The 288,358-nt window shown below is 39.4% G+C and overlaps 1 protein-coding gene across 1 annotated transcript; it reads left to right on the forward strand.

Annotated features, from left to right (window-relative positions):
• The first annotated feature begins 24,977 nt into the window (after window positions 1-24,977).
• LOC149237977 (uncharacterized) lies at window positions 24,978-199,134 on the forward strand. Its single transcript, XM_089372879.1, has 9 exons — window positions 24,978-25,291; window positions 43,597-43,658; window positions 71,181-71,235; window positions 124,703-124,801; window positions 125,547-125,633; window positions 153,911-154,027; window positions 182,881-182,973; window positions 198,454-198,484; window positions 198,702-199,134. The coding sequence occupies exons 1-9, from the start codon at window positions 25,196-25,198 to the stop codon at window positions 198,932-198,934; spliced, it is 873 nt and encodes a 290-aa protein (XP_089229005.1). The 5' UTR covers window positions 24,978-25,195; the 3' UTR covers window positions 198,935-199,134.
• The last annotated feature ends 89,224 nt before the right edge of the window (window positions 199,135-288,358 follow it).

Genomic DNA, 288,358 nt, shown 5'->3' on the forward strand with positions numbered 1-288,358 from the left:
TGATTTTAAATAGAAAATTATTGGCGGTAGTGTTATAGAAATTTGTGTGCCTTACAGCTCTAAGCATGAAATGTCCATAATCCAAGGGATCCTAAGTCCCTAAGAGTGTTGTTCCTACCCCTAGAGGAACAAGGTCAACCAATTACAGCTTCTCCCAGAAGTTCTCCACCAGAAATTGCTCAGAATCAGTCAAATCAGGATCATTTCAGCTGCGTTGCATAGCACCCTAGTACACTAGCTAGGTGCGTTGTAACGCACCTAAATGCACTACCAGGGTGCGCTGAGCGGGAAATGACAAATGGCAGTGTCATTCCGCGAGGTGGACAGACAATGGAAGCTTCCAGAATCTTCCCCAATGACACTTGCCGCACTGAGTTCGACCAAGGATGAGTAAGAGGCTCTCAGTCTCCAAGTGGAAGCAAGAACTAACAGAGAGAGGCCACAAGTCAAATCATAAGCTGACTCATCCTCTTTGCATACATCTATATATGGGTCCCTCATCCCAGAGATCCGGAGGCTGGAATTTTGTACTTTGCAGAGAATTGTTGTTGGTTTTGAGATAAAGATCAGTGCATTGGGTGATTTATGCTTTGTTGGAGGTGAAGAGGGGATTCCTTTGCTGGGGGGTTGATGCTGGATCAGGAATCATCGGTTGTAACTCCTCCTGGACCTTCTTGTGATATCAATAAAACTATTTGAGTTTCTCCTACATGCTTGTGTATCAATGATGTTTTTGTTATATTTGCATGTTTAGCTTAAATCTGATCCTAAGCTATTTATGAATGTAAATCCATGTCTTTGTGTAGTTTTCCTCTTCTGTGATCTTGCAGGAACTTGGTGAAGCTAGGCAAGTAAGGGAGCAGATAGCTGGAAGCTGTCAAAGAGGAGAGAGATTGGATCAAAGGACTAGCGCAAGACACAGGTTGGTTCATCCTATTCCTCTTCGTTTACAGTTCATAAAGAAGAATACGAAAGTAGTTTTCCTTGTTTGTTGCTAAGGTACTGTCACACCTTAGTGGGATAGGGGCGTTCTGAGTAGACACTTTTCCCGTCAACAAAATGGCGACTCCGCTGGGGATCGTGTCTAGTTAGTTTGTTTGTGTTTCTCTTGTTGTTTGTTTCATAAACACAGAAGTAGCAATCGAACTGCATTTGCCATTATCAAATGCAAAGTAGACACCTGCTACTTCAATCCTTTCACTGGATTTGTTTATGATTTGAACAGCTGATTCACAAATGATCTGATTACCCTTTGTGATAGCTCTTAGACCTCCTTTAAATCCACCCTCTGATTGTGCATTACTGATTGCTTTTACTCGGCCAAAATCCATAGATTAAACTGCAAACCGTGACCCAGAACCCGGATAGAAGTCTCGTTTCTGCCCCAGCGCAGGCACTGTGAAGAGACTCTGCATTTCAACGCAGTTCCCGAGAGGGCTACCTGCGCTGCAATTCAGTTTCTCTGTGTAACAGGTGCACTGATCAGCCTAGCCCTGTGCAGCTGAGGTTCTTTGCTTCATTTTTTCAGTTTTGTCTCTGATTTTGCAGCCCGTGATCAGTGTGTATCTGTTTAAAAACCCCTTTTCTTTGCCTTAATTCCGCCTCCTTTGTACAAAAAGACTGTAGATGTTCTTTGTGTGTTTGTTACATCATTTACAGTTTTCCATTGAAAGAGTAGAATAGTCATACTGTCGTCCTTGGATTTAGATCTGTCGTAAGTGTCGATTTTGATCTTAGGAGAAAGTTTGTTTGCTGTTGACAGTTGATTATGCTTTTACTTTTGCCTTTGGTTTGAATTTGTCTCTTTCTAGTGTCGAAACGAGTGTTTATTTCAAAATCATAAAGTGTCGTAATCTTCTCTACCTTTTGATTTCGAAAAGAAGCTTGTTTGTGTTTTTCACTTGAAAGCAAATTCAGATTTGTACATCAACTTTCTTTTTAGGCATCAATATTAAGAAAGTGAAAACAAATACATGCATATGTGCATTTGCATATTGATAGTCTGTTTGGCTTGATTTAGGAAAAGTGCATCTACAGTGTGCTCTTTGCTCTTTGAGAAAAGATTGTGTCTTTCTTTTCCCCTTGTAGCTAGGATTTTCATTGCTGAAAAGAGATAAAAGCTTGCTTATCATCTTTAGATTGCATTTTAGAAATTACATCTACATCTCGTGGTGATCCCAAAAGGCAAACTTCTAAGAAAGATCAACTTAAAATAAATTGAATGAATCTAACAACGCTTTGGAACTTAACGCACAACATTTAGAGGTCTAGGCTAGAGACGTATTCCGGCGTCGTAAAGCCTGGTAACTGTTGTCCTCACTGATGGTTGGGTGATTCCTCCACTTTGAGACGATAAGTGCTAGTACGGACTTGTGCTCCCACATACCGTCGAGTATATATTGGGAGACCCCTATAGGCTTAAAACCTTTTATCCATAGGAAGCCGTGTCGGCCGCCCTACTGATCGCAATGCACCGAACACAGCATTCGGGAAGATTGACTGCCGTACCGTAAAAAGTATTCTGCAGTTTTGCGATTGGTTTGGTACTCCCTCTACCTAGATCTCCAGAGCAGTCCCTTTCGTTCCTTTTCAGACTCCTTAACGGAAAAGGTCCATCTGAGCACTTGTCACTTCAGGCTCATTAAAAATCGAAGGAGACTAGAGTCATCTTTTGTTTTTTCTCGACTCTTAAAAACTGAAAAAACAAGTTGTGTCAAAGCGTCTAAAATTTATTTTAAACGGAATAATCATCACCTTTCCCTCGTTGGTCTTCGAAGTTAGTCTCCCTTCATCACAAGTTCTTGTAGAATCGCTAGGAAATCTTTTGGATAGACTAGATATGTCTGAACAACCGTCGACATCTAGGACTGTGTCATTCGACACAGCAGCAGCAGAACCTCCTGCTGCTACTCCAACAATGTTCGCCAGTATACCATCTGTCCCGGCAAGTTATCAACAACAAGCCGGAGTCCAATCAGGGACTGTCTCGACGACATGGTCTGTTCCTATTTCTTCATCCGGATTATCATCTGGTATTTCTTATGTTGAAACTCAACAAACTGATCCAATGTGTCTTCAAAGGCCAATTTACCCTTTGAGTACTGGATTTCCACCATATGGAGGGCAATATGCCTTTTCATTGTTCCCTCCCGGAGAACAACCATATGGGAGTTTACAACAAAGTTTAGGTCAAACTGGAATTACATCCAGCGGTTGGGTACCAATACTGCCTCAGCAACCAAGGGTTGTATATTCAATGCAACCAGTCCACCCTGTGTCGAATATTCCCACTATACCTGCTATGGTGACTGCATCGCAAGTACAAGCGCTACCTGTTGTATGTCAACCCCAACAGCCTCAGGTTGCAATACAACAACCTCTTGTCTCAACGACTCAATCACAACCTCAGGTTAGTGCCTCCTTATCTGGAGTGACTCAGGCTCAAACAAGTACTATGACTTCTCATCTTGGTCAATCATCCAGTATTGGGCAACAGCAAATGGTCCAACAACCATGGCTGATTCAATCTCAACAACCGCCATTCCAGCAATCATATCAAGGACCTGAGCAACAAGTCTTTGTAAGTAATGGGCAACCGCATTCCCAAAGCAGTTATCAACAACCATATCATAACGGTTATGCCCATCAACCTTGTCAAAATTGCCAGCATCAAATACATTATGCTGGTATGCAAAGACCCACTGCTCAGGCGATTCCATCTTATCCTGGGTATGCTTCGCCTAACCTGAATCAACAGTTGCCTTTTGTAGCAACTCTAGAATTACCAGATCTAAACCGGCTGATGAATGATCCAATTGCTTATGCCCCTTGGTGGCCAGCGATTCTGCATAAACTTCCGTCAGATATTCCTAAATTTAATGGAAATCCGGGTGAAGATCCGTCGAATCATGTGATGACCTTTCATCTGTGGTGTTCATCAAACACCCTAAATGACGATTCGATAAGACTTCGCCTCTTTCAGAGGATGTTAACGGGTCCGGCGGCAAAATGGTACATTGAATTGCCTAGAGCTTTGTTCGACAACTTCAGTACCTTAGCCACAACCTTTTTAACCCATTTTCAGTTACCGATAAGGTACGAAACGAGAACCGAACTTCTTACCAACTTCAAACAAACGACGGCCACTCACATATCTGATCATATACATGAATGGCGACGTCGTCGTAGAATGGTGAAAACGTATGTTCCCGATCAGCTTTTAGCTGAATGGTTTATTAAGTCATTACTGCCTTCCATCACGGAAGATGTGGCAAAAGGGGGAGTCGTCACAGAAGAGCAAGTTATCGCTCGTGCGCAATATTTGGACTTGATTTACACTCAGTCCGACACGCTCTACGATAAAATACCTGACGCCCCTAGACCGGAATTCTCAGTTCCTCCTCCTCCTAAATCAAACAATGACTCTCATGCCGGCGATGGCGTGATTGGCGCAATAGACACGAAATCGACAAAGGCTACATCTAAAAAGGCCTGTAAGATTTCTAGTCATAATGCAAATGAGGAACTTCTTGCCTCGGAAGTAAATGCCGTGTCGGCCGACAAGGGCAAACAACTGAAGCAACCAGGGGGCAAGAAGAAAAAGAAAGGGAGAAAAAGGAAGCAGGATGAGTCATCTCCTGGAAAAGCTTCTGCAAACCCTTATGGGCAAAGGAAACCCCCTGCGGGGTGTCATATATGCGATGAGGATCATCAGACGAGAGATTGTCCACATAAAGCTGAAGTTAAGAAACTCTTTAAGAGTTCAAAAACCTCAGCAGTATTGACTGATCCGTTTCCAAACCCGGGAACCAAACTGGTTGCTAATCAAAATTCTTCCCGATCCCAAGTGCTTATGTTGTCTATATCAAAGCAGCAAAATGATGCTTTGGCAAGGAATAAAGATTACGGGAATCCACAGGTGTCGAATAACAAGGCTAATGAACAACCTAGTAGTTCGACAACAACTTTGACCAAAGTTGTGCCACCCATCATTCCTGAACAAATGATAAAGTCGCCAAAGGGAGTAGTACACAAATCAACATTTAATCCTCGTGCAAAAATAGCACAGAATTATAATATAATAGAGGACCTGGCCCAATCGCCGTCCGCTATGTCGACACTCGAGGTACCACAAAATTGCCTCTCCCAAGAGCAAGCTTTATTATCAGCAATAGGCGGGATTGACCCAATGGATTCCAATCTTGTGGCCTTTGATCATAAAGGATATGACCCTCAGTTACCAGCTCAACTAGCTTTCCTTATTCAAGTGAAAGCCCTCAACAAAACTGTTCATCGAACAATTATTGATGAGGGGGCATCTACATGCATTATGTCGATGAGTTGCTGGAAAACTTTAGGATCTCCAACCTTGTCGCGATCTTCGACGACATTAAAATAATTCGACGGAAGGACATATACACCATATGGTATCCTAAGTAACTTGAAAGTTGAACTAGGAGGGAAAACAGTAGAAATTGATGTTGAAGTAATCGACGGAAACCTTGATTACAACATCCTATTGGGAAGACCCTGGATATATGCCATGGCCGCAGTTGTGTCAACCTACTTCAGGAAGATTGCATTTCCCTTCCAAGGAGGAATTACAATCGTCGACCAACAAACATTTCTCCCCAACAGTTCACAAGTTACGGAAAGCATTCCAATGATCCATGGAAGCAATCATTCGCTCCAAAATATCGGAGTAGGTCTCCTAAAAGACCCTGCCTTAATGGGTACTTTTGCCCTACCGCCTCCGAGTAATCTGGCGGAAGTGGCCACAGTGGAATATGAAACCTTCTATATCTAATGGATTTGGACTCCGAGGACGGTTCTTATCTCGTGTCGACCTCGTTAAAAAATGAAACAAGGAGTCTTGAGGATGGTTCTTTTACTGTGTCAACCTCATTAAAAAATGAAACAAATCCCCTTTCTCAAAGGTAAACCTTCATTCCAACCACCAAGTTGAATGCAATGAAGCTTGGGGGGCATGCACCTTGATTTGCGTTATTATGCTGGGGGCATGCAAACTTATCACGAGCAGTGTTACTGTAGGGTTCAAGCTCGTTAAAAAATAAACCCGCCATGAGCAGTGTTACCGCAGGGTTCAAGCTCGTTAAAAAATAAACCCGCCTCGAGCAGTTTTAGCACATAGTTCAAGCTCGTTAAAAAATAAACATAAGACATGAGCAAGTGTTTCCACCCGCGTTTAAGCTCATTAAAAAATGAACTATCCTCCGGTAAATAACCACCGTGAATGAAGATTTCAGCCGTCGTGTTTGCACCGTCACCTCCACTTTTCCATTGGCCGATCATTCACCTCCATTTGATTGTTTACCCATTTTGAGGAACAGCTGCGAAGAGTGATTTCACTAGCCATCCTTGTGACACTGCCGTGATTGGAAAATTCCAAACCTTACCTGGAATCAGCTGCTACCCATTTTATCACTCGTTCCTCAAAAGACGAGTCTTCTTTAAGCTCTTTTCAACTGACTCGTGAAATATGAAAAGATTGCCGAGTTTTGGCCTTCCAGCTCGTTAAAGCGACCGGAAGTGCTATCCCTCCTCTAGATTTTAATCTTTTTGGACCTGAGGGATTATTGCACAAAAAGATCGAGTGCTTGTTTTGTTCGGCTCGTTAAAACTATCGAAAATTCATCCCTTCTGTATTGTTTTATACTTTTTTGGGCTTAAGGGATTAGATGACGAAAAATGAATCTTGGAGTTACCTTTACGTACCTTTTCAGACTCTATAAAAATGAAAAGGACCGAGTTATCTTTGTCGTTAAGCTCGTTAAAAAGATTAATAGCAACAAACTTGTCTTTAGACGAGAACGAGTTTCACTATCGCTAGGCTCATTAAAACATAGCGATGGGTTTGCCCGAAGGGCAAATTATAGAACAAGCATATGTTATCCTCCTCAAGTTTGACAAAAATAAAGAGGTACTGGTCAGCAATGACTGGGGAAAAATTGGGAAGAAACTCAAAAAATCTTTATTGGTAGCAAGTCGCTCTTGAACATGACACTTCCACTCCGTGCCTAAGTCGGGTTGGGTTGTTTCATTCACCGGTCACATCACCATGGTCACGCCATACCATCCACATTTGGGGTAAATGCTACCAATCCATCACATAAGTGTCGCCGACATGTTCAAGAGAAGTCATCCAGAGAAGTCACCCGTGTTCCATCCACTACCATACATTATACTTCATTCCTTCATGACCGCCATCCTGAACCATATATCATCAGATCGTTTTCACCTCCATCAAAATCATTTGCTCCGTTCCGTGTCATTGATGTGGGATTCATTAAGGCCCTCCTTTGACGGGTCGCTTCTTGTCGACACCAGCTCATTATCCAAGAAGTTGATCTAGGAACACCCCATTCAGTACTTTGAAGCTTGCATGCCTCAATGGCAAGTTTCTCACTTCCGGCGACAGGTATACATCAATGACCTTCGACCGAAAGATTTTGCGTGGTGTTCGACGCCAAGTCCTTTATTCACACCACGTGAATTGTACTGCAGTACCTTGAGGGTCATCATCATTATCGGTGATTCCTCTCGCACTTGTTAATAGTTTACATCATCGACTGGTAATCAAGCGATGTCTTTCCATGTTCGACTTCAAAACATTTCTCACATGGATCGACTTGTACTTGAAGTGAAGATCGGACGAGATTGAAGACCCCAAATCTAGTTTCATCCATCCGGGCTGCGATATATATTCAGGAAAAATAAAAACATTGACATGTACAGCATTGCAGCACAGATAGTCATCCTACCAAAAGGATGATGACTCCATCAGAATCATCAGTCTACCATCAGACGATTGTCTATCCTGTGTACATAAAAATGAGTTTATAGAGCTGAGCATGGGAATGCCCGCCTCAGCTAGATCATGAAAACAGTATGAAGATAATGTATTGTATTGTATCTTATTACAGGTCTCCTCCCAGCATTGAAAGAACTTCGGATCCTCCAAATAAAGCATTTCACCCGATAAACGACCTCATACTTTAGGGGGCAACTATTATAGACATTTTTGTGCCTTACAGCTCTAAGCATGAAATGTCCATAATCCAAGGGATCCTAAGTCCCTAAGAGTGTTGTTCCTACCCCTAGAGGAACAAGGTCAACCAATTACAGCTTCTCCCAGAAGTTCTCCACCAGAAACTGCTCAGAATCAGTCAAATCAGGATCATTTCAGCTGCTCCACTAGCTAGCTGCGTTGCATAGCACCCCAGTACACTAGCTAGGTGCGTTGCAACGCACCTAAATGCACTACTAGGGTGCGCTGAGCGGGAAATGACAAATGGCAGTGTCATTCCGTGAGGTGGACAGACAATGGAAGCTTCCAGAATCTTCCCCAATGACACTTGCCGCACTGAGTTCGACCAAGGATGAGTAAGAGGCTCTCAGTCTCCAAGTGGAAGCAAGAACTGACAGAGAGAGGCCACAAGTCAAATCATAAGCTGACTCATCCTCTTTGCATACATCTATATATGGATCCCTCATCCCAGAGATCCGGAGGCTGGAATTTTGTACTTTGCAGAGAATTGCTGTTGGTTTTGAGATAGAGATCAGTGCATTGGGTGATTTATGCTTTGTTGGAGGTGAAGAGGGGATTCCTTTGCTGGGGGGTTGATGTTGGATCAGGAATCATTGGTTGTAACTCCTCCTGGACCTTCTTGTGATATCAATAAAACTATTTGAGTTTCTCCTACATGCTTGTGTATCAATGATGTTTTTGTTATATTTGCATGTTTAGCTTAAATCTGATCCTAAGCTATTTATGAATGTAAATCCATGTCTTTGTGTAGTTTTCCTCTTCTGTGATCTTGCAGGAACTTGGTGAAGCTGGGCAAGTAAGGGAGCAGATAGCTGGAAGCTGTCAAAGAGGAGAGAGATTGGATCAAAGGACTAGCGCAAGACACAGGTTGGTTCATCCTATTCCTCTTCGTTTACAGTTCATAAAGAAGAATACGAAAGTAGTTTTCCTTGTTTGTTTGCTAAGGTACTGTCACACCTTAGTGGGATAGGGGCGTTCTGAGTAGACACTTTTCCCGTCAACAGGTAGATTTCCAAAAAAATGTCGTTTAGGGCCTCGAAACAGCTCTAGAAGTTTAGGACCCGAAAAACTACTAAAAATAGTAAATTGTGCTACAATTAAGGAAACTGAAAAACTGAAATAAGCAATGGTGGGGGTCCAAGTGGAATTGGCGGGTGGCCACCAATATCTACCTAGATCATGTACTTTGGGGAAGTACACAAAATCCACATTCCATGATCGGGACAACAAAGCAAATGCAGTCTTTGAAAGGCTCCACTCTGATGTTTGTGGACCTTTCTTGACAACCTCCATTGTAAAACACAAATGTTGTCTTTTTTATTAATGACTTCTCAAGGACGTGTTGGATCTTCTTTATGCAGAAGATAGACGACACATTCTCCAATTTCGTAGAATTGAAGGCACTGGTTGAGAAAGAAACTAGAAAGAAGGTGAAGGCGCTCAAGGGCAACAATGGAGGTGACTATGTTTCGAATGAATTCAAGAATTTATGTGTGGAAGAAGGCATTCAATGAGAGATGAAAACACTTGACAACCCACCATATAATAGGGTGGTTAATAGAAAGAACCGTAGCATTGTGGGTGCTGCGAGGGCTTTGTTACATGACAGAGGCCTACCTATGCATTTGTGGGTTGAGGCATGCAACACAACAGTCTATTTGTAAAACCAAAGTCCTCATCGGATTCTTGGTATGATTACATTGAAGGAGGCCTTCTCGAGGAGAATGTCGAATGTGTCGCACTTCAGGATTTTTGGAGCCTTTGTTTACTGCCATGTTTCCAAAGAATCAAGGAAGAAGCTTTAGACAAAAACAGAGTTGGGAGTATTTGTGGGTTACACAAAAATTCCTCACAAATACCATGTGTACTTGCCATCCCTAAGAATGACAATTATGCGAAGGGATGTAAATTTTGATGAGGAGAAAGTGATGCAATGCTCTCTTGAGAGGGAGCTTCATATCCCACCATAAGAGGATATTTTAGCTCCAAAGGAGGAGCCTCAGGAAGTTGTGGAGTAGACACAAGTTAAGGAGCAGAGAGTGGAGACATTGATTCAAACAGAGCCATCCAAAGAAGGAAAAAAAGAACCAGGGAAGCTGATAGACTTGTGGAGGATGTGAGGGAGAATGTGAGAGCTCCTTCAAATTTGCACAGATAAAGAAGGTCACCTGAGAGGTACACTAACTTCATGGCTATAATTAATGAGCTCGTAGAGACCGAGCCATCCTATTTGGAGGAAGCATTAGAACAACCTGTATGGGTTGATGCAATGGTGGAGGAATACGAATCCATTGTAAAGAACAATGTTTGGGAAGTGGTACCAAGACCATATGATAAATCAGTTGTGGGTTCATGATGTATCTTCAAGGTTAAGCATGTAGCAGATGAAAGCATAGAGAATTATACTGTTAGATTTGTGGCCAAGGGGTACTCTTGAGTTGATGGAATTGACTATGAGGAGACATTTGAGCCTGGAGCAAGGTACTCATCCATCGAAGCAATTCTTGCTCTGGCTGCATAGATGGGGTGAAAGATCCACCAGATGGATGTAAAAAAATATTTCTCAACGGGGTTATTAAGGAAGAGGTGTACATCGAGCAACCATAAGGTTTTGAGACATTTGATCGAGAGTCTCATGTGTGCAGACTCAAGCAAGTGTTGTATGGTCTCAAACTAGCACCCTGTGCTTGGTACACTAGGATCGACAATTATCTCATCGGTTTTGGCTTCACCAAAAGAGAAGCGGATGCAAACCTCTATCACATCTTGGTAGAAGGTAAATTGCTTATTATTGTCTTATATGTTGATGATTTGATTTTAACTGGTGATAAGAAGCTAACCAGATCTTGCAAGGAGGACCTTGCAAGGGAATTTGAAATGAAGGACATAGATCTCATGGAATACTTCCTTGAGTTGGAAGTATGGGAAGGAAATGGGGAGTTATTTGTGTCTCAAGGCAAGTATGCAAATGATATACTAAAAATATACTGCATGGAGAGTTGTAAACCCATGGAGACACCTCTAGAGACCAACCGGAGGAAGGAGGATGCCACTTCAAGTGAGGAAGTGGATGCTACTATTAATCGACAGTCAGTGGGTTCATTAATGTATCTTGCGAACACACGACCAAATATGTGCTATGCAGTCAACCAACTGAGCCAAGCTATGGTTAGGCCAATCAAATTACTTTGGAAGGCAACTAAGCATGTTTTACGGTACCTTAGAGGCACTACCGAGTTTGGACTATGGTACATATAGACAAAGGGAGTGGAGTTGGTTGTCTTCACAAATGCAGATTGGGCAGGGAGTCCATCTGAACAAAAGGGTACATCAGGTGGAATTTTTAGTGTTGGGTTCGCAGTGCTTTCCTGGTACAACAGGAAGAAAATATCTGTGGCGCTCAACTCGACATAAGTAGAATACATGACTGCAAGTCACTTATAATGTGAGGCGATATATATGAGAAAGATACTTGTTGGACTACTTGGTCGGATGATGGATCCAACTGTGATCTACTATGATAATCAAATTTGCATCAATCTCTCTGAGAATCCTGTACTTCATGATCGATCCAAGCATATAGATATCTGGTATCACCATATGCAGGACTATGTGCAAAGGTGGATAATGTTGCTACAAAACATTCTGATAGAGGTACAAGATGTTGACATTTTGACAAAGGCCTTATTAAGAGGGAAGTTTGAGTTCCACATGTGCAGGTTGATAATCCCTTTCTTGCTGAGGGGGAGTGTTGAAAAATGCAGCAAGAAATTCTCAATTTGATTTTGCCTTGATTAAATTGAGAAAAATCAAATTTCCACATCAACAAACAACTTGGATGCAGTTAACTTGTGTGACATGGCTAGTGTCATCTAGTTGACTCAGTAAATTCGAGTTGAAGGAGTTAAAGTTCAGTTAAGCATGTGTGATTGCTAATTTTTAGCAATCAAGGTTAGTTATTTCAAGTTGTTTTCAGTTAAATTAGTTCCAACTGTTGGAGGAACTAATGGAAGGTTAGTTATGTAGTGAGATTTCAGTCTAACTTAGTGATCATCTAATTAACTGATCAATCAACCCAAAACTGATAGTGCATGCAGAGAATTCGAGTTCCCTAACTATGGTAGAGATTCCAAGGTAGTGTAAAATCAGTTGTAGACTAGCCTTGAGTGTACAAGTGTTGCATGTAGTGAAATGATCAACCTTGGGAATTGCGCAATCAATTTGAGGAATTTCCTAAATAATAGGGGCCAAATTTCTCAAGGAATTGTGAAAGGAAATAGGGGCTCAAGAAGATGCAAAAATTGACTAGGTTTAGGTTAGAGCTTCTCAATGAGCAAAGGGATAGGTTATTCATTTGCAGGTTGAGCTCAAATTGAGCTATCAATTGTAATACATCTCTGTTCATCAGATTAATGCAAGCAGACAAAGGGGTTTTTAGTAGATTTCTTTCCCATGGAAAAATATTGTGTGCATGTGTGTTATTTCTCATTGCATATTTGTGATTGATGTTCTAAATTGTGAATTGAATTCCGCAAAGAAATAGAGTAGGTTTGTGTCTTGTGATTTTGATTAAAATTTCATGAGCAGTTGCAAATCTACACCATAATTTCTACAGGTCCTACGGGAGACTTCATGTCGATATTGCGAGCTTTTACTCTTAGAATATTTTTTGATTTTTCTTCTTAGTTTACACGTGCGTCATGACTTGCAACTAAGTCACTGAGAATACATAGGAGTTCCATGACGAAATTAGGGAATTACATGTACATGAGGATACACTCTATGAATGTGCATTTGAGTGTATCTCTTCAGAATTACTGGAAACTTAATCCCACCTCCCAACCACAACATATAGATGTATACATTTTTTTTAGCTTATAATAACTCAAATATACAAAGCATATGAATAACAAACGGGCTAGCAAATCCTACTCATCAATTTAATGAAAAGAATACAAAGATTCATGTTCACACAACACATACATAAATTCAACCATTCTTCAAGAAATTATACATGAATCCAACTTTCTTGTAGAAATTATAGGAATCACATTCCTTTTTATATAGGGAATACACATCCTTCACATCTTCCATGATAATTAAACCTCATAGCCAACATGCATATAATATCACTAGCACATCAGTCATATCGAGAACTATTGCACAGACAAATCATAATTTTACTATTCCTCAACACTAGTCCATGCACTTGATACATATTTACTCAGATGATTGACCAGGGCATCAGTCTATAGGAACCAAATCTCACATATATGATTAGTATTCAAGCAGTTTACTCAACATAACCAATACTTAAGATATCAACACTCCAAATCATTCATGAAGCCAAGTTTCATACATTCAAGTAACATTTAAAATTAATACGACAAATATTCATGTGAAATTCACTTGTACATTTAAATGAAATAAGCACTTATCTTATATCTAAAGCATGACAACTGAGATTGGGATTTCAACTCTCCACCCAACCTTTGACACACTACAACCAAGCCTTTCTTGGAGTAGTCACCGACAAGCCAAATTCTAGAGCTTGAGGAGGAATGCTTAAATTGTAAAAGTTAGTACTTCTAACTAAAACAGGGCCTCCAAAGGTAACCCACCTTTACCCTCTATCCATTCATAAGTTAACCAAATGAGCAGGAATTCACTTCCTTAAATTTTTATGAACAACTCCCAACCATTACATAACAAAGATTGCTAGCATAGTCAACTTTAACTCTGAGATTTTTCCTAGCATAAAGACTTACAATTCAATACCAGGAGGGGAGTTCTTTTAACTTTGAGGAAGGTTCATCTGTTGACAAGCTACCATGGGAGTATGGGAATCACTCTTCCAGGTATTTCTTCAGTGAAGGCAAGCACTAGTACTTTAGCCCTAGGGCAAGACTTAGAGGTTCATCAACCTCTCAAGTACATGAGTGCTCCTCCTGGCCCATAGGTTCATCAATCTGCAAACTTCCCAATGGATTCTTCAGACCTTGGCAAGCCACTTATAATGGTTTCATCAGTGTCAAGTCAAGCCACTACTCTGTAAATTATGAGCCAACAAACCACACACAACGGTTTCATCAACTGTGATGCCATTGAGCAAACACTCTCTATCATAATAAACTTTGTTCCAAGTCTAGGAAAAACATATCATAACATAATCAAACTAAGTAGCACAACACCCAAAACTAGAACATAACCCCTCTATTCCCATCATTGATATCTTAAATAATTATCTTCTTCTCCTCCATTTCCTATGTTTTCCCCTTTCCTGGTGCGTAGAGATGCTGGCCTCTTCCGTCATGTGCAGAGGTGCTTGCCTCTTCTGCAGTGCGCAAAGGTAATTCTATTTTTCATTAATTCCTCTCGTTAAGGCTATTGCCGCCATTTCTAGTTATATGGGCATAACCTCTTCATTGCCCCTATCAGTTTGCTGACGCAACCATATTTCCATTTAATTCCCACTCTCTCTCTTGCAAATTTTTCTAGGGAGATGGTATGGTTCCCGACCATTCCTTTTTCTAGTCAAATTTATTGTGCAACTAGTTTATTAAAACACGAAATCTGACATTAATATTAACTCGGTCTCCTCGAGAAGCTCCCCCTCCCCAAAATTTGGAATTCGTGTCCTAATTTCTGAGTCATTTTTCATTTTAACAAAAATAGAGATAATATAAGAGGGAATTCACCAGGGTTGTCACAGTAAGGAAGTAGACCAACACGATCAATGTTGTGAGAGGATGCTATTGAGATAAGTTGCCGATAAGGGTTTGGTCTAACTTGGGACCATCGAGTTTGCAAGAAGCTTTACCTAAGAGCTATATCAATGTGATCGATGTCACTAGAGGAGTCTTTTGAGATAGGTGGTTTGGTTTGAGTATTTTTTTCAAAGTATTTATTGAGTATTTACTCTTGCTCAAGTGTTACTATATTGATGACATTTTCAAATTCCTAATATTCCAACATATATAGGAAATCCATTGGTTGTGAAATAGAGGCTAGGGTTTTGTAGAGCCATGAGAGAAAAGGAGTGTTAGGTGCTATAACTCTATGATATGCCCAAGGGTTTCCAATAATAATACTTAATTGATATTTCATGACACTAACAAAGGAGAATAAACTACACCTTTAACCACACTAAATTCCCTAGTACATGACATTGATCTCCTATAATGTTGTGCTTGGTGAACTAAAATAATAAGGCAATTGAGAATTTTATGCAAGGATAGTTATAAACGTGCCCAAGGGGATTTCAATATACTAGAGGATACATTGAATATATGTATGTATATATATATATATATATATATCTATATATATATATATCTATATATATTTCGTTTTATGTAAGAATACTTGCCATCTACCAAAAAAGGTGTACAAGGGCATCCAAGTAGGTGACCTTACTTGTATTCCTTGCACGTATGCTTCCCAATTACATTTATATTCATTGAATGATAAATCATCAGAACATGTCTCTAGCTGTAAAAGAAATTCTCTAAAAATTGGGTGCATGGTGGCATAGTTAAGTGTTGATACAACATGTAGTGTACCTTAATAGTTGATAAACTTTATAGCAATATAAGCAAAACTGTAATTGTGAAAAGCAAATATAAAAAAATTAATGTACACATACGAGAATAATATGCAAACCTTTATTGATATTATAAATATGAAGTAATCTTCATTTGTCCTTTTGAGGGGCAACTCCTAATTGAGCAAAGCTCCCATAGATATTATTCACTTATCATTGATTACATAACTTCTCTTATTATAAATAGTTTATATATATCCCAAACATAAACCACATATTGAGCCTTTTATTAATGAGGCTACATCTGTTGGACCTTTTCTAATGAGGCCACCTTACGTTATTGACTACACACCCTAACTACCTATTCCCTTATGTAGGGGAGTTAGTGCAAGACACTGATATATAAAATATTTTATGTTTATTAATGCTCCATTGAGACCAACTTGATATGTTTAACATGTGTTAAGGCTCTTTTTAATCAAAGAGGTAAATCCACTATGTAGAAGCTAAATCAACTCTATAAAATTAATCACCTTCTTTCTCACGCACAATTTTACACATGGTAGAGTTTGAACCTACATTATTTGTATAACAACAAAGACCCACCTTAACTTTAGATCTACCAAGTGCCAAGAGGGATCAAATCTCTTAAGACACAAACCTCTTTTTGAGTGCAAAACTTGAGAAAAGATCTACACCTTGAGATATTTAATTTTTCTAAACACTTGGTAGATTTAAAGTTAATATGAGTCTAGAGTTTAATAATATTATTTATATTTATATAAATTTCACGTTTCTATATATAGAAATATTTTTATTTTCAATTTTATTAAAATTTTGATTATATATATGTATTTAGAGAAAAGAAGTTTGTCATAAATATTGAGCTTTTATATGTGTATTAATTAAATTTAAATATAAACTTATGAAATATAAGGATTACAAATATGAGCCATTGTTATTTAAATTTATTTTAATGTGAGATAGAAAAAAATCGTTTGTCTTAAATATTGAATTTTTATATGTTTATTAATTAAATTAAAATATGAAATTATGAAAGACAATGATTACAAATATAAATCATTGTTATTTAAATTTATTTTAATGTGAGATGTATATTGTTTTTTTTGTAAGTTTGGTGAGACTACATCTTCATCATGTCCAATATATCACCTCGATTGGGACGGAGAATTGAACCAGTGACTTCACATCAAGAAATGCCTTAATAGAGCACCCGATTAACGTCTATCCAAAACCCGTAGACATGAGATGTATAATATAAAAACAAATCGTTTGTAATTTGATTCATAAAAACAAAATTACAATATAACAAATTAAATTAAATTGATTACTTATTTTTTATTACTTATTAATTGAGTAAATATTATGCTTTATTATTATTATTTCATCTAATACTCCATTTTATAGATATTAAATTTATTTTATATTAAATAAATATTTAAATGCTTACTACAACATCTCTCAATATTAAAGTGTCTCTCCATCAGAGATTGGATAGTTGACTTGAAACTGTGGCGCGCGCTTTCCTCCCAACTGGTCATCGTCAATCTCTGAGCACGACCTGTTCCTTTGGCTCCCGGGGCGCTGCCCTTGACTGGTTCGCGATGGATCATGTGGAGCCTCCCCCTGAGGGTGCATCGATCCTTGTCTCATCTGTCAGAGCTTCAACTCAGCTGGGAGAAAATGCGGAAGCCTTTGCCTCTCTGCTCTCCTCCTTGGGACCGTCTCGTCCCAGACCGTCCATATCAAAGTTTTTTAAGAAGATCGATGAAATTCCTAAAATAATCCTTCCTCCCTCCCTTCCTCGTTGCGCAGCTCTGTCCCTCTCTGAACGAGGTTTGGTGGGTTAGTTTACTGGTCTCTGGCCCTCGCCCCATTCGGTCCTCAAATGGGTAGAAAGAAATTGGGCCTCATCTATCATGGGGAAAATCTCCATCAGATTTTGTGGAAGAGGATATTTTACCTTCCACTTTGAAACGAAAGAGGATAGAGATTTAATCTTCAGAAACGGGCCATATTTCATGGATTCAAGAGGGCTTTATCTCAACATATGGACTCCGGACTTTGATCCAGAGTTGGACGTGCCAAATGCAGTGCCAGTATGGGTGAGGCTTCCCCATCTCCCTCTACATTGCTGGGGAGATGAATCTGTGAAAGCAATAGGAAATGTTGTGGGGAAATATCGATAGAAGCGAACCAAATGAAAACATGCATGCCTGCGCGAGAATATGTGTAGAAGTAGATATGGGGAAAGGTCTTCTGAAAGCAGTCAAGATCAAAGTGGATAGTTGGGTTCACATTCAACAACTAGACTATGAACAAATTTCGTTCAAATGCAAGGTATGTCATGAATATGGTCATTTTGAAAATAGATGTACTAAAAATCAGGAAACAAAAGAAGTAGAAAACCAGGAACCAAAATGGGAGCAGGTCAAGAAGAAAAAGACAGCAACCAAACCCAAACCCTCTTCAGTTTCTTTTCTCCCTCCCTTGTCCCTCCCCCCCTCTCCCCTCATCCTCTCCTTCCAGGCCTATTTCATCTAATGACCCCCCCTCTCCCTTTGCCCCCCTCCCTCTGTCTTCTATACCTCCCTTATCAAATCTTCTGGTTTCTAATCCCTTTGGCTCCCTTGCGGACCTTGATCTCCCCTCCCCTCCCCCCTCCTCCACCCCTCTTCTACCCTTCCCCTCTAACCCCTCCCCTACATCGCCCATCCCCTCCCAAAGCCCTCTCCCCTCCTCCTTCAACCGAATAATCACTCGTACCCTCTCCAAAGAGCTCCTCTCCTCTCTCAACCACCCTAAAAGGGTTGGCAGAAAAACCAATAGAGAAATTAGAGATGAAACTGCAACAAAGGAAATGGCTTTGGGCACCCAACAACCTCTGGAAACTTCATGGAAAAAATAAGGAGAAAATTGCCCACCCTAATAGAGGGAAAGGTCCCTCTACCCATAACATCAAGTGATAATGAATATAGTCTCCTAGAATTGCAGAGGAATGGGAAGTATGCCAAAAATTAAGGCAATGAAAGATTTAATAACCTCAGAGAAACCATATATCTTTTTGTTATAGGAGACAAAGGAAAATGAAAATGAAATGGAAACAATGATACAAAAAACAAAAAATTATCAAGGAACCTCAATTCGAGCGACTAGAGCCTCAGGAGGAATATGCACATTATGGAAAACCGAAAATTGGGAACTCATTCAGGAAAAAAAAAGAGTTGCACTGGATAAGAACAAAATTGGAAGACAAAAAAATGGGAAATATGGTATTATAAATATATATGCCCCAAACCATTACAGGGATAAGGAAGTCTGCTAGTCCACCTTAAAAAATTATCTTATGCAAGACCAAAACAAAGACATAATCATAGGAGGAGATCTCAATCTGGTTTTGAGCGTAGAGGAGAAATTCTGGGGAATATAGAATGTCAATACATATAGGGAAATGTTATAATCTATTATGGAAGCATGCAAATTAATGGACATGCCTCCTAGCAATGGAAAGTATACATGGAGCAACAAAAAGATTGGGAAAAATAACATAAAGGAAAGGTTGGATAGATTTCTAATTCAAGACAAAGTTGACAATGCATTCAACGAGATAAAATCCAAAATCATCCACAATATAGAATCGGATGACAAACCAGTGGCTCTCACCCTTGGGAAGTTGGAAAATCTTGGCCCGGTTCCTTTCAGATTCAACGCCACTTGGAACGATAGTGAAGAAGTAAAAAAAATCATTGCTGAAGTATGGACAAAATCAATTACTGGCTCTCCCAACTATGTTTGGGAAACCAAATTAAAAGACCTTAGGAGAGAGCTAAAACATTGGGTAAGGATTAGCCAACTAAAAACACAAAAAAGAAAGCTAGAAATAACATAAAAAATTGATAGAATCCAAGTTGAAAAAGAGCAGCAAGAGGAATCGTAGGAGAGCATATGGCAGGAAAAGCAAGCATATTGGGAGATGTATAGGCAAAACAGAAAGGAAGAAGAAGAGTGGCGGCTAAAATGGCAAAGTCTTTGGCTCAAAGCAGGAGACAAGAACACCACATTATTCCATAATGTGGCAAGGATAAGAAGAAACCAAAACCAAATAGACAACATAAAAGATAATGAAGGCAAAGAAGTCAAAGGTCAAGAGGAAATAAAGAAGGAGGCTTACAGATACTATAAAAATCTATTATCATCCCCAGTTTCAAATAACGAGTATGAAGATTATCTTCAACATATTCCCAGGAAAATCAGTGAAGCAGAAAATAATGAACTCACAAGAGCAGTTGAAGAAAAGGAAGTTGCAACTGTTGTTTGGGATTTGCATCCGGATAAGGCCCCAGGCCCGGATGGGTTCCCTATCTCATTCTATAAAGACAACTGGATCATTATCAAAAAATATTTGATCAGAATGATCAGAAACCTTTTCGAGAAATTCAAGGTTGGAGGATTCACAAACTCTTCCTTCATTGCCCTTGTTCCAAAAGAGTCCAATGCTAACTCCTTTAGTAGATTCAGGCCCATTTCTCTGTATAGCTCCTCCTACAAAATCACAACAAAAATTCTAGAAAATAGAATAAAAGTTTTGCTTCCAGGAATAATATCAGAAAACCAAGGAGGATTTGTCCCAAAAAGACAAATCCTTGACAACATTCTAATAGTGCAGGAAGCTTTGCATTCTAACCTTATGAAAAAAGAAAAAGGAGTGATTTTTAAGCTCGACATGGCTAATGCATTTGATAGGGTCAACTTGGGTTTTCTTGCTGCTGTTATATAGAGATTTTGTTTCTCAGAAAATGCAATAGATATAATTGAATCTTGTATTGTGGGTCCTTGGATTGCACCTTTGGTCAATGGAAGACCAAGTGAATATTTTTAGAGCTCAAGGGGGCTTCGCCAAGGATGTACTCTCTTTCTCCTTGCTTATATATAACAATTGCAGACTCTATGAGTAGAAGTCTTGAGAAATGCAGACAAGATAAGACTATTACAGGACTCTTAATCTCTTTGGAAGTTAAAAGCATAAACCACTCCCTTTTTGTAGATGACACCTTGGTCATGGGAGGGGCCTCTTGCATAATGGCAAGAAGAATAAAAAAGGTACTAAGTAGTTTTTTGGAAGCCTCTGGAGGACTACTAAATAATCAGAAATGTAGAATCTATGGATGGAACACACCCTCTCGCACTCTTAAAAAAATATCAGTAATTATGGAAATCCCATTTCAAGAAAAATGGAGCCATTTCCAATGTCTTGGATTCTCGATGTCAAAATAAAATTTGAATACCGAAATATGGAATAAGTACATTGAGAAAATGAAACAAAAAGTGCAGAATTGGGGTATGATCTGGCTCAATATGGCAGGTAGGGTGGTACTAATAAAGGCCCTACTCACAACTCTCCCAATTTACCAGTACGCAACAACTCTAGCCCCGACAAGTATACACAAACAAATTGAGCTAGTAATCAGGGGGTTCCTATGGCAAGGAGGTAAGGTGGAGACAAAGAAGCATAGCCTTGTAAAATGGGATGAAGTAACTCTACCGTATGAGAAAGGTGGGTTGGCAATAAGACTCCCAGGGATAATGAACTTGGCTCTAGGAGAAAAAATAACATGGAGATTTATAACAGGAGAGAGTAGCTGGTGGAAGCAAATCCTAGAAGAAAAATACATGAACAACAATAGAACCCTCTTATTGAGAAAAGGTTTTCCAATTAGGCCCTGCTACCAGCTTTGGAGTCTGATTAAAAAAACTATTTCCCTCATCAAAGAAAACTCTTCTAAGATCTATGGAAATGGTAAACTGATGAAAATATGGAAGGATAAAATAATGGGAATTCAACCTATATCCTGCCAAGAAAGTCTTCAGGATCTGAGAAGATGGATGAAATCAAAAGGAATCATTACTCTGGATGACATATCTCTTTGGAGAGAAGGAGAATGGGGAGATTGGCGGATTCTCAACCTTCCTCTCGGCCTTGTCTCTTAGTGGAAGTCCCTAATCACACACCTTAAGGGGGTTGCTCCACTAAGTCAAGACTCAAAAGATTCTATTTGATGGGATCCTGATGGAGGGGGCTACTCAGTCAAATTTGGATATGCTACTTTACATCAGCATGGAAATTGAGACTGGGATTACTGGAGGGAGGCATGGAAAATTGAAACATTACCAAAAATCAAAGTTTTCATGTGGACGTTGCTCAAAGGTAAAATACTGACCACTGATAATCTTAAAAAGAAAGGATATGAAGGCCCATCTCATTGTGCAATGTGTCAAGGAAGTGAATAAAATATTCAACATCTTTTTGTGGGATGCCCCTTTGCTAGGGCATGAAAGGGCTTGTTAGCCCCTTAGAGGTTGGTATCCTTCATTTGCTGCCTTTACATGAACTTTTATCAACCTGGGGAAAAAAATATCCATATTCCTTCAAAAATAAAGAAAAAGAAAAAAGATATTGGTTGAGTTTGCCCTCATTTATGTGTTGGCAAGTTTGGTTAGCAAGAAACTAGAGGATCTTTAAATATCGCACCCCAAATTCTAGAACAGTCCTAGCAAAAACTTGGAGCATGTCATTAGAATTCATCAACTCTAAAGGAGTTAAAGCAATAGATTTCAAACACGTGCAACACAAGGAAAGAGTCTGGGTTGATTTCGTGATGAGAAAGCAACAAAAAATTCACTTCAACGAATCTCCAAATAGCATGCAGAATTGGAAAATCAGAATTACAAAAGTGGCGTTCAAAACATGGACATAAAATTTAAATAGGCCCTGCTTACTGTTTGATGGTGCTTCTAAGTCCAACCGTGACAAGGCTCGAGTGGGAGGTATACCTTTTGATTCACAAGGCAAAAATCCTATCACTTATGAATGGGGATTAGGAGAACTATCCAACAATAGGGCAGAAGCATATGGCCTCCTCTTGGGAACATAAATCTTAAGGCAATGAAGTATGAAGAATATGGTCATAATGGGGGACTCTTCAATAATAATTGAATCGATGGTGGAAAGCAAAAGCCCCAAGAACAAGGCCCTGATACAAATAACAAAAAGAGTGGGAAAATTTTTACAGTTTCTAGGTGAAGTCACCTTCAAGCATATTCTTAGAGAAAATAATCGTATTGCCGACATGCAGGCGAATCTGGCTGTCAACCGTCCTATGGGAGAATCTAGAATTGATAATGCGATTGCTCAGAAATCGATCCCATAGGATCTCTCGCCTCAATGTGCAGAGAATTGCAACCAAAGAGAGAACATCAAGGTGGGCAACAATCACTTCAGCTCAAATGGTTAGATCTCAAAAGATCAGGAAATCTAAGGTAATCCCCAAGAACAGACATGATAGTTAGTCTATGGCTATCAAGCGAATTGCAGCTACTCAAGCTTCCCGTGAAAAGCTAATGTTCTCTTCCATGATGTGGTAAGCTATGCAACATTATATTCTTCCCCTCTGCCCGTCTTATTTTATATATGCCACTTCACCCTCCCTTTCCTCCTCCTCTATCTCAGAAGTTGTAATTCTTTTTCCAGTATTCGTCGTTGCGCCCCTTTGGGGATCGTGCTTATCTTCTTTGTTTTAGCCTTGCCCCTCTCCTTCGTGCAACTCTGGTGGTTGTTTTCCAAATCCTATTGCCTTCACGCAGCTTTAGGGGCCCCCGCCCTCACGCATCTCTGGAGGAGGCTCCGATCCTTTTGCCTTTGTGCAACACCTGTTGCCCTCGCCTCCACGCAACTCTGGTGGCCCCCCCAGATTCTTTAGCTTTCACGTAGCATGTGTGGTTTCTGCCTTTGGAGCCTGATTTCCCTCCCTCTCTGGCAACTGTGGGTCTTCGCGGGACTGTCTAGAGGTTGCTTTTGTTTCTTCACTCTGTGTCTTATTTCCCCTTCTATTCTCTGTTGGATTGGTTGTCTTCTTCCTTCAGGAAAAATGGATTGGAACCCACTTGCAGATGTCCCAAAGTGCGAAAATTGCGCAGTCTGTCGAGCTAACAAATTCATGATTGAGTAGGTTAGAGAAACGATCAAAGACTACAAATTTGAAGCAAAATCTGAGAATTCCTTCCTAAAGAGACAAATGGAAGAGCAACGGAAAGAAATGTCTGTGCTAAAACAAAAGTGCAGGCATTTGGAGGAAACGATCAATTATCTGAAGAATTTACTTATTAATCAGACAGGAGAAAACTCTAACGCTCAAAGCAGCAAGAATTGGACTCTGCCCCATCAGGATCCCTCAGTCAACAAACATTAATTGTAATCGCCTCATTCTTCTCTTTTCTACAAAGTCTTACCACTACTAGTTTTTTATGTTATGTTGGGGTAATTTGCTGTTGAATTAGTATGTAAGTATTTTTAAGGATAGTGCAATTAGTAACCTTAGTAACAAAAGGGGAAGAACCTGGAAAATAAGAATTGTTTGCCTTTTGTTTTCTCTTCTAGGATGCCTTTCTCATTTTGACTTGATGTAATGAAAACATGTCTCCCTTTTTTTTAAGTAATCGAGTAACCAACTTTATTAAAAAAAAAAATATTAAATTCCCTCTCATTGCAATAACTTCTTATCCCACTAACTTACAACTTCGTAGAGATTTTTAGAAATTTATCACATTGTAGCCTTACAAATTAGAGGGAAAATAACTCTTATCTCATATTGTTTATATCTGTATAAATACCAACGTGAGCATACCGACGTTAGTGTAAAGTAAGGATGTCTCATAAATTATTCCAATCCCCTAAAAGGTGCATTGGTTTTACCCAATTCCTCATAGTGCGACACATTGAATCCACTTTAAAAAATAGAAATGTGACATATTAATAAAATAAAAATAAAGTGACCGACACTCAGATCCACGGGCACCGCGTTCGGTCCCATCATGGGTTGGAAGTTCGCCTAAGATATAGGCGAAAATCATATGGAACGAAGACTCCAAATAATTGGGGACAGCGTTGAACTTCTTAACAAAGGAAAGTGGCATCATGACATAATTTGGTTACGATGGGCAAACCCTCATCGAAAAATTCTTATTGCTTAGTTAAGGACTAATTCTCATCAACTCCGTTGTGAAACAGGGTGTTGGAAAAGGCCAAAGGAAGTGTGGGAGGAAAGGGTATGCATTTTTTGTTCTTCCGGAAAAGTGGAAACAAAAAAACATTTCATTTTAGAATGTGAGGCCTTCAAAGACAACATGGAAAGTTATGCAGATACGCTGGCAGCTAGTTCTTGGGATAATCTATTTAACGAGGGGTTTGTCGAGAAGCCGGGAGCATTTATTGTGAAGCTTCACAAAAAAAGGACCAAATACATCAAGCAGATGAAAAAGCAATCTGTCCCATAGGCTATCTTTAGCCTTCTTTCTTTCTTTCTTTCGAGATTTCGAATTAAAAGCATTTGTCTGCCCTCTATAAAAGGACATCTGTACCTATGTTCCAGCGTACGCCATCATGCCTTAAAAACCAAACGAAACAATAACATCGCTTGAGTGCTTCCCAGGTTAAGAAGCGGTGTTATCACTCTCAGAAAAAAGAATTCCTATTTTTGGCTTGTATAATTTGGGAAGATTTCTTGGAAATGGCGATCTCCTGGGGTAGTGTGTTTCGTGTATCGCTGTTGCTTGTTCTTGTAGCGGGCATTGCGACAGCTTGCTTCACCCTACCAGTGGAGAAGGTACGTCTTTATTTCCATTTTTTAAACTGTATTATCTCAAATAATCGTATCACAAATTGCACAGGGATATTCAAGGGAATCCCCAATTTTTATTTATTTTTATTTTTTTATTTATTTTTTTAATGTTGGATAGACATTCACAGCAAAATTCAGGTATAATAGTATTAGCTGTATGAACTTGGTTTTCATAGGAAATAGAGAATCAAAAAACAGGCGTAAGGCCACCACGATGACTGCATTGCTGTATTCTGGTAAAATGTTATCAGTCAATGTTGCAAAACATGAATTCGTGGATAAAATTTAAAAGATTAAGTCTGGACAGCTGAGTTAGGGGAAAATATTCTTCAAATCTATGCACTTTTTAATTCAAAATATGCAATTGAACGGCGACTAGCGTTAAAGTTTTTCAGAAATGTGTACTCACAGCGGAGTACGCCAAATGCCTGTATTTTCCTTTATTTCCCGCAGACTTTCTCTAATGCCGCGATGTTCTATCCAAGTTGCTTCCTTTGACAGGATAAAATATAAAATTTATTTAATAATTCTAAATTTGAAATCACGAATTTCGGGCTTGGCTACCTGGATTCATCCAAGAAAGAGACTGAGTAACGCCAAAAAGCGCCGACTTACATTGTAAACATACTTGTCCCTCCCATTGCACCTATTTTGGATTTTCTTAATCCCCGCACTATTGCAAATATTAACAAAGACCATAAACCAACCAATAACAGACTCCTTCAATCTGACTATTACCGTATAACGATTAACAAATCTCATAAACAATTGGCCAATGTCACCAAGCCGGTCAGGCTCCACGACCTCAGCTCGTCTCATTAGCGGTGCTCTACATCACCTGGGGTGATTCACTCCACGAGATGGATGGATTTTCTCCTCATGGCCTTCTGTACCTCCGCCATTACTTTGATAGCAAGTACAGTTGCAAATGCTTTACCTTGCTCTACTTGACAAAAGGTTCTCCAATTTTTCTTATTGTAGATTATAACAGATCAGCATATTGTAATGTACATATTTTGGATAAGGTATGTCTATAAATGTTGTTGAAATCCCTAACATTTCAGGTAAACACTTCGCTCTTCATTGGGGAGAACAGCCAAAAGAATATGGTATGGATCTATGTTGCAGATACAACCACAAGTGCTAGCCCAATGGGCTAACTCATGCTGTTGTCACCAATGTTGTTGGGTAATTGGCTAGTTTTCTGTGCCAGCAAATACCTGCTTTGGATCCCCCTGGGTGAGGTTCTTTGCAAATGGGTTTACTAGGAATACCATCCATAGATGTGGGGAAGCATCCCTTGGGTCTTTTTTTGAGGTTTTGCTTGGGAAAAATAGAACCACAAAAGCTGCATATATAGGTGAAGGAAGTGGGGATTACAGAATAAAATATTAAAATATTAATAACTCATGCTATTATCACCAATGTTGTTGGGCATTTGGCTAGTTCCGTGCCAGCAGATACCTGGTTTGAACCCCCGTTGGGTGAGGTTCTCTGCAAATGGTTTTACTAGGAATACTTTTCATATGTGCGGGAAAGCATCTCTTGGGTTTTCTTGTGAGGTTTTGCTTGGGAAAAATAGAACCATAAATGCTGCATATATAGGTGAGATAAGTGGGGATTACAAAATAAAATTTAAAATATTAACAAAAACAATAGTAATCGCCGGATTAACGTAAAGAGGAGACTTGTGAAAAGTCCTAACGACTAGATGGAGACATGTGAAACTAGGAGGATGGCTTCCCTATGGTTGCTAAGCTTACTTATTGTAGCATGCGTGGGAGTAAAAGAAACCTACAACATGAACAAATGAAAAAGTTTTAAAGATGGGCTTGGAGATGATGAATGGAAGGGGAAATGCAATGCTTTATTGCTAGGACTATGGGGTTATGGATGCATATAAGAGGGTTATTCATCTAATAAAGGTTTTGGCAAACTAATTATTACAAGGAAGGAAGGGAAGGGATTCACGATACCTATATATCTACAACACATAATACATTATATATAAATAACAACACAACTTTACGCAACAAGGTTATCTTCATTCCTCAAGCTTGGAGCAAGTTCTCCCATTGATCATCTATTCCAATTCCATCTATAGGGAGAACAAACCTTTATATAGGTGTTAGCTCAACTTCCTCTCTAATAAAATAATATTTTCCTAAGAAAACATAACTAACTAGGGGGGGCGAATTTGATGAAGAGCCCATAGGAAAATGCTTGGATACAATGTTCTAGATGATTTTAGTGCCATGCGTCTCCTTCTTCCATCCTTATCTTCATGCAAAAACAAAATATGGATGCCATGTGTCCTCATGTGCAAAGCACTCTCCAAGAAATAACAACTTCAAGAAAATAATATAATTGCCAAGTCAAATGAGGTTGAGTGCCTTTCCACATGTGTGCATGGATGCCAAGTGTATAAGTCTTTTCATGAGGGCGCACTAGATCATGAAGGAATATTTATTATTTCCTGGTTAAAAAGTTTTAGAAGAAGCACTCAAGTATAAGTTTGCCCTCCAACTGCTCTCTCGTTTCTCCAAGATTGTCAACTCTTAGGGTCTTCCAAGCAACCCACTTACAGTCACTTTACTCCTCCAAGGATGACTGTTCCAGTGCTCAACGATTTACCCTCTAGCAATCCTCTTGCTCCACCAAGATGTCCTACTCTTAGTGACTTCAAGTCTGCTTCACACACAACCCTCTTGACCGAATCCTATTCATTGTACTAGGGTACACAACAATTGACCCTCTTGACTGACTTCTTGGCTGCTCTAAGATCAGTCCTTAGGGCACAAAAAAACAACCCTACTTAACAATGAATGTCCACTGCTTCACTGTCCTTAGGGCATCCACAAATCAGCCCACACATCAACAATATGCTTGCTTGCATCTGCTCAACTTCTTCAAATAACCCACACCTCTGTAAATTGTCTCCTCAATTACACAACTTAGGGCACAATAGATTGCCCCCTTAACAATGATACAGATCCTCCTTATTCACTGTACTAGGGCATGTTAGGACAACCCTCTTATCACAGACTTCACTAAATTAGGGCATCAAACCAACGCTCTCACAATCCATTGATCTAGGGCATATTAACCAACCCTCACACTATCTCTTTGTTGCACCAAAGATGACAGAATTAGGGCTAACTTGGCAGCCCACACAACCCCTTAACTCTTCATATGATGACTGTCTTAGGGCAACCAAGACTTTGTCCTAACCCTCCATGTAGGACAAACTTCAACCATGCATCACCTAGCTCTTCTTCTCCACAAAGACTTTGCAACACGTCCTCCTTGCAACCTTTGCTCAGCCTGCAAGTATCTCGGTCCTATGCAAGATAAACCCAGTCCTTAACGCAGTACAAACTGCTCTTCACTTCTGTGCATTACCTCAAAGAACTCGACCCCCATATTTCTATTACAACAACTCCAAAACATTGCATATGACACCTTGATCTCCTTCGCTCTGCTCAACTTTGAGTTCGACCCTTATACAATAGGTTGAACACCTTCACAACTGCATACACAACTCTTTAAGGGAGACTCGACCCTCACGGATAGACTCAGACACACTTGGCCCTAGCACAAATTTGAAGCATAGAGAGTTTCGACCCCTAATCAGAGAATTGTCTAACTTGAATGCACAAAAAACTCGTCCTTACGCACAAAACCTCTCATAGAATTTCAGCCAGCATCCCTCCTTCGACCTATGCTAGAACATGAGACAAAACAAAACCAACTCATCCTTCTTCTCCTTATCCAGCTTGGCTCTTGAGGTCAGCGACTACTAGGCTTGTCTTTTCTTGAGAAGAATTGCTCTTGTGATGTACTCCAATGAACTAATCTTCATCCTTGCTTATAGTGTTTAAGGTGGGTTTACATCTCACCAAGGGTCATGACATTTCACTTGAGCCGACCTAAGCAGTTTGCTTAAACACCAATTTCTCAAGGAGTAAAAAATCTTTTTTTTTAACCTTTGCCACATCGTTGAAGCCATAATTGCCCCTTAGCCCTTCAAGGGTGCCCCACATGCTCTCAATGGACAAAATATCATTTTCTCCACTTGGTTTTGCACCTACAACTTTGGCACTGCTTGGGTACATTGCCCACAAACCTTTTTTGTGGGTCAACTCCTCACAAACCTAGTACCCCAGGGGTTGTGGGAGTACCTCCCAAGCTACACATTTCAATAAGAGCTCCTTAATTTCAAGTCTTACATATGGTGTTTCCATGGTGTATACTTGGTAAATTACTTATCCACTTGGAAATTCACCCTATTCATTGCAGCAAGTAATATTTTTTTGATGATAATTATGAGTTTTGTACACTTGGCATCCATTTATTCATGAAGGAAAGCACATTATTTCATTGACCAAGCAAGTTCTAGTAAGTTATGTCTTGGAGTTTTCCTTGCACTCAAAGATGAAAATTGACTTCAAAAGGTTGCATTTGTAAAAGGACAAGTGGGATGACATGTGGCATCACATTCATCCAGATGTTTTATTTAGTATTTTCCATGTTTTCCCCCTTAGGGGTTTTGCCCTGGTCTCCGACCAATCCTGGTATCTCTATGTTCATGCTTTTCTTCTGATGTTTCTTTTTGTTGCATTATTATTCTTTCTACATAATTGCATCTGAAGTAATAATGTTAAAACTATTGTGGGGTCAATAAATGATGTAATGTAATTATCAAAGCAAAGAACAATATAGCCCTAAAAGAAAAATTAACATGGTATCAGAGCTGGGCTGAAGATAAGTCATTGAGATCATTGATGATGTCAGGGACCTAAAAGAATATTAGAGTTTGAAGGAAACCCTAGATTACAACAAGAAGAATTAGGGTTTGGTGGATAACATGAGGTTAGGGTTTGGAAGAAACCCTTGGAAGAAGTATGGCATGATATGATGAAGACTTGACATCTTGAAACATTAGCAGGATCGACATCTGTCACAGGTTTAGCGTAGCCCTAGATTCACTTACGAAGACAGTAGGTTGGATTTGGCTACTGGCAGTTGAGGCATCCCCTCCTTTGACAATATTTGTGATATATGATTGATGATCTATGGTACTACATGATTAAGAAGGAATGATTGTGCTTCTTCTGAAGGCTCTTGGTGACATGATTGAGAGGGAGATGACATCCTCCTTCAACCCTCGTTAGAGATAAGTTCCTTCTAGACTTATTTCTTTATGATTTTGCTCTTGTTTAAATTTATCATTGCTTAGCCTTCTTGCATATTTGAATATTTTAACACTTCTAACTTCCTGTTGAAGATGTGATAAGCAAATCTTTTCAAAAATCATTTAGGGCCCATACAGAAAGTGATGGGTTGTTGCAGGAAAGAAGATACCAGAGAAGGAACCTGATAATGACATATATGTGCTACAAAGGTATCTGAATATTACAAGGTATGTACAATTATGTTACGATTTAGCTATAATATCAAGACGAGCCTTGAGGTATGACAAGAATCTCACCCTCAGTAAAGTCTTGATTCATATTTTTGTGCAACATTGATTCGTGGTAGTGCATTATATAGTATCAAGATATACGCTGACTTCGATATTGTTGATAATACCTATGATGATTATGTTTACCCTGATGGCAATAGTGTGGTTGTAAGATTAATGCTCAAGATCAAATGACTATCTCTTTGATTCACCTTGATAAGGCTTTGATAAGTTGCTACTACTTGGATGACTTGACATTGTGGATGCTTTGTCTTAATATCATAACACTAACCCTTGATGAATGAGTGATGACTTATGCAATTGAATAGTTAATAAATACTTGTCACGACAATGATACGAAAACCTGGTATAGTTTGTCTTCGTGATCTAACAATTTTGTTGATGCATGACAAACAGGTTGATGTCATGATTATTTGTCATTGTCATTGATGAGATCCCAACTATTTATTTATGATGGATGATTAAAAAATTGTAAAACGAAATAAGTCTTTTGGACATGAATTAATGAACATTTGATGCTGTTAAAAGATATGTCTTGGATAATTAATTTTATGTGCTAACACTTCTTCGCTGATCGTTTTGGTCTTAGAATTCACCTCTCATATAGAAGTGTTTTGTCAGAATCATGATGTGTTGGATTACATTTATCTTGTGAGGAGCAATTAACCAACAAGTGTTATGATAGAAAGTAACAAGCTCCCTGAGCCTGGCATGTCTGCATTGACAGTTACTTGGTAAAGCGTGGAAGCAGTATCAATCTAAACCTGTAACTTGGTCCAAGGAAAACAAAGGACTGCTACTCTAAGTTCTACATAAGGCAACATGATTTTTCAGGGATTTGTATTGATGCTAAACCTCATCATATACATTGGGTTGTTGCAAAGAATCTTTTGAGATATCTTCAAAATCCTATCAACCTTGGATTGAAGTACATTACCAGGAATTTGAGGCTACATGGATATTCTGATGCAAACTGGGCTAGCTGTGTGGTGGATAGAAAGAGCATGTCAGGTTGCTTCTCTTTGGGATCTGCTTCAATTTCTTGGATGAGTAGGAAGCACCGTCGAGGTCGAATATATTGCAACCAGTATGGCCTGTTGTGAAGCTATTTGGTTGAGGAAGCTCTTCATTGAGCTATTTGAGCACGTGTTGGATACCATTGTTATCTATTGCGACAATTAGAGTGGGATTCTTGATCAACTTGGTGGGTCTCCAACTGACTTTCAAGCCTCCTCTTATACTTTTTCTGTTGACGATTCAATAATTGAGATTAAGTCCCTAATCAATGGCTAAGATTAGATCTAGCTTGATCCTCGTTATTTAGAAATTTCTCACCCATATTATATTAATACACATTAATATTTTAATTTTCCTAAGTTTATAGTTGGGAACCCCATTAAAAATATTAATTATTTTAATATCTCTCCATCCCGGTGGAATTTCCCCAAACGATTTATGGGTCTTGGAGATCTCATGTGCTGTAGCCTCTCCACCAATTTACATGGCTAGAGCACATATGATGCTAACAAAAATCAACACACTGTTGGCTGTAGGAAATGGTTGCTAGGACCACCCTCAGAGCTCAAAAAATTCCAGGAACTTAACCCCGGTCTCTCCACCAATAACCCACCAAAACCCAGAAAGGGTTTGGCCAAATGTTGACCTCCGAAATTAGGCCAAATTTCTGCCCACTCCTCTAGTTGTTGGGAATCTCACCCCCCTGAAAATATCTTTTATGAAACCAACTCACAAAAAGATAGAAAAGATAGATCAACGACTTAAAAATCAGCCTCTTCGAGGGGGGAACCTCCTTTACATTACACAAATGAATTCTTGGATGATACAAATGACAAGACCTCCTTTCTATATATAGGAGTCTAAGGGGTCCCAATACAATTAGAGGCTACATAACGATAATATTGTAGGGGCACAACAATAACAATAGTGGGCTTCTATGGGGCATAATATTAACAACATGGGGACTATATGGGCACAATAATACAGTAAGGGGGTTGCACTAATAACAATAAGGGGTTACATTAGTAGTATAGGGACTTAACATGCCCCTCTCCTTCAAAAAGTGTTGTCCTCAACGCTTGAGTAGTTTTGGATGCTTCTGTATAAAATTCTCATCCTCCCATGTGGAATCTTCAGCGGGTAAGTTCTTCCACTTGATGAGATACTCTAAAATTGATTGATTTCGTAGTTGTTGATTTCTTGTTTTTGTGACTGCTTCCGATTCCAATATGATTTTTCCTTCCCCGTCAAGTTTGGCAATATTGTTTGAACTGGGATATTCTCACCTATAACCTTCGTTAGCATGTAACATGGAAAACTGGGTGCACTCGGGAAGATGCAGGAAGCTCCAATTTGTATGCCATAGTGCCAATCTTTTGTAATCCCAGATGGCTTGAATCTTCTCCTCATGCACCTTTACGCCATCCTCTCCAATGATGTGCCCCAAATAGAGCTTCTCTGTCAACTCGAACTCACACTTGGACAACTTAGCATAGAACTGCTGCCCCTCCAAGATCTTGAGCACTTCCTCCAGATGTTGCAAGTGCTCCTCCCATGCCCTGTTGTAGATCAATATGTCGTCAAAGAAAACAAGGACATAGTGCCTCAGCTGCCCACGAAATACGTGGTTCATGCAAGACTGAAATGTGGTCGGCGCATTGGTTAGCCCAAAGGGCATCACCAAAAACTCAAAATGCCCATAATGGCAGCGAAATGCTGTCTTAGGGACGCCTAGCTCACGTACCCTGATTTGGTGATATCCCGAACGCAGGTCTATCTTAGAGAAGTACTTAGCTCCTCTAAGCTCATCCATCAACTTGTCGATCCAGGGAATGGGATATTGGTTCTTCAATGTCTTCTTATTAAGGGCCCAGTAATCAATGCACATCCTCAGCGTGCCATCTTTCTTCTTCACCAGGACAACTGATGAAGCGAAAGGGCTAGAATTGGGCCTGATATGCCCCAATGCCAACAACTCATGAATGGCCCTCTCGATCTCATCCCGATAAGCCTTGGGATGTTGATACGGGGTCGTAATCACTCCCTGTACCCCTGGTTCGAGCTCAATCGTGTGCTCAAACCCCCTGTCAGGTGGCCATCCCGGTAGAATGTCCCCAAACACTGCTGGGTACCTGTCTAAAATGGCCTGCACATCTAGGTGTGGTGGTTGGGGCTTACCCCCTGCATCAAATATCCTCAGCTCCACTGCCCACTCTATATCACCATGTCTCAAATCAACCTCCATCTTGTGCATTGACATTGTCTGTGGAGGGTATGAGTGCATGCCTCTCAATAAAACCATCTTCCCGTCAGGCCCCATGAACTCCATCTCCAGCTTCTGCCAGTCAGTGGTAACGCATCCAAGTGAGTACAACCATTGCACACCAAGCACTACGTTGGTGTCAGGAACATCAACCACAAAGAAGTGGTCTGTCATATAGTAGTTCCCCATCACTATTGCCATCCCGGGGACATATCTGGTGCACTGCATGGTATGGTCTCCTGGTACCAAGACCGAGAATCCCTCAAAGGATTCTGTGTGTATGCCCCTCCTCTCCACCATCTGGGCATCTACGAAATTGTGGGTAGCCCCACTATCCACTAGTACTGAAACACATTGCCCTTGCATCGTGCCCTTGATCCTCAAAGTGAGGTACTTCGGCACTCCCCGAAGTGAAGCAATGACCCCTGCTGTTGGCAAGAAAGGAGCTCCCCCTGGTGGGGGTGGTGGACCTCTACCTCCTCCTCTGACCATAGGTGGACCATCATCTCCCACATCATCCTTCGACTCCACATCATCCTCTGGCTCGCTATTATAAAATACCTCTATGAAGTGGGCCTTGCCCTTGGTACACCAATGTCCCGGTGCCCACGGCTCCTGGCAAGTGAAGCACAACTTCCTCTGTCGGAGGTCTCTCCTAGCCTCATCATCCAACTGCCCACGCCCCTGAATGTCTCGCTGTGGTGGGGGTCTGGTGTCTCTTCCCCTCTGTTGGAATACATGCCTAGTGGGCATTTGCGCTTTGGCCCTGGGAAGAGAATCCTGCAAGTCCCGGGCTCTACCAATTGCGTCCTGCAAAGTGGTGGGTCTGTTGGACCTCACCAAGCCCCTCAATGGCTCTACTAGCCCCTCCAAAAACATGAAGACCCTCCTGGCCTCTGATAAATCTGGTACCATCATTGACAATCTCAGAAACTCCGAGATATAGGCCTCAACACTCCTAGTCTGCTTGAGTCATGTCAGCTCTCCAAAGTGCTCCTTTAGGTCTCTCCTCTCAAAACGCTCCAGTACCCTTCGAGTGAAATCCTCATAGGCCGTAACTCCCGCATGTCCCATAGTGGTCAACCCATGGAACCACCAATCATGGGCTTCCCCCTCTAAGTGCAGTGTGGCAATTTTGATTGCCTCCCCCTTTGTCATCTGGTTGAGTTGGAAATAGACATCCAACTTCTCAACCCATGCCCTGGCTGAGCTCTTAGGCGATCCATCAAAAGTTGGGAGGAATAACCTCCCCATCATGCGCTGTAAATCGGTGCCATGTGAGTAGCCTCCTCCACTCTGTCCCCTCCTATTGTTGCCCTTAAGCTGACAGAAGTCCCTGAAGGTGATGGCCTCTCTGAAATCAGGCCCATAGGACTGATACTCCACAAAATAGTCCCCCATGGGCATCTCCTCCTGCCCTTGCAGCCCTCCAACACCTGATGCTAGAAATGTGGGGATGGTTGACCTGGGTGGTGTGCTAGAAACAAGAGGTATGTTGGGTGGATTTGCTGCATGGTGGTGTGAAGTACCTGAGCCTTCACCCAAATGAATTTCTCCTTGAATCCCCTTGCCCTTGTTGTTGTTGCAGTTTTGCTTCCTTAGTTCATCAATGCCCTTAGACAAATCGTTGATGGCCTTCAAAAGATGTTGAGCAAACTCCTCTTCTTTACTCATCTTATCTCCCTCATTATCCCCCATGTCTGGCCTCTCAACCTCTGGTTCAACTGTTATTGGATCAGGAGTAATTTGTAGTTGCCTTTCTCTGCTTCTATACCTTTGCCTTCTGTAAGTGACGTTTTGCTTATCCTCTGGTGTCATAGACTGATAGTCACTCCCACAGGCTAAGCCAAGACTATGAGCTCTGATACCACTGTAATATCCCTAAGGAAAATTAACAACGATAAACAAAGCATGCATAGCAAAACACACAAATTTACACACAATATTAAACACCCAAAACTGAGCCATTTTATTAGGATAAAGAAAGGGTACAATGTGAGATCGGAATGTATGCACCTGGGCTTGCCCAAGGCAAGCTAACAAGACCCAAGTGATGAAATCAGTTGCTCAACCACTAGGAACTGTCCCCCACAAAAGCTCTATGCTGGCCCCAAAAAACTGCACTGCTGGTTGCAAGAAATGGCTGCTAGGACCTCCTCTGGTGCTCAGAAAATTCCGGGAAATTAACCCCGGTCTCTCCACCAACAATACACCAAAACCCATAAAAGGGTCTGGCCAAATGCTAATGTCCAAAATTTGGCCCAATTTCCACCCACTCCTCCCACTGCTGGGAATCTCGACCCACCTGAAAATATTAGTACAGATGGTCTCCAAAATGGCTGCAATATTCAGCAATTTCCCCTTTGGAAATACCCCACAAGCCTCAGCCCTCCAAGTTCCCACGTGTGGCATGAAGGTACCTCTGCACAGGCTCACACAGTCCTCGGTGAAGATTGTGCTAGCACAACAGTCTCCCACAAAATGGAGCCGTAGAAGCACTCTGAATCTTCAGGAAATTATGGTCCTAGGGTGTCCCTGAATGCCCAACAAATCCCTGGCTCCACAACCAGCTCCTCCAAATGTAGCATATTCCCTTTTTCCTGCATCCCACCTACTGAACTAGCTCCATGAATTCACTTGGCAAACTCCTTGGTCAAATCAGAAATGATGCAAGTCACCTCCTTGGGCTGGCACTCGAAGTCCACCGAAGGTAGGGTGAGATTCTCGCTTGAAAATCTCGTGTGCTCAACAACACATGTAGACTTGGCTCTCAGCTCAAGCGTGCTAGTCAAAGGTGAATGTTCAAATGATCAAAGATGCCCAAATGATGAGTGCTCCTATTTTAGTCATTGGGCCTCCAATTTCCCCATGTGGGTCCCATCCATCGATTTTCCCTCTCTCTCTTCCCTCCATGCAAGCGTACTAGCCAAGTGGAGCGTATTCCTCTTTGGGGTGGCCCCCACCTTCCACTATCAAATCGATTTTGCCTTTTTCCCCTATGTTGGAGCCTTCTTTCACCTCAAAATTGCAAGTGGGGCCCCTCAACCCACTTTGCCTAAGTTGCTATCCAAAAATTAACAAAATTGGTCAAAATTGATATTTCACTTAGCAACCTTGCTAAGTGGGAATATCAAATGGTGTATGTAAATGAAAAGTTCTGCTGTTTAACCTCTGTAGTCTCCATGGCAATACTAATTTGGCATGTAATTCGCTGCTTCATCTGGGTGATGACAAGGAAATGTATACTTGCTCAATAACGATGTAATTATGGCATGTCTCAATGACAGGAAATGGATCAAATCTATAAATTTGAATACCTGACATTGCCCTTCCCACCAGCATTGTAGGTCTCTAGGCTTAACAGAGCATGTCCCGGTTATTTTTCTGGACTTTAATCTAGCATGTTTAATTCATAAATTTCATAATTATTTGCAAACTATGCATTATTAGTTTAATGAACGGATTCTGGGTTATGCTAAGTTAATAAACTCTTCAACCATTATCTTTTTACATCTGATACAACTTTTCTTTGTATCTTTATATGCTGTAAACATTTTGAGCTTCCCAAAATTTCCAGGATTGCCGACTTTTCTTCTGGCAAACCAATGAACTTTCTGAACATGGAAACTTTATGATCATAGATGCATGAAAGCCTTGCCTCAATTTAAGATTATTAGTAAGCAAATTAACACTTGTCTTCTCCATATGGTGTTTGAGTTAAAGTGGAGGCCATCATGAACATGAACTTTTGAAGTTCTTGGTAGTGTTATTGATTTTGAAGGATTCCCCTATAAGTAGCACGCAGAAAACATCTCTAGCGTGAATGTCTTGTAAACTAAAATTCTGTAGGCATGTAATGTATAGGTGGATATAGGTTTGAAGCAATTGCCTTGATAAATATTAAAATGTTCTGACACCAAAAATTCAAATATACGACTATCATATGGGTATTTTATTACATCAAGAATAAAGAGTCAACTGATTACAATGCCTTTAACTGGGAACATTGGAAAGCCTAGCTGCATGAACCAATACAATTTTATGGTGGATTTTATGTTGCTCTCGGAGTCTGGATGGTTCTATACTTAGGTACAAATTGTCCTCTTTTAGCTGGCAGTTGATTATTCTGAACTCAGATTTGGGAGTGACGTGAATGCATATGAAGCTGCATCTCATTCTGAGGCACTTTTGTCAGATAGTACTACGTATTGCCCTTACCCAGAAAATTCAGCAATATGATGAATGTCTCTTTTCCCGCTGCCTATTTCTCCATTTACTTCTAGTGCAACTTATTTTAGACAAATAATATTTTGCCAACCTGGAAATGAGATTTGGCAGATTCAGTACTAGGGTGCTTTCTCCAACAGTCAACTAGGTAAATCAGCTTAGAGTTCTTTCGAGGATTCCTAATTGTCATGGTATTGGGTAACTCAAGAAGGCTTCACCCTGCAGGCAGTTATTGTGTCACCCTGCAGGCAGTTATTGTGTCAATGCAAAATTACGTTTAGATCTTAGAGTGTGGACATTCCTTTTGCTTGCACTGTGTTGATTTGGGGTAGCATCGGATGTGCTCTAGCCACGAAATTTGGTGGAGAGGTTGTGTAATGAATAAAATATATAAATAATATAAATATAATGTAAATGATAATAACCATACATAATAATTAGTTAAGCTAGTAATTAGGTTGAAGAGGCATGTCTAAATAAGACATGACTCTTCATGAGGAGACACTTGCGTGGTATATAAGCAAGCCTCTCGTTCTCATTGTAAATCATTCATTCTTATTCATATTTATATTTAATATAATATTTATATCTTAAATGGATATCTTGACATTCCAAGTCTTTTGGAGTAATTAATCTGTAGAAGGAACTTTGTTCGCTTCATTTGGTATCAGAGGAGTTCGGTCCTCTAGGTTGCTTAACCAGTGCACAGAGTTCATTTTTCAATCCAGGTCCTTGGCTATCGAAATTTGTCAACCTTGTTGCCATACAATTGAAGCATTTTGCTTAGAATTTGGGAGTTTCTCATTTTCTCCATTTTTTTAGGCCTTTGGCCATAAAAAAAATTAACCAAAAAAAAATATATACAAGTAAATAAATTTAAAAAAGAAGAAGAAAAAAGATAAAAGAAAAAACAAAACGGATACAAAATCTCATACCAAGTATATTTAAAACTTTTTACGTGGAGAAGCCCGTGGTTTTAAAAACAACCCATGGTATTTTAAAAAGTTAAAAAAAAAACTAAAACAAAAAAACAAAAAACAAAAAACAAAAGGAATACGTTTTACTTTTTACGTGGAGAACATTTTAACGGAGGTTTTAAAAACAACCCATGGTAATAGCCCATGGTATTTTAACATTGTGACCGTGTCATATGAAAAGATGTGACCTTTATATTTATTAAGTGGGGTGACATTAAAAATTTATCAAGGGAGTAATTAAGTATATAAAAAAACGGACCAATTTATTATTAAAAAAGAAGTGAAACTATTATTATTATAAGATAATAAAGTTATTTTGAAAAGGGGTCTTAATATAAAGAAATACATACATATATAGAGGGCAACAATATAAAGGAGTATTTTTTTAATAAAAGGGTATTCAAGTTTTAACAATCCACATTAAAGGAGAATATTTGAAAAATATATATAGAAGAAATAAGTGATATTTTATAATAAAAATAGCTCCAGTTGACATATTGTTTACGTAAAAACATCAAGGAAAAAATGGAGACTAGTAATGAAAGGTTTCCTGAAACCCATAGTACATGTGTTTGCACACTATTTAACATCAAAGGATCACTCACAGGAAGAGACATCATAATCTCTATCAGTCCTATTGAAAGAAGTAATTATGTTAGTCCTAAATGTGCTAATCAATTGGTGATTCTTGAATCAAATATAGTTGAAACAAATATTTTTGGCAAACAATACGATATAAGCAATCTACACCTAAATATTGGAGATTATACTTTTACCTCATAATTCACTGTGCAAACCTTATCTTTTAATGATAGTGACATTGTTCTGGGATCACCATGGATGAAAACTCTAGGTTCCTTTATTCTAAATACTAAGAAAAAGTTTTTAACATTTTCTTACAAAAAGAAGAAAATAACATTCCAAGATGTTACACTGAAACCTAATTTAGTAACGCCAGAAGATATATCGGATATTTCAAAAGCAATTTCTCAAGAAGGTAAAAAAGTATTACAAAATATGCAAAATGAAATTGACAAAATCACTATTGACAAAAATGAAGAAGTTTCTCGACTTGAAAACCATAGTGAAAAATTATTGACGCAAATTAAGAAACTTAAGAAGGATAAGAAGTCATTAGAGAACAAGGTACAACAATTTGCCGAGAAAGAAGTATCAAATGTAGGAATTCAAATTGATGACAAAACAACAAACACTGATCCAGTGAATATGACAACTCAAGAAGACAAGTTAGTTGAAGAAATGACACACGTAGATGTTGCAGTTCAGACAATGAACATCCCAAGTGAATGTTCCATAACCATCTCCACAACATCTTTGCCAGAAGAAAATATAAAAATTGGCACATGCCCAGTAAGGAGAAATCAAACCAAAAAAGTTCCATATCGACATCCGAATCATGAGAACAGACGAATCAACCATGCTACATATTTGAACCAATTAGAATTGAAACAACAAACTGATGTTCCCGATAATAGTGATGTAATCTCAATCCAGTGTTATGCTAACAAGTTGTTACAAAATTCCAGTGTTCAGAATACTATACAGAAGATTAATCTGAGATGGTCTGATCCCTTCTCAGTGCGACAGTTTTGTTTGTCACTAAGAAGATCATATCAACTTGTATCGACGAGGATGACTATTCCGAGAGAGAAAGACGTTCGAAGCTGAAAAAGAGATCAAGCCTTTTTTCATCAATAAGCTTTGAGGACAAAGCTTTTTGAGGAAGGAGACAATGTAACAAATAAAATATATAAATAATATAAATATAATGTAAATGATAATAATCATAAATAATAATTAGTTAAGCTAGTAATTAGGTTGAAGAGGCATGTCTAAATAAGACATGACTCTTCATGAAGAGACACTTGCGTGGTATATAAGCAAGCCTCTCGTTCTCATTGTAAATCATTCATTCTTATTCATTTTATTTAATATAATATTTATATCCTAAATGGATATCTTGACATTCCAAGGCTTTTGGAGTAATTAATCTGTAGAAGGAACTTTGTTCGCTTCAGGTTGTGTCACATGAGATCTCCAATACCTAGAAAGGGTTTGGACAGATTCTAAACAGTTTTTAATGGAGTCCCTAAGTCTGAACTTAGGGAAAATAAAATATTAATGTGTATTAATATGAAACTGTGTTAGAATGGTCCAAAAGACATGGATCAAGGCAGATCTAATCTTAGCTGTTGATTAGGGACTTAATCTCGATCGTTGATATGTCAATAGGAAAAGTATAAGAGGAGGCTTGAGGGTCACTTGGAGAAGACACTAGAGTGGTCAGTCATTCTATTCTCTAGAGCGGGGTTTGCTAAGAGAGAGAAATAGTAATTGGGAGATGCAGCTGAGGGGAATTTGAGTACAGAGAGACAAAGAGGCAGAGACAGTGCCGGGAGAGTAGTGTAGTAGCTGGGGAGAGTGACACAGAGCTAGCCAGGGCTCACGCAGAGGCAGCAGGGAGCTGTGCAGAGCCTCAAAGAGGCCAGCGTTGTTGATGCAGAGGGCCAAAGGGCTGACGCAGACCCATCCAGGGTGATGCAGGGCTAGCGCTGGGCAGAGAGGGGTTGACGCAGTCCAGAGAGAGGCTGACGCTAGGGTTTCTGGGGTAGATTTGTGCTGAGTAGCTGCCAGAAGGTTTATCCGGGGTTTCAGCCAGGATATTTGTCAGAAACTGAGAGGTATTACTGTCAAGGAAATTCTCTGTTGGGCACCCAGATTGTACTCTGATATTGCTTAATAAGAAAACGTTCAGATCGCTGCACCGGTTTTCCCACATTGGGTTTTTCCGGGGACATTAGTCCAAAAATAATGGTATTATATGGTGTGATTGTTTTTGTTTCCTTTAGTCGCCGATCTGTAATATGTTGAGCATGCACTAGTGTTTATTTTCAGTATTTACATTGTAAAGAACTTGTTAAGTAAAATAACAAGTAGGTAGGAATAAATCAGTTAAAGTGCATGGAGGGTTTGTAACTAAGTAAACTTAGAAACTTCAACACACTGGACTCCTTCATGTTTTTTTCTTTTGTTTGCTAGCCTGTTTGTGACTTGGAGGACGAGCCTGTGGTCTAAGAAACTACAAACCAGGGGCATTATAGTTATTAAGGTCACCTAAGGATCGCAGTTGTCCTGGGCCACACTAACCCTTAACATGGCTAGATTTTAGCTGTCTCCTCCTAGCTATCATGGAGTTTTGAACATCGGTCACCATACAGAATGAAGCCCTTTGAAATTAATCATGCTAGTGGGATTTGACTTAAGTTTGAAGGACATGGATGTGGGCTTTGATCCATTTATGTGTGCACAGGTCACGAGATCATTTTATCATAATCTCTCTGTGTGCAACCACACGTTCAACCATTGCCTTAAAGCAACCCTGTGGCTCTAGGTTATGCCTTGATGAGAATTGAACCTTTTTCAATGGTGAAATGCACACGTTCAACCACTACCTTAAGGCAACCCTGTGGCTCTAGTTTAAGTCTTGACAAGAATTGAACCTTTTCCAATAGTGAAAAACTCCTTACTTTCCACCATTGGATCCAACTCCTTTGGGTGACTCCTGCTTGATGTTGTTGAAGCTGTGAAACTCATTTCCTCCCCCAACTGAGATATAAGGAATATGTTCTGGCACAACTGGATCAAATTGTTAATTGAATCTAACTATGTAAATTCTCTTCACACAACCATGTATATTTAGAATTTGTGTTTCAGAACCTGAAGAAATTTATTCCTTTGCAGCTACAATATTGCAGCAGTCATGTTTTATATATATTTTTCCCATGTGAAAGGAACACGAACCAATCTGACTAAGTTGGACAGGCTGAGCACTGGTTACTGTTCAACTTGAAACTTCTATAGTAAAGATTTTCAGAGGGTCTTGATGAAGTGCTTTCCACTATTTTTCAGAGATTATTATAGGGTGCATTGGTCAAATAGTGACAAGATATAGTTTAGGTAAGTTAAGGTTAAAATCTAGATGTGATTATGATATAGAGGCTAAGAGAGCCTTTTTTTAGTTTCTTTTGTTGCTTTCTTGGCTTAATATTTCCATTGAAATGATTTTTACATTTATTTTCTTTGGTTTTTTAAATTAAAATATGCTTCAGTATTTACCTAGACAGCTCTGGATGACCCGGGCTAGTATGTTGCGGTATTCATGTATTGCATTACTTTGATTCAATTACTATTCATCCAGTTATTTTTGCATCAGACTATAAGCACTAGTGGTTATAACTCTCCATTCTGTTTTGATTTTCTGAGTTCGCACTCATTGAAATCATTGTTTTGGTTTATGCAGATATTAAAAGACTTCCTTGTTTGGATTGATAAGAATTTAGGTCCTTGGGGACCTCTTGTTTTGTAAGTATCAACTATCATCATAACATTCTTTAAAACAGAGAATCTCATTGTGTCCAGAGAAACACTTTATTTGGATGAAACAGTTTATTCTCTTATCTTTGCTTCCTAATATCTGGTTCTTGAAATATCAGAACTTCAAACTCGATGATGTTTCACGTTAAAGAAATACTGTTCATTTAATGCAAGTCAAAACCTTGGAACCATCATTTAAATAAATGGAAGATGTGGGAATAGATCTTCCATTGATTGTCTAGTTGAATGTTGACAGGCAGATGTATGGCGTAATCTGCTGTGAAGCTTGCAGTCCTTATTCAATTTTAAGATTATGGAAACATGCTCAGAAACACCAAAAAGTGTTTTAGCTGTAAAATGCACTTTTATAATATTGATAGATTGCATGCATGATGCAAAAGATATAAAAATGGAGTGACACTATGACACAGCTCCCAACATCATGTGCTATTTAGAATCTAGATTTCATCAAGACGATACAAACAATTCTAGTTAAAATTAAAAAAGAGATATGAAAATGTTGACGTGGAATAGAAATTTTCCTTTTAGTTGTAAAATTGATAAGACGTAGTCTAGTGAACATATTACATTTTTTTTGTTCCCACTAGCCTGTGTATTAGGTGTTCCAATTGAAGATGCTGTACCTTGCTGGTGCCTTGTGGATTTCCCCCTTCGCCTTGTGGATTTCCTCTTTCCCATTTTCTTGGATGGAGGACATCTGTAACCGCCAGTCGAAATACTGGCCAGCAATACCAAAGGACTCAATGAGATTTGATCGCAGGACCTCCATGAACTTGTGAACACAAGCATCTACTAATCAATCTAACCCTTGGGGCCAAACATGTATGATATCTATATAGTAGTACACTTTGTACTTTATCCTTATCTTTTATGGGTAATTTAAATTGTTCACTCACCCTCTTTCTTGTATATTTTTTTGGACACTTGGTAAACTTTGATCACTTTCCCACAATTTTTTACTCTATAATAATACAAATGAGTTTACAATATGTGTACAGTTTTGGCATTCCTTTTCTCATACTTGCATAGTTGCATACTGTTATTTGTCGTATGTGAGTATCTTCTTGCGTTGTTGGTATTGTGTTCACATCAATTGGTATTAAAGCCTTAGGAATCAGGATTATGTGATGTTCCTACTTAGCAATTTTGCTAAGTAGTCACAATTTTGCACAATTTTGAGTTTTGCTATGAAGGACTTAGGAAAAGTGGGTTAGGAGGGCCCCACTTTGCAATTTTGGCTAAGGAAGGCTCCAACATAGGAGAAGGGAAGCAAATCGAAATTATAGTGGATGGTGGGGGCCACCCCAAGAGGAATACACACCCCTTGGAGAAACACACACTTGTGGAGAGAGAGAGACAAGAGGGGGTCGATGTATGGGACCCACATGGAGAGAGAAGGAGCTCAATGATAAATAGGAGGAGAATGCATCATTTTGGGGCTTTTGATCATTTGACAATTGAACTCTCTTGTACGCTTGAGCTGTTGAGCCAAGTCTACACAGTGCTGTTCAGCACACGAGATTTCTGAGGGGAGATCTCACTTCCATTTTCAGTGGAATTCAAGTGCCACCCTAGGGGAGCTATTCCGGGAGGGTCTCAAGCATTTTTGGCCATCGATTGGAGCAAACTGGGCACAGGAAAGGGACTACACACTTCTTGGGGGAGCAACTATAGTGCAGGCTGAGTCCTGAGCTTTTGAGGGGCCGATCTACAAGGTAATTGCCGAGGATTTTCAGGAGTTTGCAAGGCATAGCTTGAGTGAGCTACACATGCCTCTTACACTCTCTTATGCACCTCTTACACACTTTAATGACTTGTCATAAAAAATTCCTCTTATACCTCTTTAATGCGTATGTTACACTTCTCCTTAATGGCTTGAATTACTAAGGCATGCATTTTCCTTCTTTACGGCACAAGTCACTAAGACATATGTACTCCCTCTTGATGGCATGAGTTACTAAGGCAAAGCGACCTCCTTTATGGCATAAGTTACACTCCTATTTTGGCATATGTAACTTCCTCTCAAGGCATGGGAGTTACTCCTTCATGAATTCGACCTCCTTGCTCTTCCTATATATTTGTGCCTCTCATCCTCTCTACTACTCACTTGTGCATTGTGAAAGGAGAGTACGAACTTGAGAAAGAGAGAACTAGAGAGACTAGAGAAGAATTGAGAGGAAGAGAGAGAGTCTTGAAGAGTAAGAGCAGAACTTGGTGAGCCAAAGTAATTCAATGTTTGCATCAACTACTGCTATTAAAGATCTTCTTCAGATTTGGGTGAACTTCTTCTTTCTCTCATTGTATTTTGTATCTCTGTTGAACATTTGATTTCTAATAGAAGAAGAATCTGGTTGGGTTTTCCCCTTGTGGGTTTTGCCTTGGTCATTGGACCTAAACTCACTGTCTTATTGAGTTCTTGGCTGTCTTCTATTGTGTATATGGTTTATGTTCTATCTACAATTGCTTAACTAATATTGCAGATTAAAGAAGTTATTGGATCAAGTAATTGTTACAACATAAAACTTCAAAATTTCAACAAAATCCATGTCTACTAAGAGAAGATAATAAGGATAAATTGAAATATTAAATGGTCAACCTTGGTGAGAGAAATACATGCAATTGATCAATTGAAACAAATAGTGCCACCAACTAGTGTTTATTTGTAAGTTCTAGGATGATAAAAGGGAAAATTACATCTTGGTTCAATAATTGCATTAACGTTGTTTTCTGTATTCACTAGGTGTTACCTAGTAGGGGTGCGATCATTTTTCTTAAGATCATTATTGCAACAAAATAGTGTAGTTACCTGTATTATTGTAGTCGTGTTTTGAGTTTCTTTATTTTGTAGAGCATTAGGTTGTGCATAGACATTGAGGACTGCATGAGATGAATCAATATGTACCTGAAGAGTTCCCTAGAGGCCTAGTTATCAACATTAACACGAGGCAATTAGATATGGAGTATTATACATAATGGGATAAACTAGCTGAGGTAATCCGTTAGAAGTAAAGAAAACATTAGTTATTTAGTGTGTATGTGGAGAAATTATAAGTGATAAAAAATTGAGAGAATAGTGGGTACAAATTCCCTAAAAATACACATCAATTGAAGTCAAAACTGAAAGCATTATACTTTGAGATAGTATACAACTACCCTAGAAGGACGATAAAAGAATGAGAAGATGGAAAAATAGGATAATGGTTTAGGAAAGTAATGGAAGTTTCTAAGTTTTATCTTGAATCCTAGCAACATATATTTGATGAGCTACCTTATTGAGGAAGGGAAAAGGAGGAACTTACAAATTTTTTAATGATGATAATGAATGGAAGCCTTTGTAATGATGACCAATATAGAATGATGAGACAAGCAAAAATGAACATGGTGTAAGATTTTGGAAATAATCATGATTAAACAACTTAGCACTCTAGTGGTTTTTGTGTATGATACAGCCATAGGGAAAAATGGTTGTGCAATCATAGTGGTGAAATGATCAAGATAATCATGAAGATCATTATTAGTAACTATAGAAAGCATGTTGGCATTTGATCAAAGAGATGATAAACCAATGAGTTTCTGTAGAATGTGAGGATACTAAGGGGTGTCTCTAAAGTTGAAAGTTCTCTTAAGAATATTGATGAGTGGATTGAGCAACATGATTTGTAAGGGTCATAGAGATGATCTATATAATTTAAAAGTGTCAAAATAGGAAGTTGTGATCACTCGTAATTGGTGAGGAATGACAAGTGATAGACTAAGAAAATGTTTAGAGTCTTAAATGATCAAGGATAGCAACAATATACCCTTGGCAAAGGTAACAGACTGTGTAAATTAATGAGAAAACACCTAGCTTAAAGTGTAAGAATGAATTTTATTGGGAATTTATAAGCACAAATTTACAAGAAAAGTAAGACTTGAATAATAAAAGGTGTACTTGACTGGTATGCACTCATTTTTCACGAGGGGATTAATCATATTTTGAGACTTTATATAGAGTAACATATCAAGTTAATGACATTAGTATTGAAAGAAGTTATTGTCAAGCACATCAAGCATATAAAACTTTTTGGTGGATGATAATCCTTTGACTTTGATTTTCAGGGTGAATTTCTGTCTCAGCAGGCCGCATTTGTGGGCACACAAACCAAGGCAAAAGCAAGACTTTGACTTACGTTGACTGCAGGCCTGTTTGATTGTAGGGTTGACTTCAAGTTGACCAAGTTTGACCACAGATTTGTTGACTGTTTTGGGCTGAATTTGACCAGCAAGGAATGCTGAATTTGACTGGGTTTGATTGAGCTCCAAGTGGATTGTTTGCTGCTGCGTTGACCACTGTTTACTTCCTAGTTAGGGTTGATTTGTCTGCTGTTGATTGAGAAGAAGTATTGCAGATTTTACAGGGCTGTTTTGGACCGTGATTTGGCAAGTCAATTTTGACTTTGAGTTTGTATTATTGTATTCTCTCTCTACTGAATATTTGATATAATAATAAGAATTGATCAAAGGGTTTTCCCCACATTAGGGTTTTTCCTTGGCATCCGCCAAATCTGGTGTCCTCGTCTTGGCTTGTCTTCTGCATTTTATTTATGTTCTATCTATAGTTACTGTCATTGTGATTTATGGTTAATGGGATTGCTATTGGAAACTAATTTGGAAATTGTCATTGGGCTTCTTAGAGTACATTAAAGTGATTGTGCTAAGCATAAAACATACCATTGTTAACTAATTTAACACGGTATCAGAGCCCAGGTGAAGACAAATCCCAAACAAGAGAGAAAAAAGCAATCACCAAGAAAGATTTATTGGACAAGTTTCAATGGCTTCTTCATTTTACTTCAAGACCGAGGACAAGCTCAATGACAAATCTGACTATCATGCATGGAAGATGAATTTGGACTTGACTTTGGAGGATTGGACTATGTGTAGGGAAAAGTAGTGGAGCCTCCTTCAAATGCACTAGCTGCTACTAAGGCAAAGTTAGAAAAGGCGAGGTCAAAGAAAATAATCTTTTTATTGACTCTATTAAAAAACATTTGGTTGCCTATATTTATGATCTGGGAACTTCTAAGGAGATATATGATAAGCTGGTTGGGATGTTCAAAGTGAATAATGCAAATCAAATCCTCTTTCTCCAAAGCAAGTTGAAGGACATCAAGAGGGATGAAGGGGAGTCTATTCAATCCTGCTTCACGAGGATCACACAAATCAAGAATGACCTTCTATCTATTGGAGAAGTTATTGTTGACAAGGAGCTCACTCTCATTGCACTTGGGGTTCTTTCAAGAGCATGGGATGTGTTTAACACTACCATTCTCAACAATGTCAAGATTCCTAGTTTCAATGAATTATTGGCTAGATGCACTCAAGAGGAGACAAGGATGATGGAGAGAGACAAACCTTCAAATGGAAATGAACCTACTTCTTTCTCCGCTCATGCAAAGAAGAAAAATAATGTTGGTCCAAGGAGACAGGGTCAAGGATTCAAAGAAGGAAAGGAAGGTGCTACAATTGTAACAGGTTTGGTCACTATGCTAGAGAGTGTCCTCACAAGAAGAATTCTCCAAGGGATGACGACAACAACAACAACAACAATTTCAAAGGCAATGGCAATCAAAGGAACAACAAGTTCAACAATAAAGGAAAAAGGAATGCTCCCGTTGCTCGATATGGAAATGGTCGACCTCCCAAAAGATCGAGAAATTCCAGGTATGAGGAAAGTAATGTTGTAGAAAAATAAAAGGAGTTTTATCTTATTTCTGCTCTATCTACTGCCTCTCCTTTGGATACTTTGGATCATTGGTTGATTGATAGTGGAGCCTCAAGGCACTTCACTGGGTACAAAGAAGCCCTCTCAAATTTGATTGAAAAGAAGACTAATTTGGAGATCATACTTGGAGACAATGCCACCTACCCCGTGAAAGGGATAGGTACTGTCACTCTTCACTTGAATCAAGGTCAAACCATTCATCTACAAGAAGTATTGTATGTACCCAATTTGAAGAAGAACCTGGTGTCTATTTTTGTGATGGAAGATAAAGGCTTCAAGGTAGAATTCATTGATGGAAAGGTATGTATTTGGCAAAGAAACCCTAAAGATGCATTTACACTTGGATTTAGGGTTGATGGTCTCTATCAAGTTGGAGGAACTCCTTTGGGAGCCTTGACTTGCGATGCTTCACTTCAATCTGAATTATGGCATCGAAGAATTTCGCACCTTCGTTACAAAGCCTTTCTGGGGTAAGGAAGATGGTCACAGGTATGCTTGATTTCAACATGAATTATGAAGGAGTTTTTCAGGGTTGTGCAACTTGGAAACTTACAAGTGGACCATTCCCTTCAAGTGAAAGCCAAACTATCGATATTCTTCAATTAATCCATTCCGACCTATCTGGTATGTTGTGTGTAACACCATTGGAAGGATACTTATACTATGCAATTTTTGTAGATGACTTATCTCGCAAAACATGGATCTATTTCTTGAAGCAGAAGGATGAAGTGTTCAAATGGTTCCGTTCTTTCAAATCCTTGGTGGAGAATCAAACAGGGAAAAATATCAAAATATTAAGGGCCGACAATGGAACCAAATATGAATCATATGAATTCAATGACTTTTGCAGAGAGGCTGGCATTAAGAGGGAGACAACCATTCCATACACTCCTTAGCAAAATGGAGTTTCTAAAAGGAAGAATCGAACAATTATGGAAGCCACCTATGCCATACTACATGATCAAGGTCTACTGAAGTTCTTATGGGGAGAAGCTGCCAACACTGCCGTGTATGTTCAAAATAGGAGCCCACATCAAGCACTAGATTTCGATACACTCGAAGATGTTTTCTTTGGTAAGAAACTTGATGTTTCTCATTTTAGAATTTTTGGTTGTCCCATGTATTTTTATGTGCCTAAAGAGAAAAGAAACAAGGTGGAAGCATCTGGGAAGAAAGGTATATTTGTGGGCTACAGTGAAAATTCGAAGCATATAGAATCTATGTGCTTGGTCAAAGAGATGTGGAAATAAGCTATGCTGTCACCTTCGATGAAGACACTGCGCTTGGGAAAGCCAAAGATCTTCCCATTCCAAGGAAGGATAATGATGATGCTGCAGAAAAACAAGATGAACCTCTGACAGATGAGCCTATGCCCAAACTTGAAGGCACAATGGATCCCATTGATCCACCTCCAACTGATCCCTCTACCTCAAGGAAAATACCTTTGTGGCTCAAGGATACTCTTGTGATGTTCCTTTTTCTGGTGTTCCTTATGGCATGGTTAAGATGGACTCTCAAGGTTGGAGGCAGACAGGTCTCAGGTGTATGTTTATGTCATCAATGGGTCTAGGGGCTTTTGGAGATGTTTCATGGGGTTTTGAGGAGTTTCTATGGGATCCGATGGCATTTGCTTGACGTGTTCCATCATTTGCACAACTTGCCTTTCGTTTCGTTGCATTCCGACAACTTACTAAAACATGGTTATTATTGGGCCTAACTCAATTAATTATGCTTAGGTGGTATTCCGAGAGGAATACTTGATGAAACACTTTAGTGTAATAGCTCGTTGGAACCGGAACAAGAAGATCTATAGGATGTGATGGTTAGAAGTGATTTTCAGTGACCCGAGGAGGCATGGTGGCCAATTTACCCTTTTACCACATTAAAAAAATTCTTTTTATTGAAATAAAAAGAGGGAAAGTGGTTAAAATAATAATAAAATAGGAGGTTCTAGAGGGGTCCATCTGATTTATAAAAAGAGGAGGAGGAGGCCATTGGGGAAATCTTGGATTTGATCTTCTTCTTGTATGAGAGGTTTGAGAACCCGATCCTCTACTTCATTTGTAGCCCCAGGATGGAAACCCTTGGGTGATTTAGTGAGATTGGGCGAATACCCATTTCCCCTTGGTGAATTCATCCAGAATTTACAGGAGAGCTTAGCAGTTGCATTTCAGTTCAGTTTGGAGGGCTGGTTTCAGCATTGTAGCAGATCAATTTTGGAGACCAGATTACCTATCTCAACTACTTCAGTGATATCATCATGTACACTCTTTCAGTGATTTATTATAATGAAAGTTGAGATTATTTCTACTCATTGTGTTATTGAATTGCACGCACTCTACTTGTTATATTTTACATGGCAATCTTCTATTAATTGAATAGTAATTTTTATGGTGAAACTTTGGTTGAGTTAAATTTCTGCATAATTAGCAAAAATATCCCATTTGGGATATTACAGTGGTATCAGAGCTGGTGTTCTTGCTAGCCTGGAGGGTTTCAATTTCAATTACAGATTGTTCGAAGGTTTTTGAGGTGGCAAAGGAAAATCATTTTCTGGATCAAATTCTTTTATTTGGGGAAAAATTGTCATGGACATTAGTTATTCTACAAATTTTTATTGCAAAATACTAGACAGTTTCCTTGAAATTGTCGTATGATTTGTGCAAGCCAAATTAATTAAAAGCGTTCAATATTAATTTTAATTTTGGAGTTCTGGCATCAATGTATTTGGAGTCGCATCTTCAATTCATGTTGGTGTCAATATAATTGAGTGACGCGTTTATCCCTGGAGGTCGATATTACTGATTTGAGGACCGAATTTTCTCATAGGACAAATTTTGTGGCCATTCCCTCAACTCGAAATGTATTATTCAGGTTTTCTGCAAAATTGAGGTCGCCATTATTCTCTAGGGTCGTATTCTCCAGGGTCGTATTCTCTTTGTTCTGGCACGAGTTTCCCACCGTCAAGGAGTCGAGTTACCATCTTTTTCACGGATTGGTTGAGGTACATCAAGTTGGTTCGTACCTAAGCTTGAAAGGGGGCCGTAAAGCTATCTTCTTTATCGAAGTCTAACAAGGGACGCATTGAGAAATTAAACAGCCGAGTTGGGTTGAGAGGCCAGCAAGGCCGAGAATTATAGTCGCAAGCTAGATCCTAGCCGAGCTATATTGAAACTGGAAGCCAATTTGATCAGTTTAGAGGACCATCATTTGCTCAAAGGCTAAGGCTCAATTTTATTGCAGGCAACAATAATGACAACAAATCTGATCCTCATAGGACGATTATCTCATGTAGCAAGCAAAGTTAATGCAGGTCTGGTGCGATAATACTGTCTGCAGGGAGGCAACATTGTCTTCTGTCGAAATTAGCGGGGCTCAACTTCGGTGACATTGGTGGTGCATTTTGTTCAAAAGTCAGATAAATTATTAAAAGTCAAAAGCTGAGTCAGAGGATGCTTAGCCATCGAAGATTGTGTTCGTAACTCTTGCCGAATGTGATCGTGCCGCCAGTTGGAAATGTAAGGGATTTTACAAATCTCAGTCACATCACGGGACAAATTTCTTACCATCGCCCTAAAAAATTATTAGCTCTCGTATTGGACACAATACATTATGTTACGGATCAGAGTCTGGAATGTGCAATTGTGGGATGGTTGCGCATTGAATTTGTTGTGGGTGAATGACTTGCAATGATATAGATGCGATTTGAAGCAATTGAAGGTGCTGTAGCCAAGTCAAAGGCTGTCTGTGCTACATCATTGTAATTAAAATGCGTATATCATCTGTGTGCAGAAAAGAAGGGCGTAATTATTGGTGGACTGAGTGCCTTGAGTCTAGACTTCCTGGGCGTAATTACCATCAATTGCACGCTGAATATCTTTGTGTGGAGACTGGATTGAAAGTCTAGAGAATCTGAAGCAGCAAATATATCTTTGTGGATTGATTTCCCAAACCTACAATGGTGAACCATCTCAGTTGTTTCAATTTGTCCTAACAATAACTTTATCTGATCATAGGGACAAGTTCGGTCAAGCAAATCAAACCTCTTATTGAAGGTCGAGTTGGGTGATCACTCCTGTACGTGGCACTTACTGGTTGGTGGCCATTCCTGAATTTAATTATTAAAGCAGAGGGTGCGTATCTTGTGGGTGTTCAACTATCTCTTTTAAAAAGTGATCGATCTGGTGAAGCGGTGGGCAAGTATTGTAGCAGCGTTCGTGGCAACAATATTATGAAATTCTGAAGTATGCCTCTAACAATATGCAGGACAAAGACAGAATTTGTTTTGAGTGATCTTTAAATTCCATAAAGGAGTCCCAAATTTCAAAGGGATCCTCACTGCCTGAAGATCGAGCTGCTGCCTCATTGTTGTGGTAAAAGATCAGTGTACCCAGGCCGAAATTCCTTCAGCAAAGGTCCAAATTTCCTCTCTGCGTGTTGACTAGGTCATAAATCTGGAGCTGTTTGTATGTATTTTGAAGACTAGAAATTTCTGAGCAAAAATTTATCAGTTGTTGGTTTGAATTGCTGGTCGAGTTCCCTTCTGCCAGAAACATTTTCCTTTTGCCCAAAACCACCATTTAATCTTCTGGAGGTCATACTTATTTGTAGAAGCTGAGTTCTGGGCATAGGGGGACAGTGTTTCTTGCTACAACCAAGGCTGTGGGCTACCATTACTTGCTGGGCATATTTTTCCTCCCAAGAGGCCTGATATCAGACATTGACAAGACCGTGTGCCACTTGCTATTGAATGTGAGTACTGTGGGAGAGTTTGGGTCTCTGTGGGTTGAGTTAACACAAGAGACAGATGTGCAGAGGCCGTCTCTGCTTGCTATGCATGTAACCAGTGCTTCCTGGAGGCTGTCACAGTGGGTAAAATTGCACAGTAGCATTGGGGAATAACTATCCGAACATTGTGCTGCTGAAGATACATTGAAATCCTGCCTATATACTGAAGTACACCTTGCTAATATGTACACCAGGTTCCTCCACTTACTGTATCACTGTTATTTCAATTGGAATGGATGCAACATGATTTGGGTTTATAGTCCCTGTTTCTAAATTCGTAGCAGTGCTATTTACATTTCTGAGTATGTTATGAGTCAGTTTATTACATTCTGGAACATTAGTACAGCAAGGAAGGCTCATTGTGTGTGTAATGGCAATTAAATTAAGAAAATTACCTACAACACTATACCAAAACTCAGATCGCTCATGGATAACCTGTCAAGGACTTGGAATAAATTAGCCACAGGCCAACGAAAGTTGGATGAGTCGCTGAGGCAAATCACAGCCCTTAGTGCTGACCCTCTAGCCAGGAGAAATTTTATGAGAAGAATTTTGGGAGGCTTCAGATCCGGGAAGGATGAAGAGCCAAAGCAAAAGTTGTCTCAAGAGCTCCCCAGAAAGAGCAAAAATCAAATGAGAAGAGAGCAGATTTGCTTCACATGCCAAGGAGTGTGGACACCAGATCACACATGTGAAATGGATAGGAAATCAAATGTGACTGCAAAAATTGAAGAAGAGCGAGAAATGGCAAAGAACTTTAGTCAGTTGATGGAGGAAATGATTGAAGGGTCCATGGTTGGACAAGAGCTGCATGCAGAATGCTCTAACCCACATGATCACAAAGAGGGGCATGACTCAGAAATTCCTGAATTACATCAGGTAGATCGCAAGTCTACTCTTTTGATAGCAAAGGATGAGAGGAATTCTTCTACTGACGATGGATCCATTAGTGTGCATGAGAACACCCTTGAGGAGCATGGGCAGTCAGGGGGAGTTGTTGACAACAACTCAGATATGCAGCCATATTTGGCAGGGGAGATTGATGAGCAACAACCTATAGTGGAGCACAGTGCGCATTATGGGCCATCTTTAGAGAGTTAGCTAGTGGCTCATGTTGAATCCATGATGGAGGAGGATGAGCAAACATCCTTGGGGCCACCCATAGATGAGGTGCAGGTAGATGCAGTGGCAGCTAGCAAAGCTGCAATATTTCCAGGGAACAATCCTCTCCAAGAGTTCATAGACAGGGCATGCAACACAGATTGACCACTTGTACCCATTACCGGGAGAGAGGTAGGGTTTACTCGATGGATATTGTTGATTGGCCAGACATAGTTGCTTGACTTGGGCACGGTGCAGAATAGGAGACTTATCCTAGATACATGTGCCTATGCTTCCGATCCCTCCCATAGGATGGATTAGCGAGAGATTATGAATTGGTACCCTATTGATGAAGTATCATTTTTAGTCACGGGCATTGTACTGCAGGGGCCCCTAGATGTGAGGGATACTACATGCTCTAGTTGGGAGCAGAATGTAGGTTGGCCACTCATCAGTATTTCAGTGTAGCATCAACATGGTGAGATTGACCTCGGTCTATGCCAAGGGTTGGATTGGAGAGAGGTGATGAGTTGGTACGCGGTGGATGGATTTGCACTCATGGTTGGAGTTATAGCACAGTAGGAGCCATGGAGCATTGATACTTGTTTTTGGTGGCATTGGGATTCAGGAGGATTGGTTGATGACAGGTTCAGTTAGAGATTGGTCTGGGATCCGGGCATTGAGGGGTCCATTCATGGTGGGTTGATACAGAGGCATACCATCACCTAGTGGTTTGTATGGGATTGGGCATTGGGTCTCAATTACATTGGGCCACCAGACTGGTCCACAGGTTTGGATTGCTTGAGGGCAAGCAATCTTGGGCGAGAGGATTTGTGATGTTCCTTTTTCCGGTGTTCCTTATGGCGTGGTTAGGATGGACTCTCGGGGTTGGAGTAGTGTTTCTAAAACTGGAACCGGTGACCGGACCGGTCCACCTAATGAACCGGTTTACTGATCGGAATCGGTCTAACCGGGACTGTTTGGTCTAAACGAACCGGTTTTAAAAAAATACATTAAATAATTATTTTTCAATGAAACAAAACTATTTTTAAGATTTAAAACCATGATTCCAAGCCAATAGAGACAAAATATGCAAAGTTTTCTCATTTATATACCATGTAAAGGTGAATATATCAAAATGGCACCGAGTGCAATACATATCATCAACAAAATACATAAGCAATGAGGTTCTAAATGGCCTATAGAGTGCAAAAACAACGCCTACAAACTATGGGGCCAGTGGCCTACTACAAGACTTAAGTCTACATACATGATAATAGTGATCAACATTATCACTTGAAACCTCTCATGAGTCATCATGATCAAACTCAGTTGGTTGAGTCTCGACTCCCAAACTTTGCAGTCACAAACTTCTCTATTGGTTCAGTGACTTGAGTCTCAAACTTCTGAAGGTATTCTGCCCTAATATGCCCTATTACTTCATTTGGTGCTCCACACGGTTTTACATGGCCTCCTATCCCAACCAAGTGTTGCTTGAACCTGTTAATACCCCCTCCTTCAATGGACTTTTGGCAATATTTGCAGATCATTTTGTCATCAATCATATCACAATGAGCCCATGCAGTATCTTTGGCTTTTGGAGGCATGATGACTACTCCAAAATAGCTCCAACTCCAACTCCAAGATGACTACTCCAGCAAAAACTCAACACTCTCCAAGCTCACAAACAAACTCACAAACACTCATAAACACTCGAAATCAGATGTGTGAGACAAATGAGAGGGAGAGGGGCCTCTTAAAGGCCTGGAGAGGGTGTTTTTGGAGGGAAAGCACCCTTAGTTTCCCTCCAAAACCTCTAAAAGACATTGAAAAAAGCGTTGACTTGGCTCACGGTGGGCTTGACCGGTAACCGGCCGGTTTGATACAAACAGGCTGGTTCCGTCCTAAACCGACCGGTTAGGTCACTTTTTTTGCCACAAAGGGTGTCTAACCCGGTTTTTTGACCGGTTCCAACCGGTGGGCTTGCTAACCAGCCGGTTAGACCGGTAATCGATTAGCTGTGCCGGTTTTTAATACTATGGGTTGGACGCAGACAAATCATAGGTGCAGGTTTATGTTATCAGTGGGCCCATGGGCTTTTGGAGATGTTTCATGGGGTTTTGAGGAGTTTCTATGGGATCCGATGGCATTCGCTTGGCGTGTTCCATCATCTGCACAACTTGCCTTTCGTTCCATTGCATTCTGACAACTTTCGAAAACAAGGTTATTATTGGGCCTAACTCAATTAATTATGCTTAAGGTGGCATTCTGAGAGGAATACTTGATAGAACACCTTAGTGTAATAACTAATTGGAATCAAAATGAGAAGATCTACATGATGGGATGGTTAGAAGTGATTTTCAGTGACCTGGGGAGGCATGGTGGCCAATTTGCCCTTTTCCCACATTAAAAATAATATATTAATTGAAATAAAAAGAGGGAAAGGTGCTCCATGGTTAAAATAATAATAAAATAGGAGGTTCTAAAGGGGTCCATTAGATTTATAAAAAGAGGAGGAGGAGGCCATTGGGGACATCTTGGATTTGATCTTCTTGTATGAGAGGTTTGAGAACCCGGTTCTCTACTTCATTTGTAGCTCTAGGATGGAAACCTTAGGTGATTTAGTGAGATTTGGCGAATACCCATCTCCCCTTGGTGAATTCATCCATAATTCACAGGAGAACTTAGCAATTGCATTTCAGTTCAGTTTGGAGGGCCGATTTCAGCATTGGAGCAGATCAGTTTTGGAGACAAGATTATCTATCTCAGCTACTTCAGTTATATCATCATGTACACTCTATCAATTATTTATTATAATGAAAGCTGAGATTATTTTTGATCATTGTGTTATTGAATTGCATGCACTCTACTTGTTATATTTTACATGGCAATATTCTGTTAATTGAATAGTAATTTTATGGTGAAATTTTGGTTGAGTTGAATTTTTGCATAATTAGCAAAATATCCCATTTGGGATATTACAACTCTTGAAGACGCTGAAAAACATATTACTCCAAGAGGGACATTCCGTGAAAGTAAGAAGTCGAACATGTATCAAGTGTACTTAGCTGCTATGAGTACTATTGTTCAATTTGAGGCATGTACGTTCGAAGAAGTCGTAAAGCACCAAGTCTAGAAAGATACGATGAATGAGGAATATGAATCTATCATGAAAAATGATGTCTGGGATGTGGTGCCTAGATCGAAGGACAAGTTCGTAGTCACCTCAAAATGGCTATACGAAATCAAACGTGGAGCAAATGGGAGTGTCGATAAATACAAGGCCAGGTTCGTTGCTCGAGGCTTCTCTAAAAAATGAATGGACTATTGTAATGTTCCAAATTAGGAAAAATAGTGCTATGCAAAGCGAACAATAAAAACAACACCATAAAATTGAAACATTCAGTGCACAACGAACAATAAAAACAACACCATAAAATTGAAACATTCAGTGCACACCCATAAAAAGTCCAGGAATAACCAATTGCTGAGCCATTTTATTATAATCTGGGAGAAAGGTACAATAATGTGGAAGTGGTGCACCTGGGCTTGCCTCAATGACAAGCGTGATCAAGCCCAGGTGGTGATATGTCAAGCCCAGATGGCGCAAATAACTGCTGCAATGATGCCTTGCGTTGCCCTTGTGAAACTGTGTTGTCTACTGCAAACATGTTGCTGGAAACCCCACCTCTGGTGCTCAAAAAATTACAGGAAATTAACCTCGGCCTCTCCACCAAATACCCAGAATAACCCACGAAGGAATTGGCCAAATGTTGACCTTAGAATTTTGGCCCAAATTCCTTTGAGCTCCTCTAGATGATGTCTAAGTTGGGACCCTTGTTTGACCCCTTAGGTCTGCCCAAAAAATTCTATTAAATTAGGAGTGTGATCCTTGCCCAAAACCCAAAAAAACCCACAAAGAGTTTTTCCCCTGGTTCCAACCTTCAAAAATTGACCCTTCACAGTTTGGCCCTCCGCCAATTTTGAATTCTATTGCTGTGACTGATCCTGTCAATCTCTGCTCTCCCAACTCCAACAATCCTCCTCAAATGGCCCTCCAAATGATCTCCTACTTCCCCTGGCCAACTCCAGCTCTACAATCCCTTCCTCCAACTCCCACGTGAGCCGAGTGATGGCTCTCTTACTCCAAAACTCTCTGAAAGGTTGATCCTCCACTATAGGTTCAGTGCCCAAACTCCCCTGACAGTTGCTGCCCGGATGAACCCACAAGCAACACCTGCGTGTTCCCTTTTGCGTCCTCGAGAAACACGCACTCGCTGAGACAAATGCTGAATGATGTGACTGTGAAACTCCACTGACTCTCCTCCAAGGTAGTACAAATTGACCTCCTAGGGTGGCACTCGAAGTCCACCAAAGCAAGGGTTGAGATCTCTGCTCGGAGACACTCGTGTGCTAAACAACATAGTAACCTGACTAAGCAGCTCGAGCAACTAAGGTTGAGTTCAATATGTCAAAAGATAAGATGTTGAAATGAGGAGAGTTACCTTATATAGATATTGTGGAGCACTTTTCCCTCCATTTTCCCTCCATCGTGGGTCCCTCACTTGACCATCGATTTCCTCTCCATGCAAATCGAACTAGGGAATGTGTATTCTCCTAGTGTGGGTGGCTCCCATGTACAAATTAACCACATCAAAATAACTTCTACTAAGTCTAGCCTCCTAATAAAATCGAATGGGCCCCATCACCTCCAAAATTGACCCCAAAATGTAGAAATTAATACTGTTCCAAAATAATTTAGAAAGGGACATTACAGTCCTCCCCTCCCAAATGTTGCTTGTCCCCAAGCAACTTCAATGTTGGATGCTCAAGTATGCACTCGCCCTCCCATGTAGCATCCTCATCTGGCAAGCTCCTCCAATGCACCAAAAATCGCTTGTCCTCAAGCAATGCCTGAGTAAGCATCCTCTCAAACTGCTGCTCCCCACTGTCATTGCAAAATGTGGCATGGTCCCACATGTGCCACTGGATCGTGCCTGACCTCTGCATTGTCCTGATATGAAAGAATCCTTCAATACCAGGATCCCAGGCAATCCTGTCCAACATGAAGCTCTCCTCGCTCCAGTCACTATCCTGCCTGATTAAAGTACCAGAAGTCCCCTGCTCCATCAGTGACTCGCTAAAGCCCAATGGAAGATCTATATGATCTCCCCCTACAGTAGTCGGCACATCCCTAAAGGTTATTGAGCTGTGAAGAGCTATGATGCCCCAGTTCCCTGCTAGTCCTAGAGTGGTGCCACCATGTTGATGTTGCGCTACTCTGACTATGTCATACTCCCCATCGTGCGCAGTCAGTATCCTCCTCTCTTGGAACTCGATGGTGGAATACTGAAAGAGGTGAGACACATCCTACCTGGGCATCTCCATGGCACCAAGGCCTACCCATCCAAATCTAATTCCGAACCTGTGCTGCAACAGAGAATGTCTGCCTCCCCATATGATGAAACCCTCTGTGAACCCCCATGTGTCATCCCTAGAGCGAACTATATCACTCTCTGCCACGACTCCGCTCATTACGAGTGATCTATCGATCAACTCAATCCCCGCATCCCATAGCCAGACCTGCTATGGCATAGCCTTGTCAACTGATGGAATCCCTCTGGCCCTCATCTCTAGTCACTACATGTGATCACTATATAGGCTCCATATATCTTGGGCTAATTTGATGCATGCTAATTTGCATTGTGCTTGCCACTATGTAGTACTGATGATTGCTGGAAGTCGTGTGCCAAAGAGCTACCCCTTAAATGCAACCAAAAGATGGGTATCGGATACTCGTAATCGACTCAAGGTATGTGGATCCCTCCTGTCCCTGCCAATCATCTCCCTTGGGTCTGCCATCTACCCTCTCGATAATGTGCCAATATAAGGTCTGGAGCCTGGACACATACTGGGAAACGACCTCAGTCGTATCTGCTATTATCAGCTCATGCTTGGTCCCGACATGCCCTGAGAAAAGAGTGACACATGTCTCCCTCGGGACTAGCTCCCTAGACGTAGGCTCGGTGATAAATGATATGCCATCCGTGCAGATGACCACCTCACTCCCCAACCTGTGGCTATCAACTTACACACCAATCCAATGCCACTGCTGAAAAGTATCCCCCCTAGTGCACTGATTGTCACCCAAATATCTCGCGTGAATTCCTTGTCCCCCATTGCTCATGCCCAGAGGGCAGAAAGTCGACAACAAAATCGATTGCGCATGGGAAGGATGTAGAAGAGGTTCAAGCGATTGAGTCCTCGTAGATACCATCAAGTATCGCTCATCTGTGTCCCTATCGATCTTGCGTGAGCTACGCCCAAAGGTATGCCCGGTGTTTCCGTCCAAGGGTCTCCTCGGAGGCAACACTGCAAGACCTTGTTGTGTAGTACTATACACCCCTGCATACCACCGATCATCCCACTACTCCTGGACATGCCACTTTACATTGCGGCCTACCCTTGTACACCGCTGGATGCCCTCGGATACTGCTATGCCATCTTGTACCGTCCTGTGTCCCCCCTGTGTCACTGTACCTATCACTCCCCACATATACTCAATGCGATGTGAGGCACTCCCTCTCCATAGCACAGTCCAACATACTACGACACACCCCCATGCGTGTCCATGCCCATCTGCAGACCACTGCTCCACACTAGATGCTCCTACCCATCCCTAAATGAGATGGCCTAAAGCTGTGTCCATATGTGTCGGCCCGCATCCAACCCGGATCATCACCTTCACTGTCGCATCACCATGCTCCCCGTTGAGGGGACCTCCCCTCCAAGTCCTCCTTAAGGGATCCAAGAAGTGGACCTCCCCAAGTGTCAGCAACAATGCTTCCACTGCTCAGCTCCTTTGTGTCTCACACAAATGCGAAGAATCCCCAGCTCCATATAAGGCACTGTTTGGTGGCCTACCAATGCCACCTTCTCTGACAAACTCCTACCAGAGTATGCTGATCATCCTGAGACCCCGTGTACAATTGTCATACCAAGACAACCCACGAAGTCTGCTGAAAAACTAGTTGGGCGCTGGTGCTGACCGAAACTCTCCTAGTGGAGGTGCACGCTCGACTGCTAGGTCAACTATACCCTCCAGGTCGTAGTCAACCGGTATACCTGGGAAATGTTAGGTGGTCCCTCCCGGATCTTAATGCTAGTCGGGGCTTCAAGTATCCACAGTGTCTGGAAACTCCTGCTGAGCTCCCCCTAGGTCCACTACCATCTCCATAGTCCACTCCACGAGTACCAACTCAGAATCTCTCGCCACCCAACCCCAAGAGAGGGATTGAATGCACGAACTCCCGCACATAGAACAAAACCAGCATGCGGGTGCTGCACCCTGTGCAACTCAGGTCGTTTCATCTCACTATCCTAGTCAATACATACAAGCTGACTAGGTAGCTCTGTCTACCTCTATCCAATGGGCCAAGGTAACCTAACAGTGCTGCCAACCCTGTCTATGTATGCCTGAAGAGGGCTGCTCTCACTCTCCAACGTGCACTCTAGCTGCACCAGTAGGGAATCCAATTGCTCCCCAACGTGAGTCAATTTGGGCGTGGACTCGGCGCAAACCGCTCTCATGCCCTCCAACGCCTCATTCTGTTGCATAATTGCCTCTCACACTAACGCGCCCTTCCTTTTTAAAGCTAGAAGGTGGGCCTAAAACTGATGGAACTTTCATGGGCATCTATCACTTGTAAACTCGGTCACGACTCTAGATACCTCAACAACTGTTGGCATCTCGTACAAGGGTGGCACCCCCTCAACAAACTGTTGATTTGGGGTAGCATCGGATGTGCTCTAACCATGAAATTTGGTGGAGAGGCTAAGGCACATGAGATCTCCAATACCGAGAAAGGGTTTGGGCAGATTCTAAACAGTTTGGGAGATATTAAAATAATTAATATTTTTAATGGAGTCCCTAAGTCTAAACTTAGGGAAATTAAAATATTAATGTGAATTAATATCAAACTGTGTTAGAATGGTCCAAAAGTCATGGATCAAGATAGATTTAATCTTAGTTGTTAATTAGGGACTTAATCTCGGCCGTTGATTTGTCAACGAGAAAAGTATAAGAGGAGGCTTGAGGGTCACTTGGAGAATACACCAAGAGATCAAGATTTCGACTTTCTGGGGCTGGGTTTGCTGAGAAAGTTGAGAGAGTGATCAAGAATTGCAGCTGAGGGGTAGTGAATACAGAAGCAGAGAGGCAGAGATAGTGCCGGGAGGATCAGCGCAGCAGCCGGGAAAGCTGACGCAGAGGGCAGAAGTCGGAACTGCCGGGAACAGCCGGAATAGCCGGGAAAGCTGACGCAGAGGGTAGTAGCCGGAACTGCGGGAACAACCGGAACTGCCGGATCTACCGGGAAAGCTGATGTAGAGGGCAGAAGCCAGAACTGTCGGGAAAGCTGACGCAGAGGGCAGAAGAGGCTGACGCAGTCCCTAGAGGCTGATGCTGGGGTTTTTCGTGGGGTAGATTGGAGCTGAGGAGCTGCCAGAGTGTTTATCCAGGGTTTCAACTGGAGCATCTGTCTCCAAAGGAGAGGTACTACTGCCGAGATTATTCTTTGTTGGGTGAGTCGGTTTTGGCACCCAGATTGTATTTAGAAACTGCATAATAATAAAACCCTCAGATAGTTGCATTGGTTTTACCACATTGGGTTTTTCCGGGGACATTGGTCCAAAAACAACAGTGTCACTTGTGTGATTGTTTTGTTTTTGTCAGTTGATGATCTGTAATGTGTTGAGCATGTACTTGTATTTATTTCCAGTATTTACATGGTAAATAACTTGTTAATTAACAGAACAAGTAGGTAGGAATAATCAGAAAGTACATGAAGGGTTTCTAACAGGTTAGACTTAGAAATTCCAACACAAATGGCTCTATGCTAGTAGGCTCTATCCTCTCCACCAAGGTGTCAACTGGGGCTATCAAAGAGGTCTCTAATAAAGGTGACTCTTGCGCCACATCGGGTATATCAATGTGCTCCTCACCATCTTGTGGGCTCTTTGCATCATGCTCAACCTCATCCTCAGGCTCCTGATATCTAAAGCCAAGTCTCCAACAGCAAAAGCACCCCCTGGTCTCACCCTCTAACCGTTTCTGTTTTGTCTGCTCCTTTTCAGGAGATTTGGTGCCCTGATCTGGTCGACTTTCCCCACACGATGTAGATGGTTGCACCCCCATGGCCTGGTCACCTCTAACGTCTTTGTTGTAAGGGTGAGGATGGGTTTGGTCTGTCACCCTCCTGAGCTGGGCCAACCTCTCATCGTCCCAATGAATTCTATCACAAGATTTCTGCATATTGGATTTCCCTTGAGCCATGGGTTTGTCTCCGGTTCCACCCGTCACTGTGCACTCATACCCAAAGCTTCCATGATCTTTTGGCTAATTTCCCACAGTTGGGCCAAGATCATGCTTTGATACAACTGTAATGTTCCGAACTAATAGTGCTATGCAAAGCAAACAATAAAAACAACACCATAAAATTGAAACGTTCAATGCCCACCCATTAAAAGTCTAGGAATAACCAATTGCTGAGCCATTTTATTATAATCTGGGAGAAAGGTACAATAATGTGGAAGTGGTGCACCTGGGCTTGCCTCAATGGCAAGCGTGATCAAGCCCAGGTGGTGATATGTCAAACCCAGATGGCGCAAATAACTGCTACAATGATGCCTTGCGCTGCCCTTGTGAAACTGTGTTGTCTGTTGCAATGATGTTGCTGGAAACCCCACCTCCGATGCTCAGAAAATTACGAGAAATTAACCTCAGCCTCTCCACCAAATACCCAAAATAACCCACAAAGGAATTGGCAAAATGTTGACCTTAGAATTTTGGCACAAATTCCCCTTAGCTCCTCTCAATGTTGCACGAAGCGGGAGCAAAGCGGAAGCGCGGAGCGCGGAAGCGTCATTTTCCAAAAATCTAGGAAGCGAAGCGTCCGCGGAAGCGTCTGCTATATATATATATATTTTTATATTTTTTTGCATTTATACTCAAAACAAACATCCCAAATACCAAATTAATTGTAGAAGACATGAAAACATGCATATTTCTGCGTCTACTAAATACACCTGTCTTTCATCTGCCATTTGGGAAGCAACACCCAAATCCATCCCTCCCTTGACACTTATAAATTTAATTTTTTTTATATACTCTTCTTGTTCATTTTTAGGTTGAGATCAAAATTTTTGAAAGGTTTTGGTATTAATCTTGTGGTTCAGAAATTTGTCGAATATTTTATTCACGACTGCAAGCTTTCAAGGCTTATCCCTCTTGCCATAATTTTATATCCAATAACCCCTGGTAATTTTGTAGAGAATTAAATTGTTTTTGTTTGCAGGGATTTTTTATCAAATATTGGGGCAAAGAAATTGATTCCGCGGGTCTGGTTCATTTGCAATTCTTTTTCTGAAAGAAAGCACCAAAATCTTCAGCCCTTTTCCTCAAAGTCATGAGCTTGAGAGGAGCCTCTGTCCACTGGTGTGAAAAGCCAGATTGAAGGAGGGGTTTCTATAAACAAATTTACAGATCTAAAACCTTAAGAAATTTACCCAGAAATTGAAACAAAAATTAAAATTAAACTTTAATTAATTTTCTGTGCTAGTTTGTAAGTCTAGATTGACCTCTCTCTCATGCATCAAATTTTCAACTAATCCTCATTTGTTTTGCAGGGTTTAGATTACAAATTTTGGAAGGATTTTTGAGGACTACCCTTTGTGAGTTTCAGCAGAACTGAAAGCCTCTTTTCCTCTCATTACCATGAACTCAAAGCTCTCTCTAAGGCTTTCAAGCCTCTTTTATTGCAGGGATCGTTTAGAGTTCTAACAAGCCTTGTCATGCAGATCTAAATCAGGATTTAGGCATAAACCACAAGCTTCAAAAACCAGGAATCGCTCCAAAATTGCGGAATCGCGCTTCGGAAAAAACGGAATCGCGCTTCCTTTGACGATTCCGGAACACTTCCGTATGGGACGCGATTCCGGCCTAGGATACGGGGGGGGGGGGGCGCTTCCTGCAACTATGGCTCCTCTAGCTACTTGCTAAGTTGGGACCCCTGTTTGACCCTTTAGATCTGCCCAAAAAATTCTATAAAATTAGGAGTGTGATCCTTGCCCAAAATCTAGAAAAACCCAGAAAGGGTTTCCCTTGGTTCCAACCTTCAAAAATTGACCCTTGACAACTTGGCCCTCCTCCAATTTCGAATTCTATTGCTGTGACTAATCCTGTCAATCTCTGCTCTCCCAACTCCAACAATCCTCCTCAAATGGCCCTCCAAATGATCTCCTACTTCTCCTGGCCAGCTCCAGCTCTACAATTCCTTCCTCCAACTCCCACGTGAGCCTAGTGATGGCTCTCTGCGCAGGCCCAGGTGATTGTAAATCGAACTGCTCCAATGCAGCAACCTCCTGCTCCAAAACTCTCTCGAAAGGTTGATCCTCCACTGTAGCTCCAATGCCCAAACTCCCCCGACAGTTGTTGCCCGGATGAACCCACAAGAAACACCTGTGTGTTCCCTTCTGCGTCCTCTAGAAACACGCATTGGGTGAGACACACGCTGAATGATGTGACTGTGAAACTCCACTGGCTCTCCTCCAAGGTAGTACAAATTGCCTTCCTAGGGTGGCACTCGAAGTCCACCGAAGCAAGGGTTGAGATCTCCGCTCGGAGACACTCGTGTGCTAAACAACACAGTAACTCGACTAAGTAGCTCGAGCAACTAAGGTTGAGTTCAATATGTCAAAAGATAAGATGTTGAAATGAGGAGAATTGCCTTCCTTATATAGATTTCGTGGAGCACTTTTCCCTCCATCGTGGGTCCTTCACTTAACCATAGATTTCCCCTCCATGCAAATCGAACGAGGAAATGCGTATTTTCCTAGTGTGGGTGGCCCCCACGTACAAATTAACCACATCGGAATAACTTCTACTAAGTCTAGCCTACTAATAAAATCGAATGGGCCCCATCACCTCCAAAATCGGCCCCAAAATGTAGAAATTAATCCAGTTGAAAAATAATTTAGGAAGGGACATTACAACTATGATGAGATATTTGCACCGATTGCCTGATTGTTCTTGCTGCCACTCAAGGATGGAGCCTACATCAAATGGACGTTAAGACTGCTTTCTTGCATGGCTCGCTTAAGTAGGAAGTCTACTTGGAACAACCTCAGGGGTTCGAATTTCAAGATCAAAGAACACATGTATGTAGGTTGAAGAAAGCCCTCTATGGGTTGAAGCAAGCCTCTAGAGCTTGGAATGAGAGGATTGATAACTATCTTATGAAACTGGGATTTATGGGGTGCGATGCTGATCCTAACCTATACTTCAAGGTTCAAAAGGACACGCCTCTCATTTTGGTCCTTTATGTAGATGATCTCTTTCTCATAGGTGCAAACCTTCTCATTTATCAATGCAAAAGGGAGTTGTCTTTCGAGTTCGAGATGAAGGACCTAGGACTGATGCACTACTTCCTATTCTGGGAGGTCTTGAAAAGCCAAGTGAGGTTTTCCTTTCTCAAGGAAAATACATTGTGTAGCTGCTCGACAGATGTGGGATGGTGGATTGCAAGTCTGTGTCTACTCCGATGGAACTCAACATCAAGAAGCTATGTGGAAATGCTACTGGGCCTGAATTGGCAAACCCTTCTGAATATAAACAACTTGTGGGGCCCTTGATGTTCTTGGTAAACTCTCGTCTAGACATATGCTTTGCTGTGAATACGTTGAGTCAATTTATGGTCAAGCTTCATCACATGCATTGGACTGCTGCTATGAATCTCTTGAGATATCTCCATGGCATAATCAACTATGGATTGAGATACATTGTCGGGAATTTGAGGCTACATGGATATACTAATGTTCACTGCGCTGACAGTGTGGTGGATTGAAAGAGCACATCAGGATGTTGCTTCTCTTTAGGGTCTGCTTCGATTTCATGGATGAGTAGGAAGCATAAATTGGTTGCTTTAAGCATCGCAGAGGCAGAATACATTACAGCTAACATGGCCTGTTGTAAAGCTGTTTGGTTGAGGAAGCTCTTCAGTGAGCTATTTGAGCATGTGCTGGATACTACCGTGATCTTCTGCGATAGCCAGAGTGGGATTCACCTTTTAGCGAATCCCGTGTTCCACGATCGCTCCAAGCAGATTGATATCAGGTACCACTTTATCTGGGATGTGGCACAACGGGGAGCAATAAGGCTCCAACATATTAGGACTGATGAGTAGGTCGCAGACAACCTCATGAAGCCCTTAGAGAAGGTCAAATTCTTAGCCTTCCGAGAAGGACTTGGAGTCGTGGAAAGACCCTCCCATGAGGGTCCCGCTTGAGTTGGACATTGAGCTCTGGGAGCTCCTGGGGGCTTGGGGTACTTCTTGGAGCTTGAGCGACCATAGGGTGAGTGGTCCACCTTTCCCTATTGGTGTGCTATGTACAGGGTGAGTGGTTCAACTTCCCTTGTGATCGCTGATACCCCATGATGGTTGACATGTGTGTAGGGTGAGTGGTTCACCTTCCCGTACGATTGATGACTCGTGTAGGGTGAGTGGCTCACCTTCCCCTACAATTGACATATGCATAGGATGAGTGGTTCACGTTCTTCTATAACATATGAGCAGAATGAGTGGTTCACTTTCTCCTGTTGATGCCCCAGCATACATCCTACCCATGTAGTCCGGGACACTCATGGGAAGTACCTCTCATTTGGCCAATGAGTTGGGAAAAGTGGATAGGGGCCACAGTACTGCCAATGGACACATCGCGTACTGCCATACTCCCTATGTCTAGGATGCATGGTGTTCAACAACTTGATCTGGGATCAAGTCTGATTGAGGTTTTACCTCTGCACTGACTTTTGTCAGTGGAGAATGGTAAGGTCCTTCGACTCATCCTCGATCGATTCTTCTTCATTATTCATATCAGTTTTAGCAGAGCAGAGTTGAGATACAAAGATGATACACGACGACAGGATGGTATGATGATCGATGATGATAGATGGATTGGTAGGTGGAATTCTCCTTAGTTGAGAGGGAGTGTTAAAATTGGCAACTAGGGCCAAATTCCACTTTAGACAACTCATTTGATGGAGATGATGATTGCATTGAATTCCTCTTTTCGAGAGGACCAAAATTGATCTAAAGATCATCAAATTTGGACAAGCAGAAATGTGTTTTTGAATTTATGCCCACATGTGTAAATTGTCAAGGTCAGCCACATCATCATGTAGGCTCATGAAGCCCAAGAGACATGTCACTTCACCCTCAACGACTTGTATAAATATAAGTGACCTCTCACCTCATTTGGCATCATCATCACTCACACATTCTTCTCTCTCCTTCTCTCATTGGTTTGTACAACTATTGGGCATATTCTCTCTCACATGTGTGGCAATGAGGACGAATTTCAGGGCTGAAAATTTCAGTCTTTCCTGCAGTTTGACCAGTGTTGACTTTGACTTTCCAGGCAGATTTTGAGTTCGATCTTTTGGGCAGTTTTCTGTTTGGGCAGGCCACACTCTTTGGCACAGAAACCAAGGTGTTCTGAGCACTTTGACTGCAGAGATAAATTGCAGGTTGACCGCAGATTTCAAGAGAGTTTGACCAAGTTTGACTGCTGACTTTGGGACTGTTTTGGGCTGAATTTGACCTCCTGTTCAGGCCGAGTTTGACTGGGTATGACTGAGCTGCTTTAAGGACATTTTGCTGCTACTTTGACCAGCATTGACTTTCTGGTTAGGGCTGAATTTGACTGCAGTTGACTGCAGATTTGACAGGGTTGTTTTGACTTTGATTTGGCAAGTCAACTTTTGACTTTTTGTACTCTCTTTCTGCTGAACATTTGATATAATAATAAGAAGAATTGATCAAAGGGTTTTTCTCATCTTGGGGTTTTTCCCTAGCATCTGCCAAATCTGGTGTCCTCTTGTCTTGGCTTGTCTTCTGCATTTTTGTTATTCATGTTCTATCTACAGTTACTGTCAATGTGATTTATGGTTAATGTGATTGCTATTGGAATACTAAATTGGAAATTGTCATTGGGCTGCTAAGGAACATTGAAGTAATTGTGCCAAGCATAGAACATACCATTGTTACCTAAAATTAACAAGATGTTACTTGGAGGGCCTAGTTAGGGAATCCTAGTTAATTGAGTGAACAATTGTTCCCCAATTGTTGCGTATGTAATCCTGTGTATAAGGAGGCCTTGTATCTTTATTTGAGTTATCATCATTAGTGGGTGCTTTTTATCTCTATTTATCACATGTACATATTTATCTAAATACACTATGGGTTAAATAAAGGGCTTTCTTGATAATTCCTGCATTTTGGGAATAGTGCAAAATACTGTTGTTATTGTTTCTTTCTTTTCTCTTACTTTTATATAAGTCATGCCCACACATTGTTTCCTGATTCTGTTAAAGTTTGTTTCAAAACCTTAGAGACATTCTATGAAGTTTCAGTAAATGTGCATGCTTGAATTATAATACACTGTTTTGGGGAAAATGTTAGGAAGGTAAAGGCTATGGTGATGGATCAACCTTGGAATGCTGATTTGTTTCTCTTAGCCATAGCCTATATATTAACCTTGGAAACTTGAACAGTGAATTAAACATTAGAACATACATAAAAGTACTGAATTGGTGTTTTGTGAAGTTCAAACATTTCATTCTTGTAAAATGTCATAGAGCATCTTTGGCAGGCTCTTTTAGAAAGGGCGCAATAGTGTGCTTCAGGGTTTAAAGTTTGGTACAAATGTTTTAACAACGTATTTATTACTTATTTTTATCTCCTCTATGTACCACTGACAATATGTGGAAAAATTTGCAGAGCTCTAGTTTATATCCCATTGACAGTGCTAGCAGTTCCGGCATCCATCCTCACAGTAAGTCTGAAAGTCGTACTTCTGAATTATTTGTTGGTTTTCTTTCCATTTCATTGACTCTTAAATATTTGGCATATCTTTTGTTTCTCACATGTTTTATGGATACTTCTTTGTTCAGTTTTCTATTTCTTTGTTTCTTGCATATGCAGTTAGGAAATGAGCTTTAGATATCTGCTTTGCACATAACCTATATCAGCTAGTGTTTTAAAAAATGGCTGAACCAAAACCGAAACCAGCTGGTTAGTGTCAGATGGACTGGCCCTTGAAGTTTCGTACTGAACCAATGAGTCCCACCAATTCAACCAGTTCAACATTGATGTGCATGAATATATATCCTTAATTAAGGATAGAAATGCTAAGGCTATGGAGTGGAGGCTCAATGTGATTTATTGAAGTGTGAGCTATAAAGAAGAATGAAGGTGCTGAGCATGCAGGCTTGACTTTAAACATGATAGGGCTGACCTAAGATAATAATTAGGTTGATCTGTGTATCACCAGACCTGGGCTGACCTGAGTTGTTTGTGGTGAATGGGATGACCTGGATTACTACTGGCCTGACTGTATTCCCAGGACGAAGGCATGTGGCATGAGCAATTGTTATGGGTCTTTTGCAGAAAGGTATAGTAGCAACATGGGGGGTGTTGGTTAGAGTTACATTCTCACACTTTTGTACTGTTATTAGACCAGAAAGTCACATTTCACAGGGAATTATACTAGTGCAAGGAGGCGAACAACAGTGATACATGTGGAGGGTATAGTTTTCAGAATGACCTTATCTCTTATCTCATGGAGCAAAGCATGCAGGGGGGGGATTTGGAGTTCTATTTTAAATCTTCAAGGTTTGATTCTGCATGGATTCATTCTCCAGTTAGTGTTGGGATATTTTTTGCGTATGGACAACACAAGGAGGGCACTTATGCTAACTCAAAGATCAAACCATGCACCTATTCATTGACAATCATCCATGCATCTTTGTAAGTCAAAGAAGGCACATCCTTCAGAAGGAGAAGAGGCATCCAGTAGTTTCATTCAGGGATAGGGATGCACTATAATTGGAGATGGGGTTTGGCTTTGCTGTTTTGGGCAGGTCTGAAGTGGTATTTTGTTTTATTCATGCACCAAAAGTACAGCAGTTGAAGGGCGAGTTAGTCATGGAGAGTTGTAACTGTTTTCAGCACATGAGGAAGGTGAGTTCTAGCCTGTCACCGACCAAAATGGGTAACCCCATAAAGGAAAAAGCTTTTTTCCTACATTTGATAGCTGGCCAGCCAGCAGCCCCTGACATTCACTTCTTGATGATGATATGCCATATGCCTCTGCCTTTTGCATCAGCCATGTACCCCTCACCATCCTTGTGTATGGACAACACAAGGAGGGCACTTATGCTAACTCAAAGATCAAACCATGCACCTATTCATTGACAATCATCCGTGCATCTTTGTAAGTCAACAAAGGCACATCATTCAGAAGGAGAAGAGGCAGCCAGTAGTTTCATTCAGGGATAGGGATGCACTATAATTGGAGATGGGGTTTGGCTTTGCTGTTTTGGGCAGGTCTGAAGTGGTATTTTGTTTTATTCTTGATATTGTTCATGCACCAAAAGTACAGCAGTTGAAGGGCGAGTTAGTCATGGAGAGTTGTAACTGTTTTCGGCACATGAGGACGGTGAGTTCCCTGTCACCAACCAAAATGGGTAACCCCATAAAGGAAAAAGCTTTTCTCCTACATTTGACAGCTGGCAAGCCAGCAGCCCCTGGCATTCACTTCTTGATGATGATATGCCATATGCCTCCGCCTTTTGCATCAGCCATGCATCCCTCACCATCCTACATTTCCCCTTAAATGAAGGTGGGCTGCTACTCAACAGGTACTTTGGTCATTCTGCAGTCGGGTGCTTATACTTGTTGTTTTGGGCATTTAGTATGGGTTAAGGGGTGATCGAGAAGATTGACTGAACTTGACTATAAATCTGCTCTTTCACCTTGCTACGGGGGTTAATCCTTAGCCCTAGTCTAGTGGGACCTCCCTTGAGGCCTTAGTGTTATAGGTGTTGGAAATGTAACTAGTTTCAGTCTTCATAATTGTCATTTGACTCATATCATATTTTGTATATCATAAGAAGAAAGAAAAATGTGTAAAAAATAAAAAGAAAATTATTTGTAAAGCATGGGTTTCATGCTCATATTATTTGTCAACTAGGTCAAGCATTTTATTTGTAGGGTTTACATGAGTCAAAGAGTCTTTGTAATTTTGTAAAATACCCTATTGGGCACTTGTAATAAGAAAATAATTATTATTTTTGTTTCTAGAAAAGTCTTAAGGTCTCCCAAGGCCAAAGTTGTCCAGCCACATAAAGTCGGCCTAGAGAGAGCTATTCGAGCCTTTTGGAAAGGCTATTTAAAGGAGGAACTTCGTACTATTGTGATACATGTGCAACACATATCTCTTGTCATCAATCTGCAGTAGAAGAAGTGTGCGAAGGTCTTGAAAGGCTAAGGAAATCCTAGTAAAGGCGGAAACCCTAACGAACTAAATGAGTCTGAAATCTATCTGTTGCAGCTCTCATGTGCGAGTTTATTAGGTTTTTGTGCACATTTCAGGTCCGAAAATTGCAGAAAAAATAGCAGAACTTCTTTGGGAGGCCGAAAGGCTAGACTAGCCTTGCTTTGGTGAGATCTTGCTTCGCTGCCTTTAGAGACCTTGTTTTGTTGTCTTCGAGAAAATGTGTTTAATGGCTGGCTTGGTTCTTGGTGGAAGTCCTATTCTGGTCTTGGATCTTGGATATCTCATTTGATATGATTCTAAAAGAAGGCATTTTTTGGGTTTTCCCATTGGAGGGGTTTTGCCCTGGCTTGGAGCCTATATATGGTGTTTTATTGTGTTCTGTGATCTTCATGTTTTATGATAATTGCTTGATGAAGAAAGAAAACATAATAACAAAATGATGATAGTTTCACACGTTATTAATCATGTAATGGAAATCTACTGATAAGATTGAAAACCTCCCGATTTCCAACAATAGGAGGGGCAGTACTTGAAAAACTTGGATTGAAATAACGTGTTCATTCTCCCTTACACCATACTTGATGCTTTCCATGTCACATTATAAACCCCTTATATATCATCTCTATTCTTTAGGTCCAACTTGTCATTGGTTCATTGGGATTTGGCACCTTCTTATCCACATCGCTGAGTAGGGCCGAGAAACATTGCCTTGGAGGTTGGTGCAACTAAAAGAATGGAAAAGCAAAATATGGTCACAATGGAAGAAAAAGAAAAATCAAAATGCAAAAGATGGCCAAGACATAAGCTAGTGTGTGCATAAAAGCTTAGCATGAGCTCTACACTCATTAGCCATCACCTGGTTCCTGAGCACTTGATGCCTTTTTTCATGAAAAGGAACCTTTGCATGCCCCATGTAATGCCCCCATCCACTTAGGGGACACGAGGAATATTCCGCTAGCCTAATTAAGTTCCTATAGGCTAGGACGAGAAGAATTAATCAAGGGAACACAATTCGCCTTGGAGAAAACATTACAAAAGCTAAATGGGGAAAGGGAGACATGGGTCCTAGGCTAACGAAAAGTCACTTTTGAACTATAAAGTGAGAAAACCCACTAAAGTGATTTGATTAAAATAAAAGATAAAAATGTGGCAAAAGAGTCAAGTGAGTTATAAAAGGGGAAATGAGGAGTCCCTCTTCATTCTTGCTTTTGTTCATTTGAAAAATAGAATTGTGGAGAGCTCTTGAGAAAGAGACTAGGTTTTTTCGAAACCTCATTGTGGTTGATGGTTTTAGTGTTCAAACTATACCCTAGCTAGTATTGGAGTGGGATCAGATAGATTCTGATATTACACTTTATTATTGACGGAGGAGAAGGCAATGGCAGAAATGGAGTAAGTTTTAAATGTGTTATCAGTTGATTTTATAACTCATATTTGGTATTACTCATTCTCTTTACAGACCGCATTCTGGGCTCCATTGGGGCGACTTCTTGTTTGTTAAAGAGGCTGAGTTCTGTCATTTCAAAGGGGGCCAAGCTCAACATTTTTTGAGGGCCGAGTTATGTTGGTAAGGGGCCGAGTTTGCACCTGTTAAAAGTGTTTGAGAGCCTCTTTTTCTATTGGTCGAGTTGACTGTAATGAATAGTCTTTCCTTGGGGGCTGAGTATCTTCGTGTAGAGGCCGAGTTGCTGATTTAAAAAGGTTCAAGTCCCTATCTTTTAGTATGCTCGGGCTGATATTTAATGACAAACATTCTGAGCTATGCATACCTTCTATGAGGAATGAGTTCTGTGTTTTTTATAGGCTGGGTTGGACTGTTGTTTGGTGGAAGTGACTTCCTAAGTTTTTATCAGTCATCTACAACTAAGTATTCAACAAAGGACTACTGATATTTCTGGTCATATCTCTTCTAAGTTCTAACATTGGTGTAGCAAACTTCTATTAGGGGTATGTACAATTTTTGAGTTAAATACAAATTATATGATGCTGTGTTGAAGTATTTTGTGGTGCCTTTTTGGTACTTTGTGCAATTGTTTTAAGAAAATACAAAGAATACACCTTGTTACCCACCACCAATGGGTGACCCCGTAGGAGATATTTTCTCCTAGATTTGTCTTAGGCCGGTAGCCAGTAATCCCTTGACAACCACCTGATTGTTTTGATGTGCTACTTTTCTCCACCACCTGAGCTAGCCATTGTGTACCTTCACTTGTCTGTCATGATCGTATGTTTGAAGGTGGGACATCCAATCCCAAATGTATGATTTTTCATTATGTAATGGGATGTTTATGCTTGTTTTTCTTGGGCACACAGTACACTTGGCCGTGGATTACATGGAGACTTGGAAGAAGGAAGGGTTTTGACTGTGCTCTTGTTCCCTTACCTTAACTCGGGGGTTAATCCTGAACCCTAGTCTCGTGGGATCTCTTTTATTGGCTATTGGCTTTAGGAATGACACTACATGGGAAACCTTGATTTTTGTTGTGTGGTCCTGCTTCTCAATACCATATATCTTATTTCCCTCCACTTATTACAAACCCTTTTCACATTTTCCCTATCTGTGTCCACATTTGTCCATTGGATCCACAAGTTGTTAGCATCATCTTCCCCTTGTCCACACATTGGGTCGGGCCTAGAACGATAAAAGGATAAAAGCATAAAATGGCCAAATACAACAGGAAATGTACCACAAAATGCAAAAGATGGTCGGGACAATAAAATTTAGCACGTGGGCAAAAGCCAAACATGAGCTCTACCCCCTATCATTATGGCCATCACCTTGGTTCCTAGGGCCCCTATGAGTGCCCCCCCCATCATCAAGGAACCCCTGAATGTCCCAACCCTTGGTGGGCAGTAAACTACTCCACCTTAAGTGGGTAATCACTGCCATATCTTACACATCATGCTCTCATCCCTTGAGCCCTGAACAATAAAATGAAGAAAAATCAGTAAAAGGCAAAAGGAAAATGAAGAAGGGTGGAAAACATAGGCTGGGGTAATTCGTCTGCCACGATTACTCCCTCCTGCATTCATATACCCAAGGTGTGGGCTTTCCTCATCATAGCTACCCTTGTACCATGGCATGTGGCTTGGAGCCTTCCCTTTGTCCCCACTCCATTCCATCATTATTTCACATGACACTTGCCGATTGAAGAAAGTACCGTGGACATGTCATTTTCTTAGAGTTGAAACCACCTATTAGGGTCCTTCATTAATCACCCCTATCGAGGAAGGTAACACTATTACATGTTCAAAGCCCTAAAATTGTAAGGGAAACCCACTATGAAGTGTCCATTTCTGCCCTTGATTAGCAAGCTTACTCACTCAATTGCACTAATGAATAATTGTATTTGAAGATGAGGAGACACATTGGATCTTATACAAGATTGCAGGTGGGTTTTCATCTTGGACTTAGCCTCCCTATACAAGATCCAAACCCTCCAGAGGATCACAAAGACATTTGTAGGGTGAGCGTTGAGAGCCATGGGCCTTGTCACTCCCCTATCCTGACGGTTGTCTTTCAACTTCACATAGGTAGGTGCGACACTACTACACTTTTTCTTTTCACCAATACTAGAGTGTATGGATTATGCCTAACTCCAACACTTAGCCAATTTTCCAATTCTTCAATTGTTAACAATCCAACAGAATAACATTTACTTCAATTAACATTCATCATCTTCATTATGCAACGAAAATCATAAATCATACAAGTATACACACATATACTTGGGAGGAGCAACTCCCGTAAAGTCTGCCTGAATCAGTAATATATAACAATAATGTACAATAATATACAATTACAAGTTTTACAATAGTCTCATGCTACCAACTTCTTTCGCCTGCACAATCCACCAAATGTCATGTCACAACCTCACAACTGTTAGCTGCTTGTTGCCCACACAAGATTTGAAGAAACCTCAAGTTTCCTTGTGTTACAACAATACTGCAAATTTGCTGTCACACCGGTCGTTCAGCTCGGCCCACAGTCCTTCAACCGTGCCTAGGTCGTTCAACTCAGTCCACAGTCATTCAGCTCAACCTGCAGTCGTTCAGCCTTGCCTAGACCGTTCAGCTCAGCCCGCAGTTGTTCAGCCTGGCCCGCAGTCGTTCAGCCTTGCCCAGGTTGTTCAGCTTGTCCCGTGGTTGTTCAGTCTCGCCTAGGTCGTTCAGACCCGCCCAGGTCGTTCAGCTCGGCCCGCGGTCGTTCAGCCTCGCCCAAGTCTTTCAGACCCGCCACAGGCGTTTAGCTCGGCCCATGACTGTTCAGACCCGCCCAGGTCTTTCAAAACTCACCCAGATCATTTACCTTCACCCACGGTTGTTCAACCTCGCCCAACCTTCAGTATTCTCCTTATGTCTCCCAAACTCTACGAAACTTCAGACCAAGTTTCACCTTTGATGTTTGGTGATTGATTGATGCCTTGAATGCTCTCCATCATGGTGTATATATACCCATGTCTCCACACTCAAGTGACACGACTGTCCACCCAAGTATGGGTTGGTCTGCCCATTTCTATGTCAGTCCAGCCCCATCGTTCAGTCCGCTGAGTCCACTTAAGTTAAGTCGGCTTCCATACCGTCGCGCGTCTTGGGGTGCATCTACCCATCGCACATGGGCGCGGCCATCAGTCGCACAAAACTGAGAACGCCTCCGCACAACTCGTCGCACATAACCGCTCTGTATGACTCGTCGCACATAATCGAAACGCCTCCACACAACTCGTCGCACATAACCGCTCTGCACGACTTGTCGCATAAAACCGAGAATGTCTCCCCACCGTCACACATAACCAAGCTCGGGCGCCTGTCGCACACGTGGGCATGTCCGACTCGACTTGTGGGCGTGACATCCTCCCCCACTCTAAATAGGGTTGTCATCCTCGAAATCATTGCAAAGTATCGCTAGCTCCAACATCTACAAAATGTCCATGTTGCCCTTCTCTGCTCCATCACATAAACAATAAAGGCTTATGACTCCATGAATGGGAAAGTCTCCTCAATCCATGATCATCAACCACATTTGTCGCAATTTCCACATGTTGCCCCATCGTGGAAAGTTGGTCCCTCCAACTCAAGCTACATGCTATCACTGCAACATATATCGTGTTGACCCCATCATTTGAACTGCTACCATGATACTCCAACTCAACTCAAATATATCCAGTACACTTCTTGACCCCATGATTTGAACTAGTCGGGTAGCTAATCCAACTGTCACGCTTAAACCATGAGAATGCACCTCCTCATGCCATCATCGGTTGTTTCTCTTAGCGTCCTGTCACAACATCAACTCGATCAAGAATCCATCCCATCTCTATCAAAGTGTAAGTAATCCATGCCCAGGTCCATGAAGTAGTCTCCATGTCATCCGCAACATGCTGTCCATGATGCTAGTGACAATGTGTTGCATATCAATCAGTCGCATCTATCCAAGCATCATCATCCATATGTGTGAGGTTCATCTCCTCAAAATGAAGAGATCCTCCCATCAAACTGACTCTCAATGTGCCACATCCAGGTCCATGAAGCAACCTCCATCACATCTGTAATATGCCATACCTCATGTTTATCAAAGTGGTCAAGTCTCATCCACTCAACCCATGCCCAAGTGCTACCACCAAGGCATCACCATCGCTGCAACCCCATCAACTCCAAATAATATGAAGCCTCCATCAGCTGCAACTATCTCAAGTCATCATGAACTCCTATGAATCATCTCCACCCAACATCTCGGCAAGCATACCTGTCTCGGCCTCAAATGCCACTGCAAGATGCCTCTGCACTCCATGTGGTAGGAATACTCTCATAAACTGCTCACAAATCCAACCAGTCCATGGCCTTATTGTACAAAAGTGCACAACATCTCCATCGGCTCATTTGTAAAATGTCTCCATGTCGCATCAGCAAGTCCATCCACACAACATCCCTACCTTGGCACTCCTCATTGGATGCCCATAAGTGACATCTCTATAAGTGCTCCTGCATAATGTCCCTGCATAATGTCTGCCATGCTCCATCTATCCAACTCGATGTCCATGACTCAAGCTGCCCATGTTGTCTAACTAAGTAGACTCATCACAACATTGGTCATCTCATCCTAGTCCCCAATCAGGTTTAGTGCCCTCGGTCACTCAAACCACATATATCATCATATCAAGTCACATCACAGGTTCCTTCCATCATCGCTGCCTCCCCCACTGAAGGTCCACCATCAGCCATGAAGAAGTCCACGCAAGTACCATATCATCAAAACTTCAGTGTGCCCTCTCTCCAATCTGTTCGTGAGTCATGCCGGGCACTTAGCCAATTCTCCATACGGCTAAAAGCATGACCCATCCTCCACAATGATTATCACGTTCCTCCCTTGTCACAAGCATTTGCACTCCTTGCCATGAGGTCGCAAACTGCCCCAACAAGCTCTGCAACAATCAATGTTCCTTGCTTCTCTGCATAAGGTCTCATCGTAGACATCCAGGGTAAGGTTGTCCATCGCATCGACAAACTGTTTTTGCCCTTCCATGCATATAGCCCATCCTCCAAAATCTCCAATGAAACACAAGTAGTAATAGGAATACTTACTTCATCAAGAGCCTCCTCCATGTGAGTGCCTTCATCCATCAATGTTTGCAATATGTACGATCCTGGTCCATCTTGAGCAATCAAAGGTGCCTCAAGTTCTTCCTCCATTGTTGTCACATCTGCAACATCCTCATACATCACGACTTCTTCTTCTTCATCGCAATCTGCAGCTACATCCTGCTCCATTGCCCAACCAAGTCGAAGAAGTACTTCAACATTCCTTTCCAAGACCTCAAGTTCATCTCGAATCCGTGGGTTCTCTTCTTTCATATGCCTCAACCTGTATAAGGCCAGCAAGAGCCTCCCTTGGCATTCTCCCCAACTTGCTATGTCCTGTTGTTTAGCATGGCCCAATCACAATGCTTCACCTCTGCTAAACCTGTTGTAACAAGCTTCAATGCCAATTGAAACCCTGCCATCATATTTCTGCTTCAAATCTTCAATCTACAAAGCCTTGTGGAAATCAAGGCTCTGATACCAACTGTCACGCCCCTATCCTGGCGGTAGTCTTTCAACCGCACATAGGCAGGTGCGACACCACTACACTCTTTCTCTTCACCAATACTAGAGTGTATGGACTATGCCTAACTCCAACACTTAGCCAATTTTCCAATTCTTCCAATTTTCCAATTCTTCAAGTGTTAACAATGCAGCGGAATAACATTTACTTCAATTAACATTCATCATCTTCATTATGCAGTGGAAATCATAAATCATACAAGTATACACACATATACTTGGGAGGGGCAACTCCAGTAAAGTCTGCCCGTATTAGTAATATATAACAGTAATGTACAATAATATAGAATTACAAGTTTTACAATAGTCTTGTGCTACCAACTTCTTTGGCCTGCACAATCCACCAAATGCCATGTCACAACCTCACAACTGTTAGCTACTTGTTGCCCACACAAGATATGAGGAAACCTCAAGTTTCCTTGCCTTAGAACAATTTTGCAACTTTGTTGTCACATTGGTCGTTCAGCCTTGCCCCTGTTTTTCAGCTCGGCCTATAGTCGTTCAACCTTGTCCATGTCGTTCAACTCGGTCCGCAGTCGTTTAGCTCGACCTGCAGCCGTTCAGCCTTGCCCAGGCTGTTTAGCTTGGCCTGTAGTCGTTCAGCCTTGCCCAGGTTGTTTAGCTTGGCCTGAATTCGTTCAGCTTGGTCCGCAGTCGTTCAACCTTGCCCAGGTTGTTCAGACTCACCCAGGTCGTTCAGCTTGGCCTGCGGTTGTTCAACCTCGCCCAGGTCGTTCAGAGCCGCCCAGGTCGTTCAATTTGGCCCGTGGCTGTTCAGACCCACCCAGGTCGTTCAGACTCGCCCAGATCGTTCAGCTTCGCTCATGGTCGTTCAGCGTTGCCCAACCTTCGATTTTCTCCTTATGTCTCCCAAACTCCACGAAACTTCAGACCAAGTTTCACCTTTGATGTTTGGTGATTGATTGATGCCTTGAATGCTCTCCATCATGGCGTATATATACCCATGTCTCCACACTCAAGTGACATGGCCGTCCACCCAAGTATGGGTCGGCTTGCCCATTTCTACGTCGGGCCAGCCCCATCGTTCAGTCCACCAGGTACAAGCCATTCGAATGGCCTAGCTCGAATTCCCACGTGGGTGGCCCCCACATTCCACTAGCAACCAAATAAAGTCGAATTTCCTCCTAAGTCCCTAAGTAAAAAATGTTGTGTTCTTTTCCTTAGCCAAAATTGTGCAAAAAAGTGTAAAAACACGCTGTTACAAATGTGTTTGGAAATGGACATGACAATCCTCCCCTCCCAAATGTTGCTTACCCTCAAGCAACCTCAAAGCTGGGTGCTCCAAAATGTGCTCACCTTCCTAGGTGGCATCCTCATCCGGCATGTTCTTCTAGCGTACCAAGAACTCCCTAATGGTCCTGCTCCTCATTTTTCCCTCCTCTCCAAGATGGCCTTAGGCTCCAAAACCAAGTGGCCCTCATCATCTAGTGGGGGTAACTCTGTTGCTGCTGTCACCTGTTGTCCCAACACCTTTTTAAGGCATGAGACATGAAATACATTGTGGATCCTGCTCCCCGGAGGTAGCTCCAACTCATAGGCCACATCCCCAACTTGCTTGATCACTTGGTATGGCCTATAGAAGCGGGGCTGTAGCTTCTCGGTCCCCTTCTGCTTCAGCATGGACTGCCTGTAAGGCTGTAGCCGAAGGTACAACTAGTCCCCCTCCTCGAAATGCCTCTTTGTCTTGTGTCAGTTTGCATACACCTTCTGCTGGTTTTGTGCTGTCACCAAGTTATCCTTGAGAGCCTTGAGGATGTCTTGGCTCTCTTGGATCCAATCTTTGGCCTTTGGGGCCCGACTGTCTCCAAAAACAACATCAACAAAAGATAATGCATCATATCCATACAAAGCACAGAAATGAGTCATACCAATGGACATGTGGTGAGTGGTGTTGTAGCAGTACTCGCCCAAATGAAGCCATTGGATCCAAGCCCTCTACTGTCCTGTCACGTAGTTCCTCAAATACCCCTCCAGCCACTGATTAACTCTCTCTGTTTGGCCATCTGTCTGGGGGTGGTAGCTCATGCTAGGAGTGAGCTCAGTCCCGACCAATCTGAAAAGCTCCTGCCAAAAACCTCCCATGAACCTATTTTCCTTGTCACTCACAATATTCTTAGGGAGCTCGTGTAATTGGAAGATCTCCCGAAAGAACAATTCTGCAACCTATGCAGCTGCATACCTTGTAGGGATGGCGAAAAAGTGGGCATATTTGGTCAACCTGTCGACCACTACATAAATGCAGTCCTTCCCTTGCACTGTGGGGAGCCCTGTGATGAAATCCATAGATATACTTTCCCATTTCCCCTTGGGGATGGGAAGTGACTGTAGCAATCCTGCAGGGTGAATCAACTCCCCCTTGTTCCGGTGACATGCCTCACACTCTTGTACGTGCTTTAACACGTCCCCCTTGAGGCCCTTCCACGTGAATCTCTCCTTGACTGCCATATATGTCTTTTGGAATCCCTGGTGCCCGGATAATGGCGAGTCGTGTGCTGCCTGGAGCACTCTCTCTCAACTGCGAGTTGGGTACCAGGAAAATGCGCCCCTCTCAACTGCGAGTTGGGTACCAGGAAAATGCGCCTCTCTCTCACTCGGTAGTGCTCATCTTTGTGGGTGCCCTCCAAGACCTCGCATGCCCTCCTGTCCTTGGAGTACTCCACCAATAGCCGGGCCTTCCAATCATGGCAAATGCTCATGAGTGATAGACCAGCTGGTCTCCGAGATAGAGCATCGGTCACCACATTGTGCTTTCCCTGCACATACTCTATATCGAAGTCATAGGCTTGCACCTTGCTGACCCATCTTTGTTGCCTGTCATTGAGGCCCTGCTACCCCATGAAGTGACAAAGATTGTTGTGATCAGTCTTCACCTGAAACCTGTTGCCTACCAAGTATTGTCGAAACTTGGTCAATGCATGCATGATGGCCAACATCTCTTTGTCATATATGGAATATGACAACTCATGTGGTAGGAGCTTCCAACTCTCAAAAGCAATGGGATGCCCATCCTGTGATAAAACTGCTCCAACTCCCACCCCAGATGCATCACACTCCACGGTGAAGGGTTGGGAAAAATTTGGAAGTGCCAAGACTGGGCAACTGCTCATCACCTCCTTGAGGCGATCAAAGGCAACCTGTGCTCCATCAGTCCATGCGAAAGCCCCTCTCTTGGTCAAATCGGTCAAGGGTGTTGCCAACTATGAAAACCCCTTGACAAACTTTTTGTAGTAGGTGCAACTGCCCAAGAAACCCCTCAACATAATCACATCTCGTGGTACCGGCCAGTCCTGGATGGCCTGTATCTTCTCCTCGTGGACCTTCACCCCATCAACATCGATGATATGCCCTAGGTAGAGCATCTCTGTCAAGCCAAACTCACACTTGGATAGTTTGGCATAAAACTGTTGCTCCTCCAGGATGCGTAGTACCTCCTCCAAGTGTTGGAGATGCTCCTCCCATGTCCAACTGTAAATCAAGATATCATCAAAGAAAACCAGCACAAACCTCCTCAACTGTCCTCAGAAGACATGGTTCATGCATAACTGGAAAGTGACCGGAGTGTTGGTCAGCCCAAATGGCATGACCATGAACTTGAAGTGTTGATAGTGGCATCAGAAAGTTGTCTTAGGGATGTCCTGATCCGTCACCCTGATCTGGTGGTACCTCGAATGCAGATCGATCTTAGAGAAGTACTTGGCTCCTCTAAGCTCATCCATCAACTCATCTATGCAGGGTATGGGGTACCGGTTCTTCAATGTCTTTCGGTTGAGGGCCCTGTAGTCATTGCACATGCGTAGGGTTCCATCCTTCTTCTTCACCAATGCTACTGAAGAAGCGAAGGGACTGGAACTTGGTCTGATATGGCCCAATGCTAACAGCTCCTGAATGGCCCTCTCTATCTCATCCTTATAGGCCTTGGGATGTCTATAAGGGGTGGTGATCATCGCCTGCACACTCGGCTCCAACTCAATAGTGTGCTTGAATCCCCTGTCTGGTGGCCGCCTTGGTGGAATGTCCCCAAACACCACTACGTATCTGTCCAGCAAGGTCTGTATGTTTGGTGGTGGTGGTTGGGCCTATCCCCCAACCTCCAAAATCCTCAGCTCCACTGCCCATGCAATGTCCCCATGTCGCAGATCTACCTCCGTCCTGTGGGCCGAGACTGTCTGAGATGGATAGGACTGCATGCCCGTCAGAACTACTAGTTTGCCATCTGGCCCAATGAACTCCATCTCTGGCTTCCTCCAATCTGTAGTGACTCGCCCAAGGGAGTACAGCCACTGGACACCCATCACCACGTTGGTGTCTGGCACATCGACCACAAAGAAATGGTCCGTCATCGAGTAGTTCCCCATAACTATTGTCAAAGCAGGCACATATCGAGTGCACTGTATGGTGTGGTCACCTGGTACTAGGACTGAAAAGCCCTCAAACTCAGCCGTGGTGAGGCCCCTCCTTTGAACCAACTGGGCATCTATGAAGTTGTGGGTAGCCCCACTGTCAACTAGGATTGACACTCACTGCCCCTGTATGGTGCCTCTGATCCTCAATGTCAAAAATTTGGGAACCCTGCATAAGGAAGCAAGGACTCCCCCGGATGGGGCAAGGGATGCCCCTCCCTGTGGAGGTGGTGGTGGTGGCCCTCTATCTGCCGGACTCTCACCATCTCCCACACCACACTCCTGCTCCACCTCGTCCTCCTAGTCATTGTCTGAAAAGACCTCAATATAGTGTGCTTTGCCGGTAGTGCACCGATGGCCTGGTGCCTAGGGCTCCCTGCATGTGAAGCACAACTTCCTCCTCCTAAGGTCCTTTCGTGTCTCATCATCTAGCTGTCCCTGCCCTGTGTGGTCCTTTGAGGTGGAGGTCTAGTCTCATGCCCCTTTTGTGGAAAAGGGGTCCATGCAAGAAAAGGCGCTCTAGTCTTGGGGATGGCCCCCTATAGATCTCTAGTGCACAAAATTGCCTCCTGCAGCATGGAGGGTCTGCGTGACTTCACCAATCCACGCAGGGGCTCAAGTAAGCCCTCAATGAAGGTGTATACCCTCCTAGCCTCTGATAGATCTGGAACCATCACTGATACTTGCAGAAACTCTGAGATGTACTGCTTCGGGTTGCCTGTTTGGCGTAGTTGGGTCAACTCTCTAAAATGGGCCTCTAGATCTCTCTGGTCAAAACGTTCCACCACCCTCTTGGTGAAATCCTCATAAGAAGCCACATTGGCATGCCCTAGGGTGGCCAAGCCATGAAACCACCAGTCATGGGCTTCCCCCTCCATGTGTAGCATGGCCATCTTGATGGCTTCCTGTTCTGTCATCCGGTTGAGCTGGAAGTAGGTGTCCATCTTCTCAACCCAAGCCCTAGCAGTGCACTTGGCAGTGCCATCGAAAGTAGGGAAGTACATCCTCCCTATGGTCCTTTGCAGCTCATAGTTCTGGGTCCCCTGTCCTCCATAACCCTTGTTCTTCTCACTCTGCTTGAGCTTGCAAAAATCTCTGAAAGAGAGTGCTTCCTTGAAGTTTGCATCCATAGATTGCCACTCTCTGAAATGATCTCCCATCTGTATGGGGTCTTCACCCCTTGCTGGTTCGATTTGTGCCACTGGTACGAAAGAGGGTAGTGTGGCTCGAGTTGGCCCACTAGCCAATGGGTGTGGTGTTGCTGGTGAAGGGTGATCGAATGGCTGGGAGGCTCCAGAAGTTTCCCCAAATAGAAACCCTCTAGGAGTGGTCCTCTCTCTGTTCTGCAGCTTAATCTCCTCCAACATATCTTTCTAGCCCTTGGCTAAGTCATTCAAGGCCTTCAGGAGGCTGTCGAAAGCCATCTCTTTCCTGCTCTTGGGTTCCATCATGTCCTCTTATTCTACTGCTACTTTCCCTCCATCCTCCGTGTTTGGAGTAATCTCCAGCTCTCTTTCTCTGCTCTGGTACCTCTGCCTTTTGTATGTGATGTTCTGCTAGTCCCCTTCTCTCATAGGAGAAAATCCCCACAGCTGAGCCAAGAACTAGGCTCTGATACCACTGTAATGTTCCTAAGTAGGAATACAAGTGATATAAAGCATACAATCTGTTCAGCAAATATAAAAACGAAATATATATTAAGCACCCATGGAAACGTTGGAAATAATGAACTGCTGAGCCATTTTATTACTTCTTTGAGGGCAAAATACAATAGATAATAGAGTAGTGCACCTGGGCTTGTCTCAATGGACAAGCATGACCAAACCCAGGTGAGAAATGGCTGAATCGATATCTGCCCCAACTGCTGCACCAATTTGCATCGTGCTGCCCTGAAAACTGCCCTTTCTTCTAACTTCGGATGGCTGGAAACATCACTTCCCATGCTCAGAAAGTTATAAGATTTGAACTCTTGACTCCTTGGCCTAAACCCAGAAAAACCCATGAAGGAATTTGGCTGGTTTAGACTTTTGAAATTCGACCCCCTTGGAGCCCAACTTCAACTGCAACTGCAAAACTCGACCTGCTGGATTCTGCCTGTAAATCCTCTTGGAAAATGTCCCAAGGTGTTGGGCTGATCCCTACTGCAAATCCCCTGACTTCTCGGATGAGCTTCCGGGCTGTAGCACTTGCTCCTAAGCCCCATGAAAATGCTGGACTGGCCCTCTACACTGTCCCTAGGTCCAAGAATTCGAACTGCTGGGTTGTTGGCTCTGCTGGCTCCAAAACTCTCAAGAAATTCTGGCCTACTGCTACTCTCCAAATCCTCTAACTCTCTTGGAAAATGACTGATCAATGGTGGCTCAAACTCCTCCTGCGTATTCTTCTGGTGGCCCAGAAATACGCATTCCCTGTGAGTGACTGAGTGGTAGTGCTGTGACAAACTCCCGGATCTCCTGAAACGCTGATGGAACTGCCTTCCTAGGGCGGGCACTCAAGGTCCCCCGAAGGTAAGGTTGAATCTCCTGCTTGAGAGATTCGTGGCTAAACAACCAGTTGACTCGGCTAAACAATAGAGCGAACAGTCAAGTAATTTTGATTTGCAAGGTGAATGAATGAATCCAAATGAGAGCCTTTTCCTCCTTTTATCTTCGTGGGCCTTCCTTGCCTCATGTGGGCCCCTCCATCTAGCACTTCGAATTCCCTCCAAGCCATTTGGATGGCCTAGTTCGAATTCCCACGTCGGTGCCCCCCACATTCTTCTAGCAACCAAATAAAGTCGAATTTCCTCCTAAGTCCCTAAGTCAAAAATGTTGGGTTCTTTTCCGTAGCCAAAATTGTGCAAAAATGTGTACAAATACCCTGTTACAAATGTGTTTGGAAAGGGACATGACAATCATGATTTTTGAGGGCCTCTCCCACATTTCTAGCACAAGAGGCCTCAATGCTGCCCCCTTAGGTCTCCATGCATTCATGATGTCAACCTTGCGTGGGCTTAGGAGGAAGATTTAATCTAATTTAAAAACCTATCATGGTTGCTTTTAACCATGGATGGGTTACATAGAACAATAGACATATGGAGGGGCTTTCTGTAATGTCTAATGCATGGAATAATGTAACATGGTTATTAATGTGCCCTAGTTATTGAATATTATTTGAAGTTGTAACTATTAGGAATTTTTTTTGCATGTGTTACTCATTTGATAGTGAATGAATGGTGGATGTTCCTAGGGGATTATTGCATTTTATCTTAAAAACTCCATTAACAAGTGTCAAAGAAGTATAAATATCTAAAGGGGTAGTGAAGTTGCTCAGGGTTGTCGGGGAGCGTCCCTCCCGAATTCGCTCGCGGAGCGTGCTCTGCTCGGGAGCGACCTCGGGATACATGTTTTGCGTGAGAAGTCATCCACAAAGATTGCGTGAGAAGTATCCTCCCAATGATGTTACAACCAACATGCTAGATAGGTCAGAATGGACCACTTGAAGAATATCAGTAGTTTCACTTTCACTAGAAGGGAATGGTTCCCTTGTAAGTTTCCCAGTTGCACAACCCTGACAAACTCCTTCATCATTCATGTTGAATTCAGGCGTACCTGTGACCATCTTCCTTACCCCAGGTAAGGCTTTGTAATAAAGGTGGGCAAATCTCCAGTGCCATAATTTAGATTGAAGAGAAGTATCACAAGTCAAGGCTCCCAAAAGACTTCCTCCAACTTGATAGAGACCATCAACCCTAAATCCAAGTGTGAATTCATCTTTAGGGTTTCTTTGCCAAATACGTACCTTTCCATCAATGAATGCTACTAGAAGCCTTTATCTTCCATTGCAGAAATAAACACCAGGTTCTTCTTCAAATCGGGCACATACAACACTTCTTATAGATGAATGGTTTGACCTTGATTCAAGTGAAGAGTGACAGTACCTATCCCTTTCACGAGTTAGTTGGCATTATCTCCAAATTAGTCTTCTTTTCAACCAAATTTTAGAGGGTCTCCTTGTACGCAGTGAAGTGCCCTGAGGCTCCATTATCAATCAATCAATGATCCAAAGTATACAGAGGAGAGGCAGTAGATAGAGCGGAAATAAGATAAAACTCATTTTGTTTTTCTACAACATTAGTTTCATCATACCTAGTATTTCTCGTCCTTTTGGGAGGTCAACCATTTCCATATCGAGCAGCGGGAGCATTGCTTTTTCCTTTATTGTTGAACCTGTTGTTCCTTTGATTTGTTGAAGAAAATGTAACTAGGTTCGGTTTTCATTATGACTTGTAATTATACTATTATGTAAAAGAAGAAAAATTATTATTCCTTGCATCATGGGTTTGATGTGTTTACCATAGGTCAAAGACTTCTTCTTAATGTCTTTAGGATTTTATGTCTCATCATAAGTATTATAAAAGTCATAAGGTCAAAGGATTATGCTCCAAAAACAAGTGTCACTATCCTCGTGCAAGTCGGCTCTACAAAAAAAGACAGTGATCTCCTTGATGATATGTCGACCTAACGTTAAGGCACTCAAGTCGGCTTAATGTACCATAGCTGATTGATATATATAAGGAGAAACGTTGAGTCAATAAAAAAGTCTTCGGATAAATTGATAATACAGTCAACGAAGAAGATATACATACACAGTGAGCAAGGGTAATATCTCGGTGAAGTCTCTACATATATATCGTGTCAAGATCTCGGAAGTCTATACAGAACTCTTAGAGGTATATATCCGCACATAGTGATAGCTCTCGGAAGTTAGAACATTACTCTCGAAGAACTATATATATATATATACAGTGATTGCTTTCAGTATAGCTCTTGGTGGTGACTTGTCTGACCATTATCATAAACAAAGAGCATGAAGGATTGTCTCATGAACGAAGTAATCTATTCCTGAGCAGAGAACTGTGGCAACCGAGAAAGAAGGAACCGAGGACTGTGACTAGACAACGAAGGTATAAGGAGACCAAGAACTGAAGGAGTATAGTGATATCAAGTCTATAGACTATGAATTATAGGCCAAACAGTGTAGAGGATAGCGACAAACATCTTGGAGGTAATCTGGTGTCAATTTTGTCAAGGGTCTTGGTATTCATCATCTAAATATCTATAAGAAGAGATTCAAGGGTTTTACTCTCAAGAGGAGAGGTTTTGCCCTGGCTTGGAGCCAACATTTTGTGTACGTGTACTTTGTTGTTTTGATAATTGTTTGATGATTAAAGAACAAGCAAACATAAAGAAGTTAACTCAAGAAAATAAAGGAAATCACAATCAGTTGTCAATGATGGAAGAATCATTAATAATTTGCCTTAGATTCTTCAACATGATTGCCATTGCCTTTGAAATTGTTGTTGTTGTTGTCGTCATCCCTTGGAGAATTCTTCTTGTGAGGACATTCTCTAGCATAGTGGCTGAACTTGTTACAATTGTAGCACCTTCCTTTTCTTCCTTCTTTGAATCCCTGCTTGAATCCTTGACCCTGTCTCCTTGGACCAACATTATTTTTCCTCTTAGCATGAGCGAAGAAAGTAGTAGGTTCATTTCCATTTGAAGGCTTGTCTCTCTCCATCATCCTCGTCTCCTCTTGAGTGCATCTAGCCAATAATTCATCGAAACTAGGAATCTTGTCATTGTTGAGAATGGTGGTGTTAAACACATCCCATGCTCTTGAAAGACCTCCAAGTGCAATGAGAGTGAGCTCCCTGTCAACAATAACTTCTCCAATAGATAGTAGGTCATTCTTGATTTGTGTTATTCTCATGAAGTAGGATTGGATGACTCATACCCATACAATTCTAGTCATTTTGCTTCCTTGGTGGTGTTGGCCAAGAAGAAAGAGGGCACATTGAGGATATGTATTGATTACTGGGCACATTTTAAGAAAACAATAAAAAAATAGTTTCCAATTCTGAGGGTTGTTGAGTTGATGGATGAATCGAGGGAGCCAAATGCTTCGCAAAGATTGATCTTCGCTCTTACTACCATTAGATTAGAGTTCGAGAACAAGATATCCTGAAGACAACTTTCCGGTGCCATCATAGGCACTATTAGTTTTTGGCTATGCTATCTGGGCTAACTAATTCCCCCGCTACGTTTCAGACCTGCATGAACCACGTGTTCAATAGATAATTGTGGAAGTATCTATTGGTTTTCATTGATGACATACTCATTGACAACAACACTTAGGTGGATCATCTCAAGCATTTGGAACGAGGTGTTGGGAATTTTGGAAGAACAATAACTCTATGCAAAAGAGTCCAATTGTGAGTTTGGTATGACTGAGATGCTTTATTTGGGGCACGTGATTGGGGGAAATAGGGTCCAGGTTCACCTGGAGAAAATCAGGGCAATCATTGAGTGGCCTACCCCAAAGAATGTGAAAAAATGAAATGCTTCCTAGGCCTCTAACCTTATTATAGGAAGTTTGTTAAGGGGTTCTCACAGTTGACAACACCCCTTACAGACCTCACTAAGAAGGGAGCATTCAGTTGCACAGGGGAGGTACATGCGATCTTTGAGAGGATGAACATGTGATGAGTTCATGTCGTGTCCTAGCTTTGCTAGAATTCACTCATCCATTTGTGTTTGAGTGCGATGCTTCAGGGATTAGGATAGAAGTCGTATTGATGCAAAATAACCATCCCATTGCTTTTGAGCACTGCAAACTCAAGGAATATGAGTGACATTACTCGATATACGACAAGGAGATGGCCAAATTTAGACAGTACTTGGTATTGAATAGATTTAGGGTGAGGATAGATCACAACCAACTTAAGGTTCCTCATGGAGCAGAAATAGTTGAGCGAGTGACAGTAGAAGTGGATCAACAAACTCCAGGCATATGATCTTGAGAGTGAGTATGTTAAGGACAAGAACAATGTGGTAGTCGTTGTCCTTTCCAGAATGCCACCCACTCTCTCTCTCACAGAGATTACAACTGACTAGAAATCCCTCTTGCTAGTTGAGTACTCCAAGAACAAGTTTGCTTGCGAGATCATTGATGGGATGATTTAGGATGATAGGTACTGTGTCATAGATGACATTATTTACTACAAAGACAGGATCTACTTGGTACCAGAGTCTCAAATTAAGGAAAATATCATGCATGCAACACACATCGCACCACTGGCAGGGCACCCTGGATATTTGAAAACTTACAGATAGATCAGGGAAAGGTTCACATGGAAAGGCCTCAAGATGAATGTGTTGAGATTCGTAAGAGAGTGCAACATCTACCAACAAAATAAAGCAAAGCATACTCATCCGACAGGGTTACTTCAACCACTTCCCATTACAAAGCAAAAATGGGAAAGTATTTTGATGAATTCATCACAGGGCTACCTTAGGTGTTGGGAAAGGATTTCATTTATGTGGTGGTGGACAGACTCACAAAGTTTGCATACTTTTTTGCCATACATTCCTGGTATTTAGCGTCACAGGTAGCGAAGTTATTCTTCAGAGAGATTCCGATTCCACAGATTGCCAAAGACCATTGTTAGCAACAGGGATAGCTGATTCATGGGAGGATTTTGGAAGGAGTTGTTCAAGTTGGTTGGGACAAAGTTAACGCTGAGTACTAGTTACCTCTCGCACATTGATGGGCAGACCAAGATAGTCAACAAATGGTTGGAGGGCTATCTGAGAAACTATGTGTCAGGACAGTGGAAAGCTTGGATAAAGTGGTTGCACTTGTGAGAGCATTGTTATAACACCACTTATCACATGTCGATGGAGGAATCCCTTCAGAGCCCTGTATGGGTATGATGCACCAACGTTTGTAGATCGGGTGTTTGGAGACAACAGGGAAAATAAAGCTAAGGATTGGATTCAAGATAACCAGGATATGTTTTGATACCTCAAAGATAATTTGTAGGTGGTTTAGAATCAATAGAGGATTTATGCTAATAGGCATTGGGTGGAGTGTAGCTTTGAGGTCGGGGCCTGGTATATCTTTGCTTGCAGACCCACTGACAATTATCACTTAAAAGGGAGGGGGTAGAGAAATTGAAACCCAAATTATATGGGTCCTACAGGATTGTGAGGCATATAGAAGAGGTGGTCTATGACTTAGAGCTTCCAAAGGGGTGTAAGATACATAATGTCTTCCATGTTTCATGCCTCAAGAAGGCCCTGGGGCAACACATTGTCACTTCTACTGAGCTTCCACCATTAGACGAAGAAGAGAAGTTGATTATGATCCCAAAAATATTTTTGGAGGTAAGGGAGCGAAATTTAAGAAGTAGATTCATTAAAGAATATCTAGTCAAATGGAAAGATTTTCCTGTCCAAGATGCTACTTGACGAGGAGAATAGGTGCAACATCTTGGATTGAAATTGCTCGAGGACAAGCAATCTTGGGTGGGGAGGACTGTAATATCCCCACCCGCTTAAGAGACATAGGGGGAAGATTCCACTAGCCTAATTAAGTTCCTGTAGGTTAGGACGAGAAAAATTAATCAAGGGAACACAATTCGCTTAGGAGAAAACATTGTAAAAGGGGAAAATGGGGACATGGGTCCTAGGCTAATGAAAAGTCACTTTTAAATTATAAAGTGAGAAAACCCACTAAAGTGACTTTATTAAAATAAAAGATAAAAAGGTGGCAAAAGAGTCAAGTGAGTTATAAAAAGGGGAAATGATGAGTCTCTCCTCATTTTTGAATGTGTTCACTTGAAAAATAGAATTTTGGAGAGCTTTTGAGAAAGAGACTAGGGTTTTTGGAAACCCTCATACTGGTTGATGGTTTCGGTGTTGGAATTATACACCCTAGCTAGTATTGGAGCAGGATGACACAAATTTTGAAATTAGGCTTCATCATTGATAGAGAAGGTAGTGGAAGAAAGAGAGTGCGTTTTTAAAGGTGTTTTCAGTTGATTTTATAACTCCATATTTGGTATTCCTCATTCTATTTACAGACCGAGTTTTGGGCTTCATGGGAGTGATTTCTCATCTATTAAAGAGGCAGAGTTCTGTCATTTGAAAGGGGGCCAAGCTCAACATTTTATGAGGGTCGAGTTCTGTTGGTAAGGGGCTGAGTTTGCACTTGTTAAAAGAGGTCTAGAGCCTTTTTCCTTGCTGGCCGAGTTGACTGTAATGAACAATCTTTCCTTCGGGGCTGAGTATCTCTATGTAGAGGCCGAATTGCTGATTTAAAGAGGGCGGAGTCCCTATCTTTGAGTCTGTTTGGGCTACTGTTTAATGACAAACATTCTGAGCTGTGTATACCTTCTATGAGGGCCGAATTTTGTGTTTCTGAAAGGATGAGTTGGACTGCTGTTTGGCGGCAGTGACTTCCTAAGCTTTTATCAGTATCTACAACCAAGTATTCAACAAAAAATTGCTGATATTTCTCATCATATCTCTTCTAACATTGCTGTAGCAAACTTATATCAGGGGTATGTACCAATTTTGAGTTAAATACAAATTATATGTTGCTTTGTTGAAGTTTTTTGTGGTGTCTTTTTGGTACTACGTGCAATTGTTTTAGTAAAATACAAAGAATACACCTATAGTCATGTGTATCCAAATTGTTTGACGAAATGACTTAGTGATAAAACTCAAACGAACTCAAAAAAATCTAGTGGGAAAACTTGAGATATTCCAAGGGTTTATACTACATCCCAACCCTCATGAGTGATAAATTGTCTCATCTTAAAGGGGTAAAATTAAATGTGACATCATAAAGAACAAGCTTTAACCCTTGGGCTATGCACTCAAAATAAAAAGCATTATTATGAAGAAGTAAAATGCGTACTAGAGTGGTGGAACATGCAGTTCGAGTAGGGTAACTCATGTCTCATGATTGCTCCCTCCCTTACAAATATACACCTAGGATATGGACTCCCATTAGATGGTCCCCTTTGTTGGGAAATCAAAGTAATTATATTAGGGTTTGATTCTCCTTTCTTGATAATTACTTGTGAGTGTGTTGGCTTCTTTTACTTCTTTATTATCTTATCTTTCATCAAGCAATTACCATATTATGTGTGTATGAAGATCACAAAACAAGAGACACAAGATATAGGCACATGCCAGGGCAAAACCCCCCTCGAGGGGAAAACCCAGTCAAGATAATTCTTCCTTTCAATAGTATTCTTTGAGACTCTTCACCCTAGACCAAGACCAAACTTTCCCTCCACACCAAGTCAGCCTCCCAGATCTTCGACCCCTTCCAGCAACTTCAACTAGGCAGCAGCTTCCGGCAATAGTGAAACTTATGAGACTTTGATCTCCCAATCCAGACCACGAAATAGAGAGAGAGGCGCCAAGAGATTTCGAAATTGTGTGTGAGAATGATGCTTCAAATAAATTCGACGAGCTTGCTTTTATAGGCTCCATGTGAGGTCAAATAGGGTCCTTAGGCCGACTTGATCTTCTTCTAGGCCGACATGGCGTGGAGGTTACATAAATCATATTTGACTCAATACTTGACGTTTTTACATGATTCAAAAGCCCAATAAAGGTCTCTTTAAAAGTACAATGACTCCATTGACTTAGAATGAATCCTAGAAGTCCTCAATGGGGACTTTCACCTAAAACATGGTGACCCAAGCATGAAACCCATGCATTAATAAGTCACAATAATAATAATAAAAATTCTTTTCTTTATTCTTTTGACAAGTACATTACATAATGACTCAAGTACATTAATGAAGACCGAACATAGTTATATTTTCTTACACTCCCTCTTAACTAGGGAAGTATTCATAATGTACAAATACAATGGAAGATCTCAAACTATATAAACCATGAAGAACTTTAGGCACCGCAATGCCATGGACTAGATTCTTGACCAGGGCAATCTATCCAAGTGGGAATAAGATGGACTCAAGCTTTCAGCCCCTCTAGGTACCATCAGGCTTACTTGCTAACCACCAACCAAAACATCCAGGTGTGTTTCCAAAACAGAGCTCAATAACCAACACCACCTTTCCAACTTCGGGACCTAGACATCAACACAAAGTGCCGACCAGATGTCTTCCCAGGCAATGCTTCACTCACAAAGCCTCAACACCCCTTGATCCAGTAGATCAAGGACCACAAATCTCTCCCGATCAAACTAATCGGTAACCAACATGCTATGAAAACCTTCGAGAGATTCACCTGTACAAACACAACCCCAATCAATAATATTTTCACATATACATATTCAAATACAAACCTCCAGGGTTTTCCAGACAACAGACGCTGCTTCTCAACTTTCCATAGTAGGACTATCAATCGGATCTTTGACAGAAGATTCCTCAATCATACATTATTCTTCCTACTTCATATGCAATAACATATTCTTCAATCGAATCCTGATTTCCTTCTTTCAGCAGCACCTCAAAATGCATTCTCCAATTTTCTTCTCTTATTCATGGCCTTCGCTACAAGGAATATTATGACTGTTGGTCATAATATTTATGACTGTTGGTCTTGGTCTAGTGCATGACACATGAAGTAGAGAATCAAATCTGTCACTCCCTCTTAAACAAAGAGTATCTAATCGTTTCTATACAAGGAATATTCTTTATCATCGTCTTATCCTAGGGAGATTCGTTTGATTCAAGCTCCGTCTTAACCTAGGGAGATTTCATCCAGACTCCTTAACTTGGGGAGTTTTGCTTCTTCTTTTTGTCATTGGAGAATCTTATGTGGCTTCCAACCATTTCATCAGAGTTACTAATATCCTCATCATGCTTATCAACGAGCATCTTCACCAAATTACAATTGAGATAGCAAGTACAACCAAATTTATAAAAGCATGATGTTAGCCATATTAAAATCACGGAAGCATTTCAACTTTATACATATCAGATACCCATACTTAATTTACAAACAATAGAGATATACTCTTCATGATCTTGCTAGGGACTTAGTCACAAACCCTAGACTTCTTCATAACAACTTTCATCCCATCTAGGGTTTCAATGTTACTTCCAAAGGTATGACATACCTTACTACAACATATAGCAAACCCTAGAAACAATTTAGACAAAAACAAAACATCCAACAACCTTTCAAAATTCATATGTTAGACTTCTCACTAGGGTTTCATACAAATCCTAGATTTCATAAAAATGAATCATTCAAAACCAATCACAACTTAGTCACTAACATGACCAACTTCCACTAGGGTTATTTGCAAACCCTAGATTTCCGATCAATCATAAATCCCAACCAAAAATCCAGATTTCAACAATCTTAAAAATAAGAAATTATCATATATTCATCATACATCAAAGGTTTCTACTTCTACTAAGGTTTAACACCAAAACCCTAGAATTCCATTTTCACAATCTCAATAATCATTAAATAGATTTTAGATTGTTACATACTAGACAATGTTACTACTCGGGTTTAGCTGAAAATCCTATATTACCAAGTATCATCATCCTAGAATCTCAGACAAAGACTTCCATTAAATCCTAAGTCAACACACATATCTAGGAATTCATAACCATACATAAGCATATCATATGTCCGACAACATTAATACATCTGACCTAGACTAAGCCAGGGTTTCAATCAAAAGGACATATCTATATATGCCTAGATTTCATCATCATGCAAATACATTCCATATCATGTGTTAGTCAAACCCAACTTCACAGAAAATATCAAATAAGAGTTAGACATTCAAACTCCTTCACCTATCGTTCTGCTGCATTTCGTCATCATGCTGCACCTCACCACGCTGCACCATGCTGCACCCATCATCACTATGCTGCATCTCATCACGCTTCATTAATCATGACTGTACCCATCACTATACTGCATTATGTGCCATCGCTGCACCATGTTGCCATCCTGACCTATGTGTTGGTTGCACCTTACTTGCTTGTTGTCCCTTGCTTGCTTGTTGTCCCTAGCATGCTAGTTGTCCTTAGCATGCTTGTTGTCCCTAGCATGCTAGTTGTCCTTAGCATGCTTGTTGTTGCATGCTAGTTGTCCCTTACATGCTAGCTGTAGCATTGCATGCTTGGTGTATTCGTTGCTAAGTACCATACAATTGTCCCAATGTTAGTTAGCTGTCCCTTGCATGCTGCTCTCTTTCAGAGACAGATGCTCTGGCTATTTCGGCAGTTCTCGACAGTTCTGGCAGTTCCGGCTGTTCCCGGCAGTTCCGGTTGCTCTCAGCAGTTCCGACGTTCTCAGCAGTTCTGGCTTTTCCGGTAGTTCCGACTTTTTTGGCAGTTTCGGCTTTTCTGGCATTTCCGACTTTTCCGGATTTTCCGGTAGATCCGGCTTTTCCGACAGTTCCGGCTTTCTGCCCTCTGGAGCAGGGTAATGTTATTCCTTAGGATCTCTCCTCCTACTAAAACCCAAAGACAAGTAGAGAAAGGAAGAGATCCCAAGTGTGTTGAAATGACTTGAAGGCCACCTCTATTTATACTAAAGCGTTGAGCACATGTGGGGTTTATTTGGTTGCTGGCCGACCTTGATGAATTGTCCTATAACACAAATAAATTCATAACTCCATGAATACTTATCGGATGATCTTTATATCAATCCTACACCTCTCGATGAGAGGGATCCAAGAAAAATATCAGCTGCCATAAATAAGATGACCCACATGGAGTTTGGCCCTAGTTGCCAATTTTAACACATATCTATATATGCCTAGATTTCATCCTCATGCAAATACATTCCATATCATGTGTTAGTCAAACCCAACTTCACAGAAAAGATCAAATAAGAGTTAGACATTCAAACTTGATTTGACTAGGGTTTGATCAGACAAACACACACATACCAAGGAAATCATTTCTAAGATAATATAAGGGTCTTGCTCACACATTCCACCAAACCCTAATGAGATAGGGTTTCAATGTAGAAACATAACAAACCCAACATTACCAAAACTTCAATGGTTTGAGATTTTAGTCCTTATCATTCAACCCTAACAAGTTAGGTTTTCTTGATCATACAAAAATCCCAAACACGACATCATCAGACTTCAAATAGCATTTCACAATATCCCTAAGCAATTTATGGTTTCAGACATTCACATTAGCATACCCTTTGGTTAAGGTTTTCCAGAACCTTTCTAGGGTTCTACAAAATCAGTTCAGAATATGAGAGGGGGTGGGTAGATTTATCAAGAGATGAATCACCCAAAAAAAAGAATCATTATGATTCAATATAGCTAGACATAACAATGTTAGTAATAGATTGTCAAATGAATAATCCTTTCAATATAAAGAAATCAATGTATTTAAAGCATACCTTTGTTCCTTGACCTACCTTGTCCTGAGAGGTTCTCCTTCATACTTCTTGAGAATATAGCAGATGTCTTACGAAACATGAATATATGATGGACTTCCAAAGATTCGAAGGTGATCCACACTCAAATTCTTTCCTGTGAATACTTCTTCGGGTGTTGTATTATCAAAATTCTTATGAGTACTCCTATATTGAATGCATATAATTGTCATCACTGCTTCTTCCCATAAGACCTTTGGTAGATCTTGATTAAGGAGCATAGTTCGAATGCCTTCTTCAATTGACCTATTCTTCCTTTTAGCCAATCCATTTTGTTCGGAATAATAGGGAACAATGAGCTCCCTCTTAATATCAACTTCCTTACAATATGCAATCAATTCCTTAGAAGTGTATTTCCCACCATTGTCAGACCGCAAAGTTTTTATCTTTCTTTTGATTAGGGTTTCCACTTCAGCCCTAAACTCCTTGAATGGTTATCAATGAATGTTACATAGTAGAGATGACCTCCAAGTGATTTGTCAGACATGGGCCCACACACATCGGAATGGATAAGGTCTAATATATCGTTAGACCTAGTTTCACTTGTTTCACGAACTCCAATAATCCTAGCATTATCAATACTAGAGTCTTTTTCCCAAACCAATACAAGTTTGGTCCACTTAGATGCTTATATGATCTGAGTTTCTAATGAATGGTTGCCTTCATTAGAGTTTAAGTTGGTCTTTCCAGGTGGCCCACATCAACACATGCCTTGAGGGCACCCACTCCATAGGTGCCCAAGCCCTATAGAGAGATTGATGGCTTAATAGATCTAGCGTTGCCCACTTACTATAGAGCATTGGGCAATATGATGACTTGAGCAATTGATACACATCCAGGAGTACCCCCCAAGACCCACAACGTCGATCTTCTTTTGCTTCGCATAGAGGATTCTTGATGATTGCACCAATGGACCCAACATGCCCTTAGGCTAGCCTTAGCACTACTTGATGGGCAAGCCATAATTCATAGCCCAGATAAGGATGGTCTTCCATAGGATGACTAGGGTGGGCTTGCTGCACTTGATGGAGCCTTAACCTTGGAGAGGAGGAGTACTATGTTCGCCATTAGAGATCCATGGAGACAACGTGGGGGCACCTCAAGTTGATTTGGGATCCTTGGAGAAACTTTGATAATGGATTTGAGGATTACTCCTCAAATGATGGATGATCATGATCCTTGGAAACACTTTCGACCTTCCTCTTAGCATGACATGGCATTTGGAGCCCAAAAGTGGCATGACGTCATCTTTAGAGGCTTACGATTCACACGTGTGTGTCTATTTGGCATATTTTCATATTGAGCTAGTGGGTTGGCTTGTAACCCAAGGGCTATTTTGTTTTTTCTCATTGTCAAACTCGTTTAGGGGCTTCATTAGTTGAAATTAGGTGATGCAGATCTCATATAAATAAAGGTCACTTGACATTTACATTTCATCATCACTTATGGAATATTTCAGCCTCTTAGAAGAATTTGGTCGAGCACTTGTGCCTCACTACTCTTATGGAGATGTGATCTTTGTGGATATTTTGCTTTTGGAGACTAAGCCTTCTTTTGGAGATGTCATTTTGGGATAATGAAGGATTGTTCATTGATATCTTGTGAGTACTTTTACTATTGAATAACTTTTTTTATGGTTATTGTATGCAATGTATTTTGCTAGGGTTTTTATATTCCTTGTCTAAATGCATATCTTTATATATTTTTTTGATGAAATGTTGCATGCTAAGATTAAGAATCTTGAACATCTCTTGAGAACCTCAACCTCCTAGAGTGCTTTTCTCTTGCTTTTATCCTTGTTGAATAGCTAGGGTTTTAAAAGTGGAAACTTAGGGTTGCCTCCCTTACTCCTTTCAAGGGTTTGATATCTCCATGGTAATTTTCTCTTAGACTTCATCACCCAAGTAGTTAGTAGTCATTGAATTCCACATAGATGGTCAAAATTCTAAAAAAAAGAAAAAACTACATTCTTTTCTCTCATAATCAATTTCGGCCCTTCAAGGCAAGCCGCCAGGGCTAGGGCATAGGGCAAAATTCAACTAGGGTTGAAGCGTTGGCTTGTTTTTAGGTTTCTCTTGCTGGTAGGACCTTACAACATCAAAATCTTGCATTTTGCATAGTTGGAATAACCTCCCTGTTATATATATATATATATATATAATAACAAGATTAATTAAATAATGATTAGTATAGAAGAGGCATGTCTCTAAGGACATGACTATTCATGAGGGGGCACCTACCTAAGTATATAAGATGGCCCTTATTTGTAACAATCTCATCATACCATATCTCTTGTATTCAAACATTCTTTTATAAATATATTATTTGTCCGATGATGGACATAGTTATATTTCAGATATTCTGAGTATTTCGCTGCGTATACGAACCAATGTTACTTGGGAGCGGGAGCGGGAGCGAAAATGGGAGCGGGAGCGACCATTTTCAGAAGCTCCCGGTTTGGGAGCGAATTCGAGAGCGATTTTTTAAAAATATATATATTTTTTATATTTTTTAATTTTTGATACATATATGTCAACAAAAACATGTAGAATGATGAATTAGACATAAAAAACATAAAAAAACATAGATTGATCATTGAACCATATCACATCAATCATCTAGAAATTATAATCGTCATCAACCATGTCCACAAGTTAGTAAAATACATATTACAACTGCAACATATTGAGTCTTATAAATCATGATTCATCAAATTCAATCTTAAAGTTTCAACTTCAAGCTTTCAGAATTGAAAATTCAATAACATTTATCATCATTGATCACCAAAGTTGTACTTGTAAGCTAAGTTTTACCTTTACAAGAAGTAATATCGAAGATATTTCTAAGTCCTAACTTCTAACTGTTAACATGATATGAAATGTTAAAAATTTATAAAATGAAACATGAATAATGAGATGAAATGAAACAACTTTAGTCTTTCACAAAGCATCATATTCGTAATTCACAATCATTACCAATGAGTTATAATTGCCAAGGCCCAACTTCAAACTTCAAATTTTCATTGTCACCGTGATATAATGTTTACAAAAAATATCATTATGATATGAAAGAGTCAAGAGTCAAGGACTCAAAACTCAACAGTTATGAAAACTAAAGTCTAATAGAAACTAAAAAAGACAAGTAAACTGTAAATCTACATGTGGCCCTTGCCACGAGAGTCTCCAGGAGTATAAGCAGGTCGTGGTGGTCTTCTAGGAGTCTCCTGCACAGACTGACGACCAGAACTAGAACCTCCACGCGAGGGTGTAGATGGAGGTGGCGACAGCAAAGGAACAAGACTCGGACCTCGAGCACTGCTACTGGATGGTGGAGGTGGAGGTGGAGGTGGCATGGCTGCTGCAGCTGCTTCATTTTCATCCCTTACAAGTTCCTCTTCTAGTTCTTCAATATGTACAATGCCATCCTCCAAATTGTCATCCTTTGGGTGATTGTCCCAAATCTAAGTCACAGGACACGTCCTCCAAGGTCCCGTGTCCCGTATTTAACGTGTCGGACACGAAAACGGCCCTAAAACGTGTCGAAAACGTTTTTTAACGTGTCCTGGAAAACATAAAACGTATTCGGTCGTTTTCTTCGTGTCCTAGTCATGGAAAACGAGTATTCAGAGTCTAAAAAACGTTGCCCTAATGTTTTTCTCCAGTTGAATACGTACCCCACGAAATCAATGGTTTAAAGCCGACACAATTATTTTTTCGGGGTTCTTTTGCTATTTTCCTCTGATGTCGTCGCCCTCCGTCAATGTATAATCGTCGTGTGGAGCCGAGTCATCTCCGTGGACTCGTGGAGCCGTTTGGCCGCTGGAAGGTTTGGCAACTTGGCAGCATGTGTGAGGTTCACTGGCTCAGGTAAGCCGTGGTCCGTAGACCATATGTATAATGCCATAGATGCAATTAAACTTAAGCAGCAAGCCCATAAAAAAATGTGTTTGATTGTGTGTGCACTGTGCAGCTTACGCTGTCGAATTCCATGGCCGGTATACAAATATAAATAAGTCTATCCACTGTCCAGTGTCATCTAATCAAATGATTATGTTACGATAATATAATAATGATTATCATTTATGTCAGACGATTTTCAACCCACGGGCCACTATTTATTTTTAACAGTTTTAAATACTGCATTTCCACTTGCAATACGTTTAATACTATATTTCAGTATATATATATTTATTTATTTATATTTTATTAAATATATATATATATATATATATATATATATATATATATATATATATAAGACGTGTCCCTCATGTCCTGTTTCTAGGTTGCTGCGTTTCGTATTGAATACTCGTATTTACGTGTCCTCCGTGTCTCGTGTCCTCGTGTCATGTGACTTAGTCCCAAATTTTATATGTGGGATCCTCATTAGCCCGATCACAGTAATGACTCAACAACCTCAAGTTGTAGTGCACATAAACCAAGCTTTCTGCTCGGTTTTCATTGAGTCTGTTTCTTTTCACATTATGTATATAGCTGTAGGTGCTCTAACACGTCTCTGCAGAAGAAGAATTTACAACCTGTGAAAGAACTTTTTTTGCCAATTTTGGCAAAAGTCCGTGGCCGCCATATGTTTCCCACCATGTGAGAGATTCAAATTTATCTTTGTCGTCCATTGCATGGAAGTTACCATACAAACCAGTGCCACTGAAGTATCTGCCTATTTCAAGGCGCACAGCTGCACATTCCTCCCTGTCAGGTACCAACTTTGCTAATGCTTCCAAATATCCTTTAGTTACCTCTGGATCTAAATGGGGTTTGGTCCTAACCCCACCCCCTGCTGCAGGTTGGCCCAACCAAGATGTAGAGTAGTATTTTGGCGTAAGGATATACGCCAAGCAATGTAGTGGAAGATTAAGCCTATTCCACTGTTCACACACACAATCATGAATTAGTTTGTACAAGTTGGGATCTCTATTATGAACAATGTCTTTTATTTCCCCCAACATGGTATCCATTTGCTCATACACCTCGCCAATCACTGGTTTGTCTGTATCTGCAAATCGAATCATGTGATAAATTGGCTTGGTGAAATCCAATACCTGCCTCACACTTGTCCAAAACTGCCCATCAAGAGCGGCCTCCTCCACCATTTCAAAACCTCCCATGTCAGCTGCATTTGTAGCCCTTTCCTTTAATACCTGTCAATGTGGACTTGATACCATGCTAGCTAATGCCTCTCTTACCTTCAAAAGGCGCCTGAAGGTGAGGTAATAGCTACCAAATCTAGTCTTTGCAATCTTCAGCGACTCCAATCTCGAGTGACTGCGGAAAAGGCCATGGGTATTGCTATGATTTGTAATAAATTTTATCATTTGTTTGCCTTTCTTGTACAAATTACCAATCCATTGGTATTGTTCATTTTTGTTTTTGACAATATCATGCAACAGAAGGTTCAATGTGTGAACCAAACATCCAGACCAAAATATGTTGGGGTATTTATCCTCAATAATTGCTCCCGCTGCCTTACAATTAGGAGCATTATCAGTGATGACTTGGATGACATTGTATGGGCCAATACGCTCAATTGTTTCAAGTAATGCTTCTGCAATGTTGATGGCGGTCTTGAACTTGTCTGAGTAATCATGTGCAGCTAGAAAGATGGGACCACTAACATACACAGCAAAAACACTTATCAATGGCTTGCCTTTTACATTTGTCCATCCATCAGATACAATGGACACCCCATGGTCAGTCCAAGAACTTGTCATTTTATTCAAAGAATGTGATATTTTTGCTTTTTCATGATCAAGGCCAACGGTTCTTGCCTTGTCATACCCAGGGCTCTTGTATCCTTTAGGGGCATCATTTATGGCAGAAACCATTTCGTGCCAATAAGGTGAGCGAAGAACATTGAATGGTATGCCACATGCATAGAGAAACCTGTAAACTTTTGAATCCACATCATTCCTACACCCCTCATCAAGGAAATCTGATATGGTTCTACGCCTTAAAGATGATGACCTTGTGCCTCCATGTCCATATCCACTGCCTTGGGAGGATGCTGAAGGAGTTCTTTGTGATTGTGAGCTTGGTTCAAAGAAACCCCTTGATTTTTTTGTTCTGTATTGGGCTTCCTCCTCTTCCCTTATGTATTTGGCTCTATCCGTTGTTGACACCGCTGTACAAGTTTTGATTCCTATTTGTTTCTCTCCATCCCATGGCCTTTTCCCGCAGAGGTGTCTTCTAGCACGGGTGTATGAACCTGTGTAATCAGTGTTGCAATGGGGGCAATGAAATTTAGTGGTTCCACCCCCTCTCCCTGTTTCAGCCTTGTTAACATATTTCCACAATGGAGTTTGGTCTTGTTTAGTTTTTTGAGGGTCATGTTCACCCTCCTCCAGCTCCTCCTCACCGGGGTTTTCACCCATTTGACTTTCTCCGGCTTCTTCATCCCCCTCTTCAGTTTGGGGCTGGCCCCTCCATTTCCTACTCTCCAGCACCATAATAACCATAAAAGGGACCAGGAAGAGGAAAATGCCAAGAAATATAGCCAGGTCCATGGTGTTTGATGTTTGTAGGGTTTTGATTCTTGAATCTGCAAATTAATTTAATTTATTGGGATTAATTAATTTAATTTATTAATTTAATTTAAATACATGATTTTTAAACTCAATAAGCTAAATTAAATTAACTAAATTACTACCTAACCAGCTAAACTAACTAAATTACTAAGTTACTTACCTCTGCAGGCTTGCTCCTCGCTCCTTGGCACTTGCTCCTCGCTCCTCAGCACTTGCTCCTTGCTCCTTTGCTCTTGCTCTCCAAACTCAAGCTCAATGAAGTAACAATGAATATTTTTTGGGCCCATTGGCCTTTTAAAACCAATTTTTTTTTTTTTCCTTAAATTTATTTTTTTCGGGTCAGCGGAATTTTTTTCCGCCGACCCGCTCCCGGCCCCGTGCGAATCTCTCGGAGCGATTTTTAACGCCCGGGAGCGATCGCTCCCGGGTATTAAAAATCGCTCCGGGAGCGCCGGAGCGATCGCTCCCTATAGTGATTCCTAACAGACCAGGGAGCATAACTTTTTTTAAGGGAGCGCGCTCCCGAAAATCGCTCCCGAGCCGCTCCCGCCTGGAGCGCGATTCGGGAGCGGGTTCGGGGGGGGGGGGGGGGCGGGGCACTCCCCCGCAACATAGATACGAACCTTGTTTGCTACATTGGTATCAAAGCTATTCGATTCTTTGGCTGCTCAACTGTTGCACAAAGCCAATCTAATCTGACCTTTGGCCATCAACTTGTCATTAAGTTCGTTGCCGCTCGATTGAGGCTTTTAACCACACAAGTTTTGAGATTCTCCATTTTGCTGTTAGGCCTTTGGCCATATATATATATAGAGTGAATATATTAAAAAAATTATAAAAAAAATAAATTAAGAAAAAAAAGAAGAAAAAGGCAAGAGAGAAAAAAGAATAAAGAGTAGATATATATAAAAAAAATTAGAAAAAAAAGTTATATAAAAAATAATATAAAAAGTAATAATAATAAAATAAAAAGGACCAATCGCTTGCTTGTGTTGCGCTTGTCCTACAGATCGCTCTGTCACGTCTGTGTTTCCCCTGCGTTGATCGTCGTCCACCATACTCAACCACACTGTCGTGGTCCTCTACCGATCCACTGAACTGTTAATATGTCGTTTTGTAAACCACTAAAATTTGTTTGTATCTTTTAATATACTGTGGATTGGTCACATCACATTGTAATAGAGAGAAAATATCAGCATGAACAATTAGTTGTAAATTTGACTGGGCACGAATAACTATGCAGAAAAGACTCCGGTGTTGAGGCCATCGGGTACATTAATAGAAAGAGCTATAAGGTGTCTTTACATCAGTGAGTTGAATGGTTACAACCCGAATAACACTCCGCCCAAATAAATCAAGGAAAAAAGATTATTTCTCAACATACTAATTAAATGAGTGTTAAGTTCCAGTGATCATAAGATTTGTGAAAATAATTGTTCTCATCTTATATTGGTGGAAGGTCATAGAAGTAAGAAAAAATGACACCTTACGAGATTTTCTTTTAATAATCCACAACTTGGAAAATCTAATTTAAAAAGGTCCATTTATTTCTTGAAAATGAAAGATATAATTTTTAGATAAGATTAAAAAAAGACTTTATTTTAAATAGAGCATTTCCAAAATAATAATAATAATAATAATAATAAATCCCACTTCAAGTGAAGGGGAAAAGAGGAAAAAACACCATGTGAGTGGATCTCTCACATGAAGATTATATAAATTCTTTGGTCAAAGTATCATTTGATGAAATTATCGAAAACATAAAAAAAGAAGTCAATCTCTGAAGAAAAAAGAATGGATTATAATTCGAATATGAAGGAAGGAAGATCTTCAGGAACTTTATTTAACTATGCTTCAATGCTATTTAGAATTAAGGGAACTCTTGTAGGAAAAGATATCACTATTTCTATTGCTCTTGCCGAAGGTAACAATTATATAAGCCCGAAATTTGCTAACCGATTGGTGATTCCTGAGACAAATATAATCGAAAATTAAACTACTGGAATAAAAAACAATATGACATATTCAACTTACAATTAAGCATTGGGGATTATACATTTATATCACAATTCTCTGTTCAATCCCTATGGAGCGATCTCGCTGACATAATTTTGGGTTTGCCTTGGATGGAATCACTAGGGTCCTTCATCTTAAGTACAAAAAAGAAGTTTTTGACATTTTCCTACCAAAAAAAAAGTAACACTATAGGATGTTACATTGAAGCCAAATTCAATAACACTAGAAGACGTAAAGATATCTCAAAAATAATTCTTCAAGAAAACCAAAAGGCAATGCAAAATATGCAGAAGGAAGTTGAGAAGATTATTGTAGAGAAAAACAAAGAAGTTACACACCTTAAGGATGACAACGAGAAATTACTGACCCAAGTTAAGAAGCTTAAGAGGGACAATAAGTTGTTGGAAAATGAAGTACATCAGTTTATCGAGAAGGAAGCGTCGAAATATTTAGATGTTCAAGTCGAGGAAAAAGGAATGAATACCGATCTAGTCAATATCACAACTCAAGAAAATGACAAACTAGTTGAAGTAAAAACATTCATATGTTGCAGTTTAGATTGAAGATTTTGTAACCAGCTCAACAACATCAGTACCTAAAGTAAATCAAGAAATTGCCACACACATGATAAGGGAAATCAAATCACAAGAACTCCTTATTGATATCTGAATCACGAGAGAAAACATCTCAATCAGTCTGTGTATCTGTATCGATCAGAAGAGAAACAAAAGACTTATGTTTCAAAGAATATTGATGTTTGCAAAATCCAATCTTACGATAACTATTTATTTTAGCTACCAAATAATTGCAAAGTTCCACAGAAGATTGATTTAGGATGGTTAGATCCCTTCCCAGTTCGTCGATTTTGTTTATCATTCAAAGGATCCTATCATGTTGTATCATCGAAGATGACAACTCGAAGAAATCCGAAAAATGCGAATAGATTACAAGACAAAGCAATAGATGACATGTCTTATTAGCAATAAGCTTTGAGGACAACCTTTTGAAGTTGAAGGCAATGTTTTGCTTATAATATCTATCAAACTAATATAAATGTAAATAATAATAACACTCGTAATAATGATTTATTGAATAATAATTAGTATAGAAGAGGCATGTCTCTAGGGACATGACCTTTCATGAAGGGCCACCTGCCTAGGTATATAAACGGGCCCTCATTTGTACCAATCTCATCATATCTTATATCATATCTCTTGTATTCAAACATTCTTATATAAATATATTATTCGTTTGATGATGGACATCCTTATATTCCATAAATTTTGAGTATTCTACTGCGTATATGAACCTTGTTCGTTACACTCCCCAAGGTTGATGTCACAGACCTTAGGAAAACCCTAATCTAGCATTAAGGCTTCAACTTAGGGCTTGTTGAAGGCTTGTGGCCTAAGTCACATGACACGAGGACACAAGACACAAAGGACACGTAAATACGAGTATTTGACATGAGACATGATGACCTCAGAAACAAGACATGGGGGACATGTTATATATATATGTTAATGTTCTTGAAACTCTGCAACTACTTAGATGGATTATTGAAAACAAGACAGCTGAAAACTGAGACCAAATTTACTTTCACCAAGATACAAAGTTTCTTAAAAATCAATAAGCAACGGAAAAACACCAAAGATAAAAAACACACACACAAAATTGACATGCTCGTTTTATCTAAGAAAGCCAAAAGGGAAAACCTTCTTTCTTTGTTGTGGTATTTTATTGATTGTTCTTGAGCAAATGGATCTATTACAATTCACGTTGCTATTGCAACCAACAACCTGTCTCTGAGAAAGTGCTAGGCTTCTCCTCACTATTCTGAGCTCTGCACACGATATTTGCTGAAAATAGTCTAGACGTGCTCTCGAACCCTGATCCTCTTGCTCCACAATCATTGCGCACTTGAGGCCCTATTTCCTTGTGCACTAGGCCTCCTATTTCCTTGCGTGATTCTCCTAAATCCTTGTGCACAATTGCTCCTCAATTATGCTCACTCCGCACACAAAGAATCATCTGTTAATTATGTGCCTTCGTCCTACTCTTTATAGATAAAATTCGATGCATGCAAGTGGCCTAGTTGAATTTCAATTCACGCTAGCGTCACGAGTTTCATTTGCTAGTTAACGAGAGCAAGTCCCAATTAACTAGTGAGTTCCTCCTTGATTTATTCTAGTTGTGATTGCGAGGTAACTTAGAAATCAACTTGTTCTCTCTCCAAACAACACTAAAGTCTTAACTCATTCTAACTCAACTTGTCACCGCCACCTCATACTGTAGTCTAACTAAAGAAGACCACAACTAATTGAAGCTCCAACTCTATTCATGCAAACTTGATGACCATTCTAGTGAAATAGAAATCAACTGATTGTAACTAAAGTCTATCTCATGAACTTGCATCCATGCTAGAGAAAGACTAAGTCGAGATCTTCACTGGCTAAGGCACAAGCTAGGAGACCTTCCATTGCTACATGTTCAACACTCCCTCTTAGCGAGGAAGGAATTTTGTACAACTCCCAAAATATCACTGAAATAGCCAAAACTTCCATTTGCCAATGCCTTGGTTAAGATATTTGTTGTTTGCTCCTCTGTTGGGATGTACAGTAGCTTCGCTATCCCTTTTTGCACAATGCAACTTTGAGAGAGCTTAATGCAACTTTGATTGTCACAATGTATCATAGTGGGATCCATCTGTTGCCTGAAAAGTCCGACAAGCAACTTCCTCATCCAAATAACTCACATGCTGCAAAATTGGCAGCCATTTATTCAACTCCATTGAATTGAGTGCAACTAATCTCTGCTTCGTGTTGAACCAGGAAACAACTGCTGACCCAATGCTGAAGACACAACTTGAAGTACTCTTCCGATCTGTGGAGCTCCTTGCCCAATTTGCATTTGTGAATCCCGCAAGCCTTACTCCATCAACTTGTCTGTACCATAATCCATAATCTACCATGCCTCTGAGATATCTCAAATACATGCTTCATAGTGACCCAGTGAACTTTGGTAGGATCTATCATAAATTGGTGCAACTGGTTCACTGCAAAACATATATTAGGCCTTGTTGACTGAGTACATCAATGACTAGATGAGCTTCCTATACAATGTTGCATTAAGTCGCTCTGTTCTGCTAGTGCCCACCTTCATATAGTTTGTGACTAGAGGTGTGGTCAAGGGCCTGCAATCCTGCATATGAAGCCTCTTGAGGATCCCTGTGGTGTACTACACCTGCCCCAAGAAGATTTCCCCATCACCTTGCCATACTTCCAACCCAAGGAAACACTGCATAAGTCGTATGTCCTTCATCTCAAACTCTCTTCCAAGAGTTGCCCTGCAATGTTAAATCAAGCTTTCTGCTCCATTCAAGATAAGATTGTCAACATAGAGCACTAGAATGAGCAGAAGCCCTCCAACTGTGATGTAGTATAGGTTCGTATTTGCCTCACTCTTAGTGAAGCCCAATCCCAGTTTGAGATTGTAAAAGCTCTCTTCAACAAACTACTTGAGTGTCTCTGTTGAAAGTTTCAAACCCCTCTGGTTGCTCCATATAAATCTCTTCCTCAACCACCCTGTTGAGGAATGTTGTCTTCACGTCCATTTGGTGGATCTTCCACCCCATCTAAGCTGTAAGTGCCAAAATTATCCTAATGGATGAATAATGTGCCGCTACAGCGAACGTCTCATCATAGTCAATGCCCTCAACCTGCGAGAAGCCCTTGGCCACAAACCTAGCCTTGTACTTCTCCACACTCCCATTTGCTCCATGCTTCACCTTGTACACCCATCATGAGCCTACTACTGCTTTTCCTTTTTTCCGTGGCATAATCTCCCAAACATCGTTCTTCATGATGGAGGAATACTCCTCCACCATGGCATCCCGCCAAACTTACTGAGAGGTTGCCTCCTCATAACAAGAAGGCTATGTGTCCAATAACTTAGTCACCAGTGCCATATATACGGTGTACCTCTATGGATGTTTGCTTTGCTTGAACTTGGAGCTAGGAGTTTCAACTCACTCATAGGTCCCTTGAATCAACCTCTTGGCTCACTTGACTCTCTTCCTCCATGTGGTAGAAGTCACTGACTGAGTGGTTGCCTCCACTCGTCTTGGTCTCTCCTCCTCATCCTGCAATGACTCCGAGTTATCTTGCTGTGCGTCTTGCTTGCCTCTTAGATGAGACTCAATCTGTGATACTGGCTGAGGCTCTTGCTTGGGAGCGAGCAACTCCTCCTTAGGTACTCCAACTTGCTCTCACTCTAAGGGTTCCCTCACAACTATGTCCTCCTCAAACCTCACGTCCTGCTTGATAACTGTCTTCTTGAGTGATGGTATATACACCTTGAATACTTGAGATGTCTTACTGTAACCCACGAAAATTCCCTTTTCAGATGTGGTCTTTAGCTTCTTCCCGCAGTTTGGGCACATGGCAGTAAACTTTTGTCCCAAAAATGTGGAAGTGAGACATTAGGGTTCTTCCTTGTGAAAGCCTCCTCTGATGTAACTCGTTCAAGCACTCTTGGTGGACTCTTGTTCTATAGAAAAATTGCAGTGTTGCACTCCTCTGTCGACAAGAACATGGGTAGCCCTTGGTCATGCAACATGGCCTTGGCCGCTCCAATTATGTTGCGGTTCTTCCTCTCAACCACCCCATTCTATTGAGGGTTATGGGGTTCTGTAAATGTCCCTTAAGGTGTTGGAGACATATTCCCTACCATTGTCACTCCTCAATGCTTTGATCTTCTTCTCAGTTTGGTTTTCTACCAAGGCCTTAAACTCCTTGAACTTGGAGAAGACCTCCTCCTTCTTCCTCATAAAGAAGATCCATGTTTTCTGAGAATAATCATCTATGAAAATGACATAGTATCTGTGTCTCATGAGTGATGGAGAAGAGAAGGGCCCACATACGTCTGAATGTACCGACACCAAAATTCCTTTCGCTTTGCTGTCTCGGTCTCAAAAGATGACTTGGCATACTTGCCAAGTGTGCACCCCTTGCACACATCATGCTGGTTGAATGCACACTGTGGTAGTCCTGTGGCTATCTGCTAAAGGATCTTCAATGCCCCGTGATGCAGATGCACCATGCGTCTATACCAAAGCTCCCCCTTGTCTCTGCTTTGTGTACTTCCTGCCTCGCTGCTCAAGGCGACACATGTCTCATCCTGTAGCCTGTAAAGATTCTTCATCCTCACGCCAACCTGATTCATGAATCCAAAAGTTAAGCGCTTGAGATAAGCCTTACCTTTGCTAAAGATGACATCATAGCCCTTGTCCTCTAGGGTAACAACAAAAACAAGGTTTTTCTTTAGGCTTGGAACATAGAGGACATTCCTGAGATGGAGAGAGCTATCAGAATCGCTCTCAAAACTGACAATACCTACTCCCCTAGTCACTCATGTACTTGTCATCATCTCCTAGCTTAATGTGAAACTGCATGTCCTCCTTCAGTTGGCTGAAATATTCCTTGTTCCTAGTCATGTGGAAGGATGCTCTAGAATCAATGTACCATACGCTACTGCCTACTGAGCTTGCCATGCAAGCTATCAATGAGAAGTATTTATCAAATTGAGAAGAAAACGCATCTACCTCAGCTAATGCGGCCACATGGTCCTTATTGGACCCCTTCTTCCAGTTAGGACACTTAGTGGCATAGTGCCTGAACTAGTGCCAATGGAATCATTTGATCTTTCTCAGATCTTTTTTCTTCTCGCCTTTCTGACTGGACTCGGCCTTTCCTTGGTGCTTCTTTCCCTTGGCTTTGCTACCTTTGCCTGCCAAGGCAAAGTTCTCCTCGTCCTCTGTCTTTGTTGATCTTCCAACTCGCCCCTCTCCGGATTTCTTCTTGGACGCAGTCTAACCACAACCTTTCCTAGCTAGGAAGATTCTCTCTGCCATTGACTACATCCTGGAAATTCTCCCAAGACTTATGAAGTCCCAGTAGCACAAGACTCACAAGATCATTGTTTTCTACAATATCACCCACTCCAACTAACTCGTCCCAAACCTGAATGAACTTGGAAAGGTACGTAATGATGGGCTCTCCTTTGCTCATCCAGATATTTCTTAGCTTGTCCTTCAATGTAAGCTTCCTGACATCACTGGAACCCTGATAGAAATCCAAGATGACTTTCCACATCTCATGTGCTGTATTCTTCCCATGGAGATGAGGGATAATATGGTCTTTCATCCCCTCAAGGATGATCATGCTGGCCTTGGTGTCATTCTTGTTATGCTGGATCAACTGTTGGGGATTTGCTGGTGGAATTATTTGATTCTGTGCAAATTCTAGCACCCCATTATCCTCCAACACCACTGAGATCCATTCCTTCCATGAGAAAAAGTTAGATGCTCCCTCTAAACAGTGATTTTCCCTCAGTCCTTGGAATGGCATACTGCTCTTCAAAACTCTAGTGCAAGCCTACTGACTGATCTGTGCACTTCATTGATTGAACAATTCTGGTGTTGGTCTTTATGCAAAACTCTGCTCTGATATCATGTTAATTTTCTTGGAACTCTGCAACTACTTAGATGAAGTATTGAAAACAAGGCAACTGAAAAATTGAAACCAAATTTACTTTCACGAAGATACAGAGTCTCTTAACAATCAATAAGCAGCGGAAAAACACCAAAGATAAAAACACATGCACACAAAATTGACACACTCTTTTTACCCAGGAAACCCAAAAGGGAAAACTTGCTTTCTTTTTTGTGGTATTTTATTGATTGTTCTTGAGCAAATGGATCTATTACAATTCACGTTTCTACTGCAACCAACAACCTGTCTCTGAGAAAGCGCTAGGCTTCTCCTCACTATTCTCAGCTCTGCACAATAGATCTCTGCTAAAGATATTCTAGACTTGCTCTCAAATGCTGATCTTCTTGCTCCACAATCCTTGTGCCCTTGAGGCCCTATTTCCTTGCACATTAGGCCTCCTACTTCCTTGCGCAATTCTCCTAAATCCTTGTGCACAATTGCTCCTCATTTATGCACACTCCACACACAAAGAATGATCTGTCAATTATGTGGCTTCATCCTTCTCTTTATAGATAAAACTTGATGGATGCAAGTGGCGTAGTCGAATTTCAGTTCACACTAGTGTCACGAGTTTTCTTTGCTAGTTAGCAAGAGCAAGTCCCAGTTAAATAGCTCGAGTTCCTCCTTGATTTGCTCTAGTTGTGATTGCGAGTTAACTGAGAAGTCAACTCGTTCTCTCTCCAGTCAACATTGAAGTCTTAACTCGTTCTAACTCAACTTGTCACTGCCACCTCATACTATAGTCTGAAGAAGACTCCAAGTAATGAAGGTCCAACTCTATGCTTGCAAACTTGATGACCATTCCAATAAATTGGAAATCAACTCATTATAATTGAAGTCTGTCTCATGAACTCACATCCATGCTAGAGAAAGACTAAGTTGAGGTATTCATTGGCTAAGGCATAAGCCAAAAGACCTTCCATCGCTACATTTTCAACAATATATATTAAAAAAATATTGAAATATAGCGCCTGATCCATATTTTTTAGAAATTAGAACATCTGCATGCATGAATCATGATGATATCTATTTAGTAACTTAGTATTTACAATTTTACAATTTTAGAACTAGTTAGTTTATTAATTTACTACATCAATGATATTCATAGTTCATAGTTCATTGTTCATGTTATTAACAATTGTTCAAGCACATAAGAAATGAGAAATTTAGAAATATTATTATGGATGAAATAAAACTAGAAATTTAGAACTTAGATATTAAAAGCCATAAATTGCAGATTTTTCATTAAGGCATCAAAATCAGAATGTATTGCATAGATACCGAGGGAATGCCACTGGAAAATACAAAATAGATTATAAAAAATAGGAAAATCTTGATGGTTGTTGTAACTTAAACTCATCCTTGGAGCTATCAAAATTTTAAAGGGGGCAAATTTATGATTCATGTCCATATTCCAGGCAACATATGCTTAGGTGAGGCCGTTCCATCACTATAGATGCTACCGATTATGGAAAATAGGGGTGTCGAGCAACCAAAAGTTTGGAGCCACCAATCACTTGAAGGTTGTTGTTATAATTTATTAAATTATTTTTGAGTGATCTACTTCTAGGCTTTAGTGCTAGAAGTTACCACTGCCAGATGCCAATGTTAACCCACGAGCCACAATTAAGTATGTAGCATCTAGATCTATTTTACCGTGTGAAAATTCGCCCGCAAATCCCATCGTCCACCTATGAATCGATGATAGTCACATGCTCAATGGTATTCCTCTCACGAATAGACATGAAATTGACAGAAAAAATGAAAAAAAAATCAAGACGTGGTGCTTTTTACTTTGGGATTTTAGTGGGACAAGTGTCCTAAAATTAGCACACGTTAGGGCACGTGTCCGACATGACCCAAAACATGTCTTGATTTTATGATACTATGAAAAACGTGTTGGACACGTTTTATGGGTCGTGTCATGTCGGACATGCGTAATATAGAACATAGGACCCCTAAGGGCCGTGTCGCATGACTTAGCTTCTAGCTCATTCTTATTGATCGTACCTATATTAGAAGCTTTTTCTTGGTCTTATATGTCTAAGTGTGCCATTTTTGCACCATATTATTGAAATGCTAGGCTATAAGTGCTCTTGGTAGGTTCCTTGGAGGGCACTCTACTCCTTGTCTTATTGGATTGAGCTTTGTTCTTAGTCCAAGTTCCTTTCCTGAACCTATTAAAGTTGTCACCTTTGAGCTGCTGCCTTAGAATATCTTTTAGGTGACTTATACCGGGAAGCCTCCCTTGTGGTGAAACTCCACTAAAGAGAAGGGGGTGGAGTGCTGAGGTGACAATGGCCTCCACCTCATTGTTGTGTATTGGTCTAGCCCTTGTCTTGTGAGTCCTCTCACAAGACCTAGATTTTGAGGCAACACAACCTATAATCAAGATTCGTGCACACACCTTGTTTGGAGTAGTTGCAGAGATGAAGATGTAGCTAGTTTGGAGTAAAGTTCCTTTTACATGCACAACGCTTTTATTGGTAGGTCTGATAATTTTAGGTCCGATATTAGGAGATTGAACAATCATATTGAAAATGTTTTGGAAAGGATGGAGGGGTTGGATTTGGTCTTTTCTTCATTAGCTTATTAATGTGTTCTTTCATCAAGACAATTACCAATATAAAAGACAAGTGACACAGTATGTAGACTTCTTCAGCCAGGGCCAAAACCTCTCACCTCTTGAGAGGAAAACCCGATCAAAATTCTTCTTCTAGATCTTCAATTGATAAGTACCAAGACCTTGACACAAACCCTTGACTCTAGTATCCTCTCAAGAACCTTGTCACCAACCTAGATTCTCTGCCTCTTCCTTCCTTCGCCTTTCTTCTTGATCTAGAACTGCTCCCTTTCGGCTCCTTCTAGAGAAACTCGGTCTCTATCCTTTTCCACTACACCTTCACAATTTCCCTAGAGAATCTCGGTCTCTAGGTCTTCTATAGTAAAACTCGGTCTCTACTTTGATTACCCTGAAGAGTCTTTCCTTTGCTGCCCCAGAAGATTCCTTCCTTCGCTATCCCAAAAGATTCCTTCCTTCCCTATCCCAAAAGAATCTTTGCTGCTCTAACTTCGCACTGCCCCAGAAGAAAGTTACTTTCACTGGCCCAGAAGAAACCCTAATTTCGCATTACCCAGACGAATCCTTTCTTTTCCATTCTTCGCACTTCTATTCTCTTCCTTCTTTGTACTACTGCCTTTTACCCTTTCTTCGCAGTTTTTCAAGTCTAGTTGCTTGTCCGAATTGTATCTACAAATGAGGCCGAGTTAGGCTATTTATACACGTCTTCACTGCGTCCTTAGGCCGACTTGTTCTAGCATATTCCTTCATCGTTGTAGGCCGACTTGAAGAGGTTGGGTGACAAGTTCTTGGAGGATACTTTTACATAGACAAGATGACCTTTTACAAAGTGTAACATGACTTGATTACATGACAATGACTTATATTTTATGACTATATGATAAATAAATCCTAAAGACTCTCGATGGGAGTCTTGACTCAGAAATAAAATCCTTGCTTATTAAACCCATGAAGCAAGTCAATAATATAATTTCATTTTTCTTATTTATATCTCATTACATAAAATCATATTTACAGGTCATTATGATGACCAAACCTAGTTACACTTTTCAACAAGATTTGAGAGGATTTGTATCTATTAATTGAGATTGATGTTTGGTTTTGCTTGTAACCGTGAAGGTATGAAGATGAATAAAGCTTAAGCATTCTAGTACACATATTTCTTGTGTTTCTTGTGCATTAATTGATGTTGTGACATTTTCAACTCTCTCACCTATTCCTAACAATCAGTTTTGTGGAGTCTTGTGGCTTTCTTCATGCCCCAACTTTATGACTTTATGACAAACTTGGGTATATGCTCAACCTTGAGGGTCTGTATGTTAGAGTTTCTGTAATGAACAATGTTCGTATATGCAACAAAAATATTCCAAATATTTGAAATATAAGAATGTGTATCATGGGACAAATAAAATATTTATGTAAGAATGTTTAAATACAAGTGATATGAGATACGATTACAAATGAGGGGCTGCTTATATACCTAGGAAGGTGCCCCTTCATGAACGGTCATGTCCTTAGAGACATGCCTATTCTATACTAATTGTTATTTAATCAATCATTATTATTTATATATATATATTATTTTTAAACGAATTATATTTATAAAATTGCTTTCCTCTTTAGAAGCTTTGCCCTCAAAGCTTATTGCTAATAAGATGTATTATCTGTTTCTTTGTCTTGTAATCTATTCACATTTTTCAGATTTCTTCGAGTTGTCATCTTCGATGATACAAGATGATATGATCCTTTGAGTGATAAACAAAATTGTCGCACTGAGAAGGGATCTAACCTTCCTAAATCAATCTTTTGTAGAACTTTGCAATTATTTGATAGTTGGAATAAATTATTATAGTAAGGCTGGATTTTGCAGAATTTAGTATTCTTTGGAACGTAAGTCTCTTGTTTTTGTTATGAGTGATTCAAATACGCACATTGATTAACATGTCTGCTCTTGTGATTCGAATGCTGATAAGGAGTTTTTGGTATTTGATTTCCCCTTATCATGTGTGTGGCGATTTCTTTATTTACTTTAGGTATTGATGTTGTTGAGTTGGTTGCATAATCTTCACTTAGAGTTTTCATCCCCTAAATTGCAATATTTGAATATATTTTTACTTCAACTAGTTTGTCATTTTCTTGAGTTGTGATATTTTTTGCATTGGTATTAGTTCTTTTTGTTTCGACTTGAACGTCTAAAGCTTTTGACGCCTCCTTCTTGATAAATTGTTGTACTTCGTTTTCCAACAACTTCTTGTCCTTCTTACGCTTCTTGATAAGTGTCAATAATTTCTCACTGTGGTCCTTGAGGTGAGTAACTTCTTCGTTCTTTTCTACGATAATCTTTTCAACTTCCTTTTTCATATTTTGCATTGCCTTCCGGTTTTCTTGAAGAATTACTTTGATATATCTTTTACAGTTTACCTCTTCTAGTGTTACTAAATCTGGCTTCAATGTAACGTCCTGTAACGTTATTTTTTTCTTTTTTGTACGAAAATCTCAAAAACTTCTTTTTTGTATTTAGGATGGACCCTAGTGATTCCATCCAAGGCGAACCCAGAATTGCCACCTCGATCTCTCCATAGAGATTGAAAAGAGAATTGCGATATAATTCTATAATCCCCAATGCTTTATTGTAAATTGGTTATGTCATGTATTTTTTTGTTCTAGAGGTCTAATTTTTTGATTATATTTTATTCAAGAATCACCAATTGGTTAGAAAATTCCGTGCTTATATAATTGTTACCTTCAGTAGGAGCGATATAAATTGTAATATCTTTCCCTGCAACAATTAAGTTAATTCTAAATAGCGCATAAGCATAATTAAATGAAGTTCCTGAAAATCTCCCTTCCTTCATTTTTGAAATATAATCCATTCTTTTTTTTCAACACATGTCTTAATTTTACTTTTTTGAGATGAATTTAGGGTTTAAAAGTAGCCCCTTTTTTAGTTTTTTTAAAACCTTACTATATATATATATTTCCATTTTATAATATATCTCCTTACAAATAAAACCCTTCATTTAATAAGTAATTTGATAATTACTTAGGATTCACTAGGCTATAATAATATAGCATAATTTTAATTTGACACCTTTCTCCTTTATATGAACTTGGTGATACAATAATATATTTCCCTTAATTTTAATTTTAATTTTTTGATTTATTTATAAACTATGATTTTAGAAAGGTCACGAATTTTATTATTTGAAGTTTAATGACCTTGTCTTGTAGTATTGTTTTCAAGAATAGCCACAACTTTGAAATGTGGGTGGCGCTATACATATAGGGTCTACTCACCAATCATTTGGTACGATACATTAATTAATGTCATTTATTGAGCATAGATTTGATGATGTTCGGTTGAAATATGGTGTATAGTGGCTTGCAACAAACGAGGTTCGAGCAGGGCAACACACGAAGGATGTTTTGAGTAGAACCGATTTCAATCGTCAGTGATAGGGTGGCATATGGTGGGTACTATGTGAGGCAAAAGTGTTGGGTGCAAGCGATTGCGAACAAGGCTGTTTTGAGCATGACAATTGATCAAGATTTGACGGGGGTAGTGGGCTGGTAGAGGCCAGATTCAGTTGGCGGCAACGATCGTTGTTGCAGGTCGTCGGCGGGTGGCTATGCGAACGTGGGCGACTGCACTATTTTTTTGTGTTTCATTTTGTTTTTAATTTTTAATTTTTGATTTTTTTTGTTTGTTTAATCTTTTACCTTTTTTATATATCTAATTTTTTAAAATTATTTTTGACTTTCTTATATATGTTTTCTCTTTTTTTTTACAATATATATATATATATATATATATATATATATATAACCTTTTTTCCTATTTATTTTATATATATATATATATATATATATATATATATACTTTTTTTTTTTTTAATTTTAAATGGCCAAAGGTTTGACGATAGAATGGAGAACATCCAAAAGTTTCATGTGGCTAAAAGCCTTAATCATTTGCCAACAAACTTGACGAATAGGTGATGGCCAAAAGCCGGATCAGAGTGGCTCTATGTAGCGGTTGAGCAGCCAGAGGGTCAAACATTTCTGATACCAATGTAATGAGCAAAGTTCGCATACACAACAGAGATACTCAAAATATTTTGGAATATACAATGTCCATCATGGGACGAATAAAATATTTATATAAGAATGATTGAATACAAGTGATATGAGATATGATTACAAATGAAGGCTTGCTTATATACCTAGGCAGGTGCCCCTTCATGAACAACCATGTCCTTAGAGACATGCCTCTTCTATACTAATTGTTATTTAATTAGTCATATTATGATTATGATTATTATTTATATTTATATTATTTTTATATAAATTATATTCGTAACGATTTCTTTCCCTTGGTAGTATTTTTGATGACCAAGACCATGTTGTGACCAAAGATTAGAGCTCATTCACCTAGTGAATTCATACTATGTGGATGCCTCATTAGGATTCTCCACCACCCCTTGGACTCTTGTTTTTGTCTCATTCGATTCTATGACCTAGGAAAAGCACTAGTTTCTTGGATCTCTCCATTAATTGATAGTTTTACCTTTGTATGTTACTTTATCATTGACCAATATATCTATCATTGAGTCAAACACATAGTTCATAGGCAGTGTTAGGGATACTCCCTTGGTGTTGGCATTAAAAAACTTGAAGCAGGATGCATTAATGCAGAGGTGACAACACCATTGTGTCGACAGTTGCACTGACTATTGCAATGTAGGTTTTGGTGTTAACTAACCAAGTAGAATGCAACAATGATTTTTAGTACCCATTTTGTTTCTCTTTTCTCTAGGAATATGGGCCCACACACTTGATCCAAAAATTATGAAATGCAAAATTGAAGGTTTGTTTCCAAAGCATTTCTCATAGGGAGTCTTAGCTTGAAGTAGGCATTTGATTTTGATGTTGTGTGCTACACAAACAACTCCTTCCCCCAAAAAATAAGCTTCATTTGTTTAGAGTGAAGCATGCATCAAGGCATTTCCATTATAGCTTTATTTTTTTGCTGTGTTTTTCTGTGGAATAGTCCTTTGCTAAGAAGATGCCTCAAAATTTGAGAAATGCTTGGAAATCATCATTGGTATATTTTCCTTGATTGGTCATGATACACTTAACCTTTCTCATTTTGATTTTCCACCATTGATTTAAACTCTTTGAATTTCCTAAAAAACTTCATTTTTGGATTCAATGGCATATATCCAAAGAAAGTGAGAATTTATCAATGAAAATGAGAAAGTACTTAGATCCCCTAGGAGGAGTGGTCACAGGCCCACAAATGTTAGTATGAACCAACTGAAGAAGTTGAGAGTCTCGCCTTGCTAAATTCTTAGGAAAGGACTCTTTATGGTTATCCCCCTTGTATAGGTCAAACACCACTAGGTGGTTTAATTTGTGTATGATCATTAGCCATTTACAAATGACACATATGTCACAAAAATCCAAAGCTATTTTGTGCCAAATTTTGATTCCATGACATGTTGGTGTCATTAACAGTGGCCAACACAGAAACAAGGTTTTTTCATATTGAAAAAGGAGGTTCCAGTATCTTGTATATTTTATTAGATTCATCATAATAACTTGAGGAAACCACCTTAAAACCCTCATCTATCTCCTTTATAACCCATTGATCTATCCAAATTTCCAACATTCTTTTGGTATGAGTGATGCATTAAATAGAAAGAAGATTGGATCGAACTCTTGAACATGAAGGACTTTTGCAAACTAAACTGTGCTAGTGATGATGTCCTCACACCCTAGAACTGTTAATGTTGAGTTATCACCTAAGTCACAGGACACGTCCTCCAAGGTCCCGTGTCCTGTATTTAACGTGTCGGATACGAAAACGGCCCTAAAACGTGTCGAAAACGTTTTTTAACGTGTCCTGGAAATCATAAAACGTATTCGGTCGTTTTCTTCGTGTCCTAGTCATGGAAAACGAGTATTCAAAGTCTAAAAAACGTTGCCCTAATGTTTTTCTCCAGTTGAATACGTACCCCACAAAATCAATGGTTTAAAGCCGACACAATTATTTTTTCGGGGTTCTTTTGCTATTTTTCTCTGATGTTGTCGCCCTCCGCCAATGTATAATCGTCGTGTGGAGCCGAGTCATCTTCGTGGACTCGTGGAGCCGTTTGGCCGCTGGAAGGTTTGGCAACTTGGCAGCATGTGCGAGGTTCACTGGCTCAGGTAAGCCGTGGTCCGTAGACCATATGTATAATGCCATAGATGCAATTAAACTTAAGCAGCAAGCCCATAAAAAAGTGTGTTTGATTGTGTGTGCATTGTGCAGCTTACGCTGTCGAATTCCATCGCCAGTATACAAATATAAATAAGTCTATCCACTGTCCAGTGTCATCTAATCAAATGATTATGTTACGATAATATAATAATGATTATCATTTATGTCAGACGATTTTCAACCCACGGGCCACTATTTATTTTTAACAGTTTTAAATACTGCATTTCCACTTGCAATACGCTTAATACTATATTTCAGTATATATATATATATATAAGACGTGTCCCTCGTGTCCTGTTTCTAGGTCGCTGCGTTTCGTATTGAATACTCGTATTTACGTGTCCTCCGTGTCTCGTGTCCTCGTGTCATGTGACTTAGGTTATCACAAATGATCACTTTTTCTCCGTTGTGCTATTGCTGATAATTAGAGAGGAAGTGCTGATGTTTAGTCATGTGTTTGGTAGTTCTAGAGTCAACATTCCATTTCCATGGTGTAGAGGAGGACCAAAATGGAAAGTGTACCATTCAATGTGCTACTATAACAAAACAAAAGGAGGATGAAAGCCCTGGGAAACCCTAAAAGGAGGCACCAACCTTGAAAGAGAGTCAAAATCTTATTAAAAGCCCTAGGAAACCCCAAAAAAGAAGTTGCTAGCCTTGAGGAAGGGTTTTAACCATAAACAAATAGCGATCCAAGAAAGCCCGTTTCCATAGTTTGAAATAAGCTTGGACAATGCCACTAGCCAAGAGTATTTTTGGATCAGTGGCAGAAATGAGTAGGGGAAGGTCACATCTGCATTGATACGATGTTGTGTTTCACAATTGTTAGTGAGGGAATCCAACAGAACCAAAACCAACACAAATTCTGCACTGAGTAAAGAGATAAACAACGCTAGGCCAGCTAGGAGAGGCACTACCCTAGAGAGACATATTTCTGATACTAGGTTTTGAGGAGTTATATAATTGATCAAACTTTTAAATATTTTGTGATTCTTTTCTTCAAATTCACTTTTGTTGTTTAAACTTTATACGTCATCCTCTTTGTCCAACCTCTTTCTATAATGTATCTTGTAGGAAGCTTCAAATTATTAAAATTGTTAAAGTGTAATCATTAATGACAATGATTGATGTTAGAAGAGCATCTTGTGGAATTTCTTATTAGACTTTCAATTTTCTATACTTTATATATGTAGTAAGTCATAGATCTAACTGTATGTTATTATTGTTTTGTGCTATGTTTATCTTTGAATTTCAGATTGGGGGTGGATACCTATTTGGGCTGCCAATTGGTTTCATCGCTGATTCCATTGGATCTACAATGGGTTGTACAGCTGCCTTCATCGTTGGAAAAACGGTTGTCTCTAATTTCTAATCTTCATTTTTCTTGGAGATTTTTTTTCATATTTGTATTTTTTCTCTTTTATAACTCATACAAATTGTTACACTGACTATTTCGCTTTTGTATAGTGATATGCATGATTTTTAATAATGGAAGAAAAGACTAATTGTTGCCACAAAAGAAACACGTAAATGGAGTTAAAATTCTCCTATAATTGTTCTAGTTGGGAAAAAAATACTTTCTGATGTGCCCAATGATGAAGTAGCAATGCACATAGCTACTATATAATTTCAACTTCAGAGCTTCCTAACCATTTAGGCATATTGCTCAGATTAAAATTTGCCATGCAAAATCCTGTTGTACAGGAGTATAGAATCGTGTTTGGCGACATGCATCATACAATATTGGTAGCTGTGATTTTAAATATAGGCACTGATTTTCAGTGAGCAGGAAATTAATTTTAGGTAAGCATTTCCAATAGGTTCATAAAATTATGTGCCCCCACGGTATTCTGTTGGAAATAGTAGGAAAGCTATGAGATTATGTGGGCCTGTATTATACCAAGGAAACTGGTGAACCCACTGCAAAGTATTGTATCTCAAATAAAGATGAATGTAAAGAAGATTAAAGGAAATTAATAACATCCACTGTCTCAAACCTCTTGTATGTTTTGGAATGCTTGTCTAGCTCTATGTTCTTCAGCAGGGATAATAAAGAGTTATCTACATGTTTTATTTATCCTTAGTGAATCTCGATGCAGATTGGAAGATATTATGTAGCATCCAAGTTGAATGATTATCCACAATTCCAAGCTGTTTCTATAGCAACTCGAAGATCGGGGTTTAAGGTCTCAGACTCTTTCCCTGCTTTCTATCAATTAATGTAGCTGGAAGTGCACTGCTCTGATTGTTTCTGGTTTTAAATAGAAGGATGATACATGTTTGAGTTTATTCCTTTCTTCATGTTGGAGTTCTTTGGTATTGACCTTTGTTCTGGAACCTTTATAAATAGCTATTTTGGTTTTTTGTTTTTATATTTAGCAATAGGACAGATATATTGCAGGCTTTGATACAAGTGTACGAAACTTAATGCTTGGAAAAGGCAGATTATTTCCAGAAAGAATGAAAAAAAAACACACACGAATATAGAAAAACAAGTCTAAAGTGTTTCTTGGCTAAGAATGCAATTAAATTGGAGGCAGAAGGTTACTATAAATTTTTCAACTTTGAAACTGTATGCTAAGTAGTTTGGAAATGTAGGTCCAGGATAGTTTCTGCTTTTCAGTGCTTTGTTCTCTCATTCAAAGCAATTATGCATTACCTTAAGTGAGGTAAATGCAAATGGAAGACATAATGTCTAGTGTAATTCTAGAATGACTTCATTTGATTTAGCTTTTAAGAATACTTTAATTTTCATGAGGTGTACTGGTGCTTATTACCAATTGACAAAAAACACTTTCTTGCAACTGATATGAGTTGTAATGATTTCCTTTCCTCACAACTATAAGGGATTATTCATTGAGAACTGGTTTAATAAGGTTCATGCAACATGCCTGAAATGTTGAAACTATCCATGAAAGTGATTATAGATTTTCAAAGTCTTAATCATTGTTACATTTATTGTTGTCGTCAATTTATTGCTGGGGGTCTGAAATTTAAATTATTAGCAATATTGGGGAAAATACTGGAAATTATTGGAAACTTAAGAAATTATACAAAAATAATCATTTTTATTTTTTAAACTTCTAAAGCAACATCAACATTAAACAAACACATTACTACATAAATATGAAAATAAAATTGATATATAATATGTCAAGTGGTACATCAGACATCGATACAGAAATATGATACTGAGTCATAAGATCTGATAGAGTGATATAAAATCATATCAAAACAAAAATAAATGTATCTCATGAGATGAATCATGACAATGAAAATAACATATTTCCCCTTGTTTGCTTGATGGAAAATGGTCACAACATCCTCAACAATATGATTAGGATCGAACCAAAAGATTGGTTGACCAAAAAATACAAAAATATTCAAATTTTGAAAAGAACATTTCATTCACGTGCATCCTGTTGCCTCAAATCTAGTAGACCTTGTGAGAGGCAAAGGCCAGACTTTGTTGCAACAATAAGGGAGATTGCCACTATCACCTCAACAATCTTCATCGTGCTCTTTAGTGGAATTGCACCACCAGGGAGGCTTCCAGTGATGACCTAAAGGGTATTCTAGGTTATATGGCTCAAGATGACATAGGCTAGGTAAAGATACTCTTTAATGGACAGAGACAATTCTTTTTGGATAGGACCAACGTATCATATACCAAGCCCTCAAAGAGGCACTTGTGACCTAGGGTTTCAAGCTATATATCAACAAAGGAATTACTAGGCATACATGCCTCAAAGAAAGGATTGGCAAATGATGTAATGAAAAATTTCTCTTATGTGATTTCTACCGAAAGACTTTGCTTAAGAAAATAAACACGCAAATTAAACCCCAAGTTGAAGCCCTTGTTGGGGTTGTTGTTGCCTGAATCCACACCTAGGATTATTGTGGAGAAAATCTTTAACTCCACTTGGTGTGGCCTTAAGGGCAAGTCTCGAGTTGAGTTGCTATCACTCAAATTGCAACTCCTCTATCTAGGCTAACTCCTAGCAAAGCCAATGGGGTGGACTCTACAAAAATAGCTAAGGCTCAACTATTCTAAAGCTAAATAAGTTAAGTTCTAGGAGGCTAAATTTAAATGATCAAAGATACATCCAAATTCAGTTATACATAAATTGCAATAAATGATTAAAAAAATCCAATGTTCCACCGAGTTTCGGGGATGGGGAAATGCGGGAGCGGGGATACGCACAAGGGGGACGTCTATAAGCAACTCCAAAATTTAGGAAAATTTTGGGGAAAGGGAGGGATGTCAAAGTCATAAAAATTATAAAATTATTAAAAATTAAATATATAAAAATAAAAAACAAAATCCCAACAGTGTGTGTATAACTAAATTAGTAAATAGTAAATCTTAATAATTATGAAATGTATATCTAAATATGATCATCATTTCATTTTAGACTATTATGAATCAGAATTATCATTTGATGTTTATGCAATCATCAGTGTAAATCTAAAAGTAAATTACTAAATTGAATCCATCATTTGACATTATGCAATGTTCCATCTAAATTCATTATTTGGCTATGGGCATTAAAATTATGTAAGGTACATTTAAATTAAATTGATCATTTGACAATTAAAATTACACAATGCACATTCAAAGTAACTTCATCATATGAGAATGACATTATGCTGAAGTCTAATATAGCCATAGAATACTAAACTAAAAGTAAACAAGAAAGTAGTGAAATACTAGAAAATTTCTCAAAAAGTACTAAATAATAAATACTAAAAGAGTCAAGGATTCAATCATCAGTATCTAGAGTCAAAAGTTCAAAACTAGAACAATGAAAAACATCTAAAAGAAATGAACATCATGATAAAATAACTAATAAGCATCAACGAGTGTGTTGATGCTCCAATAACTGATCCTCTGCATCCATCTGTTGCATGAAGGCAGATTTAAATTTGTATTTTATTACGTTTTCAATTGTTATTAGCGAAAAAATTTGGGAGGACGTCTAGGCATCTCCCCTGCATCCCTCTTGCATTCACGTGTCCCCCTCACAAGAGAGACGTGTTTCATCACTAGAAAAATGTCCCTGGAGTTTCCCCAGAAAAGGGGATGTGGAGAAACGTTTCCCCAGGAGTTTCCCCATCCTAGGAGTGTGGGGGAATGAGGAAGCGCGCTCCCCACCTTCGGGGACGCGTCCCCATGGAACACTGAGAAAATCATAACAATAATAACCATCCACAAGTTAAGATATGCAATAATGGACAAGATGGAGTACACTAGTGCCAAAGATCAAGTAAATATTCCACGTGAAAAGATGACTTTGAAAGTAATTTTTTGGAAGTAAATACTCAATAAATGATGCCTTAAAGTAAATGTTTTGTTAAACAAATGAATGTACTTGAAATAATCACAATTGCTTCAAAAAGATAGATAAGCTTTATGAATCTTAGAAAACAAAATGAAATGAAACCGCAAGTACCAATGCTGCAAGATGAATGTATTGGAATGTAATCTTGGTTTATTTTAAATGAAGTTAGATTGCAAATTGAACAGTTTCAATTGAACTTCTTCCCCAGACCTTATCCTTGTCGGAGCCCTGATCTCAAAATAAGGAGTCAATAGGGGATGAAGGGTCCCTAAATTACTACTTCAACCAGCAATGCTTGAAGTAAATTTAGTTATTGCAAAGACAAACTTAATTTAAATTGAATGTACAAAATTTCTTGAAGTGTAAAGTAGATGACTAAACTAAGTAGCAATTGCAGGACACAAGTAAATTGCAAGTGAAAATAGATTGTATGAGTTAAAAAATTAACCCAACTAATCTAATGATGATATTCTACACTATTTAGTTCAGCCAACAATGGAAAATTATTCAAGCACCACAAAAAGAACTTCCCCAAATGGGAAAGAGGGAGATGCATAGGGGAAAAATCCGCTAACTCCCAAGCAAAATGAATTCTTTATTAGATCCCCCTTATAGGAATGAAGGATAGAGAGATAATTTACAATGGATCCCTTCAAGAAAAGTATTTGTAGAGATGCTTTGGAGAGAGTTTACAATAGGACCCCTCAAGGGGATCAAACACTCTTTTCCAAAGACTTATAGCAAGTTAGAAGCAATCTAAGAAAAATATTACAATTGGCCCCTTTGGGAAAATCCCAATAATGAGGGAAAAATATCTTTACAAAGTTACAGTGCATTACAAGAGGCTTTTTTGGCAGTCCCAAGAGAGAGCCCTTTTCTGCAGATTTCAAAAGGTTTCCTTGAAATGATCTATGGGTGGAAGAAGCCCTTTAAATGGGTTTTACACAGTGCTAAAGCAAGTTTTCAATCAACTATCCAAAGGTGACCTTTTTTGAGTGTTTTGTTCTTCCACAAGCACTCTTTTTGTGCTGTCAAAAGTCTGCCCCAAAAAATCGGCAAGCGAATTAGTTAGGAAAGCACTCAAAGAAAGATGATCTAAGCCAAAAATTTCTATCTTATAAAAGGAAAAAATCTAAGTCTAAAGATCAGATTTTTATGATGTTTTGCTAATGAATGACCGAGTAAACTTGGTCCTTGGCAAAATAGTTCGCTGTTAGAACTGTTGCCACTCAAACTAGCAGGGGTCCTAGGAGGGGATCCTAAAGGGACAACTACTAGGTCAAGGGCAACAGTGGAGCAATAGACCATTGTCACCTCAACTAAAGCTTCCTGCTCTTTATGGATTTTCACCGATGGGAGGAGACCCGGTATGAAAGGAATCACTAGATGAATGAGTCAATGAAGAGGTAAGGAGTGATTCCTTAGGCCTATTCACGAGAGAGACTCAAATGTATGGTTTACTTGCTTGAGAAGCAAGGTATAAGGTTCTCTCTAAAGGGCCAAGAGGATTTCGAGGGCTAGGGTTTGCAAACAAGACTTATGAAGGAGGGACCTAGTCCTAGAAACCCTTGTGAAAACTTGGTTCCAAAGTGATCTTTGTGAGATTATCTTCCAAAAGGTTTCGGGACCACACGGGACCAAGTGGACCCAAAATGAGGTCAAGTAAGAGGAATTGGTCACTCAAGGAGGGGCTTAACCTAATTGTGGAAGAGAAGAGGATCAATGGACAAATCTTCTTGGAATAGAATGCAATGATCTAGATGAGGTCACTAGCCAAGGGAAACCTAGAGCAAGAAATAGTGCTTTGAGCTAGGGCTTGCAAAATCTGGAGATCCCACTGTCAGATTTGCTTCAAATTTGGACGGCCTCTAAAGCAAATTCCAGCGCAGTTGTGGACCAAAACGAAGTGTTTGGATGGCCAGATTGTGAGATAATTGATGCCCTAGGTGACCTATGTAGGCTAGGCCTAGAGAGAAAGAGAGAAAGGTGAGAAAAATATGCTTTTAGGTGATCATTTATGGAGGATCAGTGCCTAATCCTTTGGGAGAAATGGAGTCAAGGAGATTCCAATGTTTGGGATGATTTCTCTTAGTCAAGGAAGCCTCTAGACAATGTCGCATGGCAATTAGGGCATGGGACAATTGCTTTAAGGTCTTTACACTTCAATATGCAATATATGATGACTTATCAAGATAAAATTTCAACAAAATATCTCTAGGAACATTCACTTATTCATACATGGCCCATGACATGATGCAACGCTATAAAAAGACAAATTTCCACAATTTCACATAAAAAAAGCAACAAATTTTAGCCTAGTATAGCGAAAATCCCCAATAACATGCATATGATATAAGAAAAATGACAAAATAGCATTAAAATAGTACTTACATGTATGAAAAAGTATATCCAATCATCATTATATGCCAATAGTGAAGTTCCAAGACAAAAATGAAGAGATCCAAAGATCATAATTCATCCATTCATCCAATTTCTTCCTCCAAAAAGAATAGCGACAATGATCTAATCAAAGTGATGATGATCAAAAGGATTTATCACACTTGTATTTATACACTTCCTAATGAATTCGATTTAGCTACTTAGGCCTAATTTAGCCCTTCAAATAAAATGATGTGCATAATAACAAAACTTTTGGTGACAAGCCCACCAAATAGCTCAATAATGTAAAGATAAGCCTCTCAAGAGGGTCAAATGATCAACAAAGTTAATCGTTGGGCCTTTGAGGAGGTTTGATGAAGTCCAAGGGGTGCCATAATTAGTTAATGGACTTCAAACATAGTGGACAAGGGGTTGGCCCCTTGTTATCCAATCAAGTACCTGTGGTGCTCCCAAGTGTGTGTGGGGGCACAAGGACATCCTCATGGGTCTCCAAATGGATCAAATATACCTATAGACCATCTGTAAGGGCTAGAGTAATGACATAAGCCCTCCCTCTACAGTAGAAGGCATCCTGGAACATCTGCCAAGTGTATGGTGCAACTGTGGAGCCGTCTGGGCATGGTGGACCATGTGCATCATCCTCATCCAAAAGGTGGAACATGAGCAATCAATGAACGATGCTGGGGATCCATAAAGTAATATCTGCTATGATGGAGGCCCATGGCTCTCAACGCTCACCCTACAAGTGTTAATGTGGCCCTCTGGAGAGCTAGGACCCCGTATAGGGAGACCAGACCCTAAATGAAGATCCACCTGCAATCTTGCATAAGATCCAATGCGTCCCCTTGCCCTCCAATACAACAAATCATTAGAATAATCAAGTAATAATGCTTACAAATCATGGGATCAATGGGGCACTTCATGGTGGCATGCCCTTCCATAGTGGGCTTTGGCATGTACAAGTGTCTCCAAGCTCAATAAGGGGTTAACCAAGGACCCTATTAGGTGGTTTCAACCTCTAAGAGGGTGGCATGTCCATAGTACATCCTTCAAGAGTAGGTGGCAAGTGATATATTAATGGAATTGAGTGCGGATCAAGGGAATCATCCAGACCACATGTCAAGGTGTGTGGGTAGCTGTAATAAGGGGAGCCCACACTTGGGTATATGAGCGTAGGAGGGAGCAAATCATGGTACATGAGTTACCCTGAGCTTTGTTTTTCCACCCTTCTTCATATGCTTTTTGCCTTTTATTGTTTTTTCTTCATAACTGCTCGGGGCTCCAGGGGATGGAGAGCGTGATGTGTAATATATAACAGTGGATACCCTTTGAGGTGGGCCAGTTCATCGCCCACCAGGGGTTGGGACAATCATGGGTTCCTTAATGATGGAGGGGCTCATCTAGGGCCCATAGGAACCAGGGTGATGGCCATGAATAAGAGGTAAAGCTCATGTTTAGCTTTTGCCCACGTGCTAAGTTTGTGTGCCTCGACCATCTTTTGTATTTTGTGGTACATTTCCTGTTGAGAGTGATCATATTATGCTTTTTTACTTTCTTTTTAGCTGCATCAATCTTTGGGGCATCGTTCCAAGCCTGACCCAAGGAGTGGGAGGGTAACCCTATGTGGACCCGAATGGGAAAATAGATGAATGGGGCTCAAATAAGTGGATAAGGAGTAATGTAGGTGGTAGTGGGAAGCGGGACCATGCAACGCAAATAGGGATTTCCTATGTAGTGCCAACCCTAAAGCTAATGGCCAATAAAGGAGATCCCACAGGCCTAGGATACAAGGGTAACCACAAAATCGGGTAATGGAGACAAGAATACAAACCTAACCCACTCTTTCTACTGAATCCCCCCACCAATTCATGCAAAAAATGCCCATGACAAGTAAGTAATACTACTCAACTATACCAATGAAAGGCATACCTTAGGGGTTGGGAGGCCCACCTTCAAACATACATTCATAACAGATGGGCGAGGGACCACATGGCTGGCTCAGGTGGCAGAGAAAATGGCACATTGAGCTATCTGGGGGCTGCAAGGGGCTGCTGGCTGCCGACTGAGGACCATCTAGGAGAAATTTTTTCTCCCATATACACTACCCACATGTGGTGGGTAACAAGAACAACAATCCAAATTTAAGCCTATGTGCTTGATTTTTTAAAGAAAATTTAAGGAAAAGATCAAGAAGTTTAAGGTTTGCAGGTAAAGGAGATGAGAGTGAGTCTTGATGGTTCTGATCTTCAAGGCTTGGTTCAATCAACCAAAGCTACCCCCTTGGAACTTGTGATTTGCAAAATAAATCGACAAACAATACAAAGTGATAGATACCAAAGTAAACTTTGGATATCTAAAATGTCAGTATTGAATCTTGATCAAAATTTATTAGTGAATCTTAGATAAATTATATGAAACTTTTTTGCTCTAAAACAACGAAAAGGGACTAAGTTGAATCAACTCTTTTTGGATGATATTGTGACTGTTAGAACAACAACAAGTTCAAGCCTAGTCTGCTAGATATTAAGTAAAGCACTTGAAAGTGGAATCGAGAATTGTGATAGAATTTTATGAGAAGGAAATGAGAGATGTTGGGTTCTTTGAAAGCACTTTGGTAGCCTTTTGAAAGTTCCTTTAGAATCCTTTGAAAGTCAATTGATCCGGGTGGGGATAGTGCTTCACAAATGTGCTTGAAGATGGCTGATCCAACCTAAGTTTTCCCCAATTTCAAACAAAAGGAATTTGTAAAACATTTAAGATCTTTCCAAAAGAATTAGTAGCATAGGTGTAGCTTGCATAATGAAAGAAATAATGGAAGTGCACAGGGGTCTTCAGGCAAACTTGTGTAGGGGTTGGAGGAATAGAGGTTGAGGAGACATAAGGGTTGGAGATTGGAGGTATACCTCAAGGGAGAATTTAGCCAGAGTTGGGAGAGATTTTCAGTGGTGTATTTGCGCTTACTTCAACAGTATCAACACTGTGTGGTGTTTTCTGGCCAAATTGAGCAATTTGCACTTGTTGGGGGTCATCGAGGGTTGGTGGATTCAACCCAAACCATTTCTGGGTTTTTGTAGGTTTATTGAGAGGAGTCTCCAACTAATTTTACATATTTTTTCGGGTGATATTTGGGTTTGAAATCTTCATTCTTATAGCAGGGCGAATTGTTATTTAACTAGGGAATTTGCATCTCTTTGTGGGTTCAATTTTGGCCTGGAGATAGGCCAAACCTTTTTTGGGTATTTTCGGGTTTGAGAGGAATTCATGGTTGCAATTTCAAAGCATTTCGGGCATTAATTTGGGCAAAACTTCTAGTTCCATTTGGCAACCTATAGTAGATTTTCTGGGCTGTGTGCATTATTAGTTTGGAGACATTTCAATAGTTGGTTCAACGAGATTTCACTTGGGGTTTGCATAGCTTGCATAACAAGCCCAAGTTCATTGTTCTTACTCATTATGTACTCAAGTTCCCATTCATTAATAAAATGGCTCAGTTATTCTTCTTATTTTCTGTGGTGTTCTGATTTGGGTGCTTGGAATTTAATTTTAATTGTTCTTCCTAGTTCATGTTTTTGGTATTTACTGTGATTTTCCAATTAAGAACATTACAGTGGTATTAGAGCATAAACTTGGCTAGTTGTGAGGTAGCGAACAAGATCATGGAAGATTTGGGCATGCATGCATAGCGACGGGTGAAACCATAGACAAATCCATGTTCAAGGAAGATTCAATATGTAGGAATTCTAGGGTGGAATCCACTGGAACAATGAGAGGTTGGCCCAGTTCAGGAAGGTGACGAACTAGATCCATCCTCGTCCTTATAGCAGTGACACTAGAGGTACGCAGGCAGCGGGGGTGCAACCATCTACATTGTGTGGTATAGTTAGAGGGTGAGACCAGGAGGTGTTGATTTCTGGTAGCATCAGATGTGCTCTAAGTCTCAAAATTTGCAGGGACGCTTACACACATGCATTCTCAGATACACAGAATTCGTTTTGGGAAATTCCACCCGGAGACAGTTTTATTAAAATAAATAATTATTTTTAATGGGTGCCTAAGTCTAAACTTAGGAAATTAATATAATTAAAGGGTATTAATCTAATTGTGGGTGAAACTTCTAGAAGAAGACGAAGATGGAGTCCAAAATGCTCTGAGCCATTGATTAGGATCTAAGCTGAGCTGCTGGTTCTCAACTGGAGGATTATAAGGACATCGATGGGCACTTGGAGAATACATCGAGTTAAGATCAGAAGTTCAAATTTTTGAAGCACAACAGTTGCCGGGAAGAGAATTCGAATTGATCTTTTGCAATGAGGGGCAGGGATAATTCCAGTTGGAGATTTCTCCTGATTTGGGAATACTCAGCAGAGAAGGCAGAGAGAGATCCAACAGAAGCAGTGTAGAGCTGGAGACGCTGACGCAGGGCCACATAGAGGCAGCGCTGAAGCCCAGAGGGGATCCGTAAATTTGCTGGAGAATCGATTTTCAGAGCCAGAAGTCGGGGTGTGAGATCAGGAGGGTAGAAGTCGAAGTCTCAGAGGCAAATCGATTAGTCGGGAGGAGTGACGCAGACCCCAGTAGTTGTGACGCAGGGCCTACGCAGGGATTGCATAGAGACCGCGCAGAGGCACAGAGGGGCTGGCCATTCAGTGGCTGGACCAGCGAGGATTTCTAGTGATAGTGTGAGGTAATCTCAGTCATCTATCTATCAATAATATTCTCTGTATTGGATAGCCAGCAAGGTATCTAGAGATTGTATACAAAACTATTGCATAATAATAAAACCCTGAGCTGCTGCACCGGTTTTCCCGCTTTGGGTTTTTCTGGGGACGTTTGTCCTAAAATAACTGTGTAGATGTGTTGTGTAATTCTTTCTTGTTTAGTTTCCTGTTTCCGCATTTTATTTAAATGGTGAAGGCTGCAGTGTATTAGTTTCGGTGTTTACTGTAGGAAACAACAAATAATTTTGTTGAGTAATTAACAAATAGAAGAAACGTAATCAGTCGCTGCTGTAGAAATTTGGGCTTCCAAATTTTCACATGGTATCAGAGTTGCCAGTGTAACAAGAGACAGTGCCAGAAGAGCGTAGCGCTAAAGGAAGAAGGGAAGTCGAAGTGCTGCATAGGCAGAAAATCGAATCCCCAGAGAGATTACGCAGTTCAGGCCAGGAGGGCAAGATTTTCGTGGTAAATTTCTCTTTGAGTGAGTCGATAGAGAGGTAGGATTTCCAGATTGAGATTTGTCTGCGACAAAGGGAGCAGTGCAACAAAAGCTTCAGTGAAGAGGGGTTCCTGATGTGACGCAGTTTTCTGCGGGCAGTTGCTGGGCAAAAAGATGTCAAAAGAAAGAAGAGACACTTGAGGGAGATTCTTCCTCAGAGAATTCCTAGCCAAGGAATTCAAATTCTCATTTGCTGAGCAGCAGCAGGAGAGAGCTGGTCATTCAAATTTTTCAAGTGGCAGAAATGGTAGCTAGTGGGTTGAGAGATCAGGATTGGTTGCATGGTGCATCCAACTATGTGATTTGGAAGGCAAGGATGTCATGCTTTCTGGATGAACATTTTCTCAAGACCTATGTCGACAGTGTGGTAGCTGTGCCCGCGGATCCATATCCACTCAAAAAGTACAAGGGAGAGATGGCAAAGACAAAGAGAATAATCCTCAACGGAGTGAAGGATCATGTGGCCTCTCACATCGCAGAGGGACTGCCAAGGAGATGTGGGATGCATTGTCAATGCTGTATCAAGGATCTTTCGAATAGCGGAAGATGTACTTAGAGCAGAAGATGAGGTCCACGCAGATGTAGAAGGGGGAACGCATTGATCCGTTCCTTTCAAAGCTTTAGAAATTAGGAGACTCGAGATGAGCTAGCCGCTGTGGGGTCTACACCTCAGTCTTCTGAGATGGTAACACTGACCCTCAACTCAGTTTTAGAGGAGTAGCAAGTATTTGTCCAAAGCATCTTGGGCAGGGAGAACTTGCCAGACTGGGGAGGAATGTGGGCAACTCTTAAGCAAGAGGAGTTGAGGAGAGACTTGGTCAAATGCAAACTTGATGGAAGTAGCAACAGTGGGTCAAAGCCCAAGGAGGAGGAAGAGAATACATCCCTTGCATCCAAGGGGCAATAGGAGCAGTGGAAGAAAAAGAAAGGTATTTAGAAGATCAAGTGCTTCCTGTGTGGTGAACTAGGTTACTATGCTACACAGTGTCCTCTAAGGAAGAAGGACAAGGATGAGAAGCATGATTGAAGGCAACTTCTGCATAGATCAAGGAGGAGTTTGCCATGATCACCCAAAGGTGGGGTGATATAGAAGTTCAGAATTGTAGTTCGAAAGCATTGCAGATGGGCAGGATCCTTGGGGAGCCCACCTCTTGGATCAATTCCTTGCTACGGGAGCCCAGATCAGAGGTAGTAGGATGGACCAATGTCAATTGGTCCAGAGGAGTGCTAGAGTGACAATTGCAATGGCTAGGAGCGCCAGAGACTAAGCAGTGCAGAGCAGAGTTGACATCAGTGCAGTTGGCATAGAGCAGAGGTCAGCAACAACGTAGAGGCTTCAAAGGGTCAACATAGAGACTAGTAGCAGTCAGAACACTTGTTCGGTAATTTGGGATGCTTTTTTGTTGCTGATGCAGTAGCTGCAGTAGTTGGAGAAGGTTGCAGTGAATGCTGTGTAGGCAGTGGCAGTGCCAACAACAACATAGATGCAGAATTTGAGAGGGGGTTGCAGTACAGATGCAGTGTTGGTAGAGGCAGTGTCAACAACAGTACAAATGCAACATTTGCGCAGTAGTTGGTGGGCAGTGATGTCAGACATCAACAACGCAGAAAGAGATGTTACAGAACAAAGTGATGCTTCAATAGGGTGCATTGCTAGAGCACATTCCTCGCTAAGAGGGAGTGTTGATTTCTAGTAGCATCAGATGTGCTCTAAGTCCCAAAATTTGCAGGGAGGCTTAAACACATGCATTCTCTAATACCCAGAAATCGTTTTGGGAAATTCCACCCGGAGACAGTTTTATTAAAATAATTAATTTCATTTAATGGGAACGTAAGTCTAAACTCAGGAAATTAAAATAATTAAAGGGTATTAATCTAACTATGGATGAAACTTCTAGAAGAAGACGAAGATCGAGTCCAAAATGATCCGAGCCATTGATTAGGATCTAATCTGGGTCATTGGTTCTCAACTGGAGGATTATAAGAAGGACGTTGATGGGCACTTGGAGAATACATCAAGTTAAGATCATAAGATCGAGTTTCTGAAGCACAACAATTGTCGGGAAGAGAATTCAACGTGATCTTTTGTAGTGAGGGGAAGGGATAGTTATGGTTAGAGGTTTCTCCTGATCCGAGAATACTCAATAGAGAAGGCAGAGAGAGATCCAACAGAGGCAGCGCAGAGCCAGAGGCTGATGCAGGGCCACGTAGAGGCAGCGCAGAACCCTAGAGGGGATCCGTAAATTTGCTAGAGAATCGATTTTCAAAGCCAGAATCCGAGGTGTTAGATTGGGAGGGAAGAAGTCGAAGTCTCAGAGGCAAATCGATCAGTCGAGAGGAATGACGCAGACCCTAGTAGCTGTGACACAGGGCCTATGCAGGGATCGCATAGAGACTATGCAGAGGCAATCAGGGGATGACTATTCAATGGCTTGATAAGCCAGGATTTCCAGTGATAGTGTGAGGTAATCTCACTCATCTCTGTGTAAGTAATATTCTCTGTACTGGATAACCAACAGGGCATCTAGAGATTGTATTCATAATTACTGCATAATAATAAAAACCCCGAGTTGCTGCACTGGTTTTCTTGCATTGGGTTTTTTCGGGGACGTTTGTCCAAAAATAACTATGTAGATGTGTTGTGTAATTCTTTTTTGTTTAGTTTCCCGTTTTCGCAGTTTATTTAAATGGTGAAGGTTGCAGTGTATTAGTTTCGGTGTTTACTGTAGGAAACAATAAATAATTTTGTTCAATAATTAATAAATAGAAGAAACGTAATAAGTTGTTGCAATAGAAATTTGGGCTTCCAAATTTTCACAGGAGTTGTTTTTGCTAGTGGAGACCTGGTTTTAGATATCAGGAGCTTGAGGAGGAGGTTGAGCATGAGGTTGTGGGCACACATGAGTGTGAGGAGCGTGTTGATGTGTCCAGTGTGACGCAGGAGTCACCCTTGTTGGAGATCCCTTTGGTAGCTCCAGTTGACACCCTAGTGGAGAGAGTAGAGCATACACTTCGAGGGCCATTTGTTGATGAGGTGCCACCCATAGATGAGGTGCCACCCATGGATGAGGTGTCATCCGTTGTTGAGGGATCCATTGATGAGGTGTCCAGGGCCATGTCTGAGTTTTCAGGTGATAGTAGCCCACAATAGGTGAGGTGCCCGGAGACATGTCCAATGATGAAGTGCTGGCAGGCACAAAGTTATCCAGAGCCGTGACAGAGTTTCCAGACGGTAGCTACCTATCGCTGATTGTTGAGGATGTTATGCATGATGAGCTATCTATGGAGGGGCAGTTAGTGGCTCATGTTGAGCCCATGGTGGAGGAGGATGAGCAGCCATCCTTGGAGTCAACCATCGATGAGGAGCAGTCAGGTGCATCGGCAGCCAACAAAGCTGTCGTACTTTCAGACGATAGTCCCCTTTAGGCATACATCGATGGGGCTTGCAACATTGTTGGGTCGCCTCCACATGTTGGTGAGAGAGAGGCCGCATTACCTAGGCAGATTACATGGATTGGCTAGACTAGCGAGATGAGGCGACATGAGTTGCACAGGGCGCAACATTCACAGGACGGAGGAATTATTCCGTGTATGGTTGTTTGTGCATTTGATCCCTCTCTCGGGGATGGATGGCGAGAGATATTGAGTTGGGATCCAGTGGAGCTGGCTAGGAGGTTAGATACGTCTGTGGCCACAGTTCAACAAAGGCTGCGGATTACTAGAGGGGCTCAAGGGCCAAGCTATTGTTGGGATCCAGATGGGATTCTCCATCACATCACGGAGTTGGTAGGTGATGGTAGCAGCTGCGTGATGGACTTGATGGTTGGGCTCACACACCTTTTCACAGAGTTCCTGACAACACTAATGATAGAATCGATTGACAAGGGAGCAGGCAAATTTCATGAGTTGTCATGGCATATTGGGCGTACATGGGACTGTAGGATGATTAGCTTACTTGGGAAGGAGTTGGTAGGAGGAGGTGGCATCGGTAGGCCACTAGATAGGGTATTGTATGGAGACTATGATCTCTCACTGGTATATTGGACACGCGCTGTTGAGAATAGGCTCAGTGGTGTCATTCACGTTAGCATGTGAGGAGTTAGGTCGCTCAGGGATATTTGGGTAGATGAGGAGATGTAGCTCACATCATGGAGGGCTTACTAGTAGAGTGGTGGATGTGTTGGCACATGTGGGATGGCATATTGTACAGGGTGGTACGATAGTAGGCAGTGTTACCCAGGGGTGCATAGAGATATGTCGCAAAGTCCAATGTCATGTAGAGGGATGCGACCTGATGCATACAGACACAATTTTAGACCCTAGCATCCAGTGTTGTGTAGGGGTATGTAGTGATGAGAAGTGGCTTGCAGAGGAGCATGGAGATGCATGGTTGTTTGTTGTAGCGTGTTGGTTTGCATTGTGGAGTAGGAGCGACTCACATCGCATTGAGTATGCGTGAGGAGTGTCAGGTACAGTGACACAGGTAGGATACCAGATGATACATGATTGTAGAACAGTAGCACGAGGTATCCGATGGTGTACAAGGATAGGTTGTAGGGTACAGTGGCATGCCGAGGAGTACAAGGATACACTTAAGGGGATGCATGACACATTTTGGGCGAGGCACTCCGAGGTGTCATAGGAGCATATACAATAGGTGGTTGACCTTTCTTACGAGAGGATGTTTAGTCTCTGGGTAGTATCGGGGTGTGCTTCCAGGAGACAGGGTAGCAGATCCCACAGTGTGGTATAGCGGGGGTAGGGCAACTTTGTTTGAACTAGATTGATTCATGACGTATGGAGTCTATATATCAATTGCAGGCAAAGAGCAAAAATGTGGGGAAGATGGATTCCAGTAGTCATCAGGACTACGTCACAACAGATCTGGTTATGGGATCTAGGGATTCAGTTGGCTAACAGGACACTCCATTTTGTGAGGTGCAGGACCATAGCAGAGGGTGATCTAGCTCACTTTGGGGTTGACACATGGGGGATCGTTGAGGCCTCCATTGTATGGCGAGGCAGGTTTTTCCAGTTGCAGCTCAGGATTGGGATTAGCCATGGATGGGTAGATATTGACATCATAGAGATACCTGGGAAGGATGAGCTTGGCCTTCATTAATATTTCGCTATTTAGTTTCAGGAGAGGAGGATACAGTGTGCGCACAATGGGCAGTCTGTTAGAGTCACCCTTTTGAGCCAACATGGTGGCACCCGTCTGAGACTAGCATGGGACCCAAGCATCACAACACTTGACATCTTAGCGGCCTTTAGGGATGAGTTGGCTACTACAGGGGGAGATCACTCAGATATTCCATTGGGCTTCAATGACTCATTGATGGTGTGGCATATTTCATCAACATGGCAGGTTGGTTTGCAGGAGGATATCAGGAGGAGATCATGTGGGACAGACTTCGTCCCCACAGGGATTGGGTTGTATCTTCAGGAGTTTACTCTTGGTGTGCATGAGGTAGACTACTTGGTACAACAACTTCATGGGGAGTTGGACAGAGTCCTACGTTATCATGATGCTCTACTTACTGATAGTATGCGGAGGGCTTCTGGAGCTTATACTTGGTTGGACAAAGGGTGGAGCAAGGGGTGCTTCATGTTGATTAGGATGGCTTGGGATCCTGGTATCGAGGGATTCCTTAATGATAGGATAGTGCATGGGACAGGGATGACTCAGTGGCACATTTGGGATCATGGTATTGTTTGCAGTGATCATTTGGGCCAGCAGATAGTGGAGGCACTTGTTTAGGCATTGCTTGAGGACAAACAATTTTTGGTGGGGAGGAGTGTAATATCCCCAATTTTGTGAGCTTGAGAATTTTGCCCAATTTTGGTAATATTAATTAAAAGGGGCAAATATTATTTTGGAGAAAGGTGACAAGTATTATTTTATTGGAGATTGGCGGCAAATTATTAATTTATTAAAATGAAGGAAAAAGTCACTTAGTGGAAAATGGCCCCCACCAATAAAATAATAATTAAAAGGGGAGTCTAGAAGCATGGGGAGAAATTATAAAAGGAGGGACTCATTTGTTGATCATCTTTTTGACTATTACACTTCACATTACATCTTCTCTTGGAGCTGTTTAGCACAAGAAGAGAAGTGTTGTTTAGCACAAGAGTTCCAAGCAGAATTCCACCCTCATTTCGAAGAACTTCGAGTGTCTCCCTAGTGAGGCAAATTTGGGGAGCTCAATTCAGAGTTTCCATTGGGCATATTTGCAGGTTATTACAACTAGTGTGTGTTTCTTCTAGGGCCTAGAAGTGGTTCGAATTACTTGCGGGGAGATCAGTTACGTAGGAACAAAACATCAGAGGATTTGCAGGGATTTTCCATTATTTTATCTAGAGATTAGTAGGGTTGAGTTTGAGGGAATTCTTGGGGCCGAAATTCTACATTTCTGGAAGTGCTCAGGGGTCTCCAGGCAAGCTTGCGCAGGGGTTGGAGAGATAGAGGTTGAGGAGAGATAAGGGTCAGAGATTGGAGGTATACCTTAATGGAGAATTTATCCATAGTTGGGAGAGATTTCTGGTGGTGTATTTGGGCTTAATTCAACAGTATCAAGACTGTGGGGCGTTTTCTGACCAAATTGGGCAATTTGCACTTGTTGGGGGTCATCGGGGGTTGGTGGATTCAGCCCAAACCCTTTCTGGGTTTTTGTGGGTTTATTGAGAGGAGTCTCCAACTAATTTTACAGAATTTTTCGGGCGATATTCGAGCTTGAAATCCTCATTCTTATAGCAGGGTGAATTTCTATTTAACTAGGGAATTTGCATTGCTTTATCGGTTCGATTGCCAAACATTTTTTTGGGTATTTTCGGGTTTGAGGAGAGGAGCTCATGACTGCGATTTCAAAGCATTTCAGGCATTATTTTGAGCAGAACTTCCATTTTGATTTTGCAGCCTATAGCAGATTTTCTGGGTAGTGTGTTTGAAAATTCCTAGATCTAACAATCTCAGGAATCCTACTGCAACCAACTGAATCTACTTCACCTAGATTGTAAATTACATTACAAGCTTATTTCAAATTTCTTCTTGAAACATTGAAGTAAATTACTGAAGCAACATACATCAAATTAAGTATGATTCTAAAACATAGAAACTGAGGAAGGAAATACAAACACATAAGACACTGTTATTTTTGGACAAAAGTCCCCCGAAAAACCCAATGCGGGAAAACTGATGCAACAACTCTAAGGGTTTATTGTTATTAAGCAGTAGCAAAATCTGAATTCATCACTGAATACCTCACAAGATTATTCAGTTACAGAGAGAAATACTGGCAGAAGCTTTGTGAGTTTTACCTCACACAATCACTGAGAAATCCTGGCTGATCCAGCCCCAAACTGACTACCCCCCGACTTTTTTGGCTGCCTCTGCGGAGTGTCTGTGTCAGCCCAGTGTCAAGCTCTGTGGGTGCCGTGTCACTTTTCTGGTTGGTCAATCTGTTGCCTAGGAGATTCAATTTTTGCCTCTTGGTCTCACACCCCGACTCTACGCTTCAGAAAATCGAATTCCTCTGCAGATTTCAGACTCCTCTCTCTCCCTCTGCGTTGCTTTTACGTGGCCCTTCTAGCCCTTCGTCAAGGCTTTTGGATCACTCATTGTCTCTCTCTGTGTAATGTTCCAAACTTAAATAAATAGTGATATGTAAAGCAAAAACGATTTACAACACATAAATTTTAAACAATCAGCAAATGCTCATAAAAACTCCAGAAGTAAGAACCAGCTGAGCCATTTTATTAATCAATGGAGCAAGTACAATAGTATGGAGGAATGAACCTGGGCTTGCCTCAATGGCAAGCGTGATAGAACCTAGGTGATAATACAATGATCTCAAATGTTGGAAATGATTGCTCCTCTAATGCTCTGCGTTGCCCAGAAAACTACATTGCTGGCTAGAAAGGGACTGCAAGAAACTCCACCTCTGATGCTCAAAAAATGCTGCAAATTTAACCTCAAGCTCTTTGACCAAAACCCACAAAAACCCAGAAAAGTTTTGACCTATCTCCGAGCCAAGGTCGAACCCACAAAATGGTGAATTCTCCAGCTAACTAGCAATTCGCCCTATTATAAGAATTAGGATTTCAGGCCCGAATAGCATCCAGAAAATTATGAAATTTTAACCACAAAATCCTCTCAGAAAACCCAGAAAAACCCACGAAGGAATTTGTCTGGTTTAGACTTTTGAAATTCGACCCCCTTGGAGCCCAGCTTCAACTGCAACTGCAAAACTCGGCTTGCTGGAATCTGCCTATAATTTTCCTGAAAATGGACCCAAAGTGCTAGGCTGACCTCTGCTATCAATCCCCTGACTTCCCAGATGGGCTTCCGGCCTATGGCACCTACTCCTTAGCTCCACGAAATTGTTGGATTAGCCCTCTGTGCTGTCCCCAAGCCCAGTAATTCGAACTGCTGGGATGCTGGCTCTGCTAGCTCCAAAACTCACAAGAAAGGCTGGCCCTTTGCTGCTCTCCCAATCCTCTAACTCTCCCGGCAAATGCTTGATCACTGATAGCTCCAAACTTCCCCTACGTATTCTCCAGCTAGCCAGAAATACACACTCCCTGTTGTGGCTGAATGCTAGTGCTATAACACACTCCCGGAACTCCTAAAATACTTACGGAACTGCCTTTCTAGGGCGGGCACGGATGGTCCCCCGAAGTAGAGGTTGAATCTCTCGCTTGAGAGATTCGTGGCTAAACGACCGATTGACTTAGCTAAATAGCAGAGCGAATAGTCAAGTAATTTTGATTGCAAGGTGTAAGAATGAATCCAAATGAGGGCTCCCTCCTCCTTTTATCTTTGTGGGTCATCCTTGCCTCATGTGGGCCCCTCCATCCAGCACTTCGAATTCCCACCAAGCCATTCAAATGGCCTAGTTCGAATTCCCATGTGGGTGGCCCCCACCTTCCACTAGCAACCAAATTAAGTCAAATTTCCTCCTAAGTCTCTAAGTCGAAAATGTTGGGTTCTTTCCCTTAGCCAAAATTGTGCAAAAATGTGTGGAAACACCCTGTTACAAATGTGTTTCAGAAGGGACATGACACTCTACTGATGTATCTTCGACTGAGAATCTCTCTCTCCGGAAGTTGCTATCCTTGCCCCTCAACTGCAAGAGATCTCCTCAATCGATTTTTCCTCCTGAGAACTTCTCACTTCAGAAAATCGATTTTCTCAATCTCTGTGTGTTTTCCAAAGGACCCTCAAGCCCCTTCTTATATCTTTCTGTTGGACAACCAATGACCTAGATTAAACCACAATCAAAGGCTCAGATTGTTTTGGCTTGATTCGTGGCAGTTTCACCCCTGATTAGATTAATACCCATTAATATTTTAATTTTCTTGAGTTTAGACTTAGGAACCCCATTAAAAATATTAATTATTTTAATAAAATCATTTATGGGTGGAATTTCCCAAAACGCTTTTTGGGTTCTTTGGAATACATGTGCCCAAGCCACCCTACAAAATTTGAGGCTTAGAGCACATCTGATGCTACCCCAAATCAACACTCCCTCTTAGCGAGGAATGTGCTCTAGCAATACACTGCTACTGCATACTGCTCTGACTCTGAAGCATCGTCCTCTGTGTTGCTGATGTCTGACATGCTGTCCACCAACTACTGCACTGCTGCTGCTACTGTACTGCTGCCTTTGACACTGCCACTGCCAATGCTACATCTATACTACAACTCCCTCTCAAATGTTGCATTTGCTATGTTGCTAGCACTGCCACTGCTAACACTACATCCGTACTGCAACTTAGTTGCTGAGAGAAGCAACTGAAAACACCCAAAATTGGACAAGTATCCAGTGGATACTCCTTGGTGCTGAAATCCTGATTGCTGCTAGTCCCACGCTCTCTTCTGAAGCCACTGCGTTGTTGAAGCTCTGCACTGTGCCTCCTTGCACTGTTGCCTCTCTGCTCTGCGCTGCTCACATTCTGGCTCTACTAACCATTGCATCTGTTGAATCAACACTCCATGGCACCAACTGAAAACTCCTCCATCCCGCTACTACTAATCATGGGCTCCTGTAGCAAGGTGATGATCCAAGAGGTGGGCTCCTCAAGGATCTTGCCCATCTGTAGCTCTATCAAACTACAGTTCTATATCAGCCCACCTCCCTCTTGGAGGTATCTTGGTTGTCATGGCGAACTCCTCCTGTTCAATCTTTGCGGCTGCAACCTTAGGATCGTGCTTCTCATCCTTGTCCTTTTTCTTCAAAGGACACTGGGATGCATAGTGGCCCATCTCACCACATCTAAAACACTTCACCTTGGAGATGTCCTTCTTTCATCTCTGTTGCCCTTGTTGTCCCTTCGATGCAAGGGTTGTGTTATCCTCCTCCTCTACTTTGGGCTTCGACCCACTGCTGCTGCTGCTCTCGTCAAGTTTGACCTTGAGCAAGTCTCTCCTCAGCTCTTCTTGTTTCAGAGCTGCCCACATCTCGTCCCAATTTGGCAATGCTGCTCTGCCCAGGATACTCTGGACAAAGATTTGCCACTCATCCAAGACAAAATTTAGAGCCAATCTTACTAACTCTGAATCCTGAGGTGTATGCCGAGCAACTGATAGCTCATCACCGGTTTCCTTCAGTTTCGTGAGGAATGGATCCACACGTTCTCCCTTTTGCATATGAGCAGATCTTAGCTTTTGCTCTAAGTACATCTTCCGCTGCTCGGAAGATCCCTGATACAATGTGGCCAAGGCATCCCACATCTCCTTAGCAGTCCCTTTGCTAGCAACATGGCACACCACGTGATCCTTGACTCCATCCAGGATCATCCTCTTCGCCTTAGCCATCTCAGCTCTGTACTTCTTCAACGGATCTACATTCGCAGGGACAACTACCACATTATCAACATACGTCTTGAGGGCATGCTCATCTAGAAGGAAAGTCATTCTAGCCTTCCAGATGGCATAGTTGGAAGCCCCGTCCAACCTGTCCTGATCCCTCAAGCCACTGGTTGCCATATCTTCCGAAAACTGTTGAACAACTCCCTCTTTCTCCCTACTGCGTAGCTCCTAAGCTGGCTTACACACTCCCTGATGGAGCTGGTAAGCTGCTGCTCCTCTGCTGCTCAGCAAATGAGAAATACTGATTTCCTCGACAAGAAATCACTGAGGAAGTATTCCCTCACTATGCGATCTGCTTTCTCCTTCTGACAACTTTTTTGCCCAGCACTCAACTTGCAGAAAATTGCGTCCCTTTAGCTTTGCGTGGCTTCCTTTTCCTTGGCAATTTTTCGATCCGACAATTTTACCTCTCTGTTAGCTCACTCAGAGAGAGACACCCATGAAAATATAGCCTTTCAGGCTAGAATTGCACAATCCCTCAGGGGATTCGAACTGCTGCTTGATGTAGCAAGTTGGCCCTTGCTTCAGTGCTAAATATGCTCTTCATGTTTCACATCAACAACTCCGATACCATGTGAAAATTCCTAGATCTAACAATCTCAGGAATCCTACTGCAACCAACTGAATCTACTTCACCTAGATTGTAAATTACATTACAAGCTTATTTCAGAATTCTTCTTGAAACATTGAAGTAAATTACTGAAGTAGCCTACACCAGATTAAATATGATTCTGAAACATAGAAACTGAGCAAGGAAATACAAACACATAGGACACCGTTATTTTTGGACAAAAGTCCCCGGAAAAACATAATGCGGGAAAACCGATGCAACAACTCTGAGGGTTATTATTATTAAGCAGTAGAAAAATCTAAATACATCACTGAATACCTCACAGGGTTATTAAGTTACAGAGAGAAGTACTGGCAGAAGCTTTGTGAGTTTTACCTCACACAATCATTGAGAAATCTTGGATGATCTAGCCCCAAACTGACTGCCCCCCGGCTTTTCTAGCTGCATCTGTGCAGTGTCTGCATCAGCCTAGCGTCAAGCTCTCTGGGTGTTGCGTCACTTTTCTTGCTGGTCAATCTACTGCCTAGGAGATTCAATTTCTGCCTCCTGGTCTCACACCCCGGGTCCCGACTTTTGAAAATCGAATTCGTCTGCAAATTTCAAACTCCTCTCTCTCCCTCTACGCTTCTTCTTTGTGGCTCTTTTGGCCTTGCGTCAGCCTCTCTGCCAAGGCTTCTGGATCACTCACTACTTGTCTCTGCTGATGTATCTTCGGCTGAGGATCTCTCTCTTCGGAAGCTGCTATCCCTACCCCTCAACTGCAAGAGATCTCCTCAATCAATTTTTCCTCCTGAGAACTTCTCGCTTCAGAAAATCGATTTTCTCAATCTCTCTGTGTTTTCCAAATGACCCTCAAGCCCCTTCTTATATCTTTATGTTGGACAACCAACGACCTAGATTAAACCATAATCAAAGGCTTAGATTGTTTTGGCTAGATCCGTGGCTCTTTCTAGTAGTTTCACCCCTGATTAGATTAATACCCATTAATATTTTAAGTTTCCTAAGTTTAGACTTAGGAACCCCATTAAAAATATTAATTATTTTAATAAAATCACTTCTGGGTGGAAATTTCCAAAACGCTTTATGGGTTCTTTGGAATACATGTGCCCAAGCCACCCTGCAAAATTTGAGGCTTAGAGCACATCCAATGCTACCCCAAATCAACAATGTGCATTATTATTTTGGAGCCACTTCCGTATTTGGGTCAACGAGATTTGACTTGGGGTTTGCATAACTTGGATAGCAAGCCTAGGTTCCATTGTTCTTACTTATTATGTATTCAAATTCCCATTGATTAATAAAATGACTCAGTCATTCTGGTTATTTTCTATGGTGTTTTGTTTGGGTGCTTGGACTTTAATTTTAATTGTTCTTCCTAGTCCATGTTTTTGGTATTTACTGTTATTTTCTAATTTGGAATATTACAACATTCTAACATGGATAAAGGGGTGATCTAGATGATTGACCGATTTTGACTGTAAAATTTTCTCTCACCTTACTAGGGGGCTTAGTCTTTGACCCTAGTCTAGTGGGATCTCCTCTTAGGCCATAGGGCTATAAGAAGCGCACTACTTGGGAGACTTTGATTGAATTAGTGTGTTCATAACCTTTCCATACTTGCCACTTTCCACCATTACCTTAGTTTTATGTCCATCCTTCGGGTTTGCTGTGATTGGTTCATTGGGATTGGCACCATCATATCCTTATCCATGAGTCTGGGCCAAAAACTTTTCCCTGGAGGTTGATGCAACTAAAAGAAAGGTAAAAACATAAAATGGCCATAATGAAATAAAAATAAAAGTTAAAATGCAAAAGATGTCTGGGACATTAATTAGAGTGTGAGAAAAAGCCTAGTATGAGCTCTACCCCCATCATTAGGCATCACCCAGTTCTTGAGCATTTGATGCTTCATCACATAATAAGAAACCTTTGCATGTCCCAAACCTGATGAGCAAGAAATTGAGTCATCATTAAGGGTTAAATCAATGCTATATCATTAAAATCAAGCTTGGATACTTGAGCTATGGTCCTCCTCAAAGCATTATCAAAAATAAGTAAAATGCACGCCAAAAGGGTAAAAAAAGCAAGTTGAAGGAGGGGGTAATTGATGCCTACATGAGTCCTCCCTCTGTGTATCTATACACTCTGGATGATGGACCTCCATCTACTAGTCCCATGACCATCCCACCTAGCTATGAAGCATTTCGCTTCTGTTGCCACAGCATCGCAAACACCTATGAGTTGAAGGGCTGACCTAGGACATGCCACCTCTCTCAGGGGTTGTAAGCACCTAATAGGGTTGAACATCTAGCCATCACTAACAAGGCAGGGAACACTTTTATGGGGCTTGGTCTAGTTAGAAATTTCAAGGTGATCTCGATTTGAAGTCTTATTATGCCCTTAACAATTAAGTATGGTCCACTATGATGTATTTATGGTCATTGTCTCTAATGAATGGTAACTTTCACTTGAGTTTGAGATGGTTTTGCCGGGTGGTCTTTCACAATAGTACAGGCCTTAAGGGAACACACTGCATTCCTACACTACATGTGATGCCTAGGTTGTACCCCACTTCTGGAGAGTAGTGATGACCTTGTAGATGTAGTTTTCCCCCTATATAGCACAACATTGGGTGCTATGACAATTCCAGTGGTTGATTGACACCTCAGAGCACCTCTAGACATTGACACACTGAGCTCAGTTTGCTTGGTGTTGTGGATTCTTGATGATGTACCTAGTGGACCCAACATGCCCCAATGTTGCCTTGACATTGTTTGAAGGGCATGACTTGATCTAGAGTCCAGATGATGATGGCCATTCCTAGGATGACAAGGGTGGGTTTGTACTATCACTTGGAGTCCAAACACTTTAGAGAGATTGCCACATCATACTTCTAGCACCCTTGAAGATGACATAGGGCACCCAGAGCAGTGTTTTGACACACGGAGGCATTTTGAGGCATGTCTTGAGGGACTCCCCTCAAGCATAGAGGTGATTATGGTGATTAGACATCCACCTTGCCCATTCCATGCACTTTCAGAGTAGTTATTGCCCAAAAAGGGCATGACACTATGCTAAAGGAGAGTTTCAACCCGCACGTGGGCTTTTGTGGCATACTTTTATTATGTTGAGCTATTGGGTTGGCTTGTAACCCATTTTCTTCATGTATACTCAAAATTAAACTTGTCATAGGGCTTTTAGGCTAATAATTATGAGTGATAGACCTCATATATATTGAGGATCACTCATTTGTCATTTCTCATCATCACTATTGGATTTCGACCTCTTCTTGAGAGCTCGACTTAGCCTTTGTGTAACTCACTACTTGTGGAGATGTAATTTTTATGGTGTTTTTGCTATTGGAGATTGACTTATTTCCTAGAGATGTCTTTTGGGGATTTAAAGAAGACTTTTTCATGGAAGATTTGCAAGTTTATTGTAGATTTTTCATTGTTTTACACGTAATTAATTATTGCTAAGGTTTTTCTTTGTTCCATGTTTAAATGAAAATTATTTATGGAAAATCTTGGTTGATTGTTGCATGTTAAATATATCCTCCTTGAAATCCATAGGAGACCTCCTAGTGAGCTTCCCCAATTTAATTTCTCCCCTCAATGAAAAGATAGTTAGAGATTATATAAGTGAAAAGAAGAGGTTCCCCCCTTACTCCAAGCATTTGTGCGCTATCTCTTGAATTAGCCTTGAAGACTCCATCACCCAAGTAGGATTAGGCACTGGAAACCTTTGTGTTGATCAAAAACATCAAAATCCTAATTATTTCGCTTTTTCTTATTCCCTAAGCCTTTAAAGGCAAGTTTCTAGGGCATTTTTGTAGGGCCAAATTCAATTAGGGATCTTGTAGATGGATGTTGGACAATGATAAAACTTGAGTTTAGCCTCGGTGATCCTTTTCAACTCAAAAATAACCTTTTTCATGGTTAACCTTATCCTACAAGGGTTGACGTTATCCTTCTTTATGTATTTTGCAACCTAGAAAACCCTAACCCTAGTTGGGGCTTCAACTTAAGGCTTAATTTGAGGGTTTTCTTTATACCTTTGTTGATCATATCTTTAGTGAACCCTTTCTTGTTCCTTGTATTGCCTAGGAACCTTTTTGTAGCTGCACATCTCGAAACCTTAGGCTATATGTGCCGTCTCTAGGCTTGGTGTATGATATGCTACTCCTTTACAAGAAGAACTGTGAATTTGTCGATTAAAGAGTCTTTTCACCTAGCCTATGTTTACATCACCTTGGGCCATATAACATAGAATACTCCCGTTAGGTGATCATTGGGAAGCCTCCCTTGTGCAATTCCACTAAAGAGTAGAAGGATGATTGTTGAGGTGACAACAGCAATCTACCTCATTGTTGCAATAGGGTTTGGTCTTTGCCTTGTGATGCTTCTGATAGGCTTGCTAGATTTTGAGGCAACAACGCCATTTCCCCTTTTAAGTAGGTCCATTTGTTACTTGCCATCTTACTATTCCACGAGATCCTCTTAATGTATGCATTTATTCTTTGTTGAAGGTTTGGATCATGTCAACAATGCCAAATGGCATCTCCTTATGCAAAGGTCTCTCCTCCAAATATGTAAAAAATGCCTCAAACAGAGTGCCCTTACTCCAAATACCTAAAAGGTGAAATATGCCTCCAAATATGTGAAACATGTGTCAACTAATGTGTAATGCTCCAATGGACCTCTTCAAAGGTGAAATACACTTCCAAATACGTCGAAGCTCCTCCATTAGGGTCATTTCACCCCTTCTTGCCATGTGTTATACTTTGGCCACCTCCTTCAAGAGGGTGTTCCACATAAAGTGGGCCTTATGACCATGCCAAGTGCATTTTAGTGCCACATGACAACTTTACAAGTAGGGTGTTTTCTCCTTTGGGCCTTGTTTGACCCTACCATGGCATAAATTAAGCCTTGGATGTTTCCTCTATATTCCACCAAGACTCTGGTACAGGGGGACATGGGTGCAGGGGGGTGCGCAAGGGTAACATGTGGGGGTACCCTCAAATTTTAGGGAAATTTATGGTTGGGGGGAGGTGAGTGTGCAGGGGGTGTTGGGGGCTGGCAGTAATAACACTCAAATAAAGGAGTGTGCAGTGTAAGCATCAACAATGAAAAAACATCTCTCTCGTATTTTCTGTGCTTGTCTTATTTTAAAGATCTATAATGTTATACTAGTACAAAGGCATAATCCTCGGAAAGATAAAAGTATTCTGCCATTCATCTTATTCTGGTCTGATTATTATCACCTGTATATCAAGTTTAACTTATTCTATGTGATTTGTTGTTTCTACTTGTTCCTAATTCTACTTTATTTACGGTAAAATGTTACAAGGACAATAAATCTGGATAGTATTCATTGTGCATACATTTGAATTATGGTTTACTAAATAATGTTATCTGAGCACTCCATTTTGGGACAAAACATCATTGTTTGGCTTGTAATTTCCGTTTCTTAATATCAAACTGGGGATAGTTTGTCCATTGTCTGGTTAATCCCACAGTTGCATTGGAATCTCTCTCTATTTATACCGACCCATTCTTAATATCAAACTGGGGATAATATCAAACTGGGGATAGTTTGTCCATTGTCTGGTTAATCCCACAGTTGCATTGGAATCTCTCTCTATTTATACCGACCCATTCTTAATATCAAACTGGGGATAGTTTGTCCAATGTCTGGTTAATCCTGCAGTTGCATTGGAATCTCTCTCTATTTATACTGACCCATTCGTTCCATTGTATTTTCAGTGTTCACACCCTTCTCTTTGTCTTCTTATCTGCAATCATTTCCTCTATTTCTGAGGCTGTTTTTTCAATGCAATGCATAATAGAAAAGTAGAATTATAATATTATAAATGATCATTTTGTCCAATGATGTGAGTTTCATCCAGTGGCAGGGTACAATTAGCTTTCCAATGGTTCTAGTTTGATTCTTATAGTGCCATGGCAGAACAATTTCAATTTGAGAAATTTTCAATTGAGGACTGACGCATTTATTGATATGCACAAGGTGTCCAACAATATTTTATTTTCATTGTTTTTGCAGATTGTTTTTCTTCTACGGCTTGTACCACTACTTCCATTCAACGTGCTAAATTATCTGCTGTCTGTGACTTCTATTGGCTTGGGTCAATACATGCTGGCTTCCTGGCTTGGTATGATGGTAATGACTCTTACTATATGATGCAAGTTCTGCAGTTCCTAATGGATTCTTCATTTAGAGTTTAATTTTAATGCTTGCTAGAGAAATTATAAGTATGTCTCAACTTTCGTGCATGTAATTTGCCTTTTTGGGGGAATGTTTGGATCGAATCTATTTAGTTCTCCACAACCAAGTTGTCTTCTTTTTCTTATACATTGTACAAAATACGATCCTGATTTTGATCTTGGCTATTTATGTTGGAGCATTCTAATTTGTTTATACCATAAAGTGTCTTCGTAGATAACTAAGTGACCCAATGTCTTCTTGCAGATCAGAAGCAAGATAGATGTTTTGGCTATCAAAGCCATCCTTTCAACAGGACCCAAGTTCTTCCTTTTTTGCGGATGCTATAAAAAAGTTTACAGTCCCCAAAGAGTAGAGAGAGTACATAGTAATTAGTATATAAAAGTGAGAGGGTTCATATTCTGGCCTCTGTCGAAACACTAATCATATCATTGCCAGAATGCACTAAAGTCTCGGCTGCATTACCTACTGAGTCAACCGTTGTTTTTTCTGCACAAAAATTGAGACTTATCAAACATTGTTTTCCACAATCTTTAAATACTATCGTAATTAATGAAGATGACAGAACACCTCAGTCAAGTCCTCATGGACCCTTTTTTAATGAAGGGTTGGTCTTATAAGGTCACCCATTAAGACCTTTCAGGACTGTACTAAGTGATGAAGAGGACAGACCAACTTGGTGAAGTCCCTGTCAACACTTTTCTAAAGAAGGGTTGGTCTTATAAGGTCACCCAATAAGACCTTTCAGGAGTGTACCTGGCCAAATTACTCAAGGGTTGACTGGTGATTTCAAAACAAACCTAATAAGGATGGCTTTCCAGGCCAACTCTTAGAAGAGTGGATCAGCTAGGGTCAACCTCTTAGCTGACACTGAAGTTCCCTGTAGGTTCCTCGTCATTTGCAGGTTAGGAGGAGTTCGATAAGCTTATGCAGGAAAAGCAATACTAACAGAATCTAAACTAGAAGAATAACAATAGCACATTCACACAGTATACACAAGATTTACCCTTGAGCCCTTAATTGGGAAGACCAGCCTAACTGAGAGCTGCACCTCTCCTGGTATACATTCTTTTCTTTTGGTACTCTTTGTTTCATTGCAATTCTTGCATGGATTGCTCTGAATTTCATTCAAGACAGTTCAGTATCTCACTTAGACCAGCCAAAGCATGATGGACCTCCCACTTAAGCTGTACCATCAGAATGAAAATGTTTCTTTTTGGTCCAGAGCTTCGCAGGTCATGCAAACCATCCCTTGCTGCTCCTTTTCCTCAATTTCTCCCTTCACAATATTATGATACTTAGTAGCCCGATTCAAATATGATATGCATATGAATATGATTCGATATGGAAAAAAATTGTAATGAAAAATCACAATACCATTTTAATACGAAAGTATACATTTCAGAAATACTAAAAATACAGTTTTATTTCAAATAAAAATAAAAGTAAAAATATAGATAAACCATTCAAAATAGTTAAGTAGAATTATTATAGCATATATATAATATTATAATATATTATAGCAACAGTGCACACAAAATAAGCTTAAAATATACTATTAACATTCTTCCATATTTGGGCAGGTGGGATTATGTAGTTGGATATATAGAATAAGCATCCTTGTGAAGCATGCAGATCACTATCATAGTGTTTCGTGAGGATGATTACGACAACCTCCGTTATAAGGCTTGAAACCAAATGAACAATCCCTAATAAGAACAGGTCTATGACATTCAGAATAATTTGCATTCAAGCGGGCATAATCCATTGTTCAAGCTTCAATATTAGTGCAAAGATAAAACCGTTGTGTAAGGCAGATAGAATAATTGCTGTCCAAGTTGTCCCTTTCTAGTTCATAAATGATTGCTATGGTAGAAAGAATAATTCCCATCCATGTGTAGATTTTCAATTTTTGTATTTCATTGCAGCAACTTGGAACATGCGCATCGTATTCATATTGTATGTATTATATGACTGAATCTGTTATACAAATGTATTTTTGGTACACTGATTGGTATTGTGGCCGAGTCTTGCTACTATTGTTTATACCACTCTTTGCCTTCTTGGTATGGGACAGAGACATTTCCAGTTAAGCCTCTTTGCTTTATCTATGCCCATGGTTGGAGGTGTGGCAGTGCTTCTTCATTCATTAGGTTCTTGGGGTCTCCTCCTCCTAGTTATATGATCCCTCCCTGGATGAGCTTTTGCTGATTCCGTCCATTCTCTCCTCTCTCTTAGTATGAGCAAGCTTACACAAGCTTTGCAACTCCCTAAATGCCTAGATCTCTGGCTCTGAACAGTTGATTTAGTAGATTGCCTCTGCCTTGTTTAGATATATTTTATGGTTTCTGTCATTTGGAAAAGAGAACAAACTTGAAAACGGTGGCACCCCCTGTTAATGTTTCCTTTGCACTTAAGCTTAGTGCTTGCTAACCACAAGGGGAATCTCTATGCAATCTGAACTTTTCTTGTCAAAATCCACTTCAGATCTGTGGAAAACCTTTCTGTAAATTAAATATCCGACCTGAAAACTGCATTAAATCAATTCTGGAAGCAACTAATATGCAGATTTGCGCCTACATGTGTCAAAGAACTTTGGTTTCTTGGCAAAATCTGCTACAAAACGCCTCATCTCTGTGCTGGTGAAGTGCATCTGCGTGTAACAAACCAAAAACAGAAAAAACAAACTGAAATTTTCTTTGTGACCGTAGTGCCTTAAATTTCATTTGTGGTGGAGATGAAAAAATTCATTTGTGAATCCCAGTGTCAATCATTTCAGAAAATTCAAGTAAAAGCAATCAAATTCATCCTTAAATGAGATTTAGTCTCCAAAATAGAGGGTAACTTGTTAGTCCTGTGTGTTGCTACAATTTGTTCCCCTCATAGTTGGCTGCACTAATCTTGGGAAATATTCCTCTTCTTGTGAGAGACACTTTCTATTTTTGGCTCCCAGCCTCTTCACCATTTGCTGTCCATAATGGCTCAAATGGGGACCCCTTTATAGACTTGTACACCGACATCACCCGGTACTGTGCTGTTGGGGAAGTCATCCTCCTAGGTGACTTCAATGCTCGCACTAGAGATCTCCAGATCCCTCTCCACGACCGATCAAAGGATGTGTTTTGTACCTAGGGGATAGATCCAGATTCAATAGGGCTTCACCGGATGTCAGATGATGCTTTAGGGCCCATTACAGTTTATGGTAAGCATCTATTGCAGTTGGGGGAATCCAAGGAGTTGTTGATTCTAAATGGTCTCCCCTGTTTCCCAGACTCTCGCTTTTTCACATGCCGGCCATATGGCGGGGGTGTGAGTGTAGTTGATTATGTACTCGCTAGCCATAACTTGCTCCCTTTTATTCGCCATTTCTCAGTCTCCCCCATCCCCCTTGCTGATCATGCACTTCTTTCCTTCTCTCTCCATTTTGACCCTCCCCTTCCACTCCATCCCTCCCCTCAGGGTCCAACCCGAACTACCTTTTGATTTGACGAAGGAGACCCTGACATCTTGTCCTCTACCCTACGCAAGATGCTCCCATCGAAGACCCAATTCTGCTTCCACTAAATACACCTGTCTTTCAACTACCATTTGGGAAGCAGCACTCGAATCCTTCCCCCACTCCATTCGTTCCACTTCCATCTCCCCTAAAGTTGAATCTTTCCCCATGAACAAATGGTACATTGATGAATGCAAGACTCTACATCGAGAACTTCGATATGATTTCACCCACTCTTAAACCTTCTACTCCGACCTCAAAGCTTCTTATCGTCGTCTCCTTCGTCACAAGAAACGACTCTTTGTCTCCCATAGAAGATGAGAACTTTCTGCTCTCCTTGCCCACTCCCCTAAACAATTATGGCGTACCATCCTTCCCCAACGCTCCCCTCTTTCGCCTGACCTCGACCCTACATCCATGTTCTCTCACACTTCCAACCTTTATGATATTCCCGGGCATGCCCAAATTCATGTTACCTCCCCACCCTCTTCCTGTTATCTATTCTCAGAAAGAGATATTAGAGAGGCCATTAGGGTGATGAACAACAACAAAGCAGGCGATGAGGAAGGCTACCAAGCAGAGTTCTTTAAGCACGGTTTCCGGGCTTTGGTTAGCTACTTGGCTGATCTCTTCAACCATGTAGTCCGTGAAGGTTTTCCACCTACATGGTCGCACCACATCATCTATCCGATCCACAAATCAGGTTCCAGCGCAAATCCCGATAACCACAGAACGATCATGGTGGGTCACACGTTCTCGAAGTTGTATGCTACTATTCTACATAGGAAGCTCTCCAGTGACCTTGAGCAGAGACAACTCAGAGCTAGGGGACAGGCAGGTTTTTGACCGGCTCATTAGACCATTGACCACATCTTCACCCTTCGCGCCGTGATTGAGGAGGCACGACACTGCTCTTCGAAAGTCTACTGTTGTTTCGTAGATTTTCGAAAAGCTTTTGACTCTGTTCCGAGGGAGGCCTTGCTCCAAAGACTCAGAGATATCAACATCTTTGCAACCCTATTGAACGCTATTATGCGCCTATATGAGTCCGTTCTTGGTCGTCTTCATGCAGCCCATGGGATGTTTGATTTCATTTGCAGCACTATTGGGGTTAAATAGGGTTGTCTACTGTCCCCTGCCTTGTTTGGGATCTATATTGATGAGTTGGAAGAATTTCTACACGAGCATATCCAGGACACTGATGGCTGCCTTCTTCACCAGGTTCTGATATCTATTCTACTCTTTGTTGACGACATGATCCTCCTCTCCTCATCCCCAAAAGGATTACGAAGGCAGTTGGATGCCTTAGCTCTGTTTTGTGATCATCGACAGTTGACAGTCAACCTGAGTAAAACCAAGGTTATGATCTTCAATGGGGTGAAGAAAACCTCAGACCTTCACTTTCTATTCAGAGGGGAGGAAATTGAGATCACCAACACGTATACTTACTTTGGGGTGCAATTTTCAGGTCCCCGCTTTAGTTTGCGACCAACGCTTCAGCCTTAGATCAACAAAGGATATGGATCCTTAGCCCTTCTCGACAGATAATGCTTTCGACATCACTTCTAGGACATCTCATCCAAGATGAGCCTCATGGACACCTTGATCCGTCCCACTGTTCTATATGGCTCAGAGACTTGGGGAACGTCTTTACTTGAGTTAGACTGGGGTTCAGCTGAGAGAGTCCAGATTCTTCTTCTCCACCACATCATTAGGTGTAAACTGACAGTGCCGCAGCACATCATCGTTGCAGAGTTTGGAGCTCAGCCCTTTCGGCTTGAGATGGTCTTTAGATTGGTTTCATTCTTGCATCATGTCCAGGGCTTGGCAGACTCGATAAAGAGTAGGGACCGATATCCTTACTTGGCATATTGCTCTTCTGAGACTATTGCCCGTTCTACTCCCTCAGGCCGAGCCAGATGTTGGTTTACATGAGTTTCAAATCTCTTAGAGTCAGTGGGAATTCAGTTGGATCGTATCCCTCCTTTCCGATATTCCTTAGATGCTCCTGGTCACCTTTTACCTACTAGACAGGAGCTAAACAAGATCATCAGGGAGGACATCTACATGTAGTTCATCCAGGTCACCTGGGTCAATCCTCCAGAGGGTTGTGCCCAAAGATGGCCTTCTATGCTGAGCACTTCTTAGAGTTGAGAGACGAGCTCATTGTTCGACCCCAGTATATGTTTCACCACTGGATGCGTGCTCTTCACATTCCTCTAGGCCAGTTTAGAGTAGGTTCTCATCAACTTTGGGTAGAGACAGACCACCAGGTGGAGAGACTAGACAAACTCTGCCAGGTATGTCATTTACGGGAAGTGGAGACTGAGGTGCACTTCATTCTTGGATGCGCCGTCTACTACGAGATCAGAGGAAGGTTTCATTGCTTGTTCAGAGATTCTTGGACCCTCGCCGACTTTTTCAGGTATCCCAATCAAAGATGCTTGGCCCTATATATGCAAGAGGCTCTTAGGTTTCGAGTGCATATTCTTCAGCCTCCCATCAGACTAGACCTCACACAGAGGATCACAACATTTTTCAGGGTACTACCTTCAGACAGGGGCACCAAGAGATCAATTGATACCAGTATGTATCCAGACTCTAGATCAGTGAGGATCCGTGGGACCTCACCTTGCCACACGAGATCTCAGCAGCAGTTCCGTCTCAGATCCGTTCCTGGGAGATGGACTTGGTCCTCCAACATTGAGTAGCGTGTGAACCCCCCCAGGAAATGATTTATTGGATAGTCTGCACTTGTCCCCGGCTCTTCATCGGGCTAACAGACTTTGTTGAGTTTCGTCAGTGTTATTCATTCAGCCTTAGATGTTAGGAGAGATGGGTCTGATCCTCAAACCTATTAGCTCCTGGATCTTCTCCGCTAGGGCCAGATGTTGATTTACATCATGCATTGTATGTTGTATAGGAGACCATTTGGTTCTCCCGCTTTGTATATACATCAGTGTACTCAACAATCCCTTTGACCTACTTTGTGGTCATTAGTTGGCCATAAATATAATTATCTTATCTTATCTTATCCTACATCCCTTTACACATGTAAGGCACACTGTTCTAAGAAAAATTCCCTTACTCTTATGACACATTTTTGACAGGACTTACAATTGCTAAGTAAGGCACATTCCTTGGAAGAGAGACTCTTTGTACAAGAGGAGTGTTGTTCCTTTTGTAAAAGCTCATTGATTAGGTGCTATCTTTAGCAGAGGTTTGGCGCTTCACTATGTGACAATCCTTCTGATATGGAGCACCCCATTTGAGGCTATTATTATCACTTGTAACTCTCTCATGCTCCTATTCTATATAGAAGAGGAGGGTGCAGTATAGAGTATTTCAGTGATTGATCTTGCTAGTGTGTGCTCTAGAGAAGCTATATTTCTTTCGTTGGTAATGAGAAGAAAGTAGCTGCTGTTACAGAACTCCAGCTTGCTGTCTGTTACATCAATGCTGCATATTTCTTAGATTTAGTTGCTATTTTATGCAGGGATGATCTCATCTTTTCATATGTGGTGTTTAAACTTATGAATTTTTCAATTCAATGCTTTTGTTTTTGCAGATCCGAAGCTTTGATTGGCATTTCAATCTTTCAGTTTTAATTGTAGGATAATTTCTTTGAGTGCAGATCTGTGTAATATCTGGATGTAAAATCAGAACATTGCTTTAATCTAATGTTGTGAGTACAAAGCTTGGAGATATTTGCTTCAAAATCAAAGCACACTAGGGAATTTCAAATCATTTCCAAAACGCCTTCTCTTACCATGCCCATAGATGGAATCACATGAATAGGATGAAACCAACCTTTAACTCTCTTGGAATGATATGTTCCCTGAAACTCGAACGAAAAAGTAAGGGGTTGAAAGACTAGAGAACTGAAGCAAATAATTGAGGATGAACTTTTGTTGCCTATTTATTACTTCTACACCAGGCTTAGAAGGATACATAGGATATCTCTCTGAATAGAATAGGTAAAAATAGTAGAAGGTCCAATAAAAGAATTCTCAACTAGGGTGCATGAGATAAAGGAGAAGGATGCCCCAAAATAAGCAAGAATCATGCTCAAAATAGCTTCCAACCTCTAGATGAAGCACCTCATCTCAAGAGGGGAAATTACTGTTGAGAATTATAGCTTGGACAAGAACTTCTGCATATGTTTAGTGTGAACATTTGGGAAGTAGTTTGAGATACTTTAGAAAATTATTTTCGAAAAATATTTCTATTTTGTACTTCAATTTAGTAAAAAAAGTGAAAGTCTTATATTTAGCAGTTGAGTCTAAAATTCTATCTCATGCATGACTTAAAACTAGGAGAAATCTTAAAATAAATTCTTCTGCTAAAACTATAAAGATAGGATAAGGTAGAGGCTTTTAAATACACATACACTTGAGCAGCTGAGCAAAATAGACAGAGGACAGACAGCTAGGGAATAGGCATTCCAGGGCAGCATGTAGTTTGAGACAGCAGTCTGAATAGTTCTGTACAACAGTATAGAAGTCTGCACAGTGATAAGACAGATTCATATGCATCCGTACAGTTATATGGACAGGTTCTTACAGATGTGTATAGTTGTATGGACAGGTCTATACAGACCTTACAAATTGTCCTGCAGGTCGTACAATAGTTTTCTGCTATTTTTGTTATTTTCGGCAGGCTATACAAGGCTACAAGCTCAGTTCAAGGTGTTTTTGTTAACCATGCAATGTGGTTTTTCGGAGTCTGGACAGCATATTGAGGTTTTGTTGTAATTTTTTTTTGAAGGAATGAAACGCTGATTTGAAGGAGTAATTATCTGTATGTGAGAAATTAATTTTTATGAAATCCCCGTTTAATTTCTAGCTGTTGTGTGAATGATGCAATGCTCTGAAATCTCATTTCAGTGTTAATTAAATATAACAATCTACTTGTTTAATTGAGATCATAAGGACATTAACCACATTGGGTTTGAAATTCTAACATTGTGTCATAGCCTGATCTCTGATTAGGATTCTTAAGGATTTGCTTCAGTAAATCTATTGCAGGGAAGGAGGACCAATAGTAAGATAATTTTGAAAGTTTTATTTTTTATTTGAGAGTTTGTACAATAGATCTTAGAGATGCCAGCAACAGGCCTCCAGTTTGAGGACAGATTTGATGGTTCCTTGAACGTCGTAGCATGGAAAGTGAGGGTTACACTCTTACGAAAAGAGAATAATCTTCTGGGATATTGTCAATGATGCTTTGACTCCACCTACAAATGTGCAATATTTGACAGTTCACAACAAAAGGGAAGTGGAGGCCAAACAAATGATCGTGGATGCCATTTACCATCTAATCCCTCATGTATTGGAGAAGAATATGGTGAAGGAGATGTTTGATGCCTTGATTAGTTTTTTCTGGAGTTAGAGAAGAAACAGGAAGATGATATTGTGGAACAAACTCAGTTCCATATAGATGACTAGATCAGACACAATTATGAGTTAGCTTATGAAGATCACACAGATTCATGATTGGCTTGCAACACTTGGGGATAAGGTTGCAGATGCAGAGCTAGCGAACATGACACTGAATGTTTTCCCAACTTCATGAGAACCATTTTTCAAAGGTATTTGTGCTTGGGAAAATCCTCCCAGCTTTGAGAGGCTTTGGGATGACTATCCAGGAGGACACTCAGACGGAATCAAAGGTTAGTGAGAAGGGTGATGATGACCTAGCTTTATTTGGTTAGTAAATTAAAAGCAAAGGTAAAGGACCTAGCAAAGTTAAGGGAAAGAGTGAGGAGTCAACCCCACAACCAGGAAAGAAGGACTTGAGTAAAATCAATTGCTTCATTTGTCACGACAATAGTAATTATGCATCACAGTGTCTAGAGATGAAGGGTAAAGGGAAGTAGGTAGCAGTCTTAGCAAAAAATTAGATGAACAAATTTACTGCAAAGTTTGAGAAGGATTTCTTGAAGATATCTTACCTTTCTACTTGTGATTCTGAGGGATGTGTGGCATGTTGATTGTTACCCACCATTTTGTGGGTAATATCCCTAGGAGAATTTTTTTCTCCAAGATGGTCCTCAGCCGGTAGCCAACAACCCTTTGCAGCCACTGGCTAGCTCATTGTGCCATTTCTCCGCCACCTGAGCCAACCATGTGGTCCCTCGCCCATCTGCCATGATCGTATGTTTGAAGGTGGGTCTCCCAAACCTAAAGGTATTCCTTGTCATTTGGAAATTGAGTATTGTAGTTTGCTTATCATGGACACTTTTGGGTATGGATTAATGGGACGATTCAGCAGAAAGAATGGTTAGGTCTGTGCCCTTCTCCCCTAGACCCCTTTTGGATATTAACCTTGCATTCTAGTCCTGTGGGATCTCTTTTATTGACCACTTTGCTTTAGGGATGGTATTTCACGGGAAGCCCCGATTTTGGTTGCGTGGTCCCGCTCCCTTATCTGCTTATATTACACTCTTTCCATTCATTATTATCCCATTCATCATTTCTCCCACTTGGGTCCACATTCCTCCACTGGGTCCACATAGGGTTAGCATGCCCCTTCCCCTTGCCCACACCTTGGGTCATGGCCTGGAATGAAGCCCGAAGGTTGATGCAGCTAAAAAGAAAGATGCAAGCATATATGGCCACATTCAACAGGACAATGTACCACAAAATGCAAAAGATGGCTGAGACAAACAAATTTAGCATGTGGGGAAAAGCTGATACATGAGCTCTACCCCATCATCATGGCCATCACCCTGGTTCTTACAGGTTCTATGAACCTCCATCATATAGGAATCCATGATTGTCCCAACCCCTGGTGGCAAATGAACCGCCCCACCTTAAGGGGGAGTATTCACTGTATATCTTATAGATCATGCTCTTATCCTTTGAGCCCTGAGCAGTTAATCAAAGAAAATCATAAAAAGCAAAAGGCATACAAAGAAGGGTGGAAAAATCAAGGCCGGGGCACCTCATGTACCACAATTGCTCCCTCCTATATATTATACACCCAAGTGTGGGCTTCCCTCTTATTGGCTACCCTTGTACCCCAGCATGTGACCTAAGGTTGCCCCTTCTCATCCCTTATTTCATTCACCTATCTGTCACATGCCACCACCTTTTGAAGGATGTACCTTGACTATATTATTCCCTTTAGAAGTCGAAACCACCTAATAGGATTACTGGTTAACCCCATTTGGAGTTTAGGAGACATTGGCACATCCCGAAGCCCATTATGGAAGGGTAGGCCATCCCCACTTGTGGTCCATGATTTGTTAAGCTCATTTATTCTATTTCTGTAATGACTTGTTGTATTGGAAGGCTAGGGGACGCATTGGATCTTATGTAGGATTGCAGATGGTCTCCATTTTGGGTTTGATCTCCCTATACGAGGTCCTAATCCTTTAGAGGGATATATTGGCACTTGTAGTGTGTGCGTTGAGAGCCACGAGGCTCCACAGCATCAGACAATACTCCATGGATCCTCACAGCGATTCAGAGATCGCTTGTGGTTCACTTATTGGACGAGGAAGATGCACTTGATCCATCATGCCTAGTTGGCCCTTGATTTACACCATACACTTGGCAGATGATCAAGGCCTTGCATGATGATGTGGCACCACCTACACCATCATCCTAGCCCTTGGAGACGAACTACAAGCATCTTTGATTTGCTTGGAGACCCATGGGGACACTTGTGTGCCCCCACATGTCATTTGGAGCACCACAGGTTATTACAAGGGGCCAACCCCTTGTCCACTGCTTTTGAGGGTCCTATTCTTCATTGTGGCACCCAATGAACTCATTAGGCCTCTTAGAGAGCCCTACGACATGCATAGATTATTATTTGACCTTTTGAGAGGCTTAGATTTTCATTTATGATCTAGTTTGATGGGCTTGTCACCAAAAGTTGAATTATTAGACATTATTTTATTTTTTGGGCTTATGTAGGCCAACAAGGCTAATTCGAACTCGTAAGTTGTGTATAAATACTAGTGAGATGAGCTCATTTGCTCATCATCACTTTGGATTGGATCTTTTCTCTCTTGAGAATTTCACACTTTTTATAGAGGATGAATTGGAGTTTTTGTATGAATTTTAATGTGTGGATATTGGTCTATCTTCTCTTGGAGCTTCTCTCTTATCAATTGTGAATGGTTGGAAATATTCTATTACATGTAAGTACATGCTTTTAATGTTATTCTTGTTTTACTTTGTCTCTATAATAACCTATTTCAATGTATGGGCCATGTAATATGAATGAAATCTCCTAGGGATAATTCTATCAAATAATTTGACCTTGATAAGACATTTCCTTTGCACATCGAAGTATAAAAGCTGCAAGATTGCTTCTCCTTGACCTAGAAGGCTAGCGAAGTGGTCTTGAGGCCTCCTTGACTGGGAATCAGGAAATCCTACTCATATTCATCATAGATTCCATTCTCCCAAAGATTAAGGCATTGATCTACCAAATGGTGGTCACCAAAAATCACATTCTTTCACCTTCTTGTAGATCTAGCCAAGTTGGGGTACCTAGAGCATCAATTTCCCAACAAGCTAGCCCTCCAAAAGGTTTGATCTCCTAGGGTCTCCTGTGTTGGTGTTTCCTCAAGGTCTCCTCCAGTTTTGAAGCCATTCTAATGGTGGAGTTGGAAGAAACGCCAAGCCCTAGCTTCGGCGTCAAACTTTGCGTTAGCATCCCCAAAGCTAGTACCTCATAGGATCAAATCAACACCTTCAAGCTAAAATTATTTCTTTGATCTTTTCCCTGCCTTGTCTAGGGTAAGAACATCATTGGTTGCTATACTCATTCGCCCTATCCTAGACCGGGTCCACTTGGTCCCGTGTGGTCCCGCTCCTTTGAAAAGACAATTCCTCAAAAACCATTCATGATACCAATTACAATAAGGATTTTAGGGATTGGGAAGTCATATCCCATAAACCTAACCCTTAAATCCTCCCTTCTTTTGCCTAGAAGATATTGTACTTGCTTAGTAAGCAAGCAAGCCTTATCTTTCTAACTCTTCCAGGACATGGATTATTAGGGTCACTCTGCATTCATTGATTTATCCTTCATCGGTGACTCCATAATATACTGGGTCTCCTCCCATCGGTGAAAGTTTGTAAATAGAAGGGAGCTTTAGCTGAGGTGACAGTGGGCTAAGTCTCCATTTGTTGCCCTTGGCCTAGCATTTTCCCTTAGGTCTTGTTGACCACTACGTGTCAATGACCCATAGCAGTACACCCCCTTTTTTCACAAAAGGGATAGTGCCTGATCGATGTGTTCATGCCGTCTAGCTATCATCATCAGCCTGATTATCATGTTATATTGTAAATCCTTTCTGCATGTGTAAAATGTAAATAATCTCATCAGACCCGTGTCGTGTATGTAATTGCCTAGGTAAACCTACTTTTCTAGTGACGATCTTTATTCCGGGATGTTTTTTGTCTCACCGATCCATTCTCGGATGGTCGGCAGATTTTTCCTTTAGCTTTACCCCAAAGCTGGAATAGATTTTGTCACCGGGATCTTAGGCGAGTCCTAGTGTTCTAGATCGAGTCTATGTAAAAGTGATTTGGGAATAATTATAACTATTTGGTTAGGTTATTTTATTACAAATTGCTTGGTCTGCTAGATTATATTTGTGTCGTAGAAATGGATAGTCTGTGAGAGTCTATTTCAAATTGGTTTTCCCCCTTGTGATGTAAAAGATTATGAAAATCATGATGTAAAGTGTCTTGAGGGTTGGAAAAATAATTTATCCACTCATAGGTTAATTAATTAAATTTTCTGGCAAAAAATTAATTAAAATCCTAAGCCAGAAATTTAATTAATTCTAGGTCCTAGGTAAATTTAAATTCTCCAAAGGCAAAATTCGTTGGTCCTTAAAAATAATATTTTAAGAGGTCTAGGGACTAAGGTAAATTAATAATTTTGCTAAATTTTAAGCCTTTGGTCTCTGGGATTAAGTCAAAGTCAAAATTTTGATGAAATTAATTCAAAAATTTAATTTTTGAATTAATTAAAATGAATTTAATTAAAAAATTCGAATTTCCTCGAGAATTTAAAATTTCGACGGATGAGATTAAAAGAAATTTTGATCCTCATCAGCGGTCGAGATTGCTTTGACGAGGATCACTCGAACTAACTGTTGGAGGATTTATCTTTAAATAGGAGGTCATTTGTCAGTGAATTCATCCGACCTCTGAGTCATGTGCTAAGCTAAAAGCTCTCATGTAATTTTTTTTGGACAATAAAGGAAGACTTTGGGGTTAATTTTTCGCCGGTGTTACTCTTCATGGAAACACTGTAAGATGTATCGTTTTTCATGTGTAATTTTTTTTAGCCATTAATAATAGCTTCTGAAGAGTGATTTGAGTACATGTATCTTGCTCAGTTGTTGGGGTTTAAGTGATAATTTAAATTTTGAATGTAATAGCAGGTATCTCTATTTATCTGAATTTTATTATCATTTTCTCGCTCTATTTTGATGGCTGGATTGAGTTTTGCAAGAAAATCTTGATTTTTAGATCATCGGGTGTTCGGGGAAGTTTTCAGTTGGACTAACTAACTCTCGATCCGTGTTTTCTGAAGAGCCCAGCTTAATTTGATCCCGGGCTTATCATAAGATTTTTACTAGTGATGCATGAAGAGTTTTGAGCTCAGCACCTCTTTTAAACTTTAAAAAATTTAAATTTTTTACGTGCAAAATTGATGAATCTGGCTGTTGAGAGCCTTAGATTGTCTGATCTGGGAGTGGAGTTGGACTCACACTCCCTAGATTTGATAGATTTGTCATTCCTGTGCATAGATCTGTAATTATTTTTTGGTTTTCTGACTAGGGTTTTAGTTTTTATCATTGTATATATCGTTTGGGTATTTTCTTGTTGTCATGCAACTACATATCTGAAGAAGAAAACTGTGTAGAGTCTAGATCTAGGCCCTGGAGGGTAAGATCTGGATCTCTGGGGTTCATCAACATCATTTTGCAGGGATTTTATTCAAAAGAATTTTGCAGTCTAGGGTTTTATTTTTATTTTTTAAATCTGGAAATAATTTCACTAGGGTTTCACTGATAAATCTGAAGCATTAAAACACATTGGCGTGAAATTCGTTTTTCTGGGTTCATCTCAAGTTTTGGGCTACAGTTTCTTTGCTTCCTGGGGATTTCTAAATAGAAAATTTCGGATTTGTTTTTACTGTCTTCATCTTGGGGATTTCTGGAAAATTTCGAAATTTTTATTGTCTGCGTTTGGGTTTTTAAAATTTTTTAATCTGGAGAATTTTTGGGTCTCTTTACCCCTGTCTGCCTTGCTCCATGTCCCCATCGATTACAAATCCCCTCATCCATCCAACTCTCAGCCCTTTCGCCCTTCCTTTTCTCCATACGCTGCCATAGAACCTGCCTTTGTTGTCATCAATCCCCATACGACCTGCGTCCTCCCTCTTCTATCCACTCCGCAACCAAAATCGAGCTCCCTGCTGCTTGCTTCCCTTACCCTCATACCCCTCTCGCTCTGCCAACAACTACAAGCTACTCTCTCCTTGCCCTCACAACAAATCCGTCCTTGAACTTTTGCTACTCCGTCCAAGCTCCTCAAACCCGTCCAGCGGATCCCATAACCTCTCCTCTTTGCAGTTTTCCCTCATTCGCTGCATCTAACACGTTGCTCATTTGCCTTCATTCCCTGCACGTTGCCTTCAAAACTTGTCATCACCTCATTCCGCGTCTATCCGTCGCTGTCCGCTGCTTCTCCTCCCGCTGCTCATTCTCCCTTTGCTGTTGTCCATTGCTGCCATCACATTTCCTCCTCCCGCCGTCGGGTTGACCTTGCACACGCACAACAAATACATTCGATTTTTCTTTTTTTTTCACATTTTATTTGTCTTTTATGCACAGGTTAGGGTTAATCTAGCTTTTTCGATTTTTTTTATTTTTTATTTTTATTTTTTATTTTTTATTTTTATTTTTGTATGTGGTTAGTATAATTTTCTTTTATTTACTTTTTCCTTTTTACATTTTTCATTTTTCATGTTTTTTTTAATGTTTTTTGATTTTTATTTAAAAAAACATTAAAAAGCCTAAAAAAAAAATAAAATTAACAAAATTTAAAAATCTAAAATCTAAAACATTTAAAAACAATTAAAAAAAGTGTTTCCTTTTTTTTGACATCTGATTTTAATTTTTTTACTTCTTATTTCTTTTTACAAAATTCAGAAAATATAAAAAAATTTAAAAAAATATAAGTTTTTCTACAAAAATCCTAGAAATTAAAAAATTCTAAAACATTTAAAAAATCTAAAAATTTTAAATTCCTAGTGACGTGATAATTAAGAATAAAATAAATTAAAGGATTTGTGCTTCAACATTAAATTTTTTTAATGTGGCCCGTGGCCCATTAAAAATTCGACTTATTAACCCGTTGATTTGTTTTACTTCTTTATTTTCACATTAAAGAAATTGCCTAAGGAATAATTGAAGCGCAAATTTAAAGTTCCTTGGTGTCTTTGGTGATTAAATTTAATTTTTCATGATTTTTCTATGGTCAAGGTGCGATAAATATTTTAAATTATATTGGCTATAGGAGAAAGTTAAATGTTCTAGATCTGAATTCCTAACGAAAACCATTTTTCTCTTGCATGTTAAAGTTTTGGGCATTTTACAATTAATTTTTCACGATCGTCACTTTGCCACATCTATAAGTTTTCTCTGGATGACTTGTTATTACTTAGTCTATGGTTAATTCAAATTAAAGTCACTGGTCTGTAGTCATTTATATCTTGTAATTGTGTCTTATTTTAATCCATCTATTTTAATTGACCGAGGCTTATTCTACATTCGTCAAAGTTGTCCATCATTAAAATCTCTTAGAGCCCGTGTTCCATAGGCTTTCTCATCCATTTACCTTAGGGACTACCCCCCTTGACTTGCCTAGGAGAGAGTCTAAACGGAGTGAGTAAGGATCAAGAATGACAACCCTTACTCTGAGCGTTGTCGCGGTGCCTAGACACTTTGTGCGACAACAGGTCCCCTGCTAAGTTGCACGAAACATCGAAACGTCTAGAAGTTTATGAAATCGGGACGGCCCGAAGCGTGACCCCCGGAAAATGGAAACGTGATCGATATATATATATATTAAATAAATTATAACACATTATTTTGCAAGAAAAGAAAGAATGAGACATATATTTAGAAGGAAATCCAAATTAACTGCAACAGATGATTACATGATGCAAATATCCAAAATTAGCCTTTATAGATGAGGCTTTACATTCAAGACTCCAAAATCAACCTTTATATGTGAGGCTATATGTGCTAAAACTGAAATAAAACATGAACTAAAGACAATCATGGCTACATTAACATATCATTACTAATACAACTCCCCATCCTCATCGTCAAAGATAGAACAAGATGCTTGTTCAGTAGAAGAGGTAACTCTACTAGTGTTTCTAGATGCAGTTGCATCACCATTGGCACAAATATCAAGAGTAGAAAGAGAGAGCTCTAAATCTAGACATTCTGCATCCACATCCCATTCTTTATGAGGTCCACTTGTATATTCTTCACCCCTACGAGACACAAGGCGTAGGTTTGAATGCACATATACAAGGTCCTCTGCCTTCTGCGATCCCAACTTGTTGCGCTTCACACTATGAATGAAACTGTAGGTGCTCCAATTTTGTTCTGCTGATGAAGAGCTTGCCACTTGTGATAGAATACGAGTGGCAAGGCTTTGCAAATGAACACCATTTGCCCCATGACAAGTCCACCACTTAACTGGGTCCATGGTCCTCCTCTCATCCAAAGCTGATATGTCTAGAAAATCCTTTAATCCAGTAGCAAAACACCAGTTTGTAAAGAAGCTGGAAATATCCTCTGAAAGGCTTTCTTCACTCCATTAGCCACCTCCTTGTCCTCATGTGGAGTCTTCCTCTTCCCATTTCTTTCAGTAATGAATTCTTCATCATAAAATTTTGGATTTAGAGCATGTGCCAAAGTGTGCAATGGAGTGTTGAAGCCATTCCACCTGGTAACAATAATGGACCTCACTTGTTCAAAAAAATCAAAATCCACAAAAAGAAGAGTGGGAGCCTCCTGTGTAATAATTTCCACAGTTTTTTCAACCACGGTATCCATGCCATCATAAACCTCTCCTAAGAAAAATTTCTTTGTGTTTGCAACTCGAAGAAGATCAAATGCAAGTGATGTGAACTTGAGCAAGAAATCAATCTTGCTCTGCCAATCTTCATCAACCAACACCCTCCTCACCATACTTCCCTTCTCTGAATTTGCGTGTCTCCACTTGGCCCAAGTTGGACCCACCACCATACTCATTAATGCATTTTTAAAATCAACAAGGCGACGCAACATGATGAAATTTGAGACATACCATGTCTCAGCAACTTTCAACAACTCTAATTTGGAGTATTCTCGATATATTGCTTGAGATTGGTGGTGGTTGATGATGAATTTTATAATCTCCCTAACATGCCCTATGTCCTTAATCCATTATGTTTTTGCCTCAATATCTTTTAAAATTAGCTTCATATTGTGGACAATGCAAGGATTCCAAAATATGTGATTGTATCTACTCTCAACAATCAAGCCTACAACTTTGCAAACAAGTGCATTATCTGCGATAACTTGCACCACATTTTTTAACCCTACTTGTTCAATTGTAGAAATTAAAATATCAACAATGGACTTACTATCCATTATCTCGCCTGAATAATCTTCTTCTTTGATGAACATGACTCCTTTTGGTGATGATGCAATGACATTAATCAAAGGCCTGCGTCTTGTATCAGTCCAACCATCTGAGATAATAGAAACCCCTGTACTACCCCATGAGCTATGAATTGGTTTGAGAACATCATCAAGAAGTTGTCTCTCTTTTTTCAGCGAAACTATTCTTACTTTTTCATAGTTTGGGCCCTTGTAACCTTGAGGAGCTTTGTTAATCGCTCTCACCAAATCCTACCAATATGGGGATCGAACCACATTAAAGGGGATGCCACAAGCAAAGATGGCCCTTGCCACTCTTGAGTCAGCTTCTTCTCTCCCTTGACTATCAAGCATTTTCACCAATCTGCTGTCTTGAATTGGAGTTGATGGCTTTGATAACTCTGCTTCTACTTCTAGTGCCCTCCTCTTTCTTGCTTCCTGAACAATCCTTGGCTCAACGCTATCAGACATGCGAGGATTGGTAGTGCCCATGCCGATTTTTCTTCTTTGATCCTTCAACCTTTGAGCATCATCACTCTCTTTCTTGAATCTAGCCCTCACCTCTGCATTTTTGGTATGTGCACACACATCAATACCCTTTATCTCTTCATGCAAAATGTGAGCCTTCACTCTTGTGTAAGAGCCCTTGAAGGTCTTTTCATTTTTGCACAAATTTCACTTCCATTCCCATGTACTACCGTAACCCCATCTACTTCACTTTGGTAACATACTTCCATAGAGGATAATATTCTTGCTGCCTGCTTGCTTGAGTGGATTTAGGGGCACTTGAAACACAACTTTGAGAAGCCATGATTGCTGCAAAATTACAATAATACAAAATGAAAAACTCACCCAATTTAGGGGCACTTGAAACACTACTTTGAGAAGCCATGAATGATGCAAAATTAGGAAATGAAAACTCACCCAACTAGCTATTGTCCACGCTGTTCCTCTTGCTGCCCATGCCCTTCCTTTTGCTTCCCATGCTCCAAAACACAAATAAACTCCTTGCTGCTGCTATAGGAAGCTCTTCTTGCAAAACAATGTGTGAGAAATGAGTGAATGGAGTGCCTTTTTAAAGAAAAGAAGAGGCTCATAGGATTTCTAGAGAATTCTATTCTTCTCATCTTCTTGAGAATTCCATTTGTAATTTTTTTTTATTAAATTTAGGTAGCAACCACATAAAAATTAGTTTATTAGTGTGTTTTGGTGTTAGATGGGGTCCACACCCTCTTTCCACGAGTTGAGATGGCCAAAAAAGGCTTAATATTTTTTTTTAATTTCTTTTTGGCCGCTGAAACTCAGAGTGTTGTGCCGAAACTCCGCCAGTCGTACCGTCCGGCATTTCAAAATAGCGAAACACCGTATGGTACGTCTGATGACGTTTCAAGCCTGTTTCGGGCTGTCCCAAGTATTGGTACACCACTAAAATTGGTGTTCCTGCAACATAGGTCCCCTGCTAGTTTGAGCGGTAACATGGACAATGTAGCATTTTGACATATGAGATCAACCCGAATGAAATATTTTAATATGAAGAAGCAAGACTCGGGGAGTACAAGTTGAGCCTGGTAATGATACCAAATACCTAGTAGCAAGAGTTGGTACTACTCCCTTTTAGCTTAAGTCAAATAATTCTTTAGATTTTGATGATGTCTTGTTTGTTCTAGGTTTAGGAAGAATTTGCTTTTAGTTTCTATCACGGAGGAAAAGGGATTTCTAGTAGAGTTTAAGAACCATCAAGTCATCATTAGGCCGAAAGATTCTAGCCTAGATACAACTCAGGTAATAGGGTTTAACGAAAGTAATTTGAACATTTTGTAGGGTGAATCTGTTTGAGCTTTGGTGCATAGCAATGACAACTTGTGCGAGTTGTGGCAGAAGAGAATGAGGCACCTTTGTAATAGGGCATTGCCTATTTTTAGGGAGATAGTCACAAGTCTTCTAGAGTTCAATATGGAGCAACATGGTGTATGCAAAGGCTAGTATATTTAGGGAATTCTAGACCTAGCGAGCACAGGTGTAAGGGTATTCTAGACCTAGTACATTTAAATGTTTATGAATCAATGTTAGTAGCATCAATAACATGAAGCATGCATTATCTTTCTTTTATTGATGATTTCCTTCGCAAGACTTGGATATACTTCCTAAATATTAAGGATAAGGTCTTTAGTAGGTTTAGGATTTTAAAGCTCTAGTTAAAAACCATACAGGGAAAATGGTCAAAGTCTTGAGATCATGGGGAAGAGTATACTTTCAAGGAGTTTGAGGGTTTCTGCAAGGCGACATGAATCAAAAGGGAGTTAACAATTCTATACAACGCACAACAAAATGGGGTTGTAGAGAGGAAGAATCGATCCATGGTAGGGGTTGCTAAGGCCATGATGCATGAGTAAGACTTGCTAATGTTTCTTTGGGTAGAGGCATGCAACACAACAATCTACGTCTAGAACATGTATCCTCATAGAATCTTGGAGGACAACACACCAAAGGAGCCATTCATTGGTGTGAAGCTAAAGGTGAGTTATTATTGCATCTTGCATTGTCCAATTTATATCTACGTACCATTAGAGAAGAAGACCAAACTATATCCCTTCGACATGAAGGGTTTATTTGTGGCTTACAAGGTCTATATTCAAGCAGAAGAAAACAATAGTGTGTTGGGCTGTAATGTTTGAGGAAGACTTTACAACTAGGAAGTCCCATGGGCCTATTCTAGTGACAAAGGATGAGGATTTGGAAGCTTTGAAGCTTGAGCCAAGGTCACATTGGTGATTTTTTGGGCATTACAACAACCTTAATTGCAAAGGGGAAGGTAGGAGCCCCTTTTACTTCTATCAAGAGACCTTGATGGTTCAATCAAACATTGAGGGATGCTTAGGAGCATGTTGAGACTTTGAGGAGCACTTTTAGAGAGCATAAACCTCCAATGAAGTTTTTAGAATATATGGCATCAATGAGCAACATTCTAGATTTCGAGTCTTCCAATATTTAGGAGGCAACAAACCAATAGGTATAGCGAAATGCCATGGTGGAGGAGTACACCTCCTTCGTGAAGAATGATGTTTTGGACATAGTGCTAAGATACGAGGCGAAGTCAGTTGCTAGTTCTAGGTGGTTTGACAAGATCAAGCATGTTGTAGATGGTAGAATTGATAAATTCAAGGTAAGGTTTGTGGTGAGAAGGTTCTCCCAAAGAGAGGGAGTGGACTACAAGGAGATATCAGATTTGTTTTGAGAAAAATTAACATTTACACCTGTTGTCGCATAAAGTGTATAGGCAGCGCGACAACACTCAGAGTAAGGGTTGTCACTCTTAATCCTTACTCACTCCGTTTAGACTCTCTCCTAGGCAAGTCAAGGGGGGTAGTCCCTAAGGTAAATGGATGAGAAAGCCTGTGGATCACGGGCTCTAGGAGATTTTAAAGATGGACAACTTGATGAATCTAAATGATTAAATCAGATTGATAGATAAAATGCCAATGTAAACAAGACATGACCACAAGATAGAAACAATTATAGACCAGTGCCTTCGATATTTGAATTAACCATCAATAAAACAAGCTATCCAGAACGATGAAAAGCGACAATCATAAATAATCCATATGCAAGAAATTCTAGATTTAAAATTATTTTCGCTGACTGCCCAAATCTAGATTTAATAAATTTTCTTCAACAACCAAATATGATTAAAAATGTTTATCGCACTTTGACCATAGGAAAATCATAAAAATTGCATTTAATGACCAAATGACACTAAGGAACTTTAGGCTAAAATTTTTTAATTATTCCTTAGGAATGTAATTTAATCGAAGGGTTAAAAAATAAAAAATTTTAATGGGCCATAGGCCACATTAAAAATTCTAGAGTTTAAGCGAAAAAACCCCTGAATTTTATTTTAAATCCTTAGGCAACAAATTTAGATTTATGATTTAAAGTTTTTTTTTTTTTTGTAATTTTATATTTTTTAAATGTTTTTGGATGTTTTTAGACATTTGAAATTTTATATTTTTTAGATTTAAAATTTTTTAATGTTTAGGATTTTTAGAAATTTTTTTAATGTTTAGGATTTTTTTAGAAATTTTTAGATTTTTAATTTTAGAATTTTTTTTTTAAGGAATTTCTTAGATTTTTAAAATCAAAATCATAAGAATTGAAAAATGTGAAACTAAATAAGAATGAAATAAAAAAAATTGAAACCAAAACCAAAATCGAAAAATTAAAATAAAAAATAAGATATGAATCTAAAGATTTATTTTTTTAAAATCAGACCTAACTTAACAAAAAAAATGAAAATTGGAATTTTAACTAATCTATCTAAACCCTAAACTAACTGGCATACATAAATAAATAAAATGAAACTAAAAAATTTGATTGTTTTGGCTGCATGCAGGTCAACGGAAAGATGATCGATGGAGGAAGCAATTCGACGGTAGAGAAAGATGAGGTAGGGAGTAGCGGAAGGTTGTTTGTAGGTGAGGAAAGATAGAGCACATGGGAGAGATAGAAGCTGACGAAGCAGCGGAAGAGGGCAACGCGGAGAGGCAGTGAAAACAACGTGCAAAGTAAGGCGGGCAGACCGAGAGTACGGGCAGTGTTGGAGAGTTGTGGGTTAGTGTAGCAGCGATGAAGAGGCTGCGGATCTGGACAGGGAGGAACGATTGTAGTGGACAGGAAAGCAACGATCGTTTGCAGGTAGAGGTGGATGGATGCGGGGATAACACAACAAAGAAAGGTGCGATGGTGCATGAAATACGATCGCTGGCAGCGCTAGGGAGCCACGATGGGGAATGAAGCTGCGTGGAGAATGGGAGCTCAATGTGGACAGAGTGAGAGGCTGCGTGAGGGGGATGAGGAGTTGCGGGGTTAGAAGGCTGTAGTAGCAATGAAGCAGCCGCGGAGGGGAACGCAAAGGAAAGCCAGATTGCCCAAAAAAATTCGAATTTTTCCTGCAATAAAAATAAAACCCCAGGTAGCATCCAGGTAGCCAAAAACTAGAGAAGAAATCACAGATTTGAATGTTATACTTATGCTTAAAATTTATCAATGAAACCCTTATAGAAAATTCTCCAGATTTAATTAAAATATTTCATCCATTTCTTTCAGATTTGACCCTGAAACCCTCATTAAATTTCCAGATTTGAAACTAAATTTAAACCCTTGCAAAAAATGATGTTGATGGACCTCCAGAGATCCAGATCTTACCCTCCAGGGCCTAGATCTGGACTCTGTACAGCTTTCAACTTCAGATCTGCAACTGCAATACAACAAAAAACACCCAAACGATATACACAATGACCCAAAAACCACTAAAACCCTCAAAACCAAAGTCAGAAAACTAAAATTAATTAGAGATCGATGTACATAAATGGAAAATCTATCAGATCTAGGGAGTGTGAGTCCGACTCCGCTCCTAGATCTGATGATCTGAGGCTCTCAACAGCCAAATCTAACGATTTGGCACAAAAAAAATTAAAATTTTTTGAATTTTAGAGCAGGTACTAAGCCCAAAACCCTCATGCATCACCCATAAACTATGTTGCACGGGTCCCCGCACCTGGGGGTGGGGTTCTCGAACCCGTCCCGGGTTCCCGCACCCAAGTACCGGATTCGGGTACGAGTTCTTCCCAGAAGAACCGGGTTCTTCAAAAAAAATTTGGGTTCTTTTCCTTTAATGGGTTCTTGGGTTCTTCGGGTTGGGTTCTTCATAAAAAAAACTATATTAAAAATTTAATTTTCAAAATTTTTTTTATTGAAATTTTCAAATAATTTTTTTTTTTATGGAAATTTAAGACTTTAACCCTCTATGAACGCAGACAAGCAAATATCTGATACGCGATTTCATTTAACTTTTTTCCATTTGGTTGAGGCTTGAGCCATCCCCGTTTACCATTTCTAGTGGCAGTGGGCAGCTTCAACAGCAGTGGGCAGCTTCAGCGGCAGTGGACAGAGCAGCTTCAACGGCAGTGGTATTTACAAGTTTTCGTTTTCAATTTTATTATTCCATGAAAAAGTTTCACAAGACCCGCGTGTGAAAAATATAGGTGCATTATATTACACATTTGAACAGTGAACACCCACAGGGGCTCAACTACATTAAGCAGAATTACAATAACGTGACAACTCATACAGTGCTTTTAAAGGCTTGCCGGAATGAATGTCACAATTTCTTGCTGTTTCGGACTGTCTGCAACATGAGCCACAACTGTCAGTCCACTTTTATACACTCAATTTGCCTCCTACAGTTGCGGCATAGTCCCTCCTCCTTGTTGTTGTCAAACCCTGAGTTGTAGGGCTTGATTCATGCCACTGTTTACACAAAACAGTTCACTGTTCACTAAGGAACAGACCTTGGCCTCCCTATGCAGACTCCTGTACCCAACTGAAGCCCTAAACAGAGATGACAATGCCACAAACTTACCTCTACTCAGCCCAGACTTGTTAAATTTTAAATTTTTTATACTATATACTATAATATGAGAAGTATATGTTTCAGTTCTTTTAACCTGAAATAGTTGCAATTAGATTAATAAAGCGCAGAAAATCTTCAACATTTTTTGCATTAATGAATGGCATTACATAAATGCATTCATACACTGAATATAGCTCTGTGCTATTCTTTACAATATAAACCGTTCAGTGAGAATGTATTTCAACTCAATCATCTACACAACATTCAAGCCAGTTCATTATCTACCCTCTAACAATGGTGTTGCTTGCCCTTGCAATGTAATTTCACCATGGATCAACAAAATCCAATTAGATGGTTTAGAATTTGTTTAGGAAAAACAGTTCATAGTTTCATATATATTATTAATTATAAATTTATAATTTATAAATTATAAATTTATAAAATATAATTATTAAAATTTAATATTATTATATTACCTGACGAACCCACGCACCCTATTTCTAAAAATGTCATCCCTGTCCCCGTCCCCGAACCCACGTTTCCTGTCAACATAGCCCATAAAAATATCTTATGATAAGCCCAGAATCAAATTCAAACTGGGCTCTTCAGAAAACGCGGATTGGGAGTTGGTTGGTTTAGCCGAGAACTTCCTCGAACTCGATGATCTAATAATCAAGGATTTTCCTGCAAAACTCAATTCAGCTGTCAACATAGAGCGAGAAAACAATAATAAAATTCAGATCTAATAGAGATACCTGCTATTATATTCAAAACTTAAATTATCATTCAAACCCCAGCGACTGAGCAAGATACCTGTACTCAAATCACTCTTCAGAAGCTATTATTAATGGAAAAAAAGAAATTACACACGAAAATAATACATCTTACAGCGTTTCCATGAAGAGTAACACCAGCAGAAATTAACCCCAAAGTCTTTCTTTATTGCTCATAAAAAGATTACAAGAGAGCTTTTCGCTTAGTACACGATCAAAAGATCGGATGATACTGACTGACAAATGACCTCCTATTTAAAGATAAATCCTCCAACAGCTAGTTCGAGTGATCCTTGTCAAAGTGATCTCGACCGTTGATGAGGATCAAAATTTCTTTTAATCTCATCCGTCGAAATTTTAAATATTGAGGAAATTTCGAATTTTTCAATTAAATGCATTTTAATAAATTCAAAAATTAAAATTTTGCATTTATTTCCTCAAAATTTTGACTTTGACTTAACCCCAGGGACCCAAGGCATAAAATTTAGCAAAATAATCAATTAACCTTAGTCCCTGGACCTGTTAAGATTTAATTTTTTAAAGGATCCACGAATTTTACCTCTGGAAAACTTAAATTTACCTAGGACCTAGGACCTATGAGGGGATAAATTATTTTTCTAACCCTCAAGACATTTTACATCATGATTTTTTACATTTTTACATCTCAAGGGGGAAAACCCATTTGCAAAAGACCCTCACAGACTACCCAGTTCTGCGACACAAATATAATCTAGCAGATCAAGCAATTTGTAATAAAATAACCTAACCAAATAGTTAGGAATATTCCCAAATCACTTTTACATAGACTTGATCTAAAACACTAGGACTCCCCTAAGATTCCAGTGACAAAATCCATTCCGGCTTTGGATAGGCTGAAGGAAAACTCTGCCGACCATCCGAGAATGGATCGGTGAGACAAAAAACCTCCTAGAATGTAGATCGTTAACAGAAAACTAGGTTTACCTAGGTGATTACATACACGACACGGATCTGCTGAGATTATTTAGATTATACACATGCAGACTGAGTTTACATTATAAGATGATTCTCAGGCTGACGATGATAGCTGGATGGCAGGAACACGCCTATCAGGCGCTATCCCTTTTGCGAAAAAAGGGGGTGTACTGCTATGGGTCGTTGACACGTAGTGGTCAACAACACCGACTAGCACCCATGTCTAGGACTCCTGCTTTCTTGTTTTTTGGCTGGTTTTGGGCCTATTCTAGTGACAAAGGATGAGGATTTGGAAGCTTCAAAGCTTGAGCTAGGGTCACACTGGTGATTTTTTGGGCATCACAACAAGCTTAAGTGCAAAGGGGAAGGTAGGAGCCCCTTTTACTTCTATCAAGAGACCTCGATGGTTCAATCAAACATTGAGGGATGCTGAGGAGCACGTTGAGACTCTTAGGAGCACTTTTAGAGAGAATAAATCTCCAATGAAGTTTTTAGAATATATGGCATCAATGAGCAACATTCTAGATTTTGAGTCTTCCAGTATTCAGGAGGCAACAAACCAACAGGTATAGCGAAATGCCATGGTGGAGTACACCTCCGTCGTGAAGAATGATGTTTTGGACGTAGTGCTAAGATATGAGGAGAAGTCAGTTGCTAGTTCTAGGTGGTTTGACAAGATCAAGCATGCTGTAGATGGTAGAATTGATAAATTCAAGGTAAGGTTTGTGGTGAGAAGGTTCTCCCAAAGAGAGAGAGTGGACTACAAGGAGATATCAGATCTGGTTTGAGAAAAATTAACATTTACACACCACTAGCACCCATGTCTAGGATTCCTGCTTTCTTGTTTTTGGCTGGTTTTTCTCTTGTTTGTGCACTTGACCTTTCTCCTGCTAGCAAATTAATGAACTGCTTCAGGGCACTGCTTTAATGCTGTTTCAGATTTTATTGGCATGTTTCGGGATAGCTGTTTGGTTCTGTTTGATGACCTCATTATTTGGTGATCTCAACATCTGTGGAACTAGGGTTTCCAGAACTGATTTCCCAACAATATAATAAACTTTTTTACAATGATTTTTCATTTTTTCCTGCCAGTTTTCGTATTTGAGATCAATGGTGACCCAGTTTTTTGTCCCCTTAGATCATCTTGTACTGCTAGTTTTTTTTTCCCTACGTCAACCACTTTATTAACTGTTACTCTTACAAGTGCAATGTTTACTTCATCAAAGTTTCTGACTGCCTCCTCAGCTGTTTCTTTCTCATGCTTCCTCTCATTTGGAAAAGAGAATAAACTTGAAAGTTGATCAGACTGGTGCCTCCCATCAGATATTTCAATTACGTTGGCAATTAATGCTACTTAGTACAATGTAATGCAATCATCTGCCACAGGTATTAATTGGAGATGCATTGAATAGGAGTTGGTGTCTTCAGCTACACCCCACCCAAAAAACTGAAGTTGTCCAAGGAAAAAGTGAAGATTAAGGTTTCTTGAAAATGAAAACTTAGATGGGCGTTAATTGAAAAGACCAAACTCCAAGAAAACAAAACAATATTTATTTTTTTAATATGCTAAGCATTTGTAATTTTGTACAGAGATTCTATATATTTGCCTGCCAGCATTCTTCTTCATTGAGATCAAATGGAGACCCAGTTTTTTGTTCCCTTTGATTATTTGTACTGCCTCACTTTGTTAGTTAATCTTACACATGCAAATTTTACCAGATGAAAGTTACTGCTCCTCTTATCCAATTAAATTGCCCTTCCAGTTGCCAGGAGGGACTTTTATATTCTCTTTGTAATGAGTCAATAATTAATTTTGATCTCGCTTTAAAATAATTTTGCTATAACTGCTACTGTGGCTTATCCTAATTTTCTGCACTGTATCTTGCCACTCCTCTCACCCCTGCATTCCCCTGGGTTGGCCTTAAAGACTCCATCAAAGTTGATTTTTATCCATCATTATTGTGGTGAGGACCAGGTATTAATGACTGACCTTTGTTGGGTTTGGTAAGGATCAGTTGAAACTTACAAAGTCATATCATTTATGAAGCCTAGCTATTGTCAAACATGTCATTGCATAATCTCTTAAGAATTACAAATGGTGTTGTCTACTAATGGGATTCTATAAGAATTTAAAAGACAAAATTCCACTAGCAAAATGCCTTTTATCACAATAATAGTACCATATATAATCATGTTTTGTCCTTCCAAATATTTTGAAGATATAATTACATTTCAACAGGATTGATGAATTTGCAGTTTCTATCAATGGTTTTGTCAATGCGTCTTTGATTCTCTTCATTTGATCAAAATAATTAATTAAAATTTTATTTTGAAAATTAAATCTAATTGCATATGAAAGATGCCATGGAAGCATGCCTGATCAATCTGTCTCTGCTAGTTGACTCTGTTTGTTTTCATAGAGCTTATGATTATGTTATTGTTTTTTGTCTGCAGCCGATCACCTTTGGTCTTGTGTATATTGGAACTACTATCAAGGATCTTTCTGATGTTACTCATAGTTGGAGTGAAATCTCTACAGTTCGTTGGGTAATTATCTTCTCTGTACATTCTCATGTCCCAAGATTTGTGTACAATTGTTCTTGAAATTTTACATGTTATAAATAATTACAACTTGTCTGCTTTGTGTTTCCAAAGATTATTTTTATCTCTGGTTATTACAACTGGTACTGGAAATGTTAATACAACAAACACTGGAAGTTCTAGGGAAACACAAATCCATGGAGTGAGGATGGGGGAAGGATTTGCTTGTCATCAAATAATGGAGTTTATACTACTGTTCCACGTGAATGCATCCATGTGGATAGGGAACATGTTTCTTGCATCCTGCATATACCAGGAGTGGGTGGATAAGGTGGGATTGTGTCCTTGGGCTGCCTGTTTGCAGGGGATGGTCAGGGATCTACTCAACACATTCTCTTTCGAAAGGGGAAGGGGCCACCCTGAGTATACCCCTTGTGAATAGTGATACTTGGGTGTCCCTTGACTTACACAGGGGACTCTTAGTTTTCTCCTACGGTGATGACTTTCTAAGAAAGGAAAATGGTACACTTTTACCATTTTAACAGTAACAATCTCTCTTAGCTAAACAGGCCAATGTCAAATGCTGTCCCCATTCCTTGTTATTTTGTCTCATGCGTATCTCATATAGAATGTACCATATACCATGATTTCGATTTTATTATTTATGATTTATGTCATGATGATGCATCTTTATCATTTCATTTTTGTTTTGTTTACTAATTAGAAAGTCAGTGTTCACCTATAGATTGTTTCAAATTATCATTTCTTTGGTTCATGATTCATCAATTTTGCTATCTAAATGGATGTTGCAGCAACTTGTGCAATGCGTCAAGTTTTGGCTTTTGCAAGCTGCATTGATGATTTAATCATAATGTCTCAGCCTCTTGCAAGATGCATTGATGAGATAATGTCTCATCCTAACTTTCCATGATATGTATATTGATTCAGATATATTATTTGGATACGACATATATTAAAAAACATATAAATAATATATAAGCCAAAGAAATATTGTGAAACTTATCCAATTATAGGTATTACCCATAACTATAACATAAAAATTACTAATTTTTGGGGTTACTCCAGAGTCTGAAAGTGTTTACATGATGTTTGGGGAAGCTTCATGATATTTTGAATAGATGGTGTTTGATTAGCCCTTTGGTGATTCATGATAGATATACATATTGAACATGACTTAGTGATTGCTTGATCTTAGTTGGGTGCTTGAATGTCTTCCTTGGGGCATTAGAGATCTTTAGACAGCTTGGTGACAGTTTACATGCTGGTCACATGGAGGAGGTTCCCTGCTTGGTGAATGCCCTACATTGGAGCTTTTGGTATTCAGGAGGAAGTTGTTGAGCCCTAGACAATGTGGGCTGGCTTGGATGCTTGCATGGAGGCATGTGGTTGACTTGGGGATGCTTGGGTTGCAACAATGGTCATGCAATGGGAGTGGACCTGGTGGAGTACATGGCTTAGGAGAAGTGTTGGAGTCCATGGAGGCTTGGATGAGGAGTGTTGGACACATCTAACGGAGTGCTCTTATATTGGAGCCTTGTATATGACATCACCTTGGAGATGGACATATGTACCCTTGGAGTGTACCACTCCACATGTGTGAGCCTACTTGTGGATTTGTAGTGAAGTTACTATGAAAATTCCAAAACTGAAATCCTATTGCAGCAACTGGATTTAATTCCTCTAATCGTTAATTAATTTAATAATTTATTTGGTACAATAAATACCAAATTAATCACACTGCAACCTTCACAAATAATATACTGTGGAGATAATAGCACTGGAAACTCAAAAAATACTAGCACACAATAAAAATGACACTGTTATTTTTGGACAAATGTCCCTTGAAAAACCCAACTTGGGAAAACCGGTGCAACAGATAAGGGTTTTATTATTATGGAGCAGTGAAATCTTAGTACAATCTATGGATGCCCAACTGACAATCCAAACAGCAAGAAAATCTGGCCAAAATTATTTAAGGGAATTTCCCTTCTTCCACAAGCAACCCTAGCGCAACTTCCCTTCAAAAAATTCGTCCTTTTGGACCCTCTGTGTCAGCCTCTACGTAGTGCTTGCGCAGACCCTTGGACGTCTAAGCCCGAAACTGCCTCTGATGAAGTGCTCCAGCCAAATTGAATTGCTTTTCTAAAGCAACTGTGCAGTCCTTTGCGTTGCCTCATTGGGAATAACTCGGCCTCTTTGCTGCTGCCTGCACTCCTTTCCGTTGCCTCATTGGGAATAACTCGGCCTCTTTGTTGCTGCCTCTCCGGATCTGGACAACTTAGGAAAAGTGGGTGAAAAAGGAAAATTTATAAAGGTGTCACCCCCAAACATTAGAAAAGCCAAGAAATTTGATGGGAAGTGGAGTGTGGGGACCACTGCAAGGGAATATGCACCCCTTGGAGGAATTCGATTTGGGTGAGAGAGGGAATTTGATGGGTGGAGTCCGCAAGGAGCATGAGGGATGGCTAGCTATAAATTGGAGGTGAGGATCTCATTTTAGGGGCTTTTTGAAATTTGATTATCCATTGTTACTCTAGCTATTCAGTTGAGTTACAACTTACAAGCGCTGCTTAGCACAAGAACTTCCTAAGGAGTGAAGCTCAACCTTCTCTTTGGTGGACCTTGAGTGCCACCCTAGGAAGGATTTCTATCTTATTTGGAGGCTAGGAGAGGTATCACACAACACTAAGCCATTTTGGTTTACTGGGATGCAGAGGGAGAGGCCACACAGTCATTGGTTGGATTGCTACCGAAAGTTGGGGTCTCTATTGCTGCAGGGGTGTTCTTGATCATATTCCAGCCAAAGGAGGGAGATTTTGGGAGGAAAAAGGGAGTCCCTCACTACTGTACGAATTGCTGAAGCTTGCTACTGTGTCATCTCTCATAGGCCTACGTAGTTCTTTTGGGTGATTGTTGTGTGGAGTGTCGGTTGGAGGATTTAGGGGCTGAACTGCTAGGATTTCATTTAGAGGGAGATTGTGGGGAGATTGCTAGCATTTTGGAGCAGGAAATCATCATTTTCTGCTACAGGTGAAGAGTTCTGGTATTTGAGGAAGGCCAAGCTATTTGGGGTCGAATTTGGAGGGTCAAAACCAGAGAAAACCCTTTTTGTGTTTTTGACAAGGATCACATCCCCAAATTTACAAAATTTTTGGGGCAGTTTTGAGGGGCCAAATCAGCGTGCCAAGTCAAGCAGCAGTGCAGAAAAACTGGGCCAGTGTAGATTTCTGGAAGGACAAACTATTGCAGCAGTTGGGCATTGGGAGATTGATAACCTGGGGCTTGTAGCTTTCCTTGAGCAAGCCCAGGTGCACTCCTCCTAATTTTATTGTACTCCAACAATTTATTTATAATAAAATTAGCGATTTTGGGTGTTCCAGAGCATTTTTCTGTTCATGGGTGTTTGCTGAAATTAATTGTGTTGTTATTTCTGTGCATGTCTTTGATTATCTCTGTAAAATTTCTATTTGGAATATTAGACCATATAGCTTCACACGTCGCTGTGCTTGCTGCCATATACTCTGCTTCTGCAGAGCTCAGTGCTACTGACTTTTGCTTCTTGTTACACCAAGAAACTATTCCTGATCCAATGCGAAAGCAGTACCCAGAGGTACTTTTCCTGTCCACTGAACTGTCTGCCCAATCTGCATCTGTGAACCCACATAGTTTGACGTCATCCCTTTGGGTATATCTCAACCCATACTCGATTGTGCCATGTACATACCTCAAAATGTGCATCACTGCTGTCCAATGCACTCTCTTTGGTTCCACCATGAACTGATTGAGGGTATTGACCGCGAAGCAGATATCTGGCCTAGCGTTGGCTAGATACATGAGAGAACTGATGAGTTGTCTATATAAGGTGGGGTTAACATCCTTGTCATCTAATGCATCTATTTTCTTCTAGTTGGTGATCATGGGCGTAGACATGGGTCTACAATCCTACATTCTGAATCTCTTCAGAATATCTGTAGCATATCTTCCTTGCCCAAGGAAGATCTCCCCATCCTTCTGCCACACTTCCAATCCTAGGAAATAGTGCATCAACCCCAAATCCTTCATATCAAACTCTACTGCTAGGTTCCTCTTGTAGTCCTCTATGAGCCCTGATGACCCTGTCAGGAAGAGATCATCCACATACAATACTAGGATGAGTGGCTCACCCTCTACCATCAAATAGTAAAGGTTGGGATCTGCGTCACTCTTGACGAATCCCATCTGCTGCAAGTAGCTGTCAATCTGACCATACCATGCCTTGGGAGCCTGCTTGAGCCCGTATAAAGCTTTCTTTAGTTTGCACACATGAGTGCGCCTCTCATGAGTCTCAAATCCCTTTGGCTGTTCTATGTACACCTCTTCCTCTATCACCCCATTCAAGAATGTTGTCTTGATGTCCATCTGGTGAATCTTCCATCCCATCTGAGCTGCTAGGGATATAACTGACCGAATAGAAGTGTATCTGGAAACTGGGGCGAAGGTTTCCTCATAATTTATCCTTTCTTTCTGTGCATACTGCTTTACCATGAACCTAGTGTTGTACTTCTCCATGCTGCCATCTGCAGCACACTTGATCTTGTAGATCCATCGAGAACCTAAAATTGACCTCTCCTCAACCCTGAGCACCACCACCCAAACATCATTTGTCATGATAGATCTGTATTCCTCTACCATGGCATCTATCCACACCTGATGCTGTGCGACTTCTTGAAAGCTCGAAGGTTCTGCAACTTGAGCCTCCAATGCTTGATAGCTGTCAGGCTATCTGTGCTCTCTCTTGTTTGTTCTAGGAGCTTGAACAAACTCCTCTGCATCTCTTAATGTTTGACAAACTTCTATGCTGGTTCAAACACTAGTGATGGGAGGTTCAACCAGCTCGTCCTCATCCTGCCTTTGCTGCTCTGTCTCATGTGTTGGAATTTCTAAGTCTGACACGTTAGAAACTCTTCATGCACTTTACTGATTTATTCCTACCTACTTGTTCTGTTAATTAACAAGTTATTTACCATGTAAATACTGGAAATAAATACAAGTACATGCTCAACACATTACAGATCATCAACTGAAGGAAATAGAAACAAGCACACAAGTGACACCGTTGTTTTTGGACTAATGTCCTCGGAAAAACCCAATCTAGGAAAATCGGTGCAACTATCTGAGGGTTTAATTTATTAAGTAGTTTCAGAATGCAATCTGGGTGCCAAATCCGGCTCACCCAACAGAGAAAAATCATGGCAGTAGTACCTCTCTACTCGGAAGCAGATATTCCGGCTGAAACCCCGGATAAACACTCCAGCAGCTCCACAACTCCAATCTGCCCCACGAAACCCCAACATTAGCCTCTAGGGACTGCGTCAGCCTCTCTCTGGCCCTGCATCAGCCCAATAACCCCTGCGTCAGCCTCTGGAGGCACTGCGTCGGCCCTCTGGCCCTCTACGTCACCCACGCTGGCTCTCTGAGGCACTGCACATCTCTTGGCTAGCTTTGCGTGGGCCCTAGCTGGCTTTGCGTGGCCTCTAGCTAGCTCTGCGTCCCTCTCTCCCAGCTTTTGCGCTGATCCTCTCGGTACTGTCTCTCTGCCTCTCTGCTTCTGTATTCACTGCCCCTCAGCTGCAACTCTGATCACTCTCTCAACTTTCTCAGCAAACCCAGCCCCAGAAAGTCGAAATCTTGATCTCTTGGTGTATTCTCCAAGTGACCCTCAAGCCTCCTCTTATACTTTTCTCATTGGCAATTCAACGGCCAAGATTAAGTCCCTAATCAATGGCTAAGATTATATATGGCTTGATCCATGACTTTTGGACCATTCTAACACAGTTTTATAGTAATTCACATTAATATTTTATTTTCCCTAAGTTTAGACTTAGGGACTCCATTAAAAATATTAATTATTTTAATATCTCCCAAACTGTTTAGAATCTGCCCAAACCCTTTCTCGGTATTGGAGATCTCATGTGCCTTAGCCTCTCCACCAATTTTTGTGGCTAGAGCACATCTGATGCTACCCCAAATCAACACTCCCTCTTAGTGAGGACTGTGCTCTACTAATACTCCTCACTGAGAATCACCCTGATCATCCGGCATCGGTCCCTGTGCTAATGTTAGGCCCGCTGCCCATCATCTGCACTGCTGCATCCTGTACTGCTACCCATGGCCCTGCCACTGCCACTGCTGCATCCGTACTGCAACTCCCTCTCATCATGTTGCATCGTGCTTCCCATAGGACTACCACTACTAACTGTTGCACTGCAACCCAGTTACTGAGAAGTAAGTAACTGATCTCCCAACTGTGATATCTCCGTCAGGCTAGAAACACCCCTGATGCTGAAGCTCCTTCTGTCATTGATAAGTGCTCCCTCTCTAACCTCTGCGCTGCTGCAACAACTCCATGCATCTCGCACCATTGCATACCTCTCTGTGCCATCCTGCACTGGTGCAACACTCCCGTGCCTCTCACATTGTTGCAGCCTGCTAGCCTCGCGCTGTCCTGGGAATCCTGCATTGTAGCCCACTTTGTCGCTCCATTTGCATCCATCTCTACTGACATCACCAATATTGCTACTCCTCTTCGGGGCTCCCGTAGCAAGGTCTAATCCAAGAGGCTGGGTACCTCCAGGATCTTGCCCCTCATCGTGTGTAGTCTTCCTGACTATAGCTCGATGTCTCCTCACTTCTTTTGAAGTGGCACATGAGCACTCATGGCACAATCATCGTCTGTCTCCACTTCCTTCTCTGCCCTTGCTGGCGCTGCCTTGGTCTTGGAGGCCTCTCCCTTACTCTTCTTCCTTGGATGTTGGGTCACATAATGACCCAACTTCCCACAGTGGAAGCATTTGACCTTGGAGAGGTCCTTCTTCTTCCGTTTCTCCTGCTTTCCCTCAGATGCTAGGGCAACATCCTCCTCCTCCTTCTTGATTTTGATCCCCTTGCTGCTGCTTCCCGCCTTGCTTAGCCTTCTGATCTCTTCTTGGCGAAGAGCAACCCACATTTCCTCCCAATCTGGAAGGGTCGCCCTGCCTAGTATGCTCTAGACAAACACCTCCCAGTCTTCTGAGACTGCGTTCAGGGCTGTTCTCACCATCAATTTTGGATCTGGCATTGCCCCTATGGAAGTCAACTGATCCCGAATCTCCTTTAATCGATTGAGGAATGGGTCGATCTGTTCTCCCTTCTGCATCTGGTATGATCGCAACTGATTTTCTAGTAGCATCTTCCTCTGCACGGAAGTATGTTGATACAACTTGGTCAGGGCCTCCCACATCTCCTGTGCCGTGTTCTTCTCGACAATATGTGGTACTATATGATCCTTGACCCCGTCAAGGATGATACTCTTAGCCCTCGCCATTGCATCCTCGTACCTGTCGTTATCAACCGGGTCAACTGGGATAGCTATCGTCCTCAAGGCAAAATGCTTGACACGAATCCTGTCTAGAATGGATACGATTCTGGCCTTCCAGACTACGAAGTTTGAGGCTCCGTCTAGTCTGTCCTGGTCTCTTACCCCTTTCACTGCCATCTCGCGGCTCCTCTACTTTCCTCCTAGAAGCCCTCTGTTCGACTCTTGCTGAGTCTCTCAACTTCCCGTCTGGAAGTTCTTAGTTTGAATCCCTCTAAGTCTCGATTTCCCTTTTGGCAATCCCTCTACCAACGTCAAGTTGCCCCACTCAGATCGTCTGTGCAACTGCACCACTGATCCAGATTCCTTGGCTAGAAATCCTCCTCGGTAGCAACTCCCTCCACCTTGGTCTTGCCCTGTTAGGTACTGTTTTGACTACAGTACCCATCAGCTCCACTCTGCAACTTACCCACAGCCTCCTAAACCCCAACAAACTGAAGGTTAGAGCTCCTAGGCTCTGCGCAATCCCGACACTAGCAAATCAGCCTCCTCAGCCAACAAAGTCAGCCCTCCTAGCCTTTGCGTGGCTATGCGTGTGCCTGCCTTTGCCTCCCTCAGCCTCTGTGCTGCCTCTTCTTGGCTCGGTGCCTGCGTCACCCCTTCCTTGCTGCTTCTCTGCTAGGAACAACTTTTGTCAATCAGGACAACTGTTTTCTGCTGTTGTTGCTCTGCTCGACTGATGTCCTCAGTTCTCCTGTTATTTGCAACCACGCTTTGATACCATGTTGGAATTTCTAACTCTGACATGTTAGAAACCCTTCATGCACTTTACTGATTTATTCCTACCTACTTGTTCTGTTAATTAACAAGTTATTTACCATGTAAATACTGGAAATAAATACAAGTACATGCTCAACACATTACAGATCATCAACTAAAGGAAATAGAAACAAGCACACAAGTGGCACCATTGTTTTTGGACTAATGTCCCCGGAAAAACCCAATGCGGGAAAACCAGTGTAGCGATCTAAGGGTTTAATTTATTAAGCAGTTTCAGAATACAATCTGGGTGCCAAATCCGGCTCACCCAACAGAGGAAAATCTCGGCAGTAGTACCTCTCTACTCGGAAGTAGATGTTATGCTTGAAACCTCAAATAAACACTTCGGTAGCTCCACAACTCCAATCTTCCCCACGAAACCCCAGCGTCAGCCTCTAGGGACTGCGTCAGCCTCTCTCTGGCCCTGCATCAGCCCAATAATCCCTGCGTCAGTTCTCTGGCCCTCTGTGTCACCCACGTTGGCTCTGAGGCACTGCGCAACTCCTGGTTGGCTCTGCGTGGCCTCTAGCTGGCTCTGTGTCCCTCTCTCCCGGCTTCTGCGCTGATCTTCTCGGTACTGTCTCTCTGCCTCTCTGCTTCTGTATTCATTGCCCCTCATTTGCAACTCTGATCACTCTCAACTTTCTCAGCAAACCCAGCCCCAAAAAGTCGAAATCTTGATCTCTTGGTGTATTCTCCAAGTGACCCTCAAGCCTCATCTTATACTTTTCTCGTTGACAATTCAACGACCGATTAAGTCCCTAATCAATGGCTAAGATTAGATCTGGCTTGACCCATGACTTTTGGACCATTCTAACACAGTTTTATATTAATTCACATTAATATTTTATTTTCCCTAAGTTTAGACTTAGGGACTCCATTAAAAATATTAATTATTTTAATATCTCCCAAACTGTTTAGAATCTGCCCAAACCCTTTCTGGGTATTGGAGATCTCATGTGCCTTAGCCTCTTCACCAATTTTCGTGGCTAGAGCACATCCGATGCTACCCCAAATCAACATCCTGAGATCTCATAGGATCCCCTGCACCTAAGGAAATGCTAGTACTAGTCACTATACTAGATCCCTATGACTGTCCCACTAGTTGCCCTTGCTGTTGGACCAATGGAGGTTTAGTTCGCTGATTCTGATCACCTATAGGCATCTCACGAGATCTCTTGAAAGCTCGATCTTCCATGAACTTTATGTTCCGTCTCACTACAATCTTCCTATTGCTAGGAATGTAGATCCAATATGCCTTTGAGGTTTCGCTATACCCAACGAGAAGCCCCTTGTCTGCAGTTTGATCCAATTTGCTACGCTTCTCATCTGGCGCATGGCAATAAGCAATGTTGCCAAAGATCCTGAAGTGACTAACTTCTGGCTTCTTCCCTGTGAAGATCCCTTCTGGCGTTTTCTTTCCCAATGCTCTATGAGGAGTCTTGTTCTAAATATACACCATTGTGTTACATGCCTCTGCCCATAGAATCCTGGGCAAATCTTGTTCGTATAAAATTGCTTTTGCAGCCCCAACTATAGTTCTGTTTTTCCGTTCCGCTACCCCATTCTGTTGTGGATTGTAAGGAGCTATCCACTCTCTTCTAATGCCTTTCGTCACATAAAAATCTGTTAAGTTTCTATTAATACACTCTCCACCATTATCTGAGCGAAACACCTTGATCTTCTTCCTTGACGCATTCTCCATGAGAGCCTTATACTCCCTGAAATGATCAAAGACCTCATCCTTGGTCTTCAAGAAGTAGATCCAAGTTTTCCTGGAATAGTCATCAAAAGGTGACGAAGTATTTGGCCCCACTGAGAGCTCTAGCAGACATCGAGCCGCAAATATTTGAATGTATAAGACCTAACACGCCATCTGCTCTGCTGTCACTTCTTGGGAATGTTGCCTTAGCATACTTCCCAAGCACACATCATCATGTTCTGTGCCAAGTTCTGGAACCACTATTACTATCTCCTTGAGCATCTTGAGTGCTCCATGGTGTAGATGTACCATTCTCCTATGCCGTAGCTCATTCAGTTTCTTACCACTACTATTGTCACTACCTATTAGTGCCATTGGAGAGTTGAGCTGCAACCTGTACAACCTGTTGCTTCGAACTCCAATCTGTCTCACCCTCTTCCAGCTTGAGTGTTTGACAAACACCTTCTTCCCTACGAAGTGGATATCATATCCCTTATCCTATAACTGGGATACTGAAATCAGGTTCATACCCAATCCTGGCACATGCAGTACATCTGTAGTACTGGTATTTGCTCCTGACTCCCTCTGAAAATAGATGGTGCCCCTACCCACTAAAGTATACTTCGTTCTTTTTCCCATCGTAATCTGGAAGTCCATCTGCTCTTCCTTGTAGCTAGAGAAATATTCTTTAACTGTTGTCATGTAAGCTGACGCAAATCTGAAGCCACTTGAATGTCAATTTTGTCCATGGTCATACTGAAGAATTTACTAAAGACAAATTTGTGTGGTTTTCCTCTTCCACCCAACGCTGATTCTGCTACTGCAAACTGTTGCAAAACCCTTATGCGCGCAAACAAGGAATCTGCTTGGCAAAAATCTGAGCTGCTGCTGCTCCCTCTGCCTGCTGGAATCATTAAACTGGCAAGCCGAATTTTTTTGCCAGCTTGCAATGAAAAATCGAACTTCCCCATGCAATTCGATCTGCCTGGTTTAGGCTTTGTGCAACACCTAGAAAAATCGTCCTGCTGCTCCCTCTGAACAGTGAATTCTTTTGTCTCTTCTTCTGAGCTTCCCCGTTTGATCAATCATGCTATGTTACCATGTGAAAATTTTATCTATTGTAGCAATTGTAAATTTAATTATGTAGTTTATTTTGCTACGACAAACAATAAATAAAATCACAATTGCAATTTTCACCATAAAAATGCTACGGAAAATAAAATGCTGGAAACTGGGAAATTCTAGCACACACAAGAATTTTGACAATGTTATTTTTTGGACAATTGTCCTCGAAAAACCCAATGTGGGAAAACCAGTGTAGTAGATGAGGGTTTTGTTATTATTCTTTAGCAACAAATTTGAGTACAATAATTTGGATGCCAAACTGGCAATTCAATCTGAGAGAATCACTGGAAAAATTATTGTGAGGATTTTTCCTCACCCCACATCGGATTTCGACTCTTGAAACTCGCCCCTCAGCAATTCACATTTCCTTTTGCGTAGGCCTTGCTGCTGTTGCCTTCGGAAACTCCCGAAATCTACAACTCTGCTTCTCTCTAGATCTGGAACTGATTCACTGGTTCTCCTGATCAAAATCCCAGCCACCAGCTACTGAATCGACTGCTCCGCTGCTGCTGCCTGTGCAGTCCTTGCGCAGTCCCTCTGGGCAAACTTGCACTCCCCCAATCTGACTCTTCAGACATTGGAAACCTCCACCGGAACACTGCCTCACTCTTTTGTTACCTGCTACTCGATCTCTGGTTGAATCCTCTTGCTGAATCACTCTGCTACTAGAAAATCGATCTGCCTAGATCACTGAATGTCTGCACTGGTGTGTTTGCCGTCTACCCATCAACTTCTTCTTATAATCTTCTGTTGGACCACCAACGACCAAGATTAAAACTTAATCAAGGGCCCAAATTATTTCCCAATCGTTCCGTGTGAGTTTCTAGATGATTCACACCTTATCTCAATTAATTCTGATTAATTAATGCCTTTTCCTCAGTTTAGACTTGGGAAATATTAAAAAAAAGGCTAATAATCTAATTGAGATACTTCTAGGTGGAATTTCCAGAAATGATTTCTGGGTTATGGAAAACTCGTGTTTTAGACTCTCCACAAAGTTTCGAGACTAGAACACCTCCGATGCTACAAAAACTAACAATGGAAACGTTGCAATCCCCTGAACCTTGAAAATTGTTAAGTCTGTTCAATTTTGAGTGGGATGTAAAATTCAACTTTCTCTATATGAAATCCAATGAGTTCAAAACCACTCTCAAACTTCTTGAGTCAATTAATGGAAATGTTAAAAATTTAAGTAAAAGGACGAAAATGAAATATAAAAAAGAATGTTCCTTTTACTTTAATAATTTAACATTATTATTAATTACATAGCACTAGTAGGGCCCAAGGGTTGAATATTAGGCTTCCCCACTTATAAACTTTTGTTTGCAAGCAATATTCACGGGGGACGCCCAACCCTTTTTGAGGGGGGGCGCCACAAACACCCCTTTTTGGGAGACGCGTCCCCCACTTTGAGGAAACGCTACTCCCTACGTCTCCCCAAATTTCCCCAAAGGGAGCCTTGGGAAATGTTTCCCCAAGCATCTCCCCGGTGTGCGTGGGAAATATGGGCAGTGCACACGCCACCCTGGAGGACACGTCCTTGTGGAACATTGGTAAATTGTATGTTACGACATTTTTGTATTGCAGATTGTAGACCATGAAGTGTTCTAATTTTTTTGGGAATTGAGCTTTCAATTGAGCAGTGCTCTACAACACCTACAGAGATAGAGGATATGGCCTCTATTCCTCATGCTAGTGTAGTTGGTAGTTTAATGTATGTATGGTTTGTAATAGACTAGACAATGCCCAATAGTGGGAGTCTTGAGTTCATTCATGGCTAATCTTGGATGTGAACTTCAAGATGCAGTGTCTTTAGGTATTTGTGAGTTAACCTTGAATATTCGATTTGCTATCAAAGTGATGTTTTATGGGACACACACTTAGTGGATATACAAGTTTATGTATTTTGATTGGGTAGGTGATGTATATCGAAGAAGATCTATGAGCGGATATGTATTTCGATTGTTTGGTGGAGTAATTAGTTGGATAAGCAAGCAACAAGCGATAGTCGCTTTTTTCCACTTTAGAGATGAACTATATGGTAGGTACTCATGCTTGTAAGGAGGCCATTTGGCTTATGAAATTGTGTTCAAAAGTAGGGCTAAGTCAGAAAGCTATTACAATTCAATGTGATAGTAACAATGCCATTTGTTTAGCTAAGAACCAAACCTTTAATGCATATATATATATATATATATATATATATATATATATATATATATATATATATAGTACCATTTCATTAGGGACATGGTAGAGGATGGAAAGGTGATACTAGAGAAAGTTGACACCTTGCAAAATGCTGCAGATGCATTGACAAAATTGGTGAGCACAAGTAAATTCAAGCGGTGTTGTGAATCTATGAGCCTTATGGGCTCTAGCAATTAGTCCATAGTTTGATGCATTCTCCCTTGTACTCTTGCAACACATATGACAATTGGGAGAATGTTGGGACAGATGTGTCATACACGTTGCAGTGCTATAGTGGAGCAAAACATAATTGCAGTGTTGTAATGGATCAGAGAATAAATATAGTGTTGTAGTGGAGCAAGGAATAATTGGAGTGCTATAATAGAGCAGAGAATAAATGCAGTGTTGTAGTGGAGTGGGGAATAAATGTAGAGCCATGGAGAATAAATTGAGAGCAGTGGCAGGTAATAACTGGTGATGGTTTATGGTATGTAGAGATGTGACACTATAATGGTTTATGGTTTTCTTATGCCTATTTGTTTAGTACTACAGCTGGAGGAAGTGTATGTTTATCTTATTGTCATGTTACCAAAATTTCTTTGGAGGTATGCTATTGCTGAACACTCTTGTTGAGAGCACAGAGACCTTATATCATAACCATTTTTTATTTGTTGAATAATACATTTGAGTGTGGGTTTTTTCCCTGGAAATCTTCTTCTCTATTGTCTGCTGTTTGTTTTTTGTTGTAACTGTTCTGTTTTTCCCTAAGTTGCACGAAACGCCGAAACGTTTCAGAGTTTCCAAAACGGGTACGTTTAGAAACATCACCTCCCAAAAATGGAAACGTCGACAGAAACATCAGCCAGAACGTCATATATATATATGTGTGTGTGTGTGTGTGTGAATAACACATTATCCTGCAAGATTAAAGGGGATAAGACCCATAGATGACAATTTAGAAGGAAAAACAAGTCTATACTAACTCTCATAGATGATTACATGATGGTCGAGTTTCAGCCGAGTTTCGGAGTTTTGGGTACGGGTATGGCCCGAAACGCTGGGTTCTTAGAAGTTTTGTGCAACATAGGTTTTTCCTTTTCTTTTTTAGTTTCTGCACATTCTTCCATCATAGATTAGTGTAGGAGACAAAACACCTTTCCGGGCAGAAAAGGAGGGGGAAGTGCAACGCCTTTCCGGTAGCAACCGGGGCAATTTTAGTTGCACTTGAATCACGCAAGAAATGGGCCACAAGCGCAAGTGCTGTTGTGAACACTCCAGTCAGTAAACCCAAATATCTCAAGCCAAATAAAATGAAGGAAAGAAAGAAACAACAAAAGGTGAAAAGCATAAGTAGACCAGATAACCCTTGAAATGCTGGGTATTCCACACCTTTTTTTCTTTTCACCCACTAACATCATCCACATTCTTCCCTTCTAACCACAGCATTTGTTTTTTTTTTTTCTCTTTTTCTGGACTAGAAACTCCACTTTTCTATGGTGCCTGGACTGTTTCAGTTGTCCTTTTTCCTGTCATGTCTCTACTCCTGTTGTGTTTTCCAGTGTTTTGCAACATGTGCGGAGCACATTTCTATCATGCCTCAACCCATTTGTTGCTTTCCAGTGTTGTGTGTTAACATGCACACAACAGGAGGTCCAAAATATGTGCTTTGCAGCATGTGTTTTGAAGGAAACAAAATTCATTGATGTCTAAAAATCAATTGCTCGAAGATTTCATGGAAATTCCTCGTCTTTCCTTCAATGCAAGTAGTCCCAGAGAGATTTTCAAAAGTATAAGAGCGTTTCAGCCCTATCCTAATGTTTGCAATGTGTATTTCATTTTATTTTGGGATTGAAATTAGGGTAAATAGTGTACGTTAACCTTGTGACATCAGTTCCTTGTTGAAAGCTTACGTAGGTTATGAGCACTTTGCCGATGCTATGCTTGAGGTATAGATTTGAGCGAAAAAGCATCGTGATATGCTAGATTTTACGATGTTTGAACTTTGGAATCTTGTGTTTATTTGATCATTGTGTTCACGGAGGCAATATTCTAGTGGAGAGGGTGCTGAAATTGACATCAGCCAAGGATTGTAGACCTGTACAATTATATCCAATGATGTCAGTGAGCTAGCCTGGGAGAGTACTGAATCCAAATCAGGCGAAATAATTATTTTTCATAGAAAGCTGTATTAAGCATGATAAAGTCAATCATTGCACTTTTCATTCTATTTAATCAATTAGATTAGAGTGTAAACTTCATTGTGATCCTCACGTTCTCTCTTGTGATTTGGATGCAGATATTGATGACTGCAGGTTTAATGACATCTGGTAATCATCTTATTAATGTCTTAGACCACTACTCTAGTAGAACAGATGAGTTGTGGTTGAAGTTACTACAGGTTTCACATTTTTTATGTGGCAAGTTTAGCTTCACATCGTTATCATTGGGTTGCATAATATGAAGTTTGAACTCGGCAAGGACATTTCCTTTTCTTTTCATCTCTGACCGTCATTTATGTATTTGACTTTGATCTGGTATGTGTAGCGGTTCTTATCCTTTTGGTGGCAAAAATAGCAAAGCGATCTCTAGCTATGGCCCTCGAAGAGGATGGCAAATTAAATGGCATCTCAGTACCAGCCGATCCTGCTATTGCGATTGAAGCATGTTCAGATGTTCAGCAACCTCTTCTAGTCAAAATAGATGGCAGTGCATGTTCAGATGTTCAGCAACCTCTTCTAGTCAAAATAGATGGCAGTGTTGATAGACATGACAACTAATTATTAGCGATTTGTACACAACTAATGATTTGATTGTACAGAAGATTCCTATATATTTTTAAAGTGAAATTTGTAATTAATTGGTTACTTCACAAGTATTCTCCATGGGCAAATAACATACCTCGCTATACGCTTTGTATTTCTCATATTAACGTCATTTACCTACTCATTAAATGAATATTGTTCTTTTATTGTTGCCATGTAATTTTTTTTTCCATTTTGTAGAGTAAATTAAGCATGGCTTATGTCAATCGCGACCTAAAGCGAGTGAATAGGTAACGTATTTTCTATTAACCAAGCTTTTTAGTGGGAAGCTATTGTGTTGCACGAGAGTCATGTTTCAGGGTTCAGGAATGGTCAGAAGTTCGTCGGTTTTGAGATCTAAATTCTCAACAAAAATGTCAATTTAAAAAAACTCCCACAAGTTATTCAAAATCCAGGAATTTTAACCCGTGTCATACATATTATACACATCACAGAAATTAATGGCCCCTCATTTTCCCATAAATATTAAAAAAATAAAAATGATAACTAAAACTAACATCACAGATAGTAACGGTCCTTCATTTTCCCATAATAGTTATTTGTTTATTTAATAAAAGTGAAATTATTCACTTATTTATAAAAGTAAATAATTTTATGAATAAGTACATCATCCAATGTGGCAAAATATTCAAAATCGAAGATTGATTTGTCACATTTTGGAACATAGATTTGTTTTCAATTATTTTTCTTTTATTATGAAAATAACAAAAAAGGGTTAAGTAAAATGAGAAAACTTAGAATAATGATTAACATGGTATTTTTATATTGACTTTGTTGTTTTTATGTATGTGTTTTGAATTTATCAACGAAGGGAGTCTCATGAGCATCTCACTTGACCGTGGTAGCGCACGGAGATAAGTATGATAACTTTGGGTGAGATCAAGTGTGTGACCTTGCGGCGAGTCAAGTGAGATGCATGGGGGTTCTAGCACATAGAGGGGAAAATGAAGTGTGCCCCTTAGAACCCTGTAATAGTACGCATCCTGAAAGGAACACATGAGCAGAATGACGTCACAAGTTAAAATCTGGAATACTCCACAAATTAAAGTGATGGGTTAATCCAACAACACACATTCAACAAGATTCATACAATTGCATACAAAGTAGTTCATAAGCAAATGTGTAAGTTAAACAATATACATTGCTAAAACAACCAGAATAGTCCAACTACAATAACAACATATGCATGAAAGCGTGCTAACTCTGTTATTATTATTATAAGTGAAAGTTCCATCCATACATGCACCATTAACGACCACTAGCCCCAATAGTGGAACATTATAGTCAAGAACACTTAATCCTCCAAAGAAGTATACTTGCTCTACGCTATGGAGAAGCCAAGACTCATCACAATACTCCCAAGCCTTTTCTAAGCCTAAGCCTAGTCAAAAGCTTGGCTCCCAAAAGCCTCTTCTATGAGTTATGAGGTTCTATTTATAACAAAGGGTGGGGTGACCCTTGACATTCCCCTTTGTGACTCTTTGACTTCTTTACAAATAACTCATTACATAACATGATGAACTTTCACATTCCACTAATGACACTTGGAATTTCACTTACAACGTATTTACAAATAATATTACATTTTCCACATGTACCCATGTGAGACAAAATAGGCTAGAGACAACCTAACAAGACAAAAACTATGACTCCGAAGTTTGGGGAAAGGGCAACTCGACAACCTCCACTTAGTGTTTCTCCGTCATGTACTCATGCCAAGCTTGGTAGTGTGTGATGATGTCCCCAAGCTGCTTGATGGTGTATTTTTGATAACGAAATCTTGCCTCCATAACGTCCGGGGATATGGTTCTAGAACTTGTATCCAACTCGTTTTGATGCATGTGCAACATGGTGTTAACCATGACAGGACCACCAATGTACTTCTGCATGTTATGTGCACTCATCTCCAAGTCATCCCTGGTGGCCTCTCACCTTAGCTGCTCCATGTACCTATCGATCTCTAGCCGGACTTGTTTATTGTGTTTAGCTTCGGTGAGGGAACTGATTGACGGGATCCTTTGCGCTCTCACCATGACATCCAAACTCTTGTACAATTGTGCATATGAGGCCTATATTTTGCTGATGAATGGGGCAAGCTTCTCATAGTTCTGGATCAACATCCAAACCTTTTATTTCTCCAGCTTTGCCTGAGGCTTCATCATCTTTGGCAAGTGAAGCAGGGCCCCTTTGTACCGCATTGTCCACTCTTGCACATGGGCGATGAAAGCATGTATGTTTCTGAGAGTTTGAACAAACTCTTTGCTCCGCTACTGTAAGCCATGCACATGGACAACTGCTTTATGCACGGTGACAAATACATCATAGAGCTTCCGCATGGTAGTCTCAAGTGTTGATACTTCAACAAGTATCATTTTCTTCATTTCTGCCATTGCGGAAACTGTGTTCTGCTCTCTGAGTTGTTCTACCTCTTGCCTGGCAACTTGCAAGTTCTTTGCCAGTTGTTCATTCTCAACCGTCAGGTACTCAACATTTGGGCTTGTCATTCCTGCATAGGCAAATATGGCTTTGGCAAGGGCAGTTGGATGCTTCTTGGTGTCTTACACTATCACCCTTTCCTTTATGAATGCAGGTGATGCATGATCATCTGGAAAGTGCTTCCTCTGCGCCTGTACAATCCTCTTCTGCAACTCGTCAAATGATAGATTGTACACATCCATGACCGGATCATCATCAAGGAGAACAATATCTCCTTGCTTGCTTAGGACAGGTTCTGACATTGGAGGTGGTGGAGACTGAGAGATGACCTCTGGTGCTCTCGGCATAAGGTTAGTGTCTTCATTCTGTGGCTCCTGTTCCAACTCCATGTCTGTCACTTCGATCAGCTGCTCAATTTGCTGAGAAAGCTCCCGATCCTGCATATGGTCACTCTCCTCCTCTGCTGCTGGTTGTTCCAACTCTTTGACCTGTATGGGCCCTGTTTCCTTTGTCATTGTGCCTTGCCTTTGTTCTTCTTCCTGTTTTTTGTAGAAATTCTCACTGTAGATTAAACTGATTATGCAATGTACTAAAGAAAAATAATTAATCTACTTCTACAATCAAACTTGCAGAAGCTTAATCGATTTTGAGCAAGATCAAAACAGAACACATAACAGAGAAGAAGATTCAATCACACATGAAACATAGAAGAATTCTCTGGGGAAAGCCTCAGCTAAAAACCCCGCTATCTGTATTATCATACAAGTGGAAATATCTCATGATTACACAAAGCTTTAGCTCACAAGCTATCCAACTCTCGGTACAATCCCTCACTATTGGTCATAGACAGAATAGACAACACATATGCCTTCCTTCAGTCCTCCAAACCTCCTATTTCCTTGCAGTTTCTCCTAGGTCCTCCAGCTGCAACCTGTGTGATTCTCACCTCACACACAACACTAACCTCTGAAATAATTGCGCAATCCTGAAGGAGATAATTCCTTCTGCATGGATGAGTTTCCTATATAGGAAAATTCCTCCAACTGATAGTACACTGTCCCTTCTTTTGATTTCAACTGGGTCTTTGTCTGAACTGACATGCATGAGTTATTTATGAGAGAATATTCAGTTATCTGAAATACAATAGTTACATGCATGCATGCATTAACTAATTAAACTCACAATCAGTTCCACAAAATGTTGGAACTAATCTAACTGGACTTAACTCAGTTAACTGAGCTAACTAATTACAACTCAACCTTATCTCCTTAATTGATGGATAACTTCCTCAATCAAAGAGATAACTGTTGCATGTCTTCACATAGACTTCATGTTTGATTTTCCCCAACTAATTAACTCAAGATGAATTAATTAATTATTTTTCAAACAGCTGCTGAGATCAAATTTGAATTTTAATTCTCAATTTTAATTTAGGGACTAATTAAAATTGGAATGTATCCCGAAATGCTATTTATAGCAATGTTATTTTTAGCATTTCTATTTTTTTCTATTTCCAACAGAGTTGGAGTATATCTTGAAATGCTATTTATAGCAATGCTATTTTTAGCATTTCTTGTTTCTATTTTCAACACTCCCTCTCAACAAGAAAGGCATTCAACCCGAACCTGATCCTAAACCTTTGGAATGTTTTGCATGCAACACTTCTCTCAAGTGTTGTTGCTCCAGCAACTCTAGGAACACAAAAAATATCCAACCTGAATCAGAATGATGCCTCTGTCATCAAAGTCTCTGACTGCTATTGCCTCTGTCGACTGAAAAACTCTGCACCTCTGTGCTCTTCAATGTCTGACTGCTCTAGCCTTTGTCACTTTGATCTCTGACTGCATTAATCACACTGATTCATATTGCTGCATCCGTGCTGCTGCTGGTCCTATCTCCCAGCATGCATCTGCACTGCACCTCCTCTCATCATGTTGCATTGTGCTGCCCACTATTGCACTACAACTCAGTTACTGAGAAGTAAGTAACTGATCTCCCAACTGACCTCCCTGTTAGGCTAGAAACACCCTCTGATGTTGAAGCTCCCTCTGTCACTCCATCTGCATCTGTCTCTACCCACTCAGCCAGTCCTGCTACTCCTTGTCGGGGCTCCCGTAGCAAGGTCTAATCAAGGAGGCTGGGTACCGAAGGATCCTGCCCCTATTTCAGCCTTCTTGGGATTGTCACTCCACATCGCCCCACCTCCTACCTAGAGGTATGGATGCATGTGATCCCTTTGCCCACTTGGCTCGAAATTTCCCCCTACTGGAGGTCTCTGCATGAGTGGATGCCTCCACTCAGTCTCCTCTCGGCTTCTCCAGTTGTGGCTGCTCCATAACCTCCTGACACTGCTTCATCAATTGTGGCTCCTCCACAATTGTTTGAGACTTATTCTGGCGCTGCATGTTGAGAGGTAATGTACTCTCCCTCTCAACCACTAAGTCTCCAACAGTTTCCTTGCTCCTCAAGGCTTTGCATGCATCTTGAACCTCAAAAGCATACAGGTTCTTAACTCGTGAACCGATCTGCTTCACTTGTCTCGTGGTGATGTGTCTAAGGAAAACCTTTCCCTTACTGAAGACTACATCATAACCTTTGTCTTCCAGCATCGCGATTGATACCAAGTTCTTCTTTAGTCCTGGCACATACTTCACATCTGTCAAGGTAATGCGAGCTCCATGCTCCCTCTGAAAAGAAACTGTGCCCACACTTGAAACACTATACTTTTCATCATTACCCATCGCTATGAGTATCTGAAGGTCTTTCTCCTCCAAGGTACTGAACAAACTCTTATCGCCGGTCATGTGGAATGAGGCTCCACTGTCAAGAAACCAACCACAACCCATCATCGATGAAACCATGCATGTGATGAGGGTAAAATCCAATTCGAATTGAGAGGCCAATGCCTCACCTTTAGATCCTTCCTTGGATCCCATCTTGGATTTCTTCAATGGAAAATTTGTTGCATAATGGCCCACCTCATGACAATGAAAGCATCACACTTTCGATTTGTCAATCTTCTTCCCACCATGGGAAGAACTCAATTTGGGATGATAATCCTTCTCCTTCCCTTTCTTTGCCTTACTCGCTAAGGCGCAATTTTCTCCATCCTCCTTGGATGAAGAACCATCTCTAGTGCTTCTCTTGATCTCCCCCTACATCAGATCCGACCACAGTCGTTCTCAATCTGGCAGTTTCTCTCTTCCATTAACTGAGTCCTGGTAGCTATGCCAAATCTTAGGAAGACTGAGGAGAGCAAGACTCACCATGTCATCATCAGCTATCGTGATTCCTACACTTCCAAGCTCATCCTTGCAGGTGGTGAGCTTGTTCAAATATGTAGAGATTGTGTCACCCTTTTCACACTTGATTTTCCGAAGCTTGTCTTTTAGCGCCAGCTTCCTTTGATCACTGTTGTTCTGATATAGATCCTTCAATGTTTTCCACATTGAAAATGGTGTCTCCTTCCCATGGAGACTCGAGACAATGTGGTCTCGAACTCCCTCCAGAAGAATCCTCCTTGCTCTAGCCACACATTTCTTCCATTCCGCCAATTCTTGGGCATTAGCAGCTGCTGGCTTGGGGACTTCTTGATCAATGAAGTCCTTCAAACCGTTGTCCTCTAATACTGCTTCCATGTGATCCTTCCAGGCTATATAATTCGAGCTGCCATCCAGGGCATACTCGAGTCTCAAACCGTTGAATGCCATTGGTGAAATTTGAGATGTGATAAGAATTCGATTTCTATAATCAAGAACTTCAAACTTCGAACTTCTCCCTTCTTTGTATACTGTTCTCCGCTTTGATCACCTTTGCTCTGATACCATGTAGAAATTTCTCTATAGATCAGCTAGCTCTGATACCATCTAGAAATTCTCACTGTAGATTAAACTGATTATGCAATGTACTAAAGCAAAACACTTAATCTACTTCTACAATCAAACTTGTGGAAGCTTAAAGGATTTTGAGCAAGATCAAAACAAAACACATATAACAGAGAAGAAGATTCAATCACACATGAAACATAGAAGAATACTTTGGGGAAAGCCTTAGCTAAAAACCCCGCTATCTGTATTATCATACAAGTGGAAATATCTCAGGATTACACAAAGCTTTAGCTCACAAGCTTTCGAGCTCTCGGTACAATCCCTCACTACTGCTCATAGACAAAATAGACAACACATATGCCTTCCTTCAGTCCTCCAAGCCTCCTATTTCCTTGCGCAGTTTCTCCTGGGTCCTCTAGTTGCAATCTGTGTGATTCTCACCTCACACACAACACTGACCTCTGAAATATCTGTGCAATCTTGAAGGAGATAATTCCCTCTGCATGGATGAGTTTCCTATATAGGAAAATTCCTCCAACTGATAGTACACTGTCCCTTCCTCTGATCTCAATTGGGTCTCTGTCTGAACTGACATGCATGAGTTATTTATGAGAAAATATTCAGTTATCTGAAGTACACTAGTTAATGCATGCATGCATTAACTAACTGAACTCACAATCAGTTCCACAAACTATTGGAACTAATCTAACTGGACTTAACTCAGTTAAATGAACTAACTAATTACAACTCAACCTTATCTCCTTAATTGATGGATAACTTCCCCAATCAAAGGGATAGCTGTTGCATGTCTTCACATAGACTTCAGGTTTGATTTTCCCCAACTAATTAACTCAAGATGAATTAATTAATTATTTTTCAAACAACTGCTGAGATCAAATTCAAATTTTAATTTTCAATTTTAATTAGGGACTAATTAAAATTGGAATGTATCCCAAAATGCTATTTTTAGCATTTCTATTTTTTGCTATTTCCAACAGAGTTGGAGTATATCTTGAAATGCTATTTATAACAATGCTATTTTTATCATTTCTTGTTGTTATTTTCAACATTCTTTCCTCCTTAGCTCCCGTTCTTCCTTCGGTTCTTGTTCAACTTGTTGCGATCTCAATTTTGCTACCTGCAAGCTCTGCTTTTCTCTCTTCCTCCGCTCTGTTGTCTGTATCTTCTGCTTTCTTTTTATTCTATTGCCAAAGTCGCCTGCATGAAGATTGAATCCTCTTTCACTCTGCAACTTTGTTCTCCCTGTATTATGTCAACGACTTTCTCTTTCCTTGATATTGTACTGGATTGCTGCCTTCTGCTACTGCTACTGGACTTGCTGCCATGTTAGTGTTGACTCCTTTTCTATGAACAGTTGAGTGTCCACATATATTGGAAAGTTAACTGGTGCTTTCTCAACTGCTTTGCTAGTACTGCTTTCAATGGTATCTCTTGAAGCAACTCTCTTTGGTGCCACGGTACAATGAATGCTGGAGAGAAGTGCTTCACGAGTGTGGTACCTGTGAGACAAAAAAGACACTGATGGCAAGAAAACATTAGCTCTTGCAAATCTAAATTCACAGCATGATCAAGCAGTAATCAGGGCATTTGATGAGAGGGATTGCAAAATTTTGACTTACAGGGGTGACTGACTGACTGTGGGAACTGCGCACTGCGCAGTCCTAGTAGGTAGTGTGCAAGCTTGATGACTAGAATTGCACAATGCGAGTTTAGTGTGGGCCAGCGCCTGGGAGAGACTTTGCATTGTGAAATATCAATGCCTAGACTGGGAGACTGGCTCCTGGAATTGCACACTGCGCAATTAGAGCTAGGCCATGATAGGGCGCAATTCCAGAAGTCAACGCAGAGGCCTTGAGCTCCCAAATTGTGCGGTGCATGCAGTGAAGTGTGAGATCTGGGCAAGGGGAGCCGAGATCTGCCCATGGGGAGTGTGAAAATCAAGAAGATATGAAGGATGATGTGATGCTGGGTGTTGATCTAACTGAGTGTTGATCCATGCATGTGAAACAATTGCAACAATTGATTAACTTAAGGAAAATGAAGAGTGTGAAGAGAGTAGCCACAACAACGACCGTTGGTGCAAAAATGGGAAAACTCATGCGACACTTGGGAAAGGAAATCTATAACTTGAAACAACACTTCTACAAGCTAAAACAAGTTAAAATGCGAGTAGTTGTGCAAAGAAACAAGTAAAACAACGCTCACACAAGCTAAATAGCAAAAAGTGACAGAAAAAGTGGCAAAAGACGATAAAAGCAAGACTCTCTTGGAAAAGCGACGAAAATGATCTGAAGGCTCCTTGATCTCCTTGGGAATGCTAGAGCTTGATGATCAGATGTATAAATGAGCTCTAGAGGTGTTTGTTACATATAATTGAGCAAATTGGAATTTATGATGCACATGCCTGAGATCAAGGACAAAAGCGACACTTGGCGGAAACTTCTAAGGATATCAATGTGCCACCTTCAGGAAACTAATAATAGATCCCTACTTTCTAGGGATGCTTCTTTCCCTTTAGTTTTCTTTATTTTCTGGGAGGAAACCTGCCATGCATTGCCTAGAAAGATTGCACAATTCTAGGAAGGACTGGGCAACTCTCTGGCTCATGCACTGCACAGTTTCTGAGCACGGTGGGTTTTGCGCAATTTATGGGCTGCCTATCATGCTCTCCATAATTTCTCAACTGAAGGCTTGCTGTCAACTAATTATGTGCAATTCGTGGGCTCAAGGCCCACTGTCAGTGAAGACTGCACAATTCCTAAGAGTAAGGCCAGTTTCCCTCAAGGATTGCGCAGTTCTCTAAGGCAAGCCCGAAACTGTTGAAATACCAAGTCAAGAGATCGACTTGTGGGTTAGAAAAAGAGCTAAGTGAGCAAACATAAGCCAAGATTGAAAGAATAAAGCTCAGTTGAAGCACAAGTACTTGGATCAGTGCGAGATGAGCTGTTGTGGTTTAAAAGGGAGGCTCCAAAACGAAGCATGGGAAAAATTTTGGAGGGTGGTTGTAGCCGCTAAAACATTGGCGACACACTGGTAGAACTCCAGCTCTCTATATGGACCTTGTCTCGTGTAAAGCGAGTCTAACTCTTCTTGAATTATTTTTCAATTCTTCAATTGTCATAGCTTCTTCACTAGCTTGGGTTAAAGATGTAATCTCCACCATTCTCTTTATTGGCAACACACATACCAAGCCAAGTCAAACTAAGTTGTTTCGATTGGGGATGAGGGGTATATAAATACACAAGTAATGTAGACTGTCATAGTTTTAGTTTCATCTTTGGTGTTGCTCCGTTGCCAACAGGTTTGGACAGTAAGCCGACAGCCACTTCAGGATTATAAGCATTGCTCTGCTGCCAGCGAACCTGGACAATACCCCGGCGAAGTTACTTGCTTGACCTCTCTGCACATGAAGCCTTTCTCTTCTTTCGCCTTTATTTTTATTTTTTTCATTTTTCAAAGAACTGTGCATAGGCACTTATTCATTTCATGAGGCAGAAGAGGGATCCCGACTTATTGAGAGCAGAAGAGGTTGTCCCTTCAAAGAAGGATGTTTATATATACCTCTGACATACTTTTTAAGGTTCCCCCCTTCTCCTTACTCTACTTGACTAAGCTGACAATGGTTAACCGAATATAGAAAACCAATTAGAGTATGCGGTACTAGTTAAGAGTGCAAGCATCATGATTTCACCATGACTCTCTTTGAAAGGAATGTATTTTCCATCAGGGTATCATCAGTCGAAAGAAATGCAAGATTGACATAAAGAGAGGGAATAGACAGATAACCAAGTGTTGATAGCTGTATAAGTTCCTCTTGGTTTTTACCCTGCTTGTCTAAAGGCCAAGCACGATTTCATGCGGAAACTAACCTATGGGTGAAAAAACAAACAAGCAAAGGAAAGAAGCAAGGCAAAGAAAAACAAAGTAAGCAAAGCAAAAGCAAGCAAGAAAAACAAACACTACTACTCCTAACCTAAGAAAAGCATAGGCCAACTCACGTGAAGTGGTATTTCCAATGCAACCATCGATGCATTGGTTGGCCCATGTAGGTGAAAGCACGATTAATAAAAAAGATATTCAAGCAAACCAATAGACAAGAAAGATAAAACAATACAAACCAATAGGTTCGAATCTTGAATGAACACGCGAAAAAATAAGAACAAAAAACACAAGAGAGACATTTTGCGGTTATGTCATGGCGTCCTGACATTGCGAGCCGAAGACTTACATGTGAAAAATTTCTTACTGCGAGGTCAAGAAAACATAAAGAAAGAAAGAAACTTTTCTTTCACTGTGGTGCTTGCCAAATATGACTCCAAAGATTGAGTGATACGATCGTGAAAAATGGATGGAGGATGTGAAAATTGTAAAACAAAAGGATTTTCAATATGTGTGGTGAAGTGATGAGGAGCCTCGACAGATTCAACATTATTCTGATCAGAGATGGAACTGACCTCAAGGCTACGAGAACCTGACATAACCATCATCTTGGGCTGAAGTGTACCGACAACTTGAGGGAGTTCCACCTCATTAGAAGGTAGATCATCAGAGATAGGTGGTTTCAAAAAATCAACAGTGTAAAAATCAGTGTCGTGACCAGCTAAATCGATGAACAAGTTGTGACAGCCACGATCAGAAAATTCAAGATCGCCAATGGGGGCATCCTCATGATTTGATGGACCGTATAGAGGGGAAGATGAAAGATGAGAAATTTCACCCTCTATGTTTCCAAAAAGGCATGATGAGGAATTGGGAAGATCCGTGATAGCGAATTCAACCTCTCCGCATTTAGATGAAAAACTATCATTCCACGAATTTTGCGAATGATTGGAAGTATTAATATGATCATAAAGTGCATTCTCACGTGATTCAACCGAAATGACAGAATTGTGGACAATGTCAGGATAGTGCAGAAGAGTTGTTGAAGGAACAAGATCATCCTTCATCGCAGATTCTTGTTCAACTCTTGACTCCTAGACATACTCATTGTGAATGATATCGCAATTTGGATACTAAAAAACAACTCCATCCAACACTTGATCCTCATGAACATCAAAGAAAATATTTGAAACAGATGAACATGCAAACTCACAATTCAAAGGATCAGAGGGAGTAAAGGGTGGAGGATGAGGGGAAAACACTTCATCAAACACATTGGGCTTGCAGTCCAAAACTGTGTAGGGGTTCTAAGCATGTGAGATGCGAAGTGAAGGTGACAATTTAACAGACAGATTCTAAATTTTTTCCACTTCAACCCACAACACTAGAGTTGTTTGATGAGAATCAAATGGGGGTTTACTTGGAACAACAATCTTGTCCCGCAGATTTGGAAGCTCTAGCCTTGCGATAAGCTGGGAGTGACTTGAAACATTCTAAGGCTTTTGAAGTTAATGAAATGCAAACAAGATGTAGAAATTATTTAGTTAAGATATCCCAATCAACTTCATTTTCTAGAAATTCACAACAAAGATGTACAAAACGATTGTGAAAATGGCGTAATGTTTCATCAGGGGATTTTCACAATTTTTTTTTTTTGGCACAGATGTTCGTGATCATATCTTCCAAAAGCATGGGACAGTTCTGTGACAAAGTGTTTGAAAGAGTGAATGGAGGCATCAGTCAATGTGTAACACCATTTCCTTACGCGCCCTTCGAACGTGAGAATGAACAACCTACAGGAAACATCCTCATGGGAGATGTTGTGCTCTGTGAAAAATTGAAGAAAATGTTTAGTATGCTCAAGCAAGGTTGTTTCACCCTCACCACTAAACTTAATATGTGACAAGTCATCAATGATATTCATCGATACTTATAATTTTATATCTCTAGAAAAACATGTCGGGGTTTGATTGTGGAAGAAGTCATGAAATGGGTGTAGAAATTCAAAACAGACTTCAAGGGCTCAGCTTGTCATCTGGCCCTACTTCTAATGCCAAAAATGTTGATAGTGTTGGACTCACCAACATTTAGGGGATCCCCCCGATAAGAAGTCCCAACTAGACTGTAAACTGTTCGGAGTAGGAGTCCCAACAGTGGGTGGTAGTGTAATGCCTTGACCGCGGTAGCGCGCAAAGATAAGTATGATAAGTTTGGGTGAGAGAAAGTGTGACCTTGCGGCAAGTCAAGTGAGATGCATGGGGGTTCTAACACATAGAGGGGAAAATGAAGTGTGTCCCTTAGAAGCCTGTAATAGTACGCAACCTGAAAGGAACACACAAGCGAAATGTGATCACAAGATAAAATGCGGAATAGTCCACAAATTAAAGTGATGGGTTAATCCAACGACACACATTCAACAAGATTCATACAATTTAATACAAAGTATTTCATAAGCAAATGCGTAAGTTAAACAACATACATTGCTAAATCAACCACCAACTATAATAACAACATATACATGAAAGCGTGTTAGCTCTATTATTATTATTATAAGTGAAAGCTCCATCCATATATACACCATTGATAGTCACTAGCCCCAATAGTGGAACATTATAGTCAAGAACACATGCTCCTCCAAATAAGTATACTCACTCTACGTTGTGGAGAAGCCAAGGCTCGTCACAATACTCCCAAGCCTTTTCTAATCCTAAGCCTAGCGAAAAGCTTGTATCCCAAAAGCCTCTTCTATGAGTTATGTCGTTCTATTTATAACAAAGGGTGGGGTGACCCTTGACATTGCCCTTTGTGACTCTTTGAATTCTTTACAAATAACTCATTACATAACATGATGACCTTTCATATTCCACTAATGACACTTGGAATTTCATTTACAACATATTTACAAATAATATTACATTTTCCACATGTACCCATGTGAGAAAAAATTGGCTAGAGACAACCTAACAATACAAAACACTATGACTCTGAAGTTTGGGGAAATACCAACTCGACAACCTCCACTTGGCGCTTCTCCATCACATACTGATTGCTAGCTTGGTACCATGCGATGATGTCCCCAAACTGCTTGATGGTGTCTTTCTGATAGCAGACTCTTGCCTCCATAGCTTCTGGGTATATGATTTTGGAACCTATATCCAACTCGTCCTGAAGAATGTGCAACATGGTGTTAACCATGACAGGACCAATGTACTTCTGCATGTTATGTGCGCTCAGCTCCAAGTCATCCCTGGTGGCCTCTCGCCTTAGCTGCTACATGTACTTGTCCATCTATAGCTAGACTTGGTTCTTGTGTTTAGTTCGGTGAGGGAACTGATTGACGGGATCCTGTGCGTTGTCACCATGACTTCCAAACTCTTGTACAACCGTGCATATGAGGCATGTATTCCGCTGATGAATGGGGCGAGATGCTCATAGTTCTGGATCAACATCCAGACCTTTGCTTTCTCCAGCTCTACCTGAGGCTTCATCATTTTTGGCAAGAGAAGCGGGCCCCCTTTGTACCGCATTGTCTACTCTTGCACATGGGCGATGGCAGCATGTATGTTTTTGAGAGTTTAAACAAACTCTTTGCTCCACTGCTGTAATCCATGCACGCTGAGAACTGCTTTATGCACAGTGAAAAATTCGTCATAGAGATTCCACATGGTAGTCTCAAGTGTTGATACTTCAACCATTATCACTTTCCTCATTTCTGCCATTGTGGAAAGTATGCTCTTATTTGTGATTAATTTTGCCTCTTGCTTGGCAGCTTGCAATTTCTTTGCCAGTTGTTCATTCTCGACCGTCAGGTACTTAACAAGTGAGCTTGATGCTCCTACATAGGCCAAGATGGCTTCGGCAAGGGCAACTGGATGCTTCCTGGTGCTTGACACTATCACCCTTTCCTTGATGAATGCAGGTGATGCGTGATCATCCGGAAAGTGTTTCCTCTCCCTGTATAATCCTCTTTTGCAGCTTGTCAAATGATAGATTATACACATCCATGACCGAATCATATTCAAGGAGAACAATATCTCCTTGCTTTCTCGGGACATGTTTTGACACTGCAGTTGGTGGAGACTGAGAGATGACCTCTGATGCTCTTGGCATAAGGTCAATGTCATCATTATGTGGCTCCTATTCCAAATCCATGTCTGTCACTTTGATCAGCTGCTCAATCTACCGAGAAAGCTCCTGATCCTGCATCTGTTCACTCTCCTCCTCTGCTGCTGGTTGTTCCAACTCTTCGACTTGTATGGGCAATGTTTCCTTTGTCATCGCGCTTTGCCTTTGTTATTGTTCCTATTTCTGCTTTTATTCATGTTCTTTCCTCCTCAACTCTCGTTTTTCTTTCGGTTCTTGCTCTACTCGCTGCGATCTCAGTTCTGCTACTTGCAAGCTCTGCTTTTCACTCTTCCTCCGCTCTGTTTTCTGTATCCTCTGCTTCCTTTTGCTTCTGCTTCCAAAGCCCCTACATGAAGATTGAATCCTCTTTCACTCTGCAACTTTTTTCTCCCTGTATTATGTCAGCAAATTCCTCTTTCCTTGATCTTGTACTGAATTGTTGCCTTTTGCTACTGCTGCTGGACTTGCTGCCATGTTAGTGTTGACTCCTTTTCTATGAACAATTGTGTGTTTGCATATATTGGAAAGTTAACTGGCGCTTTCTTAACTTCTTCCCCAGTACTGCTTTCAATGGTCTCCCTTGAAGCAACTCTCTTTGGTGCCATGGTAAAATGACTGCTGGAGAGAAGTGCTTCATGAGTGTGGTACCTGTGGGACAAAAAGGATACTCATGGAAAGTAAACATTAGCTCTTGCAAATCTAACTTCACCACATGATCAAGCAACAATGAAGGCATCTAATGTGAGGTATTACACAATTTGGACTAAAAGAGGTGATTGACTAACTATGGGAACTGTGCACTGCGTAGTCCCAATCGTTAGTGCGGAAACTTGATGAATGGAACTCCAGAATGCACAATTCAGTCTGGGTTAGGGCCTGGGAGAGACTGCGCATTGTGCATTCTTAGTGGCTAGGTTGGGAGACTAGCTCCTAAAACTGCGTAATGCATAGTTTGAGCTACGGTAAGACAGGCTCTACGTAATTCCAGAAGCCAAGGCAGAGACCTTGAGCTCTTAGATTGTGTAGTGCATGCAGTGAAGTCTGAGATCCAAGCAAGGGGAGCCTAGATCTACCCATGGGGAGTGTGAAAATAAAGAAGATATGAAGGATGATATGATGTCGGGTGCAGATATGACTAAGTGTTGATTCATTCATGTGAAACAAGTGCAACAATTGATTAACTGAAGGAAAACGAAGTGTGTGAAGAGAGTCGCCACAACAACGACCATTGGTACAAAAAAGGGAAAGCTCATGTGACACTTGGGAAAGGAAATCTATAACTTGAAACAACAATTTTACAAGCTGAAACAAGTTAACACGCCAGCAATCATGGAAAGAAACAAGTGAAACAACACTCACACAAGCTAAACAACAAAAAGCAACAAAAAAAGTGGCAAAAGACGATAAAAGAAAAACTCACTTGGAAAAGTGATGACAATGCTCCGAAGGCTCCTTGATCTCCTTGGGAATGATAGAGCTTGATGATCGAATGTACAAATGATCTATAGAGGCATCCATTACATATAATTGAGCAAATTGGAATTTATGACACACATGCCTGAGATCAAGGACAAAAGTGACACTTGGCAGAAACTTCTAAGGATAGCAATGTGCCACCTTCGGGAAACTAATAATAGATCCCTACTTCCTAAGGATGTTTCTTTCCCTTTAGTTTTTTTTCTTTTTCGGGGTGGGGGGGGGGGGGGAACCTGCCATGCATTGCCCAGAAAGATTGCACAATTATGGGAAGGACTAGGCAACTCTCTGGCTCATGCACTACGCAATTTCTGAGCACAGTGGGTTCTGCGCAATTTCTGGGCTGAGTGGCTCTGGGATTCCTTTCATGCTCTGCACAATTTCCCAGATGAAGGCTGGCTATCAACTAGTTCTGCGCAATTCATGGGCTCAAGGCCCACTGTCTTTCAAGATTGTGCAATTCCCAAGAGGAAGGCCAGTTTCCCTTAAGGATTGCGCAGTTCTCTAAGACAAGCCTGGAACTGTTGAAAGACCAAGTCAAGAGATCGACTTGTGGGTTAGAAAAAGAGCTAAGTGAGAAAACACAAGCCAAGATGGAAATAATAAAGCTCAGTTGAAGCACAAGTACCTGGATCAGTGTGAGATGAGTTGTTGTGGTTTAAAAGGGAGGCCCCAAAATGAAGCATGGGCGAAATATTGGAGTGTGGTTGTAGTCGCTACAACAATTCCTTAATTTAAAGTTGATCTAAAACAATGAAAATAAGTTTTAGTCAAGAAATACCATACATATCAGATCAATGATAGTCATTTTTCATAATTGTTTACCTGTATGACCTTTGTCAATGTTCGTTCATAAAACTATTAACATAATAATAAAGAGACAATGATGAAATAATCTAGATTTATTATTTTGGCCATTTTTTCACTTCACATTTTAATCATCTATGCCTTATTTTTTTTTAACAATAAAGCTTTCTTTGAATATTAATAAAATGTCAAGTGCATAGATTCCATCATCTTATCGGGTTTAAAAAAAGAAAAGGATTTGGCAAGGGAAATATTATTATTTCTCATTTGGTGGAGATTTCCTGGTATGATTTGTTTGAATTAGCTAATTATCATTCTCTCACTTCAACTGATTCTCATTTTCTTCAATATTTCATCCAACATTATGCGGTGCTAGGGATCTTGTTTATTCTTTTCCCCTACCTCTTCTTTTAGGTCTTGGAATTTTTGGTTAATGAACTTTAATGCATAGAACACTTCACATACATTCACTTTCCTACACATGGCTTGTTACTTGGATGGATGAACATGGACATCATTAAGTCTGGCTTTCTCTAATGACATAACATTTACAGATGATATTTACACATGGATGAGTTGCTTGTATCATGGAGCATGGTTCTACCTAGAGCGCTCCCTTTCTTTGTCCCACATTTGGAGGCATTTGCACACTCATCATAACCTTCATGCATGTTTTTGATAAGGTTTCCCTTCTCCTTAATGACTTTGTGGGGCTCTTGATGACTTGGCATATGGGTTAATGTCATATTTTAACTTACTCTTAATTGGTTCCACTGCTCTCCATACTTTATTGATCCATACATGTCATTTTGAGGTTTATTGTGCGTACACATTGAGCCATATTGTTGGATTAAAGGGATTTAGACCATTTTTTCCATGAAAATGGTTGTGTTATTCACATTCCATATGTTGAAGCCTTGTATAATGAATTCACTACATTGATTTGAGAATAACAGTGTTTCATTGCAAACAAAATTACAAGATAAGTGTGGATGCATTTCATTATTATGATATATATTTAAATACAATATTATGAATATTGGATTCATCTTCCACGGTCGCTTGGACTCATGACAATTCATCTTCCACACCATAATCCTTACAAATTAGTTGTCTAACATTCCCCCCCACCCTAATCCGAAGGGGTGTATGTGAGCCCAAATAGAGAGATTAAGATATTTGCCAATGGCTGAGTGTGCTCTTTGAATGTGGTGTTTTGGGGATGACCGCAAACCGAATGGATAGTAGAAATCAAAGTCTTCTACTAAGTGGTGGTTTAACGCTAACCACCAACTTTGGAACTCGACTCTAAAGCTTAACAACTGCCATAACATTTATTAATTTAACTAGAAGCTAATGTCTTATGCTCACTAGAACTAATTGAAAATGAAAATTTGAAAATGACCGTGAATTGTTGGAACTTGACTCTAAGGCTCAGTTGCTTCTAGAACATTTCTTGTTTAGCTAGAAGTTGATGTTTTCTACTAATTAGAAGTGCTCACAAATGGCAATTTGAAGATGACCGCAAATTGTTGTCATTTTGAAAATGACCACAAAATGAGATGCTCATGGCTTAGGTTTTGACTACAACTTTGATTTTGGTTTGAGGCTTTGGTTCTAGCTATGGCTGAATCTCACTTATACATGCTTGATTGATAAGGAGTCAAAACTAGTTACAAGGAACATCACAAGAGGACCAGTCAATGAAACTATAATTCTTTTCTGGATCATAACCATAAAATCATCTGCACATGAATTCCAACTTCCCCTGCATGCCAATTCCTTTTCGCATGAATAAACAAATTCATGTTGAAATGCAAGAGAAGAGATGATTTTGTGCAAAGTTGTTTGGAGAGCCACTACATGTGGGAGATCAGTACGAATTGCGAGGCCATGCTAATGTTAGCCACCGTATCAGCCTGGAGAATGTTGGGGTGTCTTTCCAATCAACCTGAATGTTGGTATTCTCCATCACATTGGATTTTCGGTTAGAGGCCAATGAGTCCATCGAATTAGAGAAATCCCCACAAATCTGATGGGTACTAAGGGTTCACCCTCAGACTTCCGAGAAACGGTGCCAATGAAATGATCGATCTTAATTCTTAATCAATGAAAATGAATGAATGCCACTGGGGTTACAACTGATAGGGTTGGCTCACATGCACAAAGAGAAGAGAGTCTATGGGAGGAGAGTCACAGACAATTGCTTACAAATTTTTTTGGACTTGAGAGATTTCTTTCCTTCATATAGTTGAGAAATATTAGGTCTTTCAAACTTGGATCAATATTTCCCTTCTTGTAGGTTTTTGTACAAGGTTTCAAAGATGAATATGGTTCACTAGAAGTCTTATTTTTCTTACTTAGGTTGGTACAATTATCATTAGTGGTATTAGAGTTCTTTAAATTTTATTTTTGCAGATGATTCAATAGTCATGTAGATATCTAAATCCAAAAATCATTAGGCAACACCTTAGGGCCAATATATTGTGAGTATTTTGAACGAGTGCTTTGTTAAAAATTAGAGATATTTGAATACTTTTTGTGGGATAAAATTATTCATATTTTCTACTTTTATAAATTCTCTAATACATCTAAAGATTTTCGAGACAAAACCTTAGAGGATTTTTAATTTCTATTTATCTTGATTCATTATATAGTTTCAAATTAGAAATTCAATATATAGGATCATAACATTTATGCAGTTAGTCATAATTGTAGTAATATTTTTGGAAATAACTTAAGTTGGAGTTTATAAATGTCCCAATGTTTCAAGTGGACACTCTTATTAAGATATTTAGACACTTAGAAGTTGGTTAAAATCAACTTGGTCTAATGTGTCTCTAGGAAAAGTGTGTTCCTTTAATATGCATTTCTAGTTATGTAATTTGATGTTCATGTAATGGATATATTGATTTGTGGTCGAGCACATGATTGGTCCATGATCTCTATTTAAAGAGCATGAGGGGCCATTTGCTGAAGATTGATTGTGAGAAACTCTTATGTAACATGTTTTTATTTTCAATTAATATATTACCCTAAGTGGTCATGTGGGGGGTCATGGACTATTTTCCTATTCGATAGTTTTAACCGCGTAAAATATTGGTGTACTAATCATCAATCTGGTTGTGTGAGTGGTTTCTTAAGGCATTCGACATGTGTGGAAATATCTTGTTTTGTTGATCATGGTATAAGTACTTCTTAACTTTGATTGGTGACTTCACCATACATACTTAGGTTTATTTCTTAAAATGCAAGAGATAATATTTTACACATTTTTTCCCTACAAATGCTTTATAAGAAAACAATATGTACATCAACTGCAGAAATTAAGAACAAATAATGGAGGTGATTATGTTAACAACAAATTTACGACTTATGGCACTACACATGACATTCAAATGCAACATACTATTCCAATACACCATAGAAAAATGATGTTGTCAAGAGAAATAATCGAACCTTCAAAGAAATGGAAATTTGCATGGTCAAATATAAGGAATTAAGTCCTCATTTTTTAATGGAAGTCATTAATTGTCTCAATTACATATTAAACCACACTCCAACAAAGGCTTTAAAAAATATATCACTGGAAAAAGCATGGAACACAATTAAACAAGACGTAATACACTTCCATGTGTTGTAGTAAAGCATGGGTTAACATTCCTTATGAGAAAAGCAAATCCTTACACCATAAAGGTGAGAAAAACACTTTTGTTGGATATTTTGAAGATGTAAAAGATTGTATACTTCTTCAACCTTAATCCAATGAAATTATTATTAGGAGAGATTTTAAGTTTGATGAAAATATCTATGCCTATGAACTTAATTTGATGTTTATGTCGTCTTCAACGTACAAGCCATCTTCAATGTATGTACTACCTTTTCTTTTCAAGTTTTCTAATAGTGATCCTATTTTGGTTTTTTCTTTAAGTGATAACGATAAGGAGGAAAACCTACCTCTATATTCTCATCATGCTCTACTTGGGTCCATTGACCATAAACCTACACCATAACCACAATTTCTAGATGGGTCCATATAGCACAAGAAAGAGCTAATGATCTTGTTAGTGGTACTACATATCAATGTTGTACATGTTCATAATTCTAGTGAGTCTCCTCTCTTTTGGCTCAAGTTCTAGAGACACATGATCCAAAACCTTTCTAAAATATTTTGGCTATCTAGATTAGGACACAACAATGAATGAATAATATCATTACTTAATGGAGAATGGTACTTGGGATATTGTACCTCTTTTGAAAGGAAGAAAACTTGTTAGATGAAAATGTGTGTATAGAACTAAGTGTGCATTTGATGAGAGCGTTGAAAGGAATAAAACCTGATTAGTTGCAAAGGGCTTTTATCAAGTTGAAGGAATTGATTATAATGACCTTTTCCCCCTCAATCAAAATAAATTCCATTCATCTTGTTCTATCCATTGCTACCTCACATAAATCAGAGGTACACTGAATGGATGTTAAATCCACCTTCTTGCATGGTGATTTAGTAAGAAATTTATATGGAATAACCCTTTTCTATGGCCATAATGGATGTTGTCGTGTTTGCCATTGTAACATTTTTCTCTATGGTTTAAGCAAGTTCCTTGAACTTGGTATGCTAAAATGGATAACTTTCTTCTTGATACTAGCTTTTTCTAGATGTCATTTTGATCCCAATATTTGTATAATAAAGTAAGAATCCATCTCATAGTGTTTGTTCTTTATGTTGATGGCAATATCCTCACCAGTAGTGACCCAAAATTTTAAACCATGCAAAATTTGACCTTATGAAGAAACTTGGAATTCCATATTTAGGTTATTTGCAATATTTTCTTGGTGTCCAAGTATTGCAAACCAGGAAAGGAATCTTCCTTTCCTAGTTTAGATATGCATGTGACCTTCTTTCCAGCTTTCACATGGAATATTGTAAAATAGGCCCATATCCCTTATAGTCTGGAGTCAATATTGTTGTCACATGTACTACTATTGAAGTACATACCAAATTGTACCATTTGTTAGTTGGTAGCCTCATATATTTGACTCATACCCATCCTGTTATTTCTTTGTTGTTGGTATTATTTTTTGGTAAATGCAAACACCCCATAAGAGCCATTAGAAGGTACGAAAAATTATACTTTGGTATATATAGGGTACAATTTAGTTTGGGATACATTATAGTTTGGTGTGCACTCCTTTGTTGGTTGGTTTCATTGATTTCAATTGGGTTAATGACCTCGATGATAAAAAGTTTTCTACCAGTTATATTTTAAGTACTAGTTTCATATTTATCGCTTGGGTTGCAAGAAGCAACATGTTGTTTCTATTTTTTATAGAAAAAGTAGAGTATCAAGCACTAGTTAATGCATGTCATGAAATATTGTAGCTTAAAAAAATCCTTTTAGAGTTTGGATTCCAACAATAACATCCAACCACCCTCTGGTGTGACAATCAGAGTGCCATGAAGCTCACCAAAATATTCAATTCATCACTAATGCACCAAAAAAATTTAGTTTCACATGCTATTAATTAGAAATATAATTCAAAGTACATTCTTGAAGTTCTTTCTTTTGCTATGGATGATTAAATTGCAAAAAAAATTACAAAGTCTCTTAAAAAGTGGAATTTTCCAAACTTCGGTCTATGTTAGGTGTTTGGGAAGTTTCCATTAAGAGGGGATAGACTCTAATTCCTCCTTCCTTACCCTATTGTGTCAGCTTTTTAAATACTTCAATCCCATCCAAATTTATTCTTAATTGGTAAATTATGATATTTGACACTCGAGAGTTAGCTAAGATCAATAAAAGTGTGTTTCTTTGGTATGCATTTGTAGTTATGTCATTTGATAATCACTATATGTTTTGGACATAAAGCGATCCAACAATTCATATTTTCTTTGATGCTAATGGTTATATTGATCTATCTCTTAACACATGATTAGTCCTTGCTTTATATATTTTTTTAAAATGGAGGGTCATTTGCTAAAGATTGATTGTAAGAATATTTTATGTACAAAATTTTTCTTGTGCACTGATGTATTGCTTCAAGTGGCTCTATTGGTTGATGCAATGGAATGTTTCCTCTTTGAGAGGTTTAGCCACAAAATGTTGGTGTATTGTGCTTTGATTTGATTATATAAATAATTTCTTAAGGTATTCAACTTGTGTGGAAATACTTTTTTTAGTTTAATAAATCCATTCATCATCAAGAAATCCAAATGAAATTTTTTACGAGATAAATAAGAGAGAAAGTCTTTTGAAATAAATCAATTGAAAAGATTTAAACATTAAATAATAATAATAATTCATTTAATAAAAATAATATTGAGTCAATTAATATATAATAATAAAAAGATGAAAAACAATGTTAGTTAAATGAAGTTTTTTATGAGATAAATAAGAGAGAAAGTCTTTTAAAATAAATCAATTGAAAAGATTTAAACATTAAATAATAATAATAATTCATTTAATAAAAATAATATTGAGTCAATTAATATATAATAATAAAAAGATGAAAAACAATGTTAGTTAAATTGATATCAGAAGATAAAAATAATTAGATAAAAATAAATCTATATAATTATATTAAAATAAATTCATATAAAATAATAAAACAAATAAATGAAGAAATGAATACTAAACATTAAAAATAATCAACCAGAATCGTAGTGAAAACAAAGGAATAATCAATTAGAACTAAATTAAAGTAATAAAATGAAAGCATAATATAAGTAATTAATAAAGAATTATTAATGATAGAAATACAACAAAACTACAATCATGCAATATATTTAATAATGTTATATTTATTATAGTTATAATTAGTCAATTAGAATATATTAATAAGAAATTATAATCAAATTTAGTTAGGTGAGATGAAGATGAAATAATTAAGTAAAAAAAATGAATTGATAATTTATTAAAAATATCTTTTAGATGAATAATTTTGGTTGCAACAAATTATAACCGGTAATGAAATATATTACATGGTTGTAGTCTCGTTTTATTTATATTGTTTTTTTTTCTTGTTTGAATTTGTTTTAAAAAATAACTATAGTTATATTTTTCATTGTGATAATACCACAAAAGAGAAGCTAACAAATGCTTCAAAGTTCAAAATTATTCAAAATGGAGAAAATTTGACTTCAATATGAATTTTCCCTTTCTTTCACAAAGGAGTTCTTCATATATCTACTTGCATACATCCTATATAACTGCTCTATTTCCAGATCAAAATTGATTAAAAACATTTTAAAGACCCTAAAATTAAGCAAAATCATACTCTATGAGCTCTTGTGGTTGTTTTCAAGATGACCTATGTCCCTAGGGGATTGTTGTACTAATTATTCCTCATGAAGAATAGATTGAATTGACATTAGGTCATCTTCAAAAGAACCATAGGAAACTCATAAATGGTATTGGAAATCAATGAAATGAGAGATTTAATCATGTTTAAGGTAGCTAGATGATCTACCCCACAACAGATGTCGGGTAGTCCCAATTAGGGCTTTGGATCCTACACACCCAAAATATTCATTTTCAATTCGTTTTATTTCTAGTCTTTTTTCTAAATTTTTAGAATGACAAGGGTCTATTATTTTCATTGTTGTGCACCCATTTCTTGGAATCAAGGTATAAAATTTGGAAAATCTATTTAGGAAAAAATTGGATACATGATTACCAATTTTCAACAAAATTTATTAAGTTTCCATTGTATGTAGATATCATAAACTAGTACATGGTGATTTTCAAAGTTGATTTCTATGTTGATGCATGCCTAGTATTTTGAACAACGAGTCTCTTCTTTATGTTTCTCCCATGAAAACCATTCAAAGTATGAGAGTTCATTGATCAAAATAATAGGCCATTATAGTTTTATTTGTGGAGGTTATGTAACATAAGACAATACTTAATATTTGGAATAAACAAATCATAACTAAGAAAAAATAATAATAATGACATATTAGTTAGAATTATTTTCCAAATAATATTGGCATGATAGGAAACATTAGTAGCTGGGATTAGATGCAAACTAATTAAATTTGAGAATATACACTCATTTTTACATATATTTTGATTAATAGTGTAGTTCTATTATTAATTATATTTTGTTTATATATTATTAGTTATATTTGAGATTCTTTCTAATTAATGTGGAAATAAATCCCACTTTCATTCATTATATTGGTCATGTAGTTCTATTTTAGTTAGAATTATTTCCAACTCAAATGGAACTAGATCCTACTCCCACTCTTAGATCTTATTTAACTCCAAGTAATTGTGGTGTATGTTGTATTAGTCCCTCTATAAAAGAAGAAGACTTAGTGCATTGTAAAAGGCTTGGATAGAACACTAGAGTTGGACATCATTTGAATAATAATATATTGAAGACAAGCTTGCATGTTAATGTGTATCATTATATGGCAAAAGCAAAAAAGTACTCAAATGAAAAAAGATAAAAAAAAAAAAAAATAATATAAAAATATTAATTAAATGAGTTGAGTTTCATACTTGTTAATTATAAAAAATTAATGCTAAATTTGTAACAAAGCTAACTCACAATAAATTTTGTAAAAGCTATAGTGAACCTATTTAATGGGTTTAGAAAATATAAATAATGTTATAAAAAGTAAATACTAAATTTGCAAATAAGTCAACTAATAGTAAATATTGGTAAAAACTATGGTTAATCAATCACAAAATATAAATAACTTTATGTAAAGTTAAATGAAATGCTAAAACTCTTTAAAAATATATATAAAAATAGAAGTAGAATTTCTAAACAAATAATTTTATATATTATATTTTGAATAATATAAAATACGTTATTATAATCATAATTAAAATTTTTATTATAAAAAATATAAAATATATTTTAAAAATTTTCAAAAAATTATTTTAACATTGTGTTATATGTTATTTTCGAATTTCTATTAAAAAAAATTGATTTTATAAACTTGAAAGGGTAGTTTCTTGGGTCGCGGTTTTATATATACGAAAATATGATCATTTTTACTAGTATTTTAATAATAATTAAAAAATATGCTTACCTTTTATTTTTAAATTTGTTTAGCAATCTTTAGAATGTTTACAACACATCTCTTAAAGAAATTGGAATTAAAAAACATAAATCAATAGAGAAATGGGGGGTCGCGGTTTTGTCACTACTTAAAAATTTATGTAAAATATTAATGATACCTTTTAAAGAAAATGAATAAATTAGATAAAAATTATATATTAAATTTTAGAAAAAATATGACATGAAATTGAATTTAAATTGACATGTTTTGTCTTCTTTTACCACCACCTAGTTTTTGATGATTTTGTAAATTTAAGAGTAAACATTCCAACTCCATTTATTTTTATAAAACTTCTTTGCCACAAAAAGGGAAAAAGTGATACACATTAACATGCTTTTACATAGTAATAACATTCTTTCTCATTTCCATTTCATTTATTCTTTATTTTTACTTTAATTTAACTGTTTTGACCCTTTGAGGGGAAACCTCCTTTTACAAATAATACGATGAACGATTCTTGGATGATGCAAATGACAAGACCTCCTTGGTATATATAGGAGTATAAATGATAAAACTATAATAAGGGCCTACATAACAAGAATAATGTAAGGGCACAATAATAACAATAGTGGGCTTATATGGGGTACAACAATAACAATATAGGGGCTACACTAGTATTATAGGGACCTAACATGCCCCTCTCCTTCAAAAAAGTGTTGTTCTCAACGCTTGAGTAGTTATGGATGCTTCTATATAAAATAACCATCCTCCCATGTGGAATCTTCAACAGGTAAGTTCTTCCATTTAATGAGATACTCTAAAATTGATCGATTTCGTAGTTTTCAAATTCTTGTTTCCATGGTTGCTTCAGGATTCCATACAATTTTTCCTTCCTCATCAAGTTCTGGCAATATAGTTTGAATTGGGAGCTTGTCACCTATAACCTTCTTTAAGCATGAAACATGGAAAATTGGGTGCATTTGTAAATATGCATGCAACTCCAATTTGAACAACATAGTACCAATCTTTTGCATCACCTTATAAGGCCCATAGGATTTGGGTGATAATTTGTTATCCTTCTTAGCTTGCTTGAGGGACATTTGTGTGTATGGTTGTAGCCATAAAAAAATCCAATCACCCACATCAAAACTTCTTTCACTGTGATGTTGATCTACTTGTTGTTTCATTCATTTATGGGCCAAAGTCAAGTTATCCTTTAAAAGTTTGTGAACTTGTTGATGTTTGATGTGATCTTCCACTATGTGAACCTTAGAGTTGTCTTTTAGAGACGATGTGACGGACAAGGGATGATATCATTAAAGTTCCATAAATGGGGTCAATTTTGCTATGGTATGGAAGGAAGTGTTATACCACCATTCTGCTAGAGGTAAACACTTGACCCATTGTATTTGTTTATCAAGTACAAAGTAATAAATATATCCTTCAAAAATTTTGTTTACTATCTCAGTTTTCCCATCAAATTGAGGATGATAAGATGAACTATGAACCAATTGAGTACCAAGACAAGAAAATAATTTTGCCCAAAAATTTCCAGCGAAAATGGGATCCTTATCATTTACAATAATATTTGGGTTCCCATGTAGCTTTTGAATTGTCTTCATGAATGCAGTAGTGGCTATACTGGATTTGAAAGGATGAGATAGTGCACAAAAGTGTGCATATTTAGTAAGTCTATCAACTACCACCATGATGTCACTCTTTGGTTTAGACTTGGGTAGACCTGTGATAAAGTCCATTGAGACCTCCTCCCAATGATAACTTGGAATGACTAATGGTTGTAAAAGACTTATGGTCTTAATCTTCTCGACTTTATTTTGTTGGTGAACCAAAAATTCTGCCACAAACGTCTAAATATCAAATTTAAGACCATCCCAAAAAAAATCCTTCTTGACCCTGTGGTAAGCTTTTAAAAATCCTGAGTGCCCTCCTATAGGAGAGGTGTGCAATTTCAAAACAAATTTTTGTTTGATTTGGGAGTTATTACATAGATATAAGAAATATTTTTACCACAGTGAATCATTTTTTCCAGATTAATGTATAAGATGCACTAGAATCTTGTTGCAACATTTGAATGAGTGTCCACACCTCTTTTCGATTCTTCCATTCATCCCTTGCTTTAGTTATCCAGTCAGGTTGGATAATAGAAATGGCTCAACGAAATGCCTTCACTTACTCATCCTTTCTTACCTTTTTTGTAGATGATTTCAAAGTCATAACCCAACATATTTGTGGCCCATTTTTTTTGCTCTTCTAAAGATAATATTTTTTTCAAGAATTATTTAAGACTATCATGATCTATTTTTACCTTGAAGTGTCTTCCCATTAGGTATGGGCTCCATTGCTTTAGGGCATGTAGTATTTCTAAAATTTCATTCTCATAAATAGGTTTGTGTAATTTTCTTTCTTTCTTTATTGTATGACTTTCAAAGGCAATGACTCTTCCTTATTGCATTAACACAACATCAATTCCATTTCCTTAGGCAATAAATGTTTTTGTGAATTCTGGTGTAGCTAAGACCGGAGCTTGGAAAATTTCCACTTTAAGATGTTCAAATGCCTTAGTTGCTTTCGGAGTACAATAAACTTGCATATTTTTCAGTAATGTTGTTAGACGTGCTGCTATTTGGCCATAATTCTTAACAAAATTGCGATAGTACCCTATCAACCTAAGAAATCCTTGAATATTGCTTAAGGTTGTGGGGATTTTCCATTCCTTGATGGCCTTAATTTTGTTAGGTTTTGCCTTAACACCCTCATGAGATATAATATGACCAAAATATTCCACCTCCTGTACCCCAAAGAAAATTTGGGAGGTTTTGCATACAATTGTTTCTTCTCCAATAGTTTGAGCACCCTGTTAATATGTTTAACTTAATCTTTCCAAGACTTGTTGTAGATTAGTATATCATAAAAAAATATTAACACATTTTTTTTAAGGAAGGATTTGAAAGTGGAACTCATCAAACCTTGAAATGTGGAAGGTGCATTAGTAAGGCCAAAAGGCATGACCAAAAATTCATACTGACGTTCATGAGTTCTGAATGTTGTTTTCATAATTTCTTCTACCATCATTCTAATTTGATGATATCCTTAACGAAGATATAGGGTGGTGAAGTAAATCGCTCCATGTAACTCATACAACAATTTATCAATGAAAGGCATGAGAAATTTATCTTTAATATTGATCTTGTTGAGCTCTCTATAGTCCAAAAACACATGCTATGATCCATCCTTCTTGTGCACCAATACTACTAGAGAAAATAAATAATTTTGTATAGATTGAATTATACCCGCCTCTAGCATTTTTGCAACCATACATTCAATTTCACTCTTTTGGGCATAGGGATATTTGTAAGGTATGATGTTTGGAGGAACACTTCTTGGAATCAAGTGAATAGCATGATCATGATCACAAATAGGTGGAAGAACTTTGGGAGTCTCAAATACCTTGGAATGATTTCCAAGGATTCTTTGGATATCTAGAGAAATGGATGAATTAGATGTTTGAACATCTGGTGAACATAATTTTGAAATTACACCTCGTTGTTCCTTCTTCAAAGCTTTTTCATGCCAATAAAGATGATTATCTTACCAAGTATCCCTACATTACCCCTTAATTCAAATTCCTTACATTCCTATAAAAATTTCAAGAAAAATTCTTGAAAATTAAAATTTATCTTCCTCAACAATTGTAACCATTGGATGTTATGTAATTAGTTCACAAAAACAAAAGAAAAGATAGAACTACATTGAAATGGAAATCATTGAAATATTTAATACATATTCCCCCATGGTTAGATTGATATTATGGAAATTCCCTGGGAAATTTATAATTCCTCCATCTACAACTATCACTTGAAACTTTGTTGTTGGGTATAGAAAGCAATTTAAATCCATGGCTATCTTATAATGAATAAAGTTATGGGTACTACCTAAATCAATCGATGCTATTACCTTTTTATTCTTTATATATTATTATGTATTAAGAGTTTGAGGAGTGGTAATTATAACCAATGCAATACAAGATATGGTCAAATTGATTTCTTCTATTTCAACCCCTAGAGTTGGTTCCTAGTGTAAATATTCTTATTTAGATGTTTCTTGTTCCTTTTCCTCCTCCTCTTCATAATATATGTAAATTCATTTCTTCTTAGTGCACTTATGACCTTTACTGTATTTTCTATCACAATTGTAACAAATCCCTTTTTCTCTTTTTTCCTCTAGTTTTTGTGGTGTCAACCTTGTAGGTTGTGGGAGGCTAGGAGCATAAACACTTCCATCTTTATAGTTATCAGTGGTAGACCTCCTTATTGCCATAATTTTCTTTCAAAATTCCTTGCTACCCTAAACACATTCTCCAATGACTTAGTTTCCTCATGTTGGATGCCATCCCTTAAAGTCCCTATGAAAACATCAGTTAGATACTCCTCTATAATATTAGTTACCTTGATATTCAATCTTTGGAATTTCTCAATGTCCTCCATAATTGAATCCCTTTATTTGAGATTTATCAATTGGCTAAAGAAGGTATTACTCTTTGTACCCTCATAATGTAATATCAATTCCTCTGTAAATTTTTTCCAAATGACCTGTGATTTACAAGAACAAATCCATCGATACCACATAAACTGATTGAGTTCTAAATATAAAGATGCAGTGTGTACCTTTTGTGTGTGTTGTACATCATGTAGATCAAAGAATTGCTCCATATGTAGTATCCATGTTATTGGATCCTTTCTATCAAACTTCCACATATAAATATTTGTAATGTTGTTGGTATTCAATCCAATGTTGGAATCTAGAAAATCATGATTCACATTCCTTTTGTTCTCATCATGAGTTTCATGCAATACCTTGTCACCACTAGGAAGTATTTCTTGTAGAAACTTTGTTAAACCTTCCTTCAAACCTTCCATGTCCCCTTTTATTTCTTATTTTAGACCATCAATATTAACATTCATCATCAATTTCACTTAATTTTTTGGTTTCTCTTTGTGAGAGCGAAATTTATTGCACTTGGTCCCATACTTTTGATATATCATGTTGCATTTCTTCCTCTTCTTCATATGTCATAGTAGAGCTTTCTGGGGGCTTAATGGGTGTAAATTTATTTTTTTGGGAATACATTTTGGAACCGAATAATGATATATATGCTTCACTAAACCCTTTGAATCACTTCAAACTGAATTTTCAAACAAAAGTTATGCAATGTTAAAAATATACACCTTTTTTTTGCATGATTGTGGGCTTGTTGATCTGGCCGAACTTACAACTATTGTATTTTTGTGATTTCGGCCTCCCAAGATCTGAAACTTCATCTTGAGGTATCTTGACATGTCTTCTTTCCAACCCCACAAGTTAGACTTAGATTAGATTCTTTAAGATAAAGTAATGTCAAATCTCCAACAATGATTTGATCATGGAATGATTTAGCATAGAGAACTTGTACGAGATGCTACATGTCACTATTTCAACGTTAGGTCCTAAAACTTTGACCCAAAAAATCAAAGTTCGTGCACTTTCAATCAATGTTTACAGAATTCAAATTGGATGTTTGAAAATAATTTGATGATGATTTTCCCTGGGATACCTACTTGAGATAGAATTTAAGAGCATTCAGAAACCCTAACTACCTTGGATCATATTTCCAAAGATATAGAAAACCAAGATCTGAAACTTTGACATGATGTTCTTAAATATTTCTACTCCATATGGTCAAAGTTTCACCTTTTGAAGCCTCACAGGAAAACATTTATAGTGAAAATTCCAAGATGACATATTTGAAGCAGCAAAACCCTAGGATCAAGAGCTTTGATACCAAATGTGATGATCCTTGTGACTTAAAATTGATAAGAAACAAATAATTATAGTCCACTTTGAGGGGGAACCTCCTTTTTCAAATAATACAATGAACAATTCGTAGATGATTGAAATAACAAGACCTAATTGGTATATATAGGAGTCTAAAAGGTAGAACTATAATTAGCGCCTACATAACAATAATAATGTGAGAGCACACCAATAACAATAGTGGGATTCTATGGGGCCCACCAATAATAATATAAGGGCTACACTAGTATTATAGGGACCTAACATCAACTTATTTCAATTACTTTATTAATTTTTGATAATGTAATTATCAAGTTAATAAGGTAATGGGGCTTTTCTTCATATGCATCAAGGAAGACCCTCCTTACTTACATATGAAGGAGGAATTCATGACCCATTTGAGTGGAAGTAAAATTAATAATATTAATTCATTTCATTTATGTTGTTCTCTTTTAATTTTTGTCTATTTTTATTTCTAATTATTGAATTGTATGCATTCTTTTGTTTTCCATAATTTGTAGCTAGCATTCGATCATCAAATTACGTTTCAAATTAGTAAAAACTTAACAAAAAGTTATAACATATAATTGTATCCTACAATTACAATATTTTTTGAATATAGTAGGTTGTAATTCAAGAATTGAATATGCATTAACTACATGTTAACATGTAATTCCTATTTTCTTTTTTGATTGAATTCCTAGCTTTATTTTTAATATTTTTATGAATTAGAATAATTCATTTTCCACTTTAAATATAATAGAACAAGTGTGTATGTGTTTTTTTTCAATCAAGGTAGGATTTCCTTGCTTTATTAGTATTAGCATATTTTATTACAAATTAATTAATTTTACATATACAATGCATGATATTTATCAAGTACATACAAACATTGGAGTGGTAATTCAATGAACAATAATTAGATCCATTGCCTTCATAATAGGGTGGTATATATTTGAATTGTCAATTGTTCAGAAATAATTTTTTTACAATACATTTAATTCCAAAGTATATACAATGTCATGGCTACAAAATGGGCATAAAATCACTATGATAGAGCAGTGTGTCAGAAATTTCAATATTATGGGTAATAATGATAACATTATATGTGATATTTCACCCATTGTTACTTGTGACATTTTGTTGGGAAGACTGTAATAAAGTTAATATGCATGATGGGAGGAGGAATACTTACCAACTTGAGAAATATGGGAAGACATTTAACTTAAATTCTTCAAATGAGGAAGTGGAGAAGGATGGTAAAGTGATGTTGGATTGAATATGGGTATATGTGAAGCAGAATACTAAGAACCTGTGGGATAGTGGACTAAAGAAAAAGAAGAGTGAATAATTAGTGTTGCATCAACAACACTTTTGAAAGAGGAGAAGATGGGATTTTTTCATTCTCATAATGTTTTTAGTAGTGGTATGCTTGCAATAAATGCATTAGAGAATCTAGAGGAATTGAGCATGAAGTGGGAAACCATAAAAGGAGCATATATCAACAATTGGATTGAAAATGAGGAGAGAAGAGTATTGGTGCTACTAATGTAGTAAGAATTAGAATGGTTCCCAAGAGAGAGGATGGAGAGTTAGTAAGCACTATTGAGTGGGAGTAGTGTCAAGAAACAAGCACCATTGAGTTAAAGAAAAAAATAGTAGTGCAACAATGTGGACTAGATTTGAAAATAATGGAAGAAGGCTAAGAGTGGAGTAGATGTAGAGAATGGTGAGGTAAGAGTATTGAAAGAAGTGTTGTGGTTATTATTAGTTGATATTTATAGAAGAGAACAATTAATATGTAAGTTTTGTTGACCTACATTATGAGTAAGATGCTCAAAATTTCCAACTTCAAGATTCTGAGGTAGAAGCATCCCTAGTGCTTTGGCAATCTTGCATAGCAAAATACTTATTTTTAGTTATATTTTTGTAGGTTTTATATATTTTCAATAGTGAAAAGCGCTTGGTATTTTTATCAATGTATACCCATTTCTTGAAATCAAAGTATAGAACATTGTATAGGATGTCGAAGACACATTTTCCTTTTTTTTTTTCAGAGGAAAAATAAATTAAAAATACCTAAATGAAATATGTACTTCTATTAAAGTATCATAAATACATAGTGAGATGCCCAATGCATTCATAAGATTTGTTAATCCCTTTACATGAAATTCCCATGTCTAATTATGCATCACAAAAGAAACTAAAGTTTTTTTTTGTTTTGTTCAGTCACATCTATAACCTCTTCAAAATAACAAAAAAATACTCAAAGTAGTGCATTAACTTTTCATCTAGTAATTTAAGGAAGTCCATCATTATACAAAATATGAGATAAATAATTTAAAATAATAAAGTTAGGTCCATGGTTCATGATTATAATATGCAACATATCCAATCTAGAGTATTATAATAATTCAGGTTCCTTGGTCCATGCCAACTCCAACTTTTGAGAGCATATCTACAACATTGTTATTGTCCTTGTAAATATGGGAAACATATGTATATGATAAATATGTAATTTGATTAAATAAAATTTAATATAAGGGTTATAATATAAAAATTATTGAGAGAAATATATCTACCCATCCATTGGATAACAACATTTAGTCTCCAAAAAATGATAATTGGGTGACACCAATTCTTGTGCTAGTTTAAGGACCAGCTTTAAAATCATTATTTCATAGAAGTTATTGGTTTCTTAACCAAATCCATATTTAAAGAACATTTCGATATGAATATAGGTATATTGTGCCTTGTTAACCTCCCGAAGAAGGGTTCCCTCATGAAGCACCTTCAAAGAAATCCCATGGAATATTCTTATTTATTGCAGCTTCACCTTGCCTATGAGTAATTATTTTTCCCTACACTTGTGAATAGGAATTTAAGATATTTATGGCCAACAATAGATTTGAGGGGGAGTGCCTGTTTGTATTCAAATAGCTTTATATTGTTGGAAAGACATACTCACTAGACCATGTGAGATGAAGTTGTTGAACACATAATCCTACATGGTTTTTTTGTCATTGTAAATAATTGTATATATTAGGAATATGAGCAGATGAGAATATAGGAGAACCTCTTGGAATATGAAACCAAGAATCACTCATATATTGTATTAAATATAGTTCTAAGTATAATGAAAGGCATCCAATTTTGGAGTTATCTTTAACATGATTCTCTTCTTCTTTGTAGTCCTAACATCCCTATCTCCTAGGTATGAAACCAATAGCATCCTATACATGCAAAAGCACCTCTCTCTCATTCTGAGATCTGCTTATCAACACTCTTGGGCCTGTCAGGAGAATAAACACTAGAGAAATAAGCTTGAGGCTCTTCCCCCACCATAACATTTCCTCTTAACATTAGCCTCTCGTTCCCTTACTCTAAAAATTGGTCCCATTCTCATTTTTTCACTCTCAAGAACACTTACATTTGTAGATATAAAACCTCCTTATATGATTCTTTCTTGTAGATATTTTAATCTACAATTCTTGTACAAGGATTCTTCTCCTGCCTATTATGACGAGCCTATCATTTCTATTGCTATTTTTTGAGTTAATCGTTCCCATTGTTCATGCCATGAAAATTATTTAAGAACAACATGATGTGGGGCTCTAGATCATGAATTTCGTAGTGCACCCAACCTCTTGATTGAACAATTCCTATTTCTCTCCATTCAGTCTCATCTAGAACTTTGATCATTGGGTGTTTTTTAGCAATTGAATGAGGAAGCATAACATGCATGTACTTGTACATATCCTCATAATATTTTTTTGAAAAATCAAGGGCTAGGGATAGAATTTGAACCATAACTATATGGACTATATGGAGTAGTCAATGCGTTATGGATTTGCTGAACAAATCATGAAAATAATGGCACTTGAGCCATGTATTTCTTCTTTGATTCTAATGTCTCCTTGCAACTTCGGGGGATTTGAATCCATGATCACATGGTCCATAATAGTGATGTGGCATATGACCACTCATGACATGACATGAAATGACAATACTGACATGGACTTCTTGGTGATGTAGCAATGTTGAGCCACTGTTGCTGTTGTGAATGATGTCTATTTGAGAATACTCTTATCTTCCACCTCCTCATGGCTTGGTGATAGGAATCTTAAATGATATCAAGTCTTGAGTTATGGTCGTGAGTTGGTGTCCCTTTGTCTTGCCTTGGAAGATCAACTTTCTTTCTCAGGTGCAAGAGTGTATTTTGCATGTCTTCCTCCTTCATCTCCTTTCTCATCATCCCACCATGAAAAAGTACCTGTATCTGCATTTTATTCATGACAAGATGACATCAACCCAAAAACCTCATAGATTAAGTTGTTGCCTTCAACTTCAAAGACTGAGCCAGAATTGAGTTGCAGGTGGGAGAGAGAGGCTCAATGACTATGCATTACGTAGTAACAACATCTAGGATTGAGGCTTGAGGTCTGGAACAGCGCAATGCACGGTTCAGGCTAGGATAAGAGGTTATCTTCTACTTAGTTTTGGAGATGAGTGAGTCCAAATGAAGGAGGGGCCACTGTTGAAGGTTTATGCATAGTTCTACAGAGGAAGGTTGACTAATTTCTGCGCAGTTCTAGGAGACAATGGGTTAGGATGAGGGGGGAACCACTGAAGGCAGCTTCTGTGCAATTCTGGAAGGGAATGCTGACTGAAAGGATTGCACAATTCTGGAAGGGAAGGCTAGGTCTTGGGCTCAGGAATTTCACAGTGCAACATCCCTTGGGACAAGGACTATGCATTGCACAGATCCAGGGGTCAAGGTCATGACCTAATGACTGGAACTGCGCAATGCACAACCCAAGCAGGCTGGGTGAAGCCAAGTTGAAGGGTCAAGGAGATTCTTTGGAAAAGGCTAAGTGTTGGACCAATGAGACTGACAAGTGAAGTGATGAAACTTTGAATGTGTCCTAACACTTAGAATACCTAACGAATCAACATCCTTGATGAGCCATGACACATGAACAACACTTCCCCTTGTGTGTGCCCATTTCATGACCAATTATGACAAGTGCAACACATAAGATAAACTTTATGACTATCGTGACAACACTTGTGTGGCAATGCTCAAAACTTTGAGAATGAGTGTGACAGGTGTTTACATGGTTAGGAAAACTCAAACACAAAGATGAACCCTTGAAACCACCAGAATGAGCTTATTCATAAAGTGCGACAACCAGTATGCAAAAAGATGAAATCTTTCTTATCTTGCGAAAGGAAACAAAACACTTAGAGGAAACACATGGAATGACTTTCAGTGTTTGCGACCATCATTAGGGGAATTTTGAGGTCTAAAATGGGCCTCCTAAGAAAAATGTAAAACCAAAATAAACTTTATAAGAACCAATAGGATTCAAGATGATGATGTCAACCATGGGGGATGATTCACCATTTTTGGAGTAAAAAAGTAAAACGATTAAAAAATAATAAAATAATAAAACTATTTTTTCAACTCATATTTTCAACTTATCTCCCTAAGTTTTTACTCAAATTTTGAGTGGGAGTACTCGTTGGATGCAAATTTTATTTTCTCATTCAAGGGGTACCCATGTTGTATATTTTCGATGGAGCCTGCTGCATGAAAAATGAGAAATACATTGAAAAACGTGATTGCAATAATGTTTTTTCATGTATTTATCATTTCTCGTGTAGTAGGATCCATCAAAAGTATGCAACATGGGTACTCCTTGGATGAGGAATCAAAATTTTCATCCAACGAGTGTTTCCGCTCGAAATTTGAGTAAACCCATAGCAAGAAAGTTTGGAAATGAGTGTGAAACATGTCTATATGATGAGAATAACTCACCTTCACAAAGATTTCCCCTTGAAGCAAACCAAAACTCCCCTTTGCATGACAAGCGATAATTCCCATGCCTGAAGACGACACTTGCTATATAAAGATAAAAGTGTGAACGACACTTGATATCTGAGAAGGGGGCTTGAAATCATCAACTGACCAATAAGTGACTAAGGAACGATCAATCATAAGATCCAAAATAGTCTCCAAAATTTGAGTGTAGGCCAAAATTTTGGAGGGTGTTGTAGCCGCTACAACACTTGGCGATAAACTGGTAGAATCCAACTTCTCTGTTTCGATTAACTCTTTCGTCCAGGGCCATGGTTCTTTGGGGAGTATTGATTCATCATGTAGATCACTTTAGCCTTTTCCACTTACCCCATGACTAGGCATGGTCCCCTCTGTACCTTATCGGTTGAACACGACATGCGATTTAGCAATATCACAATGTTTTGAGTTAGGAAAGGTAGTGTAACTCACGAGCTTAATATTTTCAGAGTATAAGTTTTCATCTCTGGTGTTTCTCTGCTACCAATAGACGTAGAAAGTACCTCAGCGGAGTCATGCAGGAACACAAACATTTCTCTGCTGCTAGCGAGCTTGGATATTACCCCGATGGAGTTGCTTGCTTCACCTCTCTACGCAAGAAGCCTTTCTCTGCTTTCACCTTTATTTATTTATTTAAAGATAAATGTGCATTGACACTTATTTATTTTGGGGTGGAAGAGGGATCCAAACTTATTGAGAGAAGAAGAGGTTGAGAGAAGAAGAGGTTGTTCCTTTAGAGAAGCATATAGAGACCTCTAATTTAGGTTTGCTCATTTAGATTTCCCCCCTTCTTCGCTTCTACTAGATGGATAAGCTTGAGAACACCAAAGAAGAAAAACTGAGTATAGGCATGAGGTTTCCAGACTAGATATGGGTTCATGGTTGGACAAAAATGTTGGAAATATTGTCATTGATGGTAAAGGACCAGCAAGCAAAGGAGCAACAATGCTAGGTGCAAAAGGCAACAAGAGAAGGAAAAGGAGCAGAAGGAGGAGGAAGAGTTGTGATACATTAAATTTTTTTGATAATGTTGTAGAGGTTACTATATTAAATAATTTGTTGTGATGTAAAACTGTTCATTAAGATTAATTGTTGTGATGCAAAGGAAAGACTCCAAGGCAAAGGAAAAGATTGTTATGATGCATTAATAAGAAAGATTGGTATTTGATGTTGGCATTAGGTTGATTCATTTAATGATTACGTGTGGCTAAAATTAATATTGGATGAATTATTTATTTTTGTTCAAATGTTCAATATATGAAGAGTTTGGAAATGAATGAGTGGAAGGTAAAGAGTCAAGCCTATTCACTTCATATTCCTATGTGGGATACAAACAACCAACAAAATATCTCTATAAAATATGTGATTTTGGAAGACATAAAAAAGGTTATAGAATGGAATAATGTGAGTGAGACGATTGAACTATTATGCATTAGTTACATGGCACTTATGAAGCTGATGTGAAGCAGATTTGAAGGGAAGAAGATGTAGAAATGAAGATGGAGATATGCAGAATTTATGACTAGGTAAACCAACACATTGTTATTTTGTGTTTGCATCAGGGGATGGTAGTCTCCTTTCAAGTTGTGGCTTGATAAATATCCAGTTGGAGTTGGTTGAGGTAGAAGCCTCCTATGGGTTGTAGCCTACAGAAAACATATGGGAGTTAGAGCTTCCTTGCATGTTGTAACTTGCAGAAAATTGAGGTAGCAGCCTCCTGTAGGTTGGGGCCTACAGAAAATCAGATGTAATAAGGAGTAGGAGCTTGCCTTTGCATCACAACAATAATAAAATCGTGGTTTTCTCCCTTTATGGGTTTCCACATATATCTGGTGTCAATATGTGTTGATTATTATGTGTTCATGTGATGGTTTGGTTTGCTTATTAATTGTTGTTCACATATTCAATCTGCCAGTCATCATTTGCTAACTTGCTCATGTTATGTATCAATTAATGAGATTAATGAAAATAATTTTAATTTCCATGAATATACTAAACTGATTCACCCCCCCTCTCAATTTAGTCAAGTTTTCATCAATTGGTATCAGAGCCAGTTCCTTCTGTATAAGCCTAACAACTTGAAGGTAGATCTAGTTGAGTCATGGACTATCAAAGTGTACCTGTGTTGAGTGCAACAAACTTTCATGAGTGGAGAGATAAGGTTAAAACCGAATTGATAGCTTATGGACCTAGTGTATGGAAGCTTGTATGCGAAGGTTATTGTAAAAACTCTCCCTCTGTGCAAGAAAAACAATGGAATGTTAAGGAAAAATGTGTTATATATAACAATATTCATAATAAGGATCTTGATACAATAATAGATTTAACCTCTGCAACTCATGGGATAGATTGCAACTCATGTATGAAGAGGCTAGCAACAACAGTGTAGAAAAAGGAATGAGAAAGAGGAAGGAGGAAAAAATATTTCAAAGGGAAAGTGTTCAGTTAAATGAAACCTCTACCTGTGTGAATGTACTTGACTCTTGAAGAAAAGGAAAATGAAAATCAAGCTAGGCTTGACTTATCATTGGCTAGTATAGAAAGATTGAAGAATGGAAAAAAATATCTGAAGAAACTCATGCGGATATGTGATGAGAGAGAGCATGAGTACAAGGAGGAAATTGTCAGCCTGATGGCACAACTTAAAGAAGCAAGGAAACTAAAAGAGGTGAAGAGTAGTAAATTCAAGGAGAGAGTTCTACAATGTAAAACATTATAAGTTGAGGTTGATTCAACTAGAATTAAGTTAGAAGAAAAGAATAGGTTGTGTAAGAAGCTAGAAGAGGACTTTGCCTCCATGAAGAACTCAACAAAGGCCACTGTTGGGCGAAAATATTGTCGTTTAATAATTTCCCAAGCATTAATTTTCAACCTGGGGATTTCGTAGACTTATGAAGCACATGCACAATATGTGAAGAATTGAAGCCATATTTACCTAATATAATGCTTCAAATTGAAGCACACAACTGAAATTGAATTGCATAAATTAAATTTATCTAGAAATATGAAATTGTGTAAAATAAAAAAAACATATGAAAAGCAACAAAATCAAAAATAGCAAAAACAAGCACATGTGAGCTCACATTCACAATAAAGAAATCTCAATATATTACATTACACTGACTTACAATCCTCTCCAACCATAACATTACATAACATAACCTAACATTACATTCCTCTCATATCAGATCTCTCAAAATAGAGAGGGAGCACTCATATTTATACATGAGTTGATTTGAAAAGGAGATAAGCAATTCATCTCTCAACCAATTTCCATAATTACAAAATATGATCCCTTCAAATCCTCACACAAATCTTGGATGAGATATCCATATCCTCATTATCTTCTCCTTGAAATGGGTTTGAATGATTATCTCCTCAAATCTCTTTGAATAATCCTTTATTGAGATATTTTTGACTCTTCCCAAATATTCTTTCAATCTTGAAGAGAATTCGAAATTGAACCTTGGAGGCCACATAAGAGTGTCTTGGAAGCTTCCAAATCACCTACACATGTCACCAAACTTATTCCACCTTTAGGTATAAGTAAATCTATGTTATTTTTCTAACTTTTAATCATAAATCCACTCTAAATACTTGAAACTAATAACTTTGGAAAATACTAATGTCACCACATATGAACATGAAAATGGAGGCTAATGTAAGGTTATAGAGTTGCGAAATGTGAGTGAAATAGTGGCGATGAAGGTAAAAATGTATGACATTTTGAAGACATTTTGGAGGCTCAACATACCCCCCAACTGAAGTTATTGCATGTCCTCATGCAATCTATTGCATTGATTTACTTTAATCATGATTTGATCTTTTTAATTGTCTTGCTTTTATATGAATTTTGGATGATATTGATTCTTCTTTCAACTTCGCATAAATATTTGATAATTTTGTTCCTTTTGCATAGTATTCTTTTGAAAAAAAAATGATTGCAACATATTACTTCTATTGGTTCTTGTGTGGAAACCAAATTTTATTAGTATTGGTTCTTGTGTAACAATACTTTTGTGTTGCATAAAAAAAATATTTTGAAATCATTTAATCAACCATCTAATGTGCTCACCCTTTGATCATCATTTGTAAAACATATAACTTTTGAATCATAATGCAATAGTAGTTGTCTGGAAAACTATGTTGGTTAGGATGACATGTCATATCAAAGGTGATGATGAAATATGAATGTGATATGTATCGTGAAATGTGAACATGAGGTATGAACATGAATTGGTATCCTCTCACTCAGCTAAAGGTATTTTAATTTTTATGAAATGAGAAAGGGAATATGGTGAAGTATTTTCCAAAAATTATAATTTTAGTATTAAAGGAATTATATGATAAAAAGTTAGGAAATAACATACCTTCACTTACCTAAGAAGTGGACAAACTGTGCATATCTTAAAAGTTGATGAACTGTGCAATAGGAATGTGGCTGATTTTGTTGCTAGATCATGGAAAATGTGGTTGCTGCTGCTTCTGGATCATAAATAAAAAGATGGAGTCTGAAAGTGGAACTGTGGTACTCTCATATGGTTGAAAACATATTGCTGCAACTGCTGATGGAGTCATGAAAAGTATATAGTCTTGACCTGCTACAAAACTGATGGTACAATTCTAGTCATGCAAATAAATGTGTTGATGTCGAGCATGAAGAGAAGTCATTGGATTACCAGCCATTAATGAATGTCGTTAACCAATGCGAGGCAAAATCACCATTAATGTCAATGAGTGCCAAGGTACCCAAGTACATCTTGTGAAGTGCGAATAGATGAGTTGATGTCGAGCCACTTGCAAGATCCAATGATCAAGGGACATTGATGTATTCCCATGATTGTCGGCAAGAGAACTTGTCATTAAGGCATACAAGCCTTAAGGTACTAATAAGGACTCTAGTCTTTATCCCAGATAAGGTGCTGAGGTCGATAGGTTAAGAATTATTGAAATGTGGTACTTAAGGAATCCCACATCAGTCAATGCGAGTTCGTACAAAATGATTGTTAGGACTATAGATAAAATATCTCACGGTCAAACAATTTTTATGGAAAGGAAAACAAGGCAATGTAGAGAGCTGGATGGTTTTATTCGTAAGAAAAAATATGAACTGAAAAGAAGGCAAAAATGTATGCGACTCAAAAAAGTAGACATGTATGAAGTCGTGATGGGAAAAAATGTACGCGACTCAAAAAAGTAGACATGTATGAAGTCGTGATGGGTAAGGCAATGAATCAATGGATTCCAATATGGATGATTGATGATATTTGAAGGAGAAGTGTGGGTAAACATATCATGACGCAAAAGGTTTCTGTGTAGTGGAAAATTTCATGACATATGTAATGAAGAATTAGCTCCTTCAAGCTTTAATGATGCATGTTTTATTGTGATTTTTGGAGATCACATCTGCATGAACTTGGATCATCTGCGCACTTGTAAAAGCTTAGTACAAATCCTGCATGAAAACTGTGAGAGATTTTGAAAGACATAAAATGCAAGAATGAGTATGAATGATAACAACTAAATAAAATAAAATGAATTATTTTTTACCTGTTTCCTTTGTGCACAAGTTCTTTGAAGTAACTCCAAGAAAGCAATTAGCATAAATCGTTTCCAAGAATTATGAAATGTCCATTTGCGAAATATTTTTGTTTTTGTTTTTAAGTTTTATTTATTTGTTTTTAATTGTTTTGATTTTTATATATATTTTTGTTTTATTTTTTAGTGTTCACACAACCCTTTATGAAACAAAGAAAATCATTAGAAAAAATCTCAAGCACGAAATGAAATTTACCTATTCAGAGGCGACACATTTTTTTTACATATTCCTAGAGTCATCTAGATCTTTAGTCTCGAATTCAATGTTTTATTTTATTTAAAACAATGAATTATTGTGTTGTTCTGCTAACAAGATTGACACTCTGTTTTTCATGTTTATGTTTTTCCTCAGAAACTAAATTTCAACTCTATGCAAAAGATATTGCAAAAATAATGGAATAATCACAATATGATGGCATTTTTTGTGTTAGTGGGGATGATATTCTTGTTGAGGTTTGTGAAGAGAACCTTGTTTGATCATAATGTTTTTTAACTTCATGAAATTTCATGTTCTCTTATCCCTTACATACATCCATATTTTTCATAAAGTGTTCATTCAAATTTTTATTTAGTGCATAGATTTTGATGTTCACCATATTCTAGTTGTTCAAGCTAGTAATATCTATGGTTCGTTGAATGACGCCATTCATTTCTTTCATAGGGTCAGGTATTTTGATTATTCAATATGGGGCAACAAACACCTTTCTGAACTGTCATTCAATGTAACCAGGTCGGGGATGCTATACCAAAGTGCTTTCTCTCAGCGAATCAATCAACAACAAAAAATTGACATTTTCGCCTTCCTTTCGTCGTCGGTACTCCCGAGGGCCTTGCCATACTACCTCCCTTGTCAAATCCTTACTATCTTATACTTTGGACCGTATCATATACCTCCTCCTTGAAACCTCAAACCACCCCTCATACATTCAGCCTTGGTTGGAAACTTAAACTTCACCTCTGCCTTTTGTGGCACTATCCTTGGGAAACGTTTTTTTCTAAGCTCTGTCCTGTACAAATGAGAGCGATCTGTCTTGTATGATAAGTGTGTCGGCCCGGCCTCTGGAGGAAACATTAGTAAATAAAGAATATTTATATCCGTTATCTTTCCTGAACTGTTGGTGGAATAACTTATCAGAGTGATGTCTAAAGGTGCAAGTAAGAAGGCAAGGTTACGCACCTATATGATTCCTTGATCGATAGAAGACAGATTATTACTCGATCTACAACTCCTTGATCGCTTTGGAAGGAAAGGGAGGGCGAGAGTAGTTGGAAAATAAAAAAAATGAAAGAACTATTTCATGTAAAGCATCGACACACGAAAAGGTTGTGGCTTTCAATGCATAAGTATTCACAATCATCGCACCGATGGTGGGGCATTTCCAATTGTGCTATCACTGATAAGAAGCATGCCATTAAGCTCATATTAACTCTTACGAACATGTTGACATGATAAATATTCTTGTCGCAGAGGAGAGGGGTGTTAACATTTGGATCATACCTTGAATGTTGGTTCGTCAATGGAAAACATGCCCAGAGCCTCCGGTTGGCATGGCACCGATTTTCACCATCATTGCCTTTGTGCAGCATTAAGTACGATGGATAAGGTTCGATGAGGTTGCACAATGCATGTTCGATTACAGTTATTGTTGTGCTGGCATATTCAGATACTCCTGAAAAAGATGGATCAAGACACGCTGATGTGGCCCTTGCTGAGGAATCCATTTATATCCTTCTGTGTAAAACGCAGGTCTTTGATCAGATTGACAGAACTAGAATTTCCATTCGAATTTTCTGGGGAACTTTAGTGAGAAGTAGAGAGACATCTCTAATTCCCAATTCATCGTGTTAACACCTAGACTGTAAATCACGTGAAGGTCTGCGTTCAACAATAGTGCAATATATGTCTTCGCCCGTTCCTGGATCATTCACACACTTATGCCGATAATTTCGTCAATCTCGATTCCTTTCAATTCCTCTGCCTTCTCAACAAACCACGAAACTTCGAGCGTTAGCAAGGAAGAGAGCTTGTCTCTGGCTGCTACATTAATGAAGAGAATGAAAACCATGTGTAGGAAAGACAGACCATCCTAGCCTAAATGAGGAAACTCGTCGGCGATCATCATGTGAAACAATGGCCACAATTGTTTCCTACAAAATCCATGGTAAAATTTACTTCAAAGCTCAGGTGACAGAAAAGCCGGTACACACTTGAAATTCTCTAGCAAAATCCGAGAAACATCATCTTGTTCTCTTGGATCTGTGTTTGCCTTTAAAAAAACAACATAAACCACCTCCAAATCCTTTGAAATCCCATCCTTGAGCTGCAATAGCAATGAATCCTCATCCCAACTAAAAGACCAACCTTTACCTTCCAGCCTTCTGTGAGATCGCAAAGGAAGTTGGTTAGCTACAATGATAATGCGTTGTGAGCTGACAGACGAGGGTACATCTGAGACCACACTATTACTGTTATCATCATCAAAATCAGATAATATCCTTGGCACAGTCATGACCCTCGGAGGCCACTTCACACTCTTCCCAAAATTTGGGAGATCCCCGGAACATGCTTCATACTACAAGTGGGAGTGAAAGCCCTCGGGACGCTGAAAAGAACAATCTTTCTCCCAGCGGCCAAAGAGTGGACGGAAACTTGCAAAATAGGCAAGAAGGTCGTCTAGAATCTCATCGTTGGCTGCTATAGGTGCTATTGCAAACTCTTGCTTATCAAAATCTATCACAACCCATTCACCATATCACCACCCATCGTGGCTCCATCGAATAGTTGTCGATTCTCCTAGACTAAACTGCCTCCTCCATATTCGATCCAACGATTGCCCGCTCGGGAATATAGCCTAATACAACGAAATCGGAATTCTTCGATCATGTTAGAGAATATCTTAGCGAAATATCTTCTTCTGACAACTGTAATGTCTGTGTTTCTCTTCCAAGTTCGACAACTGTGAAGGCTCTGGTAACTGTCCGACATTAAAATCTTCTTCCTTATTCTGCGAACATAAATTTTGCATCATGGATTTTAATAACTTTGAATTTCCACATAGACAAATGGATTTTGGGGATTTTTCTCCAACTAATTTTAGCGGATGCGTGAAAAATTGCGGGCAGTTGAAACCGCCACAAAAGGAATTTGCAACAACCAGATTGCAATATGATAGTTTTGTTTCTAGCTGAGATCATCACCTACGTGTGGGTTTTGACCTGAAAAGGGAAAATGGCTGGTTTTTTTTCTTGCTAGCAGAAGCAATTTCAAAAGTTGTCAATTCCATGTACATCCTAATTGCGTGCATATTTGCCAAAATTTCTTCCTCATTCCGCGAACAAAAAGCCCAACTTTCTTATGGACAGATGGGTTTTCGAGATTTTTGTTGATCTCCTACTAAACTTTAGCAAATGCATGAAGCTCTAAACTGGCCCTGAGGTTTATGAAAGAAACGATCTGCTTATGGACTTGGCGAAATGCCGGTGGAAGACCTGCGCTCGTGGAAAGATGGGTGTGATTTGGAGCGTGGTCGAGATACTCGAGGAATAGCTAGGCATGGTGTTAGTCGAATCATTTCTATGGCTGGCACTAGTACCTTCTTGTCGAACCCAGATGCGCCATCAGAAAAATACTTTTTCTTTTTCTTTTTTTATTTTATTTGTTTGTTTTGTATTGTTATTAAAAACTAAAAGTTAAATAAAATAAATTTTATCCCATCTCTAAAACAAACTAGAAAATTTATTGATTTAGGATGATTTTTTTTTTTTTTTTAGCAAATGGAGATAAGTATACAAACCCTTGATTTATTCATTCCTGAAAGAGTTTATAGACGTCTTACTTTGATTCTCGAGATCATGCGAAAACGCAGGAGGAAAGCATACTTAGTTTATAACATCCTACCTACTTTATACTAATTGGAAATTACAAATCATTACATGTAATTAAATTCCCAATGTAACCATTCACATATTTAAAATGAAAATATACAAGAATAATGAAATCTAGTTTTTGTAACTCTGATTTAATGAAATAAAAACAAAAATTAAGTTGATCTAATCTAATACTTGCTTGAAAGCATCGAAACCATCTTTTGATAAGGCTTTCATAGACATGATTTTTACTCTGATTCAGATTATGCTGCAACTCCTCTTTGTCCTCCTTAATCTCGTGTTTGAATAATTGTTCCTCATCACATGTACAGGATTCTTGGAAGGTTGATTCTTGGTTTTCTTCTAGAAGAGTAGTTAAGATTTTCACTGCCCTCGAGATCTCCTTTTCTTGTGAAGAGGAGATCTTGGCTTTTGCTAGGACCTCAGTGAGTTGTTGATCTTGGCTTTTGCTAGGACCTTAGTGAGTTGTTCCAAACTTATACTCATAGTTGAATCATCTTACTACACATATGGACTAGTGATATACATATGAATTAGTTATATACATATGGATTAGTGGGAGCGCCCAAAACTAAAATCTGAATGTAAAACTAAATGAAAATAAACTAGTTGCATGTAACTATTCTTGCGAAAACCATAAATCATACTTTGCATAAATTAAACACACTTGCAGTTATCAAGCAAGAAAACTAAAGAAAACTATGATAATCTAGAAAGCAGTAAATAACAACTAGTGATTCAGTTGTCAAGCAAGCAAACTAGGATAGATGGTAAGAAAGCAGTTTAATGACAATCAAATCAAACCTAGGAAATGAAATCACTCTTGCGGAAAAGTAAACTAAACTTCAATTCATTGTGCCTCCCTGGAAATGGCACCAAAATGTTGGGCAAAAATATTGTCGTTTAATAATTTCCCAATCATTAATTGTCAACCCGAGGATTTCGTAGACTTACGAGGCACATGCACAATATGTGTAGAATTGAAGCCATATTTACTTAATCTAATGCTTGAAATTGAAGCACACAGCTGAAATTGAATTGCATAAATTAAATTAATCTAGAAATATGAAATTGTATAAAATAAAAACAACATATGAAAAGCGACAAAAAAAAAATTAGCAAAAACAAACACATGTGAGGTCACATGCACAATAAATAAATCTCAATCTATTACATTACACTAACTTACAATCCTCTCCAACCATAACATTACATAACATAACCTAACATTAAATTCCTCTCATGTAATATCTCTCAAAATAGAGAAAGAGCACTCATATTTATATGTGAGTTACGTGAGTTGGTTTGAAAAGGAGATAAGCAATTCATAAATACAACTCCACTTTTCTCTCAACCAATTTCCATAATTAAAAAATATGATCCCTTCAAATCCTCACACAAATCTTGGATGAGATATCCATATCCTCATGATCTTCTCCTTGAAATGGGTTTGAATGATTATCTCCTCAAATCTCTTTGAGTAATCCTTTATTGAGATATTTTTTCCCATGAGATATGTTTAACTCTTCCCAAATCTTCTTTCAATCTTGAAGAGAATTCGAAATTGGACCTTGGAGGTCACACAAGAGTGTCTTGGAAGCTTCCAAATCACCTACACATGTCACCAAAATTATTCCACCTTTAGGTATAAGTAAATCTACGTTATTTTTTTTAACTTTTAATCATAAATCCACTCTAAATACTTGAAACTAATAACTTTGGAAAATACTAATGTCACCACATATGAATATGAAAATGGAGGCTAATGTAAAGTTATAGAGTTGTGAAATGTGAGTGAAATAGTGGTGATGAAGGTAAGAATGTATGACATTTTGAAGACATTTTGGAGGCTCAAAAACAACCACAAATAATAACAATGTAAACTTTGAAACGGGAACTATAAACTCAAAACGGGAACTCTGGCCCAAAAACCCCAAAAAAACATCAAAAATAGTGCTAAAAACGAAAAGTGTGTATACTGGAACGATGTTTTTATTTTTTAGGCGTAAATTTTGAACATGTTTTAAAAATGGCAGTGAATACGAAATTTACTATGAAATTTATGTGCAAATAATAGCTTCAAAATGAAAGTAATGACACTGGAACAATGATTTTTTTACGGTCAATTTTTGAAATTTTTAAAAAATGCTAATAAAACCAAATTTTTATGTTTCAAACAAATTTATTTATGAGGAAAAACACATTAATGTTTTTGGTAGAATATCATTTTTCTTTCTTAAGTATAAATTTAACATGTTTTCAACCATAACATGCTAGATACAAAAGAAATTGAAAATTTTTCAACTATAAAATTAAGAAACCATGACATTATGCAAAAATTACATCACTAAATGAATTCAAAAGTCTTTATTTGTATACTAAATAAAACATACATTATATCTCTAATTTGATATTGCATTGTAGATATTTAAACAATAAAATTTATCATACTTAAGACATATAATCCAACAACATAAAAATGATTCATAACTTCTCATTTAACACCATATGGAAAACATTAATTTTATTTGAAGATACGATGCATACATCAGTTATATAAACTGTCTTAAACAATTATTCAAAATCACTCATATTTCTTGCACACCATCAAAATTCACATCTTCATATGAGTGACTGGATGCTGACGAAGATGTTCCATATTCTTCTCTTTCATCAACTAGTGCCCCATCTGAGTCCACATGCATGCTAAACATTCCAGGTTTCAAATTTCTTCTAGATCTACGACTGGTTTCAGTAGACTCCCATGTCAACACTGTTCCTTCTGGTAACAACCTTTTCAGAATCTCTATCGTCTTGAAGCGAAGAGTTCCTCTCTTTGTTAAATTTAAGTCATAAACAAGTATGTCAACATCCTCCAATTGTAATATGTCTGTGCGGCAACTATTTATATTTGTACCCTTTATTTTTCATTTTCTGCCATTTTTTTTGTCAGCTACCATCTCTGGCTTATACACACCATTGAATGGGTGTGTATTTGTGGCATACCAATGTACTTCAACACCTGTAACATCCCAAAATGGATAGCCATTGGGATCTCCATCTGCTAGCACTGCAATCATGCAACCCTCCTTAATATCCTGTGCTGAACCCCTGTAAAGGTCATCCATGGCTTCATGTTATGCACGAGATCTTCTGGAACCAATATACATCTCTCTTTCCATTGCCTGTGAAGAATTAATAATACCTTGACTTTGTTGTTGTTCAACAATGTTTACTTCCTCATGTTCATTCGACACATTTTGTGGCCAACTAAATGGATTTTTCAAAGGTATATCTTCATTTGTTGTTGTTGAAATGATATCGCTTTGATTATTGAAAAATGATTCCCACCAAACTGAATCAGCAATGTCAAAGTACTCATATGTATATCTAATACATTTTTTAATTTCTTCCAGGCAATTAGAATAATTTATATGTCTATTCTGTCTGCGTGCATTCTGAACTTCACCAACTGATTGTAATAACAATATTTTTGATGCAAATATTGGACGATCTGGAATGAACTTCAAAAATTGCAAACCTGATGATGGTGCCCATTCTGTAGTAGTTGAAAACTTCTTGCCCCATATTAGTGTTTTCCCATCAATTTTTTTGATATGAAATTGATGTTGGAAGCTAATGTCATTAAGTTGTTCAATGCATTTCCCCTCACCATATGATCCCAGAATAAACCTTCGCATGTCAACAGTTTCTTCCAACGCATCAAATGTAGGCTCTGGCATGTATGATTTCTTAATACATTCAATTAGTGATGGCAAGCTCCCAACTTCCTTCCTCCTCAATGTGACTGAAAAACGATTGAACATCTGATCAATATGGTCATGAGTGTGTCCAACAAGAAGGAAACCAACCTTTACCTTTTGAAAAATTCTCAATTCAACAAGCATGTTTAGATATCCAAAAACAACCTGATTTTTGTTTTCACGGCAAGTGTTTTCCAATTGTAGATACAAAACTTCAGGAAGATTACCAGACCAATGAGAAATCACATCATGAATTATGGTTATGGTCAGATTTGCATCATTATGAATATTTGGAGCTGTGAAGTACACCCTTGGCAACATTTTCCCATTGAAGACCATACAACCGACCAAGTGAAACTGAATAAAATTTTCCTCTTGTAAATTTTTGGGTGTGCGAACAAAATGTGGTAAAAGTGTTTTCTTCTGGTCCATACCATCAATTATCAAACCCAAATATTTATTCGGATTATCATAACACTTCTTTCAATGCTTGTACAACTTCTTCCTTTCATTTGTTTGTTGTTCGCGATGCTCCTGAAGTTCTTTGACAATTAAATCTACACAACATAAAAGAAATTCATTAAGAAATATGTTTTCATAGTTGATGACTATACAATTTTAAAAGTTAAAGTTATGAACGCTTACCTCTTTCTGAGCCTTCACATTTGTCCCTTTTTGATTTAAGAGAAGCACATGTACTGCAAATCCCCATCCTTGTCTTCTTAGGAATACAGACATTATTGAATTCTTTCTTCCATATCTTCACAAAATATTGATATGTAATAAGTTGGCCATGTCCCTCAGCACCTTCTGCATATTCTTTGTATAAGTTGTAGATTTCTCGTCTTGAAAAATTATCTGGAATATGTATTGTCTCTCTATTTGGCATACACTCTCCATGCTTTGAAAATAAATCTTTCATCCATGACATTGCAGTGTTTGATAATGGCCCAAACTGTCTTTTATGACGTACTTCTGAATAAAATGTGGGATCCTTTTCCAAATTTTCTTGAATTCTCGAGAGACGAAAATTCCCAATGGAATGAAACATTTTGAAAGCTTTTCTACACAATAATAAATTCCTAATATGATAATCATAACCTGACAATGTAGATTGCATGCATCCAACTAAATATGAATTTTGCATGCTTTTATTCATTGACAAATATCTCTTCCTGCTTTCTAATGCAAATGTGAAATCCATATGTTTCAAGCAATTTTTTTGGCAACATTCACTTGAAATGAGAGCACTCATAGAACTTCTTCTCGTCAGATATTCTGCTCTACCCCTTGTATAACTAGAACAACTTGCATTTATACGAAAAGGTCTGCTCCTACTCCTCGATACAATATTTCTGGGCAACATCTCCATCATTGGATCATCATTTTTATAAGGATTTTCATCATCATTAAGAGGAATGTTATCCACACTATCATCAGCTCTGCTTTTCAGATATTGACTTAGAGGATACTCTTCATCTTCCCCTTCTTCAGTGCCACTGTCATAGTCTTTAGAATTCAGACTGAATGGAAAATTTGACTCAATGTTTAATGGATATTCTTCCTCATGTGCATTGTCAGTGCTACTCTCATAGTCCATAGAATTAGGACTACATTGAAAATGAGACTGTTTACTTATTGAAGATGCTACATCCTGTCCTTTGTCACTGCTACCTTTATAATCATTAGAATTAGGACTAACTGCATGATCCTGTCCTTCATCATTGCTGCTCTCATAGTCCTTAGAATTAGGACTAAGAGGACACTATGACACTCCAATCTTTTGAAATTCATCATCCCGCGCTTCATCACTGCTGCTCTCATAGTCCTTCGAATTAGGACTAAGTGGACACTTTGACACTCCATACTTTTGAAATTCATCACCACGCTCTTCATCACTGCTGCTCTCATAGTCCTTAGAGTTAGGACTAAGTGGACACTTTGACACTCCAATCTTTTGAAATTCATCACCACGCTCTTCATCACTGTTGCTCTCATAGTCCTTAGAATTAGGACTAAGTGGACACTATGACACTCCATTCTTTTGAAATTCATCACCACGCTCTTCATCACTGTTGCTCTCATAGTCCTTAGAATTAGGACTAAGTGGACACTTTGACACTCCATTCTTTTGAAATTCATCACCACGCTCTTCATCACTGCTGCTCTCATAGTCCTCAGAATTAGGACTAAGTGGACACTTTAACACTCCATTTTTTTGAAATTCATCACCACGCTCTTCATCACTGCTGCTCTCATAGTCCTCAGAATTAGGACTAAGTGGACACCGTGACACTCCATTCTTTTGAAATTCGCCATCATGCACTTCAAAACTGCTGCTCTCATAGTCCTCAGAATTAGGACTAAGTGGACACCGTGACACTCCATCCTTTTGAACTTCACCATCATGCTTTTCAAAACTGCTACTCTCATAGTCCTCAGAATTAGGACTAAGTGGACATCGTGACACTCCATTCATTTGAACTTCACCATCATGCTCTTCATCACCGCTGCTTTCATAGTCCTTAGAATTAGGACTAAGTGGAATCTGTGACTCTTTATTAATTTGAAATTCTCCATCCCCTCTTTCATCAGTGCTGCTCTCATAGTCTTTAGAATAGGGACTAAGTGGAAGAATTGACTTTCTATTCATAGTGGAAGAATTCCCGCATATTCATCAATATGAATAGAATTGTTACGCGATGAAGATGTTGATGGTGTATAAATCGAAACTTCACTATCAGAACAATCTATCCCTTTGAAATAGGAGATGTTGAATGATACAAATGGAGTCTCCTAAGGATATTATATAGTTTAAAGAATGAAATATTCCCTCCAAAAAGTTTCACGAAAATATTTCCCTCCAAAAATTTTCGCGAAATAATTTCCCTCCAAAAATTTGTTAGATTTATTTACCTTCATTAATTTATTCTACAATTTATTGAAAAATGCAAACTAAATTTTTTTATGAAATAAATCACTAAAATTAAAATTGTAAACTATAACTTGTACATTACTTATTGTAATAGTTAAAGTATATAATATTTACTAACAACTGAATTTTTTTTAAATTTTTATAATATATTCTAAAACAAATTAATCCCACATTCAATTCGCTGTAAAACAATTCTACAATATTCGCTTTATAATATTTTAAAACAAATTATCCCACATTAATCGTACGGAAAAGCATCTTCGTAATTTCACTTATATATTAAATTTCATTATCACTATTACTCACGTCACATCCAGGTTTTCTGAGGTTCGTTGAAAGACTCGTGAATTTGTGGAGCAGCTGCATTGTTATCAACAACATATTGAACAAAGAATTCTCGCAATTGAAAGGTAAGTTCAATTTTTTTCCTTCAAAATTTTCATATTAAATTAATTTAATGAAGAATATTTTTTTTTTAAATTAATAATTTTTTTGAGCATGGTGGGCCCGATCAAACTCAATCGCCCAATAACCGTGGGTAGGCCGTCATCGTGTCCCCCATGTCCCACGCCACGCTCCCTCAACCCATGCGCCCTCCCCCCTCACCTCTCAGCCTCCCCCCAACCCATTACCAACCTCTCCCCCTCACCCATGCCCTCTTCACCTTCCTACCCAACCCATGCGCCCCCCCTCCTCAATTCCCCTCCCTCACCTCCCCCACCCCCTAACTCCCACGCGCCCTGCCCAACCTAATCCCCGGCCCACACCCCCCTAACACCCCATCCCCCCGCCCCGTGGTTCCATCCGCCTACCGCCCCAAACCCCCTCCCCCTCCCCCTCCCCCCTAACCCCCCCCGGCCAACGGCCCTCCCACCCCCCGTGGGTCCCCCCGCCCCCCTCAGCTTACCCCCTAACCCCTACCCCCGGGCCCGCACCCCGCCACCCCCTAAAACCCCCTAACCTAACTCCCCTACACACCCCACGGCCCCCTATCCCTAACCCCCCCTAACTCCCCTAACCCCCCCGCCCCCTAACCCCTACCCCGTGCCCCCCCCTTAACCCCCCCAGCCACCCCGCCTCACCCCCTAACCCTTACCCCGTGCCCCCCCTTAGCACCCCTTACCCCCCCCTAACCCCTACCCGTGCCCCCCGCACCCCCTAACCCCTACCCCCCCTCACCCCCTAACCCCTAGCCGTGCCCCCCCCGCCCCCTAACCCCTAGCCGTGCCCCCCCCCCCCTCCCCTTCCCTCCCCCCCGGCCCACGGCCCCCCCCTCCCCACTCCCCGGCCCCTCCGCCCTCTCCCCGCCGCTCCCCATCTCCCTCGGCGCGGCCCTCCGCCCCGCTCGACCGGCGGTGGTCGATTTCTGAAATCGACCGCCCGCCCGCCGGTCGGGCAGGGCGGAGGGCCGCGCTGGTGGCGCTATCGACCGCCTGCCAGTCGGGCGGGGCGGAGGGCCGCGCGACCGCGGCCAGCGCCACCCGCGCGGCCCTCCTCCTCGCCCGACCGGCGGGCGGGGCGGAGGGTCGCGCCGAGGGAGATGGGGAGCGGCGGGGAGAGGGCGGGGGGGCCGGGGAGTGAGGAGGGGGGGTCGTGGGCCGAGGGGGAGGGGAGGGGTAGGGGCGGGGGCACGAGTAGGGGTTAGGGGGTGGGTAGGGGGGGCACGGCTGGGGGGTAGGGGGGGCACGGCTGGGCACGGGGGGGGGTTAAGGGGGGCACAGGGTAGGGGTTAGAGGGGTGGGGAGGGGTGCGTGGGGGGTTAAGGGGGGGCCGGGGGGGGGGGGGGGGGGGGGTAGGGGAGTTAGGTGGGGGTGCCCGGGGGGGGGGGGGGGGGGGGGGAGTTGGGGGGTTGTGTAGAGGAGTTAGGTGGGGGGGCCGGAGGAGGGGGGGAGTTAGGGGGGTTGTGGGGGGCGCATGGGTAGGGGGTAGGCGGCTCGCCCTCACTTGCCCAGCAGTCCACTTAGCTTCGTCGTCCCTGACCCGAGCTTCCGCCCGCCCATCGACCCGCCCGCCCACCCGTTAGAGGTGGCTGGGCCATTTTGATTATACAAATAACAAATTTATGGTATATTTTAGTTGTTAATTTAAGTTGATATGTTTTTTTTATTTACTAATTTATGTATTTTATTTTTTAGGAAAATGGCATCAAGGAAAATTTCTGTGAATCTTTCTGGACCAAAGACTCTTAGAGGTGCATCTTCAAAAAACATTGGTGAACGAACTCCACCTGAGCTCATGGCTACAAATCATTCAAGTGCCTTAAGTGATAAGAAGATAATTTCAGACTAGAAAACTTCAAAAGAGCTTAAATTTTCATCAAGAGCCTGGTATGTGAAAGAAAGAGAGAGCACAAATGTGAATATATATCTATATATTGATACACCCCATAATAATGAAAATTTGGAGGTGATGGGAAGAGTCATAGATATGTGTTCGGTACCGAACACTGAAGTTGTTTACGTACTTACAAAAGCTCCCAAGTCACATGAAAGGATTAAATACCGACTATCATATTCATTATATGACACGAGAGAGGTATCTACAAAGTTGTGTAAACAAATCGTAAACGAGATGACACAAAACATCGTAAGTATTGTTATTTGTATTTTTATTTTGCGTTCTTGAAAGTGTCTCGCTATATTTTTTTAATTTTGTTTTTATTGACATATGATATTTTGTTTGGCAGAATTTTGTTGAAAGTTGTTCAATTAGGTTGGGAGGCATTCATTTCATAGAGCATGATATCATGAAAGTTGTTAGCCATTTTTACTCAGTGTCAGAAGAAGATATGGAAAACATGGAAAATGTAGTAATTGATGATGCTACAAAACTACATCCAAAGAATCAGAAAAAAAGGTCTCTGGTGGATAAATCTAGCAAGGGTAAACAAGTTACTTTTGAGGACGATGAAGTTGAAATTGACAGTGAAGCATATGTTGCCATTACTGAAGATGACATTGGAACTGAGAAAAGTCGTAAAAGACCAAAAGTAACAATGCCCAAGAATAAATCTGTTGAGAATGTTATGACGAAGAAAAGTAGAGTTGAAGATCTTGAAGTAGTCATTACCAGCAGTCAAGAACCTAGTGAAACTTCAAAAGAAAGTAGAGAAATCATTATACCAGGAGCTGATTTAGATGATGGCATTATCAAAACAAAACAAAATGCCATTCGACAGAACTTGACAAAAAGAAACTTAATTGATGTTGGTCGTACATTTCAGCTAAATGTCAGACAAACCTATAAGGCAAGTGAAGGACAATGCCAATATCAAGTCAGAAAGCCACATCATCTGCATGTTCACAACTTGAAGACATTGATGAGGTACAATCCATATGCTCATGTGGTTAGTTATGTGCTTCTTGTTGATCCACTTCAAGTTCCCAACAAAGAAGCATTTGATAAGTCAAAATGGTTTGAATACAATTATTATGTGCTTGGGGGGAACCATTCTGTAGAAGCTCAAAGACAATTGATGGAGGAATATCCTAATAACCCACGTTTTGAAACAATGAAATGTATCATTTATGCTGGTTTAAATGAAACAGAAGCAAAGTTAGTGGCATGGGACCATAATTCAGATAATGAATATAGGATGTCTATGACTTTCATTCAAAGGGTTAGATTTATTCATAGTGAATTTCAAGAAAAATGTGGTGGGGATAGGATACATGTTACTGCAGATTTCCGAAAGGAATGTTGTATGGAAATAGGCTATCAAATTGAAGAGAAAACCAATTCAAAAGGTGGAAAAGACAACAGACATAGTGATTTATTCAGAGGTGTTGATAACATTTTCCAATTGGCATTTAGAACTGGAGATGTTTGGAAGTTGATTGATGAGATTTTTACCATGTGGGAAAACATTGGCATTAAAAACCAGAGGGTCAAAAAATCTAAGCCATTGATATGTAGCAACAGTAAATCAGCTCCTGAACTGAAGCAACTTCCAGACGATATGACCATCACGCCTTGGAGGGCGATGCAAGGAGTGAAAGATGAAAAAATTGTCAAAACAATATTATCTCGTGTGAGGTCAGGGGAATTATCATTGGAAGAAATGTCTAAAGAATTTCAAAAGTAAGTTTGCTGAATTATTTTTATTTATTTCTAGGATTATAGTTATCTTTTAAATAAAACATGTTGTTCTTGGTACTATTTGTTATACATATCATTATATTAACTTTTTGTTACTTTATCTATGCAGTCACAAAGTTTACATGAAAATTCAGGAACAAATGGTTAGATTGTTGAATGAAGATAGTTGGGATGATGTTGTACGCAACTATCCAGATTCAAGTTCTACATCAACATTAAAAGATTTTTATCTTGCATTTAAAAAGGTATCTTGATTTATACATTCAGTTTTATTCATCTGTGTACTATTTTTAATTTAAAACTTACACATATATTTGTTTATTTGATAAAAGATGAGGAAGGAAGATAATGGAGCACCAGACAGTTTCAAGACTTTTATTGAAAAAATAAATATTGAAAGACTGAGGAAGCAACGTATTAAGAATGTTGAACTTGATCCAACTCTTAATCATTTCATTTGGAATGGGCTAGACAGTATTCAATATCAAGTAATACAAGGCGACTGTGAAGACATTGCTAAACTCATACAAAAAATGGATTATTCCCTAGTTATTGCAGATATTCCCCATGGTTTCAATATTCCAAACATTTACTATGATAGTGACCCTTATACTTATCAAGCTTTTAATAAAGTGGTTGTGGGATTTGTAGAAGTGACGTCATCACCATTATGGAGATTTGTGACATTTCATTCAGACACACAATTGGCAATGATATTGTCATGCTTCAAGGGGAAAACAAATTCAAGGATGCAGCTTACATGGTAAGACGTTTAATAGGTATATTTGATTAATGTTGAAAAATTCATTTATGTACAAGTTAACTGAACTTTTACTATTTCATGTTACAGGCAAAAGTCAATCTTCTTAACAATGAAGATCAACAATTTATAAATGACTGTGAGTTCATTCATATTGATAGTTGGGCAAAAGATGATAGCCATATGTCTATGATTTTTAATCGAGTGGACGGAAAGAGTCATAGCCAAATACTGACTTATGATGCTGTTGTGAGAAAACTAACATATGAAGACAAAGAAACGAAAGGAGAGATAGTTAACATTTATCAAAAACCACAATTATTGATTAACTATCTTATAGACATATGTTCAAATGAAGGAGATTGGGTTCTAGATTTATTTTCTGGCTCATGTAGGTTTTGCTATATGGAATTGAATTTTAATATGTTCTTTTTTTAATTAATATGTCACTGTACTAATTTACTTCATTATTTTTTTGTGCTTGATAATTAGGTACAACACTAGCATGCTGCCTTCAAAAAGAAAGAAATTGCATTGCAATTGAGAAAGATCTATTACAATGCAATTTCATTCAGCAAAGAATTAATGCTCTTCAATTTCTTCCAGATGCAATGCAAGAAATTGGGTTGAAGAAAGGGGACTTTAGTGAATCACGTGTGGCAAAAAAGGCAAAGGAACTCCAACCACCATTACATGGTATGTTTGGAAAGACATACATTGGGAGATTCGCAGACATCAAAGACCCATTAGAAGAGGAAAATGCGCAAAATGAAGCAGAAAATATTATGGAAGAAGACAATGATGAAACTCTAGAGGACGAAGAGTTTGGATTACGTGACATTGTTGATTAAATTTAAGTTATTCTTGGAAATCAAGTTTTGCAATGTTTTGACTCTGACATTTTATGAAAAGAATAATCAATCAATTAAAGTTGTTATGTGTTCAATATTTGTAATTTGTGATTTTCGCATTGATTTTTAAGTTAATTATTATTTTTTGAAAAAAAAGTGATTATTGTTATTTTTTTGACATGAAATTCATTAAAAAACTATTATTTGACCATTTTTAGTTAAAATTTTTGTATAAAAATTGTGATTTTGACATGTTAATTCTAGCAAAAAATTATCAAAACATGTAGTTTTTTTGTTATTTTTATGTCCATTGTTAAAAAATATTGTTTTTTAGAAACAATTATTTCATGTGGATTGAAAAATTAATTAAGGATGTATAAATATGTAGATTATGTAAAATTCAAACTATCGACTTTCTAGTTTAAAAATGCAAAACAATAAAAACCCCACTACAAAAAAAATTAAAATTAAAATAGAAAACAAGAAAATATGAAGAAAACAACCACTTCAAAAACTATCAAATTTAGAAAATAATTATTTACATTTCATACACTAGAAAATTTAAAGTAAAAAAATAGGTCTTGTAAAAAAAGGGTGTGATGCGGAATACTCACTTTTTTAAATCAGCATGAAAATCACTACCATTCTAAAATGTAATGCACATGAAAAAAATTAAAGTTCCAAAAACTATGCTCTAAAAAAAACATGTGTGTTCTGCATCACCCCTTTTCAAAATCAGGTCATTTTTTTGCTATCTCTACGAAACGGGTAACACTATCAGTTCCTGTTTCAAAGTTTACATTGTTTAATAATGAAGCAACGCTAAAAAGACCTACAAAAGAAGAGGCCAGCAACATGATTTGTAAAGAAGTAAACAAAAACAAGAAGCAACATAAAGAGCCAAATAATAAGATGAAGAAATGGTCATTTTCCCCTGGAGATAAGTTGAGAAAATTTGGAAGATCTCAAAGGAGAGTTTTTGCTCCTTTTAAAGATTTGAAGTGTTTTTTTTTCCATGAACTTGGACACATTGCAACAAAATGTAAGACAAAGAAAATCAAGTTTAATCAGGAAAATATGTAGCAAATGAGACGACTCTCTCAAGCAAGCAAGCATAGAAGACAATTGTTCATCAAGTACACAAAACATTTCCACGGTTACTATTATTTGTGCAATGAATTTGGACATAAACTTGTTGAATGTAAACCATATGCAAAAAGGGGCACAAAAATCCACACACCAACTCAACCATACTTTGGTCAAATAAGGTGTTAATTGTGTCACAACTTTGGACACAAAGCTAATAATTGTAGACTTCCATATATCTTAAAGAATCCTAAACAAATGATGGATGAAAATCAAACTAGACCAAACCCTGAATCAAAAAGAAATGCAGATAATAGAAAACAACTTGCCAAAATATGTAAGACGAAGAAAAATGAACATCCTATGATTTCAATAACATAATGAATCAGTCATGGTCTTAGGCGGAATTTTTCATGAAGCAATGAACAGTCTTTTCAAACTCCATGTTAGAGCAATGGTACCTCACGGGAAGCAAATGTTCCTTAAAGACCGGATTGCCTTTGTCCAAAGCGTGATTTCATGAACTTCAAAAAAAAAATAAAAAAAAAAATCACAACTGCCTGGGGAATGGGAATGCCCAGGGCGCAAGTTTTTGTATTATTGAAGAAATATGACATGCTTTAACTGTGACCACAAACGCCCTGAAGATGAGTACACCAACAGCCTTAGTCATGGTAGAGATGGAAAATGGGCTGATGATTCTCAGCAATCTGGGTACCCAGAAAGAAGAGTGGGCAACATTTTGACTTTCTTATCACTTCGAAAGCGTGGAATGATGACTTTGATGAAATCAGATGGGGCAGAAAGTGCAACCTTTGGAAATGTAGATAGCTCTAGAATTACTGATGTCCCTGTGACGAATGGGGATAAAGGAAATAGAAAGAATGGAATGTATGGAACAAGTACTATATCAAAGGCAGTGTCTTCTCCATCTAAGGAGATCTCTGTAAAATTGTTTTAAAGTATCACACTGAAGAGTGTTGGAAATTTCTGGTAATTTCAAACAAATATTGAAGAGAGGAAATGCTCTGTTTCTGCAACAAGATCTTTTGCACATGGAAGCTTAAAATAAAATTTCTGACCAGAGCAAAGTTTCTTAGCTAAAATAAACTTATATTAATTTATAAACTGCGTGATACAATTTTCTTCCTCTCTCTCAGAGGGATTCACCAAAAACTTTCACAAAAAAAAAGCTCTGCCTCTTTTACAACTGATTTTTACACTGCTGTGTAAAATCTTCATTCACATTTTACTGCTGTAAAAAGGGCTTTTACATTTACTGCTGTAGAATAAAAATTCTTACATTGATTTACTGCTGTAAAAACATTTTTTTCATATGCTGTTGTAATACTCAAAAATTTCATAAAATCTCCAGCACACAAACCATTACAAAAAAAAATTCTCACGCTGCTGCGTATTTCAAAATGTCTTCATTTGAAAATTAATCCTCACTCTGATTTCGCAACCCTGCTCTGGTTCCGCACTGCTGTGCATTGGTTTTCCTGTCTGCTTCAGCGAGCCCTCTTCTTCCCTGGTTTTCTATTCGCTGCGGCGAACCCCAGTTCTTCTCCTCCCGTGTGCAACAACAATACAAAGTCAACGCATACAACAAAACTATATTGCATACGATTTTATGTGTTAATACATGCCGTATGAAAAATTTAATGTTTTTACCTAAAACTATGACACTTTCATTAATTGCATTAAATAAAAGTCGGCGGTAAAAGTAAAAATAACGTTCTGGCAGATTGATGAAGATCCATGTCCGTTGACTTGATCGGACGCATTTCGCACACCTAACTCACACAAACCAATCGAAGTTTAGTGTCTGGGAAATGGGTAGTATTTGGTTCGTACACAGGACGCGTGGCTGGAGCTGATTGTGTCGGAGGCCTTCTAACAAAAACAGGCCTTCTAACAAAAACCTCTTTGTGCGAAAAGTGGTGCGATAAAATTACCAGTGGTTTTGCTGAAGTTAATGCGGGCAGTTGGAAATTAATATTTCAACAAAGAGTGCATCACCACACAAGAACATAAGAGTGAGAAAGAAATAACCAAAATTTATGTCCCTTCGGCGTGAATTTACTGGTGACAATCATCATAGACATTATATGTATCCATGAGTATCATTTGACACAGTTGTATATGCTTACTGTTAATGGATACTTGCACCATGCCAAAGGGTTGGAAGAAATGGTTAAATTCATGACAATATTGAGAAAAGTTTGACATTTTAGATTTGTATTCAGACATGCGTTATATTCAAAACATGCCACAAAGAGACAAAGGATGGACAAAGGGAGCAAATAACAATGGCAGACGATGGAGGAACCAGTGCGTTGGAAGATAATGATAGCGATTAATATGCCAACTTCCTTGGATCTTCATATGCCAACCGATTGCATGCATGGAATTTGAGCGTTATTAGTTTTATGGCAGTACTATAATATACTGAAAATCTGAATTATGATGCAGCGTGTATTTCTTTGCAGCATTTGAGCATTATCGGTGTGATGGCAGTGTTATAATATATTCACAACCTAAAATATGATGCTACCTGTATATTTTTTCAGCGTCATATAAATTTATCTAACAACGTACTATTCAATGGCTATGGGAGACCTGACATTGTATACAAATTGCGAACAAGGAGACAAAAACGTTGTGCTACTTCTGTGGTGCCAGAGTTGGTTCATGTGAACGTTACTCAATGGTGCTGGAGCGTGCTTATTACAATCTACGTCGTAGAGAACAGATATGGCAGCGTTATGATAAATACTGATGGTGTGTTACATTGATATATGCGGGAAGTGCAAGACGTTAATTCTGTGTTATTGGTCTCTACATGGTTATCACTGGTATAGTTGTCCGGGATATAATATGCAACTTTAAATGAGCATATGCAACATTCAAAATTTGTGGGACATGTGGCAACAATTGCAAGTAGCCATTCAACGACGAGCACGATGGCACCTTGAGCGGAGTGCAATATACAAGATGCAATCTATGAAAAGAGGCATGGCAGCGTTAGAGAACAAAAAGAATAAATTTGAAATTGTCGACGTGAATTGACTCTAGTCCATGACCTCGATCGAATCAGTTAGCTTTGTTAAACGTTGGTTTTTAAGAATGTGAATTTCTGCCCTCATTGGTTAGATGATGGATATAATGTTTTTGTGAATTTGCGCACAGGGTTTGTTTTGGTTCGGTAAAATGAACACAACTAATAAGTACTAAACAATAGCTTGTTTAAAACCTCGTATACCAAATAAGAGCTATTTCATCTAACCTTTGCAGAAAAGGTGGCTAGTGTGCTGACCGTGATTACGGAGGATGAAAGAATGTACAAATTATGTGATTGAAATATAGTTGATGATGAAACTGACTCTCTCCTGAAATGACTAGCTTGCATAACATCCACATTTGAATTACATTATTGTGCGTTAGTTTGGTGTTATATGGCGTGACAATATTTTTTTCCCAATAAATTATTTTACAGTTGCATTTACGAAAATTGTATGTGGAAGGGTGTCACTTCACGATTTTATCTTCGCAAAGGAGGTCCGACTAGGCACCTATAGCATGAAAGCATCATCCCTTACTCCAACAACCATTGTCGCTACAAAATCCATGAGAGTTGATCCTCGAGCAGAGCCTCGTTATGGTGAGCACATACAATATGTGGTAGTTCATGGGGAGCTTGGAGCATGCCTTGTTGATATGGTTGTTGATCCATTAGAGATTCTGGCTATCAATAATCCACATAGGCTGCATGATGTCTATTACATTACCAAAAAACTAATCCCTTCATTGAAAAGAGTATTTAACCTTGTTGATGTGGACCTAAAATTATGGTATGCAGAAGTGCCACGTGCAACCCGTCCATTGTTAGCTAAACACCATCCTATTGTCTCACAAATAAAAGGTATACTTGGTACAAAGGGTTATGATGTCAAGAAATATTAGAAGGGGCCTGCAAACAGATAAAAAATTGACCATTACTATCTTTCTCAGCATTTTGTGGTGTGTGGGGAGCTGATTCGGGCTTCCACATTTGTATGTGGTCGCTGCTATATGAACCAGTGTGCTGCTGCTATGAGTTTAACTGGAAGAACATCAAAGATGGAGAAAGAAAGTCAGCATCTTGATGTAGTGTACATACATTGTGGTTTTACATCAAGAATAATTTGTTTACCCAAAGGGAGATCCAAATGCTGTTACGATTAGTGGGAGAGATTTTGAGATTGTACAACTAGGAATCTTTATCAATGCCATATTAATTGATTTTTACAGCAAATATATGCAAAGTGAAATCTCTGAGTCAGCGAGACAGGCCTGTCATTTCTTTAACAACTTTTTCTTCTGAAAGTTAGCTGATTTGGTTAAATTTCTAGACACTGAAGTAGTAAGTCATGCGGCTTTTCAACGTGTGAGAAAGTGGACTCGAAGAGTGAACATCTTTGAAAAGGATTATATTTTTATACCAGTTCATTACAGCTATCATTGGAGTTTGATTGTTATTTTCAATCCTGGAGAAACTATTTTGGAAGATGGAAATCAATTAAAAACGTCGTGCATATTGCACATGGATTATCTTAATGGCACTCATGGAAATCATAGCAAGCTCATCAAAAGTTACCTCTGGGAGGAATGGCGAGATAGACATACGGGGAATGACACGTCATTTGTTACTACTGAAAAGTTTTACAATATGCCATTCATTTCGCTTGAGGTACCTCAGCAAAATAATTACCATGATTGTGGACTTTTCTTGCTCCATTATGTTGAAATGTTCGTGCGGCAAGCTCTTACATGTTGGTGTACATGCACCTAGATTAGCTCCAGTTATTGGTGTACATGCACTTAGACTAGCTGTGTTGGTGTACATGCACCTAGATTAGCTCCAGTTAACTTATTGCTTGCATGTGGCACATGTACACATTAACATAAGATAAAGCACACTTACCTTTAGTTAGCTTTAGTTATTGCATGTACAACTAAGCTTAACTTAGTTGCTTTTATGTATTTATTCTAAGACTAATATTGTAGAATCAATTTTTTATTCTTTTCTCAATTCTTGCTCGCTTCCTTCCTTCTCTTGCAAGCTTGTTTATTGTTTTGCAGATCTAGATCTGTGTATCTCAAAAATCTTACATGGTATCAGAGCACAGAGATTTGTAATCAGTGCACAAGCAATTTTATTTGCAGGTTCAGAAGATTGAAGCAACAACAAAGAATGGAGTCTAAATTGGAGTTTCCACAATCGGCAATTCTCACTCCATATAATTATTTCGAATGGAAGCCAAAGATTCAACTTCATCTCAGAAGTAGAGGCTTATTTCGAATAACCATGGAAACGGAAGTTGAACCAACATCGGCAATGGAGAAAACAAGATATTTCAATCGCATGGACGAGGCCTTCGGCATCCTATGTTTATTTATTTCTCCGGAACTGCTATTTCATGTTGAATCATGTTCAACTCCAAATGAAGTATGGAAAATTTTGGAAGGATTGTTTGGAAAACAGGATGAAATGCAAGGTCACATTCTCGAAAATGAGTTAAACTCATTAGATCCGAGAAACTTTGAGAACATTCAAGATTTTTTCACAAGGTATAAAGCCTTGTTGGTCCAGTTGAAAGGATGCGGGATCGACAAATCCAAGCAAGAAAATCAGTTGATTCTTTCCATTTTATCAAAACTTGGTCCAGAGTATGCAGTATTCGTCTCTACATTCCACACAGTCAGATCTGCAACTGGTGCAGCTTGGAAGATGCCCTCACTGGATTCTTTTATTCAGTCTTTGATGCATGAGCAAGATAAGCTCATCAAAATGGGCACACTTAAAAATTCCAAAGCGCATGCACTTACTGTGCATGCAAAAGGAAAGGCAAATTCCAAAGACCATTAGAAAGGAAAAGGGAAGAAGGATCCTGATCTAAGAAAGGGAGGACATCCCAAACCCCCTGATGGATCATCTGGCTCAAAGGAAAGGAAAGGAACGAAAGGGCAATCAATGTGCAATTATTGCCACCGTGGTTTTCATCCTGAATCTGCATGCATGAAGAAGACTATAGATCTTATGGCGCAGACACTCCAACAACACAATCTTGGAGACCACATTCCTGAGAATGCTAAGAAGAAGTCTGGAGAAAAAGCACCAGATCCAAGAGGTAACGGGCATGCTTTGATTGCTCTTCATTCTGCACCACAAGAATGGATCATCGATTCAGGAGCTTCACATCATATGGCTTCTTCAAAGGAATCCTTTTCTTCTCTACATGCATACTCAGGTCCTCCCATTCTCATGGGAGATAATTCTGCAGTGGCAGCAACTGGACAAGGAAGAGTGCAATTCGAAGATGGAAGTTTTGAAAATGTCTTGCATATTCCAAGGCTTTCTGTGAATCTTCTCTCAGTGTATCAGATGACACACATAGGTAGCGGAAGGAAAGTGGAATTTACCCCAGATTCCGGCAGCATTTATGACATGCAAACCAATTTGAAGATTGCATCTGGCAAGGTAAATGATCAATCTCGTCTGTATACATTTTCTGATTTTGTTCCTCAATCAGATTCTATTTTGCTACTTACGCATGCAAATGAAGAAAGTAGGATTTGGCACGAGAGATTTGGCACTTGAATTTCAGATATATGCAACAGCTTAGTAAGCAAGGGATGGTCAAAGGATTGCCAACCATTGAATTTTCAAATGGTGTTTGTAATGGATGTGCTCTTGGAAAGCATCCACAAGAAAAATTCGAGAAGGGGCATGCATGGAGAGCCTCTTCACCTTTGGAACTTGTACACAGTGATCTCATGGGTCCATTTCCGATGCTTTCAATGAGCAAAGCAAGATATGTGTTGTCATTTATAGATGATTACACGAGATTCACTTGGGTTTACTTCTTGAAACTCAAGTCTGAAGTTTTTCAACATCTAAAGATTTTCAAAGCGCATGTGGAAAATCAGTCTGGAAAACGCATCAAAATACTCCGCACAGATAATGGGACGGAATATGTCAACAAAGATATCAAGAATCTTTGTGATGAAGCAGGCATACAGTTGCAGCATACAGTTCCTTACACTCCACAGCAAAATGGCGTGGCTGAAAGGAAAAATTGATCTTTGAAAGAGATGGCTAATTGCATGTTGCATGCAAGATCTCTTCCGTCGAAATTGTGGGCCAAAGCTATTAATTGTGCCTCATACATCCAGAACAGATCTCCTCATAAATCTGTTACTGGAAAAAACACCTTTTGAGGCTTGGATTGGCATGCAACCTGAAGTTAGTCATTTCCTCATTTTTGGATCTCGAGCATGGGCCCGCATTCCTCCAGAGAAGAGAAAGGCTTTGGAGCCTCAAAGCAAAGCATGCATATTTGTTGGATATTCTGATGAAGTCAAAGGGTACAGATTGCTTGATATCCACATTGAAGAGCTCTTTATTGAAAGGAGTGTAAAGTTTGACGAAGATATTTCGCATGCACCAGTAGATGAACTTGTTACCAAATTTTCATCACCACTCATTGATGAGTATGCAGATGAAACTTCAGACCAGCATTCTGATGAAGATGAGTCTTTTCCTGTGACCCCTGTTAGACCACCAGTTGTTGAACATCGAGATCATACTTCTGCATGTAGTTCGGAAGATTCTCGACCACCTTCAACACATAAATGGCGCAACATGAGTGATATCCTTGATGATCCTGCCTCTATCCCTCTGTTTGAGGAAGATCCGCAAGCACTCTTAGCTATGGAGCCATCCATGCCCATGCATGCTTATATGATGCATGGATCTGATCCACAAACTTATGCAGAAGCAAATGGGCATCCTGAATGGGAAGCCGCCATGGATGAGGAATATAACTCTCTCATTGAGAACCAGACTTGGGATTTGGTTCCGCTACCTTCAAATCGCAAACTTGTGAGATGCAAGTGGGTTTACCGGACCAAGAAAGCATCAAATGGCCAAGTTAGTCGATATAAGGCACAATTGGTAGCAAAAGGTTTTCAGCAAGTACATGGTGTTGACTATGATGAGACTTTTGCTCCAGTGGCAAAAATGGATTCCATTCGGCTAGCTCTCTCCATTGCAGCAACAAGAGGATGGGAGGTGCATCATATGGATGTGAAGAATGCCTTTCTTCATGGTGATCTCGAGGAGGAAATCTACATGGAGCAGCCACCGGGATACATGCAGAATTCATCTCTGGTATGCAAACTAAAGAAGTCTCTCTATGGCCTCAAGCAGGCACCTAGAGCATGGTATGCAAAGATGGATTCTTATTTGTTATTTCAAAATTTTGTACGCTGCAAATCTGATTCCAATGTTTATTTTCTGAAGAAAATTGACTCCTTGTTGATCATAGTACTCTACATAGATGATCTTTTGATAACGGGTAGTTCAGCTTCTGTCATTACTAACATCAAAACTACATTGCATAAGCGGTTTTCTATGACAGACATGGGCTTGCTAAATTTCTTCCTTGGACTAGAGATCCATCAGCGTGATTCTGGCATTACCATTTCTCAACCAAAATATGCCAGAGATCTTTTGGCACGATTTCACATGAGTGACTGCAAGCCAGCAGCCACACCTTTCTTATCAGGGATAAAGCTTGAGAATGGCAAAGACACACCATTGGTTGATTGCACATTGTATCGCTAGCTTGTGGGAAGTCTTCTTTATCTCACTCACTCCCGTCCTGATCTCTCCTATGCTGTCGGAGCAGTTTCCAGATACATGCAAGAGCCACATGAGTTACACTGGAATGCTGCAAAGCGCATCCTTCGATATGTCCAGGGGACAATCACCTATGGGATTCATTATGCAGCCAATTGTTCTTTGAATCTCATCGGGTTCACAGATTCAGACTGGGCTGGCGACACCATTGATCGCAAGTCTACTTCCGGTTATGTACTTAGTTTGGGATCCGGCCCAATTTTTTGGTCAAGTAAGAAGTAGGCTGCCATTGCTTTATCATCAGCAGAGGCCGAGTATAGAGGAGCAGTCAATGCCACTATTCAGGCAATTTGGCTACAACATTTCCTATCTGAGCTTGGGATTAGTGTCCATCATCCAACTGTCATCTGGTGCGATAATCAAAGTACGCTAAAGTTTTGCAGAGATCCAGTGCAGCGACAACGTACCAAACACATCGAGATCCACATGCACTTCATTAGAGAACTCATTCATGATGGGATCATCGATCTTCAGTACTGTCCTAGTTCCGAGAAGATTGCTGACATCTTCACCAAGACTTTCACTGAGCAGAAGTTTCGATTCCTGCGAGATCGTCTCAGGGTGAAGGACACGACTGCCTAGCAGTTATCTTTTCTCTACTTTTTCATTATATTTTGAGGGGGGATTTTCTTCCCACTGGGTTTTCCCTCTTTCCTCCTTTTTTATGCATTGTATATGGGTACCTAAAATGGCCGTGTTACTGGGACTCATTCATTTTGCATCACACTCACCTAAGTTATGCTTAAGGGGGGGTGTTGGTGTACATGCACCTAGATTAGCTCCAGTTAACTTATTGCTTGCATGTGGCACATGTACACATTAACATAAGATAAAGCACACTTAGCTTTAGTTAGCTTTAGTTATTGCATGTACAACTAAGCTTAACTTAGTTGCTTTTATGTATTTATTCTAAAACTAATATTGTAGAATCAATTTTTTATTCTTTTCTCAATTCTTGCTCGCTTCCTTCCTTCTCTTGCAAGCTTGTTTATTGTTTTGCAGATCTAGATCTGTGTATCTCAAAAATCTTACACTACAACATTTAGCCTTCCACAATTAGCGAATACTGCATATTTTCTTATAGATGATTGGTTTGTTCCGGTTGAATCTTCTTGGATGAAGCACTTATATATCCGTCAAATCATCTACAAAATTCAAAAAATGTTTTCCAGCACCGACTGAATGCTAAGTTGTGGTATATGTCAGCAGTCTTATAAAGCAGCACAAAATGACACTGGTACAAGCATGGAAGTAGAATTTGTTTTTGAAGATTATTCTGCTAACCAAAGATCTTCTAAAAGTTATGTTCTACTTGAAGATACATTGAAACAAACTTACGTATGCCATATGGATAAAGATACCGAGAAAACATCTGTATGCCAGACAAGTAAAGATGATTTGACAAAAGGTTTCATGGAATCTCTTGGTGTTGTTCCTACTAAATGTGATGAAGCAGAACATCATTTCAACCATGATGAATTGGTTAGATCTCATAATCTCTCATTGCAACAGTGGAACTCTACTCTCAGGCACACAGTGGAGAGTGTAGATAAAACTTTTGCCAGAACAAAGTTCCCCATGTGCTGGTCAAGTTTCAAAGACAAATGAAATGCTGGTTGCAGAAAGAGTCATTATTGGTGAAGGTTTGTAAGGGATCGCCTGTCAGGGGATTAATATATGCATAGATTGGATCAAGGGAGTGATCTAAGTTTAAAAACAGGCTTTTATGATAACATTGATACCTTTCCACCAGTGGAAAAGAAGTTCAAATCCTTTTCTGCAGAAGAATTGAAATTGCATGTTGTTTCAGGTGTGAGCCAATGTGAGGAAGAAGCAGTTGGGAGTCTTGAAGATCCTGAAAAGGGCACCATAGGAACTTTGGCGTCTCTTCAGTATCCCCAACATTCTCTTGATTGCAATGTTGATGATGATCAGACATCATTGGATAGATCCAACCATTCCTTTTTCATGGGGATTGTGAAAGATCTGCTAACAAGACTCCAAAGAATAGTAACAGAGGTGCTTCTGATAAATAATGTGAAAATTCTGTCAGTGAGACAACTGAAAGTGTAGATAAATGTGCTTTGGTGCCTTCTCAAAATGACCAACATTCTCTTGAATCCAATGTTTATGTCTATTCTACATCATTGGATAAATCCAAACATTCCTTTTCTGGAGAGGATTGTGCGAGATGCATTGACAAGGCTCCAGAAAATGGGTTCATAGTTGTTGGTAGAGAATGTTCAGCTACTACTACCAAGACAATTGGAAATGTGCATGAAAGGTGCAGATGATAGAAACACTACGAACACTCTTACAAGCTACAAGACATCTATAACCCCTTGCCATTGATGTCAAAGGGGGAGGTAAGAAGAGGTTATGGGCAAAAATGAGAAATATCTTTCAAGACAAAAGGAGGATGAATGAGTTGAGTTTCCATCAATTCCGAAGGGGGATATTGTTGGAAATATGGTCATTGATGGCAAAGGAGCAGCACAAGTAGAAACAATTCTAGGAGAAGTAAGCAACAAGAGAAGGAAATGGAGACGAAGAAGGAGAAAGAGTTGCGATACATTAAACTATTTTGATAATGTTGCAGAGGTTACTATATTAAATAATTTGTTGTGATGTAAAATTATTCATTGAGCTTAATTATTGTAATGCAAAGGCAAGACTCCAAGGCAAAGGAAAATATTGTTGTGATGCATTAATGAGAAAGATTGGTATTTGATGTTGGCATTAGGTTGATTCATTTAATGATTACATGTGGCTGAAATTAATATTGGATGAATTATTTATTTTTGTTCTAATATTCAAGATATGAAGAGTTTGGAAACAAATGAGTGGAAGGAAAAGAGTCAAGCCTATTCACTTCATATTCCTATGTGGGATACAAACAACCAACAAATTATCTCTATAAAATATGTGATTTTGGAAGGCATAAAAAAGGTTATAGAATGGAAGAATGTGAGTGAGATGATTGAACTATTATGAATTAGTTACCTGGCACTTATGAAGTTGATGTGAAGTAGATTTGTAGGGAAGAAGATGCAGAAATGAAGATGGAGATATGCAAAATATATGGGCAGGTAAACCAACACATTGTTATTTTGTGTTTGCATCAAGGGATGGTGGTATCATTTAAAATTGTGGCTTAATAAATATCCAGTTGGAGCTAGTTGAGGTAGACACCTCTTGTGGGTTGTAACCTACAAAAAATATATGGGAGTTGGAGCTTCCTTGCATGTTGTAGCTTGCAAAAAATTGAGGTAGCATCCTCCTGTAGGTTGGGGCCTATATAAAATTATATGTAATAAGGAGTATGAGCTTGCCTTTGCATCACAACAATAATAAAATTGTGTTTTTCTCCCTTTATGGGTTTCCACTTATATCTGGTGTCAATATGTGTTGATTATTACGTGTGCATGTGAAGGTTTGGTTTTCTTATTAATTGTTGTTCACATATTCAATCTACTCGTCATCATTTGCTACGCTGCTCATGTTATGTATTAGTTAATGATATTAATCAAAATAATTTTAATTTCCATGAATATAATAAATTGATTCACCCCTCCTCTCAGTTTAGTCAAGTTTTCAACACAAAACTCTTCTTACGAATGGATTGTATTTTCCGTCGGAACTTCGGACCAAAAGATATAACCAATAAAAGGAAGTTAGGCAGATGGCTAGCCAAATGTTGAAGTGTCACAAGACACTTTATATTTCAGCCACATATATACTAAGAATCCAAAACAGGTCCATAAACAACACTTATTCGCATGATGAAAACAAAAGGAGAAACTCAACAAGAAAGAAAACAATACGAAAAGAAAGAAAACACACAACAAGGAAACAAAACCAGAAGATAAGAGAACAAAATGGATAAATCAAACGCGATGTAGAACTAGAATAAGAAAACGGGGATAGACTATAGGGAACGAGTGCAAGAAAGGGAAAACTAGGATGCAACTAATCCTACTCCTAACTTAACAACTAGAAGGTCGAGGTCACGTATAATGAAATTTCCAGTGAATCCACTGTAGTAATTCCCGACCTGCATCCACAAAGATATGAACAATTAAAACAGATAAAAAGTGATGTGCAACAAAAGATATAAAAATTGAAAAGATTGCACAAGAAAAGGAAGGTATTTCCTATGGGTGGAAATGTGTGTCACGTCCACTACTTTCATCCAATTCACATGCTTACCTTTCCGATGAATACCATTTTTCAACAAACCTCGGAAGTTTATTGCATATGTGTCTTTATCTACATTGAGCCCCTTAACAAGGATGAGAAAAGATTGAAACTTGTTGTTTGCTACCGAGCTAGTTAAGTAAGATTGTTCCATCCATTCAACGATTGGATTGGAAAATTCATAATGGCCCTTTGAAACCCCAAAATCTTGGAAAAGGTGGGTTTTCAATTAGAGGAGTGGGATCATGACAGGAATATTGTAAGGGAAAATAGATTTGACCATTCTCACCAATCATGCCAAGACAGTGAGGACCTTCCATAACCATTAGTGAAGCCTGAAGTTCCTCACATACTTGACAAAAATATGAATAGAGAGATGTTGAAAAATGAAGATCAAGGGGTGTGAAACAAATGTCATTGGATGTGCAAATGGGAAAATGATAAGTTGAATGAAAATCACTAAAGAAATAAAAATGATCAGATGATATGATTAAAGCATCAAATCCACAGTTTGCAATAAACAAAGAAAAACCAATTTGAACAATCTTGCAAATGTTATGAACAATTGAACCAAGTTCCTTGTGAGCCAAATATGACAAATCATTTTCTTCCAACTAGTGACAAATTGTACAAGCATCATAGTCATCAAAATATTTTAAAAAGGATGCCAGCATCATAAATACATGAGGCCAGTTGGGACATGGTGAATGGAGGAGAACTTGATTTGTGAGAAAACTTGTGCATTCATTATCAATCAAGAGGATTTTTGGTGCGATGAGAGGACATATTTGCAACATCAAATTCGTAAGAAGACCTATGAGCTGACCATTAAGGGATAAATTTGATAAGTATGATTCCTTTGAGCAAATATAGTCCTTGTAATTCCATGACTAGATGCACATTCCCAACTCAAGTTTGATGTGAAATATTTGCATGAAGATGAATGAATTGTAACATATTCTTGAATTTAGTCAAAAGTAAAATATTGAAAATTTGAAAGGTCACACCCAGAATACCAAACATTTTTAACAAGAAAATTTACATCGAGTGAAACCATGCAAAGAGATGAATTGTGTGAGAGAAACCACATTTGACTTAGTTCAGGGGGCTTACTAGAGTCATGAGATCCTGTCATAACCATTAACGGAAGTTGAAGTTCCTTGACTGCTTAGAAGGTCCCAGAACTTCCTAGGATTGTAGAATCACATTTTGAAGCTTGGACTAGATCATGCATGGTCTGAGGATAGTTGTTATTTCTAGTTTCAGTAAGACCATTGCTCAATGCATAACAACCATCTCTGTTACAAATTTGACTTTATTTTTCAACTTCAACAACCAGATTTCTCAAGTCGGAAGACTCTTTTGATCACAAATTCAAAGATAAAATAATCGGTGAGATCTCATGAACAAGCTGAGTTGAAGAGTTGTCCTCATGCAAGAGAAGAGATGATGAGGGGTGGGAAGGGTTCTTTATGATTTGGTTTTTTTCAATTTCATCATGAACAACTTCATGACCTTGTATCAATCGAGAGGATAACTCATCGGATGAAGAAACTAAAGAGCATGGAGTATATCTGTCGCAAGTAGATGTGTTGCAAATGACAGGACATAAGGGATAGTGAGGTGAAGAGGAAGTTTCGATATGAACATCTTCTTTGACCGAACTAGATTCTAGATCTAAATTAAAATCTTCATGAGAAACTGAAAGATCACATGATGTGCTTGGGCATTTGTCATGACATACAGAAATAGAGTCATCATCATTAGAATGATTACTGCCCAAGGCTGGGGGTTGATTGAAATAATTGATTGCATTGGATTGTCTACTGAGATTAGAAGATTGAGAATCATCCAAGAGTGGAAACTCATTATTTCAACATGAAAGATTCTGAAAAAGAGAGGAAAGATTAAAATCATCTTCACCTTTCTTCTCCTCTACCTGCGTAATGTGACTTATTTCTACCTAATCACAATTTGAGCCAGCAATTTGAGAATCAAGAGAATGTGAACAACTAGTTGGGGGAGCAGATTGATCAAGCAGGTGATGGTACAAAAAGTCAGGATATGTAGATGGTAGAGGATAATAGAAATCTGCATTAGCTTTGAGACTAGAGTTGTGAATGGTGACATCATCTTGCAGAATGGAGGAGTGAGTCTTCACTGTAGGCTTCATGAGCCATTCTCAAATTACCTCCATTGACTATGAATCATGAAAAGCGGAAGAAGAATGAGATTATGGACTAGATATTTGATTTTCATATTTCCCAGTTTACAACCACCACAAGGAGGCACCCGCATCGAGATTGGAAATGGAGGACAAAGAAAAAAAGGGGCAGTAAGCTCCTCCTATGAAATTTGAGGCGTATCATGATTCGAAAGAGTTGGGGGAGCGAAAAAATCAGGAGGTTCAGGTTCACCATACGAAGAGACACAAACCAAGCGCTCAAACCCTTGTTTCAATAAATCCCAGTTCATATGTTTTTTAGGAATTTCATAATAGAGGTCAAGGAATCAATCAAAAACATCCTTAATTGATTCATTAGGCTTCATTCTTAAAGGATTGATTCTTCCACAAACATATCAATAGTTATACTTATCAAAGGCTTTATGAAGCTTCTTGGTAAGCTGATCGAATGAATGGATATAAGTAATGGGTAGTGTATGACACCAACGATTAACATGACCTTCAAATGTGAGGGTGAGTAATCTAGCCATGAAATCTTTGCAAAATATCTTGTTAGAAAGAAAAAGACTAACAACTTGAAATAGATGTTCACGAAAAGTTGATTCACCCTCATCGTCGAACTTAAGTTTGGATAGGTCATGAATAACTTCCACATGGATGGTACCATTAAGTTCTTTAGAAAAACATACTAGGATTATGATTTGGGGAAGAGCCATCTTAAATAAGAGATTCAAACTAGACTCAAAATGCACAACCTGTCGTCTGGCCCTCCTTCTAGCGCCATTTTTTTTACAGTGCTGGAAATACATCAACCAAGGGAATCTCCCCAATATGAAGTCCCAATTAGACCTCACACTATTTGGTGTAGGAGTCCCATCCAGTATAAAGGCCCGATTTCCAAATCCTTAAAGATTTTCCTTGGCTCTAGATGTCAGCACAAGAGAGTGATGCAATGGTGTCTTCGAAAAGAAAGGGAGGTGTGCCTGGTGAGTGTGCAGTTGCAATTGTGTCAAGGTTCTTCTACTGCAAAGGGGGAGAAAAGTGAGCCTCTAAGTGAGAGGTAATAGTACCACCCAGGAAGAGACACACATGAACCAGAAGGCTTCGTCTAACATCTAGCAGAATAGTCCACAATGCATGCGACGGTCGGTACAACCAACAAACAAAGAAAGATATGTCTGGTATCCCATGGAATAGTCCACAAGGATGGGACAAAAATAACAACCATTATATCAAATTCTCAATAAGATAAGCACTAAAATAATTGAAATAGTTTAAATATCTTAATACATGTGAAAGATAACATGAAATACAAACATCCATAGAATAGTCTTATAAAAATTCATAATCCATGCATGAAGAACTTGTTGGCCTTAAAAGGCTTCTTTCATTAAGAAAATTTTTCAAGACATATGTTTACAATGTACATCACTAGCCCCAATAGTGGTACATTGGAGCCACTCCTTACTCCTCAAAGAACTAGTTGATCTCTCTAATGAGTTGCGGGAGGAGCCAAGGTGAAAGGTCCTTTCCTCATACAATGTGGGGGTATATATAACCAAGGAGTGATGCTTCCCCTTTATGACTCTTTGACTACCCTCATGTATTTTCAACTCCCTATGAATTTTCAACTTACATGACTCTCGATATTCATGTGTGTCCTTTGGACTTCCACTTTACAATACATTTGAATATAATATACATGGCCCACAATAGTGATGTGACATATGACAACTCATGACATGACATGACATGACATGACATGACACTGCTGACATGGACTGCTTGGTGATGTGTCAATGTCAAGTCATTGTTGCTGATGTGAATGATGTTTTCTTGAGAATGCTCTTGTCTCCACCTCCTCATGGCTTGGTGACATGAATCTTCAATGATCTCAAGTCTCGAGTTGTGGTCATGAGTTGGTGTCCCTTTGTCTTTCCTTGGAAGATCAACTTGCTTTCTCAACTGCAAGAGTGTCTTTTGCATGTCTTCCTCCTTCATCTCCTTCCTCATCATCCTGCCATGACAAAGCACATGTATCTGCATTTTACTCATGACGAGACGACATCAGCTCGAAAACCTCCTAGCTTAAGATGGTGCCTTCAACTTCAAATACTGAGTCATCACTGAGTTGCAGGTCAGAGAGAGAGGCTCAGTGTTCAGGGTTGAGGCTTGAGGCCTGGAATTGCGAAATGTGTAGTTCAGGTTAGGCTCAGAGGCAGTATTCTACGTAGTTTTGGAGATGAGTGAGTCTGGCTGAAGGAGGGGCTATTGTGGAAGGTTTCTGCACAGTTTTGGGAGACAGTGGGTCAGGATGAAGGGCGAACCACTGAAGGAAGCTTCTGCATAGTTATAGAATGGAAGGATGACTAAAAGGATTTCACAATTCTGTAAGGGAAGCCAGGGTCTTAGGTTTGGGAATTACACAGTGCAGTAACCCTGAGGGGCAGGAACTGCACATTACGCAAATATAGGGGTCAAGGTCACAACCTGCTAACTGGAACTACGAAATGTGTAGCCCAAGCAGGTTGGGTGAAGCCAAGTTGAAGGGTTGGGGAACTTCTTTGAAAAAGTCTAAATGTTGGACCAATGAGATTAACAAGTGAAGTGATGAAGCTTCAACTGCATCCTAACACTTAGAATACTTAACGACTTGACAACAATGATCACCCATGACACATCAACAACACTTTCACTTGTGTGTGCCCTCTTCATGACCAGTTACGAAAAGTGCAACACCTAAGATAGACTTTATGACCATTGTGACGACGCTTGTGCGACAACGATCAAAACTTTATGAATGCATGTGACAAGTGTTTACATGGTTATGAAAACTCATAAACACAAATATGAAACCTTGAAACCACCAGAATGAGCTTATGCATAAAGTGCGACATCCAGTATGAAAAAAGATGATATCTTGCCTATCCTGCAAAAGGGAATGAAACGCTTAGAGAAAATACATGGAATGACTTTCAGTTTTTGCAACCATTCATGTGATTGAAGACATAATGATATGACGATGATAAGATTTCCTTCCTACTACACTAAGAGGTGCATTTCAACTTCATGAAATATGCACTTTGTTCTTTGTTGTGGATCACATGGATTTTTTCATGCGTCCTGGTCTATGATATTCTATCATACCTTAGGGTTCCGTGGTATTCTTATCTAATTATTATCTTTCCTCCTCAGCTCCTTAAGTGTCATCTAGCATGTCCTCCTTCTTCATCTCCTTCTTCATCATCTTGCCATAGTATGGTAGAATTCCTGTATTTGCAATCCACTCATGACAAGACGACATCAGTTTGATAAACCCTTAGTATAAGATTCTACATGATAATCCATTAACTAAGCTAAAACTAGTATTAGGTCAAGGGGTAAGGCTCAATGACTAGGGTGGACTAAGGGATACTATTGCACAATGTCCACTGAGGGGAAAATTTGCGCAGTGCCCATTGAGGGACAAAATTCTGTAGTTCAAGCAGGCAATGGTCGCTGTGGGATGGGACCCTGGGAGGAAAAATTGTGCAGTTTCAAGAGGCAAGGGGGACTGGGTAGCTAAGAGGCTTGAGAGACATAATTGCATAGTTTCTGGAGGAAGTGAGCTCCAGTTGAAGGAAGGACACTGGAGGAAGCGTCTACATAGTTTTGGAGGCCAAGGGATGCTTGGATTTCTGTGCATTGTGTAGTTCCAGGAAGCAAGGAAAAATCTTGAGGGTTGAAGATGCGAAGTGCACAGTTTAGGAAGGTTGGATGAGGCTAGGTTTCTAGGAATCCTCCACAATTTGGCTAATTATGGGATCAATGGAACCGATGTGAACAGTGATAGAGCGTGACTATGACCACACACTTGGACACTTAGTGATACAACATAGATCATCCAGGACATATGAAACATACTTCTCTTAATGCAATAAACTTTGTGGAAACTTACAACAAGTGGGGCCCCGTCAATAAACTTTGTGTGAAACATGTCTATATGATGAGAACAACTCACCTTCACAATTATTACCCCTTTAAGAAAACCAAAACTCCCCTTTTCACGACAAGCGATAATTGCCATGCCCGAAGATGACACTTGCTATATAAAGATAAAAGCATGAACAAAACTTAATATCCGAGAAGGGGGTTTGAAATCATCAAATAAACAATAAGTGAAGTGACTAAGGAATGAACGATCACAAGACCCACAGTTGGCTCCATAATTTGAGTGTAGGCCAAAATTTTGAAGGGTGTTGCAACCGCTACAACAAATTCCTTGAGTGAGGCATCTCAATTTACTTGGTTCCACCTATTATACCTTGATTCCTAAGGAGGAAAGAAAAAACACTTGAAGCAAGGAGTTAGAAGTGCATATTCTTGGGGTATTCAAATACCACCAATGCATATCATCTTTACAATGAGGTAAACAAGAAGTTTAATCTTTTCAAAGATGTAATATTTATTGAATATTACAAGATTGAAAAACTATTGAGCGACAACATGATTGCCTCAATAGATTCACTAATGTAATGACATATCATGAATATGATGATGAAATTATGCATCTTGAAGGGGTGATCCCTATCTTGCATCTATCCATAAAATCTCCTTTTGAAGCGCCTTCTCTACCTCATGAATTCCCAACCACTGCATCAGATTAGGAATATCCTTTGAATTATGTGATTGACAAGATTTGAAGGTTGAATCATGATGCAACACCATCTCAATTAGTGAACCAACCTAGACCATCTTAGAAAGGTCCATCAAAGTGGACTATCAAAACACTTGAAAGTATTCATCCTATTGAGGTCAGAAAAATGAGAGCTAGAGTTTCCACTAGAAAAGATGACAGTGATATAGATGTTTCATATGATCATGAATTAAGTTTATCCACTAATTTTGAAACAACTTCCTTTGAATAAGTTGATACTCATGATTAGTGGAAAGAAGTAATGCAGAAGGAATATAATTCTCTCATCAAGAATGGGAAATGGAAGTTGGTGGACCCTCCGGTTAGAACCAAATAATTTTTCTACAAGTGGGTCTATAAGAACAAGTACAAATGATATGGCTCACTTGACAAGCATGAACCAAGGCTCATGGAAAAAAAATGCATATAAAGAAGGTATTAATTATAAGGATACATTTCCCCCACAACAAAATGGGCCACCACCCAGACTCTCTTTGTCTTGGTAGCACAAATGATCTAGATTGGATCATTATATTATTTTTCATCCATATTGATGCTTTCATAGTGGAAAAGGTGGAGGAATTAGCTCTAGGACCATTTTTACTAGCGGGACCCAATTTGGCAAATTGGGGTCTAAAACCTTCTATGAGAATTTTGAGGCATTAAATGACATTTTTTGTGGGTAAAACTTTTCTTCTTTATTGCAACACCTTTTGCTCCTATTATACACACATATACCTTTCCAATGATGTAAGAATATTGTCAATCAAAGTCTGTATTGTAGGTTTTAACCCTATATAGAATTCTTTAAAAAAATATAAATAATGGTGAGAAGATAAACTATACACAAATATTTTCTCCTGGAACCCAAACCAGGAAAACCAGATTGAATTTTCATTATATCCCTTTCAATTTTAAAACACATGATATACATGTCGAAGCATTCATAAACCCCAATCCATTAACCCTATATTAGAACATAATCATAGTTCCCTTGACCGAATCTATAAAATACCATGGGAAAAAACCATCATGCCCAAAACCATGCGCAAAACCATGGGTAGGTCCACCCACCATCCTTGGGTCGACCAAACTATTATTAGATCCACAAAAAAATTATTGGGGCGCTACCCCAGACCCCATGCAAGGGGGCTACCACCCCCTACAAACCCTCATACAGTGGGGGTTTCCATTGCCTTTGCAACCCCCCCACTAAGTCCGACGCAACATAACAATGCCTGGTCATATTCATGGAAAGAATATAACACATACCCAAAATTCTCCCACTTGTTGTTTTCTTTCCACACAAGGGGGGGCAAGAGTGCACAAATCATTGGTCCTGAGTTGCAATGCCCATTGTTTCTCTACATCAAGATAACTTCTCATTGTTCAAATACTTTATCAATGCATATGAAACATTCTTCAAAGTGTCCACCTTTACTAGCAACATCTTTTTATCTTCAACAATATCCCTCACAAAGTGATACTGAACATCTATATGCTTTGTCTTCAAATGATAAGCATGGTTCTTTTCCAATAAAATTACACTTTGGCTGTCACATTTTATTCTTATAGCTCATTATACCAACCCCATACTTGAACACAATCTCTACAACTAAACTATTTGATTTCTTTCATGATTGGATTCCATGTATTAAACCTATATAGTTGAAAGTGCCACTACATATTGACTCTTACTCATCCAATCGACTACTCCTCCAAATAGGTTAAACATATACTTACTTGTAAATATTCTATGATCTAGATCTCCAACCCAGTCTACATCAATAAAGCCACGTATGTCCAACACTTTGTTCAATCCCCGTCTTCCTTGATAGAACTAACCATAGTCACTAGTGCCACGAAAATACTTGAAAACCCACTTCACTTTTTTCCAATGGTCCTTCCCTATTTTTGACATAAACCTACTCAATACTCCCACTACATGTGCAATGTTTGGCCTAATACAAACCATTGCATACATCAAGTTACCAACTACACTCGCATATGGAACACAAGACACGTTCTCTTCCTCTTCCTATGTCTGGGGACATTATTCGATAGATAACACCTACAGGAAAATGAGCCTTCACCAGTTTGTTATCCTCTTGTTGTAGCAGCTACAACCACCCTCCAAAATTTTATCTATGATTCAATTTTGGAGCCTCCCTTATTATTCATCGTAGCACATTTCACACTGATCTAGGTATTAATGCTTTGACTAAGACTCATATTTTCATTTTTTCTTGTGTTTGCTTACTTACCTAATTCTTTTAAGTCACAAGTTGATCTCCCAACTTGGTCTCATAGCAGTTATGGGCTTGCCTCCAGAAACTATGCAATCCTTGAGGGAAATCAACCTTGATGATGGGAATTGCGTAGTCCTGACTTCCAGTGAGCCTTGATCTCGTAAAATACATGGTCATGGGAGGCAACCCAACATCGAGCCCATAAATTGCGCAACCCTCACTAAGCTCAGAAACTATGCAGTGCATTGAGCCAGAAAGTTTCTCAGTTCCCCAAAACTGCACAGTCTTTGTCGGTAGTGTGCATGGAAAGTTCCCCCCCCCAAAAAAAAAAAAAAAATCATCCATTAAAAATAGGGATCTATTCTTAGTATCCCGAAGGATGCACTTGCACTATTTTTAGAAACTTCTGCCAAGTGTCACTTTTTCCTTGATTTTAGGCATGCACATCATAAACCCTAATTTTTCCAAATATATTTAATCAATGCTTATGGAGCTAATTTTCATATCAAATCTTGGAGCTCTAGCATTCTCGAGGAGATGAAGGAACATTTAGTGTGATCATCATCGTTTTTCTGGGCGAGTTTTGCTTTTTTTGTCTTTTGCCGCTTTTTCTGTCACTTTTTTCCATTTGGCTTGTGTGAGTGTTGTTTCAATTGTTTCTCTTCATGGTTGTTGGCATTTTGACTTGTTTTAACTTGTAGAAGTGTTTTTTAAAGTTTTATATTTCCTTTCCCAAGTGTCGCATTAGTTTTTTTGTTTTTGCACGAACGGTCATTGTTGCGGATACTCTCCTCACTTACTTCCTTTTCCTTCCGTTTGATTAATTGTTGCACTTGATTCAAATGAATTTACTTTCATTGTAATATTTGCACTCATCTTCACACTATCTCCTAGATCTTCTCATTTTCCACACTTCCCTTGGGTAGATCTGGATTTCCCTTGGTAGGATTTCACTTTGCTCAGTTGGCACTGCGCAATCCTAAGGTTCAAACCACAAATTTGGCCTTTAGAATTGCGCAGTCTATAATCCAAGATGGATCCAAATACGAACTATGCAGTTCCAAGAGCCAATCTATCTTCTTGGCCACTGAGACTGTGGAATGTGCAATCTCTCATAGGCCTCTGCCCAGGCTGAACTGCACATTTCGTCGTTTCAAGCCATAATATTTCATCTTGACTTTTGGGACTATGTAGTTCCCACAGGAAGTTAGTCCCTCTTGCTAGAGAAAAATGCACAATTCTCCCCATCAGATGCCCGACTTGCCACTTGAACTTGCCTTATAAGTTGATTTCCTTAAGACTGACATTTGCTTGTCATGAGTATCCTTTATGTTCCACAAGTTCAAAAATTGTTGAGCACCTCTCCAGCAGTCACTATTACCATCGAATCTAAGAGAGATGCTTCAAAGGAAACCACTGAGAGCAATACTAGGGAAGTAGTTGAGCAAACATCAGTTGATTTACCGGTGTATGTAGATACTCAGTTCTTTATAGAAAAGGGATCATCATTGACATGGCAATGGATTAAAGATGTTTTTGTAAAGGAATTTGAGGTAGACTTAAAGGACTGATAGGTTTATCTCAACATCTGGTAGTCAAGGCTATACAAGGTTTCATGCAGATACCCTACCTTCCCGTGTGCAAATATCATCATATGGATTGTTTCACACATTGATGAGAAGACCATGACATTGAGCAGTGTCAACAAGAATAATCTTGCCACCTTTCGGGAAGAATAATTTCAAAAAATGTATCACTTGCCCAAGTCAATAGAGTGCATGGACTCACTCTTATATGCCACCCATAGCTATGTGAACACAAGAGACATTGTCAAATGTTGGGTGAAAGAGCCATCAAAGTTTCAACAGACACCCACCCATGTGTAAAAGACAAAGTCCCTTAGGAAGACTTACAAACTCTTGGTTATCTTTCGTTATTACCACCAACTGTTGGGAATCCTACTCCAAATGGTGTGAGGTCTAGTTGGGATTTCATATCAGGGAGATCCCCTGAATGTTGGTGGGTCCAGCACCGTCAACATTTTTGGCACTATAAGGAGGGCCAAATGACAAGCTTATCCCTAGAAGTTTGTTTTGAATTTATGCACACATTTAATGACTTCTCACCAAATCATAACCCGACATGTTTTCCAATAACGAAAATCTCAAAGTGCTGGCGAGAATTATTGATGACTTGTCCAATTTGAAATTCAATGGCGAGGGTGAAAAAACCGTATTTGACCACACCACACAGTTTCTTGATTTCTGCGCAAAGCACAACATCCACTATGAGGATGTTGGCTATAAGTTGTTCATTCTCACGTTCGAAGGGCACGTGTGAGAATGGTGTAACACATTTCCTAATGACTCCATTCACTCTTTCGAACAACTTTTCATAGAGTCATGTTGTTCTTTCGATCTCTATGATCATAAAGCTCTTAATAAGAAAAAATTTAATTTAGAAAAAGCACCTGATGAATCTGTTCAGGATTTTCATGATCATTTCATCCATTACTACTTTGAATTTCCTAAAGATGAAGTTGATTGGTCTTTCTTGGTAGACATATTTCTATATCTTGTTCACATTTTAGAAAATCCACACGAGTTAGAATCTTTTGAACCTCTCCCAACATACCTCAGTGTTAGAGCTTCTAAATCTGCAACGGACAAGTTTGTTTTTCAAAGTGACCCTCTATCCCCTTCTCATAAAACAACTCTACTTCCACAGTTTGAGGTGGGAGAAGTTGAGAATTCATCTGTTGATCTACCACCATCTTCTCCTACCCCACTTACTCAGAATTTCAGCACAGATTTGGACTGTGACTCCGATGGTTGTGATGAAGTGTTATCTCCTCATCCTCCATCCTTTGGTCCTTCTGGTCCTCCAGATTTTTATGTGTTGTGTTCACCTGTTTCAATTTTTTCTTGTGATGTTCATGAGGATCAAGTTCTGGATGGAGTTGGCGTTGAACAACCAACTTGTGAAATCATTTTTTATGAGCATATGTGGGATTCTGAACAAGGATTTATAGTGAAGGATGAACTCCTTCCATCCACACCTCTTTCGCATTATCCTAACATTTTCCATGATTCTATCATTCCTGTTCAATCTTGTGAAAATTCATTTTCTGATGTTACTACTTTCGATCATTCACAGAACATGTGGAATGTCAGTTTTTCATTTAAATGCGGAGAGGACAAATGTTTTTTGCTTGATCCTCCCAATCTCTCATATTACCTCTCCGAGAACATAGAGGGTGAAATTTCTCATTCTCCATTATCCCCTCTTTATGATTCCTCAGATCATGAGGATGCCTATATCCATAATTTTGAACTTTCTAATCGTGGCTGCCATGATATTTTCATTGATTCATTTGATCACGATTCTGATTCTTCCACTGTCAATATTTCTATGGTCTTCGGTGATCCATTTTTTGATGAATTGGAACCTCCCCAATTTGTGAAGGTACTTTAGCTCGAGTTGATGGTTATGTTGGGTTCTTGTGTCCTTAAGGTCAGTTCCACTTCTGATCATAAATGTGTTCATTATTTCCGGGTTTCTCATCGCTCTGTTGTACACATTTAAAATCACTCTATTTTACAATCTTTGCATCCCCCATATGTATCACGCGATTCTATCACTTAGTCATTGGAGGATTCGTACGTAGCAAGCCTTATTACAAAATGAAATTTTCTTCTTTCTTCATGTTTTCTTGTTTTTCAAGTTTGAAAGTGTGTGCCTATATGTCTTCGACTCATAATGTGTTTGGACACCATGGTACATCCATAAAGTGCCTTTCATGCGCTTTCCGCTTTTATTTTTCTGTGGGTGCGTTCAAGATTCGAACGCTTTGGTTTGTATTTGTTTTTCTTTTTTGTTTGTTGGTATGCTCGTATATCTTTCTTGACATGCATTCCCTCTCCTACATAGGCCAACCAATGTGTTGGCGGCTGCATTGGAAGTATCACTTTATGTAAGTATGGCATACGCTCTATTTAGGTTAGCAATAGTAGTGTTTGTTTTCTTTGTTGTTTCTTTGATTTGGTTTACTTTGTTTTTATTTCACTTTGCTTCTTTACTTTAGTTTGTTTTATTTTTAGTTGTAGGTTAGCTTCCACTTGATACCCTGTTTGGCTTCTAAGCAAGATCGGTGAAATCCAAGAGGAAGTTATACTACTATCAATGCTTGGTTATTTGTCTATTCCCTCTCTTCACGTGAATCTTGCATTTCTATTATTTGATGATACTCTGATGGAAAATATGTTCCTTTCGGAGAGAGTCATGGTGAAATCATGATGCTTGCAATTTTAACTCGTACCGCCTACTCTAATCGGTCTTCTATTTTCGATTAATCCTTGTCAACTAAGTCAAGTAGAGTAAGGAGAGGGGGAAAACCTTAACAAGTATGTCAGAGGTATATATAAATATCCTTCTCTGAAGGGACAACCGTATTTTGCTCTCAATAAGTCAGCATCCCTCTTCCGCCTCATGAAATAAAAAGGTGCCTATGCACAGTGATTTGAACAAATAAGAAATATAAAAAAATGACAAATGAAATAAACGGCGAAAAAAGAGAAAGGCTTTCTGCATAGAGAGGTGAAGCAAGTAACTTTGCCAGGGTACTGTCGAGGCTTGCTAGCAACGAAGAAACTAATATATATAAAAATAAAAATAAATATTTCACATTCTAATTTATAATTAATAATATTATACTAACATATATTAAATATTAAATGCTTATTTGATATATTAGTTTAGTAATTACTAATATTTATAATAATGATTACTACCTTAATTATTAATATTAATTATTAAAATTATTAATATTTATTATTAAGTTTGTTTTTTTCCCGTGAGAAAAAGTCGTAATTTCTATTAGTATAAAGAAATTACATTTTGCAGATGCCAATGCATATTCATATGGAGGCTGCTGAGCCTGTAGTGTTCACAGTCTGTAGATCTGAAAGATTGTCTAGAAGTCTCCACGCAGGGAGTCTACAAAATCTATACTGGTTTGACTATGATTTGATCAAAAATTAATTCCTGCTCTACGCAGAGAGCGACATATAAACTATATATTACCAAAAAAGAGTTTTTATCCATGTCCATATAGAGGTCATATATACATGTTAAAAAAACAGTGCTTGCTGTATGTGGGCTTTATAGCCCATTTCCTATGGGTTCATCAAAAGGTCTATGATAACGCTGATAGAAAGTTCCGTCTATCTCCTCCTGTATCAACCAGACATTTCCTTGTCTGTGCGCTGCTTCTTTGGATAGTTGATCTGCGATTGTGTTCTGTTCCCTGTATATGTGTTGACAGACAAATGATTCAAAAGAAGTAATCAGTCTTTTTGCTTCATCTAATATATGCCTCAATGAAAATGCATAGCAATGAGATGCATCATTCAGCCAGTTGCAAACAATTTTAGAATCTCCAAATAGTTGCAGGTGTCTGCAGTGTTTTTGTAATGCAAAGTGAATGATATGTTTTGCTGTGCATAGTTCAACAAATTTATTGGTGCCTCTGCCTAGGTTGATTTGGATCTTGTAGCAGTGCAGTTCATTGAGATAAAGGATGGCTCCACCCCCACAACCTGCTTCCTGAGCGGAGCCATCGAAATAAGCCCAGGGCTTGGTTTTATCTATAATCTCAGGTCTGATGGATCGGGGGGGGCAGAGGATTCCACTTCGGGGAGCAAGTCAAAGTCTGCAATAGTATGGTGCAAAATAACAGGCCAATGGGGGATCTTTAAGTTAAAAATGGCCTGGTTACGCGCAATCCATATAGCCCAGCATACCAGCAAAGGCATGTTAATGGATTTTCCGGAGTGATTTTGACACCAATCTTTCCAAGCTTCCATGAGATTGTTCCCTTGCCAGTTCTTTAAGCTTGGATAGTGAGATATGAGGGATTGCCAAAATGCTATAGCTGTGCTGCAATTTAAGAATAGATGCTTTGTACTTTCTTCTTCCCTGCGGCATAAATGGCATCGGAAGGGACCATAAAATGATCTCTTCATTAGATTGGTTCCAGTAGGAATCTTATCAAAGAGGATATTCCACATCAATAATCGTGTGCGAGGAGCAGCCTTAAGCTTCCATAGCGTTTTCCAGGTTGGGAGGATGTCCCGTGGCTTGAAGGGTTCCATGAGCCTTTTGTAACCTTGTCTCGGAGTGTATAATCCATGTTTAGCAAAGGCCCAAATGATCTCATCCGGTCCTTCTGTAAGCCTGATATGAGCCTGGGTAAGGGCATCCGTATAATCCTGCCATTCGAGCTGCCACTGAACAGGTATCTCCAATGCTTGCGCTGATAGCCATGCCTGTTGGAGAAAGGTAGAGTTGTCGTTATCGCCAATGTGCTTTATGTGTGTAACTCCTTTGCTATGTAGATATCTTATAAGGTCTGCAGATAATCTGTGGGCATTGCCACAGCCGACCCACCGGTCCAATCCAATTCGAACAGCATTTCCTTCCCTTATACGCCATGTAATTCCTTCTCACAGAAGTGATAGTGAGCCAATGACCGCTTTCCAGATATTAGATATGTTATGACTAGTTCCATGTTGCAGACGGAGCCAGTCCATTAAATTCAATGGCTTGATGTATTTTACTTGGGCAACACGGGTACAGAGACTGTTTGTGGTGAGGAGCTGCCATCCAAGCTTGGCTGCTAATGCTCTGGAGAATAGATCAAGCCTCTTTATGCCCCATCCTCCTCAGCTTTTGGGTTTTGCAATGGTGTCCCATTTAACCCAGGCGAAAATCTTCCCCGGTTGATGTTCTTTCCAAAGAAATCGACAGCATATGCTTTGTAATCGGCTCAAAATACCTTTTGGTATCCAGGCCAAGGTCATCCAGTAGACTGGAGTGGCTTCAATAACTGCTTTAATGAGAACCAATCTACCTACTCGAGAGAGATATTTGTGGTACCATACCTGTAGTCTTTTTTCCACTTTCTCTATGAGCCAAGTCCAGTCTACTATCCTGTATCCGAGTGGTTTTAATCTAAAACCCAGGTACTTTATCCCATCTGTCAAATGCAATGAG

This window comes from Pinus tabuliformis, chromosome 8, assembly GCF_031772625.1.
Source record: "Pinus tabuliformis cultivar Carrire ecotype Pingquan chromosome 8, CPIR1, whole genome shotgun sequence".
Lineage (NCBI taxonomy): Eukaryota > Viridiplantae > Streptophyta > Pinopsida > Pinales > Pinaceae > Pinus > Pinus tabuliformis.

What these genes read in the sequence shown, in the direction of transcription:
- LOC149237977 (XM_089372879.1), top strand. Translation starts at nt 25,196, where the DNA reads ATGGCGATCTCCTGGGGTAGTGTGTTTCGTGTATCGCTGTTGCTTGTT. An exon ending in CTTCCTGGCTTGGTATGATG is followed by an intron (nt 154,028 to 182,880) that starts GTAATGACTCTT and finishes TTTTGTCTGCAG; the next exon opens with CCGATCACCTTTGGTCTTGT. An exon ending in TGCAGGTTTAATGACATCTG is followed by an intron (nt 198,485 to 198,701) that starts GTAATCATCTTA and finishes TGGTATGTGTAG; the next exon opens with CGGTTCTTATCCTTTTGGTG.